At 41.7% G+C, this 288,358-nt stretch overlaps 2 protein-coding genes across 4 annotated transcripts in view; one reads left to right on the top strand and one right to left on the bottom strand.

Moving 5' to 3' along the window:
- Nucleotides 1–1,978: 1,978 nt before the first annotated feature.
- Nucleotides 1,979–241,182, bottom strand: PDE3B (phosphodiesterase 3B). Of its 3 annotated transcripts, XM_073347443.1 has the most exons (17): nucleotides 239,408–241,182; nucleotides 105,978–106,028; nucleotides 86,555–86,797; nucleotides 79,825–79,967; nucleotides 62,436–62,542; nucleotides 56,637–56,847; nucleotides 56,031–56,107; nucleotides 53,063–53,214; nucleotides 51,960–52,097; nucleotides 50,071–50,182; nucleotides 31,483–31,596; nucleotides 22,015–22,214; nucleotides 12,669–12,872; nucleotides 11,360–11,521; nucleotides 5,363–5,612; nucleotides 4,732–4,978; nucleotides 1,979–2,771 (listed from the first exon to the last, which is right to left on the bottom strand). In XM_073347443.1, exons 1-16 carry the CDS (start codon nucleotides 240,410–240,412, stop codon nucleotides 4,749–4,751), a joined length of 3,399 nt encoding a protein of 1,132 aa, XP_073203544.1. In that variant the 5' UTR covers nucleotides 240,413–241,182; the 3' UTR covers nucleotides 1,979–2,771; nucleotides 4,732–4,748. The 3 variants fall into 3 exon arrangements, with proteins under 3 accessions (XP_073203544.1, XP_073203543.1, XP_073203545.1); XM_073347442.1 differs by lacking the exon at nucleotides 1,979–2,771 and having other exon boundaries at nucleotides 2,788–4,978; nucleotides 239,408–241,181; XM_073347444.1 differs by lacking the exons at nucleotides 1,979–2,771; nucleotides 56,637–56,847; nucleotides 62,436–62,542 and having other exon boundaries at nucleotides 2,788–4,978.
- A 41,780-nt stretch (nucleotides 241,183–282,962) lies between these two features.
- The window catches only part of PSMA1 (proteasome 20S subunit alpha 1), a 16,589-nt gene continuing 11,193 nt past the window's right edge, over nucleotides 282,963–288,358 (top strand). Inside the window, exons 1-2 of the mRNA XM_073347450.1 lie at nucleotides 282,963–283,258; nucleotides 286,303–286,347. Coding sequence (XP_073203551.1) covers nucleotides 283,256–283,258; nucleotides 286,303–286,347 — 48 coding nt within the window. The 5' untranslated portion in view covers nucleotides 282,963–283,255. The remainder of the gene's footprint in view (nucleotides 283,259–286,302; nucleotides 286,348–288,358) is intronic.

Here is a 288,358-nt window from a genome sequence, read left to right on the forward strand (position 1 = left end):
GTCAACGGGAGATATTAAAGGTGACAGTAATTGTGTATGAAACAGGTTTAGCAAAAGCAGTGAAAAAGGAGTCTTTATTAGGGATTCAGATTTTTAGAGATCTGAAGAGGAGGATTAAAACTATTAATTAAATACAAACATGGTGACATAGAACTACATAGTCTTTCAGACAAACCCAAGATAAATCCTTCAGCAAAATCTAGATCTTGGATTTGAGCATTTTTAATAATATTTTCTGAGAATTCTTTCTATACTGAAAAACATTTATTGAAAATTCAACCAGTTTCAAAGGTTCCTTCCTATCTTTTCCTTTGCTTAATTAATATTTCTTTCTGCACAATCTGTGTTTTTTAAAACCAATTAACTTTGAGGACATAAAATCTAACCTAATTTTAAAAGAATAATTTAAGTCTTGAATTGCCCCAAATAACTTCTCCTTATTAAACACTTATATTGTGGTGGCACTAGTGGCCAACCAGCTTGAAGCCCATTGTACTAGGCACTATGAAAACATATTGTAAATGACAGTCCATGCCCCCAAAAGCCAACATAATTGTGGAAGGAGAATGTTTGTCTAGTAGAAGATACTACTTCTGGAAGTTGAGTAGCCTCTAAGGCCACAGAAAATAAGGAAGACTCTGATAGGAACTGATATATGAAAGTTTCCATATTACTGTGGTCCTAAAACTCTTTGGGTATTCCTAATAGATCAGTGAAATGTCCTCTCTTTTTTTACCACGATACCCCCCTGTATTTTTTGTTTACGTATTAGTAGTATGATAGCAAAGAGGTGGCGTGGGCGGGGGGAGGGGGAGAAGGGCGGGGTAAGGATATATTTCCTCAAGGCTTTGAAAAAGTCTAATAGCTTTAAATGCCCACAAAGAAGGAAAAAGTGTTACTGCAAAAACAGGCAACATTTTATGCTAAGTATCAAAAGATTGAAATATACCAGATTTATTTTAGCTCAGTACCATAGCTATGGAATATTATACACTTTAAAAATATATTATACAGCAATCCCAAAGGCAAACACTAAATTATTATTCACCAATTAAAAACTTATTCTGGAGTAAAGGACATTAAAACAGTAACTGACACCACCTGCATTGGTGAGGGATGCAGATAATGAACCACACTTCCCCCCCCACACACACACACTTGCACTGCTCCTGAAATCACTTCAGTAGCAGAGCCAATCAGCAGGGCCCAGGCAACACTCCAACAGTAGTAATAGTGGTATCGGGGGAAGAATCAGCTAATCATTCTCCATCACCACCCAAGTCCTTTTATGTTTGTTTTGGAAAGGGCTAAAGTAATATGTCTAAATTTGTCCCTGTGGATTGCAATGCCTGCAAGAAGGCATATCTTTCTCATTTTCCAAATGGGAAGAAATAGAAATTGACCCTTCTTCAGAATAAGATCTCAAAAATGTTTCAATCCTCTCAAGATTTTTCCTCAGTTTTTTATTTGCTTTTGGTGGACCTGGCTGCCAATTTCTCAGATGAAGTGACAGAATAAGAGATCTCCTTTATATTAAATTTCTTAGAGAAGGAAGGTTGAATGCAAGGAACATAAATACACTTCTCAGATGGGTTTTACCCAGGTAAACAATTATTTCTGGGAGCAGCTTTGTTGAGTGGGCACTTACCTCAAGGACTGCAGCATTGCTCTTGCCTTCGTAAGTCCTGGACTCATCTGTCTAGCTCTGCTGTGGAAAGGGAGCTTGGAGAAGAATGCCACTCGTTGTTTTTTACTAGGTCTGATGCATCGACATAATACCCTGATGTCTCCCACAGTCAAAGGAAGAAATGGGTCCACTGAGGGAGCAGAGTTTACAGCCTGGTTCCATCCATAATGCAAGGCAGGCAGTGAGGAAAACGGAGAACTCAGTGAAGAGAAAGACTATGGGAAACCACTTGGCAGGAAAGAGTCTTGTTAATTTGTTTGGTTAGAATACCTGTCTTCAAACAGAGAGAGAACCCATCTGTTCAAAATGAAGGCTTTGCTAAACAGAAATAACACTATAAAATGTTCTTCATCTTACGTTTTGTACAACATCCAGCACAGTAGCGGCTAAGTGATTCCCAGGTAAATATTTACATAGTGAGGATCCTAGTGAGCTTCAAGGAAATATCTGCACTTTCCTCTTCCCTGGTTGGAGGAGACTCTGGTTTGATTAAATAAATATTTGGGGAGAGTAGGTTTGATGTCTTTTTGGTATTTTAGAGGTTTGTTTGTTTTACATCTATGCAATTATGATGGGAAAGCTTTCTCAAAGAAGAAGAATCTGAAGAGTTCTCTAAAGGTGGGTAACCTCCACCTTGGTCCAAGTTCCTATGGGGACCTCACTTCATAATTAGGATTCCCTCAAATGACAATCTAGCTATTATGTGCTTTGTACTGGGTTTTGTGAGCTGCACTGTATCAGAGCAGCACAGCTGTCTTGGTGGTCATGAATTAAAATGTTACTGGGTTGTAATTAATTGATGGCCTTGAACCGACACCAGAAGTGGACTGGGAGCTGAAGGATGGAATGAAATGTGAGAATGCTATGCTCATACTAGCCTGGCCTGCCTTACCTGATCATTTATTATTGCTGATGGCAACATAGCCAGTATTCTGATTCCTCCTTTTGTTGGGTGAGTAAAACCACGTCCTTCACTTTTTATTATAGCCATGCTTGCAAATATGACTTGATCTGGCCTTTAGTAATGATGTCATTACCTCCATTTGTTTCCTGATCTCAGTAATCAAAATATTTTTTTGAAAATCTATGAACAGAATGTACAATGTAAATGCACAATCAATAAATGTCAATTTATATTTGCTAAATTCTATTACCGGTAGAAATATTTGGTGGGAACACTGCTTAGGTGTTACAAAATATGTGGTGGTAGCAATGATGGCAGTCACAGGGGAATTTGGCACTGACTCTGTATAATAAATAACACAAGTGTCTGAGACAAAAACAGCTCAGAGCTCCCATTTCTAGTCATTTAGATTGGCCAACTGTACAAAATTAAATTAAAAATCCTTGGTAACAATGGTTTACACTAAGTTTATCTTTAAAAGATTACATTTTTTTTACCCAACTGAGATGAAGGTATAAACACAGATAAATGTAGATACAGTCTGCAAGATCAACAAAAACCAAATGTCTGGATTTATTCACTGTGCAGAATGTAAAGACTTGTTTGGTATTAAAAGGTACTCATTTAAAATGAGTGTAGTTTACTGTTTGCATAAGAAAATTACATACTTGCAGCTTAACTAGTTTATGCAGTTTCTTTGCACTTACCCTTACAATGATACTTGTCCTGATAATAACTTCTGTGAAATGTTTAGACTTCTCACTTAAAAAACTTAAACCCCTATGTATTCTGTAATACAGTAACTGTATTTACACTGCTGTGGGGTATTACAAATACATAGTAGTCATGTTCTGCATTCTATATGTACTGGCCAGGATGTAAATCTGATTAAATGTGTGTATTATGATGTGTGTATTATGGAAAATGAAAGATTAAAGTGCACTAAAATATGGGACATATGGAGATGGTGACATTCCAATGACAACACTGTAATACATTCTTTATTCAATGTATACATGTTCTTTCAAAACAGTAGTAAAAAGTTTTTCAGTTGTTTATCTCTAGCATGAGTGGTTTACACTATGTTTTGTGGTATGTATTTATGCATGATTTATAAGGGCAGGGAAAATGTACACTTGCCATTTTGAAACAATAGCTTTTTTTAAAAAAAACCCAAACTTTAATTCTCCTGAAGTTTTACATACAAAGAATAAATGAATTATGATCTTATTTTCCTCAAAAAATTAACATCTTACATTGGTGCAGGATTTTAAATTATATAAAATCTGCTGTGTGGTAAATTAACATGTTTTTTAACATGAATCCTGAGTAAGAGTGGAACATATAGCATTACTGACTAAAAATAAAATCCCTTCATGATTAAAATTGAACAGTTTTTATGTTCTACCACAGAACAGCAAGGCAATATATAATGAGAGCCTTGTATTCAACAATGTCATGAATACCCATTGCAAACCTGAATATTTTCAGCAAAAATAAAATGGCAGATTATGCACAACAGTAAAAAGCATCAGAAATAGATGCACCTGGGATTTTTTTTTTAAACCACAAAAATTAGAATTTAGCTTTTGTTTCACAGTCATCAAATGGTTAAACCAATCTGAGATAACTGCATTAGGTAAACCATTGCACTGAGTAGAGACCCCCAATCAGGCTTGTACTGCAACATTAATATTGGTTTTCATATAGGCACAGACTTCCTTTTTATATTCATGTTCAAAAACAACATGAAGTACAAATCTCAAAATATTATTAGGATCTACCCAACATTTCCACATAAGCAAAAAGTTCTGGCCACTTTGGTAAATGAAGTTACTGAATTTTTTTAGAACTGGAGGTACCTCATGGAAAATAAGAGCTCTGAATTCAGCAAGGCAGCATTATATCAAGGTATTTGTACACCAAGAAGGGCAGGGAGAACTTTGCATCATGGTATACGATATTCAATCTTTGAATAAAGTTTTATATTCCATGTGGTGAAAGTGCATAGGAGTGAGATTCTGCTAGAGCAGCAAGAATCCTCTCACAGTATTAAGGCCTTTCAACTGCATGTTAACTGTGTTAGTCTATAGTCAGCACAGTGAAAACTGAATATATGCTTTCTGCTATTATACTGTACATCAGTCTGAAGTCTTCTCAACATGATTTCTCCTCTCCTAACTGTCGTTCCTCTTCTTCATCTGCTTCCTCAATAACCTGAATTTCATCTGTTTGAGGTAAGGATGAGTTATCTGGCTGCAGTTTACTCCCTTCAGCTTTATTTTTTTCTTCTTCTTCAATCACATTCTTCCATATTTTGTGATTTTCACTCAGATGGTGCATTAGCTGGCAAAATATTCGCCTTCTGCCTTTTTTTCTTTGTAGTTCTGAAAATTACAAACATACTTTTTTCATTTGCTAGCCACAATCAAATACAGGATAATTATATTCTCTGTTTATCAAACCCAGATGCTACTCTGTAAACCAGGTGTAGGTTTGAACTCAACATAGCAAGAAAGAAATGGATGCTCCATCACAGCAAATATTGACATTCTATCTTTAATATCAAGTCCCTAAAGAAATTGGAAGAATTAACTAACTTCTATCTGAGGTTGCAAAACCCTTTCTAATTTTAATTCAGAATTAATTGCAGGAGATAATTTTATTCCTGCTTTCATACAAGTAGCCAAAGTGAATGGGCAAAAATAGATAATTATGTTGTATAAGTTCAACCAAATCCATTAAAAAATCCTATGCGTATCTTAACTTACTTTGACCAAAATCATCTTCCATTTCTTCATCTTCACTCTCCAATTCTTCTCCATTTTCATCTTCAGCACTTTCTATATCATCCTCCTCTTCATCAAGCCATTGGCCTGGAAGCAAGCCAGCTGCATCACAGGAATTACAAAGGGGGCCAACTATGTGAGTAATAAAAGATTCTTGTAATTTTGCAAGTTGAGGAGAAGAACGATCCATGAAGGGGCTAATAGGTAATCCAAGGCTTGCTTCTTCATCACCCTGAAAATTTTAGAAATTCAAAATTACTTTTAAACTCAGTTTTTAAAAACTGACTAGACACTGAATTGATGGTGTCTTCTTTTCTTAAAGAGAAATTAATTTTTTGAAAAGCTACTCTTTAGCTAAGATTACTTAATAAATATGGACAGATACTAGACAATCTGGGCACTATCATGCATGAGAATAAGGGGGAGTAAATTCTCCCTTCACTTTCCTGTGTGGCATCGATGGGTCACTGCTCTTAGCATAATGGGGAGATGTGGCTCTGAGGGGTCATTGCTTCTCCCCCTGTATAGGTGGGCACAGAGGGGCAGATCTTTGACTCCAATTGCTTAGCTCATGTATATAGGAAATGGGAAGATACTCTGCTACTGATAAAAAATAGTACTAAATTACTTCCTCCCAGGAGAGAAGCAGGGGAGAGAAGAAAAGGAATTGTGAGTCTCTGCAAAAGAAAAGAAAGATTCTTGTAATTTTGCATTTTGAAGAAAAGAACAATCCACAAAGACGCAAACAGGTAATTCTAAGGCACAGTTTCTTCCCTTAGCTCTTTTTTGAAGCAGCATTGTTTTTGTACATAGGACTATACCTAATGGCACAAACTAGCCAATAGGGTCTTTAATTTCTGTCCAAAAACCTTGCCAATTTTTGTAGTTTTACAATTACATTTTTCAAGTTTCCTGCTGGAACTGGAAAAATGACTATTGAGGCAGATAGGAGTACTGCAATTGATTCCACGTAGCAGTAAAGAGTTGGGTGAGTCCATGTGAATGTTCTGTGGGGTACTGGTTTCCATTATGACCTGTGTGTCATCTTTGTTGTTGCTAAACAAGCAGAACTCAGAGACAAAATCCAGCAATTTTCTCTGTATTTTTGGGCGGGGTCCCAGGTATGCAGCTTCTGCAACACTGTCACTGATGTTAATGAAACACCTGTTGAATTGAAGTCTGAAATATAATTTATGTGGCTATAAGTACATGTTTCACCAACTCCATGTCTTTTTGGACTATGGATTAAAAGGTCTACTTGTTAGCCTCTAGAAATTGGTCAACAGCAGAAAGTATGTTACTCCAGAGATTATAATTACAGTTGGCTACAACTTTGTAGTAGTTCATGTTTAGAACTTCTGCTAATTAAGATTTCATGTCCTTTTCATCCAGCTTCTGTTCATACTTATTAGGATGAGGCAAAACTGAAGGGCTTTCCACCCATATTCATCATAGGATTCAAGGGATTACCATCTGATTTCTGGTTACTTAATAAAGGTAGCTACACCTCCAAGCACAGGCTGGTTGAGCATACAAATACATAGGGGGATTCCTCAAGTGCCAGGTTATAAGAAGGGTCACTCTTCCTGTGTGTTGCAACTGCATGATATCTAACAGCTGATAGAATTTTTCCTGGATAAAAGACAACAGAATATTCAGATTCCATGCCAGGCACTGTATTAGCTCCTTAAAGCCGCAATGCTACTCCCACCAAAGTCAATGATAAAATTCCTAATGACTTAATAGATAATAAATGAATTGAATCCCCACATCATCTGCTCTTCTAAAAACTCTTATTAGTAAGGCAGACCTACAGGTAAACTGAAGCTTGAGACTCATCATTCATCAGTTGAATGCTGATGTCCTTCCCTCACTCTTTGTAAGCAAGGATAAGAATTAAAAAAGAAAAGAAAATTAAAAAGCAGTCCAGTTCCTACTACTTGCTTTGTAGGAGTGGATTAGCTGAACATTTCCCCCAAACCAGACAATTACCTAGAGAACGTCAGGAACCACTGGAGAACAGGTGCTGAAGAAGCCCTTTGAGCTCACTGCTTTGATATAGCAGAGCACCAGGTGGAAATTATAGACTTTAGTCCAAAGGGAATGGTTCAAGTACCAGATAGCTTCACCAGAACTGTTCAAGTAAACATCTCCAGATATGTGATTAAAATCTGAAAGGGAAGAAATGCAGTCTGATGCAAAGATGATGCAGAGTTACCATCTAACTCAGATGAAGTGCTGAATACAGAGCACACTTGCTTTCCATTTGATGATGAGAGCTCAGGTCCTGAAGAGGTGTTGATGATGCATAGGTAAATGGTGGACTTCAGAGTGAAATCAGAGAAGAGGAGGTTACTTACCTGTAACTGGAGGTTCTTTGAGATGTGTGTTCCCTCTGTATTCCAGTGAGGGTTACATATACACACCATGTGCCTGTAGTCGGAGAATTTTGAAAGAAGTGTCCATTGGTCCATGTATGTGCCCTGGCTCACCTCGTGCTTCTATCCAAGGTGATAAAGGGTAGGGCAGTCTGACTGAGTCTCCAGTTCCTTTTAACCATGAATTTGACAGATCCGACTGAAGCAGAGGGGAAGGAGGACAGAAAGTGGAATACAGATAGGGACCACACACCCCAAAGAATCTCCAGTTACAGGTAAGTAACCTCCTCTTCTTCGAGTGATGATCCCCAATGTACTCCACAGAGGGTGACTGACAAGCAGTACCTAAGTTGGAGGAGGGTGTGAGGATGAGGGGAGAGGCTGTTCTAGATTTGATTTTGACAAATAGGGAGGAACTGGTTGAGAACTTGAAAGTGGAAGGCTGCTTGGGTGAAAGTGATCATGAAATGGTAGAGTTCATGATTCTAATGAATGGTAGGAGAGAGAACAGCAAAATAAAGACAGTGGATTTCAAGAAGGCAGACTTTAGCAAACTCAGGGAGTTGGTAGTTCCCACAGGAAGCAAGTCTAAGGAGAAAAACAATTGAAGACGGCTGGCAGTTTTTCAAAGGAGACATTAAGGGCACAAAAGCAAACTATCCCATTGCGTAGGAAAGACAGGCTTAACCAGGAGATCTTCAATGATCTAAAAATCAAAAAAGTGTCTTACAAAAAGTGGAAACTAGGTCAAATTACAAAGCATGAATATAAACAAACACAAGCATGTAAGGACAAAATTAGAAAGGCCAAGGCACAAAACAAGATCAAACTAGCTAAAGACATAAAGGGTAACAAGAAAACATTCTACAAATACATTAGAAGCAAGAGGAAGACCAAGGACAGGGTAGGCCCATTACTCAATGAGGGGGGAAAAACAATAACAGAAAATGTGGAAATGGCAGAGGTGCTTAATAACTTCTTGGTTTTGGTTTTCACTAAGAAGGTTGGTGGTGAAATGCCAGTGAAAACGAGGTAGGAACAGAGGCTAAAATAGGGAAAGAACTAGTTAAAAATTACTTAGACAAGTTAGATGTCTTCAAGTCACCAGGGCCTGATGAAATACAACCTAGAATACTCAAGGAGCTGACTGAGAAGATATTTGAGCCATTGGTGATTATCTTTGAAAACGCATGAAAGACGGGAGAGATTCCAAAAGACTGGAAAAGGTGAAATATAGTGCCAATTTATAAAAAGGGAAATAAGGACAACCCGGGGAATTACAGACCTGTCAGCTTAACTTCAATACCCAGAAAAATTATGGAGCAAATAATGGAGCAATCAATTTGCAGACACAGATAATAAGGTGATAAGTAACAGTCAGCATGGATTTATCAAGAACAAATTATGTCAAACCAACCTAATAGCTTTCTTTGACAGGATAACAAGCCATGTGGTTAGGGAGGAAATGGTAGACATGGTATATCTTGACTTTAGCAAAGCTTTTGATACGGTCTCTCATGACCTTCTCATAAACAAACTAGGGAATTGCAACCTAGATGGAGCTACTTTAAGGTGGGAGCATAACTGTTTGGAAAACCATTCCCAAAGAGTAGTTATCAGTGGTTCACAGTCATGCTGATCCCCATAATAGTGGGATCCCACAGAGATCGGTTCTGGATCCAGTTCTGTTCAATATCTTAATCAATGATTTAGATAATGGCATAGAGAGTACATTTATAAAGTTTGAGGGCAATACCAGACCGGGAGGGGTTGCAAGTGCTTTGGCGGATAGGATTAAAATTCAAAATAATCTGGACAAACTGAAGAAATGATCTGAAGTAAATAGGATGAAATTCAGTAAGGACAAATACAAATTTCTCCACTTAGGAAGGAACAATCAGTTGCATACATACAAAATGGGAAATGACTGCCTAGGAAGGAGTACTGTGGAAAGGGATCTGGGGGTCATAGTGGACCACAAGCTAAATATGAGTAAACAGTGTAACACTGTTGCAAAAAAAGCAAACATCATTCTGGGATGTATTATCAGGAGTGTTATAAACAAGACACAAGTAGTAATTCTCCCGTTTTACTCCGCGCTGATTAGGCCTCAACTGTGCCAATTCTGGGCACCACATTTCAGGAAAGATGTGGACAAACTGGAGAAAGGCCAGAGAAGAGAAAAGGTCTAGAAAACATGACCTATGAGGAAAGACTGAAAACATTAGGTTTGTTTAGTTTGGACAAGAGAAGACTGAGGGGGACATGATAACAGTTTTCAAGTTCATAAAGGCTGTTACAAGGATGGAGAGAGAAAAATTGTTCTTCTTAACCTCTGAGGATAGGACAGGAAGCAATGGGCTTAAATTGCAGCCAGGGCGGTCTAGGTTGGACATTAGGAAAAACTTCCTAACTGTCTGGGTAGTTAAAAACTGGAATAAACTGCCTAGGGTGGTTTTGGAATCTCAGTCATTGGAAATTTTTAAGAGCAGGTTAGACAAACACCTGTCAGGGATGGTCTAGATAATACTTAGTCCTGCCTTGACTGCAGGGGATTGAACTAGAAGACGTCTTGAGGCCCCTTCCAGCCCTATGATTCCATTATATTCATTGCCTGAAATCTGTCTATGGACAGGTATGCTCGTGCCATGGTTTAGGGTACCCCTTATGAAATCTAGCGATTGCGTGGGTCGAGGATCACTTGTTGATGTGGATGCTGACTCCCAGTGAAAAAAGGTGGCTGAGTAACAGAGAGGCTGATGTGTGGGCTTCCTGTTGGGAACTGGCAGCCAAGGATCAGTTGCCAAGGTATGGAAAAACCAGAAAATCTAACACTTGATGTGAGCTGCTAGTATGGAAAATACTTCGGTGAAGACTCTGGGAACGGTAGCTAACCCAAAGGCAAGTACCCTGTTTTGGAAATGGCTGTTGCCCACCATAAATCTGAGAAAACATCTGTGGGTGGTGTGAATATCTACGTGGAAGTAAGCATATTTCATACTGAGTGTCATGAACGACATGCCTTTCTCTAAGGATGATATTATTGCTGCCAAAGTGACCATACGAAACTTGAGTTTATGGATAAAGCGATGAGGTGGCAGAGATCGAGGATTGGTCTCCAACCACCTTTTTTCTTGGGTATCAGGAAGTAAGTTGAGTAGAACCCTGTTCTTTGATATTGTAGAGGAACGTGTTCTATTGCTCCCTGCTGTCATAAGGATTCACCTCTTGGACAAGAATACTGTTGTGAGAGTGGTCCCTGAAAGGGGGCGAGAGGTTTGGAGGAGGTAGTATTACAAACTCGATCATATAGCCAGGGTTGATGATATTCAGCACCCATTTGTCTGTTGTTATAGACTTTGAGTGTGGAAAAAAAAGCGCTAAATGACCCCCAAAGAGAGTGGAAGTGTCATGAGATGTTAGGATTGGTGGTTGGCGGCGCTCAAGCTTACCCAACATGATTCATCCTTTAGAAACCGAAATAATTTAAAGCAGTAAAAGAAGGAATAACCCCCAAATAGTAAATGCTTTGTACCCCCCAAATTTATAATTTATCAACAACCAGTTAAATTTTTTTTAAAATAATTCTTTCCATACCTACCTGCTCATAGAATTCATTAACAATGCCTTCTGTCCATTTCAGGTGCAGATCTCGAACTTTTGCAGGGCCGTTAATATCTGCCAATTTGATACATATTTGACAAACTAGCAGGCGGTCATTCTCATTGTTCCATTCTATACCATGACTGTTTAGATCATTGGCCTGTTTGAACAACATAATTTTTTAACAATGTTGGATACTCTTGTAAAGAAAATCTATATATCACTTTATTACATTTTTAAGTCTTTGCAGAATATTACCCTTTTGTGTTAATTTTTCTGTCATATTTTGTCTTGTGTAATCACAAAGAGCTTTTTTTTTTAAACGAAGATAACAGATGTTACCACAAGCAGATAACTAGATGGGAGATAACTTTTTTGAGGTTTAAAGAAACTGTAATGAATTGAAAAAGCAGTAATTATGTGCTATCAGTTTCCCTTCTTTATAGGTTTGTACTGCAGTAAGTGTGCACAGTTATTGCACTGTAATACTAACAGTAATTAGTATATTATCTTTATTCCCCATTTTTCAATCTTTAAAAGATATTTTCCACTTAAGATCATGATTTTCATATATATAGATTGAACTGGTTTAATTCTTTTCTTAATCTACTGGCAATCTATAGTTGAAATCTAGAAAATGGATACTTTATTTCATGTTTGAATGCTAATTTAGGATGTTTATTTCTCCTATTATGTGCAAAACAGAGAGACTGTAATGGGTATTAAATACATGTCTGCAGAGGATATTCTGATTCTTAAAAACTAATACTTTAATGAATAACAGTTTTGAAGGTTTCTACCGATAAATTTCAGAGTAGCAGCCGTGTTAGTCTGTATTCGCAAAAAGAAAAGGAGTACTTGTGGCACCTTAGAGACTAACAAATTTATTTGAGCATAAGCTTTCGTGAGCTATAGCTCACTTCATCGGACTTCACTGGCATCCGATGAAGTGAGCTGTAGCTCACGAAAGCTTATGCTCAAATAAATTTGTGAGTCTCTAACGTGCCACAAGTGCTCCTTTTTTTTCTACTGATAAAGGAAATATAAAAATGGGATGTATTAAGTGTCAGAGTGGATTCTATACTCGTACTTTAGGGTATGTTCACCAGTTTGATTTTTAAAAGGTTGTAAGTACCCTCAATTATGTAGCACATGCTTTAGCTAGGTCTTCCTACTGGTGTGCTGACATTTACAGTTCAAAGTTCTTTAAATTTAACCTATTAAAAGCAATAAACATTGAGCAACAATGCTGATAATAGTATGATCTCATAAGCAGCTACGCGCAGGCATTAACTTGTGTAACAAACCTTGGCATTAAATTCAGCAAGGAAATCAAAATGTTTCTTGAGATCTGTGGCAAGGATTGCTTCGATCACTAAGAAACGAAACCGTTTGAATTCCACATGATCAAGATTAGGTAGAAAGTTGTATTCTGGTCGAGATAAAAAGAGATTCCATGCAGAAGCAGCATGATGGTTTTCTAGGACTGATCTGTCATTGTAGAGCACAGCCTACAAAGAAATGAAAAACAAACAGGCGATTTAAGATTCAAAATTAAAAGAGGAAAAGTGTAAAGGCTAAATAATGACATTTTCGTTTAACATGGGTGGTAACTAAAACACTAAGTTGCATTCTAGTTCTGAAGGCTGAACTGAACAAAAGTCTTCTTTGTAGGGAAGGGAAAAAAATGCACAGGGAAAAAATAATCAGACCAGTCTTATTTTTATTCCTGAAAATATTACTGTAAAATTATTACTAAGAAAAACATTTATATAAATATAAAATATGCTTCATATGTCACTCCACTTGTTGCTGCAGTGAATATAAACTAATATGTCTGCCTGATGTGGAGGAGGGTGTGAAAAAAGATGCAGAACAAAAGCTTAATATATCAAGGCAACCATTTTTTTAAATATATTTACATTTAGGTTTTATATTTTAACTAATTTTTTTTATTTTACCTTTAAAACAGTACTCCTAAGTGAAAAGTTGATTAATTGGCTTTTTAAATGAATTGTTGGCCAGTTTACAATAGTCCTCTCTGGTGCCTCCTTATAGAATAACTACCATTTGTAAAAAAAAAAAAATGATCACACAATCTGCTTATGCTCCAGCTTAATCCCTAGCCAGCAATTACTAAAATTGAAGCTTAGCTGAGGGGGGGAAAAATCAATATTCTGGCAAGACAAGCTTTATGTGTAGTGGTCAAATTCTGAACAGGCAATGTTACATTTTTGAATGAAGGAGCTAGCATAACTGTAACCAATCCACAACTAATTAAATTAATAACATGTACATAAATACAGTTCAAGAAAAAGCCAAAGCCCTCTATGGGAAAGCAACTAGACATATTAATTCATTTTAAAAATGTGAAGTCTGTTGTATGGACCAAAGAATCATTCTCCCAAAACCAAGTAGAGTAAAGTTTCTATAGTTGAATCACATTTATATGAACTAAATTAGCAAAGGATATAAGGTAATATGCAATGCAATTTTTTAAAATTTGGGCTTGCCCCATAATTTACCTCTGTAAATTGTATAAAGAAGATTTGAAAAAAATTTTATCTTGGAAATATCAAACCTATCAAGTCAGGTTTCCTTAATTTTGCTAAAGGTTTCTAAAGGTTCCCACAAGTATGTGCACTGAGTTCTAACAACTTAACTGAAGGGGTGGGATGCTGAGTTTTCAACAAAGGCTTTGTTACCTCAACATGTTCAGTCAATGGAGTTAAATGGGTGAAGGGAAAAAAAAGTTTTAAACAGTCTGTTGGCCAGTGGCATATCAACTATTAGAAAGGCAGTGGCTTAATTTGTAGATGGCAGCATGGTGCTCTACTTCTTGTGACATGCAGTCAGTGGTAGATTTTGTGAAAATCTGGTACTTTAAGATTACATATATTGCACCCTGCATGGTGCTCTATGTGCCCAAACAGTGCACCCCCATCTAGATGGCTATTTTTAGCAGGGTAATGTCCTGCTGCCACCCCACTGCTGGGCCTTTCCCCACTGAAGTGAAAGACTCTGGCAGCAGAGATAGGCTTCTGTGCGGGAAGCAGCAGGGAAAGGCTGTGGCAATGGGGAGCTTCCAAAGCATTTCCCCACTGCCTCCTCCCTGCTAGAACCTTTCACTGCCATGTGAAGCTATGCACCGCAACGTGGACACAGCTTGCTTTTTGCTGTGGCATGTAACTACACATACCCTCTATGTCACCACCAATAGTGTGCAACATAGATGTATGGTAAGACTTGGAATGAAAATATTCTGAATTAAATTAATATCTTGAAAACAAATGAATGTCATTTATTAGCTTCAAATATCTTCTGGTTAGTCTCTTGATTCTATTCAGGGTTCAGTTATATTTGTATATACTGTATATGTTGTCTCTAGCTGAAATTTTATGTAAATATAGGCTTTGTCATGTGTACTCTGCTGTACTGATATCTCTATTTTCTGACATTTTTTTCTGAATTCTTCCCTTGGTGATATTCAAACAAAGCCACCAACAGACATCAATCACAGCAAAACTGAATTACTACTAATCTCTCCAGTTGATTTCCATTTCTTTCACACAATTTAGACAACCTTGAGTTTACCATCATTTCTATTATCTCACATTTTGGAGGAGTATATGGACATTGATTTAGAGCTTAAATAAATAATAGTATCTGATCTTTTACCTAGGAAATGAGCCCAAGCTGATGTTCATGCTTAATGAAATAGAAGCCAAGTTTTGATTTATTCTTTGGTAAATCTTGGATTATTTAATGCTTTTTACATATATCTTTCAGCAGCTTTGCTGCATCCAGTGCAGCTTGTTCAGATGATACTCTCATGTTCATAAAAACAAGAGTTTAGGCTGTAATCTCTGCAGGACAGAGATTATCTGTTCCTCTGTTTGCACAGTGCCTAGCACAATGGGTCCCTACTCTTGGTGTGAATGCATCCTCTATGCCAGATATTGGAATCCTTTGGCCCATGACTGCATCCCAGTTGCCCTCGCACCTGCCACTCCTTCAAGGGCATAAAAGTGTGGAACAATACCAACTAGCTCTCAAGCTCCTTTGCCAACTGGAATCCTTTGCCACATCCACACAGATACACACCTTGAAGAGCACCAGCTACTGCAAAGTAACAGCTTTTTCTTCTTTGAGTGATTACCTATATGTATTGCACTCTTAGTGATTCCTAACTAGTGGTCGCATGCTAGGAGGTGGATAATCAGAGTCCTATACAAACAACGACTGAAGAATTGCTTTGCCAAAGTAAGTGTCAGCTCTGAAAGCGTCCCTAATAACACAGTGTTTTATGAATATATGAATTGAACCATAGGTGATGCTCTACAAATTTCAGAGATGGGGACATTTCTGAAGGAAACTACAGATCCATCTTGAGCTCTAGTGGAGTAAGCTTTTAATGTTACTGGGAGACCAATCTTCACTATTTAATAACACAGTCTGATGCGTTCTGCAATCCATTTGGACGATTTCTAGAAAGAAACTGATTTGCCCTTTACTCTTTCAGCACAGACTATAAATAACCTAGTAGAGACTAAATGATTCTATCTAAATAAAAAGAATGAAATTTTCTTTCAGAATCACTAGCATGAGGTTTGGGAAAGAAAATAGGTAAATGAATGTTCTGATTAATATGTAAGTCAGATGGAACTTTACGTAGGAATCTTGGATGTGGCCTAAGAGAGACCTTATCTCTATGAAAGATGGTGTATAGTAGACCTGCCATTAAAGCTTGAATTTCTTCTACCCGACAAGCAGAAATAATGGCCACCAAAAACTATGCTTTCATGGAAAGATGATGTAAAAAACATGCTAATGATTAAAATGGGAGACCCCATCACACTGCTAATACCATATTAAGATGCCATTTGAGGATGAGGGGGTTCTCTAATTGTAGGGAATACATGCACAAACCCCTTCAAAAGCCTAGATACCACAGGGTGTGAAAATACTATGCAATTTTGAATTTGAGGATGACAGAGATATACCTGCTAGATGAACTTTCATAGAACCAATTAGAAAGTCCAGATGATTTTAGTGAGAACAGCTAGTCCACAATGAATGGAATGTCCATTAGGAAGGCTGAGACATAACACTGTTTGCCCAAATTGGGAATTGTTTCTATTTGGCATTGTAAGTCTCAACGGAGTGCTTCATACTATTTATCAAAATATTCTAGACATATCTAGAGCAAGGCATCTTAACATCAGTTAAGCAGTTAGCATCCAAGCTGCAAGGGGCAAAGATTGTGGGCCTGAATGAGGGGTCTTCCCATTGTCTTCAGAGATCAAATCTGAGACTAGTGGAAGCATTACTGAAGTCTGTATCGACAGCCTCAGTAGCTCTGGGAACCAGAATTATCTGGGTCAGTCTGGTGCTTTTAATATCAACATTGCTCCATCCTGCTTGAGTTTTCTCAGAGTACATGGTATTAAAAAAAAATTGGTGGGTAAGCATACATCGGGCCCTGAGACCATGGTATTAGGAAAGCACCTGCTAGAGACCCTGGACTCTGACGCCCTCTTCATCAAAAAAATGTTGCTTTCTCCTTTCCTGCACTCCCTGTTTCTTTTGTAAACAAGTCCATGACTGGGTGACCCTTCTTCTGGAAAATCTGTTGAATAATTGAGTTCTCAATAAACCATTTGTAAGGGTGTTCATTAGTCCTGGTAGATAAACAGCAGTGACAGGTACTTGATGATGGATATTCCAACAGCTGGATCACTTTCTGACGTAGAGGAGATGATCTGGCTCCTCCCTGCCTGTTTATATAGAACACTATAACGGTGTTGTCTACCATGACCTGTATAGAATTGCTCTGGATTAGAGATAAGAATGCAGAACATGCCAGATGAAACACACCAAGTGCTTCAGTCAACCTCTTAGGAAGCTTCTGAAATGTTCTTTAGTCATCTGGAGGAGTTGATGAAGATGAAGCTACAGCCTCATCAGGTGAATACAATGATATTGCAGGAGGAGGAACATCAGTGCGATGAACCTGTTCCTCCTCAGAATAGTGGAGCTGCTGCTGAACAGGAGAAACAGGAGGCTGCTGATTTGTATGAGGTCTGGTAGATTCTACTGAAAAAAGTGACCTTGTTCTGGGCTGTGTAGATGACACACGTCTTCTTCGATTTTCAGAACCCAATATGGCCATAAGTGTGGATCACAGGCAAACTGCTTGGGAGGCCAGGGAGGGGTATACCAATGTGAGTATCACCATATGTCTTCCTTATTTCTGCCTGAGCCACAGAAACCCCACCAGGTGTGAAAAAGGCTGGGGAGTACAAAGAAGAACTCTCTTTACTTTCACCTGAGGGTGATGAAGAAAAAGAATAATCCCCTCTTCATAGGGGGAGATATTTTAACAGGAGTCCCAGGGTGGTCTGTTCCTGAATCCTTCAACAATAGACCAGAAGAAATGCCTTGTACCGACTTGTTAGCCAACCCAGTACTGACAGCAGTATTATGACTATTGTGCCAGTGTGGGACTCTGGGAAATCTGACAGTATTAAATTCCCTGGTGCCATAAAATTATGTGCTGCCATGTGCTGCTCCTGCCTTCTGCCTTGGAGCTGCCCCCAGAGCCTCCTGCTTGCTGTGCGGGAGAAGGGGGGAAAAAGAGAAAAAGGGGTCCTAATATCAGGGTGTCCCCCTCCCACCTACTCCTGCACCCTGCTTACCCCATTTCCATAGAGCAGGGAGTGGACACACGACAGGGCTCAGGACGGAGGGAGCTTCCTGGCAGCAGTTTCTGTCTCAACTTGCTGACCTACTTAAAAAGGTAGTGTACTTAGAATAGGATCAGCATACTTAAAGGGGCAATGCGCATCTCTCTCTCACACACACACGGTGTGTGTCTCTGTCTGCCATGCTGTCTCCCCTTCCTCCATTTCTGCTGCCCTGTAGAGTGTGAGGCTACATTATAACAATGGGCTAACCCTTGAGGGCTCTGCTGATTGCTAGTTCATCATTTAGCAGTAAGGCATTCCCTAGGAAATATCCCACCCTCTGACTTCATCACCTCAACCAAGCTTCACAATCATCGCTGTGTACCAGTATTAAATTGTTTGTTTAAAACTTATACTCTCTCTCTCTCTCTGTATGTGTGTGTGTAGTCTTTTGTCTGGTGAAAAAAATTTCCCTGGAACCTAACACCCCCCTTTACATTAATTCTTTTGGGGAAATTGGATTAGTTTAACATCGTTTCGCTTAAAGTCACTTTTTTCAGGAACATAACTACAACGTTAAGCGAGGAGTTACTGTACTGCAGACTCAGTATGGATAACATTACCAAAGGGTGCAAACCTATCTGCTTTAGGTTGTCAGCTGAAGGACCTGTAAGGGACTGGGTGTAGGCAGTCTTGCTTAGTGGTCGCAGCTGAGCTGAAGTCTGCCCACCAGGGATGGAAATCAACGGGCCAGAGTTAGAGGAATCGCAAGGCCCAATTCCATAAACAAGAGTCAGGATCAGAGTCAGGCTGGTGTCGGAAGCCAGATAGCAGAGGTAGTACCAGGTTAGAATCAAGAGTCAGGAATAGGGGTTGAAGTCAGGCTGGAGTCAGAGACCAGAGATCAGGACATGAGGCAAAGTCCAGTTTAGTAACAGGCCAAGGTCTGTGTGGTTGCCCAGACACTTCTTGGGACAACACCTGGGGTTAAGTAGGGGCACTTGGCCAATCAGAGGGCTGCAGGGTACTGTCTTTCTGGGTATTATGGATGGTACTTCCTGTGGTGCCTATTCTCCACAGTGCTCCTTGACTGTGCTTCTGCAGGGTGTTCTGGTGGCATTGTGGGAATATTGGCCACTGCAGGCTCTGCAGACCCAGGTTCTAGGTCCCAGGTCCTTACAGGACTATATTTATGCCTTGAACTACCCTTAGCAGAGACCTGATAAGGAGATTTTTCTCTCCTTTTCTTCGAAGGCTTTCTGAGAAGGTGACCACTCCTTATGTTCCCTTAAGGAGTGATAGTGAATCCTACCCTTGCCTGATGACTATTTTGGAGAAGAGCCTTTGCTGAAAGAGTACAAGTGGTAGACACCTAAGGCATGGTAGCTGCAGGCGCAATTTTAGAGGAGGAAGACTGTTCCTTTCTCACTTTTTGTGTTCATTTTGAAAATGAGCAACAAATAGAGGATTTGGTTGTAATATGCCCCATCCTACACAAAACAAACATTTTTAGTATGGCCATCATTCAGAGGAATGATGATGTCATATGAGGGACGGTATTCAAAATCAGGGGGTTTCTGATCAGTCACGAAGACTGAAGTCTGTATGCCAGGTAACCAAAAGCAATATAAAAAGTTACCCAACTGAAACCAAATTCTAACACTAATATAAAATTTAATGATATACAAATTTACAGTATGAAAAGTGGATAGAGTATGGATGCTGCTAATAGTTTCATCTCTCAACCTAGGGCACTTAGAAGGAACTGAGAGGTGGCTGGCCCTGCTGCATCCTTCTATGCACTCGGGCAGGGGGCTATGTGTGAGGGAAGCTATGGCAAAGACATGGGCAAATGGCCAGTGCTGGCCGAAACATTCTGATCTCTGGTTCAGAGGGTACCCATGTAACTCCGAAAGACCCCGGTCGTCGGCAGGGAGGATCAAACCTGGGACCTCTGGAGCTTAGTGCATGAACCTCTTCTGCATGAGCTAAAAGCTAACTGGCTGTTAGCTAAGGCTGTAGAGCAGACTTATTTTATCTCTCTAAGTGGTCTCGGTGCCACTAGATGGGACGGAACACCACACCCAGAAGGTGTATGGGTTACACCTGCACACCAAGAGTGGAATACATATAGACAATCGCTGAAAGAATTCAAAATTATAACATCCTAAAAACCCCATCCAAACTTTACAATATGACTTGTTCCAAGAATCTAGCTCCTGAATACAAACTGAACCATACTATGTTCAGACTGCAGGACGAAGACACAGAGGGGAGTGTCTGAAAAGTCTGAAGCTGAGGTAAATACACTCTTGAGATAACTTTCTGGAGGAAGGGGGGCTACTCTGGCTTGCCAAGGTCCCAAATTCCCTATCTCCGATAGGGCACTTGGGAGTCTCTCTTTTTGCTTAAACCAACTTGAAGGATGTCCACATTTTCTAAGGTGGAAGATCCCACTGTAGAAATATCTATCAACATCCACAAGAAGTTGTCCCATTCCCTTTCCATAGGGGAATCAGCTATGCTGGACCTGACATAGGTGTGGCCTAGTATATATGCCATATATATACCAACATGCCAAAGTCCTAGGTGACTTGCATGTGAACTGTGGCTACCACTACTAAACATAATATGCTCCTGATCCCAAAAGCGAGAGTATGAAATTTGATCAGTGTCTGTCCAATAAGATGGCAAATACTGTAATACTGTTTTCTTGATCTGTTCAAGACTTAAACAGTTGAGCCTGGGAGACATCAAGTTTCTTAATATAAGAGGCAATGACATCAGCAAAAAGACTCAGTGTATTGTCTCTATGTGCTGGCAAAGAAAAACTATGCCCTGGCATTTGGACTGACACAGATAACAGAAAAGAGAATTTGTTACTTAATTAACATTGACATAGAGTACAATCACTTCATATATAAATCAAAATATAATGTATTGTTTATAGTTCAAAAGCAAACTAAGTAGTATAACATGTTTCTTTCATCTCTATGAAACAGTTAAAAATAAGGAAATATTTGATTGTTATAAAGGGGATAATTTTTTGGATGCATTCACCTGTCAAAAAACAAACATTTAGAACAAAAACTACTTTCTAAAACAAAACGTTCTTCTCCAATTTCTTGTTGGACAAAGTAAGTACTCAAAATAACAATCTGATCCCACCTCCTTAACAGGTCTATAGGACATTTGCCAGGGTAATAAAGTAAAATTTAAGACGTACAAATAAATATAATTAACTAATTTAAAAGTTTATTGCTTTTTTCCTTTCTTCCATTTTTTCTTCCACAATATATTTCCTTTTATTATTCCTGTCTCCTATTTGTTTTATTACTCTCTCTCTCATCTCTTTCCTTTTATTATGCATTTCAGTTTCTTTAAAAAGCAGCATCTCCTTTCCTTTCATCTCTATTCTCAGATGTCAAGGCATCTTTGTTCTCTCTCATGTTATGTTCTCCTTTTAGCATCTCCCCAGCTTGCTCTTCAAATTCACTGATCAGTTTACATTTAAAAGGCTACCTATGCAACATAAAAGGCTAGACTAGGCTGTTTTGTTTTGAAATCATGGCAAAGAGCACCACTGACACTGGAAAGTTTAAAAAAATTGGAATATCCATAATCATAGGCTTGGCAAGTCCCAAAGGCCAGCCCTATCTGTAACATGTCCTTTGCTTAGTTGCATTCATTTATTTTATTGTTTACAAGTTTGTTACTTGAAAATTATTTTATACACACCCCCATACACCACTTTGGGATTTCTCAAGTTAAAAGGTGTTATAAAGGTAACCCCAAAGCAGTTTCCTTGCTCACCTATTAAGGGAAAAGAATGGTCTTGTGAAATGTGGCAACCAACTCCTACACAAAAAGTAGCAGATTTATAGAGTAAAATCTATGTTCATTATTTCTCTTATGTATCAGAAAGCTAGAAATTTTAATTTTTGCTTTCCAGTAAAACATTTCCTACCTGAGGTGCATTTGTAGCCACTAGAAAAGCATTTGTACGACCGGGATGATCATAATCATGCATGGCAGCTGCTACATACAGAGCCATCAACTCCAGGGCAGGAATGTTTGATGCCATGCATCCATAGTTGTCATCAACAATAGAGCAGCTCTTTGAAGAAATATAACTGACTCGACCAGGGGCAATATCACTCTCTGCATCTAGGAAAAATGAAAGCATCAAAATACAATGTTATTCAGGAATAACTTTTTCATTAGTATTTTCAAAATTACATTAAAATTCATTATACAAACACATTCTATAAATTATATTAAGATTCACAACCATCCTTGTGCTTTTTGGAGTAAATTTTGTTGTTTAAAATATTTTATAGTTAAAATGAATTGCTTATTAACGTATAAATATTTGGATGTATTGCAGTCAATCAGTTATGTGTTTCTACATAAACAGGTAATTCAGAAGAGATTTTGATGTGACTAGTGTGTAGTGAAGTGATGTAATCATCATAATACAGCTTCTCAAGAAGGAAAGATTCAGCATTTCCAACTCTTGCAAGCATGCAAAAATTCTGGCTCTCACAAGATGTTGGCAGGGTGGGAGACAGGAGAGACACTTCAACATAATGCTCTGTAACTTATAAGCAGCTGCACTAAACCGGAAGCCTAGAATCCCCATCTCTTCTAGACTGCTGCTAATATTTCTCGGCTCTTCACTACCCCTATTATGAGCCAAGGTCTCATACTGTAATGGTGGTAAGTAACTATCATTCACCTATTTCACAAGTAAGGTAAATCAGAGCTTACACAAGATCACTTCAGCCACAAAGGGGTGTTGTTACATTTGGCTATGTTGTCTGTAACCACTAGATCATAATCTTCTCTGAGACAGTAGTATACCAACAATACCGATACCAAGTGTGCCACTTCTGTCTCAAATACTTGTGAGACCCAATGGCAATGTGTTTGTTGCATCTCCCTGTATGAGCTGATCCATATACCACCTCTCCTACAGCTGAAGGTCTGTGCAGCGGAATCTGAAGCTTGTGGGTTCAAATTCTTCTAATGATCCAGGAGGAGGAGGTGAAAAAAATAAGATACATATATGTATAAAAGTTAGTGTAAAGGACACTGAAGTAATTATAGAAATTACAAATGTTTTATTGTACAGTAGAATTATATTGCAAAGCATATTTACAAGTGAATTTGGATTTTTAGTGTTTATGTTTTATGTTTATACAGAGTCTTCCACTCAGCACATGGGCAAAAGCTCCCACATGTTCAACAAACAAACAAACAAAGGCAGAACAACAAACATCTCTTTCCAGAAAGCAAGCTTCATTCTCAAGTGGTGTAATGTTAGTGATTACGGAAAATGGATGTCTTGGGGCACTGTTAATGAGGTACGGAGCCTTTCAACTGTAGATCACCAGTCTGAATCTTGTTCAGCTCAGCAGGGATTAAAAGTTGTTCCCATCAAACAGATATTCAATAGCCCCCCAAATATTAGAGGAGTTGGGCCAGTCCCAGTTTCAGCTCCCACATCACTAATTTACCATCAGGCTTCATACTAGATTGTAAGATCTTTGGGGCAGGAACTTTCTCTTTACTTTGTGTTTGTTTAGTCCTAGAGAGAAGACATACAACCATATTGTAGATTTTAAAAACATTCTTTATAAATAGAGTGAGGTATATTAATATGAAAGAAAACAATGTTTTTTCTCATTATCTCAGATTAGAAAATCTCGCAAAAATGGTAAAATGCAGAATCTAAGTATCAGATACGACTGTGCAGTTGACTGATCATTCCAATGAAAAATTGTTTGAAGACCTCAACAGAATGTCACACAACTGAAAAATAAGATTGTATATATTCACAGAAAAATGTATTTAATTATGGAACACTGTTACTCACATTAAGTAGTACAGAACCTTACTGAAATCAGTGAGACCATCTGTGGAGTAAGGTACTACTCAACATGAATAAGGGTGTCAAGAATCTGACCCTAATAAACAATTTTGCTGCTAAAAGGTATCTAATTAAATGACCCTGGGGACTCGTTTGCTCTGGCAAAACTTCTAGCCTCATCAAATAAACAGCAACAGAACAAAGACAGCTGTTAGGAACTGTTTGTTCCACAATCAGTAAAGGCTACATACTTTAAAGGTACGGGAATCAATATTCACTGTTAAAGGTGTAGAAAGAGCTAGAAGGGTGAAAAGAAGCTAGAATTCACAGCTACTAAAAAAAAAGCCTGTTAGATTTACACAATTTAGACTATAGACTAGAAGTGATTGAAAATTTTCCAAACTATGTTTCATTAGAAAATACTGATTTGTAGAACAAAATGACTTGCTAAATCTAGTACAGATTCAATGAAGTCTTTGTCAAACACCACTTTCCCACCTAGCTCCAGGGACAGAGAAGGGTGTTCGGACTCCCTGCCTCTGTAGCTCCAGGAAACATCACTTTTTCTCTGGCTCCCAGAGCTTGGGTGGCTAATGGGAAGACAAAGTGGCCAGGCTCTCTGCCTCTTTGGCAGTAGGGCTAGAAGGCTCTTCTCAACGTCAGTGAAATCAATAAGAACATTCCCTCAGGGTGGCCAAGAAGCCAAAAAATTCCATTTAGGCTCCCCAAATTGGATTTTTTCTTTTAAAATCCATTTCTGCAAAAATTGTCTCTGTTTTAACATTCTGGCCTGCTTTAGAATGAACCTTTTTTGCAAAACCTCAAAAATTTTCACAGGAAGCGATCCCCACCTTTTTGATCAACCCTACTGTATACCCCCTAGAAAACTGAAATGGATAGTTCATTATCTATAATATTTTAAGAATATATTAATATTATTATTTAGCTACTTTTTCAAGAGTCTAAATGAAACTCACAAGACCACTGTGAGTACAACGCTGCTTTTGAATTGAGTATACCTATTTAGCTGCATATCGATCACATATATACACATGGTATGTATGCATAGGGGCATATGAAACCAATTATTTTAATCAGAAGGCAGTAGTCTCTGTACAGTATTTTCAGACACACATCGATATTCTATGCTTTTACAAACTTGCTAAAATGGCATTATTTTATTTTCCAACTAGCAACATTTAGCATACTGACATCAAATCACTGCTGCTGTTAATATTTTGATTACTGCAATATCCATTGTGCTGATATCAGCATGCAACAAAGCACAATGCCATTGGTCAAATGGATTTGAAAATGTAAGTTCCAAATCTACTCTACCCAATGTCTGAAACTTCACAACACTGGAAAAGATCCAGGACATAGTCAGGAGATGGGATAGCTAGCAGCAAAGAGAATAAGATCCAACAGTTAAGAGTTGGAAAAACCAGCAGCCAGGACACAATCCAGAAGACATTAGAAATCCAACATTTGTAACAGTTAGCAAAATAAGGACAGGAAAACTGGTAGTGCCAGAAGACAATATGGTACTGTAAAAAAAATACCACAGAGCGGGCAGTGCCATTATATCAGCTGACTAAGACCGACTTTGTCTGGACAGAGTAATATCCTAAAGCGTTTGAATCACTGAAGGATGGACATCTAAATCACGCTGTGCTTAAATTCCCAGATCCATTTCATGCATTTGCAGTAACCTGTGATGCCTCAGAGATTGCGGTCAGATTTGCACTTTAACAAACTGATGAGCGTGGTAGGCACAGAGTAGTGGCTTTTGAAGGTTGCAAATTAAACAAGAGGAAAACCTAGTATTCAGCTACAGAACTGGAGTTTCTTGCTACTGTGCCAGAACTGGAGTGTCAAGGCCTATCATTCCTATTTATGAGGTATGCAATTCACAGTGTACACAGACCACAGTGCCCTGTAGTGTCCTTACAAAGCACAACTCAATGCTTGTGCAGAAGGACTTACAAACCGTCAGAATACATATTAACAGTTCACCATAAACCTGGAAAGCAAAATGTGGTTACATACGCTGTCAGCTGTGTGAGAACAGTGAAAATAGACTCAACCTGATCTTGTGAGGACATCTTGCAAGAACAGCCTAAGGACCCTGAGTTATGTTCCATGCACCAATACATTTACCAAAGTAGAGACAGACTGGGGAAGCTCAATGGCATTCAGGAATGATTATCCATTGATCTGGCTACCAACTTGCTGGTGTATGAAGATAACAGGATTGTTTTGTCAGCAAGTTTTCAGAGAACAGTACTGGAGTGCCTTCATGACAACAAAGCAATAGGCCGCCTGGTGTATGAAAAGACATTGAACTGGGTATCCAATTGATTTTTTTGGCTAGGCATGGCTGCAGATGTTAAGGATGGGGTACTTACCAGTTTTACCTGGAAAGGAAGGAAAGAATAAGAAAAGAGATGTACTTTTTTAGTGGAAATGTTCCAACCTAGTAAGCCCTGGGAGTTCATATAGATTGACTTGAAGGCCCACTATGAGAAATGCCAGTTGAAAATCAGTATTTGCTGGTAGTGTATGACACCTTCTCAAAGCATGGTGTGGCACAGCCACTGAAGGATAAAAGGACTCAGACAGTTACAGCTGCCTTGATTAAACATGCAATGTTGCAGTTTGGCCCAATCAAGCAGCATCTGCAGTGATCAAAGTAAGTAATTTGAATCCTGGTTATTACGCAGGGTTTGCAAACAACTCCAGATAATCAAGGTGAGGACCAGGGTCACCCACCCTGCAAGTAATGTGGGAGTGGAGAGAGTAAACTGTACCGTTGGTTTCATACTTAGCATCTTAGTCAGTGAAGACCAGCGAGACTGGGATACAAACATACTTTTTGTCATTTTTGCACATAATACCAGCTGGCATTAAATTGTCCACTACTCTCCTTGTGAAATTATTTTTGAACTCTGCAAACCCATGCTTCCTTGTGACTTGAAGAACTAGCAAGGCTTCCTGTGCCTACACATGGTGGAGTCTTGTACCAGTGACCTGAGGACAGCATTCCAGAAGGCGGAAGAATAAATGGGCCTGGCATGCTTGCTTTTGGCTCAAGATGCCAGGAAAAAAAAGGAAAATTACATGCCCATCCAGGAAGGAAAGAAGGTATGGCTAGTCAACAGTGGGTGACAACTGGAAACGCATCCCAATCTTAGCCCTTTTCGGAGGGAATTTTACATGGTAATTAAAAAACTAAGCAACCTATCCTCGCTCATACAAAAAGCAAGAACTCACTCCTTTATAGTGCATTGAGAACTGGTGCACAGAATCATTGAAAGAAAGGGGAGGGCAAACACAGTGTTCAACAACCATCCCAGAGGGAAGTAGAGGAGTATTTGGTGATACCCTAGCAGTTTCTTGTGGCTTTTAATGGGAGACTTGTTATGGGGAAAGAATTTCCAGAGTATCCTCAGGCCCTCAACACACTGCAGTCTTCAACAGAAAATATGTCCACAATGGATAGGCCTAATTCAGCTGCACTCACTGATAATTGATATCCAACTACGAGTGGTGTCTCCATGACTGAATAGAGGACTTGAGCAGACAGACCAACACAGAAACTGCGAAGATGGCAGACCACCTGGATTCCTTTGGTGTTATCGTTTTAAATTCTTATTCAGCTAGATGGAGAAAATTGTAGTAGAGGCAGATTAGTGCAGACAGCACCTCCACCAGTAGATGGTTCTCTATCTTTATCTTAGTGTTACAATGTCTTGTATGTCATTATATTGTTGTATTTGATCTGGGGGAGGGGTCAAGCAGGAAGTTCTGTCCTGTCTGTGTGTGCTGGAATTGGTACTTTCAGTGTTTCACTAACTGCCTGTGATCCTAAAAGCAAGTATTATAGCACTATTTCCACTGTACAGCCATGACTGTAACATTAACAACCACATATAAAGTTCAGTTCAATCATGCTAGTTAGACTGAATTTCTTGCACTTTTATTACATGTGGAATGCTGCCTTTTGAAGTTGAAACTTGAAAGTGTGGCAATCAGAGAGTGAGGCTTGTCAGACAAGGGTGGGAAAAGCATTTTACCAAGACAACCTTCTTGTTGAAACATGTGCTCTCCAGACCCACAGGATTATGCAAGACTTGGAGAACCACTGTTTCATGATCAGTTGTCAGAAATGTTGCACCATCCAACTGCAACAACTCATTTGTCTGGGACCTCTGTTTTGGACGAAGAACTATTTTTGTTCTGTTGCTCAAAGAAAGATTCCAGGAGATGCAGAATTTAATTGAGAACTTCTTGAGCACTCAAGTCTCGTCTCAATAGTGATTCAAATTAATAGATGATAAAAGCCATCTTCACACACAGAAAATGACAACATAACCCAGGTGTCAAGGTAGCCACAGCATAAAGGCCTAAAATAATGAAGTAAGAGCTTATGATCTGCTACTCCTGGAATGTTAGGATCTGTCAAGGTCACATGTATCCAAGGTAAAAACAACAATGAGACTCACTTGGCTAAGCAGATGCAGGAAAACTTTAAAAAAAAAAAAAAGGGGGGGGGGGGTTTCATTGAGTTACCAAAGATATGGTTACTAAACCTGGGCTGGAAACTGTTTTCCTGTCTCTAGAATATTTTTGAGAATTCAAAAACTTTCTGTGCCTAATTGGGACAAAAAGTCCAAATCTTGAACATTTTAAATTTAAAAAAGGGAAAAGCTTTTCAGTTTGGGTCAATTGAAACATTTTATTTTGATAATTTACAAATGTTTTGTTTTCCTGGTAGCTTAACTTTCTATATGAAAAGTCATTTCAAACTGGAAAACCAGAAATTTTTGTTTTGCCATTTTGACAATTATGAAAAAAAAATTCAAGTTGGGAGATTTGTCGAAGCTGAAGATAAGAGAGTATCAAGCAACAGTAATATTGATTATCTTATATTGATCTATGCCCATGGTTCCACAGACCTCTTCAGATGTCCATTTGCCAGATTTCTGGGATGTTACTTACCAGGGCACCCTCAATCATCCAGAATTTCAATGATGGTAGTACCAGCCCAGCACAGACCCTGTGTATGTATTCTGCTTACTAGCCCACAGGAAGCCCATGCTGTGCTGTGTTCTTCAATGCTTTGTTACCTGTGCCAGCTGGATTCAAGATGGCTCTGGTAGGCTAGCCCATGTGCAGCTTTTTCTATGTAGGCATACCAACTAACTTACCACCTCGAAACCTGTTTCATTGTGAGGGCGAGTTTACCAGCATGGTGAGCAGGTGCAGGTCTGGACTAAACTCCAGAGATCCCAAGGATCCACAAAGAGGCTATTTCCCCCACTGGCACTGAGTCACCTAGCATGTCACCCCACATCGCTCTTTCCCCACAGCCCACCCTACTCCCTTGCTGCTATGGGTAGTCCGGGACTTTTCTCCCTCTTAAAACAAGAATCACCACAGTAGGGGGTGTATTACCTTTCCTCCCTAAACTCAACCAGCCCAAAAGGAGAACAATATGCAACTTCCACATTCCCCCCTCCCCCAGCCTGGAGGGGCCTCTGTGGGAAGTGTGAGATACTGCAGAGGGAGATTCCTCCCCCCATTCAGCCAGAAGAGGGAAATCTGTATGATATGGAACTCTCCACACAATTTTTTCCTGTCTGAAGTTGCTATCTTTTCACATAGGATGCTATAATGTGTGTCTTTTCAACACTGCATAATAAAAGGTGGATCTTACTGCTTTAATATATTTATTACACATCTGACCATTAATAGGAAAGTCTTGATGTGTGATTAGTTTATTTTTAATCCTTTCAAATAATAATAATAATACTTTTCAAATTTGGGGTGCTCAAGGGCAGTAAAACAATAATTTTATCATTTTTACTTTGGGGGAGGGAAGATATTTTTGCCATTTTCTATCTTTTTTCAGAAAGTCCTGGCTACAATCCCATGATACAGGAGCCAGATGTTCGCCAGGAAGTGGGGGTTGGCAGTTCCAAAGGGAGTTATATTAGATCATCACAAGGTCTCTTCTGGCCTTTATGGTTCTGGATGAAATTCTGGTCCTGTTGAAGTCAATGGCAAAACACCGACTGACTTCAAACAGGCCAGGATACTCTGTACATCTAGGTATGAGTGTAAGTATAAAAATCTGTGGGCAATATCCTTTTCTTAACTTTCATAAAAGCAACTTTACATTTCAGCAGTTTATAAAACACACATATTTGGCATCTTACCAAATGTATTCTATGGATTTAGATACTTAGAAGCGAAGTAGCACTATATTTAAATATTAGATATCTCTGTATGTTTATTCCATTCAATACACATTAAATACAAAAAAACCACCAGTTTCCCATTCTACAGACATTTACACTGGTTGGCTTATGCAGACAGTATTGCAATGGCACATTCAAGAAGTTTTTCAAAGATATGCTGGATCTGATAAATATTCAGTGTTTGAATATGATCACACAATCCTAAGAGAATATAATAGTATTTTTATTAATCTGACTTTTTCACACACTTGCTTATAACTTGGATACTATAAACCTATGATTACAAATACATTTTACTCCACTGTATTTGCAGAATGGATGGTCCAAAGGTTAGGGCCCTTCCTTAGGAAACAGGATACCTGGGTTCAATTCTCTGTTCTGCCTATGTGATTCTAGGTAAATTGCTTAGCATCTCCAAACGGCATAACAGTGCTTCTCTACCTCACAGGGGTGTTGTAAGGGAAAAATACATTCAAAGATTGTAAAGAGCTTTAAGATCTATTGTGAAGAACCAGCCATTATTATTTTCATTATTATGATGTAGGACTTCTCCAGAAGTGTTGCCAGTGAGGTTTTTTTCTTTAAACGAAGTACAATAAAAAATTGGCTTCAAAATGTAAGACACAGTACAAAGGATTATATGGATTTACCAAACATATTTAGAAAAACAAAGGTACTTCAAATTCTGGATTTACCATCCCTGATTCTTCCCTTTAAGAATTCTATTTTTGTTGTTGTTGTATGAAACTGCTTAGCATAACAACAACAAATCTTATTCAACTGAGCTTCACTGAAAAGATAAATACCTGTATATGCTAAACAAAACAGGACCCTCAGTTGTTCAGGACAATTTCATTTTTACATTGGAATCATTAAGCAGAGCTCCATTTATGTTAAATAGTTTAATCTTAGGCATTTTTAGTTTGAGATATTTAATTTACTAATTAAAGAAATATTAGCCTAATGTATTTCAATCACTAGAAATATGCTGACTACAGCAGAAGATATAGGTCTCATTCAGAAGAAGAAACTTATCTCAGTGAAACAGTACTCTTGGCTCAAGAGCCAAGCATACCAGCAACTATTCAATCAATTAATTATCCTAAAATCAGGTACATACTGCTTGCAAATGGCATAGATTGCTACTGTCTTATCTTTTAACTTTAAAATATTTAATAACTATTGAAGGATTTTTTTCAGATTACTGTTCAATTTATCCATGGTAATTATTCTAGTTTGAGTAAAATATTCTGAAAAATTTACTGAAGATACAAAAATAAAAATTAATATTGATACATACCCATGTCACTTTCCATTATATGATCACTGTGAATTTGCTGAAACCCAGGAATGGGCCGTGTTGTGAGATACCATACTGCATGAAGAACATCTGTGGCATGTACACGATTGTGATCTAAAAATCAACAAAGTATTCATGAACTACAAGTTCTTTCTACTGTTTTCTCTAAGTATTATGGGAGGAGCTGGACTCCCATATTTAGGTTGCCAAACAGTTTCCATCATAAAAGATTCTTTTGACTTTTTTTTTTTTTTTGATAAACTAACATCTCCATTGTTTGTAGCAGGCCTTTGAAATTTGGTAAGGACAAAGCTCCACAGAAATTCCCTTTGCTTCTTCCATTAACTTTCATTCAGATCTGGCTGAGTTATAAAATGTCAAATTGTCATTTCCCGTCTCTTGCTTGCATTCCTGAGGACAATTTTGGCAGCATGCCAAAATAATAATTGAACATTAATATTCTGAAGATCCAGGCCCACATAAAGGAAAATAAGAGACCATGCTTCACATTTACAATTTTTATATTTTTTAAAACTACCATTTGAATTTAAAAATAACTTAATCCATGAACATCACAATATTAAATAAAATTCATCTGAACAATGATCTATACTTAAACAACATTAAAAGCAGGAAATATAAAAAGGATGAAAAACAGAAACAATGGTTCACTTCGCCAAGTATTCTGTCTGATACACACAAATGCAAGTTTCAGAGTAACAGCCGTGTTAGTCTGTCTTCGCAAAAAGAAAAGAAATGGGAAATTATTAAATTGCTAACTCACAGGGAAAGTTTCTTTCTAATCTTCTTAGATAGAGTTGGTTTATGCCCTGAAGCTTGAGTATTTATATCTCTTCCAAACTTTTTTCTAAGTCTATCAAATATAATAGTTAATGTTCTTGCAATCCCTATCTCCTTGATTTGCAGCCTTCAAAGTACTTGGTCTAAATGTTGTTATAATTGTTATTACTATTATTACTACTACTACTATAGCACTTAAAAGTCCTAGTTACGGACCAAGACTCCATTGTGTAATCTTGTGGCAATGAGTTCCACAGGTTAATTGTGCTTAATATAAAACTTTTATCCATTTCAAACTTGTTGCCTTTGTCCTTATTTTGTTTAACACTTACCTAACTGCTTTTGTTTTGTATTTCATTTTCTGTAAAGGATCAAAAATGTTATAGAACGTGTAATAAACTATTTTGAAACCAGTAAGAATTCCAGACTCTGATTTATTTTGACCACTGTCAAAATAAAAATCTAGTCAGTTGTAAAAACAAACAAACAAAAAACAACTCTCTCCCCAAACCAGTTACGTACTTTCCTTTGAGATGTATCATACATATCTATTTCATTGTAGATGTATGTACCTCGTGTACAATTGTTGGAGAATTTTCCCTCAGCAGTACCCACTCAGCATGATTGCCCTCTGATGTCTTGTGCCACTGCATACAGGTATAAAAGGCCACACTGGCCTAAACCCTCTTTAGTTTCTTCCTACCAGAAAGGGAAGGAAGGTGGGTCGTGGAATGGACATGTGCAGCACATCTTGAAGAACAACAGTTTCGAAAGGTAGGTAACTGTTTTTTCTTCTTCAAGTGATTGCTCATGTCTATTCCATTGTAGGAGACTTACAGGCAGTTCGAGCTGGAGGTGGTGTTTAGACTCTACTTGAATAGGGATTGTAGGACTACCCATCAAAATCAGGCATCATCTCTAGACAGATGAGCAATGGCATAGCAGGAAGTAAATGCGTGGCTCAAAAACCAGGTTGTCACCTTACAAATGTCCAGGATGGACACACAAGCCAGAGAGGCCACAGAAACTGCATGTGATCTAATTGAGGGAACCACCACTTTAGTTGGAGGTTCCATATCAGCCAAACAGTAGCATAAATGAATATAGCCGGAAATCCAAGAGGATATTCGCTGACTGGCTCTTTACTCTTTCTGAAATCACGACAAATAACAGTGAGGACGACCTGAAAGGCCTAGTCCAATCCAGATAAAAAAACCCCCAAAGTACTTCTAACATCTAGAGAATGGAGTATCTCTTCCCACCTACTTGAACGAGGCTTTGGAAAGAAGGTTGGTAAGTAAATGTTTTGATTAATGTGAAAATCGGAAACTACCTTAGTCCGGAACTTTGGATGAGGTTGAAGGAAAACCTTGTCCTTGAAGAATGCTGTATAAGGAGGATCCAACGCTAAGGGCATGGCTACACTTGCAGATGTAGAGCACTTCTGAGTTAAACCAGACTTCGGAGAGAGCAGTAGGGAAAGGGCTGCAGTCTGTCCACACTGACATCTGCAAGCACACTGGTGTGGCCACATTTGTGGCACTTGCCGTGGCATTGGGAGCAGTGCATTATGGGCAGCTATCCCACAGAGCACCTCTTCCCATTCTGGCACTGTGGCTTGTGGGAAGAGGACGTGGGGGTGAGGGGCATTCTGGATCCTGTCCCAACGCCCCGTGATGCATCGGTTTGCATCCCAGCAATCCTTGTGCTTCCATCCACATTTGGCGCCATCTTTCAACTTTTTTGTACTGCGCGCTCTCTCTTCCCTTTCGGTCTGTGGGAATGGAGCACGAACTGCTGAGGAATATGTGGACGACTCTCACCAGCACGTCACATTTGACAGTCGAATTACTCCTTAAGATCCAAACGGACAGTGAGAACTTCGGTGATGATATCGACTCACATAACGCATATGTCATAAAAATAAAGGGAAGGGTAACCACCTTTAAATCCCTCCTGGCCAGAGGAAAAACCCTTTCCCCTGTAAAGGGTTAAAAAGCTAAGATAACCTCGCTGGCACCTGACCAAAATGACCAATGAGGAGACAAGATACTTTCAAAGTTGGAGGGAGGGGGAGGGGAAACAAAGGGTTCTCTCTGTCTGTGAGTTGCTTTTGCCGGGACCAGAGCAGGAATGCAGGTCAGAACTCCTGTAAAGAGTTAATAAGCAATCTAGATAGATATGCATTAGATTCTGTTTTGTTTAAATGGCTGATAAAATAAGTTGTGCTGAATGGAATGCATATTCCTGTTTTTGTGTCTTTTTGTAACTTAAGGTTTTGTCTAGAGGGATTCCCTATGTTTTGAATTTGATTACCCTGTAAGGTATTTACCATCCTGATTTTACAGAGGTGATTCTTTTACTTTTTCTTTAATTAAAATTCTTCTTTTAAAAACCTGATTGCTTTTTCATTGTTCTTAAGATCCAAGGGTTTGGGTCTGTGTTCTCCTATGCAAATTGGTGAGGATTTTTATCAAGCCTTCCCCAGGGCTTTGGGAGATTTTTTGGGGGGAAAGACGTTTCCAGGTGGGCTCTTTCCCTGTTATTTTTGTTAGACGCTTGGTGGTGGCAGCAATAAGGTCCAGGGACAAAAAGGTAAAACAGTTTGTACCTGGGGGAAGTTTTAACCTAAGCTAAGTTTTTCATGCAGGTCCCCACATCTGTACCCTAGAGTTCAGAGTGGGGAAGGAACCTTGACAGCATACGATATGAGATTTGCTTGTGGCATTCACGGACATGCTCACCACCGCGGAACGCCGCTTTTGGACTCAGGAAACAAGCACTGAGTGGTGGGATCACATCGTCATGCAAGTCAGGGATGACGAGCAGTGGCTGAAGAACTTTTGGATAAGAAAAGCCACTTTCATGGGACGCCCCAACCCTGTAGTGCAAGGACACGAGATTGAGAGCTGCCCTGATGGTGGAGAAGTGGGTGGCTATTGCAATCTGGAAGCTGGCAACTCCAGACAGCTACCGATTGGTCACTAACCAGTTTGGAGTAGGAAAGTCGACCGTTGGAATCATGTTGATGCAAGTTTGGAAGGCCATTAATCCCATCCTGCTCAGAAGAACCATGACTCTGGGTAATGTGCATGACATTGTGGCTGGCTTTGCACAAATGAGTTTCCCAAACTGTGGAGGGGTGATAGATGGGATGCATATTCCAATTCTGGCACCAGCCTACCTAGGCTCCGAGTATGTTAATCAGAAGGGGTATTTCTCTATGGCTCTCCAGGTGCTTGTGGATCACTGTGGGCATTTCACTGACATTAACGCAGGCTGGCCCGGAAAGGTGCATGACGCATGCATCTTTTGGAACACTGGCCTGTTCAGGAAGCTGCAAGCCGGGACTTTTTTCCCAGACCAGAAGATCACCATAGAGGAAGTCGAAATGCCCATTGTGATCCTTGGAGACCCCACTTATCCTTTAATGCTGTGGCTCATGAAACCCTACACAGGAAGCCTTGACAGCAGCAAGGAGCGGTTCAACAACAGGCTGAGCCGGTGCAGAATGACTGTGGAGCGTGCTTTTGGCTGTTTAAAGGGCCACTGGCGCTCTCTGTATGGGAAGCTGGACCTGGCCGATGACAACATCCCCGCAGTTATATCCGCCTGCTGTACCCTCCATAACATTTGTGAAGGGAAGGGTGAAAGATTCACTCAGGCATGGAACTTGGAGGTTCAACACCTGAAGGCTGAATTTGAACAGCCAGAGAGCAGGGCTATTAGAGAGGCCCAGCGCGGGGCTGCAAGGAATAGGGATGCCTTGAAGGAGCAATTTGAGGCTGAAAGCCACCAGTAATGTTTGGTACCCTGCACAGGAGTGAAGTGCAGTGGTTCCAATGTTAGTCAGAATCTGTGTTTGCTACACTGACTTGCAGTGCCTGTTGCTTTCCTGGGCTAAGGTATCTTTTACTTTATGCAATAATAAAGAATGTTTTCAAAGCCAAAATATCCATTTATTGAAAAGAAACAGAACTGCTTGGGAAACAGAAAGGGCAAGGGGGTGGTGTGAGGAATGGTACAATCACAGATTTGCATATGTCCTGTTATCATACTCAGCCTGCCTGTTTGAAGTGCTGTGCAATGAGTGCTGCACTTCAGGATGGCTATAATGCATGGTGATGAGGGTTGAGTGCAATGGGTAAGGGTCGTAGTTTTCAGGACTGGGTGGTGAAGCTACAGGTGTTGGAGGCAGCTGGTGGCGATAAGAACCTGGATGTTGGGAAAAGTGACATGGTGGCACAAGGGAAAGAGTTTTGGGACAAGGGCTGCAGTGGGTGGGGACGGGGGGTGGGCGTGATAGTGCTCTGTCTGCATGGCTACAAGCGCCTGGATCCAATCTGCTTGACGCTCCATGATGCTTATCAGCTGATCCTTGCTTTGCTGCCGGAGCTCCACGCTTTTGTGCTGGCGCTCCTCATTCTGCTGATGGATCCTCCTTTCACTTTCCCTCCACTCTTGCGCTTTTAGATTCTCGTTAAGGGACTGCTGCATTACTTTATGCAGCATGTTTTCTTTGCTTCTACATGGCCTCTTCCTAATTCTTTGGAGTCTTTTGGCCGGTGATAACATGGACGGCTGAGATCTCAAGGTTGCATCTGTAAAGGAAAAATGCAACACTTAACAGAGGCAGCATTGTTCACACCAAACAAAGCAATGATTTCTCCATACTTAAGGGCAAGCACGATCTACACAATAGCATAATTTGCCCATTCCAAAGCGAGCGCACATAACCCACGGGAGCCCCAAAATAGTGAGTAAGCACAGGGTCAAGGGGAACTGATTGTTTCATGGCCGTACTGTCCTCTGGGTTTCTGTGCCTTGGGGAGAGCCAACAGCTGCAGGGCGCCCCTATACTGAACACCGTCCCCACATTTTTCAGAGGAGTTCGTCCTGGAAGATATATCGCTGCTGAAGGTGACCTGGGAAGCAAGGGAGGGTCTTCTACTACAATGCAGCTTCCGCCCTGGCCCATATGCAGCTTGCCTGTGTGCAGCAATGGTCCCCCCGCCCCTCATGGCACAGTGGCGTGGACATGTTAGCCTGACTGGGTCAGGAACCACAGTGGCTCTCCCAAGAAACCTGCGCAAGCGCACTGCCCAACTTCTGGATGAGACCTTTGAAGAGATCTCTGAGGCGGATTACCGTGATGTGATAGAGCACATCAATGCCCTATTCCGCATCTAGGCATGCATGCGGCTCTAACCCTCCTCACCCCAAGAGCCTGTACCGAATAACTTCCTTCCCAAAATAAAAGCCACTTACCAGGCACCCCCTCTGGTGTTTGTCCTTCACCAAACACCGGCTGCTGCGACTAGCTACCTTCCTCCTGGCTTGAGAACAGCTTCTGGTTGCATGCATCATGAGGTTCTGGGGTGTCTTCCTCATCCTCAGCACCCTCGCTCCTGCTTTTCTCCTCCTCCTCCTGCTTATTGAACTGGGCTCTGAAGTGTCCATGGTAGTTCTTGGAGTGGAGGTGGGGTCACCCCAAAGTATCGCATACAGCTCTTTGTAGAAATGGCAGGTTGCGGGGCACAACTGGAGCGACCGTTTGCCTTGCGGGCTTTGCGGTAGGTATTCCGCAGCTTCTTCGCTTTAACTCTGCATTGCACTGCGTCCCGGTCATGGCCCCTTTCCATCATGTCCCTTGATATCTGCCCGAAGGTATTGTAATTCCTGCAGCTGGAACGTAACTAGGACTGGACAGCTTCCTCCCCCAAACACTGATGAGGTCCAGCACCTTGCCATTGCTTCATACTGGGGATTGCCTGGCTTGTGGAGGCATGGTCACCCGGAAAGATTTGCTGGGAGCACTCCATGCCTGGCTGAGCAAACAGGAATGGCATTTTCAAAATTCCCAGAGAATTTAAAGGGCGGGTCTGACGGTTGGTCACCTGAGGGCAGGGCAGTAGAGTTCAAAGTGATGACCAGAGTGGATAGAACAGGGATTGTGGGACACTTCTGGAGGCTGATCAGAGCGAATTAACAGACCAGGGCATCCACATGGGCGCGCATCAAATGTTATTCCACTCACTGAGGTGGATTACCAGGAGCGCTCTAGCTGCTGAGTCTGGGCGCTCTGCGTGCTGTGACAGGGTCGGGCCAGATGTCTACAGGAGAGTAACAGAAGGCAGATATATTAGCCCCAGGTTAAGTAGGTCCCTTTTCCCTGGGTAAGGTAACACGGAAGGTTCCAGAACAATCAGGAACCTTCTGGAGACAATTAAGACAGACAGGCTGATTAGAACACCTGCAGCCAATCAAGAAGCTGCTAGAATCAATTAAGACAGGCTAATCAGGGCATCTGGGTTTAAAAAGGAGCTCACTTCAGTTTGTGGTGCGTGTGAGGAGCTGGGAGCAAGACGTACTCGGAGCTGAGAGTGAGAACGGGTACTGTTGGAGGACTGAGGAGTACAAGCATTATCAGACACCAGGAGGAAGGTCCTATGGTGAGAATAAAGAAGGTGTTGGGAGGAGGCCATGGGGAAGTAGCCCAGGGAGTTGTAGCTGTCACACAGCTGTTCCAGGAGGCACTCTAGACAGCTGCATTCCACAGGGCACTGGGCTGGAACCTGGATTAGAGGGCAAGCCCAGGTTCCCCCAAAACCTCCCAACTCCTGGTCAGACACAGGAGGAGTTGACCTGGACTGTGGGTTCATAAAAACGGCCAAACTGAGGGCTGCCGTGAAGCTCCAAGGCTAGCAAATCCATCAATAAGTGCAAGACCCACCAAGGTACAGAAGGAACTTTGTCACAGTGTCTTGCCAGTGAGTTAGGGCACCCGGGGCTACTTTAATGCATTCTAACTTGCAACTGTAGCCATGCCCTAGGGCTTGCAATTTTCTTACCCTCCTGGCTGAGGTAATAGTGACCAAGAATGCCACTTTCATAGGTAGGTGTAATAGGGAATATGTTGCTAGTGGTTCAAAGGGGGGAAACCATCAACTCTGTTCGAACTAAATTCAAGTTCCATTGTGGAATCAAGCTGTTGATCTGTGGGTATAACCGGTCCAAACCCTTTAGAAATCTGACAGACTTAAAAAGATTGAAAAGATCGATCAGTTATAACATTGGACAGTGGAAAGCTGAGATAGCTGCCAGATGGACTCTGATGGAACTACAGGCTAGTCCTTGTTTCAGGAGCAGGAGATAGTCCAGGATATGGGGAATTGAAGCTTGGGCTGTGTGGACACTTATTTGCATAGACCAAATGGAGAATCTCTTCCATTTTGCAAGATAAGTAGACCAAGTTGAAGACTTCCTACTGTTTAGGAGAATTTCTTGTACTCCTTTAGTGAAATTTCATTCTGAGGATGTCAACCAGGAAGCATCCATGCTCTCAGGTGGAGGGCCAGGAAGTTGGGATTGAGGAGGTGGCCTTTGTTCTAGGAGATCATGTCCGCATCTCTCAGAAGCAACAGAGGAGAGTGGACCAATAGAGTTGAAAACCAATGTTAATGACGCCACACTGGGGCTATTAGTATAATGTGAGCACAGTCTTGCTTGACTTTGGACAAGACCTTGGCAAGAGCAGACCTGGAGGAAAGGCATACAGCATGCCTTTTTTAACCAGGTCAAAAGGAAAGCATCTGTCAGAGACCACAGGCCGTGACACGCCTGGGAACAAAAGAGATGATTTTTTTTTCTTTTGTTGCAAATAGGTCCACTTGGAGAGTTCCCCACCACTGGAAAATGGCCTTGAACACATCTGGACAAAGGGACCACTTGTGGTGACCTGCAAACAATCTGGTCAGGTGGTCTGCCAGAGTGTTTTGGACCTCTGGAAGGTAAGCCACTGTCCGGTTGATGGATATAAACTGGCCAGCGACAAGTTTAGGCTTGAAATTAGACAAAGGTTTCTAATCATTAGAGGAGTGAAGTTCTCGAATAGTCTTCCAAGGAGAGCGGTGGGGGGCAAAAAAAACCTAACCGGCTTTAAGACTGAGCTGGATAAGTTTATGGAGCAGACGGTATGATAAGACTGTCTACAATGGCATGTAGCCGATCTGCGACAGATAGCAGCAAATATCTGGTGATTGGATAGCAGGAAATAGGTGGTGAGGGGACACCAGATGGGGAGGGCTCGGAGATACTACAGAGAATTCTTTCCCAGGTGCCTAGCTGGTGGGTCTTGCCCACATGCTCAGGGTCTAACTGACTGCCATATTTGGGGTTGGGAAAGGATTTTTCGCTGGGTCAACCTGGCAGAGACTCTGGGGGTTTTCCACCTTCCTCTGCTGCATGGGGCATGGGTCACTTGCAGGTTTAAACTAGTGTAAATGGTGGATTCTCTTTACTCCTGAGGGAATTATGCACCAAAAAATTTAAAGTTCTGCACACAACTTTTTTAAAATTCTGCAAATTTTATTTGTCAATAAATAAGTGGGGAGACTCCAGCGTGGCAGTGGAGAGCACAGGCCACTGGCTGCATGGAAGTGGGAGATCACCATGCAGCCCACCCCTACCCCCAGGACACAGAATCAGCTGTGAGGTTGCTCCCAATCCTGACAGTGCAAGCTCACTAGGTGTGGGCAGGCAGGCTCTGTCCAACAGGTTTCAAGTGTGGAGGGACATAGTGTGGGGGGATCCAGGTGTGGTGTGAGAGGGTTCTGTGTGGGAAAATCTGGGTGTGGGCGTCTCAGGGGGGGTCCGGCTGTGGGGAGGATCTGGATGCACAGGGGCTTGTTGGGTGGTTCCAGGTGCAGGGACAACGGGATTCTAAAGGGGGGTGAAGGTTGTTGCAGCTCAGCAGAGAGGACCTGGATGTGGGGGGATGGGCTCAGCGGGGGGGTCTGGGTGTGAGGGACTCAGCTCGGGGAATGGACTTGGTGTGTTGGGAGTCTGGATGGAGCTGGTTGCAGGTCAGTATGGTGGGGATCTTGATGCGAGGGCTCACTGGGGTGGCCCAGGTGCAGGGGACTGGGGCTCATCAGGGTGGGGGGCGATCCAGGTGCAGTGGTGGAGGTCCAGGTGCAGGGTGGGGTGGGGCTTGGTGAGGGGGTCTGGTGAAGAGGGGCTCTGGATGCAGAGCGTGGGACTCAGCGGCGGGATCCGGGTACAGGAGGGCTCTGGACACAGGCGATGGGGGTTCAGGTGCAGGGTACTCAGTCAGAGGGGTGTCTGGGTGCAGGGAGGGTGAGGTTCAATGGCAGGGGGAATCTGGGTATGGGGGTGTCCAGAGGTATGGGGGTTGGATGGGCAAGGGAGCAGCTCCCAGTACAGTGACCCCTTCCCCCACAGCTGAGGAGCGATAGGAAGCAGGGGTGGAGCATCCTGCAGCCAGGGCAGTTTTCTGGGAGTGGGTCTGACTCGGCTCCGGCTGTTCCTTGCAGCGGAACAGGAAGTCCCGTGCTCCCCAGACCCCAGCCCAGCTGGGACTAGCAGCTGAACCCGGTGCAAGGTAGAAGCCAATGGCCAGGGTGTCCTCAGCCCTGCTGTTCCCCGGAAGTGATTTACCTCTCCATCAGATGCTCTAGGCACCTGAAACAATGCGCCCACGCTTCTGGGGAGGGGCACATGACCCATCAGAAAGTCACTTTTCTGCAGGGAAGCAGAGAAATTTGTAGGGGACAGGAATTCTATGCACACGCAGTGGCACACAATTCCCCCAGGAGTATAACTTGAAGTCTTTAAATCATGATTTGAAGACTTCAGTAACTCAGCTAGAGGTTAGGGGTCTATTACAGGAGTGGGTGGCTGAGATTCTGTGGCCTGCAACGAGCAGGAGATCAGAAAATGATCATGATAGTCATTTCTGACCTTAAAGTCTATGAGTCTATGACCTGGCTATGCAGAAGTTCCAAAGCAAGATCGCCTCTAGGCATAACTTCGTCAACTGGGCTCCCCACTGTTTGCTTACATAAAACATGGCTGCTGTGTTATCTGGGAGCACTAACAAATTCCACCCTGTGATATGCAGGAGGAATGCCATGCAAGCCAAACAGATGGCCTGCAGCTTCCTGATATTTATATGTGGATTTAGACCTTGTGAAGACCAAAGCCCCTGAGTCTGAAGGGGGCCTAAATGAGCTCCCGGATCCAATGCATATGTGACTAAGGTGAATGTCTGTTAAGGAGGAGCAAACAGGACTCCTCCGCAAACAATTAATAGGTCTATCCACCGGTCCGGGGAGGACAAGACTCAACCAGGCACCTGAACCTGCTGTCCATACGATGGTGTGCTGGAGAATACAATGAGGTGAGCCAACGCTGAAGCTCTCTGAAGTGCATTCTGGCATGTTGGACCACGTAAGTGCACACCACCATGTGCCCTAGATGTCTGAGGCAATACTGAATTGTAGTCAAAGAATGTGTCTTTAGATCTAGTGCAATGAGCTGCATCACTTGCAACCTCTGCTGTGGCAGGAATGCCATGGCCTGTACAGAGTCCAGGACTGCCCCAATTAATTCTATTTTTTGAACTGGAGTCAGGATAGATTTCTCTGTATTGATTAAAGACCTTGCATGTGAAAGATTGACTGGATAGCAGCTATTCTGGAGAGTAATGGTACCTGCATGGGCCTCTCACTAGCCAGTCATCTAGGTAAGGGAACACACAGATTACTGACCTTCCCAGGAACGCTGCCACTATTGACATGCATTTTGTGAACATGCAAGGTGCTGCTGACAGGCCAAAAGGCAGAACTGGTAGTGGGAATATAATTCTGAGGAACTTTCTGTGGCTTTGATGAATTGACATATGAAAGTAAGTGTCCCTTAAATTGAGAGCCTGATTCCCCTTCTAAGGAAGCCACCGAGATGCACCAACAGCCACAGCCACCAGTGGCAAATGGTGCACCGGGACTGGAACTGGCACCGTAGAATCTAACACATCCAATCCCGGTATCAGGCAGGAGTCTTGCACTGTGGGTAAAACCAGTATCTAGAAGTTCAGTAGTTCCTATGTTGCCCCAAATGCCTCGGGTGTACAAGGCACTGTCAAAGGCTCCTGACCTTGCAGTACTGCTAGCTGTGCTGGTCCTGGGATAGGTCTCAGTGGGCCCTTCCCAGGCTCCAGAGTCAACAATCACTCTTTTCACACAGACTGTATCTGGGAGTGCCTCTTCTTTGAGTGCCCATCAGTGCCTTGCCTCCACTTGGTGCCTGGCCTGAAGATTTCGAAGGCCCCAGTACTGAGTCCTTCAAGGAGTTACTAAGTCTTTTCTTTGGTATCAGTGAGGAATGTTTGCCTATAGATTCAAAATGAATGACAGAGTACTCCTGGCAGACTCAGACATGCCCAGTACCTGTTCTCAGCAGGAAGGTTTCATTGGAGGGTGAAATGCAGACTCCATGGGTAAGTACATGAACCTGACAGTCCTGTCCTTTATCGAATGAGGTCTGAACCCTCTACAAATGTGACATTTGTAACCAACATACACTTACCCCAGCCATTTAAGGCAGCTGGGAAGAGGATCACTCACCGGCATAGGTTTGCCACAGTAGTGACAGGCCCTGAAGCTGGCAGAACATGGCATGAGTCCGATACCAGACCCAGTACCCAAATGAGTACTGGAGACTGAGCTTCACTAAGAAGTAAGCTAAACTTACTCTAGTCACTAATTGTGTACCAAATACAATACTCTAGACTAAACTAACATGACAAATACTATATATATATACACACACACACACACAAGAAGGGAAGGAAGACTTGCAAATGCAAATATCACAGATCCAACAACCATCACCAGTGATAGGAAGGAACTGAGAGGTGTTGGGAGGGCAGCATGGCCCTTTATACCTGTGTGCACTGGTGCAAGGCACCAGAGGGCACTCATGCTGCCCTGATGGAAAAATCTTCAACAATTGTGCACAAGACGTGCATGTACTGACAGTGGAAAGGACATGTGCAATCATTCAAAAAAGAACAAGTACTTTCACCTCAGAATTATCTTGGGTTTTTTTTTTTGTGTGTGTAGTTTATGGTTTTAAAATTACATTATTCTATTAAAAATGTCATCTCCTCTGTTGTGTGAAACACCCATACAGTAGGAGAAATTGATTGACTATATATGGGGAACAGTTAAATTAACTATAAAACTGATGTGAACTGTGTTTTGTGTTTTAATTGCCCAGCGCTGGGACAAGAAATTTATTTATAAAGACAATAAAAATACAAAAACAGTTACTCAATTACCTTTTTCTAAAATCAAATGATGCATTTATTATTGAGAGCTACCTATCTCAAACATACACGCAAGTTCATTTGTTTCTGGGGATTGTGGCTCTTTTCATCTTAACCTAATAAGAAGGGTAACTATGGAAGAGAGATGTTTGCAGAATCAATATGCCACTGTTAGTTCATAATAATATGCTTAATTTCCTATTTATCAAGAGATAGAAGAAAATCCCTTCCCCCTCTCAACCTCCCGCAAAAGATTATTTACACTTTACCATAACTGTTGTTCTTTGAGATGTTCCATGCATGTGGATCCCATTCATGGTGTGCATATGCCCTTTGCACAGATGTTCAGAAGTTTTATCAGCAGTGTCCACTAGGGGTTGCACATGCAGTCTTCATGCCCTTATGCTCCATTTCAGAGGGCATAAAGGGCTGAGTAACCCTGCCCACCTCTCAGTTCTTTCTAACCACCCTTTGGCAGGCAGTTGGAACAACATGGTGTCCTTCCTTAGTACAGTTTATGGTTAATTTTCATTTAATTGTATCCACTGTATTTAATATATAGTGTAGTAGTCCCTTCATAGCCTGTCAGCAAACAACAACAACATTTTTTTAGCAAGTTTTAGTTTTAGTTAGGCTTTTTGCGGTACCAAGTCTAGTCTTTATGCCTGAACCTTAAACACCTTGCTTTAAGCCATGCCTATCATGTAGAGTGGTAATTCCCCTCAAGAATGGACATGACAAATGTCTATATTATTTAGGGGAGAGTCATATCTAAGTGCACAATCTGTAGAGTATTTAAAAAGTGCACTCAAAAATCCAGGGAATCAAGATGAAAAAACTTTCTCACAGAGAAATCCATGAGAGCTGCATCAGATTCAGAGGTGATCTGAGGTGTGTGAAGCTGCAGACCAATAGTGCATTTTATTTATTCACTGACCCGCTGAAAATGCCATTGGTTGCTTTGCCAAAGAGCCAGACTTCTAGTGCCTAACAAGAAGGGAGGTTATTTCTGGCTCCAAAGGCTCAAAGAGAACTCATTCATCTAATAAGAACCCTAAATCTCAGATTACAAAACCAATAGAGCAGTCAGACACCATGGCTGGCTGTGGGAGTAAGGCGCATACTGCCAAACCATCTTCTTGGCAATAGTCCCTATCTCCAGTACCACACAAGAAATCTGAGGTACAGGTACCGAGGAACTCACTTAAAGTGGCCACAAGCAAGAAAGAACCATGTGCAACTTCAGCTTTTTCGAGTGCCTGAGTTCGTCAACACAGTCAAAAGGATTTTTCAGTACTGTTCTGCATAGTGCTGCAGTCAAAGTGGCATTATATATTGGCACCAGCAAAACACCTGGCACTGATGTGAACAGAGTCTGACTCCTTGGCACCAGCTCAAAAGGCATTAAAGAGCATGGTGCTGATTCAAACAGTACCGAGGTACATGGTTATGGGCAAAAGGAAATCAGATATCCGCTACCTACACTCAGTACAGGGATCATCTGCTAGTGTCTCCTTTATAGACACAGCTGATAACAGAGTCTCCTTTACCGTACTTCTCTCCTACATTAAGCAAGTCAGAATGTCCACCATAGCATGAACACCGAATGCCTGTCATGAAGATTGCATTGAGACCTCACATTGAGGATCAGAGAAATCCTTCCACAGCTCAGCAAGTTATAGCACCTCCAGGTCCAGATAGTCTTTTAGAAGGTTCTTTTTCCTCCTCGTCATCACAGGCCTCCAGTAGAGGCTAGTCCCCAGAGCATCAACCATCTTCATCGGCTCCATCGAGGGACAGTGAATGTAACAGAGGAGGTGCCTCTAAAACCACTGCATTTTGGGCTCTGCCACAAGAGCCATCTTTTGTTCTTTGGGTTCCATCATCTTGGTTTAATATGCTTTACCCATATGCTTTTCAACATTGGCCATGCTCGCCTCTTTGTCCTTAACACCAAGTCATCATTTGGCTTCACACACAAGACCAGCATTTAAATGGCCTCAGAGGTCTGTCCCTTCTCCCACAGGGCAGGCTGTTTCCGAAGTTCAATAACCACTTTCTGAAGAGGATGAAGGAGAAATGCAAACATTTCACCAGAGAAGTAGATCACATCATGGAATGGGCCCGTAAACTGAGAAAACCTGTTTCAATAAAGGAAAGAATACCCCACTGACCACAGACACCTAGATGTCACCCACCATTCTGAAAGAAATCTTTTCTGAACCCCTCTTCAAGGCTTTCAGACAAACCCCCAACCTCGCCAACCTCATCATCAGAAGCAAGCTTCCCACAGACCAGGCCACACCAACTCAAAGCAGCACCAGACCCTGCCAGAATACCAGATGCAAAATCTGCAGATATACCTCCACTGCTACAATGATAAATATCTCCCACAAACACCTATCAAGATTTATGGGTCCTACACATGCCTATCACAACATGTGGAATACCATATGTAGTGCATCATATGTCCCAATAACAACTCTGTGGGAGACACCAGATAATCACTATGCTCTCGAATGAACTTACACAGAAAAATGATAAAAGACAAAAATACTATATCACCCATGGCCAAACACTTTTCACAAAGTGATCACTCCATATCTGATTTTTCAATACTTGTCCTCAAAGGAAACGTACACAACATCTTCAAATGGCAAGGCTGGGGACTTAAATTCATAACACTCCTATACACTAAAAACCATGGATTTAACAGGAAAACTGGTTTCGTGGCTCATTACAACAATCTGTAACACATGCACCTGCATGCTAACCCTTAATGGTCCATATCCAACCCCTCTTGCATAACAATCTAACCCTTATTGCCCATTCCATCTCAAGTGACCCCTTATAAAATTTATCTCGTATGCTTAACTATCTGTCCCAACTTGTATTTAGCTCAGACACTCTGATTTCTTTTCCCAGACCTAAAGAAAAAATTTGTGTAATTTGAAAGCTTGCACCTTCCACCAGAAGTTCATCCAATAAAAATATTACCTCTCCTACCTTGTCTCTCTCAACAGGGCTACAACAACACAAGAAAATCCATCTCTTAGGGGCTTCTAATCTTCCCTGGATGAAGTTGTTGTCTCCTCCATTCACATGACTGCAGATGATTTTAAAGCTTACCAGGAGCTTTTAAAGAGAATGGCAGAAGTGTCTTTGGAGTTGGTCCATTAGAAAACACACAAACTGTTTGATATTCTTCAACCAGTTGCATAAAACAGGATAGCTCACCTTATTAATGAAAGAATTTTTGAACCCACAAAGGACTTGTGACTACTTTGGCATCTATCACAGTGACCTCAGAGAAGGCTGAACATAAACACTAAGTCCCCCACAAAAGGGATTTGAGTACCTCTATATGTACCTGGCACCAAAATCCTTAGTAGATACTGTGGCTAATGAAAAAAACAAACAGATAACAAGGTCTACTTGAGAAGAAAAAGAACAAAAAAAAAAAAAGATGTATTTGGCCAAAAGGTTATTCTTCTGCTTGTCTTTGGGTCAGAATTGCAAACTATAAAGCTAGGCTGGCAAGTATAATTATTTCTAGTGGTGCAGAACAGCAGATTTCATGGACAAACTACCATCAGATATCAAAGAGAAATTTAAATTAGTTTGTTTAGAGGGACAACTAATTGCTAAGACCTCCTTTCTGGCAGGTTTGGACTCAGTTGACACAGGACCAAGACTGATGGTTACAGGTGTTACCATGAGGAGAGATTCATGGTTATCTACTTTGGGTCCGCATAAGGAGGTGCAAAGAACACTGCAAGACTTACCATTTGATGGAAAAGAGCTGTTTAATTGAAAAATGGATGACACATTGCACTCCTTGAAGGACTCACGAACCACACTTAGATTTTTGGGACTATATACCTCCAATTTTAGAAGGAAGCATTATAAATGTCAGCTTTCTTCTACACAGAGATCTCAACCAGCTACCTCTTCTTATTTTTACACCTCTTATTATTATTTTTACCACCAAATAAGATGAAAAAGAGGTCAAGGTATCAAAAGAGAAAGCCATTTCCATTGTCCTCTACCCAGCCATTTCAATCTCAGAAACAAGAGTTTAATGCTTCAGTTGAGGATACTGCTCTAGACTCTGTGGATCGATACCTTTCCTACCTTCCTTTTGGTTCCCATCTCTTTTTCTTCAAGGAGGCTTGGGCTGCAATTACCTAAGACTGCTGGGTCTTTCAGGTGATCCAAGAGGGGTACACCCTCCAATTCTGTAATATATCTCCCCACACCCACCCACCCATTCCCCTTTTCAGGGACTACTCGTATGGGAGTCCCATGCAGAAAGAAACAGAATCTCTACTATAGCTGGGCACAACAGAGCCAGTGCCTCTGGCTTCAAGGAAAAAGGATTTTATTTTCCTTATTCAGAAAAAGAAAGGGAGTTGGTGGCCTGTACCACAGCTCAGGTTTTTCAGTGTTTATATTGTCCATGCCAAATTTCACATGGCGGCTCCCACATCTATCATACCTTCTTTAAGACTGTTTCAGTACCCTCAGCTTGCAGGATGCGTACTTTCTGGTTGATACATCCATTGCCTGGAAGTTTCTTTGCTTTGCGATACCAAATAATCATGATTAGTTGAGAGTGTTTCTGTTGGCCCTTCAACTACACTTGGAGTGTTCTCAAAATTGCAGTCAATGGTAGCAGCTTATCTTAGTTAAAAATTATTATTATGGTGATTATTATTTTTGCCAACAGGGTATAGAGGAAACACTACACTATCAAATACAATTGCTAAAACTAAATCAAAAGTTTACAGTAACAACAAACTAATTATTCTAAGGAAGGATCCTGTTGTTTCAACTCTCTGCCAAAGAGTGGTTAGAAGGAACTGAACGGTGGGCAAAGTTGCTTTCCCTTTTTGCCTTAGGAGAGGAGGGGGAGGGCGTGAAGGTGCATGTTCAACCCCTAGTGGACACTGCTGATAAAACTTCTGAATGCACACTGCCAGTGGGATCCACATGCACACAGATTCAAAGAACAACATGACTTTGAAGTAAATGGCATCTATAAACAGAAAGACCAGAAAACTTGTGCTAATATCTTTAAAACACATTAAATGACTGTTAATCAATTTTGAAATTCCAGCTGCTGTGACCACTTACTGATACCCCAGCCGTGACATGTATAAAGCACAGGAAAAAATGTTTAATAGTCTTGAACAAATCACAGAATAGAGTAAAAGTTTAGATTGTATGGAGGAACTTTTCTTTTTACAAAAGAATAGCAACGTTAAATAAGGGTTAGCATAATAAATAAGCATTTATATTCTTAACAGGACTGATCTAAACTCACTGAAGTCAATTAATAGGCTCCTACTGACTTCAAAAGACTTTGGACAGGCTCAATCTGAAAACTTCCTGAACTATTCATGCACATTTTACCAGATTATATTCAAACTAAATATGAGCAGTCTCAATTTTGGAGTCCACCAAATCTTTTGTTGTAGGTCTAATTTTTCATAAATTATGAGAAAAGAGATTTATTAAAAACAATCCAATTATCATACCTGTAACATTAAGATTAGACACTATCTGTAGTTTTATGGGTAAAATAATAAGTAAACATACTTACATGTTTTGTTATAAAGGAATAAATGTATATAGTGTAGTTGAACATTACTTACAGGGAATATCTCGGTAGCCATTTTCTAGTGCACAAAAGTAATTCAAGAATTCTTGTGTTGGAATTTTGAAAATTTCAAACAAGCCAGTGTCTTGGAACAAGGTGTATGTCACCTAAACACATATTAAAATTAATTTTGGTTTTAAAAAGTGTCAAAGTTTAATCATTTTAGCTTCATTCAACTTTAAGAATATTCTGCTATATTTTTTATTTAAGTATACTGTTAAAATTGTTAAATTATTAAATTTAGTTGATGCTTCATTAAAAATGAGTCATTGAGCACTGATGTGCTATTAATACAGTTTGCAGGAATTCTTTCCATCTAAACAGACAACTATCTTACCACTCTCTTGAAATCAAAATGAAAAAAAATCTGCAAATCTCTTTACTGAAATGACCCCAATGCACCTTCTTACTTTCTTTTCCTGTCTTTAATCTTTTACGCATGCTATGCTAGAAGAATTATGCTGTTTTCTATTACTGAGGAGCAGAGTTGCCAAACAGTCCCTATCCCAAAGCTTTAGACCAATGGTGAGTAACCTGCGGCTCGCAGGCTGCCCACCAATGCTTTAGACAATCTTTCAAGTATAGACTTGATTAAGAGATCTGTCAAAGTAGAATTCTCAGGCTTCCTAGGAGAAAATAGATAAAGGTTCCTCTTGAAGCCTTCCTTCCCCCTATAAACTGTTCACTGGAACTCTCTTTTAGGAATGCAGTACATGTACATTTAAATAATCACATTCAAGTGGTTCCAGTGTCCTCATCCTAACCCAAGAAGCTATGCAAGAAATTCCCCCTGAATTCTAGCTTCTCCAAGGGCACTCCTGTCTCTATAGGTAGGCTGATACCAACTTCCTTCATTAGGGAAACTGGGATGAAGGTAAATTAGAACAGTGAGGACATTTCTGAGGCATCAAAAGATCTGCACTGCCAATTTCAGTCTAAAAGGAAAATATCTAAGAAAGTTATGACTCTCTCAGAGGTTTAGAACAGAGTGACAGTGCCATTACTGTGGCGCTATTACATAGTTTATTATTATTATGATGCTAGGTGCTATACAAATGCACAGTATAGCACAAATCCCTATCTTAAAGAGCTTATCTTTGAAACAAATGCAAGGAAGATACAATAAATGGGTGTTTTAAACAATAGGAGGGAAAAGGGGAGAGGGGAGAATAACTAGGAGAAGATTACATGGTTCCACAGTTTAACCAATGCACAACTTGACAGTACTAAATCATCTGAAAGATTTTTTTTCTTTTATAAATACATCAAAAAGAGAATAAATAAAATCTGCTATCAGCTATCCCCGACTGTCCTTCAGCCTAGCCATTAGTGGCTGGCAGACTTCCTGTAAACTTCACAGTGGAAGTGGAGTTTTGAAGAAAGAGTAGTAGCCTTATGAATTAGGTCAGGGAGTGCATTCTATTTAAGAGGCAGCATGGAAGAAAGAATAGCGTTGTTTATGGGAGAAACAGAAAAGGCTACTAGAAAGATTGCCTCTCCCGCCTCAGCTGTGACTTTCAATGACAACTACATTCCACCAAAAACCATGAAACAGTTGACAAGAGACGCTACATTCCACCAAAAAACATGAAACAGTTGACAGGAGACGTAGTCCTTTGTTGCAACCGGAGTTAAAGACTACAGAACTCACTCCCATATAAAATAAGAATTATCAATACTCTCACAGTATTCAAAATAAAATGCAAAAAATCCCACTGTTTGAGGTAAGTTTCCCACAAAATAAACAATTCTTACTGTCTACATACATGGAAGGGTAGATGAGAAGAAAATAAAATTGCTACTTTTCAAGCTATTCTTAATTTATACACAGACTGGCAAAACAGCACCTCAGTTGTGGCTCATACATCAAAAACAGCAACAAACCTGGCTAAGGATCCTTCCAGATTTGTCTCCCATTTTTTGCAGTAGATCAAAAATTTGGAAATTCCAATTGTTCATCTTCTCCATTAATGATTCATGATCTTCTGTTATCATCAGTTCTAATGAAGGATCCTGTTCCATCTGTGTAAGAGAGAATGAACCATTTCCACAATGAGAATGAAAACCAATTTGTCACTTGTATTTAAATAGACGTTAAAATGGAAAAGTATTGTTGAACTTTTTACATTTCACTGTGTTGCTGTAGTTATTCTGTGCACTTATTTTATCCCATCAACCTTTTTGCCTTGAAATGGTGACACAATATTGTTGGTCTTTACACCTACTATACATGCTGATGAACTAAAAGCATGTAAAAATTGTAGCCATGAGAAAACCCTCAATTCGTAACACAATAGTTCAAGACTTCACTTTGTATACTTTTGAGCATACTAAAAACAATTCATTTATTTTAAATGGCCCAAGAGCTTCCATGCCTTGCTGGGCTTTGATGTAAAGACTGCCAACATTTCATTCTGGTCTTAAGACTTAAGTTTTTGTACTTTTTTCTAAATCAATGCTGAAATAAAAAAAAACCACACAAACATTTTGTATATAAGCTAACATAACCTGTGTCCTAATTTTTGTTTAAATATAGTTTGAACCAGCTGAAATTGATAAAAAGTGGGGTTTCAACTAGAAAATGAGATTTAAAATAGAAAAATCAGCAAACCTTACTAAGTATCACTGTACTATTCTGCTACTTTTTATTTCACAGTTTGATACCTGCACACACATATGCAGATCAGTCACGTTTTCAGAGCGAGTCTTTATAAGACAGCACATCAATTATGTTTAACAAAGTAAATTAATCCAAGCATGCATTTTCACAGGACCCATATTCATGCTGGGTGCTAGTGTAATTTGTATACTTTGAAATTTTACTTCTAAACTTAACCAGTATTTGGAATCCTGGATTCCAGTGATGCACTGTTTTCCAAAGGCTCTTATAATGTAAAGTAAGGACCTCCTTAGAATATGATATTAAAACTCACAGAGAAATACATTAATATACAACATTGCGGGTATTACTGCAATTATATGCTTACATCAGATTGCTGGTTATACTGTGTTTGATCCATTTGCTGACTGTCACTTTCTATCAACTTTTTTCTGCAGTCTCTGCTTTCTTTTCTTTCATCTTTCCATCCCTCTGCATGGTGGACTGACTCTTCTGAAATACCCGTGGTTCCATCTTCACCTTAAATATAACAAGTGCACAATTACTATCAACAATTTATTCATAAATCAATTCAGGAATTAAGATTTTTAATTAATTGCTACTTGCTCCCACCCTTGACCCACTAGATGTTAGATTTATTGCCTTGTGATTTCTGCAAAGTCCACCTTTTCTTTTCTCTTCTCAAGCTATTAAGCAGAGAGTGCCCTGAAGAAGGGGATGGTTACATTCATCAGCCTGTGTTTTAACTAAGATGACACTATGGATTCCTATAAGATGTATTTTATATATTCAAATAATTTTAATATTTTATATAAATATTCCCCCAAATAAATTTGTCATTTAAGCTCAAATTGTGTCCTTTACAATACAGCATTTATTATTTTACAATTCCACATTCATTAAAATCTCAAACCAATCTTTCCATATCCTTCTATGCATTAGACACATTGCAAAAGAGGGGATGGAAAATCATTGTACTGTACCACACTGTGCTTATTGCATCTTCCTGTTTATTGGATGCACATTTGTTTATTAAATGCGAGTAAATAAGTTTGTAATACTCCAGCATCAAACTCCTTAACTGTTACATTTTATCATTGTAGATACTTATATGTCTCCTTTGGTGAAACATGAGTGGCTAAATGCTTCACTTTTTGCACTTCCTTTCCGACAAATGTAAGAGTTTAAATAAATGTGACAATAAATACTCTACAGAGTTAGTGGAGAAGACTGGGAGATTATTTTAAAAAAGCAGTAATCTTAAAAGAATTAAAATATTACAAGCAGATAATGCTCTCTTCTCTAAAAGTAAATGAAAACAGATTACAGAATCAGATATATGGTTCACTATTCAGCATGCTTTTGGGTGCTAGGTATTTTACTGTCAACAGAGAAAGATATGGTCCTGGTCTAGAAAGAGTTCACAAATAATAGATTTTTTGTTTCATTTGCAGTTCAAAAAAATTGGTTCAATCTGAAATAAAACCAAATATTCTGATTTTTTGGGGGCAAATCTAAAAAGTCAGCAAAAAAAAAATTGCTCTGGGGCCAGAGAGACAAAAAGCCATTCAGACTTTTCCCCCAGCTCAGGGAGCTGGAATGGCAGAGAGGTGTGGTGCTCAGCCTCTCCAGGCTGGGTGCTTGGGGACAGGGGAAAGACTGAGTGACCAAAGCTCTTTTCTAAGTAGCATAGATGTATGTGCGCTGCATATTACTATGGTTCTCAGTTCACTTCTGAATCCAACTCAAGATACTGGTCCTAAAGAAATATGAAAAGGATACCTTAGGGCTTGTCTTCACTAGCAGGATCAGTCGACCTAAGTTATGCTACTTCAGCTACGTGAACAACAACATAGCTGGAGTCTACATAGCTTAGGTTGACTTACGCGGTGTCTTCACTGCACTGTGTTGACAGGAGACACTCTTTGTTTAACTTACCTTACTCTTCTCGGAGAGGTGGAGTACCAGAGTCAACTGGAGAGGGCTCTGCCGTCAATTTAGCAGGTCTTCACTAGACCTGCTAAATCAACACCCACTGCATCAGTTGCAGCAGCATCGATCTCCCTGGTAGTGAAGACAAGCCCTCAGATTGTCTCTCCATTCATGATCCATGAAGACAACTGAACTTATCAGAAACACAAATTATTGTGGAACATTTTATCACTAAGGCGAAGATGTATCAGAATGAGTTCTAGTCAAATTGATTTCAGAGTTCAGTTGTAAAACCCACTTTTTTTATAGTAGTCTACACAAAACAGAAATCGAGGAATGAATAATAGAAAGGGAAGAGGTGAAAGAAGAGGGCAACCAAACAGATTTCTCTTGATATAAACATCTAAACCAGTATGTCAAGAACAGAATGCACAAGTCCACTTCAAGTTTGAATTCACACTATTCTTAAATTCTGTAGGCACTCAAGCAAAGGAAGTGGAAACCACTCTGAATCGCGGAAAGAGGTTGGAACGAATGAACCGCCATTGGGAGTACAGCTGATATAGCTGGCTCCTATGAATCCCCTCCCTCAGCATCTCATTCAGGGGTGAAGGGTGTAGTGGAGTAGAAAGGGGGAATGGACAGAGAGTAATGTGATCTGGTATCTCCAACTGACGTTTGGTCCCTTGAGAAGTACGGTAGCTGGTTAAAGTCTGGTAGCAGAAAAAATTTAAAGTAATCCATTTTCACAAAAATCAGGCCAGATCACTGGTACACTTTGGCTGCTTTGTGCCACTCCAGCAGTGCAAAGATGTAAATCTAGTTTAACTGGCCAATAATTCTTCAGATGGCCTCGACAGGTTCTTCATAATGAAAATCAGTTGTTTGTTTTTTATCTTATTTTCATTCAAAGACTTAACAGGAGAGTTCATAAGACAAAAATAACTTCCCTGATGGAGAGTGTGTGGAAAAAGCTACACTGTAGGATTTTAACCTATTATTCATAGAAATTGAATTATTACAACACAGTGACTGCTAGTCAGGTGGTAGGAAAGTACATTTTGTTGTGTGACATGTTAAAAATTCAGAAAACCAGCTACAGAGCATTAAAAACTCCATTTGCTTGCAAAATTATAAAGCCAGAAGTAGGCATCTGTTAGAAAACATAACTTTAGTGAACAGGATACACATAAGACTATGCCATCTCCTATCCTAGCTCAAGAAATTGAGAGATAATAAACCAGATACTTAGGGATCTACTAAAATGGTTACTGAAAAGATATGCGTATGAATTGTTTGGAAGTATAGGAAAATTTTTAATGTGGACTTTTAAAATTGCTTATTTGACTATTGAGAAAGCATAGTGAAGCACTAGCAAATACCTGCATATTTTGAAATCCTACCTGATTTTCTACCTTGATATTCTGCACCAGATTCTGACTTTGATGTTGAAATATGCTTGAGAAGTTTATGTCCACAGCTTACAGAATAAACAAGACAAGAAACAATATTAGCTTATTTCTTTTTTTCCCACTTCTGATTGCTGTATAAACACTAGTTACTATGCTATTATTCAGATACTTGCAGTCATATCACCTTGGTAAATCTCATAATGTTAGCAGGATACTTTAGATAAGTAACCTTCAATGTGCTACCAGAAGTAGTGTTGGTCATTTGAAAGGTGACTGAATCAGAATAGAATTAATTCCCAAACATGGGGTTTCCCTTCCCCTCCTAAAACATAAAGTATAGCACTCCTAGTACAGAATGGTTGCCACATTCAATTACAGAGCAATGAAATATGTAAAGTGTATTTACAGCCCTTCCTGATAATAGATGCTACATATACATTGGATATAAATTAGTATGAGAAGTTATCTTTCACAGATATATCAAGTTTGGTTAGGAAAAAAGGAAATCAGTATGATTTTTAATATAAAAGTGTTGATATTTATAGCATATAATAATTTGCTTTTATACTTTTGAATACTTCTGAGGGTTTACAGTACCTGTTACAAGTATAGCTTGTAGAAGCTTTAACTTGCTGCTGAAAATCTGGAGAACTAAATGTATATCCCAGAGGTTTATGTAAATTAACACTTGGCTTAGTAAGAAAATCAGCAGTATCAGGAAATTCTACAGGTGATCGATTGACAAGGGACCCACTGGAGATAGACCCATGATTAGATGAACCAACAGGACTCAAGCTAGGGGAAGTACCTGCAAAAACATACATATAATAATTTCCTGAGTATTTCTTTAAAGCACAAAAAATAATGTTTTTTAAAGATCAAAATGAAAAATAAGAAAATTCTACAGCTTAATAAGAACAAAGTGACAGGTGAAAGAAATACTACAGATGGATCAAACTATTAAATACATATCAGACATCAAGACTTATTCACTGTTTTGGTTTTATACACAAGCAGTACAGGTTAGGCTGCACATCTGAGTGATTTGTTGAGTGCATGCTCTGTTCAGTGTTTAAACTTCTCCATATAAAAACTGTATATCAGCTTCTGGAAGAGATTTGAACTTCACACTTACATATGAGATCCCCAGTGAAAATGTATGTGTAAAACCTAACTTTTTGTTTAGTAACTTGGTTTTAATGTATGTGGTTTTAATACTTATGTTAGGAGGGGCTGTTCGCATTGATTATTAAGTTTCCCCTACACTTACCTTTATAAGACCCTGTTTTCAGGTGCTTGTGATTTTGCTAAACCGTAACTGTCTGCACTAAAATTTTCTATGCTGGTTGTCTGCCTCAGGCTGAGTTTTTATGGAAAATTTCAGCCACAACAGTTCATCTGTTTCTGAGAATAATGCTAGAAAAAAATAAGTTGTTTGCAACATTAAAAAATTCTGGTGACCTTTACTTTAAAAACTCTAGCATCTCCATGCTTTGGAGCAGAGACTTTAAATTTGGCAGGAAGGTAGCTTTGCATCACAGATATGCCTTTCACTGTTCCTGTGAAAATGTGCCAAAATTTGGCCAAGTTATAAGCCTTTGAAAAACTGCAGTTTCCATATGATCAGTAGATTTCTTAGATTTAGCAGCGAAAATCTCTGTATTCTTTGTGCACTGAGCATGCTCAAGCCTCTCACAGCTCCTAGTGCTGATCAGATTGTACATGTGCCATTTGCACAGTGTGACTGAGCATGTTCCTTCCAGCCTAGGGATGCAGGGGCAAAGCAGGGAGTCTTTACTTTCAATAACCCCCTGCTGGCACCCACGCAGCATGGAGAAGGAAACTGCCTGACTTGAATACAAAAGGGCAAGATTCAGATCCGGGGAGTTAAGTGGAAGGGCAAAAGGTGTATATGGGACAAGGAGCCAGGCAGGGCGAACTGGGACTGGAGGCTGGCAGGGTGGAGAGATAGAAACTGGAAGTTTGCGGGACACCGAGACTGGGAGCCATGAAGGGACATGGGAGGGTCAGTTTGTGTGTGGCGGGGGGGGAGGGGTGTGGGGGGGATAATTGAGACTGAATGAAAAACAGGGAGGATATGGGGCTGACTGGGGGAAGGGCAGATGGATGTGAGAATGAATTGAGTATAGGGGCAGAACAGGAACTGGCTAAGCAAAGAGACTGGGACAAGGAGCTGGAGGAAGCAGAGACATTGAGATTGGACAAGAAACCCAGATTGGGAGACTGGGACAGGGAGCCAGTAGGTACAGGGAACATGGGCTGGAAGAACCAGGGAAATTACTAGAAGTCAGATGGAAGAGGGGGTTGGGAATGCCTGGATAAGGAAACTGGGGCCAAGGAAATAAGAAAGTGGGGTGGGGACTGGGAATGGCTGGACAAGAAGAATGGGAGTTGGGAGGAGGTAGAGACATGGAAACTGGAAGTGCAACAGCGAGTCTAGAGGGCTGAGTCTAAGACTTACTATACAAGGATACTGTAACTGAGATGAGAAGTCTGAGAAGAATGGTACTGGGACAAGGAGCCAGATGTGAGGAAGAGACAGGACTGGGACAAGGACAAGTTGGAGGGGATTTGGCAGTAGGGGGGGTCAGATGGGGGAAGATAGGCAGAAGAGTCCATACATACTAGAGGACACTTCCCTCCATAGCCTGGAATAGAACCCAAGACCCTGAATCTCACTTTTACTTTGCTGTCAGCAAATATCTGTGAAATCCACTAGCAAAGTGACTCCATCATCCTCTAGTGCTGGTTGATATAGAAGATGACAACCTACTACTTCTGTCAGTTTCTCCATTAATTCAAGTGGCAGAGGTCTGTGTACTGGACCTAAAGGTTCCAGCCCCATTAATGACTCATGTGAATATCAATATGATATAAGATAGAATTTTTGTGTTTTCAGTTTGCTTTTTTAAAGATCGAGGAAATTACACACATGTACACACAATATTAAAAAAAAAACACTATTAAGACTGCAAAATCAAGCACTCAGTTAGGAAATGCAATGTGCAACCTTAATTCCCACCCTCCCCCCTCCGTATGTATGTATTATGTAACAGATTTTAATTACATAATTATACAGTAACTCCTCACTTAATGTCCTCCCGCTTAACGTTGTTTCCAAGTTACATCGCTACTCCATTAGGGAACACGCTCATTTAAAGTTGTGCAATGCTTCCTTATAACGTCGTTTGGCTGCCTGCTCTGTCCACTGTTTGTAGGATTCTGTGGAAGAGCAGTGACTTTACAAGGGAGCATTGCACAAGTTCCTCTTCTCTGCCTCCTATCCCTCCCTTTCTCCCTCCATCCCAACGCTTAGGACTTTCTGGGAGGGAGGGAGCAGGGAAGCTGCCCTCCACTCCTGGCCAGGCAGGGCCACCCAGAACACAGGGGCTTTAGGGGTTGCAGGGCCCTGGGCTAAGGGGGCCCCAGGACTGCAGCTCTAAAGCCCCTTTCGGAATGCAGCCCTGCGAGAATGGGCTGGAGGACTCAGGAGGAGCAGGGGAGCGCTGCTTCTCTCCGGCCAGCTGGCTGCACGGCTGCCCCTGCTCCTCCTGAGTCCTCTGGCCCGTGCTTGCAGCGCCGCATTCCCAAAGGCGCTTTAGAGCTGCAACCCGGGGCCCCAGGGCTTAGCTGGGGGCCCTGCAACCCCTAAAGCCCATGCGATCTGGGTGGCCCTGTCTGGCTGGGCAGGGGGAGGGGGGCAGCTCCCAAAATCGCAGCCACGGGGTGATGCCGCACTGCACGGAGCCACCTGTACACCCCCTGCACCAAACAGGAACTGCCCCAGGTAAGTGCTCTGCACTTCCTGTCTGCCCCAGACCTGAGCCTCCTCCCGCACCCTAACTCCCTCCCAGATCCCGCACCCCCAGCCCTGAGCCCCAGGAGGAGAATGGAGAAAAAAAGAATGAAAAACGGGGGTGGGGAGGCGAGGGGAGATAAGAGAGAATGCACAGGGCCCCACTAACTCTAAATCCGCCACTGGAGGGAGGGGAAGGAGGGGGGAAGCCGCCACGTCTCCACTCCTCCCCCCTCTCCCTCCGAAAGTCCTAAATGCTGCCAAACAGCTGTTTGGCAGCAGGGAAGCGCTGGGAGGAAGGGGGAGGAGCGGGGATGCAGCATCCTCCAAGGAGGAGGTGGAGTGGGGATGGGAAGAGGCGGGCCTGGATTGGAGCGGGGATGGGAAGGTGGGCCTGGAGCATCCCCTGGCAAAGTCAGCGCCTGTTCTTCTGTGGGGAAGCTGCTGCTGCACAAGGTGCTTCCTAGCGTCCTTGCGTGCCTCATTGTCTACAGCGGGCTGTGCCTGTGTTGGGTAAGCCGGGGCACCTCCCCACCGCAGTACAGTACTGTACAGTATATAATGCCTTTTGTCTGTCCCCCCAAAATTTCCTTGGAACCTAACCCCCCGCATTTACATTAAATCTTATGGGAAAATTGGATTCATTTAACATCGTTTCACTTAAAGTTGCATTTTTCAGGAACATAACTACAACATTAAGTGAGGAGTTACTGTATGCTGTTTATTCCACAGAACCCTTGCCTCTTTCAGTGCATAGACAACCTTAATCCCGGCATTTCCTAATGTTTGAGTGGTTGATTTTGCAACCTTAGTAATGTTCTCTTAATTGTGTTTTTAGTGTAATTATACATATATAATAGACTACAATATATGACCGAAGACATCACTGCATATATTTAAACATGTCATATTTCCCACACTGGGTAATACTGCATTCTGTTTTCCTTAATTAAGCATGCATTTAATGTTCTATATTATCACTGAGATACTTAGTTAGTAAATATTCAGCCATATTTGAATATTTTTTTCAATTTATACATTAAAGTACAATTTTCTTTTCTCTGATATAATGTTAAAACCACAATGTTTGAATGGGTAAATGTTCAATCTGTGTAAAAGAACACCCATCTCAAGTAATCTGTTTTAACAGACTGACAAAGAATCCCCAGATTGCACCATAAATTATGATGTTCCACCCTTATTAGAAGGCCATCTTTGCAAAGCAACCAACTTTTGACAATCCTTTGAGTGGTTCTTAACAGGTTTCAGTGTATTTTGAATTTATATTTATATTTTTAAAATACTGGATTACACACAGTATTTTATGCTGTATATAATGTCACCAAGGCGCTAATCTTGCAATTGACCTCATAAGAGACACAGGGGTCTATCCACATGCAACAAGTTGCAGGAGCAGGGCCTGAGTTTGTATGCTGCTTAGGGTTTAGGAAAATGAAATGAGCATAAAATCAGTCAATAAACTAGACAAACCCAATGAAAAGAATGGATTTACAAATATACAATACATTTGAGAAATAATTATATTTTTAAGGAAAAAAGTAGCTGTGCATCCCCAATGAAACTTGTATACTTATTTTTAAACAGGCAATTAAATCTCTATTTTAAAAATTACATTACACAGTTTAATATCTTATTGAAATTACGCTAAAATCAAAGATGCATGCGTGAAATTGCAGAATAACAGCATACTAAGGCTTCAATTTCATATGGGCAAAGAGACCAATTCTAATCTTTGGCATACGGAATACACATTATATACACACTGGTCATTACTGAATTCAACACTTACTAAGCTACTACATAGCAGCATCTGCTATTTCTATTTTCTCATATTCTACGACGATTATTAACATGTAAACTCCATTCTTAGGCTAAAAATCTCTTTTCATCAGGCTTGATCATGCAACGAATTCCATGACTTCACTGGGGCTTCCCATGGATACAGGAGTCTGCCTACATAGTGCTTATAGCACAATCAGGGCCTTGGACTGTAAGCTCCATTACTAGGTAGGGACAGTTTCTTAATATGTGTTTGTACACATCACAGTACTATGGGGACCATTTCTGAACTGAAGCCTCTAGGCACTGCTGTAATACAAATAACAATAGCAATATAATTCTGAGAATTAAAAATTTTGGCATAATAGTTATTGCAGTACAGTAACTTTGCAAAAAAAATTTCGTGACAACCATTGTGTGTGTATGTGTATATATATATCTCTCTCTTAACGAGCCTGCAGGTGTGTATGCTAATACAGTAGCAGAGAGACTTTGTCCAGTTATACAGTATTGTATTAATATTTTAGTTTTGTATTGAGATAATGTTCAGTATGTCCGCTGAATATTCTTAGAAGTAAATTAGATTAAAATTATTTTCAAGCATGTGCTACATACTGATGCTAACTTACACTGATGTTATAATGTACAAAATAATATGTCAAAAAATATTGTAATGTGTGGAGTCCCACCTATAAACAAGAGGGTTTAATTTAAATCAAATTTCTCATAATCATAGCAACATGCTGCAAAGTGTGTAGAATAACAGACTGCTACCTTACCAGCTCGTCTGGGACCTATATGATAAGTTAACGTCACCGAAGATGATCTTTGTTTTGGTATTGTCAGTAGGTTTGTACTGAAAGGCCCATTTGGATGGGATCCTTGGCTAAAATAAAAAACAATAAGAAAATATCAAGCATTCTTTTAATCCGCTTTGCTTTCTTGCTTTCTATTCAGTTGTCAGGGAAAATGCATATGTAGATCAGCTCATTTTAGTGTAGTAACACAAATCTAGACACACTGAAGCAAAATGGGTAGGACATAATAACTTATACAGTACCATTACCCTTCAACAAATAAAATGAACAAGATGACAAGTTTGCGCAGAATATCCATTAGTTTTTGTCTATTATATAGAACATAAATCTTTGAATATGACATGACACACCTAGGTAATTCTAAAAAGACATAAAAGCTGCGGCAAGTAGGCTGAAGACATATACTCACCTAACACTGCATTTTACCTTTCCTTAGTATTGTTTAGAAAATGTACCTTACCTTCTCCAATAGTTGTTTTGAGTCCTACCGCCAAATGCCACATAGTCAAGTTTTTAAAGGAATGTTCTGGCCTGACAAATTTCCTCAAGCTACCTAATTATGGATAAACTAGAGAGCAATATTAGCATTATTGGGTTTAGTTTGGTTTGGCTTAGCAGGATCGCATAAAATCTATGTTGCCCATACATTAATTTCATAAGTATTGGTAATAAAGCAATGCCAAAATCTTTTAATTCAACTTTGGACTAATGAGATGGGCAAATCTTTTCAGTCAATTTTAAGACTTGGTATTAGTAAAAAGTCACTCTAGTATTTTTCTTTCTTTTAATCTGAATTTTTGGCAGCCAGTTAGTGGTTCCCCAGAATGCAGTGTGTGACAGGGAAGTCCCTGAATAGTATGAAATTTCATTTACAAAAAAAAAAAAAAGTGAATTTCTCCAGGGTGGTTACTCAAATATTTTGATATGCACCAATACAGCTTTGACTGCTAAAGCACACTATGGACAACTACATCCTGGTAAAGATACCTGATGCTATAGTGGGAAGGGGAGATGCAGCTGTAACAAAGTTCTAGCAAGCTATTTGTTTGCTTATGTGAACTGCAAAGTCTTTTTATGCTCACTAACCACTAATTAGACATTAGAGGCTATTTTCCTGAGCACTACATATATACCAATTCTTAGTAAATAAATAAATCCACATCACATTTATTTAAACCTGAAAATAAACAATTAGAATTATCCTCTGTAAAATGGCCTTGAATTTTCTATAATCAGTCTGGAATGGCTACTGTGTTCACTACTGTCACATGAGCAAAAGGCAGAGCTACAAATGGCACCAAAAAACTGTTGCTGACATACTGTAATTAGTAAATGCATCATCAGGCTTTTCTTATCATCAATAGGCATATTTCTTTTGAAGCAACTAAATGATGGCATAATTCTAAGTTATTTAGTAACAGTTCTGGCATAGGCTTGGTAGGTCTTTTAGCAGAAAACATTGAGAGGTTTGAGCCAGGTTGTTCCTTTAGAATTTCCTCTGCCTCAGACAAATCAGTGTCTTGAATCAAATTGGGTGGAGTAGTGTCCACTGTCACCTCAAAAGGACAAAGACAAGCATTAGCTAGTAACCTCTCCCTTCACTGAGGCAGAACTCTTCATAGTTTTCTGCAGAGACACTGAGGTTAATATAGTCAAAACATCAGAGGCAGAGGGAGAATACCTGATTTTCTACAGCAGAGTAGTAATACAAGTCTTCTTAGCTACAGGAACGAGTGAGTTTATCACAAGTGGGGGAAAAATTAGTTGACAGCCATTTGCACGCTTGGCTTTATAAAAGATTTCTTTATTATAGTGACTATATTTCAGGAAGAGAGGTGGGGAAAGGTGAAAGACAGCTGTATCTCCAAATTAGAAATTTTAACTTATATAGCAAAGATGTTTTCCTAATCTCTTCCATTAACTTCTCAGCATCAGAAAAAAGACTGGCCCTGAGAAGGTAGAAATTCCATGTAAAAAAGAAGGATTGTCAAGCACTTAAGGTGCCAGCCTAGGACTAAGGAGACCTAGGTTCAACTCCCTGCTCTGGCACAGACTTCCTCTATGACCTTAGGCAAGTCACTTAGTCTCTCTGGGCCTCAGCTGCACATCTATAAAATGTAGACAATAGTATTTATAGACTTTTATTCCCCATTATAATAGTGTTGGATAAGATAAATACATTAAAGATTGTGAGGGTCTTTCAGACACTCTGGTAATGGAGGCAATAAAAATACTAAATAGATAGAAATGTACAGTATATTCAACTCACTCAGGACCAGACGATGAACTCCTTATGCAATTGGTGAGCAGCTACTTCCACAAGTAGTCTACTGGACTTAAACATGCTGGGCACCTTACAGAAAAGTATGAAGACCATCCAACAGAGCTTAGAATCCAAGGATGACATTCACCTTTGTGCAGGGAGCCACTTAAGGATAAACTACAAATGTAGTGGTGCATGCATCTTATATATATATATATATTTATTTATATAGACACACAACTGCTCTTTGTCTCCTGAGAGTACCACCTCGAAGATGAAGAATCTGTTTGCTTTCTCTATTGCAATTGTGGGGAGAGGGTCAACAATAACAGATCCCATCTGGAGAATGGAAGAATATTGGAACACTCTGGGCTGGTGAAAGAGAGGAGAGGAGAGGGGAAAGATTCTACACATTGCTGCCTCAAATTCAGCTATACACACTGGCATGCTATTAGGTAAGGGGGGAGGGGCATGCTGAACCACTACAATGTTTGTGATACCAGGGCCAGAAATTTTGTCATGAAAGTGCAAGGGTTGAAATCCATCTTGCAACCTGCAGACCAATCTGAGTTGTCCTTATATATGAAGGTGCATACGCTCTATGACCTGATCACATATTCAGTTTTTCACAGGTCCCCTGCCTCATTCAGTGCACAGAATGTATGCAGTTCACTGAATGAGCAGCTGTTCAGTATTTTGGATAATTCAAAACCAAGATCACCCTTTCTCTTCCTCCAATTCTCTGTCTCATTTGCTACACACCTTCCAACTTCCGCAATGAATGAGACAGAGCAAAAGACTCATTCATTATACAACCCTGTTTCATTGAGCACTGACTTCTCTGTGCACTGAATGAGGAAGGATTTCTGTGGAAAAAATAATATGGGATCATATGTAATTAAAGACTGTAATAATCCACATGCACAAGGAGGCTAAATTAAGGGTCCACAGGCAACCTTATTTGTATAATTTCCTAACTTCTGAATGCTTTACTTTGTGACCTTAATCTTCTAACATATTTTAATATGACTGAGTTTTTAAAAAGAAAATTGAAAATACAAATTCCATGAAGTGGAACCATATTGACCCCACATGGTTCATCTGCGGAGTTAAACCTTTAGTTCCACAACACATCCCTTTGCAACTTAAGCTGAGTAATAGATAGTAGTACAGTAAGAGCTTTGTTATTCAGCATGTTGGGAGAATGGGAGGTGCCAATTAGTCAAAATTTCTGGTTGGCTGAGAGTTAACCACCATACAGCACCATACAGAGAGGCAGTAGTGTGTCCGGAGGTGCCCACAGTACCAGACACTGAACTGAAGTTGACAAATCTTGATGAGTAACTGTCGGTACCAGGCAAGATGATTTTTGAACCATGGCATAACCAGTACGGAGAGATTCAGCAGGTCACATGCCATAGTATATGCTTCAAGGGTTGACGGCATCGGGGTAGCCTCTTGCTGCACTAAACCAACAAAGACAGGATCCCCGAACCAGTTGGTGCCACCTTAGGGGATGATCATAACGGGACTGGTACCAGTGCTAGAGTCAATGACCCTGTCTGAGAAGTTATTTGTATTGGAGAGTGCCTTGGATTGAGTGCACTCTATCCTCCTTCCCAGCATGTTTGATGGACTTTGGTGCCATGGACCTTGATCTCCAGGATACTAGTCCTTCAGTGTCGTCTTCCAGTGCCTCTTCCTCGGTACTGGAGAAGATCGGCATTGAGACTCTGCCAATACAGGAGGAGCTATCCGAACAGAGAGTCTCTGAGGGTGGGAGCTGGACTGCCTCCATCAGAAGTTGTTTTAGTCTGACCTCCCTATCCTTTTTAGTTCTGAGCTTAAAGTCCCTGCAGATTTGGCACCTGTCTCTGACATTAGCCTCTCCTAGGCACTTGAGGCACCTGGAGTGCAGGTCACTAACTGGCTTCTCGAAGGTATTGAAGCCTGAGAACTGAAGCATGTCCCAATACCCAGTACCCAAATGGCAGAAACCAGAATACAAAAAAGTAGCCCAATAGAGAAAACCTACTATTAAAAATATCTTAACGCTAAAACTATTAACTATTAATGAGTACCAACTATATACAATACCCAAACAAGAGAAAACTTGCGTTAGCAAGATAGAACTAACAACCATCATGGGCAGTAGAAAGGAACTGATTGGGGTTGGGGGCAGCTCTGCCCTTTATACCATCATGCAATAGTGTGAGGCAGCAGAAGCCAATGGAATATGGCTGTGAGAAAAATCTCTGATGACAATGCACTGGGCACGCAAACACTTGAAGAAGAATCCCCAGACAGAATAGAGACAGGTGACAAAAAGCAGGGAATGTCCAATAGTTGCTCGATAGGCGTGGGGGAGATGGCACTAGTTTCAGGGCTTAAGCAATTTGACTGTGAAATCCCCACTGTCCAGAAGGGTATCAGACATAAGGTGCGTGCCTAGAGGCCCAAAGCCAGGGACTCTGCCCAACCCCAGAAAGCTAAGGATGCGTGGGATTCAGCATTTGGATCCCCTCATAGCAGTATGAGTTTCCAAAAGGTGGAGCTCTACGAGATCTGTGACAGTATCCATAATTCTTTTTCACCTGTAGAACTCAAAAAATCTCATCTGTCTTTGCAAAATTCTTAGCTGGCTTTTACAAATGCAATAACTAAAACAAAGATGGGTTAAGCAATTTCCCTTGAACGAAACTGCTGTGTAGTGGATAAGGTAAGGACTTAGTAGTTAGGAGACTGGTTCTGATCCTCCTATCGACTTGCTGTCTGACCTTGGGAAAGACACTTAATCTCTGTGTAACTCAGTTACCCTCTCTGTAAAATACAGATTTGCTACCTCACAGAATGTTTTGAGGCCTAACTAAATAATATTTATAGACTTTTACATAAGTGCAAACTACTATTAAATCAAATCAGGGGAAAAGAACTCAAGACTGTATCATTTTCAATCTTGTGCTCAATCCACTTGGCTATGGGATCTTTAATGAGAGCTTTTGCAGCAGGTGTTTCTGTTTTGGGTAAACCAGAATAACGCTTCTTGTAACAGAACTCCCAGCATGCTGAGATCACCTCGATGGGCACTATGTATTTCACTGCACAGACCACAACATAGGTGCACACAATGACTAAAGTGTAGCATAAACATTAATGAAATTTAATAATCCTGATACAGGATACATTTTCAAACTTTGTAATTGTTGTTTTCACAACACAAAATTTAAGAAATTGTTAAATCATGTACTACTTGTCAGAGACTATATACATTCCAAATTTCAAATCTCAAATGTTAACTATTTTTTAGTTATGCTGAAGAGGAAAATATTGCACCTTTTTATGACAGAAAGACATACTTTTTACCAGAGTCATAACTCAAACATAACCACAGGGAGTTTGCTGAAACTTTCCAAAACAATCATGTTTGGGCAGAGACCAAGCCTGAAATATTTCGGTCCCAAAGAGTTAATGTTTCACAAAGTTAGATGCATCTGAAAAGAGAGGCTTATAATAGATACTGTTTTATACCTTAAAAACAAAAGCAGTTATGCCCAAATTTCTATATTTTTAAGCTTCCATAGATTTGAATTGGAATGATCTCAACTTTGGACCAGAGAAAGCTTCTTTAGTGGTAAATATCAAATGCTAAATTATGTGTTTTAATGAAGCAGACTATATTCTTACAGATCCACATCTGAAAACATTTAATAGATCTTTTAAGTTGGAAATGATGTTTGAGCCTTAAGTGACTCTGGCCTTCTTCTCAAGTCACCAAGCTTTTATATCTATTTCAGTTATTATATTTTTAATCCAAAAACTGGTTTTGAAGTTTCATGTACCTATATTGCCCTTTAGAAAATTAACTATAAATGAGTAACTATGTTGTTAAATGACAGGTTTCAGAGTAGCAGTCGTGTTAGTCTGTATCCATAAAAAGAAAAGGAGGACTTGTGGCACCTTAGAGACTAACAAATTTATTAGAACATAAGCTTGTTAAACTGTGCCATCTACTGTTATAAGTGTGAAATTGCATAGCAAAATTTCAAATCATGCATTTATTATAAAACATACTTTTCTTTCGTGAACATATATTTGATATGCTGTGTAACTGAAAAATAACTTTTCACTTCAATAAACCTATGAAATGTTGCATGTAGAACTGCTTAATTCAAATACAATAAAATGTTTATTTACTCAACAAGCAGAGATTAGTTGAATGTTTTGTCTAAAATCAGATTAAATGACATGAAATTCCTCCGGATATATTAACTACTCAATCTCACACCTGTTCACTCAAATATCATGTAGAGAGAGTGAATGGTAGTTGACTGGAATAGTATACTAGCTATCATCACTACATAAATCAGAGGACAAAAACTAGAGACCAGGATAATATTTTTCCTCTCTGAGCAGTAGTTTAAACCCATTTTAACAGGAAGGTAAAGTTTAGGTAATCTGTCTTTCCCATGTGCATTATGAAGTTTTAGCAAGAAAACCAAGAAAGCAATAGAATGACTTAAATGAAACTCTGACTATTTTAAGAATAAAATTTAGGTGAAGAAGTAGAGAGCCTCCTTTTCCCTGTGAAATTCAGATATCAAAGCCTGTAGCTCACTCGCTCACTCTTCTATTAGTTTTTCTAGTAATTACATCTTCAGAAACAGGTAATATACAGCCCATCCCTACATTGGCTAAGCAGATGCACTATCAGTCTTGCAGAACTAGATTCAAAAGTAATTGATCGTAGTTTTCTAAATGGAGATACAACATTAATGAGTCCTTTAAACATCACGGTAGTTTGACTATATAGGGTATGACCCTATTCATTTGATAGCCATTGTAGATGTGACTATAGACAGAGCAAAGCCTAACTTCTTTAGGTGGAAATATTACCAGAAATGTTTGAATTTGATTCCTCTTTCTATTCCAGTTCCATTCTTGATGAGATTTTTAAATCAGAGCTTCCATTCTGATTCGTAATTGGGTTTTCTTTTGGGCTACAAAAGAATCTATTGAACCTCTCCTGAATTTTCAGTGCCAGATCCTGACCCTCACTGCAGCAACTTAGTGAATATTTGCATGTGCAAAGCAATCACTAAGTTGGTGGATCTGGCTGCCTGAAGATGTCCATAATGTATGAGATTCTTTGAGCACTGAAGGTACTTCTACACCTGCCCCAAACTGACCCATGGCACAGGGAATATTGGTAAGGAAAAGACGGTATGGCTTGAGCATTTGGGGCTCCAGTGATCTTTGCTGCTCTAATTTGCTCTTCAAGACCAGACTGGAAACTATAAGATTAAGATGATGCATAAAAGGTGCATTCAAGACCTTGACACCCTATACCTGAACTGGATTGTACACAGAAGGTTTAGAAAAAGATTCCAGTCTTCAGTATCAATATTTAATAGGATTTGCCAGATGGAACCATTCCATCTGGCATGGTTGATGGTTCCAGATGCCAGATGGAACCATTCTAGATCAGACTTGAAGTTACCAGTGGTTCTGAAACAGTAGGTCTGGATCTGTTGGCAGTATATGAACATGTGTAGTACTACTAAATACCAAAATTGATAAGCCCAAATTTAAACCATAAGAATGATGTGGGCTCTCTCATCTTGAGCTTCCTGATGAAATGGTGAAGAAATGTCAGAGAAGTAAGTGCATGCAAGAATCACTGATTTGAATCCACCAAGAAGACATCTTCCACTGAGACTAGATCTCTTCCAGCCCTTGTTTGCCCTTTGGGCAATAAGACCCCGTTTTTAAATTATGATAATTGCTACATATCCTTTTAGGATACACTCATGCTGTTCCAGTCACCTGTGGCTCAGATAATGTCCGAGAACCATCCTTTATATATAAGGTAAAGGGAATCTATGAAGATCCACTTTATTGCCATTGTTCCCTCAGTCTCACGGGTTCTTGACATAACTTTAGAGAACAGCTTTCATCCTGTTCTTTAAGACATTGCTACAATACTGTCCAGGAAAATCCATAGCATACAAACCCTGAATTCAGTGAGCCAAGGACTAATTTCAAAGCAAAGTGAATTGATCTTATTAGCTATAGCATAGTTACATGTAATCTTGTTTTCTCTACTGATCACTTAAGTATTCATAGATTCTAAGGCCAGAAGGGACTATTGTGATCATGAAGTCTGACCTCCTGTATAATACAAGCCTCAGAACTTCCTCCAAAAAATTCCTGTTTGAACTAGAGAATATCTTGTAGAAAAATACCCAATCTTGATTTAAAAATTGCCAATGATTGAGAACCTACTACAACCCTCTGTAAATTGTTCCAATTAATAATTACCCTTGCTGTTAAAAAATTACACCTTATTTCCAGTGTGAATTTGTCTAGCTTCAACTCCCAGTCATTGGATCTTACACAAAATCTGAGGTACTTTCTGTGAGTAGCCTTAATAGCGATGTCAAAGTACATATCTTTCAGGCTGAAAGACCCAAATCTGTCAATTGCACAAAAAGAGGCCAGAATCACCATATGGCATTTGAACCTTTTGATCTATTTGTTCAACCCTTATAGATCCAGGATCTTTTTCAAAATTAAGCAGTAAAGAAAGTACAAGTAGAATTCTCCAGATATTCTTGAGAAATTTCTTTTTTTTTTTTTTGCAGTTGTAGAAAGTTAATGGATTCCTGCCATAGGAGGTTTTTTTGAGAGTTTTCCCTGAAAAAGGAGGAGGAAGGAAGTTGAAAAGTGGTATGAAGAGGAATCATATAATTTTCCTGATTTCTAAACCCAAACACTTTGAGATAGTTTACTTTATGCCACATAGAAAAAAAGTCTGCCCTCAGAGAGGGAAAATAGAGGATATGTTTTGTCTGACAACTGAACTCTTGATGATAATCACACTTGCTGCTTTTGTTCACAGGTAGTGTCATCGTAGCAGATAAAAAGGCCTTTGAGCAATGTCATCTTCTTTGGTTGCTACCTCTTTGATGTTGATGAGGAGCCCTCCAGTACCAGGTGCTGAAATTTTTGGGTAGATTCAGAAATGGGGATACTGACCAAATCATATTTCCCATATGAACTACAATTTATAGAAAATTGGCCATCTGGTCTGTATCTCACTAAGTTTGTTGGTATGGCTATGAAGAATGCCCTTGTCACAGGTATACAGTACAGATGATATTACTGGACCAGAGGTCCCAAGAGCTTATGACTCAAGATTCCAATCCCAAATCAAGAAGGAAACATGCACCAGAGAGAATACCCCCAGGGCAGCTAAATGAATATGTCCACGCCGTGGTACTCATAGCACAATTAAGAGCATTCCTAAAAAGAAATAGAGTTTTACTTGGTGCAACCATCAAGACAAAATCAATTACCTCAAGCAATTTAAGTGCTACATGGAACAACCCTTCCAATAAATTATGTTATTATGGTGCAGAGGTACCATTAAATAGTTTTAATTTAACAGAGCCAAGAATAGTAAACATAACTGAGTGAGTTTTGGTAAAAGGAAAAAATGTATTATAATCCTTAGTGAATTATGTATTTTTGATGTATTGATTCTACAACTTTCTTTTTACAAGTTCTGAAAAGTTTATAAAAAGCTGTTGAAAAAACAGGTGGTTTTGCATTTTTGCTGGGGCGTCTCACTCTTTTCTAAGTACTCATTTTGCAAGAAATCTAAAAAGCTCTGGGACCTGACCTTTGGCTATACTATTGCTCCTAATCTTGTGATTCCTAGAATATCAGTTATATATCAAGAGTGATTGTCTATAAAGTGTTTTAGAAGTTTTTAGCCATAATAGCCAATCTAAATCCAACAAATTTAATTTAACAAAAATTGTGTGATGGGGTGTACCTGGCCCTTCATGGCTCCCTCTTGGAGGCCATGTGATCCTGCTACATCCCACGCCTGGATATGAGTAGCGAAGGCCTGCCTAGAGAGGCTGCATGGAAACAGTCAATCAGAGCCCAACAGGCTCATATAAAAGGAACTGCAGGGCCTTAGCAGGGGGTTCCCAGCTGGGGCAAGACAGTCAAGGAAGGGTGCTCCACTCTGGCCCCAGGAGCTCAGTGGGCTGTGTTTGGTCAGGGAGAGAGAGAGGACCTGAGAACTTTAACCCTAAGGTAATGGGTGAAGGTAAAGGGACCAGGAAGAGACCCAGGAAATGCAGCAGGCACTAATTAAAGGAAGCAACATGTGGCTGCTGTTTGTAGGGTCCCTGGGATGGAACCCAGAGTAGTTGTAGGGCTTGGGTTCCCCCACTGGCCACTAATAAAGTGGCCTAAGCCCCAAGAAGGGGACAAAGCTCCTTTAGAAGCTCAAGTGAAAGGGTGGATTTAAAGGGCCCAGAGAAAGGGCTGAAGACCCAGATGATGACAGATAGTTTGGAGAATTTTTTTCTACCCCGGAAGGGGTTCACTTTTCATGGTGTGACTTAGCTGGAGGGCTGAGCCACTGAAGAATTGCCTAGTGAGGTTGGAAATCTACATGGGGCCTCAAGAGTGGGAAAGATTGCAGTACCACATCCAGCTGATAGGAGGCACTCAGGAGGTGAGTAGCCCATCACAGTGAGCCATAAACACAGTTATTCACTTTCAGAAAGACAAGAGACTGTTGATGGGTAAATAACAGTTGTGTAATCCACTGGGAACACGTGTCTCAAGTTGTTCTCCAGTGACTGGTCTACAAAGGGGCTAGCAATTACTTCTGTATATATTAATATCAATAATTCTGTATATGTATTAATTCTGATAAATTCTGTTAGGGATCTGAAGGCCAAGGGGGTTCAAACCCTGCAGCTGATCTATGCAGGGGGATGGTATAGTTGCATGTGACTCACACAGTAAAGAAACCTCTTTAAAACAGATTTAATATTTATAAATTAAGAATTTGTAAATTGTGGTGTGATTCATATTTTATATATTTTGTTGTGTAACCCTCTGGTCAGTGTATATGTTGTGTTTCCCTCTGTACCCAAACTAGAGGATGTTTGTGATAACTCCCAGTTTGAGAACCAAGTTCTTTAGTATAAGCTATAAAGGCTCATGCCTTCAGCTTTGGAGATTATTGGGTCAATCATGGGTACTGGCCAACATGGAGGCCATTATACTTACAGGCAACCCACACTTTTATGTTTGAAGGCTGAGAGGTATGCTTAATACTGGCAGTGAAGGGATAGAGCAATAGGGAAACCTGCTGGTGGAATACAGGCAAGTGCAGCCTGCTTCTGCAGCTTCTCCTAGCCGGTATCCAAATTCTGGACATTCATGAGAGGCTATGGAGTGTTTTGGGAAGTGAGTGATTATACAGACTCCTGCATGGAAGTTTTGTCCAACTAACAAGTTATGTTGTCACTGCTAAATAGGGTTGCTCTTGCCGTACTTGTAGTAATTTTTAACTGGTGACAAAATGTTAGGCATGAAGATTTCAGATTTCACAGCCTCTCACGCTCATCTGAAGGGCTGAAATAACCAAGAGCAGCTTCAGCTGCACAGTTTCTCCCTCTGATTCCCAGGCAGGTTACTCCTGAGGGGATTCTGTGCCAAAAATTTTAAAAAAGTCTATGTACAGTATTTTAAAAGTCAATAAATAAATGTGGAGCTTCCAGCCTGACAGTAGGGAGCACAGGCTACTGGATGCAAGAAGGTGGGAATTCACCCTGCAGTCCCCAGCCCCCTCAGGACAGGGACTTAGCAGTGAGGCTGCACCTAACCCTGACACAGTGCAAGATCCAGACTTGCCGCAGATACACTGTGCGGCCCTGCCCCCCCACACCAGGTGCACCAGGTGTGGGCAGGCAGGATCCAAGTGTGGAGGGGCTTAGTGTGGGGGAATCCAGGTGTGGGGTAAGAGGGTTCTGTACAGGGCAATCTGGGTGCTGGCAGCTCAGTGGGGGATCTGAATGCACGAGGGCTTGTTTTGGGGTTCTGGGTACAGGAGCAATGGGACTTTGCCTGGGGATCCAGGTAAAGGTGGTTGGGGCTCAGCTGGTGGGGTCTGAGCGTGAGGGTATGAGGCTCAGCGGGGGGTGGTCCAAGTGCTGGAGGAGTGGGGGTTGGTGGGGTGCAGGTCAGTTGTAGCTTTTTGGAGCTCAGTGGGGTGGGAGGGGAGTTCTCACTGGGATGGTCCAGGTGCATGGGGTGGTGGGATCTGTTCAAAAAACCACCTTATCTATCATTGAACTAGAACATCTTTCAGGAAAAGGTGTCACTGTATCCGCTTCTGCCTGAGAACAGCCACCAAATGTTTTGCGAACATTCGAGGCATGGATCACACTCTGAAAAGCAGCACTTTGTACTGAAAATGATAGGCCTCATGAGCAAATCACAGAAGACTCCTGTGCACCTGTTGAACTAGCACATGAAAGTAGGCCTCATTGATTGACATAAGGTAATCCCCAGGCAAATCTCTGTCACTGTCAGCTTCAAGGTCTCCATTTTGAATATGGTCCTCGTAGTGCACTTTTCAGATGTTTTAAATCTAACACTGCTCAATCTTCCCCAGATATCTTGTTTACCAGGAAAAAGACTGAGTAATGGCCGGAGAACATCTCCGCCTTGAGAACTCTCTGTGTGTATCACAATTCACAAAAGACAATCTTTGGCCTTCTGCATATTTTGCCTCTTTTGAGGATTTGAGGATAGTGGAGAAAGTGACTTTTCAGAATTTTTGAAAATTCTATGAGGTAACCATGTTGAACCACGTTCAGGACCCATTTTTCCAATGTTGAGAGAGGCCAAGTATGTAGGAAGTGGGATAACCTGCTGGAAAAAAAGAGGGAGAGGAGAAGCTGGTGTAATGCAAACTGGTAAGCTGCCCTTGACAAGGCAGTCAAACAGACTGCTTGACATTCCTACACTGCCTAGATGACCTCATTGCAGACAAAAAGTGTGTGTGGGGGGGAGGAAATCTCGTCTTCTGACTCTTCCCTCTTCTCTCCTCCTCCTCGACTGGTCTGGTTGCCTAGGTGTAAAGGGCTGGAAATGGTGGAATGATTGAGGGCAGAACTGTTTCTTTTCAGGGAAGGGAGTATAAATCCCCAAAGACTTCAACGTAGCCCTGGAGTTCTTGAGACTGCAGAACTCGTCAGTCTACTGGAAAAGTGGTTCGATCCCTCAAAGGGGAGATCCTGAATAGCGTGCTGGATGTCCTGTGGAATACCAGATGATTGAAGCCATGAACACCTACATATTGTAGAAAACAGATGCCATGGCCCTGGCTGCAGAGTCTTCCCTATCCAATGCAACCTGAAAAGAGGTCCTAGCAACTAGTTTATGGCCTGAAACTCTTGCTGGGATTCTTTGGTAACTTGTCCAAAAATTTGAGAATATTGTCCCAGAGGGAGAAGTTGAATCTTCACAACAAGGCTTGCTGATTCAAGACACAAAATTGTAGTTTGGCAGTCAAATAAGTTTTCCTACCAAAAAGACCAGGTTTCTTTGCCTCTCTTTACTTTCTGGTAGGCGTGGGCTCCCCTGACACTCTCTGTTCACTGCCAAGACAAAGGTCCCCAGGAGTTTGTGTCTGTAAAAATACTCAGATCCCCGTAAGGGACATGGCATCTCTAGCCAATCTTTTCATCTGTTGGAGGCAGAGAAGATGGTGTTTGCCTCATTTATAGGGAGAACTACTTGGTAAGATCCTCTTGAAACTAAAATGTACGCTAACTATGTGAGTTCTCCTGAACTACCTCCATCTGTACGTCCAAGGAGGAAGCCACCCTCTTCAACAGGTCCTGATAGACTCTGTAATCATCTTGTAGAGACAAGGACACACTGGACACCACCACTTCTTCAAATGATGAGTAGGAACACAAAGCAGGTTGAGGTTGAGCCCTCCACCCTGGTAACTCCTCTGATGGAAGTGCTGCTAGGGCAGTTTGCTCCTACTTGGCAGCCAACTTGGTGCCAAGGATGACTTAATGAGCCTCCTCATATGAACCATCCCAGTGCTTACTCAGGGATATAAAGGGATGAGAGTGAAGGGAGGATCTGGTGGTGGCAGGAAACCCCCACATGTTCCAATATGGCCATTGGACTTCAACCTCTTGCAGACCAAGGATCCATGTCCTGTAGCCAATGTGGAACCTCTGCTGGCAAAGGGCAAAAAGCCCTGGTTGTTGGAGAGTGACAGCTCCTATCTCGAGATTGAGTCACATATAAGCTAACCACCGATTCTGAAGCCCAAGTCATCCAACAAGGGGGAGGTGTGCAGTACCCCTTAGTGCCAAGAAGTGCTGTAGAGGCTCCAGAGACTACAGTACCACCCAACCCCATGCATCCAGACCCCCTCATACCCAGACCCTCCCGCTGAGCCTCACCCACCCACACTCAGAATCCCCCTGATGAGCCTCACTCCCCCTGCACCCGGATCCCCACCCCACCAAGCCCCAACCAGTTGCACCTGGATCCCCACCCGACTGAGTCTCACTCCCCCAACATCTGGACCCACCACTGAGCCCCCCCACACCCAGACCCCTGTGCAGAGCTCTACCCGCCCACATCCAGACCCCGCCCCCCACTGAAACTCAATCACCTTCACCTGGGCCCCCTGCAGTCCCATTACCATTGCACCGAAAAAACCCCAACAAGCCCCTGTGCACCCAGATTCCCCACTGAGCCGCCCGCACCGAGACTGCCCCACAGAGAACCCTCTCAACCTGGATCCCCCCATACTAAGCCCCTCCACCCTTGCATCCTGCCTTGCTGAGTATGCCTGCCCACACCTGGCATGGAGGGGCAGGGCCCCGGGGTGTTTTTGGGGCAGGCCTGGTCCTTGAACTGTGTCAGGGTTGGGTGCCGCCTCACTGCTGAATCTGTGTCTCGTGGAGGGGGAGCTGCACAGTGATCTCCCACCTCTGTGCAGCCAGTGGCGTGTGATCCCCAGTGTCATGCTGGAGACACCACATTTATTTGACAAATAAAATTTGCACAATTTTGCAGAATTTTAAAATATTGTGCACAGAATTTTTAATTTTTTGTCACAGAATGCCCTCAGGAGTAATCATACCAGTCCCTTGGATCTAAGGAAGGGATAATAGATGGTAGAGTGACCATCTGGAATTTCATTTTCTTCAAGAACTTGTTTAACAGCCTTAAATCTATAAAACAGGCCTGATACTCCCTTTTCTTTTGGGATTAGGAAGTAATGTGAATAAAATATCTTCCCTCTGAAGAACACAGGAACCTCCTGTATGGCCCCCATAAGAAGGAGAAACTGGACCTCCTGAAGTAGCATGCTCTTGTGAAAGCAGACCCCCAAGAGGAACAGGGAATAGTGGTGGGAAGGAGGGGGTCAGAAATAAATTATAGGGTGTATCTCAATTCCACCATGCTTAAGACCCACTGATCTGGGGTGATGAAGGTCTATGTATTTAGGAGGTGGGATAGATTGTTGGCAAAAATAGGGCTCTGGAAAGATGGCACTGTGGGGAGTGGTATACTGCTCTCATCCCACAGGTCAAAATGATTGCTTATATGATCCAGGATCCCTAGAAGAGCTGGCAGCTGCAGAGAAGGGTGGAGGCAGAGGATGCCTTTTGTAACACCTACTCCTCTTTTTGGACAGGTCCTTGGAACATGGCAAGAAGGGCTGAAACCCCTGGGAATGCTGTGGGCAGAACTGCTTTCTTTTCACCATGGGTGTATAGCTCCCCGAGACTTAAGGGTCACCCTTGAATCCTTACAGCTGTGGAGTTTGTCATACTTTTCCTGGAAAACAGCAAGGGGTCCTCAAATGGGAGGCCCCGAATTGTTTGTTGCACCTTTGGGGGGAGGCCTGATGCCTACAGCCAAGATGAATGCTGCATTGTGATGGCAAAAGGCATAGCTCAATCCACAGAGTCTACCACATCCAGGCTTGCCTGCAATGCCATTCTAGCAACTAGTTTGCCTTCCTCCATAAAAGCAGGGCACTCCAGCTTTGCATCATCAGGAAGTTTGTCTTTGAATTTCAGGATATTATCCCACAGGCTGAAATTGTAATGACCCAGCAGAGGTTGCTAGTTCATAATCCTGAGCTGTAAACCTCTTGTGGAATAGTTTCCTGATAAACAGATCTAGTTTTCCTCCTTCCTTTCCCTTTGGAGCAGAGACCTGGTATCCTTGCCTCTCTTTTTGTTGGTGACTGCAACTACCAGAGAGCCTGGAGGAGGGTTGTTGTAAAAGTGTGTTAATCCCTGTGAAATGACAATCTCTCTTCTCCACCCTTTTCAGCAATAGGGGGAAGAGAAGAAAGAATCTGCTATAACATCCTGACAGGCTCCAGGATAGCCTCATTAATAAGAAGAGCTACCCTAGACGGGACCTACCAAGGGTAAAATGTCCACAAACCTGTGTGATCTTTCTTGTATCTGGCTGGATATCTAGAGCTACAGCCATGTTTCTCAACAAGTCTTGCTGAGCTCTAAAGTCATCAGGAGGGAAAGAGACAGATTAGGCTGTTGCTGCCTCATCAGGTGACTAAGAAAAAGAGGCTAAAAGTTGCTGAGGACATACCTCCTCCAATTCTTCTATCGGGGATTCCTGGGCATGCAGCTCCACCTACACAGTATTGATCCCAGTACCGGGAGAAGGAAGATGGTGACCTTACTTCAAATGTTCCCAGTACTTTGTTGATGTAGAAGTGTGAGAAGGGAGCAGAGAGGTTCTGGAATATGGAGGGAAGCCCCAATGGGCCCAGAAAGGCCACTGGTATGAAAGTGAGACCCAGCTCTGTGTTGGCCACTGGCTCTTAGAATGCTGAAGCTGGTACCAAGACAGGCAGGCAACTTCCATCGGGCTACTGGATATGTTCAGCTCAGGACACAAAGGAGCCAACTTCCGAGTCCAGTGAAGAGTCTGTTCCTCTGACCACTGGGGAGCTGAACCCCCCCTCTCCAGACTTCAAACCTCTCTCGCTGGCGATAGAGTTGCTCCTACTTCCCCCCTTGTAACCTTTAACCCATTGGTTAGAGCTACCAAGATTAGGGAGTGCTGGGTTCAGTCCCTTACTCTGCCTGATGTGAAAGAGGTACATAATATAAATATATAAATGTATATAGATATATAAATGTAGGTTATTTTACAATGGTAAACTAAATGTAAATGTACCAATCGGAGGTTTACCTTGAAGTATTGCATTCTTGATGAGGTCTCTTGCCATTATTGCGTTCCCACCTAGAAGATGACTGTTCAATAGGTGGCAGGCCAGAAGCTCCTGAACTTCGTCTCAGCTGTGGCGTTGGTAAACTATTCCTGCTATTTAATCCCTGTTGAATAATTTCACAACAGTTAAAATTTCTCTTATTGAAAGAAGATAGTTTTATGATTTATTATTTCTTCAGGTAGTGTATGAAATTATTTGTATAGCTAATCACGTTCAAAGAAGTAGGCAGTAGTATCCTGTGTTAGAAACATACTGATCTCAAAAATTTGAAAAAGGCTTATTTAGGAATATTCTATTCGAGAGAAAGATCAATTTTATTTTTCATCTTCTCTTCACCCCATAATAATAATTAAAAAAAAAAGATATTTGTCCTTGGGAATTCATCTGTTCCAGCTATTATTCCTCACATGAAGTCAAGTAATTTAGAGCTGGAAGAGATCTATTATCCAGACTATCTTTTTGCAAATATAGGATTGCTCCTTACAGTACATTTTCTAATATTCTTCTCCTAGGTAAAGCACCTATGTGACTTCTGAACCGAAGTCCCATTTTCAAAAGTAAAATAGGTTTCTAAGGGTATGTCTACACTGCAATGTAAACCCAGAGTTAATGGGATTCAAGTCAGCTGACCCTGGGTTACAGAACCCAGAGCTTGAGAGTCTCCACTGATTGTTAACCCTATGTTACGAATTTTCTAACCTGTTAGGACCTGGGTCTCTGGCATCCACACTGCAGCGTACAGACCTGAGTCAAACCAGCCATATACCAGACTCTTTAGCACACTTCCAAAATATGTCCACTCTAGCCCTTTGACCATGGTGCACTGTGGGAAAACTTTATTTCCCACGCTGCACATTAGAGGAAATTGGAACAGTCCACCAACCCATCTTGCTGAGTAGTCATTTTGGTCTGTACACTCCCAGCTACTAGAACCAGCAACATGAAACAAGCACCTTTTCAATAACTTCTCTTGCTTGCATTGTCACTCCTGTGTTAGGAAATGGGCAGAGCTTCTGCAAGGTGCTGGTGAGCATTTCAGCAGTGTTTTCTGACCCACCAAAAGCACCTCACAGAGCTTATGATGGAGCAGGAGGAAGAGGACCCTACCATGGCAGACTTAAACTGACTGATGCTGCTCATGACACTGTGTATAGCCGCCGATGCTCCCAATGTAGACCGGTGCTTCTGGTGCAGGGCCGCAAGCACAGAATGGTGGGATCACATTGTCATGCAGACCTGGGATGATTATCAGTGCGTCCATAACTTTCACATGAAGAAAGCTATGTTTCTGGAGCCTTGTGAGCAGCTTGCCCCAACCCTCCAGCATCAAGACACATGCATGAGGGAACCCTTACCAGTCAATACGCGGGTTGCTATAACAGAATAACAGAAACTGTTATTCTGGGGGACCCTGCATACCCCCTTTTGCCTTGGCTTATGAAATCATACCTAATTTAAGAGTCCCTTGCAAGAGACGGTTTAATTACACTCTACAAAATTGTAGAATGGTTATTGAATGTGCTTTTGACAGATTGAAATCCTGTTGGAGAGTTCTACAGACACATTTGGATGCCAGTGAAATCAAGGCTGTCTGCGTTAGTGTGGCTTGCTGTGCTCTTCACAATCTTTGTGATCTCAGGGGCGAGCCACTTCCCCCTGAATGGAGCCATGACAGCGAAGAGCTGCTGAATGAGTTCATTAAGCCAGAAAGTGCACCTACCAAAGCTGGAGCTGGATATGCCCGGGCAACACAAATCAGGGATGCTTTGTGCTCCCACATTATGGTCCCAGTGGAAGAGGGAGTAGTATCTTTATGAATTTGCTTGTGAGGATGGGGTTCAGTGCTTGGGGAAGGGTGGGGCTTGATTGCCAGGCACTGCACTTATGAACGGCATGACCACTTATGAAATAGGGGGTAATGGATGATTCACAGTATGGATTCATATAAGGAAGTGACTGAAGTGTGGACTGATGTATCTAACTTTACGTAGGAATACTGTTTGCTTACTAATTCCTAATAGTCCCTGATCATGTGTTTATCTTAATTATTTTAAATACACATTGTATGATGTGATACAGTGATAATAATAAATGTTCTTGACATAAATAGCTTTATTTATAAACATGTATTATAAAAGTACAAAATTCACCCATTACCAGGCAGGGCAGTTGCCATTACCACACCAAAACACCAGTAACAACAGAACCTTTTAAAAAATGAGCAAGAACAAGTGCAAACAGTAAAACCATGATCAAGACGTAAACCCCCTACCATCGCATGTCCCCAGCCCTCTATTCTCCTTTCTTTTCTTATCCCATTTATTCTGTGCTTGGTGCCAGGAGAAGGGGCTGCAGGCATCCAAAGGGGAGAGGGTTAACTCAGAGGACTGCATGGGGCAAAGTTGCCCTGCCCAGCAACTCATGGGGCCCAACTGCACGGGCCACTGGCCACGGAGTTTTACAGATTGTTTCTGGACTGCATCCCAAGGTACCGTGCAGGGATGCAGGCCACGGTGTGGATGATGCGATTCGGGCCACAGTGTGGATGATGCAGCAGGAGCCAATATTCTTGCAGCCATTCTTGATATCAGCTGCTCAACTCTGCTGAACTCTCTGTCCTTCTCCCTTAGCCTGCACCAATGCTGAAACCCTATCCTCAAGGTGTGCAGCCAGCTTCAGCCTTTCCTTTTGCCTCTCAGCATGCCTTTTCTCTAGCTGTAAGTCTCTCTCTTTTTGGTACTGGACCTGCTTGTTGGCCCTGTCCAGAAGTTCAATCATAAGTTCACCACAGAAACTCTTCCTCTTGGAACAGTCTGTGAAGGTATATTGGGCCAGGCTTGTACTATACTGTGGGTGAACTGTGCAGGTAGTGCAGCTAATAGAGGTTGAGAGGCCTGGAACAGGACAAGACACAGAGGGATATTGTTTCAAATAGCTCAGTGCAGGAGCACAGAAAAAAATCTTTGTGGAATTTCAAGGACATAAATGTTACTTTTCCAAACTAAACTTCAATATATCGTGAGAGGAATGTTTCTGTCCACAGAAGCTCCCTGGACAAAGCCTGGATAATCACAGTGAAAAGTTAAAAATTCAAAGCTTTTTTTGTTTGTTTTTAAATTGCAGAACTACTTGGGCTAGGGGAGGGAGGGCTGTCTGTGTCCTTGTGACAAAAGCTTTTTCTGTCATTTCAGGCCTTCCACATTTTGGAGGATGTACAGTTCTTGTGCTGGCTGACTGGCGAAGGGAGATGTTATTCCGACCTGCTGGTGGGAAAACGTCAGGGTTTTCCTCCGAAGTATTCAAGCATATATAGTGACTGACCAGCACATCTATGAGTGGACTGGCCTGATCAGCTACCAAGGTGGCGCTGGTAAATACACCCTTTCCTGAAATGTCACTATCTATCTGGAGTTCGTGCTTCAGGAAAAGTTTGCATCTATCAACACCTGGGATTGGGTTGGAATTTTTGAGGGATTCAACAGAATGCTGCATTAGCTTCCACATGGCTTAGCTGATTATGACTACATACAAAAACATTTAATTCCATGGCCACCCCCATTTAAACCCTCTCCCCCAAGCAAATTTCTGGATGCACTTTCAAACCCCAGGCAAATTTGGGACAAATGCTTTTGCCACCTACAAGCTCTATGTGGTGGGGAGGGGGGTGGGGGGTAGGGAGAGTCAAGCCACGGCGATACATTCTGCCATTAGGGGGTAAATGCTGCTAGCTGGGGCTTCTAATAAATTGTGCATTGGTTCATAGAATGGAAATCTCTCCCATTCCCATATTAATAAACATTATAATGGACCCACAAACTTACCAGGCTCCAGGGCGGTTTCTGTCCCACCTGTGTCTCCTGCAGGCTCCGCAGTGGCCTGTTTTTCAAGAGGGCATCAAACAGCTCCTCTGAGTACAACTCCAGGATGTGCTGCAGAGACTCCTGTGGGACTGGTTTCAGTAAGAGTCACTTCATTAGCATCGCTGCTGGCTCCCATCACTCCCCATGCTGTACTCTGGGGCCGGTGGGATGCCATCCTGGCTGACCAGGTCATCTTGCATCACTGATGGCTCTGTGCTTGGCACCCTGTTAAACTCCTCACAAAATGGATACTATGTCGGTGAGTTGCCTGAGGTGAAGCTCTGGTCCCTGGTTTTTCTGCACTCACTCTTGAGATGCTTCATCTGCTCCCTACACTTGTCACCAGTCCCGTATATTTGCAGTGCTGTCAGTTTCTTCACTATTTGCTGGTATGCACGATCATTCCTGAAATTCTTACTAAAATCCATTGTTTTGCTTGCCTGGCACCAGAGATTTACCAAAATCTGGATGTGCTCCCATGACAATGAAGCAGTGCACTTTGCAGAAAGCTTATTCTATTCAGTCTCCATTGCAAACACTGAAGGTTCTCTGATGGTGTTTGCAGCTCAGTGGTCAGAAGGCAATGCAAGGGTTAATGCTGACTCACTGAGCTGCTGCATTACAGCAATGGGGATTGCTTCTGCTTTCACTGGAGTCAACTGGAGATTCTTGGGACAGAGAGAACAAAGGAAGTTGGCCCGTTGGATTGTTGGATACTTTTTGGTAGACCCTCAGAATATGAGTCGGTGTGGAGGGCTGTCTCTACATTGCAAAGTAATAGGGCTCAAACTCTGGGTCCCAGCTTGACTCAGGCTCAGACCCTCCATAATTGCAGAGTCCTAGGACCCTAGGTCTGAGCCCAAGTCTGAGAGATTTGTGTGTAGATGGAAGGGGGGATTTGGATTCAAGCCCAAGTCTGAGCCCAGGCATACATTGCAGTGCAGACATACCTTAAGTGCCTAAGTCAGTTTGCAAAATGGGACTTAGGACCCTAAGTAACTTAAGCTCTCTTGAAATTTTTACCTCCCATCTAATTTCATAATGTTGGCAATGAGGCTTCTACCATTTCCCTTAGGAGACTAAGGATCAGCCTACAGACCTCATTTTCATTAATCTTTCCAAATATTCCATCTACATTTTCCTTGCCTTAGTTTTACCCCATTAAACCTAACTGAACAGAGAGGGAGGGTTCACATTAAATTCTTCTCCCGCCTTGATGTGTTAATACCATTAAAATATTTGTAGACCAGTGACATCTTGGAATGAGCAGAGAAACAGTTGCTAACTGCACCTTACTGGCTAAAATCACATCCTCAATATATGCAACAGCAACCTAAACAGCATACTATGCTGAAAGAATAGTAAATCCAGGAAAAGAAATGGGAACTGCTAAACTTGGATGTCTTGTATCTTCACCTGCAAAAAAAGATAATGTCCTATACATGTTCCAGTTTGAAAAAGAAACTGTATTATTTATTTGCATTATAGCAAATAATGTAATGGCAGGTGCTCCCTTGTGCTAGGCATTATACAAGCAAATAAAAAAAGTCAGTCTCTGCCCCAGAGAGAGTATTACTAGCTTTGTTTTTTGAAAATACAATACACACAGAGTACAAAAATAAACTGCATTTCTTTCATAGCGATCATGATTTGGAGTATTGCACATTTTACTACGCTACCAGGTAGTAATTCAACATAATTCTATCTAGAATTGATAGTTGCTTCAACACGAAGAGAACATGAACTTTTGACAGCTAGGAAAATGAAAGGTGTCCCTGTTGTACTATACAAGTAAATGTGGGATTTTGCAAAATACCTACTGTGACAGGGTCAGGCCAGATGGCTACAGGAGAGTGACAGAAGGCAGATATATTAGCCCCAGGTTAAGTAGGTCCCTTTTCCCTGGGTAAGGTAACACGGAAGGTTCCAGAACAATCAGGAACCTTCTGGAGACAATTAAGGCAGACAGGCTCATTAGAACACCTGCAGCCAATCAAGAAGCTGCTAGAATCAATTAAGGCAGGCTAATCAGGGCACCTGGGTTTAAAAAGGACCTCGCTTCAGTTTGTGGCGTGCGTGTGAGGAGCTGGGAGCAAGAGGCACTAGGAGCTGAGAGTGAGAAGACTGGAGAACTGAGAAGCACAAGCATTATTAGACACCAGGAGGAAGGCCCTATGGTGAGAATAAAGAAGGTGTTGGGAGGAGGCCATGGGGAAGTAGCCCAGGGAATTATAGCTGTCGTACAGCTTTTCCAGGAGGCACTCTTGACAGCTGCATTCCACAGGGCCCTGGGCTGGAACCCGGAGTAGAGGGCGGGCCCGGGTTCCCCCCAAACCTCCCAACTCCTGGTCAGACACAGGAGGCGTCAACCTGGACTGTGGGTTCAGAAAAATGGCCAAGCTGAGGGCTGCCATGAAGCTCCACGGCAAGCAAATCTGCCAATAAGGGCAAGACCCACCAAGGTAGAGGAGGAACTTTGTCACACTACAAAAAACACAAAGGCTAAGGTTTTTAAAAAATAGGAATCTAAAGTTAGTCTCCTATCTCCATATTTAGACACCTGTCTGAGTTTCGTAGTGCTAAGCATGCAACTCCTTCCACTGAGCTCAGCTGTAGTTTGTGGCTACGCAGCACTTTTAATAATCAAACAGCTGACTAAATACGGGTTTAGGAGATTACCTTTAGGCTCTTATCTTTTAAAATCTTGGCCTAAACCCAAGATGGAAGAAGCTACCATCCACACAGAAGTATTCTTTGCAAAAGTATTCTCTTTGATACATTGCTCAAAATGTCAACACACACTTTAATTACAATTATACAATCGTTTGACCTTGTGCAGCTTTCGATCTCCTTTTTCAGCTGTGTCCTCCATTTCAGGGCATGGGTAAAAGCCAGGAAATGGTGTGAACGGGTTAGCCTTTGGCCTGCATGAGCCAGAGAAAGCACCCATCAAACTATTAATGCTTCGAAGGGAAGAAATCACATGTGGGGGAAGGGATGGATCGATCAAGAGGTCTGATACCACGTTGCGAGCCTCATTTAGTACTGAAAGATCAACTCCACTTCCAGCATTCTAAAATAGAGAGAAATATTGTAAATCACTAATTTAATTATACACTTGGTATATAAAATATTAACAAAATAGCTATATCTTTCATAATTCACATTAAAACAGGAGGGAATCAATCGTATGAACATTTCTCTTTAATGTATAAAAAAAGCACCCATACAACATCATAGCTTTCATAACAGTATATTTTCAGAGAAAGAAGTTAACTGTGAATCAGTCAAAATCAGGCCCATATAAATATTGCATAGTGTTCTCTAAACTTACCTGAGTCAATACAAACAACTCTTCCAGGAACTAATTATATCAACATATTCTTATGTGAAAAATCTCTTTAAATCATTACAAAGCAATTTAGATTTCAGGATTTGTAAACATTTAGTCCTTCCTTGGTCAAGGAAAGATGAAGGGGGGCTACCTCACCAAATTCAGCCATACCATCAGGGTGTATTTTGGAACTGAACAAGAACGGTCAGTTTTGCTTTCATTCTATTTTTAACATTAAAGATCAGGCATCATTTCTTCCCTTAAATAAGCATGTACATAATGACCAATATTGTTTTACATAAAAACTGAAGGGAGACTATATCCTAAGAATTTTCAATCCGACTTTTAATTTTTTTTTCAGTTGGCATAATTTAATTTTTATAGCAGTGCATTTACCAGTGAATAGCAAGCTGCCAAAAAGAAGGTTAAGATCATATGATATTTTTACAGTTGTAAGTTTATTTCATTAATAAAGTTGATAAAGTTAATAAAAATCAATTAATTTTTGTGTAATGGGCAAAAATGGAGACCCTAGCAAGACCACGATAAAATGAAATTATATTCCACCTTTAATTCAGGTTTTGGGCCTACAGATGGTGTGACAGGGTCGGGCCAGATGGCTACAGGAGAGTGACAGAAAGCAGATATATTAGTCCCAGGTTAAGTAGGTCCCTTTTCCCTGGGTAAGGTAACACGGAAGGTTCCAGAACAATCAGGAACCTTCTGGAGACAATTAAGGCAGACAGGCTCATTAGAATACCTGCAGCCAATCAAGAAGCTGCTAGAATCAATTAAGGCAGGCCAATCAGGGCACCTGGGTTTAAAAAGGACCTCACTTCAGTTTGTGGTATGCGTGCGAGGAGCTGGGAGCAAGAGGCACTAGGAACTGAGAGTGAAAAGGCTGGAGAACTGAGGAGTACAAGCATTATCGAACACCAGGAGGAAGGTCCTATGGTGAGGATAAAGAAGGTGTTGGGAGGAGGCCATGGGGAAGTAGCCCAGGGAATTGTAGCTGTCGCACAGCTGTTCCAGGAGGCACTCTATACAGCTGCATTCCACAGGGCCCTGGGCTGGAACTCTGAGTAGAGGGTGGGCCCAGTTTCCCCCCAAACCTCCCAACCCCTGATCAGACACAGGAGGAGTTGACGAGGGGAGCAAATCCGCCAATAAGTGCAAGACCCACCAAGGCAGAGGAGGAACTTTGTCACAGTGGGTAATGTATAAATTTCCTTAATTTTTCAGTACTTTTATTTGATTGCTAGTCTGCCCAATCTCTCAAAATTGTATTTCAGTTTCATTTCAAGGCATAAAACAAAGAAGTATTTGATGCTGCATCTTATCTACAAACATTATAAACATTCACTGTAATATTTATACATGATATTTACCTTATCTGACTCCTATAAATGATGCTAAAAAGTAGACTTTTTTTATTGTGTGCACTGTAGTATTGCCTAAAGGCCTCAACTAGGTCAAGGCCAGATTGTGGTAGACACAGGAGAAACATGCTGGTAAATGAAAGTCTGTGCCCCAAAGAGGTATGTTTCTGCATTTAAGGTTCAGAAGTCCAAAAATGATTCGTGCTTCTCAAATTAATTCTGAAGCAGCAATAACTAATAGCAGTGTATACTTTTGGTGTCTTCTACCCCCTCTATTATCGCTTTTCAAAGTTTACACCAGAGATGTACAAACAGTATGAACTATCATACATAGCATCACAAGCAAATTTTATTTTAAAAAGAAGTCAGCTGGGATGTTCTCAACTAGTGGAACTTAATCACAAAACTTATCACTCTCCAGTAAGTTCTACTTTCTGCACACTTAGCCTCTATCAACCTAGGACATAAGATATAATTACTATTTATTACTATTTGTATTTCAGAAGCACTCAGCATCCACAATGAGACCCTTTGAGTGTGCAGACTCAGAGATGAAGAATCAGCGAAGTAAGGCAATTTATAAAAAGGTCTATATAGAACTAAGAAGTGAGTGAACAGTGGCTAATGTCTTAAAATATGAAGTAATTCATATGTTTAGAACAAACAAAAGTGAATACATAGTCTTAATCTGTGACATTATTAAAAGATACTGTTCATCTACTATTTAAAAAAAAATATTCAAAGCATAAAAAAGACAGGTAGGGCTACAAGATTCATTTCCAGCACTGGCAGATTGTCCTGTTAGGAAACCAATAAGGAATTGAATTTGTTTACTCTGGAAATAATGTACTGAAAGGTGACTCAAATTTCATATGAAGGCCACAAAATGCTTTCATAATTAATTTGGTTTTATTACAGGATAATAGTAATTAGTAAATGGATGGACATGAACTAACATTCAGAAAGGAGAAGCTTTAACTTCATATTAGAATGCTTTCTCTTTTTAAAAAAATTTGGGGTATGGAATCAGAAGTCAAAGAAAGCAAATGAGGCTACAAGCAACAAGAAATTTAGAACTGGAATTGATTCGTTGAAATACCTGAACTGAGTAACAGAACAGAAGAACAAAGAAAAGAAAAACAAGTAGTGAGAAAGTATCTGCAAAAATTCAAAGGACAAGGAATTCTGAGGTGACATTTAATATCTTTTCTTATTTTTCCTCTTCCAAAAAAGAATAGCCTTTCCCATCCCCACTGCTTAAAAAATCAAAATCAAATAAAAAAAAGTTTTCATAATTATCACTGTAAATATTTGTGTGGTTTCTGACTGTGGCCTTGTGATGGAAAGTTAGTATGCCCTGGTATTTAGCTAAGGTGAGGTTTTCTAAAAAATATAGTTTAAGCATAAATCACTTTGCGCACTTTTGTATAGTAGTATAGCTTATTCAGTAAAACCTATACAATAACTAATAGTTCAGAACAAAAATTAGCACTCCACTTAGTGAGTGGCACACTAGCAGGCGCGATAAATTTATGCCCCAGCTTTAAATGTTCCTATAGACAAGCCCTAAGAAGTTGTACTGGTATGTTCCTAGTACCAGTCACTTCTGAGGTGAAAGCATGGAGGTTTTAAAATAAGGCCTTCAAAGCAGAAGAATTAAGCAGAGGAAAACGGATAACCATGTGGCGGAAAAACCTTGCATAGCAATATATGAACTTGGAATAAGAGGAACTTCCTAAATATAGTCCAGTGAATTGGATATACTGCGCCAAAAAAGATACACTTACCTGTAATTCTGTTTCCTATGACATATTTGACAGGATTACCACTCTTGGGTTTCATCTTGCTAGCATAAAACAGAGTAGATCTCCTTGGTCCTAAATGAAGTAGTGGAGAGCCTATATCTACTAGGTGCTTTTCTCTTGAGGAAAAGGGATCAGGGACAGAATTTAAAGCAATGTTGCTTGAGAAATTTCCCTAATCCTCAGAGCTGTTGGCAACAAATCAGCCAGTTTTATGGGCCCTCTTTCTAGAAGGGCTTTGATAATACTCTGGCAGGAACACAGGTGTTGCAGAAAGAGGAGCAGGAATAAATTGAGATTGAGGAGAGAGGAATGGAGTATTGCAGACCTTGGAGCTAGTACATTGCCAATGGCTCTAATCTAAAGAGAGGAACCTTTTAGATAGGACAGCAGCGATGGTGGTTGAATGAATACTGGTAGGAGCTAAAGTAGCTGAATGTGAGTGTGTTCCACAAGAAATGAACATGAGGAAGTTAGAAATTATCAAAACAAAGCCTAAAGAGCGACACAAACCAGACTTCAGTAAAATATGCTGGCAATGTGGACCTGTGTGATTGTACAGCATATGGAAAGTCTTATCAAATGAACAGTAGTTAAAAACCATTTGGCTAAACTATAAAAGTGGAGACACCAATTAACTAGTAAAAAGGGAAAAGAAAATTGCCTGTACATGAGCAGGATATGATCAGTTTATTCCTAGAAATGGTGATCTAGGCCTGATCAAGCAGAACAAATCCCAGGATAATGTCTGGGTGCTGGAACTAATGGTAGGGGGACTTTCTGTAAAGTTCAAAGTAGAAACAGGACTAGAGGCCAATGTTTGCCTATGAGACCATGCTCAATGTTCTTATACATCAGGGGGGCTAAACCATGGCTTGAGAGACACATGCAGCTCTTTTGCAGTTGAAGTATGCTTGTGGTGCCCCCCGACATTCTTCGCCTATCAGACTTGACGGGAGGGGAGCTCAGGGTTTCTGCCCTGTGGTGGGGGCTAGGGGCTTCTGCCTAGCAGGGAGGCAGGGCTAGGGGCTTCTGCCCCACAAGAGGCCCTTGCAGGGCAGAAGCCCAAGCCCTGGCAAACACGCCTGGCTCTTGAACATCTGAAGATTATTGTATGCGGCTTGGAGAGTCAGTAAGTTTGGCCACCCCTGTTACATAGACAAAAAATACAAAACTACAAGAATTTGCTGACTTTGAACATCAAGTCAGAAGAAAGGTTATCTGGGAGTTGTAAACTGGTCACATCACAACATAGTTTTATGGAATTTGACACCACCTAGTTAGAAAGAAAAAGAGTACTTGTGGCACCTTAGAGACTAACAAATTTATTTGAGCATAAACTTTCGTGAGAAGTGAGCTGTAGCTCATGAAAGCTTATGCTCAAATAAATTTGTTAGTCTCTAAGGTGCCACACGTACTCCTTTTCTTTTTGCGGATACAAACTAACACGGCTGCTACTCTGAAACCTGTCACCAAGTTAGAGAGTCTCTGGGTCAAATCTGCCTGACCTTCGGATTTCTCAGCAATAGAAACAAATAGACTAGGAAAATTCCTGAATGGTTTTGTTCTACTTAAGTCAAAAAACAGCTCAGAGAATATCTAAAGCACAGTTTCACAACCCGAGGTCATGACCTAAAATTGGGGCCCCAGAACGTATCAAAGAGTCGTGTGGGGGGGGTGTCCTGTCCCTCGGGGACATGGGAGGCCCTTTGGGGTGGGTGTTGCAGATCGTATTCCGCAAACACACACACAGCCTGCAGAGGCAGCCCTGGTCCCACAGAGCTGGCTGGGCTCAGCCTTGACTCCTGGCATTGTGACCTGGTGCTCAGGGTTGCAGCAAACACTCAGGTTTGGTCCAGCTGCCATTCTGTCATGATGACAAGGAACCACATGGGCCAAATGTGAGTGAGTGGTGCTATGACCCCATGCACCAGGTTGCAATGCATGGCTGGCTCCCAACAGTGTGGCTGGACCAAACCTGGGCAGCGCTGCAACCTCAGAGGTCACAATGGTTGGAGCGGGGAGCCAAGCCCAGCCCAGCCCTGTGGGACAGGAGCTGCCTCTATGGTATGCACGGTGTACTTATTTAGTACTTATTATGATAATACGTGTATTATATATCTTGGGTAAGAAATATTTAGTAAGCCAGTGACAAATGAGTCCTGAGCCCAAAAAGAATCACTGATCTAGAGTATGTAACACAGCCTTACCCTTGGATGAATGTGGCTTTGTGAAAAAAACAGGTAAGTTTATAGTCTGATTTAAGTGGAAATCAGAGTTCACTTTGGGGAGAAATTTAGAGTGTGATTAGAGTGTAAGCTTATCTCTCTGAAAAAAATCACACAGTGGGATGGCAGACCATGAAGCCATGTGACCTAAAATCCAAATACAAGTCTTCACTTTAGTATGTATGCTATTCTGAAACTGATTAATCAATTCTAGCATGTTGTTGAATCTAGTCTATGGCAGGTTTCAGAGTAGCAGCCGTGTTAGTCTGTATTCGCAAAAAGAAAAGGAGTACTTGTGGCACCTTAGAGACTAACCAATTTATTAGAGCATAAGCTTTCGTGAGCTACAGCTCACTTCCTCAGATGCATATCGTGGAAACTGCAGCAGGCTTTATATATACACAGAGAATATGAAACAATACCTATTCCCACCCCACTGTCCTGCTGGTAATAGCTTATCTAAAGTGATTTCCAGCACAAATCCAGGTTTTCTCACCCTCCACCCCCCCACACAAATTCACTCTCCTGCTGGTGATAGCCCATCCAAAGTGACAACTCTTTACACAATGTGCATGACAATCAAGCTGGGCTATTTCCTGCATAAATCCAGGTTCTCACATCCCCCCCACCCCCATACACACACAAACTCACTCTCCTGCTGGTAATAGCTCATCCAAACTGACCACTCTTCAAGTTAAAATCCAAGTTAAACCAGAACATCTGGGGGGGGGGGGTAGGAAAAAACAAGAGGAAACAGGCTACCTTGCATAATGACTTAGCCACTCCAAGTCTCTATTTAAGCCTAAATTAATAGTATCCAATTTGCAAATGAATTCCAATTCAGCAGTTTCTCGCTGGAGTCTGGATTTGAAGTTTTTTTGTTTTAAGATAGCGACCTTCATGTCTGTGATCGCGTGACCAGAGAGATTGAAGTGTTCTCCGACTGGTTTATGAATGTTATAATTCTTGACATCTGATTTGTGTCCATTTATTCTTTTACGTAGAGACTGTCCAGTTTGACCAATGTACATGGCAGAGGGGCATTGCTGGCACATGATGGCATATATCACATTGGTGGATGTGCAGGTGAACGAGCCTCTGATAGTGTGGCTGATGTTATTAGGCCCTGTGATGGTGTCCCCTGAATAGATATGTGGGCACAGTTGGCAACGGGCTTTGTTGCAAGGATAAGTTCCTGGGTTAGTGGTTCTGTTGTGTGGTATGTGGTTGTTGGTGAGTATTTGCTTCAGGTTGCGGGGCTGTCTGTAGGCAAGGACTGGCCTGTCTCCCAAGATTTGTGAGAGTGTTGGGTCATCCTTTAGGATAGGTTGTAGATCCTTAATAATGCGTTGGAGGGGTTTTAGTTGGGGGCTGAAGGTGACGGCTAGTGGCGTTCTGTTATTTTCTTTGTTAGGCCTGTCCTGTAGTAGGTAACTTCTGGGAACTCTTCTGGCTCTATCAATCTGTTTCTTTACTTCTGCAGGTGGGTATTGTAGTTGTAAGAAAGCTTGACAGAGATCTTGTAGGTGTTTGTCTCTATCTGAGGGGTTGGAGCAAATGCGGTTGTATCGCAGAGCTTGGCTGTAGACGATGGATCGTGTGGTGTGGTCAGGGTGAAAGCTGGAGGCATGCAGGTAGGAATAGCGGTCAGTAGGTTTCCGGTATAGGTGGTGTTTATGTGACCATTGTTTATTAGCACTGTAGTGTCCAGGAAGTGGATCTCTTGTGTGGACTGGACCAGGCTGAGGTTGGTGGTGGGATGGAAATTGTTGAAATCATGGTGGAATTCCTCAAGGGCTTCTTTTCCATGGGTCCAGATGATGAAGATGTCATCAATATAGCTCAAGTAGAGTAGGGGCTTTAGGGGACGAGAGCTGAGGAAGCGTTGTTCTAAATCAGCCATAAAAATGTTGGCATACTGTGGGGCCATGCGGGTACCCATAGCAGTGCCGCTGATCTGAAGGTATACATTGTCCCCAAATGTGAAGTAGTTATGGGTAAGGACAAAGTCACGAAGTTCAGCCACCAGGTTAGCCGTGACATTATCGGGGATAGTGTTCTTGACGGCTTGTAGTCCATCTTTGTGTGGAATGTTGGTGTAGAGGGCTTCTACATCCATAGTGGCCAGGATGGTGTTATCAGGAAGATCACCGATGGATTGTAGTTTCCTCAGGAAGTCAGTGGTGTCTCGAAGGTAGCTGGGAGTGCTGGTACCGTAGGGCCTGAGGAGGGAGTCTACATAGCCAGACAATCCTGCTGTCAGGGTGCCAATGCCTGAGATGATGGGGCGCCCAGGATTTCCAGGTTTATGGATCTTGGGTAGTAGATAGAATATCCCAGGTCGGGGTTCCAGGGGTGTGTCTGTGCGGATTTGATCTTGTGCTTTTTCAGGAAGTTTCTTGAGCAAATGCTGTAGTTGCTTTTGGTAACTCTCAGTGGGATCAGAGGGTAATGGCTTGTAGAAACTCGTGTTGGAGAGCTGCCGAGCAGCCTCTTGTTCATATTCCGACCTATATTCTTGAGCCACTGTGCATTTCGTTACAGCCCCAATAAATTCTACCTTTTGATCTGGGGTTAACTGAGACTTCTTGTTTATTCAGTTCCAGCCTGCAGAACAGATGAATGATGTATTGAACACTGTTTATCACCTGTTTGGGAAAAGACCCGCTCACCAACCAGTAATCTTGATCACTGCATTTCAACTTGCGGATTGTGTCCTCTGCAGGTCCCAAAAGGCAAGTGGGGGATCACAAGGTGTTAAATTTTATTACAGCCAAAGCAAAGAAAATTTCACTCCTCTTCAAGGTCAAGTGTTACCCGTCAATCTCTCGAAATACACACACAAACCAATTCTAGAGGCTTGTCGCTATTGTAATTGAAACATTTACTATAAGAGTTTTAAAAAAAAGTAAGGGAGGCACACAAATGTTTGATTTCAGATAAGGGGTTGCCAACCTGAAAAGGCTGAAAAACACTGGTCTAGATACAGGTAAACCAACACATTCCTTTTCCCGACATGTGCTGCCAGAAATTTCATGAAGGTTCTCAATGTCATCAACAACACAAAAGGAAGGACTCTCTACTGATGACGTGCATTTTATCCCACTGAAAAATGAAAATATTTCCTGTTTGCTGGCTGGCTGGAATATGTGTCTTGTAGATCGAAAGCTCCAAACCAACTTACAGGATCTAGGGAAGAAGTATGGAGAACAAGATTACCATTTAAAATTTGAACTGGCAAACAAAGGAATTTCTCAGGTCTAAAATTGAACACGAGGTTTCTGATTTCTTAGGAACTAGACAATATTGGGAATGGAACCCTTTCCCTCCAATACTGAAGGGGAACCTCCTCTATAGCACTGAGAGCCAGCAAAGATTGAACCTCCCGCTGAAGGAGACTCTTATGACAAGGGTCCCTAAAGAGGTGGATTAGGGTAGGAATTTCTTGGAATTGCATAGAGTGACCTCTCTGAATTATTTCCAGTACATATTGGTCTGTAGTATTATTCCTCCATCCCTCCTGGAATGGTCCCAAAAAGGGGTAAGGAAAGTGAAAAGATCTTCCAGGATTGGTTGGCAGCACTCAATATACATGTCAAAACGACTGCACTTGGAGCCATACAACCCCTTAGCATTCATCTTAGTAAATGTAGACAAAGGTCTCCTCTTACAGAATCACCATTTGTTCTTAGAGAAATCTGATGTTCTCTGATAATGGAGTAGTGGCGGACTGCTATACAGTGGAGCAAGTAGAATTCATTTCTTACCAGTATGCTGCACTCATGGGAGGGAGAGAATGGCCATTCTTATGTTCCTTCAAAAGGAAGGTATTCTAGTGTAGTTTGAACCTTCTTTAGCAATCCAAATGACTAGAGCCATGACATGCTGCATGACGATCGCTATCAATTGCAAAGCCATATCTGAAGAATCAGTTGAAGCCTGTAAGGAGGCCTTCAGTATTAATGGACCCTCCAAGATTTAAATTTTTCCCTGGAGTCAGAAGAAAGTTTTTTGAGGAACTAAGCAACCTTGCTCAGCACATGGAAATCATAATGTGAAAGAAGGGTCTGATAATTCACTATGCAAAATTGAAGGCTAGCTGACGAATAACTCTTTTTCCTCAGAAGGTCCAATCTTTTTGACTCCTTTTCCTTTGGAGTAGTTCTAAAATATTGATATTTTGACTTCTCTTGTGCCATGGTCACAACTAAAGACCACAGAGAAGGATGAATGTAGAAAATACTCAAAGCCCACTAAAGGAACCTAATAGTTTTTTTCAAAGTTTGTAGAGGTTGGTGGTACAGAGGCTGGAGTCTGACATAACTAAGTCTTCATTTATATTGCACAAGCCCCTTTGTAGTGGATGTATGTAATAAGTTCAACAATTTACACCTTTTCTCTTGGACAGGCTGAACTGCATTTCCACAACTTCTGCCACTCTGCAAGTCAGGGGTCTCAAAGTCCTGGCCCATGGGCCATCTGCAGCCCGAGAACCTGCCCACTACGGCCCGCAGAGGAGAGACGCATGCAGATATGCTGCCCAATGTCTGCTGCAGGCGCCGCCCTCGCAGCTCCCATTGGCTGGGGGAGAGGGACAGAGATACCATCACTAGTCACCAGGGAGAGTCAGCCATGGAGGCAGTGTCACTTTTTTCCACAATGAATATAAACAAGTCAAAATACCGAACACAACTATCTGATGCACACCTTGCTGCAATCCTGAAGGTTTCAACTGATCAGTCACTGAGGCCAAACATCAACAAACTGACAGAACTGAAGCGTTGGCTGGTGTCTGGCAAACACTAAAAACTCTCTGCAGGTGAAGAGTTGTATAAAGTTGTATGACAGTTTTATTATTTCTAAGAAATTCAAAATAAAAAATATAAACATTTTCTTTTCTGAACACCATCTTCAGTGACATTACTGGCCCGCTGGGAGGATTTGAGGACTTTCACTGGCCCTAAGGTAAATTGAGTTTGAGACCCCTGCTGTAAGTCATTCCATAATCATCTGACAAAGACATCTGGCCTCATCTGGTGACTGTGTCCTGGGACAGCTTCAGGAACTTGTTGAGGTATATATTCACAGAATCTGATGTGGAGAAGATTTCAGTCAGCAAGATGAGTACTTTTCTGTTATAGCTGCTGTTGCTTTAGAGGTGGGCCTAGGGAGAAGGAGATCTAGCTCTGGAACCAGAAGCTGAAGAATGCTTCACTGTAGGATATGGGCCCCATGGGCACCACTCAGGCCAAGCAGTTTGTCCATATGGGTATGCCAGGGTGGGCATACCCATTGGGGACTTTTGAACATGTCTATATTTACCCGTATGCCTGACCTGACTCTCAAATAAATAAATAAGTCAGTCATGAGAGGTATCCCAAAGGCTAAGAGGGTGAAACACCTCCACTAATAGAAGATGAAGAGGAATATTCATCTTCTTCTTCCAAGAGACCTGCTTGCAAGGCAGTGTGAGAATTGCCCCCTGAAAGGGGCTTACCACCATAACTCCCATGTGACTTAAAAAGCATCTCCTGAATGACAGAAACCTCTAATAAGGGGGAGTTAGGCTGCATGGAAGTAGTCAAATCATTGTGTGCCATATGGTTTGGCACCAGGTGGTGCTGCGGCATAGGTTGGCCTGGTAATAACGAAGCCCACACTGGGGACACTAATACCAGCAGCAGTAGCACTGCTGCCAGAGGAGTCAGAATTGGGATTATTGAAGCAGCAGCAACTGGCTTCAAATGCACAGGGCCTGACAGCTGCTGTGCTGAGAATGACTGCACTGAACAAATCAACACTGCAGAAGATTATAAGTGTGCCAGCATCTGAGGCACATGACCAGAGCTGGTCTACGTGTTTTACCACCCCAGACAGAAAATGGTTTTTGTACACTACCACCACCACCCCTTTCCCGTCCCCCAGCAAAAGGCATAAGCAAACAAACACACACACCCCGGCAAAAAAACAGCTCTTTCTTTTGGAGGAAGTCTTGCCAGGAAATCTTCCTCTGCACTCCTGCGGAGTGATACTTGTCACTGCTCACAGCTGCAATGGCAGGAATGACCAGAGTCCCAGAGGTTAAGGCAGTCGTTGGGGCACTTTTCACTGACGATTGTGCTGACTAGTGGGTTCTGACTCCCATCTAGTTCAGAGACTAGCCTCCTACCTTTCTTTAAAAGAAATAACTTCTTCCTATTACTCCTAGATTTAGCTGCCCCTTCAGTAAGGGCTTTACAATTCTTACATTTCTCTTTTTCATGGCCCTCCCCTAAAAGGTCAAGACAGTATAAATGTGTGCCACTAATGGTCATAACTACTCAACAAGACTCATGAAATTTAAAGCCCAGGGGTCTTAGTCCCAACATAATGTCAGACGCCCCTGTACAGGACAGAAAAACTAAATAAAGCTAAAACCCTCTAAATTATTACACCAATTACTAAATCTAAATAACCAATAAACTATTTATTAAAAAAACTAATCAAATATGTGACAGGGGGGCAGGGGAAGTGGACAGTACAGCTGGGTATCTGTCACAGCAAAAAGCAGTGGAAAGGAACCAAGGGTTGGCTTGTCACTCTGCCCCCTTTATACCTTTGAAGGAAGAGAGGGACTCAAAGTCATCAAGGGAGCAGGTGCAACCAATGGACACTGCTGGCTAAAGCATTCTGATATCTAGTGCATGGTGTGCAAGTAACCATAAGTGGAACACACAGACAAATGCTTGAAAAAAACCTCAGATTTCACCAATCCTGATAAGAGGCAGAGCAGCTGTGAGGTATGGAATCGAACCTGCTCAACTGACATTCTAGCAATAACTGACCTTTATCACCAAGGAAAGCCTGATTGCCAGATACAAAGATGTATTTCAGACCTTGGGGAGCTTGAGTAACAGCATCATAAACATACAGCTTACTTGTTGTCTGCAGATGTTGGAAGATATCCTTAAGCCTATCTAGCACAATGAAAGGCACTCTGCACAAAATTTAGAAAATAGGATTTGTAAGCAGAGTTCAAGGACTCGTGAACTGGTTTAACAGCCTTGTGATTATACAGAAGAATGGCACACTGGATATGTCTGGACACATGGGCCTGAAAGTCAGTACACAGACAACAGCACATCATACTCATCACACAGTACTTTGACCTCTGTGTCAGGAAAGACAATAGTCTCCACCTGATACTATTCTTGATTAACAGGATGGAAGTTAGCAGATAGGGTTGGATAAGTTACCCTTGTGTATCTGCACATTCAATAATCCTATGGGGAACATACCATTTATGCCACCTGCCATGTGGAATCAAGTCTGCAACCAGGTATTCCAGCAGAAACATCAGGAGATCTTTGGCCATATTCAAGGAATTATTATGGCAATATTATCATTATGGCAGAAACAACAGAGCTGCATGACCAAATCTTGCACCCAGCTGATAGGAATGGAATATACCAAAAAATGTCAAGTTCAATAAAGAAATGATTCAATTCTAAACTATTTTTATAAAAAGAGTGAGACAGACAGTGATATTGCAAGGAGTTAGATCAGGGGTCGGCAACCTTTCAAAAATGGTGTGCTGAGTCTTCATTTATTCACTCTAGTTTAAGGTTTCGCGTGCCAGTAATACATTTTAATGTTTTTAGAAGGTATCTTTCTATAAATCTATAATATATAACTAAACTGTTGTTGTATGTAAAGTAAATAAGGTTTTTAAAATGTTTAAGAAGCTTCATATAAAATTACATTAAAATGCAGATCTTATCAGTTTAGTGTGATCCTTGCCCTTGCTTTTCCTTGCTACGTTTTCCAATGTCTGGCACGTATTTGGATACTTTAAGCTGCACACAGGCTTCTGAGTGATCAGTTGTTAACTGGCTCCGAGAGGGACAGAGGACAGATTTTATGTGTGAAAATACCTGTTCACACAAGCATGTGGATCCAAATGCAAACGCAATTTTCTTCGAACAGATAAATTTCACTGGCAGGGATGTCCAGCAGTTCAGAACAGAGTTTCAAGTGCACTCCGCAGATCTCCAAACTTTGATGCCCACAATTCTTTTTAACTGAATGAGCTGCATTTCGAAATCTTCAACGCCCATCCTTTGAAATACAGACAAATCCAAGTCGCTTTCGTTGAACTTTTCAGGTTTAATTAGAAAAGAAAGCATTGGGCCAAATAGCTGGAAATCTTGAAATCTGTCAGAAAATTCTGATTTCAGTTCTTGCACGTACATTCTAATCTCATCGTCAAACGCAGTGCACTGTTCCACGTGGCATGATAGTGATGTAAGCAGCAAATCAGGACTTAAAAATATCCCAGTACAGTAGCGCTGGAACAATTTTTAAGGTGGGAGTGCTGAGCTGTGCCCCCTCTTGCCCCGTCTGCACCCCTCACTGCCCCAGGCTGGGGCCAGTGGGGCAGCTGGGGGCAGCTGGAGAGCCCCAGGCCGGTGGCCAAGACCTCAGGCTGGCAGCAGGCTGAGTGGGGCCAGAACCCCGGCTGGCAGGGGGCCGGCGGCCGGTACACTAGGCCAGTAGTGGAGCTCCCGGGACTGATGGCCGGGACCCAGGGCTGGCAGACAGAACCCCAGCTGGCAGGGGGCCAGCGGCTGGTAACCCAGGCCAGCAGCGGAGCCCCCGGGACTGGTGGCCAGGACCCAGGCCACTGAAAATCAGCTCGCATGCCATAGGTTGCCTACCCCTGAGTTAGATCTTTTGAAGAAAAAGGGCTCTACAGGAAAAGAAACTTGCAGCTCCATGTAGTAATGACATGGATGCAAAAAGAATGGTCAAGACACAAAAGAGATGTTTTTCCTGCTACTAAATCCTTCTTGCCTATGAAGGATCTGCTTTTGTGTCAGGACAGAACCCTATTTGTAGGAGAAAAGGTGGCTGTATCTAACGTAGTATTGTTTCAGTATTGTTACATGAAGCTTACCAGGACATGCAGAGAACCAAGCTGACAGAGAAAGCAACAACATACTGGACTGGCATGTCTGGCGATATTGAGAAGATAATAAAAGGATGTTCAAGGTGTGCACGTAGAAGTCCTAGCAATTCAAAAGAGCTGTCATGAGTTTATGAGGTCTCCAACAATGGGAAATATGTATTTGTTTGAAAAATACTGAAGCACATGTAAAAATGGCAAGATCTACATTCAAAGTATTAAGGACTGATAAAGATCCCAGATAAAACTGCCAATTCAATTATTGCTAAACTAAAAGCACTATTTATCTGGCATGACGCACTGTGACCACTTATATGTGACTGTGTCCCATTTGTGACCTTTTAGTTCCAAATGTCTGCAAAGGAGTGGAATTTGGGTAAACAAGTGTTGCAGACACAAAGTCATTGCTCAAAAACGGAGGGGAATCAGGGACAAACACACACTTGGTCATTATGGAATACCACAATGTGCCAGTGACTGGCACATAATTAATCATACTCATCAACCCAAATATTAACAGGAAAATTGCTCAGAGGACAGAAGGAGAATCCCAGTGGTAGCAGCCTTATAGAGATTTCAGAACCTGAGTAAAGTAAAAGAACATCTGGAAAAAGCTCAGAACACACAAAAGCAGCTATCCAATCACACAGAAAGATTTCTTACAGTTGAAGTAGGAACTCCATGTCAGGATGGAAGTACGTACCAGATTACTGCCTGCTCTTTTGGACATGTCAGACAAAGACATTATTCCTGTGCAGTGTAGAGACCACTGGAAAAAGAGATGCTTGAAGACCTACTTGCTTGGTGCAGGCAGTGCTATCTTGGCTCTGTCCTTCAGTGCTGATGGAGTCATCAGTGCCAGTGGTGGAGGTCACTGGTAAGGGTCTCTGCACTGTCTCTCTCACTGGCATGGTCGGTGCTGCAGAGGAGGAAGCACTCTTAGATTTGTGCCTCGACTCCTTGTCTTTCCAACGGGGCTTGGCAGAAGTCCCAGTGCGGATGGTGCCAGAGGTGCCCGGTGCCTCTAAGGCGCTCACCCAAGTGATGATCTGCTTCGAGGACAGCGACCTGGCAGGAGACCATCTCTTTTTATGTGGTTCCCTCTGCGAAAACGGCGTGGCTCTTTTCCTCGATCTTTTAGAGGACTGAGCATTGTCCTTAGTTAAAGTGGATTTTCTCGGGGAGCCAGATGAGGAAGGGGTCTGTTGTCCTGGAACGGAGTCTGGTTTGAGAGATTTCTCCATTAAAATCAATTTTAGGTGGAAGTCTTGGTCATGCCTGGCGCTCGATTTCAGGTTGCTACAGTTAGTGCACTTTTGGGGGATGTGCGACTCACTGAGGCAGCGAACACATAGGTTTCCATCTGAGACAGGCATAGCTTCATGGCATGAGCTGAACCTCTTAAAGCCGGAGGAACCAGGCATTGTTGAATGGGTTAAGTGTTCCCTGCTCTGAGGGAACTAATGGGAAAAAGTTGGATTTTTTTAAACTAAGTAAACAAACACTAGCTATAGAATAGAATACATAATAGAAAACTCAAACTACTTCTAATTCTATTTTTCGAGGCTTAAGAGGAAGACGCTGGGAACCCACCACAGAGCTCTGTCTCAGGCCAAGGATGGTTGAGAAGGAACTGAGGGGGTTAGGCTGCATACACGCTGGATGAGGCACCAACGATGCTGCAGGACAGCTATTGTTCACATGCAGCCTGGATGGATATTGGTACTGAAAATCTCCAATCAACGCGTTGGGACACACCGACACCTGAAGTGGAGCACCCACAGGGATATCACTCGAAGAAGTGAAGGTTGCAAAGTCAAGCGACAAAGAATTAGGAAATGCCAGAATTAAGATTGTACATGCTACATTAATTTGTCCTCTTGTGTGTATGTATAATGGTCACATACTATTTTTTCCACAGGATCTCCGCCTCACTTAGTGTTCAGGATGGAAAGTGATCACTGATTTCGTAACTATTCAATTTGTTTTTTATCCTTATCATTTAAAGTGTTGTTCCATGGTTTATTTACTGCACACCATGCAACTCTGCACTGAAAAAAGCTTTATGATGGGCTTTACTCTGGTGCTAACCCTCATAGTATGTGAGTACTATGGGGGGAGGGATAGCTCAGTGGTTTTAGCATTGGCCTGCTAAACCCAGGGTTGAGAGTTCAATCCTTGAGGGGGCCATTTAGGAATCTGGGGCAAAAATTGGGGATTGGTCCTACTTTGAGCAGGAGGTTGGACTAGATGACCGCTTGAGGTCCCTTCCAACCCTGATATTCTATGATTCTTTAGTACTTCACAAATATTAATTCATATATCGTCACAAAATTCCTCTAAGTTAAGAAGGAACGGAGAGATAAAAGCTAAAATAGTCACAATTGTCCACTAAATTTGGTTACCCAACTTTGAGACATCTAAGGCCTTATTTTTCAGAATACTACACATTTTTATGGACTTTATAAGTTCATTGAACAGCTCCCATTGGCTTCAGCTACAGCTGTGAGCACTCAGCAGTTTTGCAAAACCAACTGCAGGTGTCTCAAATTGGGCACACAAAACAAGGAATACACAATAGTTGCCACCTGTGAAAGGCTTATTTTAAGTGACTTTCCCAGAATCAGATGGGAACTCTGCACCAGAAGTAGGAATAAAACCCAATTCACTATTGTGGCATTCAACTGCTTAAGCCATGAGGCCATTCTTTCTCTACCTGCAAACCTCTGCTTCATTCATTCCACACCTTTCAGCTGCTTGAGCAAATGAGACTGAGGTGCAAAAGACAACAGCCTCTTTTACTAGACAACTCTAGTTATCCTAGTGCATGGTCCATCCTGTGGCACTGAATAAGACAGAAGTTCTGTGGAAAAATAGTATGTGATCATGTAAACAAAGATTATTATAATGACTATACCAAAGGGGAGTGTATTAAGGTTGTACAGGCAACCTTAATTCTGGCATTTCCTAACCTTTGAGTGCTTGACTTTGCAATATAAACAGTCGTTAAACTTAATTTGGTTTATATATTGTCCTAGATTCTTTTTAAATGGATGAAACTCCAACAAGTGAAGTGATATTAACCATCCTATGTCTCATCAGCACTATTGGAACTTTAGATATAAAACACATCTCTACCATTGGAGCTAATGGAATAACTGAGAGAGAATCAGAGCTATTATTGCTATGTGGACCAGTCTCTAAAGGGGGATGAGACGCACACTTTGCAAGTAGGTTTTTTCAGCTATTTATCAGACAGCAGAGGACACAGACTCGGCAATCTTGGGTTCCAGTCCAGGTCCTAAAAGGGAGCATACTCTCTTGGCTACAGATCCTTCTAACCTTGCCCACCATGTCTGCCCCCTCTACCCTTAGCATGTATCCCCTCAGCCTGTCTCTGCCCCACATCTGACATGTATTCTCCATCTGCCCTCCCTGTTTCTATCACCTTTCCACAACTTTTCTTTGCCTCCCCCATTCCTCTGCAGTCCAGTTAGGCTGCTTCCTCCTTTGCCTCCATGCATCTAGGCATCAACACAAGGAGCACTGAGAGCACCAGAGAGGCAGTCTCTATGCCCTCAGTTCCTATGCCCAGAGCCACTGCAGCGTGGAGGAATAAATACTGGGAAAATTCTGCTCAGCCCCTGCAGCCGTGGGATGGAGCACAAGTAGTATAGAAAGAAAGTTCAGATAATTTGGCTGCCAAACTCAAGCAGGCCTTTACTGAGCACATGCTAACTATGTTTTTAGAGAGGCTTCCAACTGGCCTAACATTTGGGATGATTTTCATGGGGATGGGAAAAAGCACATCCCCTGATACCAGGTCAACTCCCAATGCCAAATTTCAAGTTTCTGCTCCAACACATTGAAACACTGGAATTTATCAATGAAGTATGTATGTATATATGAGGTTTTAAACATGGGAAAAAAACATTTTTTTCCTAACCTTCTTTTGAAAAATGACTGAACCATTTTAGCTGAAATCTTAAAAAAGTACATAAATAAATGGTCCAAGGGAGACGCCCAGCATGGAAAATTTCAGTCCAAATGATTAAAGTTTGATAAAGTTATAAGCAACTGAACACAAGATCTTATAATAGAAAGTGCTAGGTAATCTTAACTACATGTATCGCTACCAGCTCTGCATAAAATAATAAGTATACTTTCTTAATTTTATGCATTTTTAAACTATTATCCCAGGAATGTGCCTTATTGGGAAGAATTTACTTTCACAGAGAAATACCAAAATAGAGTTCTCAACAAGCCCAGCATGTCACCTTGAGTATGAACCAATATCAGGATATTGTCATTGTACTGACTCTGCAATACCTGCACTCACAAACCTGCAACTGCAGTCAAGAATTAGAGAGAACTGAACCTGAAAGTGAGGATAAATTAGAAGAAGGAATAATCACCATACTGAAGAAATAATACCAGCAAGTTAGACAGCTATAAAACTCCAGTGGAAAAATTTAAATCTGCCATTCTAGAGGGAATCCTTTAATCTCAAAGTGCATTTTCATTAGATTAATATTAGCTTTCCCAATGCAGATACAATAGACTGACCTGATAATGGGGTTTATACCACTGTTTCAAATCCCAGTCCCAAAGAATCATCTGTAAAAGAGACAAAATAAATAGCAATGAGTTATATGTTAATAGTCAAAAAGTGTATATTAATAGAATACATCTTGATCAGTTCATGCTATTTACAATAATTCCCTCCAAATTTTGGTGGGTGGGAAAGGTTAATTTTCAGCTGATCATTTCATTGTCTCAATTGCTGACATTAAAACAAAAGTCATGATAAAGTATGAAAACCACGTATAGCAATAACTGTCAGTAAAAGATTTAAATTTTAAGAGCAATGCAATTTATTTATTGATAAAGTAACTATATGGTCTTTTTTTTAATCCTGCTGGATTGCAAACAGTAAAAAAGTCATCCATCAGACAGGTCACAGCAGTGGGTGGTGATGTTACTTTTCTATTTTTATTTATATAGTTATAAAGGCAAATAAAATGGCACCTACACTAAGCTCTAAGCACTCTTGGAAATAATTTATAAACACAGCTGACCAGCCGCCCTGTAGTGTGAAAAACTGCTATCTGACTGAATATGCTACTTAGGGTATACTGAGCATGCTCAGTAACATCTGCTGAAGCCAGCAGCGAGGGACCCCTGCAGCAGCCCAGCCTCTGCGGGCAACCTCTGCAACTGACCGGCCGCCGGCACTGGCAGGGACCCCATAGCTCCCCAGCTGCCACCACTGGCAGGGTCCACCTTGCAGCTGCTCAGCAGCTGCAAGCAGCTGGTCCCCGTGCCCCCCCCCCCCCCCCCGCACAGGCAGAGGGATCCTGGAGCAGCTCAGCAGCTGCTGGAAGGGGCCACCCCACAGCTCCCCAGCCATCGTCAATGGTGGCAGTGGGACCTTCTCACAACTGACTGGCCACCAGTGGGGACCCCTGAGCTGCCCAGTTACCGGCGGCAGCAGCAGCAGAGGGACTCCGGAGATGCTCAGCAGCTGCAAGGGATTCCCACAGCTCCCCAGCTGTCGCGGCTGGCAGGGGACCCCCCTGCCGCTGCTCAGCCCCTACCCCTACCCACCACAGCTGCCTCCGGCCATGGCAGAGGGACCCTGGAGCTGCTTAGCGGCTGCTGGAGGGGGCCCCCCAAAGCTCCCCAACGGGCTCCGCAGGGCAATGGGGACCCTGTAGCTCCCAGCTGCTGCAGGGAGATTGGGCAGTGTGCTGGACCCTTCTCCCTCCCCATTTTGTCAGGAATGTTTTTAATAAAAGTCAGGGACAGGTCACGGCTTCTGTGATTTTTTGTATCTTAGCCATGAACTGTCCATGACTTTTACTAAAAATATCCATGACTAAATTGTAGCCTTAACTATAACTCCCAGATCCTTTTCATCAGTACTACCACCTCACCAGTTAATCCCTGTTTTGTAGTTGTGCATTAGATTTTTCCGTCTCAAGTGAAATACTTTGGCCTTGTCGTTATCAACCTCATCTTGTTGATTTCAGACCAATTCTCTAATTATCTAGGTCTCTTTGAACTCTAATCGTGTCCTCCAAAGTACAGGCTGGAAGGGGTTGCAAGGAGTCATCCACAAATTTTATAAGCATACTCTACACTCCATAATCCAAGTCATTAATGAACAGTCTGAATAGTACCGACCCCAGGACTGGCCCCTGCAGAACCCCACTAGATAGTCCCTCTAACTAATCTCTACATGTGGTCTTTTATCTAGTTAAGCATGCACCTTATAGTATTTTCATCTAGACCACATTTCCCTAGTTTTCTTATGAGAATGTCATGTGGGACTGTGTCAAAAGTCTTACTAAAAATCAAGATATATCATGTCTACTACTTTCCCCTTATCCACTAGGCCAGTAACTATCAAAAAAGGAAACTATGTTTGTTTGGCATGATTTGTTTTTGACAAATCCATGCTGTTTATTCCTTATAACCCTATTATCCTCTAGGTATTAAACAATTAATTTGTAAACAATTTGTTACAGTATGTTTTCAGGTATCATATTTAGGCTGAGTGGTACATAATTCCCAATTCCTCTTTGTTCCCCTTCTAAAGATAGGCACTATATTTGCCCTTCTTCAGTCCTCCAGGACTTTACCTGTCCTCCATGAATTCTCAAAGATAACTGCTAACAGTTCTGATATTTCTTCAGTTAGTTCCTTAAGTACCCTAAGATTAATTTCATTAGGCCCTGCCAACTTGAATACCTCTAACTTATCCAAATATTCTTTAATCTGATCTTTCCCTATTTTGGCTTGTGCTCCCTCACCCTTGTTAATATGAATTATTTTGAGTATTTGCTCTCTAGTAATCATTTTAGCAAAGATGGAAGCAAAACAGGCATTAAATACCTCAGCTTTCTCAATGTCATCAATTATTAGCCCTTCTTCCCTGGTAAATAGGAGACCTACTCTATGCTTCATCTTTCATTTAACAAGTGGTAGGCCACATTCTATATCAGTTCATTTTCAAGTGGATTCAAGATGTAGCTTCAAGTGGAGCATATTCCTGTACAGTAATCAAGTAACAAATCGATAAAAGAATGAATTACAATGAGGTCCTTTTTGGTAAGAAAAGATCATAACCTCCTAGCCAGATGCAAATATAAAAAATCTGTCTTGATATTGTTGAAAGTTTACCATTCAATAGTAATTGCAGATCTAACCAGACTCTCAAATTGTAACAAGTGGAAGACACACACACTTTCAGTCAAGGTGTGGGGCAGATACAATCTGTGTCATATTGTCCAGTTGCTCTCCTCAACTCACCAACATCACTGCTGTTTTCTGTGGTCTGAAACTGAGCAAATTTGCTCTCATCCACACCCTTTGCCTCTTCCCAAACACTAATAAAGATGTTAAATAGGGGTTGAAAAAGGTATATATTTCCACTGATATTTCAGTAGTAAACACTATACTTGGTAGCATCTCTATAGGTTTAGTTTCCTTATGATAGAAACTCAAAGATAGCAGTGGTATCACTTCTTTCACATGTGTATATCCTGATAAACTGTCATTTATCACTAAGCTTTTTTTAGAAATTCTAACAAGTTAGCATTCCACATGACAATGTCCTTATCCAAGCCGATTTGAATTCATATCTAGTATGATTTTGTGAGACAGTTGCCAATACTTTATTAAAATTCTACTGTGTTGCATCTAATTCTTTCCCTTCATTCAGAAATTTTACAGTTCTACCAGAAAACCCTATTCTATGTAATTAGCTACTCAAAATTACAACAGCTAAAGAGTTATCTATGTCTAAGCACAAAACAGATGGCTTTATATCTTACTTCCTTCTCCCTGCCCCCATAACCTAGTGGAGTATGACATCTATACTTCCAACTCATTAAATGAGAAAAAAAAATATTTTTTTTTATTTTTTTAGGAAGTTTGAAAATAGAAAGAAGATGGGTCACAGGGCAGATCCCCAGCTGATGTAAACTGTCATAGCTTCATTGATTTCAAAGCAGCTGTGATACTTTACACCAGCTGAAGATCTGCCCCTATACGTTTTAGATATTCTGTATTCAAAAGAACGTGCCTCCACTGTGCTTGGGCTCCAGGTATTAACAAAATATTATAATGTATTACTTGACATATTAAATCATAGTGTCCACAAAATGCTTCTGAAAAATTAAGACAAATTATTTGTAAGTCATTGTAAAATGCTTGGGTCTTTTATTTTCCTCTTTGTGCCATTCTCTCATAATACAAGAATATTAATACTCACTGCTCTTTAAAATATGATACATCTTATTAATATGATTTTTTTTTGCCCACAAGTAGTTAATTCTGTTCCAAAACCAACCAACAACATTTTTTTTCTGTAAATACTTTATAGTAAGGACTTAGACTAACAGCACTAACTCAAAAAGCCAAAATAAATGCTAAAGTGAAAAAATAAAATCTGCTAAAATGTCTGTGGAAAATATGATATTTTCTTCTTCAAAAGTTTTGTTTGAAGTTACTGTGTGAATATGATTGTGTGAATATGATTGCAAGCCTACATGTCATGAACAGCTTTACAAAACCACCAAAACCACACTGATACGTCAGCAATGCAATCGGAAGATGCTATCGGGTACAAATACGTCAATTCATTGTTCTTACTGCAGACCAAAAATAAAAACTACATACGAAAAATGAAATTTAGAGAATTGCTGTTACATTTTAGTGATGTTCAAACCTTGCGAACCCAGTAATATCACTGTAACTGGGAAGTTACGGTTATATTTCTAATTGTATTTTTTCCCTGAGAAATGTAGGCTATGCAAATTAATTTATCTACAAATTACAGAAAAGAATAATCCACTGCTCTTTTTTCTTTTTCTCTATTTTCAATCCAAAAATAAGATGTTGATATAACTGCATGATTATTCAGACATCTGCAGTTCTAGAATTACTCTACTCCTTTCGGTCAGTGAAAGATCTGAGTTATTTTTTGTGGCTGCTCCTGTAACTTGAGGGCTATCTCATGAAGAGTGCACAAGGTTCACACCTGGCTTCCCCCTCTGTTCAGCGTGTATCGGAGACTGCAAGAAAGGGCAATCAAAGGACACTGGCTGATGTGTCTTCAGTATGCTGATAATGCCCAGGTCTGTCTCCCTGACATCTGACCCAATCAATGCAGTGGAACAGATGATTCAGTGCCTATGTGAAATGAGGTTGGGTGGAGGGTTGACTAGGGGAAGGAAGTATAAGAAGTGTAGAGGATTAGATCTGACACTGAGCAGCAACCTGCAACGACTGTCTAATCAATGTGCCCCCCGACATGCCACACAACAAAAAATTATTATCTAATGATCAAATGTAATGCTCATGTTTAACAAAAAAAGAAGGATGAGATCAATAACCACATAAATATTTTATTTGGATTTTGTAACCTTATAAACTAGATCCGCTGTGTGGAGGGAAACAAACAACTATTTTGGGCCTGACACACAGAACATTTAAATTAAAAAGAAAAGAGCATGGAAGGAGGGACTATCCTGGATGGATGTCATATACTAAGAAACACTAATAAAATAACATTATACTTTTAGATGTACCAATACAGAGCTATGGGTCAGAGTCAGCAATTAATTAATGAAGAAAAAGGGAGGTGTTGTATGGAAATCACTATGTTGTTCACTCTGCTTCCAAAAGGTACATCCATAATCAATTTTTATATAACTGGTGAAATAGCATAATGATAATTAGCTTTCCATCTTGCAATTTTCCCAACAAGACTTTTCCCATTTGCCCAAGAACAAAGTTATACAGTAGCTCTTGTAAAATTCACTGTATTTTTAAGTAGAAAAGAGTTTTTCCCCCACTTTGTAGTCTTAAAAAAATGCAGCTCTAAACATCCCAGGCAAGGATAGCATTTGAATTGCTAGCTGGGACATCAACCAACCAACCAGGGACTCTCCATATCATACAAACTATTCATGTTCTGTTTGTTTCCCTCCTGAGACATCCACATAGGCCCCAGTTCAGGAAAACATAAAGCATATGCTTAACTTCAGTGCTAACTTCTAATTCTAATCTAACTGGACTTCAGTGGACTTACTTGTGTTCTTAAAGTTAAACATATATTTACATGCTTTGCTGAACTGGAGCCCATAATATTTAAGGCAATGGACCTAATGTTCAAGTTTGACACAAAGAAGTTTCTTGATCATTTCGCCATATTCTCCTCAAAGATCAAGTTGCTATACAGTTGACCTATAACAGATGAAAACTATGGAATGAAGGTTGGCATGCCATTGGTGGTCATTACCTCAGCTATGTGATCTAAAGATTGTGGTATAGAATGTTTTCAATCTTACGCCATGGCTATTGTAAAAGTGAAAGTTTTCTTCTCCACAATAGCCACTATATAAGCAGTCCTGCTGAACTGTTCTGAGTTGTGGACAGCTTGGTGAATCTAGGCTTCTGTTTCTAGTCAGTAGCAGATTCCTCCCTCTGACTGTGAGAAGTCTTTTTTGGGTGAGGGATGGGAAAAAAAATTTGGGGGGGGGGAATAATCTGATTTGCTGCAATCACAGGTTTCTTCTCCTCCTTTCCAGAACATGGATAGTTAGCATGATATGGAGACTCCCTTGGTTTGTTTGGCTGATTGATGACCCAACTAGCAATTCAAAAAGATCAAATGTCCATATTTAGTTAGATAAATCAGCTACCATTGATACTGCTGGCATTGAGGTTCTGTTGACTTGCCTGCAAACCCTCCAAGGGGTGGACAGGATTGCACTTCAATACCTTTTCGTTTTAAGCTATGTTTGGTATGGCAAATGAAATGGTCTCTCTCTGAAAAACACCTTGTGGGATATCCAGGCCTTTGTAACTTCCAGGGCAGGTTATCATACCTCCACAGTTGAGGCTACTCCTCATCAGTAGTGAGAAATTACAATTAGTCCATTTTTGCCATAGGAAGCGTATTGTACCAGTGCTCTTTGCTTCCAGATATAATTCAAGATGTTCTATAAAGTCAATATGGTTTGGTCCTAGGTACTTGAGTAGGTGCCTCTTTTCTTCTGCACTGCTATTGCAGGAGAGATACAATTGTGCACTCCTTCAACTGCAGGAGAGGCATTTTTAATGACAAGGCCTTCGGGCTAAACTTATTTCCTATGTTGATCTGATAAAGACAAAGTAAGTTGACCTCCAGAGCACAATATGAAATCCATGTGTTGACTTAGGCATTTATAAGATAGCAGTGTACATTTTCCTTTATAGTATTATTTGAATGAACAAATTATTTCAGTAAACATATTCCACAGCCCAGGACCCATAAAAGAAAACATTCTGCTGCCATTTAACTTGCTGGATATAGACTTGAGCTCCTCAGCTGATTTCAACTGCCACAGTAGCAAAACTAAAAGACAGTGACTTTCTAAACGGACCAGGACCTCAAAACCATATGGCTCCAAAAGGTCAAAAACCAACCACTGAAATCATACATTAAAAATTAACTAGAAAGTGCTGATTAGAGGAACACGTGCAACATTTTCTCCAGGAGAAGCAAAATTAACATGTAGGCTGCCACAATCTACATTAACTGAATAATCTTCAAGGCTAACACCAAGTAGCACACATTGCAATAATCAAAGTGAAGTAACAAAGGCATGAAATGCTATGGTGAGATCATGTGAAAGAGAAAGTTACAATCTTCTTGCCAGCCAGCAATGAAAAATACAGGTCACCACACACTACATATTTTTCTGTGTATGTCCTACTTCTATTTAAGTCAATTCTATGAAAAATATGACTATTACATAAATCTCTTCTCAATCAGGCCCTTACTTGATGATTTTTCAACATGAGAGGTGTGGGTGGTTATTTCGTTTTCTCCAATGCTTCTAACAGTCCACAAGGTGGCACTTAAATCTAGAACTGCAAAGAAAGAGTTGTTTGCTTGTGCTAGTATCTTGCACTTGCCTTTTTGAGGAAAAAAAAGCAGAATACCACAGAGTATACCCTTTAGGTAGAAATATTAAGCTTCAACTGCAACAACTCCATGGCAGGATCTATTTGGGGACAAAAGTGGGTGGTTGAGTTTTAAATGAGTGACAAGATTTGCTCATTGGCGCACCTGCTTAGTATAGGGCCCATTTTAGCTCTTAAACTGTGATTCTTCTTGGACAACAGGCTGTAAAGAAGGCATCTTGGGGACCTGTATTTTGTTTCTCAATAATTCCCAATCCAGACCAAATCTACTTAGTTTAAGTGCAAGCCATACAATCTCAACCTGGAAGATGAAAGCTAAATGTTCCTTTTGGTTCCCCCATCATCAATACGGATTCTGCAGTTAAAGGTTAAAGGTTAAAGTTAACAGTTCTGTTGAAGATGTTCATAGTAAAATCCAGTGCACTCTCCGAGAGCTGCACTGACTTTGTAACACTAACAGGAGTAAAACTTCAGTCTGTAAAGTTAGCAGATAGGCCTCAAAATGGATTTGTAGCCATGAAATTTTCTGCAAAAAACATCCCTTATAGTAGAACTGTACTCCAGAATCCAAGCCTTCGCTTCTTTTAAAAATTCTGTTTCAAACTGTTACAACGAAGGAAAAACTTGAAAATGTGAACCACACATAGATCACTAGATTTTTGTCTATATGGTCTGCAGACAGCATGAGGTCTTGTCTACCTGGGACAGTTGCATCAGTTTAACCTAAGGAGTGAATTTAAACCAATATAGTTAAAACAGTGCAAACCACTGTGTGAACACTCTTAGTTTGGTATAAATGTGGCCTTTTTTGATTTAGCGTAAGTCGACTGGTAACAGGTTTAGGTTAAACAAATAAGCCACTTAAACACAAATAACAGTATCCATATGCATTTGTCTCAGTTGAACGAAGATGGTTTAAAAAACAATTTAATTTAAACCAGTGAAACTTTCCCCATGGACATAAAACCTGAAATAATAGCTCTGAGAAATGGCTAAATTCATGTTAATGGAGTGTTAAGTGTGAAGCCTACCTGAAGATGACAATTTAAATATCCAAATGGGCTGTGTCACCACTGTTCATTTTAACAGAAACATTTAGCTAATGTTCATATCCCACAATGCCAAATTGCTGTCCTGAGTGCTAAAAGCCCAAACTACCCTATATGCAACTGCTAAAATCTCCAGTTTTGCCCCAAAGACTTCTAAGATGTAATTATGCATCATCAATAAAAATATGGACAATTTAAAAACTGAAAATGTAAAGATGACATAAAATAACTTAATTTAATTTTATCATAAACAACATAGGGACGATTATATTTATTGTATTACTCAATTTCACAGGTAATGAATAAAATCATTAAGTTTAGGTGAAGCTATTGCAGAATTTGTATTCAGTGGCATCAGTGTAACACCAGGCCATGTTGTAATAAAGATGTCATTTTTAAATAGCTTCTTTTCAAAAAGGAACCACAGGCTGTTCACAGTTTAATACTTTAAATACATTTAAAAGTTTCCAAGAAATGTTTCAGACTTTTAAAATATTTCAGAAACTTCCTGATTCAGGTACAGGCTGATTTAAAAAAAAAAAAAAAAAAAAAAAACTTTGGGGAAGTTTATCTAAATAAATAGATTTATGGGAAATGAGAAAAAGAACAGGTTTCCAGCAGGTTCTAAATCTTTCCTTCATTGCCTGTCCCCATGGTTCTCGTTTTCTCCATCCTGTCCTTTTCCCCCCTCATTTCGCCATTTCTCACCCATTTCATTCTTTCGTTGGGTGTATATTACACATTTTTGCCAATCTTTGTTTTCTTGTGACACGCAGTTTAAGAAAAATCTTGGAAAGATACTTCCTTTTTTAAACTGTATTTCAAATTCATACATTGCTGATTATGTATTTTTTACAGTTTGTGCACTGTAATTCTGTTTATGTTTTATTAAGACTTTGGAAAAGGAAAAGAAGCTCTTTTGGCCTATACTATAGAATCTATTTTAAAGTCAGCTTTGTGACATTGCACCCCATCATGCTTTATGGGAATATGCTTATGAATGTAGATATGACATAACTGGAATATGTTTTATGCTACATATGCCATGTAACATATCTCTGTAAAGGTGATCTACTGAATCTATTGATCCTATTTGTATGCATGTATCATTTTTGTATTCGAAGTTATGAATATTGGCTATGTACTTGATTAATCTTAAGTAGCCTCAGTCAAACAGTTAATCAGCTTCCTGAGAAAAGACTATTCTCAGTAAGTGCCCAGTCAAGAAACACTTTAGCCAGCAATGAACTTGGAGATGCCAATCCACATCTGAGCTTTCCCAGGAATGTGGCTCGGCTGGTAAGGAACTCAGTCATGCATGGACATGTAATTTGCCCATGTGACTCCAAAACTCTATTTTGAAGCTGGATTCTACACAGGGGGAGGGAGGGGTGTCCACCAACAAGAGAAAGTTTATTTAAATTGGATGATCCCTCCATTTTGTCTTCAGCTGGCTCAAGAGATATCCTTTGGGGGTGGAGAGGGTATCTGAAAGAAACTGGAACAAAGGACAGTAACCACAGGGGTATGAGTGATTGCTGGACCCAGACTAGAAGGAGGCTAGTCTGTAAAAGAAGCTTACTGGAACATCTCTGAGGGTGAGGTTTCATCTGTAATCACTTTCTTACTGTATTAGGCATAGGCTTGTGCATTTTATTTTATTTTGTTTGGTAATTTACTTTGTGCTGTCTGTCATTACTTGGAACCACTTAAATCCTACTCTTTGTATTTAATAAAATCACTTTTTACTCATTAATTAACCCTAATAACTTATTAATACCTGGGGGGGGGCAAACAGCTGTACATCTCTCCCTATTAGTGCTATAGAGGGCGAACAATTTATGAGTTTACCCTGCATAAGCTTTATACAGGGTGAAACGGATTTATCTGGGGTTTGGACCCCATTTGGGAGTTGGGCATCTGAGTGTTAAAGACAGGAACACTTCTTAAGCTGCTTTCAGTTAAGCATGCAGTTTGTGGGACGTGGTTCAGACCTGGGTCTGTGTTTGTACGGGCAAGCATGTCTGGCACAACCAGGCATGGTTCTGGAATCCCAAGCTGGCAGGGAAGGCAGGGTCAGAAGTAGTCTTGGCACATCAGTTGGCAGCCCCAATAGGGTTTCTGTGATCCAACCCATCACAAGCTTATCAGCTGAAAGTAAACGGTCTAAAACGGTTTCATTCCTTTAAATTGCAGAAAGGAGGCATGGCTTTGAGAGTCAGCATGTGAAGAGCGCGAGTACTTTTCATCTTGGTAAACAGGCTTAGACATTGAGATAAAAGAGGTGTCAGGCAGGATTTTTTTAAAGTCTAATTTAGGGATTTTTCAAATAATGAAGAAAATGTTCAAAGATTTCAATTATCTCTAGTGTAACGTGTGTGCAGTTTGAATATAGGAACTTAGGAACCAACATACCAGATCAGGCCTGTATTCCATATGGTCCTGTCTCTGCCAGCACCAGATCTTCAGAGGAATGTCCAAAGAATCCAAAAGTAGGCAGATGCAGGCTAATCTGCACCCCTTGAAGGTCTCATCCCAATCCATACTAGTTATTAGAGATTCATTTGAATCCTGAAGCATGATATTTTGTATCTCTTGCAATACTCTACCATCCATTATTTTATATACTTTTATGTCACCTCTTAGGCCTTGGCTACACTGCTAAATTGTTTCAGTGAAAGGCAACTTTCGTAGATGAAACAGTGGAGGTGTACACATTGCAATGCCACTTTCGGCAATAAAATCCTCTGTTTCACTGACAAAATAAAACCACCTTGACAAGAGACATACGGCTTTTCATGTAAAATTTTTGTCAACAAATTGCCAGTGCAGACTCCACACTTCAATTTATCGCTTTAATTGGCCCCCCGAAGGCATCCCACAACGCCCATCCTGACCGCTCTGATCAGCAGTTCCAACTCCATTGCCATGCAGCCAGATAAGCAACCTTCTGCCCCTCCCCCTTTAAAGCTCCAGGAATTTTTGAATTCCACTACCTGTTTGTTTGGCATGGAGAGCTCACATCTCATCTTTCCAGATCATGGTGGCTCACACAGCAAACGGTCTCCCACTTGGACCAATGCAGGGATCAGCTGGACCTGCTCAGTATTTGGGAGAGGAGGCTGTGAAGTCCCAGCTGCGCTCCAGCCATAGGAATTTCAGCACCTACTGGCAGATTTATCATGTCTTGCGTAAAAAGGGCTATGATCGGGACAAGCTGCAGTGCAGAGCAAAGTTCAAAGAGCTGAGGCACACGTACCAGAAGATAAGGGAGGCAAACTGTCACTCCGGTGCTGTGATCCAGACCTGCCGTTTTTATAAGGAGTTGGACGCTATCCTTGGCTGCGACCCCACCTCCACTGCCAAGAGCCCCATGGATATTCAGTGGGTCTAGAGCAGTAGGTGGACCTAACCGTGATGATAAAGTCATCAATGAAGAAGTGGAGGCAGAGGACTATGTGGAGCCCTCGGCGGGGTTGCCCGGTGGTGCATCCTGTCAGGAGCTGTTCTCAACTCTGGAGGTGTCTGTCCAGTCTTGACAGTCACAATCCGGCAATCCAGAAGCAGGAGAGGGGACCCATGGTAAGTGGTTTATCTTTATGAAGTGAGGAGGGGGGTCGAGGACGTAGAAATGTACGAGGCTGGCTGTGTTTCTCTGTGCTGGACATTTCCCTGTGCAGCTAGGCAGTATGGTAGAACAGGGTGTCTACGCACCCTGAGATTTCATGGGAATCCTCCAGAGAGATCTCTAGGAAACTTTCTGGAAGATACTCAGCAATCCTCTGCCAAACGTTCCTTGGCAGAGCTGCCCTGGTTCCTTCCTCATTGAATGAAACTTTCATGCGCCATTCTGCAATCACTTGTGCAAGGACCAAATCAGCACATAGGCGAACAGCATAAGGGTCAGGGTGGAAGCCACAAGTACATAGCAGATACTCCCTTTCTTCCCTGCTTACCCTCAAAAGAGAAATATCTGGCACAATGAATGCCACCTGTTGAAAAGGATGGGAAAATTTAGAATATTGTCCATAGACCACTGCACCACGACCCTTTTATATTGATTTTATCCCCATTCACAATGCCTCCCACTGTGGGGGAAACTCACCATGCTGGGGTGTTCGCCAGCATGTGTGCTTGTAAGGTTCAGTGTGAAAGTGATTGGTATGTTAGTAGAGGTGTATTTTACTGTCCTGTTTCAATGCTGTGCACATACTTAACAATCATGCCTCTGTGTATTGTTCTTTGTGCTTCTGCAGATATGGCCTTGACAGGCACCCCCTACACACTGGCAGAGCACCTCCACTGGCTAAGAAAGCACCCCAGACAGAGCAAGGAAAACATATTCCTGGCAGTGATGCAATGCTCGGATGCCGAAAACAGGGAACACAGGCAATGGAGGGAAAGAGAGAGTCGGGCAAGAGCAGACAATGAGGCCTACTCTATGGCCGCAGCAGAAAATATGATTAAACTGATGGAAAAGCAAATAGACATGCTGCAGGCCCTCATAACGCTACAGACTGAGCAGATGTGTGCCTGCCCTCCACTTCAGTACATTCAAAACTCTCTTCCATGCCCTCCCCAACTCCACCTGCGAATTCCTTTCCACAGTCTGGCGTTTCTCACTATCCCACTCACTCCACCCCCACGGAAAGCTTTGTAAATGAGAGCTAGACTTATGCACAGCCGTGAAAGTTGGCCCTCCCCTGGTACCCCTTTTTCCCCCCAAGTATTTGTTTGTGTGGTGTGAAGTGATGTATTTTTTGGTGCAATAAACAATTTTTTTTAATAAGAACTCTATTTTTCCCAGGAAATTAGGATAGCAGATGCCAGCAACAAATAAACAAGCAATGAAATAATTTGCTTACATTGAATCCTAGGCCACAAAAATCACAAGTGCTGCCCTGAAAACATCGATTTCATTAAGCATTGTAATCCATAGCGTATCAACATTCATTATTGGTTCTCATCTTCAAAGTATTGCCTCAAAGCATCCCTGATTCGAATAGCCCCTTATTGTGCTCCTCTAATAACCCTGGTAGCTGGCTGCTCAAAAGCAGCTGCCAGGCGTTCTGCTTCAGCAATCCACCCCTGACCAAACTTTTCACCCTGGCCTTCACAAATATTGTACAACATGTAACAGGCAGCTATGACCATGGGAATATTAGCCTCATTTAGGTCTAATCTGCCATAAAGGCATCACCAGTGTGCCTTTAATCTGCCAAACACACATTCCAGTCATCCTGCACCTACTCAGCCTATTGCTGAACTGCTCCTTATTGCTACGTAGGTTTCCTGTGTTAGGCTTCATCGGCCATGGCATTAAGGGGTTCGCCGGGTCTCCCAGGATCACTATGGGCATTTCAACATCCCCTACTGTAACCTTCTGGTCTGGAAAGAAAGTCCCCACTTGCAGATTTCTGTACAGACCAGTGTTCCTGAAGATACGAGCATCATGCACCTTTCCCAACCACCCTGGGCTGATGTCAGTGAAATGTCTGCGGTGATCCACAAGCACCTGCAACACCATGGAGAAGTACTCCTTCCTATTGATGTACTCCGTCACAAGGTGGTCGGGTGCCAAAATTGGTATATGCATCCCATCAATCAACCTTCCGCAGTTAGGGAAACCAATTGCTGCAAAGCCATCCACTATTTCATGCACATTGCCAAGAGTCACAGTCCTTTGCAGTAGGATGCGATTAATGGCCTTGCACGCTTGCGTTAATGCAGCTGCAATAGTTGACTTCCTGACTCCAAACTGATTTGCGACCGAGGAGTAACAGTCTCAAGTCACCAACTTCCACACTGCCATTGCCACATACTTCTATACCGAGAAGGCAGCTCTCATTTGCGTGTCCCTGCGCTGCAGTGCTAGAGCGAGCTCAGCACACAGTTCCAGGAAAGTGGCTTTCCTTATCCAAAAGTTCTGCAGCCACTGCTTGTCATCCCATACCTGCATTACAATGTGATCCCATCACTCAGTGCTTGTGTCATGAGCCCAAAAGCAACAGTCTACCATGTGCAGCTGCTCCATAATTGCCAAAAGCAATCTAATGCTGATCCTATTGCTGTCGGACAGCACATCAGGCAACCGTGATTCCCGTTGACTTTTGAACTTCAAGATTAACTGCACTGCCATTTGCGACATGCCAGCAGAACATGGGACAGCAGCACAGGATCCATGGTGAAGTGAGCAGAAAACAAAGGACATTGAAAAATGCTGAGAACTGAAGACAGAAACACATGGAATGCTAGGACAGAACACAATGCATCATGGGACATTGAGCCCAAACCCATGATGTGCTGCAATACACTCTGCCTTCCCACAAGACCTAGTGGGAGAAGGCGGAGAGCTGAACTGTGAGATAGCTTCCCACAGTGCATTGCTCTCACTAGCGATGCTACTGACCCACGGTGTGGGTGCACATAGGGCAAGACTGTGTGAACATGCGACAACAATTTTCTTTTAGCACTTTTGGATCATCAATAAAACTTTTGGCAAAAAAACTGACAGTGTAAACACACCCTTGTTCTTCTCCTTTCTATTCCCAAACTCTCTTCATATCAGAGGTTTCAGAGTAGCCGCCGTGTTAGTCTGTATTCGCAAAAAGAAAAGGAGTACTTGTGGCACCTTAGAGACTAACAAATTTATTTGAGCATATTTGAGCACTGAATGCATCCGATGAAGTGAGCTGTAGCTCATGAAAGCTTATGCTCAAATAAATTGGTTAGTCTCTATGGTGCCACAAGTACTCCTTTTTTTATACGAGAGCTTTCTCATGCTCCTAAGCCATTTCTCATAACCCTTTTCTGAACCATCTTTTAATCTGCAATTTGAATTCTCTTTCTATCACAGGAAAACTCTAGAAACTCTCTCTATATCATGCTATCATTACTTTAAAATGCAAGTTCCTCATCTCAGGGCAGGATACTCCGTTTATAAAGCATGCACAGCTATAGCAGCGTACAAATATGAATAATTTTAAGTGTCTAGCATGGGCAACATTTCTTTTGTTTTTAAATGAAAAAAGAGGTAGTGAGGTGGTTCTAACATTAGAACAATTTGAGAATTACTGAATTTTAACAAGACACCCTAAGATAGCACGTGTTAAAATCTCCAAACCTACCTCTTTAGCAAACTTATACTGTGGTGTAGTAACACAGGCCACAATCCTGCAAGAGTTTGTAGCCTCAAACATGTTATTATTCACACTAGAGAAAAGAGAAGGCCTTTTCGTGAGAAATTTGAAGTCTGCATAGACAATATACAGATGGAAGATGGGGAAAGAGATGCAACAAAAGACAGAATGCGTAAGTTGCAAAGCTTAGCATGTGTCTTGTCAGTTTCACTAGCCTTTTGAATTTTTTTAGGATTTTGTAACAAATTTTGCTAGCATTTTTATGAAGATAGGGCTAGAGGGGATGTGGGTCTTTGGGAAGAAATGTATTTATAAAGGAGATGCTTGACAATGGAGAAGGTGGAGAGGTTTTGAACCATGTCACTGAGGGTGTTATTCCACTTGGCTGTAATCAGGTGTGAAAATGTTTACAAATACTGCTAGAAGTTAGCATGAACAAAGCCTAAATATATTTTTTCTCCAGTATAGCACTGAGGATAGTACAAAAGGAATGTTAACATTTCTAAAACCCACTCATTTTCTGAGAAGACTTTTAGCCACAATCAAGATAAATTTGGTGTAATATTTGTTTAATATTTTCAGAATGACAAAAAATTCAGACAAAAACTAAATATGTTCAGTACTTGAGAATTAGTCATTTTTGTTCATTTCAGAACCTTGAAGTCTCCCAAATTATGCAACTAAAAAAGCAGATTGGCTATAGCCAGGTATTTCAAAATATTCCATTTCAAAAATGTATTTTAAGGGTATATGTATTCAGGTACATAATATTACATAGCAGTATTACTTTGATACTAATTTAAAATTGAACAGGTGTGGAGTAAAGCGATTCAACAGCCGTATCTTAAAGTAAATGTACAATCCACATACAGTAAAACACATACACACACACAAAATTAAAAGATAGGTAATAATAAAGATGTGAATTTCGAAAATGATGTTCTTTCAGACACAGCTAAGAAATTCACCTGTAATCAAAATACTTGACTCATAACACTATTCAGGAGTCCCAGGATGATCTGTTTTTGTTTTGATTCTTTAAGGAACAGAAACCTATAGAAAATTCTAATACAGACATGATCCAAAAAAGTTTGCCTATTCAATATCACTTTTTCTTTTAAAATTAATCTTTACTTCAGTCGGAGTCTTTTATTGAACAAATGAAAATGATTCCTAGCTGCTAGCAGCATCTGTTTGACACTGTTAGGCATTAACTCAGTAAATAAGCATTTCCATAGCAACCCAGCATAGAATTAACTAAACAATGATACTAACACCATAGCAACTTCATTCCGAAATCAACTCTGCAGAAATCCTCTTGTTCAAAAGAAAAACTCTACAACCAGATGAAAGAAATTAATATTCTAAATTTTTTCTGAAATCATAAAAATCCTGCTTAACATGTGCATTTCTATTAATAATTGCAAGAATATTTTTCACCAAGATTGATGCTAAATTTTATTTATTGCTTTTATTTTTACACAAGATTTATTCTATTGCTATGATTGTCTATCTCCTCTAGACTTTTCACCCTCTGTAGCTGAATGATACAAGGACAAATAACTATAAGAATGCCCTGGTCTTTCAGATTTTCTTTTAATTGCTTGCCATGTATCTAAAGGAAGTGTCGTTTTGTCTTTTTAGAATGTACAGATTTTGAACAGACAGAATGTAGTACTGATGAATTATTAAAAGTTATATTTAGTTTGAGGTTAAAGGATATATCTTGACAAAGAATCCTTTGTCCAAGTGAAAGGCACAGATTTTGATTCTACGGCCAATGCCTCCAGTTTCAAAATCCTGTGGACCAAGGTAACATGCCAGTAAGCATGCTATCTTAATGGAAAGGAAATACAAGGATACCAAAGGAAATGGTTCAACAAGGATATTGCGTTAAGGCATTTGGAATCAAGATCTTCAATGGTGCCACTCTGTGCATCTCCTCGGGTTTAATTAGAGCTCTATGAAAGAAATTAAAGAATCATTTTACATAAGAATGTGAAATGATCATTCTTGTTTTATTCTCCTGTATGATATGGAAAGATAGCATAATAGTGCTTACTTTCAATTCCCATTAAAAAATCCAGAATTTGTTGGCCTTGATGTATTTGGTAGTTCAAAGTGAGAAATTATGCTAATTACTAGGGTAGTATGAATTTGCAGACCCATTCCAGAAGGAAGAAAAGTTACTTACTGGTAACTTGTTTTTCGAGAGGTGTTTCTATATTTTTTCTTTATTTCCTTTCTAAGGGCAAGCCACTAAATTGAAATATCCTGTGTCTGGATGTTTTATATTTTCATAGGCCAACAGATCTTCTAGTAGAGGAAGGACAAGATAAGGCTGTATGGACATAATAGTTATCTCCATGAACCAGAGTCAAACCAGAGCCTGCAATATTAACATGAGACACTAAGATTATTGATGCTTTTTCTTGTCTGACCTTCTGCATCATTCTGGATAACAGAGGGAGTGGAGAGACATTTACATGACAGCCCATTTAAATGAGAGCCCATGTGGTCAGAATAAAAAGAGGGCATTCAGGACTACAGCTCCTTGATTCTGGTGGCTAGAGATAGATTAATCTGTCTTGCAAGTTTCCCTGGACGATATAGCAATCATTGGTGCACCAAAAACGTATGTAAACAGTAGGCACACAAGTTACCTAAGACTCCAATTAGATTGGTCCATATGCTCAGTCTGCAGTTCAATTAAGCTTTTTTTTTTTTTTTTTTTTTTGACATACAGTGCCTGCATAGACACTAATTTTCTTTTGGCACAGCTCCTCCTTGGCAAGTAGTGAAAAACTTGATTCCCCCATTGTGTGACATATCCCATGTCATGTTCAAAATGCAATGATGTTTCAGTATGTCCTCCATTCAATATATTCTTTACGATGATTTTTGGAAGACAATCAACCCCTAGATCATGTGGCTAAAAGACTGTACTCCCCACCTAAAGAGGCCAGCACCTATAATAACTGACCTTTTCTGGGGACTAAAACTAGATCAGTGCTCTTTAAATTTAATGAAGACAGGAACTTCTGAAAGCTTTAGGAGTGGGCATGTAGAGATACTTTTGAAGTGGTCTCAAGTGGAGCTTCACCCACATGAGAAGTTCCGTACACAACACCATTGTGCCCAACTGACTCAACCTGGCATAGAACGATATTCAAAGAAAAAGCGACTGAAATTGATGAATGACAGCCAGGTATCTGGCATATATTTCCTTGGAGAGGAATGAAGTGTGGTACTTTGTATCTATCTCAATACATAGATGTAGGACAGTCTGTCTGATGTAGGACAAAGCTTATAATCTACTGAGTGTGGTCATCCTATTTGTATAAATATATCACTCATGTCTGAAACTAGAAATATGAAATATAGCTCTGAGGCCCTATTGTAATTATGCGAAGTGTGGGCCATTAATGGTGGTTTGGAATCTTGATGGCTCCCATCAACCAGGACAATTGACTGTGGATGCAGGCAGGCCTCCCTGTGAGTCAGGCTGGGAGGAATGAAGGCTTGGGGTCTTACGGTGACATGTGATCATGTCACCTGAACTGGAATCCATCTTTCACCTGGTATTTTTCCATTTAGAAGGAGAGGAGGGAACCCAGAGGGACAAAGGATATATATGCAAAACATTATAACTGGGTGGAACAGAACAAAGTGGGCAGCCATCATGAGAAATTCCCTAGCTACCACCTGAGCTGGAACAAGGGCTGTACCGGGGAAAGGATTGTGCCCAGACTAGGAAGGTGTCCAGTCTGTGAAAGAATCTTATTGAAACATCTCTGAGGGTAAGATTTTACCTGTCTTCAGTTTTATTATTGTACTTAGACTTGCATGTTTTATTTTATTTTGACATCTATAGGCTTAGACTTGCATGTTTTATTTTATTTTGCTTGGTAATTCACTTTGTTCTGTCTGTTACTACTTGGAATCACTTAAATCCTATTTTCTGTATTTAATAAAATCACTTTTTACTTATTAATTAACCCAGAGTATGTATTCGTATCGGGGAGGGGGAGGGGGGACGACAGCTGTGCATATCTCTATCAGTGTTACAGAGGGTGAACAATTTATAAGTTCACCCTGTATAAGCTTTATACAGGGTAAAACAGATTTATTTGGGGTTTGAACCCCATTGGGAGTTGGGCATCAGAGTGTTAAAGGCAGGAACACTTCTTGAGTTGCTTTCAGCTAAGTCTGCAGCTTTGGGGCACGTGGTTCAGACCCTGGGTCTGTGTTGGAGCAGACTGGCTTGTCTGGCTCAGCAAGACAAGGTACTGGAGTCTTAAGCTGGCAGGGAAAGCAGGGGCAGAAGTAGTCTTGGCACATCAGTTGGCAGTTCCCAAGGAGGTTTCTGTGATCCAACCCGTCACACTCAGGGCTGGGGCTTGGGGTTGGAGCGCAGGCTTACCTTGGGTGGCTCCCGCTTAGCTGTGCAGTGGGGCTAAGGCAGGTTAGTCCCTACCTGTCCTGGGACACCGCGCCGCACCCCGGAAGCGGCCAGCAGGTCTGGCTTCTAGGCGGGGGAGGAGGTGCCGTGGTGTGCCGCTGCTCTCGCCCGCAGACCCCGCCCAGCTCCCATTGGCTGGGAACTGGCCAATAGGAGTGTGGAGCAGGTGCTCAGGGTGGGGGCAGCACACGGAGTCCCGTGGGCCCCCGCTCCCCGCCTAGGAGCCAGACTTGCTGGCCACTTCCAGGGTACAGCGCAGTGCCTGAGGACAGGTAGGGACTAGCCTGCCTTGGCTCCGCAGCACTGCCAAATGGACTTTTAACGGCCTGGTCAGCGCTGCTGACCGGAACCGCCAGGGTCCCTTTTTGACCAGGTGTTCTGGTAAAAAGAAAATGGACACTTGGTCACCCTAGTTCTGGCACTGCCCCCACAGCTCCTATTGGTCACGATTCCCAGCCAATGGGAACTGCGGAGCCGGCACTGGGGCAAGAGCAGAGCCTGGAGCCTCCCTGGCCACCCAGGGATCTAGGGGCTGCAGGGACCTGGCAGCCGCTTCAGGAAGCTGTGCGGAGCTAGGGCAGGCAGGGAGCTTGCCTTAGCCCCTGACCCCCGGTGCGCCGCTGACCAGACTTTCAATGACCCAGTCGGCAGTGCCACCAAAGTCCCTTTTCAACCAGGCATTCCAGTCAAAAACCAGACGACTGGCAACCCTAATGCACCTATACTCCATTCTTCAGTTCAACGATCACAGTCTGATTACTAATTTTCATCATATACTTCAGGAGTTTCAATTTGACAATGAATGAATGGCAATTCTAGAGGGGAAAACACTGAGCTTCAGGCGAATAGTAGAACAGGATGTTCCAGCACTAGGAGAGACTGCTACACATTTTAAGGCTAATAGGAATTCAGTTCAAAGCCTGTTAACACTTCACTGTTTTGACTGATTCTCTACAGCATTATGCGATCATAGAATAGAAATTACATTTAAATTATACATATCACAAAACCTGTACACATAATACAAAAAGTAATTCTGACTAATTTAAAGTTATTTTTCTTCTTTATTATCTGAGTACTATGGCAAGTTTTCCTGGGGAATTTTATAAAAACAGGGTGGGACCAGGATTCATTGCAACCAAACCTTTCAATGTAATTAGACCCGTTCAGTAGACCAGAAAGGGAATGTCTACACTGCAATTAGACACTCACAGCTGGCCCATGACAGCTGACTTGGGCTAGGGTTAGGGCTAAAGGGCTGTTTAATTGCACTGTAGATGTTTGGGCAGTATGTTACAAATAACCTAGAAAGATATGAGAGAGCAAGCCACTTGGGACAAGAGTTATTGACACAAAGTTTCCAGACTGGTATATCTGAGATACAGAAATATTACAAGTAAGTAAAAACTCAGTTGTCCTGTATATATAGCATTTGCTTCTTCCTTTTTTAGTCGATTATATTTGTTATTGAGTTTTCCTGCAGGACACTAACAAATTCATAGCAAGCTCTATTTACTCATCTCTGACCTTTTCATTTCTGTCATGCAACACATTTCTGAACTATACAAGAAAGCAGGTAACAAAAGCTGTTTAACCATAACAGCTATATTCAAATGTAACTGGTCTCATAGTCTCTTCACCAGACTATATGCTCCACTAGCTGTTCCTATTTGAAACTCCACTTTTAAGAAAGCCAAACTTCCTTCTAGCTCTACACAAGAGAAAAAAAGTGAATTTAAAATCAACATTAAATATTTAAAAAAAAAAAAAAAAAAAAAAAAGATGGGATGCCTAGATTCCCAGCAACGTCGGAAGAGAATAACAAATTATCAATTATATACTACATAGAAAAGTTTATACAGAAGGAATACTTATTAGACAATAAAACACTATATTAAGATTAACAGTTTCATAAACACTTTATTAAAAAGGTAAACAGTTGTATAATTATTACATCTTTATAGTACAACCACAGCAAATCCATTAAAACCCATGAAGTCTTCATAACTGAAACAATTACAGAATTGTTTTTAGTATTAAACCAATAAAATTATTATCTTCCACAGTCTTAATTGTAATTTTTCACATAGAAATGTGACACTTAGAACTAAAAGGCGGTAGAAGGGAAGCAGTTCTAGCAGATAACTCATGATAATCAAGATATATGAAGGCAATCATATATTCTTGTAAAGTGGAAAGTTATCTAAACTAGGAACAACTTGGAGAAAAAGATAAGTTCATATATAAATCTCTTAAATGGTTAAATCTGTATTAGGAACTAATGTCTTTAATAAATTGTATTTTTCAAAATTAAACGATTGTAGATAAAGGATGACATTTAAACGGTCTGAAGACAGACAGTGAAAATCCCATTTTATCTCATCTCTACTCCAAATAAAATTAGTGATTTTTACAGTAGTTAAAGATTCCTGGAGAACTGAAATTCATAATACAAATACTGACGGACACAATTTATACCAAAGCCTGGTATAACTGTTCTAATATTCTATGTATATTATAAGTACAATAAAATAGAATGACAATAGAAAAATATAACATGTACCTAAAGGATTTTGAATATTATTATTTTTCTTTTTCTATACTCAGTATTAAGGTGGTGATATTCTCAAACTAAAGCAAGACCTGTGGTCCCCTCCACAGTGTCACCAATGACACTTGTGAACAACTAATAATTAGATAAAGGATACAAAGGAAAATACACTAAACTGTGCAATCAGCTGCTTGTGGAAAGCACTTTGTGCATGTGGGAAGCAGATTGTCAGTGCTAAGTCTGGGTTGACAAGAGAGCAGCTGAGTCACAGGAAACAGCTTCTCCAATATTTAAGTTGTGGATAAATTGGAGAGAGTCCAGCGAAGGGCAACAAAAATAATTAGGGGTCTGGAACACATGACTTACGAGGAAAGGCTGAGGGAACTGGGATTGTTTAGTCTGCAGAAGAGAAGAATGAGGGGGGATTTGATAGCTGCTTTCAACTACCTGAGAGGTGGTTCCAGAGAGGATGGTTCTAGACTATTCTCAGTGGTAGAAGAGGAGAGGACAAGGAGTAATGGTCTCAAGTTGCAGTGGGGGAGGTTTAGGTTGGATATTAGGAAAAACTTTTTCACTAGGAGGGTGGTGAAACACTGGAATGTGTTACCTAGGGAGATGGTAGAATCTCCTTCCTTAGAAGTTTTTAAGGTCAGGCTTGACAAAGCCCTGGCTGGGATGATTTAATTGGGGATTGGTCCTGTTTTGAGCAGGGGGGTGGACTAGATGACCTCCTGAGGTCCCTTCCAACCCTGATATTCTATGATTCTATGATAAGTTACATGGTGCTATTGCTTTCCTAAGTAAGTAAAAAACAGGAGTAGGTAATATGAGTTTTAAAAGTTATATAGATATTGTTTAATATTATACAGATAATGTATTTCTGTATGTTTTCTAAATTATAGTTTATTTTATATTTCTTTATTTATATACTTAAAAGTGCCTGCAGCACTTGATATCATTTTTCAAGTACTGTCTTAACATATTTGAGAGAATGATAATCCTGGGCCTTGCTCCTGAAGTAGCTACAAAAGTCCGAGTGACATTCTAATTATTTTTGTAGTCTCTGCTTCTAAAGAGGTGCCTCTGAGAAACATAAAAAGTACGAAAGCATAGTGGGCAAAATGACCGACTCACAGGCTACAGCTACACTTCGAGCTGGAGATAAGATTCCCAGCTCAAGAAGACATACCTGAGTTAGCTTGATGAGAGCTAGCGTAAATATGTTTACCCAAGCTGGGAATCAGACTCCCAGCTCCAAATATAGATGCAGTCACAGTTTCTGTTACAGTGGAGATATATAGAAGTTCTAGTTTTAACCTCCATCTTTTACTAACTCATACCATGTCTACACAAAGCAGAACTGGAGTAACTGAAATCAGTTTATAAAACTATTTAGACCAATGGGTGCAAGACTCCAGTGTGGACATTCTTAAATCAACTTAAACTAAATCAATATAAGCCAGGTTTAAATTTAAATAAGAGTTTCCACACTGGATTAACTAAGCGAATTTATAAAAAACAACACATTTAGCTAAACTAGCGCAACTTTGTGTTTAGACACGGACTTATACGTCATAAGAATAAAAGAATCCACTCATCTGAGCACCATTTGTTTATTTTTCCAAACTGAGCTCTGTGCTTTGATGTAAATACAGCCTCTTGGTCATTCCCTTAATGGAGTATCTCATCCAGAGTATTAGAATTATTAAGGGAGCTAGCTTTCCCACATTATTGCTTATTAGGGATCAAATAGGAATAGATAACTTATGTAGTGCTGCAGGATCAATTGACACCATTGCCTCCTCAAACTGATTCTTCTATGTGTCCCCCAATTAGATATGAAACTATCAAAGAAATGGGGAATAGCTCTGTTACACTACTTACTGCCTTTGGCAGGCTATTTTTTCTTAAATTATATTCAAATATTCCCACAATTGTAGCATCTAAGCACATTATACAGATTAAGTGCAATAATACATTCAACTGCCTAGACATCATAAACAAACTGTAGGTAATGCAGTGATGATTCCTAACCAATCAAATGCTTAGCTTAAAATTAATACCTTACCCCATGCTCTGAAAATCTAACAGGAAAGTAAGCTACAAAGTGAGGTAGCTTCCCAATGTATATGCTTTACCTGCATTTTTCTACACACCTTCAAACTTTTACATATAAGCCCTGGTCTAAGGTACCCACATACTGAACTAGACCATTGATACTAGACCATTGATACGATGAAGTTGTTGGTCTGAAAAGTGCTGTATCATAAATGACGCTCTATGTGAATTTCACCACTACTTGAAAGGGGCCGTGTCACATCTTCCCTTCTCTCTTATGATACTGCTGCTTCTCCTGGTCTGCCCTCTCTTGCTTCTAGTCTGCAAGTTGCTGGGCTTCCAAGCAAAGTTTGTCTCTCTCCCACTGCAACCTCTTCTCTTCTATGTGTAGACTTTTCCATGAAAGCCACTGAACTCTGGATGAAACACAATTGCTGCTGACTCTGTCATCCTCTTCCCTGCTTCCTTCTAGTGAATTGTCGCTAAGATTTCCCCCACCCACCAGATTCTCTGCAAGTAATCTGAGTGTCCAGTGTGGTCCTGGACCTTCATTTGTTTTCTGGCCCTAAGGGTATAACAGGTCAACTAACCATGCCTTTGTCAGCTCCTGTGAGTTTAGCTGTCTGCATATCTGAACCAGCAGGCTTTTCTTTAGCTGCTCATAACTCATCTTTCCTGTCTGTCTCTTTTCACTATTCTTCCCCCCAAAACACCACCCAGACACTTTTCTCCGTGCTTTTTCCTTCTACAGTACTTGATTTCACAATTCACCGCTATCATAGGTGACACACACTTACACCTTATCCCTATTTTAGATCAAATAAAATTTCCCTATTTTCAACAAACAGCTTACCCTACAGGGCTCTCCCTCCAGAGTAGCTTTAAAGTCTGTTTACAAATCTACCTAAGATATTAGGACATCTGGAAATTAGTAAATTCTGCAAGGAGATACTATTTATTCTTCTTAACCACACACTGTAGATTTGATTATTTCCTAATCTTTCCAACTAAAATAGGTGCAATATTAAATACTGAGGTAGGCACAATTGAAATAACTGATCTTGCTATATTCACCACCACCTTGTCACAGAAGCCACCAGGAAATATTAAATGGTGGTGACTGAACTTCACTTTTAAAGAGCTTGCAAGGCTTGACTCTCCCATCTTGAACCTTGTGTAGTCACTTATACCTATGTAAGGTGAGAAGAAAGTGGGTATAAAATCCAAGCATTTTGATTTCTTAGCATTTTACAATGTACTCCCTCTGCGCAGGTGTAAGTAACTGTACAAGTGCAAGGCAATGGAAAATAAGGTCTGCAATTTTTTTTTTAAAAGGAAGAAGAAATTTCTGTTTAGAAACCAACGCCCAATCATCTCCTTCACAAATGTATCTTCGGGAAGCAAAGAAGATCAGCTATACAAAAGCTTGTATTTATGCATCTAACAAAAAAGAATGAACACTAATATAAACTCACAAAATTATCTGACATTTAACAACATTTGATAAGAAATGCTCTCTCCCCCGCCCCACCAACTAGATTACAGCAAGTCATCTATACTAGATATGAGATAAATAAATTGTATACCACAAAAGCTACATTTGCTTTATTTAAACTCCCAATCTTCAGGCAAAGCATCAGAAGGAAAAGTAGGAAATTTGCTGGCATATAGGCTTAAATCAATCTCCTAGATTAATACCCTAAGTACCATTCAAAATAAAAATAATTACAAACAAAAAACTACATTAAAAGATTATTAAGGTTGCAAAGTCAAGCACTCAAAAGTTAGAAAATGCAAGAATTAAGGTTGTCAGTGCAACCTTAATTTGTCCCCCTTGTGTGTATGCATTATGGTAACATCCTTAATTCCATGATCTCACACCATCTTTTCCACAGCAACCCTGCTTAATTCAATGCACACAATGGATAGTGCTCACTTAATGAACAGCTCTTAATATACTGTGCAATGTGTGACACCATACCTTATTTACTGCACACTATTCAATCCCTGCTCTGCATTAAGAATTATTAATTTCCTCACGGTTTATTTTGGCATTCATCAATATAGTGTCCAAGTGCTTCACAAACAATTTATTTTCACAACACCTCTGCGTGATATGGGGATATTATTAAACCCATATTACAGATGGGTAACTGAGGCACAGAGAGATTAATATAAAATGTTTCCATTAATTTTCTGTGTCCAATCTGAGAAACAGAACCTGATTTATGAGGTTACTGAGCATTATTTAGCACTTTTTAAGTTCAAAACAGCTCCCATTGACTTTGGTTGCAGCTGTGAATGCTCAGCAAGAATCCAGAAAATGAGGAATACATGATTAATGACCACCTGTGAAGAGTTTGATTCAAGCATCACAAAGTGTGCAAAGTCAGGGGTACAGTCCAATTCTCTAGAGCAGCACTCCACTGTCTTAACCATGAGACCAGCCTCTCTTCTTAGAATCCCCTGCATCTCTATCCACCTTCCAATCTTAGCAACAAACGAAACAGGGGGTCCTACAGAACACAGTCTCCTTTGCTACACAACGCTGGTTTATCCCGGGAGCAGACCCATCCTCTGCACTGAATGAAGGAGTGGTCCTGTGGAATAAATAGTATGTAATCATATAATTAAAGATTGTTTCATAATGCATGCATTCAAGTAGACAAATTAAGGTTAAGCAGCTGACCTTAATTTTGGCAATTCTTTATTTTTCAGCAATTAAAGTTGCAAAGTTCTTTTAATGTATTATTTTATAGGCTTAAAAAAAATGAGAAAAATTCTATCTTGTAACATCATATCAACGCTCATGTGTCATCAGCAAGGTTGGGAAAAAAAGAGTTACATGCCTGTTAGGTCACTGTTGATCTTCAAGATGCGTTGCACATGTCCATCCCAACTTAGATGTGTGCATGCCAGTGCACCAAAATCAGAGAATTTGTGCCCTCTGACTCCTCGTGCTGCCAGCTGAGGGCATAAGGGACAGAACTGCCCCGACTCCCCTCAGTTTCACACTGGAAGCCATTATTTTCTGTGACTCTGATGTAAAGGGGAAGGAGGGTGTGTCATGGAATGGACATGTGCAACAGATCTCAAAGAATAACAGTTAAACAGATATGTAACTGGTTGTTTTCCTTAGAGCGCTTGCACATGTCCATTCCACTTTAGGTGACTCACAAGAAGTTCCAGATGGAGGAGGGTATTGGAGTCTACCTAAACAAGGTCTGCAGCACCACCCAAATTTAGCACAGGTCTCGTGAGGCCTGGGAGAGAGCATAATGAGTGGTGAATGTATGAAGCGACAACCAAGTCACAGCCCTGCCAATATCCTTGATGGGAACATGACCCTAGAAAGCAGCCTGTGCTGTTCCCTTTGAGTTAATGGAGAACAAACCCAGGAAGAAATTCAGGAAGAGATCCTATGTGAAGTGACAGGTTGTCCTTTCAACCTGTCACCAATGGAGACAAATAATTGTGGAAACACCTTAAACTCCTTAGTCCTGTAAAATGTTAATTATCCTAAAAACAACCAAAGATGGGAGCTTTTCCTCATCTTTGTGAGAGTAAGGTTTCAGGAAAAAAGCTTGGTAAATATATAGTCTGAGTAATATGAAAGTTTATTGAGAAATCTGGGGTGTGGACGCAAACTAACTTTTTGTTTTTGTAAAATTCTGTATAAGGAGGGTCAGAAACTAAAGCCTGAAGTTTAGCTACCAACCTGGCCAAAGTAATGGCCACCTGGGGAAAGCCACCTGAAAAGGAATGGCGAGGGAGGCTGAAAGGAGGGTCAAAAGTGAATTTTGAGGTCTTTGTCTCAGTTCCACCATGCTTAGAACCCTATCAATATGCTGGTATGTGCTTCCAAGCATTTTGGAAGTTCAATAACCTGCTGCCAAAGAAGGGAATTATTGATTCGCTGGTCTTGACTAAGTCAAATAAACTCTTTGGATGCTCCACATTGTTTGGACGTAGCAGAAGATAGAGCTCTCTTTTTCTGAGACTTATGGAGTCTCTTGGACTGGTCTGGTGTCTTACTGGATAAAACAGGTACCTCCGAAGGTTTGAGGGCAAAACTGCTTTCTCTTAGGGCACAGAAGTATACAAACCCAAAAAGTTTAATGTCACCCTAGAATCTTTAAGAGAAGGCAGAGCTTCATCTACCTTTTCCAAAAACAAATCTGGCCACTCAAAAGACCAATTTTTGTTGGACTTTTGTTGTATGCTGATGACTACAGACAAGAATCGCAACACATAGTGATTTCCATTGCTATTACCTAAGCAGCTGAATCAACCTTCTCCAGAGCTGCCTTTAAAGATGATTTTGCAACCAGGTAACCTTCATTTATAAGAGCTTTTTATTCCTCTGTGGCATCATCTGGCAGCTTGTCTGCAGATTTCAGCATTGAGTCCTAGTTGGAGGACCTAGTTGTTTGCAATCCTGGATGGGAGTCCTGAAAATGAATAAACCTTTCTACAAGTAAGTCCACATTTTTTGCATCTTTATCTTTGTGCGCAGATTTAGAATGCTCTTCGCTCACTTTCTCATTCACAGCCACCATCGCCAAAAAACCTGGGGTTGGATGTGAAAAAAATACTCGTGACCCTGAGATGAAACTTGCCACCTCTTCTCTATTCTTTTGGCAGTGAGTGTCAGAGAAGAGGAAGCGTGCCAAAGAACAGGGTGGATAATTTGATTTTTTTGGATTTAAATAGGATTTTTTTTTATAAAATGCTTTTTGAGGAAAAACCTATTTAAAGATAGTTTTAATTAAGATACATTATAGCTCAAAGATACCTCATCATGGAATAGGGATTATAAATTCTAATTCTATATATGAAACAATATATTCATGTAATGTTTAAGAAAAGTTTTGTAAATGAGTTCTAATAGTTCATGGATTAGGGACCCAATCTTATGGGATTCCAGGGGCTTCTGTATGGATTATTTAGGTTAATCTTTCTATCTACCCAATGGGACTCAGTACTCAGATACCATCAGAGACGCTTAGTTTTGCAGTTCTCAAACTATGGATTTGTGTCTCCAGAGATAATATGCTTGTTAACAGCAAAAATGTTTTTAAAGTGAGAGAAAGAGAGAGAGAGAGAGAGGTGAGAAATAACAGACCTCAACCTACTGTCTTTCTGCAAATTTGTGTACACAGAGTCAATCCCTTACCTCTCTCTAAAAGTGCAAAGTTTCAAAAAGTTCCATGAATAGAAGATTGTTGGGGGCGGAATAGATCTGGACAAGGAGAAGTAGTCTGGAGATAAATGTGAGAAGGGAGGGACAGGCAGTAGAAACAATAATGTCTTCTGCAGTTTTCACAATATGCATCCAATGAAGTGAGCTGTAGCTCACGAAAGCTTATGCTCAAATAAATTGGTTAGTCTCTAAGGTGCCACAAGTACTCCTTTTCTTTTTGCAAATACAGACTAACACGGCTGTTACTCTGAAAAGTGAAGCTGTTTGAGCAGCATATTCTAGAAGTCTTGAGGTCTTTCTGAGTGCAACCTTCATTGATTTGACATCTACCATTCTCTCACTAGAAGGAAAAACCTATAATGGCAGCAGGCTGTAAAAGAGACCAGGTTTGGGAATAAGAACCATTTAATTTAACCATTTAACCAAAATTTAATACAGACAACAACTTGTTTATACTGCTCTAAGTACCATACACTGAAATGTAAGTACAATATTTATATTCCAAATTATTTATTTTATAATTATATGGTAAAAATGAGAAAGTAAGCAATTTTTCAGTAATAGTGTGCTGTGGCAATTTTGTATTTTATGTCTGATTTTGTTAGCAAATAGATTTTGTAACTCGGGGGTAACACAAGACAAATCAGACTCCTGAAAGCGTACATTAGTCTGGAAAGGTTGAGAGCCACTGACCTAAATGACCGGGATGCTACAGCCTGCACTCTGTCACATTCCCCTCTCAGCTGTTCGGTCCCGGATAGAGAAAAGCACCTGGATGGGGACCTAGTAGAGCAATGTTTAGGAGAAGATGATCTGAAGTCTGGAAGAACCCCTCATGGATTCCAGAAAGTCCCCTGCTGTGTTTGATACGGTACTGGAGATCAATCCCAAGGCAACCTATCCCCAGATCTGTTCCTGCCAGAGTATCAGTTCTGAAGCCTTGACCCACATGACAAAGACTAAGGAGACAGACAAGAACTCCTTTAATTCAATCTCGATATATGGTATCCCACATTTAAGTCTGAGGAAGAGTCAGCATTCGAATGCGAACGTGGCACAGTTCTAGGCAGAGCAGACAGAGAGACTTGGATCTAGACCAGTACTCGGAGGATGATAGCGGAGGAAGCCCTTGGTCTGTTACACTGCGGAACATCCAGATCCTGACAGTATTGACAAAAAGGCAGTTACTTTTTCCGTAACTAGTGTTCTTAGAGATGTCTTGCTCATGTCCATTCCATATTAGGTGTGTGTGCTCGCCACATGCACTGGTGCTGGAAGTTTTTCCCTTAGCAGTATCCATAGGTGACCGGCTCTGGCACCCTCTGGAGTGGCGCCCACATGGCGCGTTATAAGGGGCGCTACTGGCTCCCCCCACCCTCAGTTCCTTCTTGCCGGAAACTCCGACAGTGGGGAAGGAGGGCTGGTTATGGAATGGACATGAGCAACACATCTCTAAGAACACTAGCTACGGAAAAGGTAACTATCTTTTCTTCTTTGAGTGCTTGGTCATGTCCATTCCATATTAGGTGACTCCCAAGTAGTATCCCTGGAGGCAGGCAGGAATTCACAGATGTATAGATTGCAACATAGCTCTGCCAAACCCAGCATCGTCTCTGGCCTGCTGAGTGTTGGCATAATGCACTGTGAACGTGTGGATAGAGGACCACGCCACTGCTCTACAGATATCCTGGATAGGGTTGTGCACCAGGAAGGCCGCCAAGGATGCCTGAGCTCTAGTCGAGTGGGCTCTGACAATCGGTGGGGGCGGGACCCCTGCCAGATCATAACAGGTCCATATGCAAGAGGTGATCCAGTTGGAAATCCTCTGTGAGCATACCGGAAGGCCCTTCATCCTATCCGCTATGGCGATGAAGAGCTGAGTCGACTTATGGAAAGGCTTGGTACGCTCTAGGTAAAAAGCCAGGGCCCTTCACACGTCCAGGGCATGCAGCCACCTCTCCTCACTGGTCTTGTGCAGCTTAGGGCAGAACACTAGGAGGAAGCTGTCCTGGTTCATAGAGAAGGTAGATACCACCTTCAGCAGGAAGGCCAGGTGAGGCCTCAGCTGGACCTTGTCTTTGTAGAATATCGTGTACAGTGGTTCTGAGGTCAAGGCTTTAGTCTCAGAGACTCGCCTCACTGATATCACCACCGCCGGGAAAGGGAGCAGGAGCCCAGCGGCTCAAAGGGCAGGCCCGTGAGCCTGGAAAAGACCAAGTTAAGATCCTGCTGTGGGACGGGTCCGTACCTGCGGGAAGAGTCTCTCGAGGCCTCTCAATAACCTGACCCTCATGTCATGAGAAAACACCATTTAGCCCTGGATCGGTGGGTGAAAAGCGGAGATGGCCATGAGATGCACTCTAATGGAAGAGTGTGCCAGGCCCTGGTTCCTCAGATGAAGCAGGTAGTCTAAGACAGACTGTACGGAAGAGTGCAAGGAAGAGATGCCATGATCGAACGCCCAGCAGGAAAACACCTTATCCACTTGGCTAGGTAAGTCAGTCTGGTTGAGGGCTTCCTGCTTCCCAGGAGGACCTGCTGGACCTCATCCGAGCAGGTTCACTCCTCTGGGTTCAGACACGCAGCATCCACTCCAAGAGCTGGAGGGACATGAGGTTGGGATTCAGAAGCTGACCGTAGTCCTGTGATAGCAGGTCCGGTTGGTTGGCCAGGGGCCAGGGAAGGCCCACTGCCAGGTTCATGAGTGTGCTGAACCAGTGCTGGCAAGGCCACACCAAGGCAATCATGATAACCTGTGCCTTGTCTCTCTTGATCTTTGCTAGGACTCTGCTGATGAGAGGAATCACAGGGAACGCATACATCAAGTATCCTAACCATGACAGGAGGAAAGTATTGGAGAGCAAGTCCTTGCCCAGGCCTTGCTGGGAACAAAACCGCTGGCATTTCCTGTTTAGTAGGTCCACATGGGGAGTGTTCCCCACCTCTGGAAGATCATGCAGGCTACCTCCAGGTGGAGCAACCACTCATGGTGAGAGGAAAAGTCCCTGCTGAGGCGATCCGCTTGCATGTTCTTGATGCCAGGGAGGTGACAAGCTTCCAGATGGATTTCTTGGCAGAGAGTCAACGAACATGCTCCCCTTTGCCTGCTGATGTAGAACATTGAGGCTGTGTTGTCCGTCAGGACTCTCGCCACCTTGCCCAAGAAGTGAGGTAGGAAGACTCCGCATGCCAAGCAGACCGCCTTGAGTTCTTTGACGTTTACGTGTAACGTCATCTCCTCTGGGGACCACATACCCTGGGTCTGGAGGTCACCATGGTGTGCGCCCCAGCTGAAGTCCGAGGCATCTGATACCAACTCGACTGAGTGATGAGGAGTGTAGAACGGAACCCGCTCTAGGACCGTCGTGCAATCGGTCCACCATCGCAGTAAGGTGAGTACCGTCTGGGGAATGGTAACGACCTTGTCCAGGTGATCTCTGGACTGGGAATAGACCATTGCCAGCCATTCCTGCAGGGGCCGCATCTGGTGCCTGGCACGGTGGACAACATATGTGCATGTTGCCATGTGACCCAGCAGGCACAGGCAAACCCTGGCTGTAGTCAGGGGGAAACACAGAGACATCCGTGATGAGGTCCGTCAACGTCTGGAACGTTTCTAGCTTCAGGAACGCTCTGGCGCAGGTCGAGTCGAGCACTGCTCTGATTAACTCTACCCTTTGCACCAGAACTAACGGAGACTTTTTGTCATTCACCACTAGGCCCAGGGAGCGGCACGTGGCTTGCTGCACCACAACATCCTCTTGGACCTGAGAGCTGGAGTTGCCTTGACTAGCCAGTCATCAAGGTATGGGTAGACCTGGATATCCCGATGCCTGAGGTAAGCAGCCACCACTGACATGCACTTGGTAAAGACCCTTGGTGCTGTCGCCAGGCCGAACAGGAGGACTGCAAATTGGTAGTGTTGGGGGCCCCCGTAAACCAGAGGAAGCGTCTGTGACCTTGAAAGTTCGCTATGTGGAAGCATGCATCCTTCAAGTCGAGGGCAGCATACCAGTCTCCCAGATCCAGGGAGGGGATGATAGAAGCCAAGGAAACCATGCAGAACTTTAGCTTCTTTAGTTACTTTTTGAGGTCCCTCAGGTCCAGGATGGGCTGCAGACTGCCTTTGGGATTAAGTAGTATGGGAATAGAACCCCTAGTTCCTGTACCTGAAAGGAACTTCTTCCACTGCACCCAATTGCAGTAACCCCTTTACCTCCTGCACAAGTAGACTCTCGTGAGAAGGGTTCCTGAAGAGGCATGAGGAAGTGAGGTGGGGGAGAGGGGGGAATAGAAATAAACAGTAGGGTATAACACACAGTCACAGTATTGAGGACCCAGTGGTCTGAAGTTATAGTGGTCCGTGCAGGGAGGAAAAAAGAAAGGCAATTGGAGAACAGCCAGACAGACGGATCCATGATATAGTCTGGTAGGTTGTCCTCAAGCGCACCCTCAAAATGCTCGCTCTCCCCCCTGCTTATTGTGGGTCAAGCCTGACTGGGCAGAGGGTGGAGGCTTGGGTGGTGCTTGTAGCCCCTACTCTTCTTATGGGGAGGCTCCTGGCGGGGTTGTCTCCCTTGGCCCCGAGATTGCTGTGGTTTGAACCGCTTATGGGCTGGACCAGGAACGTACACCCCAGAGTTTTCAGGTAGTGTGGAAGTCCTTAAGGCCATTCAGTTTACTGTCCGTCTGCTCTGCAACCAGGGCCTGGCCATCGAAGGGGAGGTCCTGCATCAACTGCTGAGCCTCCGTTGACATACCCAAGAGAAGCAGTTAGGACGCCCTTCGCATGGAGATGGCCGAGGCCATGGTGCGAGCCGGGGAGTCTGCTGCATCCGAGGCTGCTTGGAGGGCTGCTCTTGCTGCAGCCATGCCCTCTTCGAGGATTGCCTAGAAATCCTCGTCGCTGTCTGGTGTGGCAGGCATAGTTTAGGAGGGGCTCAACCGCTCAACATAAGCTGGGACCTGACTCCCTGATGGAGGTGTTGAGCTGCCCAGCACGGGTCTTGGCTCTCCTCTAGCCCTCTCCTTTCCCTTATGGGAAGTGGGAGATCATCCCCTTGCAGACCTCTTGGGCTTTTTGGCTGGGGAGGGGGATCGGTGTCGGCTCACAGACAACACTGGCGGGGCACTCCATACCGATGCTGCGGTGCTCACGGCCAAGTCGGACCTCTGCTCCAGTGCTGGAGTCAGTGCCGACTCCATCAGGAGTGCCCTGAGACAGATGTTTCTCTCCTTTTTTGATCTGGGTTTGAATGACTTACAGATGCAACACTTGTCGCTTATGTGCCCTTCTCCTAGACACTGTAAACAGTTAACGTGCATGTTGCTGATAGGCAAGGGCCACTTAGAAGGATGGCATGGTTTGAAGCCTGGGGACTGGGGCATGCCCCATCCCCAGACTGAGTCCCGTCCGGGACCAACTAACTAGAACGAACACTAAGGATAAATACTAAACTATATACAACTATTTTATAAAGAAACGTTTGTGAGACATACTGAACTAAGTGAAAGCTAGATGAAGTAGCAGAAGTTCCAGGACCATCACTAGCAGCAAGAAGGAACTGAGATGGCCGGTCGTGCCCCTGTGGCCATGTTGGCGCCATTCCAGAGGGCTCCAGAGCTGGTCCCCTACAGATACTGCTAAGGGAAAAACTTCCGGCACCAGTGCATATGGCGAGCGCACACACCTAATATGTAATGGACATGAGCAAGCACTCGAAGAAGAATGCTCAGTTTCCAAATGTACTGATGCCAAGGAAGGTTCTCGTCCCAGTGCTTGTGTGGAAGGAACAGTCAGTACCTGGACCTCATCCTGCATCACAAGTGAGTTGGCATCCACAGGCACAAAAGATCCCTGGCTGCCACATATGTCTCAGGCGTAGTCAGTACCAATGTAGCAGTGTGCATCACACAGAAAAATCGATGCCATTCTAGGACCCAGCAATAGAGTCAGTCTCAGTGGTACTTCATGAGGTGCCGAGTTAATGACTCTACATTGGTACTCTATAATATGGTACCAGAAAGCGCTTGGCAGAAGCTGGCTTACCTCTAATCTTTGTACCTGTCTTCTTGCGACAGTCTGGAGGGAAAGTAGCTCTCGAGGAAGAAGAGGCCCCAGATGCAGCTCCACTCTGTGTTGAAGGGAGAAGACACCATTCTCCCTCTCCTGTACTGCACAAGCAGCAAAAAGAGTCTGGAATTTGGCTTCCTGTAGCCAGAAGAAGGCATCTTCTTCCTTGTGGTTCTTTGTCTTTCGGCGTGGATTTGACTACCTTACTCTTTCATTAGCTACTGTTACTATTAAGAAGGGCAGTGCTGGATGAGTATAAAAATACTTGTAACCCTTTGAGGGGATGTGATATCTCCAATCAGCTCATTTCAATGTAACTGAGATAGAAGCTGGAGTAGCCTGTAAGTCCCTTGCTGGATCCAAAATTTCCTTATATGTGAGCATAACAAACAATCCCGTGAGACTAGATGCAGGATATCAATTTACATCATGTCTCCTGAACCATTTCAAAAGGAATTTCAAGGGTTCCTGCCAATCTCATGGGAAGTTCTTGAAAGGTCTTGAAGTCATCAATTGTGGCAGGTACTGAAACTACTAGCGCTTCATCTGGAGAAGATGATAAACACACAAAGGCATTGGAGGGTCTTCTTCAACTTCTGCATTTTCGCGTTCACTCAGCAGTTTCTGTTCCCCTGGAAGAACATTCTCCTCAGGAGGAGAAGTGAAGATTCTTTGAGGTTAAGCTGATGGAGAGCCATCATTCAAAAAATATTAATTTAAACTGGAGCAGGTCAGAGAATAGATACTAGGATGAACCAGGGCATGAAGTGCCTGTCTTATGAGAGGAGGCTGGAAGAGATTAGCTTGTTTAGCCTAGAAAAAAAAAAAAAAGAAGGCTCAGGGGGGATTTGATTACTCTATAGAAATACATTGGAGGGGTAAATACCTTGAAGGGTAAAGAGTTATTTAAGCTAAAGGACAAAGTTGGCACAAGAACAGACAGATATAAACTGGCCACGAACAAATTCAGGCTGTAAATTAGAAGATTTCTAACCATCAGAGGGTTGATGTTCTGGAATAGCCTCCTAATAGGAGTTCTGGGGACAAACAACTTAATTAGTTTTGAAAGAAAACTAGACAAACTTATGTGTGTGACTGTATGATGGCATTGCTTGTAATGGTAAGCGGCAGGGCTCAGCAGCGATCGGACTCACTTCTGGTTTATGTCTTAAGTTCCAAATGGCTCATGCTTCAGAGTTTCAGCTGGCCATCTGCAGGGGTCAGGAAAAGACGTTAGCCCCCTCCTCTCCCTTCAATGTATTCTGGGGGTTTTTTTTGTTTTGTTTTGTTTTAAATCTCCTTCCTCTGGAGCATCAGGGATGGCCATAGCTGGAAATGAGACACAGGATGGGAATGGCCAGGGCTCTGAGATGGAACTAAGCATTTCTAGCTCACGTGCTTTGCTGGCTGGTTCTTGTTCACATGCTCAGTGTTTCAATGATCACCATATGTGGGAGTCAGGAAGGAATATTCCACCACATCAAATTGGCAGTGACCTTTTAAGGTTTTTCACCTTTCTCTGCAGAATATGGGTACAGGTCACTTGTCAGGATTATCTGGTTGTATCTCACAATCATTTCCCTACCACTGTGGGGATCTCAGTCCCTCTTATTCTCTGCTTGTGGCACATAATAGTCTTCTCTCCTGTAGGCTACAACAATTTTGTCTAATTTCAATTGTTGGGTTTAGTGTGTGGGGTGAGGGTGGCCTGTGATACACAGGAGGTCAGATTAAATCATCTGATGGTCTCTGGTGGCCTAAACGCTATGACTTTGGATGAATGAAGATGAAAATATCCAGAATACTGAGTCTGCGGACCCCATTATGGCCAACATGGCAAGCTCCGGAATGCGTAACTATATGGCATATTGAGCCAAGGAGTTGGGATCCAACAAGCACAGGGAGTTTCTGGTGCATGATCTCTGAAGAGGAGATGGCGGGATGCCTATCTTCCAGGATGACTCCTATCACTAAAGCAAGCCGGTGAAATGTGTGCTGATCTCAGGGAAGGGTTTCTGCTAGAGGCTCCAGAAGATTGAGAAGCCAAAGAGCTCCCACAGCTCTAAGGATGAATGTTCTAGGGAGAATCTCAGAGGAACCAATAACCAGTCAAATAGAAACTATAGGGCAGGGGTAGGCAGCCTATGGCATGCGTGCCAAAGGCAGCACGCGAGCTGATTTTCAGTGGGACTCACACTGCCTGGGTCCTGGCCACTGGTCCGGGGGGATCTGCACTTTAATTTCATTTTAAATGAAGCTTCTTAGACATTTTAAAAACCTTATTTACTTTACATACAACAATAGTTTAGTTATATATTATAGACTTATAGAAAGAGACCTTCTAAAAACGTTAAAATGTATTACTGGCACGCAAAACCTTAAATTAGGAGTGAATAAATGAAGACTCGGCACACCACTTCTGAAAGGTTACCAACCCCTGCTATAGGGGACTAACTAGAACAAAACACAATTGGTTATTCAGAGTTTCAAACAACCCTTCAACCCCACCAAAGACTGTCTCCTAAGGATTTAACCATATTATTGTGGCAGGTATCCAAATGCAAATGACTAATCCAACCATACTCCAAATTGACCCTATTCTTCCTAAGAGCCTCTGCAATCCAAAGAACCTGTCTGCATTGCAGTTCAACCAGATCCAAGAGCAGGATCTCTAACAGAACCATTTTTATCTGCACTGTGGTCTCTAAAAGCATCAAAACCACAGGAAAGATCTTAACCAGCTACTTCCAAAGAACACTTATACTGAGCCCTTTGAAATCAGTTGAGACAGTTACTTATGTATAAGGCATACATCAACATGGGGAGACCTAGGTCAACTTAGGTAGACCTTTAAATTAAAATGTATCCCAGACTCTTGTATTATAATACAAAGAGCTTCTTGCCAGGTGCATGTTCTGGACTAGTCCCTCAACCCTTACGGACTCTTCTTGAGAAGGACTTGTCAACAACACAGCCCTTGACTAACAGATCCTCCCTGAAGCATAAAAGGCACTTATGCCTATCAGAAGCAGGGAATTTAGCAGTGCAAGGCGATGACCACCACTAAATCTCAACCCCTTTTTCTCTTATTTTTTAAAAAATGGGCAAATCTAAAACCAAAACTATATCTGAAAATTACAAAAATTAAACTAAGATTTAAGTCTATACAATACCTAGCTATCTAACCTACTTATGAACAATTACAAATTATTTTATCCAAACCACTATGGGAGAGAAAGGAAGAGTTTAGTTCTGTGACTGCTTCAACAGGCAAAGAGTTGAACTGAGGGAGCAGATTTATAACCATGACATATGGAATGGTGAGTCTGAGGAAATTGCCCAGACACCCCAATACCCAGCTACCGCTGATACATGATTCTGTGGATGTGTGGCCAGGCATGTGATTCTTTTGATATTGGGGAGACAATATCATAAAGAAGATTTTACATATAGGCATGGCCTGTGAACCTATTAAGTCATTTTCTATTCTCTGTGTCTCTGTTCTTTTTTCCCCCCCTAATCCTCTGGCTTCTGTCCCAAAGTCTCTAAAGTCTCCTCTTCCTGGCACTAATTTCTCTTTTACACCTGCCTCTTTCTTTCTCATTCCTACAAGATACACATCAATGATTGTTCAATGTAATTTAACATTTTCCTTGTTGACTTGATTGCTACTTTAAATGTGTAAACATGAAAAAGAAAAAAGTTTAATATTTAATATTAATGTGAAATTTGCTGGTTTCTACATGAAACACTGAGACTTAAAAACTGCATCATTACCGGTTCTCTGCCACAAAATGCTATAAAAGAACATCACAGAAAAGTAGCCCTAATTTATGGTTGCTTCTCTGGTAGGCCATCTGCCTCAAAGCAAAACAGCTGCCAATGACGCAACCTGGGAAAGTAGCCAGTCTGGCTCACATACAGCTGCATACCCAAGAGAGCAATTAATAAGTCACAAAACGGTACCCAATTATGCAAGCATTTTTGAATCCTGGGGCTCCAAACAGGGTTTAGACAGTATGACACAGTCTGAAGGAACTGTCAGTACACAAGTACAGAGTATGCTCTTATACTACATAATCTTTCCTTCTTATCAGTTTTTATTCAAGAATAAGGTTGCAATAATATGCATTTTACCTACAAAACATTATTACTACTTATAAACACAATAAGTGCAGTGACCGTATTAAAGCTACTAGGGAAAAGTTTTAATAATAAATTACTTAAATCACCACATGTAAACTAAAACCCAATACCTTTATAAATTCCTTTTAGAGCAAACAAAACACAATCTTATGTGATAATAGAGTATGCTTTTGGCCATTTAAAGGCCCACTGGCGCAGCCTATATGGGAGGCTGGACCTGGCCGATGACAATATTCCTAAGCTTATAGCCGCGTGCTGTACTCTCCATAATATTTGTGAAGGGAAGGGTGAAAGCTTCACTCAGGGCTGGACTGCTGAGGCTCAGCGCCTGGAGGCTGAATTTGAACAGCCAGAGACTAGGGCTATTAGAGGGACGCAGCGCGGGGCCATCAGGATCAGGGATACCTTGAGGCAGCATTTGAAGTTGAAAGCCACTAATATTTGTTGCTATGCTTGGGAGTGCAGTGCTTGTAGTGCTAGGAGGTGATTGTGATTGGTGCAGACGATGCACTATGAAGGTTTCAATTAATGGAATAAAGATTGCTTTCAAACCAAAACAATTATTTTATTAAAAAACAACCACTAGAGGAGAGAGACAAACCAAAAAAAACCACAACAGCACTGTGGGGGAGGGGGAAAGGGAGGGTCCCAGAAGTAGATGGGGTCCCGGGACGGTTTAAGATTCGTATATGTCCAGGTATCATATGCAACCTTGTCCTCTGAGTGCAGTGAAGCCGGTACTGTACTTCAGCAGGGCTAAACTGCAGAGGGACGGGTGTTGAGTGCAGTGAGTACTGGTAGTCCGCAGGACTGGACTGTGACGGGGCAGGAATGGAATGCAGCAGGTACAGACTGGAGCCAGGAGGTTGATAAGAGTGTGTTGGCAGTATCGGGGGAAGGGGGGGAAGCACGGGAAAGAGTTTTGCAACAGTGACTGCAGGGGAGGGTGAGCACAGAGCTGCTCCTTTTGCAGTGCTAGTGGCGCCTGTAGCATGTCCGCTTGGTGCTCCATAACATTTAAAAGCTTCTCCGTGGCTTTGTTTTGGGGCACTGCGTTCTCCCTTCAGTTCCTCTTCTCGCTGTCCCGCTGCTCCTTCAATTCTTGTTTTTCGGCCGCGGAGTACATCATGACCTCACGCATAAAGTCCTCTTCAGTTCTTCATGGCCGCTTTCTAATTCTGTGCAGCCGTTCAGCCAGCGATAAAGAGGGAGGCTGAGCTCCCAAGGTCGCATCTGTGAAGCCAAAATGCAATATTTTACAGAAGCAGTGTTGTTTGCAACACAGAGACCACTGATTCAGTGATTTAAAACACAGCCATTATCCATATACCTGTCACTAACTGGCTAACCCCAGGCAAGCACACATGAGCCACAAGACCCCCAAAATGGTGAGTAATCGCAGGTGCAGGGGAAATCAGTGTTCGAGGACCATACTGTACACTGGGCAGGTAGCTCTTGGGGAGAGCCAGCACTGTAGGGAGGGGCCTTATAATCATTACTGCCCCCACATTTTCCACAGGCTGTGTTCATGATGGAAGATATCTCACTGCTGAGGGTGAGCATGGACTCAAGGGAGGGTCTTCTCCAAGACTGCAGCTTCCGCCCTGGCCCTTATGTGGCTCACCTATGTGCAGCAATGGTCCCAGCCCCGCAGTAATGGCAGAATGGCGCGGGAAAGTTACCCTTAATGGTGCAAGAAATAAAGCAGCTCTGCCAAAGAATCTGTGCCAGCAGATTGCCCAAGATCTCCAGGAGAGTTTCCTTGAGACCTGAGGCAGATTCCCGTGAAGTGATGGAGTCAATCAGCACCCTGTTCCACCGCTCAGACTAGGCAAGTGGTGGTACGTGCATCATACAGACATAAGCCTGCGTTCTGCAACCCTTCTGCCCCCAACAACTCGCTTCAGCGATTCCCAAAATCAAAGTCACTTAGCAGTGGCCTCCTCTCCTGTTTGCGCTTTGTCAAGTTCTGACAGCTGTGACGGCTAGCCTCCTCCGGGGTAGAGAAGAGCTCCTGCCTGCATGCATCTCTGACCTCCGAGTCGTCCTCTGCCTCCCCCTCCCCCTCCACATCCTCGTCCAAGATTTCCTCCTCCTGGCTCAGTCCACTCTCAACTGGCATGTGAATCACTGAAGTATCCACAGTGGCCCTTGCAGTGGAGGTGGGGTCGCCACCAAGTATCGTCTCCAGCTCTTTGTAAAACCAGCAGCTCATGGGCCCAGCACCGCAACAGCGGTTTGCCTCCCACGCCTTGTGGTAAGCGTTCCGCAGCTCCTTCACTTTGACCCTGCACTGAAGTGTGTCCCGGTAATAGCTCCTTTCTGTCATGCATCATGAAATCTATCCATAGGTATCATAATTCCTACAGCTGGAGCGCAGCTGGGACTGGACAGCCTCCTCTCCCCAAATGCTGATGAGATCCAACAGCTTGTCATTGCTCCAAGCAGGAGATCGCCTGGTGCGTGGAGAAAGCCTGGTCACCTGGAAAGACACAGTGAGACCACTGCATGTGTCACCAAGCAAACAGGAAGGGGACTTTCAAAATTCCCAAGGAATTTAAGGGGTGGTCTTAAATGAGTGACCATTATAAGCCCCTCACAAAATTTACAAAAAAATCAGATTGGCCTCAAAATTGATAGGGTAGGTCTGGGGCCAAAGATGAATATTTCTACTAGATTAGAAATGTATTTCTGAAGTGAAAAATCTGGTTCTCTCTGACTTTACTGGAGGACTTTGGGGAATCTCTTAGAATGTATATTGTTAGTTCTCACATCTTGGAAGTAGTGGGTGTGCTGAACCTTTAACAAAGGCTTCTTTTCTCCAAATGTTCATTAGGCATTGAAGTTAAATAGATGTTAAACAACAAAAGTAAAGTTTGTAAAGTCTCACAAAAAAATACTTCTCTCAAACCACTCAGCTTTCATTTTCTTGGCCCTTGGGATATCATTTCACTAGCTTTTTATCTATCATATGGTGAATGTTCCAAGCTAGAAAAGACCTTAATTTCTAATGTAAAAACAAGCAGAGAAAAAAATCCTCCCCCTGTCCTGCCTGTTCTGAAGATCCAGGTGCTGAAGGTGCAGGTGACTGGTGCACACTTAATCCAAGTGTGGTGGACAGTCCCTGTTGAGTGGTTCCAGTATGCCCATTGAGGTGGAAGAGGCATAGGTGGTTGACCATACCACTGTGAATGTGTGGGAGCAGTGTAGTAAAGCCCCTGAGGTGGCTCTGATTTGGGCAGCTCTTGGTGGGGAGGTGTTTGTGGAGGAGAATCTATCTGCCCTTCCTCTTCTTCATCACTTGAAAGAGATGGAGTGGAACATGATGGAGTCGCAAGCCGACATGGTGCTGACCATGCTGGGGTTGCGTGGGTGCCGAGAATGGGAGAGTCAGGTACAGAGCTAATAAAAAGATCTTTGTGCCGTAGAAATTGCTGCAGTGTTTGCATGATCTTCATCAGGGGTTGCATGATCATCAGTGCCACGAGCAGTGGTGCATAAGTTGGTGCCGTGGGCTGTGCCGGAGTGGTGGCCAAGCCTGCACTGGGTGTTGATGAATAAGGCACAGTATGAGCCGGTGCTGAGTCGCTGTGCTTTGATCACGGCTTTGATTGTGCTGGTGCCAAGGCATGGTGTTTAGAGCCTGTGTGCTGACTCTTTTAGTCTCCTTAGCTCCTGCGGTACCATGGGTGCCGGATGGTCCCGGTACCTAAGATTTAAGCTTGGCGGCGATGCTGTTTGCCCATTCGCGGAATGGATCTTTTTGGTTGATTGCTGCGGTGGGGAAGCAGTTATCTGCTTCTTGGATATCTTCTTAGTGGGTTGAGCCAGAGTCTGCTTGGTAGAGGATGGATCCTTGTCAGAAGCCGTGGTTGGGGAGGCTTGTCTAGGTGGTGTCCGGGCTTCGGCTCAGAAGCTGGTCTGAGAGACTTCTCAAGGAGGAGGAGCTTTAATTGTAAGTCTCTCACTTTTCTTGTCTGGGCCGCTGGCTTGTGGCAATGAGGACACTTCTGCGTTATGTGTGCTTCGTCTAGGCAGTGCACACACTGATCGTGTCCATTTGAAATTGGTATAGAAAGCCTGCAGGTGAGGCAGGGTTTAAAGCCTGGAGAACCAGGAATTCCCGTCGGGGAAGACTGTTGCCCTCAAAGAGGCTGACTAGCTTAAAAGGGCAGATAAAAAACCGAGCTTCTAACGAGAATAGCAGCAATAAATTTTATATATATTTATATATTTTAAAGAATGGGAGACTGGGACAAAGAAAAGTAATTAACTAACTATACTAACTAAATAACCGTAGTAAGTAGCCTAAGTAGAACTAAATAGCAAGCACTGCTGGAGCTCCAACTTGAAGCCAAAGGCAGACAGAAGGAACTGAGGGGGGAGGGGTTGGTTGCACAATGCCAGTTAACTGCCTGAAGCGGCGGGAGATAGGGACCACGCATGTGCGACCCAACCAGGCACTGCTAGCAAAAATCTCAGATTACGAGCACAGGGCCTCACGAACACCTAAAGTGTGTGAGTTCTTGCATATGAAAACAGTGAGAGTAACAGAGTTTGTATGTTTCCTGAAACTATGCTATATGATGACAAAAGTAAAGTGATCTTAACTATTGCCATCGTTACCTGCACCACCTATAATAAATTTAGCCTTGCAAAGCTGTCAAATTTTGACAACGGAGGCACAAAAATCTACTTGCCCACATTTAAGCTGATGAAGACAAAATAACAATTCTGTCAAAAAAAGGATCAGATATTTAGATGGATATTATGAATAGTCAGAATTAGATAGGATATGTATGTACAAAGGATATAAACCTTCATGCTGTAAGACATACGCCAACAAATAACAGCGTGAGGTCAGAAAAAAACATCCTACATTGTGGTATTGTTGCTTAATTACACTTTTGTTTCAAGCCAGTGTTCCTAACATTATATGTTCAGCAAGAAATCATTACTGTCAGCCTCCAAGAAAACCCCAGTGCTGGAGGGCCATGAGAAAAAAGCATGGAACCAGCTATACTGGTCTTATTCCACCAAGCACATCCCTAATGTCACTTTGCATTGCTCTGGTACACTTTGCAATGTTCTGGTGCACAAAATGGTCACAATGTAGGGCAATATGTGGCCACAAATCTTCATTTTAATAACTTTTTCTTTTGGTAGGAGCTCAGCTACTACTGCGATGAGTATGTGTAGTGGGGTGGCTACCCTGCTCCTAAAATAGAAGGGGTTAAAAGCAGCCCTGGGATGGCTGATTGGGGAAGCAGCTACAGCTGGACTACACCCCAATCAGGTCCCTGCTGGCCTGCATAAAAAGGCTGTGAGCCAGAAGCCCAAGGAGTCTCTCTCCAGGCTGGGAGAGAGCAGGGCTTGGCTGTCTGCCTGACAGGGTACTGAGTATGGTGCAGTGCTGGGGAACGAGCAGACTGAGCGGGGACGCTCCAGGCTGGCAACTCCGCAGGCTGTAGGGCCTGGTCCAAGGCCCACAGAGATACTGGGAGGCAGAGGAAGGCAACAGGTCTGAACCCCCTTGCCTCTGATGAGTGGCCTTTATGCTGCAGTCTGCCCCAGGGAGCGGGGACTTGGTGATGACTGGCAGTAGCCCAGACTGAGGCAAGGTGGGAATAGTGGGTTGGGGGTTCCCCAGGAAGGGAAGACCCAGAGATAGAGTGTGGGGGTAGTGCCAGGGGGCAGAACCCTAGAGAAAGGGGCCCTGGGGTCTGAGAGGGACATGGGGTCCAGAGCTGTGCAGATCACCGGCCTGCAGAGGGCACTCCAGACTGGAAAAGAGCTAATTCCCAATGACCAGCAGGAGGTGCCTCAGCGGTAAGTCTGCACTCCTTTACAGTGTGGTATACATATTTTATATGCAAAAACAACGAGGAGTACTTGTGGCACCTTAGAGACTAACAAATTTATTTGGGCATAAGCTTTTGTGGGCTAAAACCCACTTCAGTAGGAAGATATATTACAGAGTACATGAAAAGATGGGGGTTGCCTTACCAATTCTAATGAGACAATTCAATTAAAGTGGTCTATTATCAGCAGGAGGAAAAATCACTTTTGTAGTGGTAATCCGGGTGGCCCATTTCAAACAGTTGACAAGAAGGTATAAGTAGTAACAGTAGGGGGAAAAATTAGCATGGGGAAATAGTTTTGAGTTTGTGTAATGGCCCATCCATTCCCAGTCTTTATTTAGGCCTAATTTGATAGTGTCCAGTTTGCAAATCAATTCCAGTTCTGCAGTTTCTCATTGGAGTCTGTTTTTGAAGTTTTTTTGTTGAAGAATTGCCACTTTTAAGTCTGTAATTGAGTGCCCAGGGAGGCTGAAGTGTTCTCCGACTGGTTTTTGAATGTTATAATTCTTGATGTCTGATCTGTGTCCATTTATTCTTTTGGGTACAGACTGTCCGGTTTGGCCAGTGTACATGGCAGATGGGCGTTGCTGGCACATGATGGCATATCGCATTGGTAGATGTGCAGGTGAACGAGCCCCTGATGGTGTGGCTGATGTGATTAGGTCCTATAATGGTGTCCCTTGAATATATATGTGGCTTTTATATGGTGTATGACCAAGTTTTATGGAACAGTAGCATCCTGCAGTTTCAGTATAGTAAATTCCACTCCTAGAATGAAGTCTTTAATTAAACTAACTTTCACTGAAGGAAACAGAATTCTGCTATTTGATTTACAGGAGATAGCAACAGCCATGCAAATAAAAATTGCTGAAACAAAATACAAGATTTTTTAAAAGTTCTTACTAGAGTAAAATAAACCTAGCCAATATTTTTCATCTACTGTAACATTAGGCTAGTTTTTGAGCTAGAAGTTTGTTTTTCTGGCTTGTGCTTGCATGTTTAAAAAAATATAGTCAACATAATGACAAACACACGTTTGCAGGAAAAATAAAAATGCCATTAGCTGAGGAAAGTCGTAAGTATTACGTCAGAGATGAACTTTGTTCCATAATAGCACATTTCAAGCATGAACACCACATTTCAATTGAAAGCAGTTTAACAAATTTTTATCAACCAGTTTTTCAGCGTAATATGAAAAAAATCTTTATCCTTTTCATACATCAGCTGTAGCTTTTTTGTACTTTGTGACTGGCACAATTTTCCCTAAAATGCAGTCAGGAATTACTCAGGTTACTAAAAAAGTTACTTTAATAATTTTTCAAATAAGGTTCCAAATATTTAGCAGGACCGCAAAATATTACTATTAATGTTAACATTCTACACACAGTATGATTTTTCTTTTCCTTCAAGTGAAGTCATGACTGAACAGAACAAAAATTGCAGTCTGTCACTAGGAATTTCTTTTAAGAATTTGTGAAAATCAGTTGCCAGTTACAAAAGAAAGCCCTCCCACTCTTCCAATTCCCAGATTTATTTTTTTAAAAAACACCTTAAGTTAACCATGGAGTTATGATTAGTACTTAACAGTGACTGCAGTCCCAGACTGGATTAAACTGCTTTTTAGAGACAAACTTTCCTTTCCATTTTTTACTCATTATGTTATTTCATGGCAAAGTTACAATGGTTTGGATGCCAAAACTTTGCATTTCCATACCAAATATGTTTGAATTTCCTTTAAGTTAAAATTAAAACTCTGAATTGTTTGAGTTTGTAATGCTTGTCTGGGGGATAATTACATCATCCCTTTAAGGCTAAAAACATTACATTATCGATATGCACTCAAGCTTAGCTCCAATTTTATGCTGTTTTTGCTTGGGAATTTCCTTATTTGAGTTAAAAATTACATAAATAAATACTAAACATTAAACCCAAGCAAAATGTTGCCATGATTTCGAGATATGTAGTACAGACTTTAAAAAAAAACAAAAAACCTTTTAGCGTCAGATTCATCAGTGTGCTCTTAGCTGCATTACCCAACTCTCAAATTGCACAAAGTGACAAGAGCCAATTCTTACCTCCCTCTTGATCCCCTCAATTCCCTTCCACACCTGAACTTTCTTATTATTCTCCCTGTTGAGTACACCTGATTCAAAACATTACTTTAGGATTCATGGTTATTTTTTGCCATTATTTTCATAACTAAAAGTTTCTTCTTAGGCAGGGGCCAACGAATAATGCCCTTTAACAGACAATTTCACAATGAACTGTTTTTTTTCAAAATCGCTGTCACGTCTACCATTCTTAATTGGATTCAGGCCACACAGGCCTTCACAGTTAACATTCCCCCTTTCAAAATGGTCACTGCCTTCCATTTTTCCAACGTGCAAGTGGTGAACGTTGCTAAGAGGAGCCGTGACTGACAATACTGTAAACATGAAAGTCCTTGAAGCATCATAACTGATGTCAATATGAATAGTGAAAGCTGCTAAGCCTCATAATTGGGGAAATACTGATTATGCCCTGGGTCTCAAAAATCATTAATGTGAGGTTGGGATCTGCTATTGCCAGTCAAGCCAAAGCAATCCCCTCTCCAATGACATAACTAGCTGACACATTCAGGATATGGCTGCAGATGTTCAAGAAATGAAAATCACTCACTGTGAGCAAAGGTCTTTAAGATGACCACTGCACAGCCACAATCTTGGGATGCACCAACAGTACAGGTTGGACTGGTGGAAACTTCTAGTAGCAGCATTCTCGTGCCTCCTAAGGCTCAAAAGACAGGGGTATAAAAAGGGACATGGCAGATCAACAACCTCTGTTCCTTTCACGGATTCCCCAAGTCCAAAAATTGAAATTAATACATTCAGCAAGAGGAGAAGGTAGGCAGGGAGTTTGAGTGTACAAAAGTCATCTTGACTAACTCCAGTTTACAGGGAAGTAACCTTCATTTCTTCTTTGGGTGGGCTCTGTAAATTCCCACACTTAGGAGTTTGGCAACCAGTACTACTCTTGCCAGATGCTTCGGGTGTGCTATAGACCGCCGGGATCTAATCTGGATATGGATAGAGCCCTCTCTAATGTTTTTAATGAAGTAAATACTACTGGAAACTGAGTGATCATGGGAGACTTTAACTTCGCAGATATAGACTAGAGGACAAGTGCTAGTAATAATAATAGGGCTCAGATTTTCCTAGATGGGATAGTTGATGGATTCCTTCATCATGCAGTTGCTGAACCGACAAGAGGGGATGCCATTTTAGATTTGGTTTTGGTAAGTAGTGAGGACCTCCTAGAAGAAATGGTTGTAGGGGACAACCTTGGTTCAAGTGATCATGAGCTAATTCAGTTCAAACTGAACAGAAGGATTAATAAAAATAAATCTGCAACTAGGGTTTTTGATTTCAAAAGGGCTGACTTTCAAAAATTAAGGAAATTCATTAGGGAAGTGGACTGAACTGAAGAACTTACAGATCTAAAGGCAGAGGAGGCCTGGGATTACTTCAAGTCAAAGTTGCAGAAGCTATCGGAAGCCTGCATCCCAAGAAAGGGGAAAAAATTCATAGGCAGGAGTTGTAGACCAAGCTAGATGAGCAAGCATCTCAGAGAGGTTATTAAGAAAAAGCAGAAAGCATATAGAGAGTGGAAGATGGGAGGGATCAGCAAGGAAAACTACTTTATTGAGGTCAGAATATGTAGGGATAAAGTGAGACAGGCTAAAAGTCAAGTAGAGTTGGACCTTGCAAAGGGAATTAAAATCAATAGTAAAAGGTTCTATAGCCATATAAATAAGAAGAAAACAAAGAAAGAAGTGGGACCGCTAAACACTGAGGATGGAGTGGAGGTCAAGGATAATCTAGGCATGGCCCAATATCTAAACAAATACTTTGCCTCAGTCTTTTATGAGGATCTTAGGGATAATCGTAGCATGACAAATGGGAACGAGGATATGGAGGTAGATATTACCATATCTGAGTTAGAAGCGAAACTCGAACAGCTTAATGGGACTAAATCAGGGGGCCCAGATAATCTTCATCCAAGCATATTAAAGGAATTGGCACATGAAATTGCAAGCCCATGACCAAGAATTTTTAATGAATCTGTAAACTCAGGGATTGTACCACATGACTAGAGAATTGCTAACATAGTTCCTATTTTTAAGGAAGGGAAAAAAAAGCGATCCAGATAACTACAGGCCTGTTAGTTTGACATCTGTAGTATGCAAAATCTTGGAAAAAAATTTGAAGGAGAAAGTAGTTAAGGACATTGAAGTCAATGGTAAATGGGACAAAATAAACATGGTTTTACAAAAGGTAGATCGTGCCAAACCAACCTGATCTCCTTCTTTGAGAAAGTAACAGATTTTTTTAGACAAAGGAAATGCAGTGGATCTAATTTACCTAGATTTCAGTAAGGCGTTTGATATGGCACCACACGGGGAATTATTAGTTAAATTGGAAAAGATGGGGATAAATTGAAAGGTGGATAAGGAATTGATTAAAGGGGACTACAGCAGGTCATACTGAAAGGTGAACTGTCAGGCTGGAGGGAGGTTACCAGTGGAGTTCCTCAGGGATCGGTTTTGGGACCAATCTTATTTAATCTTTTTATTACTGACCTTGGCACAAAAAGTGGGTGTGCTAATAAAGTTTGCGGAGAATACAAAGCTGGGAGGTACTGCCAATTTAGAGAAGGACCAGGATATCATACAGGAGGATCTGGACGACCTTGTAAACTGGAGTAAAAGTAATAGGATGAAATTTAATAGTGAGAAGGGTAAGGTCATGCATTTAGGGATTAATAACAAGAATTTTAGTTATAAGCTGGGGACGCATCAATTAGAAGTAATGGAAGAGAAGGACCTTGGAGTATTGGTTGATCATAGGAGGACTATGGGCCGCCAATGTGATATGGCCATGAAAAAAGCGAATGCGGTCTTGGGATGCATCAAGAGAGGTATTTCCAGTAGAGATAAGGAGGTGTTAGTACCGTTAGACAAGGCACTGGTGAGACCTCACCTGGAATACCGTGTACAGTTCTGGTCTCCCATGTTTAAGAAGGATGAATTCAAACTGGAACAGGTACAGAGAAGGCCTACTAGGATGATCCGAGGAACGGAAAACTTGTCTTCTGAAAGGAGACTCAAGGAGCTTGGCTTGTTTAGCCTAACCAAAAGAAGGTTGAGGGGAGAATATGATTGCTCTCTATAAATATATCAGAGGGATAAATACCGGAGAGGGAGAGGAATTATTTAAGCTCAGTACCAATGTGGACACAAGAACAAATGCATATAAACTGGCCATCGGGAAGTTTAGACTTGAAATTAGACAAAGGTTTCTAACCATCAGAGGAGTGAAGTTTTGGAATAGCCTTCCGAGAGAAGCAGTGGGGGCAAAAGATTAAACTCGATAAGTTTATGGAGGAGATGGTATGATGTGATAACATGATTTTAGCAATTAATTGATCTTGATATCATGGTAAATAGGTCCAATGGCCTGTGATGGGATGGGATCTGCGTTACTACAGAGAATTCTTTCCTTGGTATCTGGCGGGTGAATCTTGCCCACATGCTCAGGGTTCAGCTTATCACCATATTTGGGGTTGGGAAGGAATTTTCCTCCAGGGCAGATTGGAAGAGGCCCTGGGGGGTTTTCGCCTTCCTCTGTAGCATGGGGCACAGGTCACTTGCTGGAGGATTCTCTGCTCCTTGAAGTCTTTAAACCATGATTTGAGGACTTCAATAGCTCAGACATAGGTGAGAGGTTTATTGCAGGAGTGGGTGGGCGAGATTCTGTGGCCTGCATTGTGCAGGAGGTCAGACTAGATAATCATAATGATCCCTTCTGATCTTAATATCTGAGTCTATGAGATGGTAGGACAATGAGGCCCAGTTAAATAGAGATTCTAATACTACTTTTCTGAATTGTATATCAAATCTATTTGCCAGATCTAAGGAAACTATTAAATGAGCTCCAAGTGGCAGTTCTACAAAGTTCTCATACGGGAATATGTCTAAGACAGGCCATAGAAGTGGGCTTCACTCTAGTCAAGTGTGTTCTAAGCATCTCTGACAGAGAAACATCAGTGTGTTTATTATAATCTTCACTGCAGAATTTCAGCACTTAGAAGGGCATTGGGATGTGATTGTCTAATCTCTACTCTTTTCCCCATAAGAGCTAACAGTTCAAATTTTATGTATTCCTCACACCTATTCAAATAGAAGGCTAATGCTCTCTTTGCAGTCAAGGTGTGAGAATGAAGCCTCACAGTATTAGGAAAAAATACTATCATACTTATGAACTAGTTAAGATGGAATTATGTTCTCACATTGGTGGGAAATTTCCAGTATGGACAAAAGACCTATAAGTATAGAAAATCTTAGTGAAAGATCATAAGAGAAGTCCACAACAATTTGGAGTATGCTCAACAATTCTAGAGGATGTACTAGCTACAGTAAAACCTATCTTAATTAAGAGATAAACAGGGAACACTCTCTCACCATGGGTTCAAAGGGAGATTTCATGTGATGAATAAGTACTAGAGTGAGGTTCAAAGTAGGTGTGGGTTTGCTAACCAAAGGACAGACATTCATTAACTTCTTCGGGGATCTTTTCACTGTATCATGGATAAATACAGTCTTTTGCTTCATGAAGCAGTGATAAGTGTATTTGACTGAGATTTATTTTAGACAATATGGAGAGTCCCAAATATTTCAAATAAATTAAAGTGCTCTAATATGGATTGAATAAAAGCTGATGCTGGATTTATATTATTGTTAGTTGCCCACAAAGACAAGGTTTTCCACTTACAATCATAACAAAGGCAAATTCACTGCTCCCCTGAAATTGAATACAAACTATTGTACTTTTTCTGAACAGGACAATTCCAGTTTTGTCAAAGTACTACAACCCTTGTTCTCAAATTGATCCAGATAACAAATCTAACCCCTCTGCTGGATCAATAGGTCTGGAATTCTGGAGAGGGACAGATAAACTCCTTGCAACAGATGCAGTAGATCCAAGAACCATTGTTGTCTCACCCAGGTCAGAGCAGTCAGAATAACCTTGGCTTTGTTTTGTTTTGTTTTTTTTTAAGAATTCTCTGAATTAGAGGAATTTGGGACGGGACAGCTAAGGAGGACACACAGACAAGACCTACCTTTCAGTTTAACGGGGTGGGGGTGGGGGGATGAGGAGGAAAGAAACATCCCAGAGGGACTGATTGGGAACACATCTGACATATGGAGTTGAATCTTCTTGCTAATATGTCTATATCCAGATACCCCCAAAGGAAAACGCCAGTCACTACAGCGTAGTGATCACTCATGCTCAGTTTATCTGGTCAGTATATTGACCTTGCCTGCAAGGTGGAGAGTTACTGGATAACTTTGGTGTACTATGCCCATAGATCTATGGGCTTTTTGCACAATAGGCTGAAATATGCTCCTCCCCTGTTTGTTCACATAAAACATCACCATAGTACTGCTGGCAACTACTTGGACCACTCCGCCACGATGTTAAGGGAGAAAGACTTGAGAGGGCAACATATTACTCTTAATTTTAGAACTCTGATATAAATTTTTTTTTCTCCCAAAAACTCCAGTGACTGACTTCCAGCACAGACTAGAAGCACAGGAAGCAAGCATAGCTGGTGGTGCTGTGGGATTGAATGCAACTCTTTTGAGGATACTGTGATGTTGATTCCATTACATCCTCAACTGTGATGACTACATCAACAAGGCCAACTGACAACTCTCCAACACCACCTACTATAAAGAACTCAAAGACAACACCACACCAACATTCACATGGTAATTTAAGGAGATCACCAATTTTTCCCCAAACAACTCCAAAAGAAACTCTACAAATTCATAGCCATGAACCTACCCAAGAGATGTTCTACACAAACAAAAGAACCCAGGCAGACCCATAATACCTGGCCATGGCACTCTTACTGAAGGAATATCAGGACTCACAGAAACCATCCTCAAACCACTCACCACAGAAAGGGCCAGTTTCCTACAGGACACAACCAACTTCCTCCAGAAACTCTGCAACATTAATAACCTCCCTCAGAACACCCTCCTTGCCATCCTGGATGTCACCTCCCTATACACAAACATCCCTCACAACGACAACAATGCTGCCTGCCTCCAACATCTACAAGACAACGGATAACATTCAGATATTCACCACAACACACCCATAACAATTTTACTTTCAACAACAAACACCTTGTCCAAACCATGGGAATGGCCATGGGCACTAGGATGACTCCCCAATATGCCAACCTCTTCATGGGACACCTCAAGGAAGAATTTCTGGACAAATGCACCATGAAACCAAGGATATACCTGAGACGATGATGATGATATTTTCATCCTCTGGACAAAAGACCTAACCTCCCTCAGATATCCACCTCAATTTCAACAACCACCACCCATTAATCAAACTCTCTCTAGAACGCTCCCACATTAGCATCAACTTCCTAGCTACCACAGTCAGCTTCAACAGTGGAACCCTATAAACACCTAAGTACAAGAAACCCACAGATTACCACACCTACCTTTACAGGTCCAGAAACCATGCTACAACCTACCTTAGAAGCCTATCCCAGAGTTTAACTATCCTTATAGTTAGAAAGTTTTTTCTTAATATCTAAACTAAATCTCCCTTGCTGCAGATTAAACCCACTACTTCTTGTCTCACCTCCTACCTGCAGATGAACACGGAGAACAATTGATTACCATCCCCTTTATCACAGACCATAATATATTTGAAGACTGATCAGGTCTCACCTCAGTCTTCTTTTTTCAAAACTAAACATGCCCAGCTTTTTTAAACTTTCCTCATAGGTCAGGGTTTCTAAATCTTTTAAGGCTGCAAAAGTTTAGTGGTATTGCAAACCTATTTTAAACATAATTTATGCATAGTTAACATCTATTAAAAATTACATCATTGTTTACTGTACCAGGGATTATTCTTTAAAGTGCAATATACATAAGACAGTTACGATGGAAGAAAAGTGTCCACAATGAAAGTACTAAAACACTTTAGTTAGTACTTTAGAACATAGTAATACCATCACATGCTGATGTGTTATAAACATAACAATCGTTTCAATTACATGGATAATGGATTTTTTTTCACTAGATAAAGGAATGATGAAGAACAACTGGATAACTACCTTTGACATTCCTTTTTAGTGATTCTTGTAAGCACATTCTCCGTCACTGACTTAATGGAATGGAAGGCACTTTTAAAGATTCAGTTCATGAAATGGATACCTGATATAAATGCTATCCCACAATGTGGAAATTTTCAGCCTCATAAGAGAGCATCACACGTAACCACAACACCGCTATTGTCTTATGGGCATATCAGTATAAAACTACAAATACAAAGCAACCAATACATGCACATCTGTCCATATACTAAACACTCTCAACTAAAAGGTATATAGACAACAATATGCAAGTGAGCTTCTGAAAATGACATTTTGTTACTCATCTACAACTATAATATATATGAATTGCCTGATTGGAACAGACTCATTGTCCATCAAGTCCTGTGGCCCGTCTTCAGACAGACTGAATAAATTTGATGAACAATTAAATATATTGTTTTCTCCTCGTTGTTCAACGTGTGGTTCCCAAGGCTTCATTACTGCATTCTAGTCAGATTTGACTCTAAAAACAGAATTATTCATTTCATCATAGGCTTTTCTATGGTGTTCAACACTAATCTGAATGTTACACGAACAATCCATTTTCACACTATTCCTATGAGATGAGGGGGTAATATTAATCCCATTTTACAGATCGAGAACTGAGGCACAGAGAGTTTAAAATCAAACATATCCCCTAATTGTAGATGCCTAATTTGAGACGTCTAGGACCTGATTTTTTAAGAGTACTTAGCATTACATTTCATTTTCTATGTTCAAAGCACAGCTCCCATTACCTTCAACTTCAGCTCTGAGTGCTCAGCATTTCTGCAAACCGGACCTCCCGGTCTCAAAGTAAGGCACCCAAAAATGAAGACTACACAATTAGAGACCATCTGTGAAAAATCTGGTTTAAGTGGCTTGACTAGCACCACATAGAAACACTGTGGCAGAGGCAAGGATAGAATCTAATTTTCTAAAGAACAATTCCACTGCTTTAACTATTAGACCATCCTTTCTCTTCCTGCAATCTCCTGGCTCATTTGTTATATACCTGTAAGCTTCTGCAATAAAAGAACTGGAGATCCCACACACAAGAGCCTCTTTCAGTACATGCATCCCTCCTGTGTACAGAATTAGGCATAGGTCTTGTAGTGAAAAATAGTATGGATCATATAATTAATGATGCACAGGAAACCTTAATTCTGATATTTCCTGACATTTGAGTGCTTGACTTTACAACTCAATTATGTTCTTTTAATGTAATTTTGTCTGTAATTTTTTACATTTAAAAAAAACAAACTGAAAGACTAGAGATTTTATCATGTAGTATCACACTGATGCCCACATGTCATCAGCAAAATTGAAACCTTTAGATTTACCACTCAGACCTCTGCCACTTGAGCTAATGCAGTAACTGAGATCAGTAGTAGGTTGTCATCTTCTATGGGGATCAACGCTGGAGAGGGATGGACCATTTTGCTGGTGGATTTCACAAACATTTGCTGACAGCAGAGGAATGGTAAGATTCAGGGATAATGGGTTCTATTCCAGGTTCTGGAGGAGTGTGTGCTCTAGTAGGCACAAACTTTTCTGTCAATTTCCCTCAAATCCGACCTCTTCTGCCTGTCCTCTCCCTCCTGTCTCTCCCTCACCCCTGACTCCTCATCCCGGTTTCCATTCTACAGAAATTTTAGCTGCAAAAATCTAGAAAATCTCAACTGAGGAAAGGCTTATAACTTGGCCAAATTCACACAGATTTTTATAAAGGTGAAAAAGGCCACCCTTCCTAACAAATTTGAAGGCCTTCTGGTTTTTCAAAAATAACTACTGTTAAAGGGTATGAGTTAGTTTAATTAAAAAAAACACACACACACACACACACAGGAGGGAAATTGATACGTTTCCCAACTAGAAGAGAACACCACTACCACCCTTGAAATAGCCCTTGGGAAAGGCATGCATGATAGCACCGTTTCTAGGAGAAACTTACTGCTATGGGGCTAGAAGAGACCAAGAGCCAAGATGGAGGCACAGCACCTCCTCTTGGATGGCTTGGCCTCCCACAGATTTCCAAAGGTCCATGGGCTTTTGATAACTGAATCTGTTGAGGACAAACTCTACCATCCCTAATTACCCAGCCCTCATAGTATCTTAGTACCACACAATCACCCAAGGATTTATCCTCATAACACAGAGGAAATTATCTAATTTTTTACAGATGAGTAATAGGTTAGATTTAAGTGACTTGCCCTGCTCCATCCACGCCGCCTGGCACTCCTGGAGCACCGAGCAGAGCAGGGCAAGCCCCCACGCCCAAACACTGCTCCCTGGCAGGAGTGCCAAGCAGGGGGAGTGGGTCAGGATGCAGGGGTACCCATTTTTCCAGTGGTCCCCAATGGGCCTGGGTCCCTGGGCATGGGCCCCGTTGGCTAGTGGCTAATCCACCATTGTCCAATGGGAACTCTGAGTAGGGTAGGAATTTATACCAATTTATTTTTAGGGCTGTCAATCACAGTTAACCCACTTGATTAACTCAAACAAATTAACACTTTTTTTTTTTAAATTTTAAATGAGCATTAAGCACACACCTTGGAAAATGGGACTTGGAGGCAGCCAGGTGGGGAAGGAGGCACCAGCTGCGGCAGTGAGTGTCCAGAGACAAGAGATTGTGGGTGATCCAAGAGAGCCAGTTAAACACCTATCAGGGAGCTCAGCCCCCAGCCACCTGCACTATCCCCTTCCTGCTGGACAGGGACAGCCTTATGGGTGCGTGAGGGGGGCCACCATCCCAGGCGCCATATTCAGGAGGATGCTGGTGTGTGCTTCAGGGGCGGGATACCCCCGTTCCCATCACTCTGTTTCACTGTTGCTTCTGCCTCCTCACCCATGGAGCTGCCCCGGACAAGCTATTCCAGACCAAGAGCCTGCCTCCTGTCTGCTGCACACAGTGGGGGCAGGGTGGTGTGGGGGAGCTGATGTTAGGGTGTTCCTCTCTCTCTACCCATGTACCTGGTCACCACTGAGTTGGGGTCAGAGAACAGGATAAGCCTGTTTGCTGCTGCTGGCTCAGGAGTGAGTGCTGCAGACAGCTGCTGGCTGAAAAAGCATTCAGGCTCCTGCATGCTCTGCTGAAAGAGACCATACTCCCACATATAGGCGCTGACTGCATGGGTGCTGTGGGAAAAAAAATGGTGGGTGCTGAGCACCCACTGGCAGCCCCCCATCAATACCTCTCCCTCACCCCCCAGTGCCTCCTGCCCACAGTGGGCCCCACTGATCAGCACCTCCCCCTCACTCCCAGCACCTACCACCTGCTGCGGATCAGCTGTTTCACAGCATCAGGATGGAGGCGCTGTGGGATGGGGGGAGGAGTGCGGGCACAGTACGCTTGGGAAAGAGGGCAGAACTGGGTGACGAAGAGGTGGGGTGGAAAGAAGCGGGGCAGGGGCAGAGATGGGGGTCAGAAGAAGCAAGGTGGGAGTGGGGCATTGGGAGAAGGGGGTGGCCTGGGCAGAGCTGGGGGGAGCACCCCCTGCAGATTAGAAACTTGGTGCCTATGCTCCTCCAAAACACACACACACAAATATGTGTAATAAAATTATATAAAGTGAGCATTGTACACTTTGTATTCTGTGTTGTAATTGAAATCAATATATTTGAAAATGAAAAAAAATCCAAAATATTTTTAAAAATGGTATTCTATTATTGTTTAACAGTGCAATTAAAAGTGCAATTAATTATGACTTTTTTTATAATCTTGTGATTAATCATGATTGATTTTTTTTAAATTGTTTGACAGCTCTAATTATTTTGGTAATTTATTTCAAAATATCTGTCAACAAGTATGTCTGTAACAATACAGACAACAAAAAACATTCAGAAAATGTTTTTTGACAAATAGATTCCTTACTAGGCATATTAATATAGAACTTTGAGTACTAATTCATTTAAACTACAGTACAGAAACTTATTTCCCGCACTTCTCAGAACCAGTGCAAAGAATTGGGGGAGTCAGGGGTAGCAGAAGAGCTGAGGGAGAGGGAAGTAATTGCAGGGAAGGAGCTTGGGAGTGAAACTGGATGGATGTTCGGTGTGGGTGGGAGAAGCACAGAACAATTCTTTGAGGGGAGCAAAGTAATTGTTAGGGAGTTGGGGAGCCTCCCCCATGCAGACCCTGGCTGACCCTTAGCCTCTCCCAATCAGTCAGGCATACTTGCCCCGTCTCCATGTGTCCCTGCACCCACCGCGTCTCCATGCATCCCCACTCAGACATCCCTCATCCCCATGTGGTGCTGCACCCCCACTCAGCCACCCTCCACCTCATGTGTCCCTACACTCTCCACCTCCCATCACCTTGTGACCCTGCACCCCCACTCAGCCCACGCTCCCACCTGTGCCCCTACTAGCCCTTCTGAACCCCAGTCTATGTGACTCCCCAGCAGCCCCATGTGCTCTGCTCTGTCTGTCCCCCGCCTATCTCATGCCTCCTCACATGGCCCTGCAGGCAGGGCACTATGAAGAACACAGCTCTCTCATCCTCCCCATCATCTGCTGACTGCCATGGCCAGTGAGCAGTGAGCTAGCTGCCTCTGTTCCGGTGCCACAGCAGCCACTGGTGGGCAAAAGGCACAACTGCAGTGCCTCTCCAGCAGAACATATTTTCTGCTGGGAAAAAAACACATATGCAGGGTACAGGAAATCTGCATGTGTGCAGTGGTGCAGGATTTCCCCAGACGTAGGGAATTCAAGTCAGAATTAGCACCTGACCATGGACCTGCCTCCACTTCAGAAGCACAATCAAGCTTTTAGAGAGAGCCAGCCTTCCAATTTATACCATCTGGAAACACCTGCAGGACAGCATTAAAGCACTTTTTCAACCAAAACCTGGGAGCACGCCTCTCCCCTGTGATGTTGTATGATTAAAATATGACCATATAGATCATTGTTGCTACCACTGTTAAATAATTGCAACAAATTTTATATGAAGTATGTCATATACAGTATCAATGGAAAAGTTACAGTCGCATATGATTATCCTGTTTGTGTGCATGTATCATCTTTGTATCTAAAGTTATGGATATTGATTATGTACCAGTATTTCAAATCTGTTTGCTCCTGGGATGTCTTGGGGTAACATCTACAAGATAATTTACATTCAGTCTGACCAGCACATTGTGAATGAACTATTCAAGTTGATGGCCCATAAAGGAAGAATTAACTCTTACAATGAACCATAGAAGAAGCCTGTCCCCGCCCACTGGGCCTTCCTGAGGACGTGTTAGCCAGAATATGGGTTGTGGCTGCTCCTATGACTCACCAAAGTGTGCAAGAGCATGTGATTTGGGCATATGACCCTGGACTCAGACTGAGAGTATTCCCTCCACATGGGAGAAGGTATAAAAAACCCGGGAAGCATCTCCGTTTTGCCTCTTTTCTGCTCTGATCTCTGGACTTTCACTAAAAGGAGCATTCCAGCCAATGGACTGAAGATCTTTCAAATCTTTTGCAAGTTACCAGAGACTTTACAAGCCAGAGTTTATTCCATCATTGCTTGAAACCGGTTACATACAATCATTGCAGAGTTCTTGTATTTGATTTCTTTGACCATTTTAACTCTCTCCTCTTTCTTTTCTCTTACAAATAAATCTTTAATTATTAGATGCTAAAGGATTGGCAACAGCGTGATTACTGGGTAAGATCTGAGTTGTATATTCCCCTGGTTATGTGCCTGATGTCTTGGGATTAGAAGAACCCTTTGTTTGATGTAACTGGTTTTAGATAATGACTCATCATAAATTCTAGTATCTCAGTGGTGAAACAAGGGCTGGGATACCTATGGAGACTGCACTTCTGACTTCTTGTTAATTTGTGTCATGACAAAAAAGTTTACTTTTGTTATTGGCTTGATATATCTTATGGAAGAACAACAGTTTGGGGTGGATCTGCCCCATTTCTCAGCAGTTTCTCCTGACTCTTGTGTTCTCATCTGTGACCCACTGAGGCATGGTGACACTCCCACACTAGAGTCTACATAATATGACAAAACTACAAGCTAGCACAGGTGAGGGGAGAAAATTGACTTAATAGGGCACTTTGCAGAAAACTACCCAAATGGCATTCCCAAATGCAAAATTTCTGGAAAAAATAAAAGTAATTTGTTTCATGGAGGGGAGGAGACAAAAAATGCTTGCAAAACAACAACAAAACAGAAGAGGAAACATCTGTTCTACTCTGAAGAGGCAGAGAGAGTGGGGAGTACATGGTCAGATCAGGAAATGTGCCAGGAGGAATAGTAGTTTTCAATTTAAATTAAAAAATAAAAATAAAAACAAAGAACCCCTGCCTCAATTCTGGCTTGACTGGCAGAAATACTAAGATTATACCTCAGGCTGTCAAGCAATTACAAAAAAATAATTATGATTAATTGTGCTGTTAAACAATAATAGCGTATCATTTATTTAAATATTTTGGATATATTTTCAAATATATTGATTTCAATTACAACACAGAATATAAAGTGTACAGTGTTCATTTTATATTTATTACAAATATTTTCACAGAAAAAAAAGAAACAGTATATTTCCATTCACTTAATACAAGTACTGTAGTGGAATCTCCATCATGAAAGTTGAACTTACAAATGTATAATTATGTACAAAAAATAACTGCATTCAAAAATAAAAAACATTGTAAAACCTTAGAGCCTACAAGTCACTCAGTCCCACTTCTTGTTCAACCAAATCACTCAAACAAGTTTGTTTAACATTTCCAAGAGATAATGCTGCCCACTTCTTGTTTTCAGAGCCACCTGAAAGTGAGAACAGGCATTCACATGGCACTGTTGTAGTCAGTGTTGCAAGATATTTACATCAGATGCGCTAAAGATTCATAGGTCCCTTCATGCTTCAGCCACCATTCCAGGGAACATCTGTCCATGCTGACGATAGTTCTGCTCGACAACAATGCAAAGCAGCGCAGACTGACGCATTTTCATTTTCATCATCTGAGTCAGATGCTACCAAAGGAAGGCTGATTTTCTTTTTTGGTGCTTCGGGTTCTGTAGTTTCCACTTTGGAGTGTTGCTCTTTTAAGACTTTTGAAAGCATGTTCCACACCTCATCCCTCTCAGATTTTGGCAGGCACTTCAGATTCTTAAACGTTGAGTCGAGTGCTGTAGCTATCTTTAGAAATCTCCTATTGGTACTTTCTTTGCATTTTTTCAAACGTGCAGTAAAAGTGTTCTTAAAACAAACAACATGTGCTGGGTTATCATCCGAGACTGCTATAACATACAATATAGGCAGAATGTGGGTAAAACAGAGCAGGAGACGTACAATTCTACCCCTAATGAGTTCAGTCACAAATTTAATCAATGCATTTTTTTTAATAAGCGTCATCAGCATGGAAGCATATCCTCTAGAATGGTGGCAAAAGCATGAAGGGGCATATGAATGTTTAGCATATCTGGCATGTAAATACCTTGCAATGCCAGGTACAAAAGTGCTATGCAAACAACTGTGCTCACTTTCTAGTGACATTGTAAATAAGAAGCAGGCAGCATTATCTCTCAATCATAATTCAGCGATTGGCTGAACAAGTAGTAAGACTGAGTGGACTTGTAGGCTCAAAGTTTCACACAGCTTTTTGGTTTTTTTTGAATCCAGTTATGTCACAAAAAAAATCTACATTTGCAAGTTGCTCTTTCACAATAAAGATATTGCACTACAGTACTTGTATGAAGTGAATTGAAAAAATATATTTCTTTTATCATTTTTACAGTGCAAATATTTGTAATAAAAAATAATATAGAGTGAGCACTGTACACTTTGTATTCTGTGTTGTAATTGAAACCAATATATTTGAAAATGTAGAAAGCATCCAAAAGTACTTAATAAATTTCATTTGGTATTCTATTGTTTAACAGTACAATTAAAACTGCGATTGATCACGATGAATTTTTTTAATCACGATTAATTTTTTTTAGTTAATCGCGTGAGATAACTCTGATTTATTGACAGCCTGAATTATCATTTCTGTTCAAAGCACTATATCCAATGCAAAATAAAACTGCTTTACATTTCCGGAGAAAAAAATTATACATGTTCAGAGCAAGTAGTTTTCATTATATTCAAATCTGAATCTACCCAAGGTTTTGTATTTTTGATTCTTTATTACCATGCTTCATGAATTATTATTAGCTCACTAAGTTCCCCTAAAAGTACACTTATCTCTTGGCACTCTCTCTTTGAAAGGAAATGTTTATATTCTTTCAGCTTTGTCTGTTAACAGCTAATGACCCACATGCCAGATTATGAATAATTCTGGTTCCTCTGAAAACCATACATTTCATTACATAATGAAGCAAGATGTACTCAGAATAAGGTTAATACCGGAACAGCCCATTTAGGACAGATAAAATAATTGTGTGACAAAATAATACAATTAAAGAATACAATACAATTTAAGGATTTAATACAACTTTAGGAAAGCAACAGCTAGCACATTATGCAATGGCAGAAAAACCATGTTTAGTACCAGAATTAAAACAGGTCACTGACACACCATTTACTGAGATCTCAGGTTAACCCCTTGAAGTCAGTAGTGTAAGCCTTCTGCCATGAAGCATTAACACTACCTTGCCAGCGCAAAAGAGTGCACTACTTTCAATACTTCATAAGGCATAATCCCAAAAAGCATAAAAAAATAAACAGCATAAAAAAGTATCAAGCAGATACAAAACAAGGAAACATACAGGCAGTGTGACAGGAAGCCAACAAAAAAACAGCAGCGAAAATACTGCATCCATTGAATGAGCAAAACCAGGTTTTGTTAACTGTACATCACATACATAATGTTGTAACTGCTTTTTAAAAAGTATGGCATTAAGTCAATGTCTTCTAATAATATGTATAATATGTAAAAAATGCATGCTATATGAAGGGAAAGTACCCTTAAGTAATATAAAGCAAAAAAATTTTTGCCTTCTATCACAACAAAAAAAATTGAAAATTTAGTACAAAAAAAACACCAGTTAATGCAAAAAAAAAGAGTAGCAAAAGTCCAATACCATAAAACTAAATGTAAAACCATTGCTACCCCTACAGTATAACAAAGTTTGCTTTTCCTTCCTCCAATACTGTTGAAAGACAATGCAAGGTCTAAAAAGCCCCAGACTTATACCACTATTTGCACCTGGGGAACACTTGCACATGCAAGTGTAATGTGTTATAGACAAAATTGATGGCATGTAAATTCACTCTTAAAAAAAAATCTCCAAATTGCACAGTACAGTTAAAATGCTTGAAACATTAGTAAAGTAAAAACTGCCTATGCTAGTAATAACAAGCATTGTATAGTAGCAAAAAAACCCAAACCGCTTCTAACCCCCAAAATATTATTTAGTTAGCCTATTTTGTGTCTCACACTTACATTTTGTACCAATTTTTTATTATAATTTAAATAAAAACAATTAAAATTTTAAAAAAACCTTTAAACAAATAATATAAAAGATTACACCATGATAAGCTATACCATAAAAAGTATTGTGTGCAGAAGAATTCTGAAAGACAAAGACTTTGAACTGGGAAAGGGAAGTTTCAGGTTGGAAGGCAGTCCCAGCCTGGGTACTGAGGATTTGAATTGAGCAGTTGTAACCTGCTTGTTCCATCTAGACACTGCTCAATTCAAATCCTCTTTTATTTGTAGAACTTAGACTGCTAATTTATTTTTATTTCTTAAGTAACCAACTTCGATCTCTATGCTTTCTATTTATAATCACTTAAAGTCTATCTTTCTGTAGTTAATAAATCTGTTTTATATTTTATCGAAAAGAGTGTGTTTTGGTTGAAGTGCTTGGCAAATCTCAGCTCAGTTTACAAAGACTAGCATGTGTCCATTCCACACTGAGGGACTGGCAAACTACTTAATGAAATTGCACTGCCCAAGGGAACCTTGAGCACTGTAAGAGGTACAGTTCTGGGGTGAAAGACTAGGGAGTGGGGGGAACTGGCTAGAGCCTCTCTATTGTTAGTTCATGAATGATTGGGAGGTCATTCATGTAACTCAGGTGGGGGTGTCCATGTCGGTGGATGTCTGTGTAAGTGCAGTGACTATCAGAGATTAACTTAACTTAGCTTAACATCAGCATCAAAGTGTCAGAGGCAACCCAGGTTGGTGGGACAAAGGGGCTCAGTGGTCCCACGATCCAGGCTAAACCTCAGAGACCCCGCCACAAAGTGTTAACTTCTGTACCAGTGTTTTGGCAAATAATTAGCTGATAAATATTTTCTGAGTAGTTGAAATCCAAAATGTAAGGCAAGTTTAGAACAAAAACAGACAGACAAAAAGGGAAGTAGTACAGTACACAATATTTAATCTGGAATATTTATATTTATGAGATAATGAAAATTCTCACAGTGCAATGCTTCATAATTTATAGCTTCTGCACTCATTCGTGAGCAGGAAGAACAAATAAATTCCACTTCTCACTTTGGTATATTTTAAGGATAGGTATTTATCACAAGCTTGTGAAACACAGAACTTGTTCTCACAAGTACCTGATTAATAACCAAAAGTAATTAAACTAAAAATGAATTATTAAAGTCTTCCCAATTCAAATACATATTGTCCAAAAAGAAATCAATATATTTATATTATTCATGTTTTTAAACAATTTTGCTTTTTAAAAAAAATCTTTAAAAGCTTTCACTTTTTAAAAGAAAGGTAGTGATAGCAGTAGAAATTATTCAAATTTTCTCCGTACAAAAAACTTAGCCATTGGTGGTTCACCCAATAATATATTGTTGTCAATACTAAGCTTCGTATTGGTGAACCCTATGGATAGCCTAAAAATTTACCAGTGCAAGATGAATGGCTGCTTGTTTACCCATTGTCTCTTAATGCATGCAGAACAATATTTAAAGCTCATTTTCAGCAAACAGACAACTAATAGGAGTCATCCACATACCTAAATAGCCATATTAAGATTTTAACAGCTGCTTTCTCAGATTTTGGCCCCCTCAAATAACAGGAAGTCCTAAAAGTACTGAAGGAAATCCGAGCAACTACATATAACTTGCACATTCCAACTGTGCTAGCTGACAGAAATTTTAAAGTGCCCAGACTCGCTGCTAATAGGTAATGTCCTTTCAGGAAGTCTTGCATCCTATCATAAACTAGGCAATGCTCTGGCAAGTACTTAAGGAACTTGATATAGCTAATCATTGCTAATTACTGGACAATCTCCCTTTCCTGAGCACAATAATGAAGATATTGGTGAAAAACCACCTCCAAGAATTAAGAGCTTTCTCCAACTAACCTTGACCAAGCCAACATCTTACATATCTCACAATCAGCTATTAACGATACTGACTTTCTTCACAACATTCAGCATAACCATTTGTGTGATCATGGGCAGTGGATATAAGAGACCAGGGCAGGTTAAGCCTCTGGAGGCATGCTGGCCTGCTGCCTTTGGAGTGCCACCACCAAAAGTACAGCCAGGCCATGGCAGGGAGGGGGTGAAGAGGCAAGAGCAGTGGGGCCTCAGGGGAGGGTGCAGAGAGGCACAGACAGGGGTAGGGGGCTGAGCTGGAGCAGGGCCTGTGCAAAGTGGGGGTGGAGTGTGGGAAGGGCCTCGGGGGAGGAAGCCGAGCAGTGGTGGGCCTTTGGGCGGAGCCATGGTCCAGGCATCAGTTCTCCACCCACACACACTTCTAGGGAGCTTCAGTGCTCATACCCAGCCTCCCCAAACGTGGGAGTCAAATGCCACCCATGCATGAGATGGTTCTAATTTTTTAGAGATCTGGCAGGATTGAACATGATAACATTGATCTGACTCAGATAATTTCTCTCAGCCCAGTTGCAGAAGTCATGATGGGCAGCTACATCTCCACAACTCTCAGTCAGCTCCACGTTGCACTATACATCTCCCATTCTATTTAACCTATTACATACCAAAAAACTCTCTTCAAAGAACATTAAGGTTGTAAAGGCAAGCAATGAAGAGTTAGGAAATGTCAGAATTAAAATAGCCCAAATAATCTTAATTTGGACCCCCCTCACCCCCATGCATATGCATTTTTACTATCATATATTATTTTTTCCACAGGACCCTGGCTTCATTCAGTGCTAGCTGAATGGGTAATTATTCAATATTTCTTTTCACCTTATCATTCAGTGTATGGCTCTATTCTCTGCTTACTGCGTACACTCTGAACTCTGCACTGAACACAGACTTATTAACATTATGAGAGCTTCATAAACACTAATTAATGTAACTTCACAACACCCCTATGAAGTAAGGAGATATTATCCCCATTTTATAGAAGGGGAATTGAGGCAGTAAGATTAAAGCCAAAATTGTTAAAATTATCCACTAGTTTTGGGTGCTCAATTTGAATATGGGCTTAGGACCCACATGTTCCAAATATTTCGCTTTTTGTGACACTTTATAGGTTCAGAGCACAGTTCTCATTAACTTCAAATCACATTTGAGAGTGTTCAGCAATTCTCCAAATGAGAACCAAGGTGTCAAGTTGGGGACCCAGACAATGAGGAACATGTGATTAGTGGTCACCTATGGAAAGTACGGTTTATGTGACTTGCCACGCAACACATAGGAACTGCAAAACAAAGACTGGGAGAAAACCCAATTCTCAGGGTGGCATTCAATTCCTTTAACCACAAAGCCATCCTTTCTTTTACATAGATACATAGATATTTAGGTCAGAAGGGACCATTATGATCATCTAGTCTGACCTCCTGCACAACGCAGGCCAGAGAATTTCACCCACCACTCCTACAAAAAAAAACCAAAACAAACAAACACCTCACACCTATATCTGTGCTATTGAAGTCCTCAAATTGTAGTTTAAAGACTTCAAGGAGCAGAGAATCCTCCAGCAAGTGACCTGTGCCCCATGCTACAGAGGAAGGCGAAAAACCTCCAGGGCCTCTTCCAATCTGCCCTGGAGGAAAATTCCTTCCCAACCCCAAATATGGCGATCAGCTAAATCCTGAACATATGGGCAAGATTCATCAGCCAGATACTACAGAAAATTCTTTCCTGGGTAACTCGGATCACACCCCATCTAAAAGCCCATCACAGGCCATTGGGCCTTTTACCATGAATATTTAATTACCAAAACCATGTTATCCCATCATACCACCTCCTCCATAAACTTATCGAGTTTAATCTTAAAGCCAGATAGATCTTTTGCCCCCACTGCTTCCCTTGAAAGGCTGTTCCAAAACTTCACTGATGGTTTAAAAACCTTCGTCTAATTTCTAGTCTAAATTTCCTAATGGCCAGTTTATATGCATTTGTTCTTGTGTCCACATTGGTACTGAGCTTAAATAATTCCTCTCCCTCTCCGGTATTTATCCCTCTGATATATTTATAGAGAGCAATCATATCTCCCCTCAACCTTCTTTTAGTTAGGCTAAACAAGCCAAGCTCCCTGAGTCTCCTTTCATAAGACAAGTTTTCCATTCCTCGGATCATCCTCGTAGCCCTTCTCTGTACCTGTTCCAGTTTGAATTCATCCTTCTTAAACATGGGAGACCAGAACTGCACACAGTATTCCAGGTGAGGTCTCACCAGTGCCTTGTCTAACGGTACTAACACCTCCTTATCTCTACTGGAAATACCTCTCCTGATGCATCCCAAGACTTCATTAGCTTTTTTCACAGCCATATCACATTGGCGGCTCATAGTCATCCTATGACCAACCAATACTCCAAGGTCCTTTTCCTCCTCCGTTACTTCTAATTGATGCGTCCCTAGCTTATAACTAAAATTCTTGTTATTAATCCCTAAATGCATGACCTTACACTTCTCACTATTAAATTTCACCTTATTACTATTACTCCAGTTTACAAGGTCATCCAGATCCTCCTGTAGGGTATCCCTATCCTTCTCTGAATTGACAATACCCCCCAGCTTTGCATCATCCACAAACTTTATTAGTACACTCCCACTTTTTGTGCCAAGGTCAGTAATAAAAAGATTAAATAAGATTGGTCCCAAAACCGATCCTTGAGGAACGCCTCTGGTAACCTCCCTCCAGCCTGACAGTTCACCTTTCAGTAGGACCCGTTGTAGTCTCCCCTTTAACCAATTCCTTATCCACCTTTCAATTTTCCTATTGATCCCCATCTTATCCAACTTAATAATTCCCCATGTGGCACGGTATCAAATGCCTTACTAAAATCTAGGTAAATTAGATCCACTGCGTTTCCTTTGTCTAAAAAATCTGTTACTTTCTCAAAAAAGGAGATCAGGTTGGTTTGGCACGATCTACTTTTTGTAAAACCATGTTTATTTTGTCCCATTTACCATTGACTTCAATGTCCTTAACTACCTTCTCCTTCAAAATTTTTTCCAAGACCTTGCATACTACAGATGTCAAACTAACAGGCCTACAATTACCCGGATCACGTTTTTTCCCTTTCTTAAAAATAGGAACTATGTTAGCAATTCTCCAATCATACGGTACAACCCCCGAGTTTACAGATTCATTAAAAATTCTTGCTAATGGGCTTGCAATTTCTTGTGCCAATTCCTTTAATATTCTTGGAGGAAGATTATCTGGGCCCCCCGATTTAGTCCCATTAAGTGTTTGAGTTTCGCTTCTACCTCAAATATGGTAATATCTACCTCCATATCCTCATTCCCATTTGTCATGCTACCATTATCCCTAAGATCCTCTTTAGCCTTACTAAAGACTGAGGCAAAGTATTTGTTTAGATATTGGGCCATGCCTAGATTATCCTTGACCTCCACTCCTTCCCCAGTGTTTAGCGGTTCCCCACTTCTTCCCCACTTCTTCCCCACTTCTTCTTTCTTTGTTTTCCTCTTATTTATATGACTATAGAACCTTTTACTATTGGTTTTAATTCCCTTTGCAAGGTCCAACTCTACTTGACTTTTAGCCTGTCTCACTTTATCCCTACATGTCCTGACCTCAATAAGGTAGCTTTCCTTGCTGATCCCTCCCTTCTTCCACTCCCTATATGCTTTCTGCTTTTTCTTAATCACCTCTCTGAGATGCTTGCTCATCCAGCTTGGTCTACAACTCCTGCCTATGAATTTTTTCCCCTTTCTTGGGATGCAGGCTTCCGATAGCTTCTGCAGCTTTGATTTAAAATAATCCCAGGCCTCCTCTACCTTTAGATCCATAAATTCTTCAGTCCAATCCACTTCCCTAACTAATTTCCTTAATTTTTGAAAGTCAGCCCTTTTGAAGTCAAAAACCCTAGCTGCAGATTTATTTTTATTAATCCTTCCGTTCAGTTTGAACTGAATTAGCTCATGATCACTTGAGCCAAGATTATCCCCTACAACCATTTCTTCTATGAGGTCCTCACTACTCACCAAAACCAAATCTAAAATGGCATCCCCTCTAGTCGGTTCAGCAACTACTTGCTGAAGGAATCCATCAGCTATCGCATCTAGGAAAATCTGAGCCCTATTATTATTACTAGCACTCGTCCTCCAGTCTATATCTGGGAAGTTAAAGTCTCCCATGATCCCACAGTTTCCATTAGTATTTATTTTATTAAAAACATTAAAGAGGGCTCTATCCATATCCAAATTAGATCCCGGCGGTCTATAGCACACCCCAAGCACTATCCCAGGGGAGGCTCTAATAGTTTTCTTCCCCAATTTAATTTTTGCCCAGACGGACTCAGTCATATCCATTTCATCACTTCTTATTTCTTTACATTCTATCTCATCATTGATATACAGTGCTACTCCACCACCTTTACCTTTATTTCGGTCTTTCCTAAACAGCACATACCCTTCAATACCTGTAGCCCAGTCATAACTACTATTCCACCATGTTTCTGTTATCCCTATAATATCTGGTTTCACTTCCTGCACCAGTAGCTCTAGTTCCTCCATTTTGTTACCTAGGCTCCTCGCATTAGTGTACAAACATCTTAATTTTTGCTGTTTGGCCTCACTCACATTCTATACCCTATTAGGCACGGTTATTTTACTACCAGTACAACCTATTAGATTTGTGTCTACACTGCCCTTCCTCCTACTCACGGCTGTATCCACTCTTACTTCATTTCCTTTCCTCTCAATGCTAAATTCTGGCGTGGAGATTACCTGGACATCTCCCAACCATCTCACCCTAATTCCTAGTTTAAAGCTCTCTTAATCAGTTGTGCCAGCCTCCATCCTAGAAGTCTATTTCCTTCCCTACTCAGATGAAGTCCATCCCGAGAGAACTGTCCTTTATCCATGAATGCCTCCCAGTGGCCATACATCCCAAAGCCCTCCTTACAGCACCACTGCCTAAGCCATCTGTTGATAGTCATAATAATGTCACACCTTTGTTGCCCTTCTCTAGGAACAGGCAGAATCCCACTAAAGATCACCTGAGCCTCAATTTCCTTAAGCATCTTCCCCAGCCTAGCATAGTCTCCCTTAATACTTTCCAGCGAGAATCTAGCCGTATCATTTGTTCCCACATGAAGGATAATTAGGGGATTCTTTCCCGCTCCCTTTAGAATCCTTTTCAACCTCAGGTCTACATCCCGTATCTTAGCACCTGGAAGACAGCACACCCTCCTATTCTCTGGATCAGCTCTGGTTACAGGCCTATCTATTCTTCTCAGTAAAGAGTCCCCAATCACATAGACCGGTCTTTTCCTAGTGACAGTGCTATTCTCCAGTCTATCCCCTGTTCCCTCTGGCTGCAAGTTCTTTCCATTCCTATTCTCCCTTGTAATCCTCTTTAACCCAACCTGTATCCTCCTGGAGCTCATATTTGATGTAATCTCCATTAACTCTTCCCCTTTTCCTATAGGACTAGCTGCTCTTCTCTTCTTCCTTGTCCTTCCACCTTCAGTGACTACCTGTTGAGCCCCTTCTTCATTTTCCAACTCTGCAAACCTATTCCTGAGCTCTATTTCTCCTTCACTAGCCCGTCTTTTCCTCTGCCTGGTTCTTTTAGTCACATGCTTCCACTGACCACTTTCCTCACCCAGTCTCCCCTCAGAATTCCCCAGTCCTGCTTCCATCTGCAAGTCTGAGCTTTTCCCTTCAGATACCTCAGGTCTTTGCTCCATAATCTGCTCAAACCCCTTCCTAAACTCTACCAGACTTTCCAACTGAATCTCCAAACCTCGGATCTTTTCCTCCAACAGCTCTATCAGACGGCATTTCATACAGACAAAACTCTTACCAGGTGCCCCCTCCAGGATCATGTACATACCACAGCTTCCACATCCAGTCATCTTCATTGTGTCTTCCACTACATGGGTCACTCTCACTCCTACCTCTGTATCTGTCATTGCCTTCCCACCTAAATCCTGTTAATCTGGGAAACAGAAACCACAGCAAAACACCACCACCCACAGCAAAACACAAGCACCACAAGACAAACTCCCCTTTCAAACTCCCACTCAAACTCCCCTGTTTACAGCTCTGTTTGCTAGCTCCTGTGCCGCTGCAGCTGTCTGTGCCACTGCCTGACTGGCTGCTACCTTTTAGGACCCCTAGTCAGAGAAGCCCCGCCCCCGAATCACGGCTCAGCTTCTCTCCCAGCACAAAGCCCCTACAAGCCTCTACACATACAAATACTACCAATACAAAAAAAACAAACACAAATACCTTCTCCTCCAACATAACTCCCATTCAAACTCCCCTGTTTACAGCTCTGTTTGCTAGCTCCTGTGCCGCTGCAGCTGTCTTCTTGTAGTCCCCTGCCTCATTCACCTTCCAATACCCACAATAAGTACACACATTCCAACTTATGCAATGAATGAGGCAGGTGTCCTACAGACAACATTCACATTCACTATGCATCCCTTATTCATTCACTCACTGAATACTGTGCATTCTGTGCACTGATAGAGGCTGGAGCCCTGTTCATTCAAATTTAACTTTGGCATTTTTAACTTCTGAGTGCTTGATCTGTGACCTTAATTTTCTTTTAATTTTGTTTTTCTAGAAACTTAGGAAAATGCACACAAAAAACTAATTGAAATAACAAATGTCAACTGCAACCATAGTGATTCCCTACATCCATCATTAGCAGAGTTGGAACACACTGTACAGACATCTGCCTCTTGAACTGAGTAACTAATAGCACTAATAAGTATGTGGAACAGCCAGTAGAGGGAGACGTGAGAAATTTCGCAGGTGTGTTTCATAGATATTTGCTGATGACAGAGGAATGCTGGGACTTAGAGATCCTGAAGCCAATTCCATACTCGGGAGGGGAGCATGATGGTTACCTAGCCTTGTGACCTGTGCCTTCCCATTTGTTCCTATGCTTTCTCCCCTCCTTCCCCCACCCCGTCACCCTCACGCTGTTCCCATCCTCTCCCCTTCTGCCTCAGCCCCACACAGCTCCTCGCCCCCTGCCTTCCTCTCCACACCGCCTGGGTACTAACAGTGAGTATTAAAAGCACAGGAGAGTCTTCCTGCTCTGAGTTCGGGTGCTTGGTATCACAACAGCTCCCAGCAGCCAGGAGAAACAATTCTAGGAAAATTCTTGTCCAGCTCCTGCAACAAACTCATTACAGAGAGAATCAGGGTTTTGCAGCCAAACTGACAAGAGTCTACTGAGCATGTGCAAACACCAATTTTCAGGGGCTTACAGCTTGGTCAAATGTGGGTGGATTTTCACAACAGCAGCAAAAGCCACTTCTCTGACCCCAGGGCACCTTGCTAAATTTCGAGTCCCTGAGTCAAAATATGAGGGCACTAAAGTTAATCACTACAACAGTTTAAAAAAAAATAAAAAACAAAACAAAACAAAACCACACAATTAACACTGGCAAAACTACAGTTTTTTCCTTCATTCTCTGAAATAGCTGAAGCATTCCTGCTAAAACTTTGGAAAAAAATTCATTCTGAGGCAGACCCCTGGCATAGAAAATTTCAGCTGAAAAAGTTTGGTGAAGTTAGAGCAACTGAACACAGCATGTTATAAGGGAAATTGTTAGGCATCTTCAACAACAGGCATAGCTACCAATCTGTAAAGCCCACAGCTCTAGAACCCAGGCCTGCAGAGCTGCCAGGTAGCGGACATCTCCATGCTGCCACGTAGTACGCACTGCAACCAGCCTGTGCTCCACTGCCCTCAACCCACTGTGGACACATACCTCGGGTTGCCAACTTGGTAGTATTTAAAAATCAGACACCCCAGCAGGTGTGCCAGAACCTTCCCTACCACATCTCTTCCACACAAGGCCCCACCCCTCCCCAACCTCTTCCCCCAAGGCACTCCCTCCCACCATCTATTCCTCTTCCCCCACCCCTTCACTAGCTGCTTTTCCCTTCCCACCCTCCCTGCCCGGGTCAGGAGGGACTTGCCTGTGGAGCCAGGGTTGGGAGCTGCAGCCGCCCCATGCAACTAGGAGGAGATCCTGCCTGAATAGGGGCTGGTGGTGATGACCCAGCACCTCCCTGCCTCCTCCACCCGCAGTAACCAGACTTTGGGTATCCTGTCAATAGATCTGACCAGACACAGTCAGGTCCCCTTTTGGACCGTATTTGCCAGTCGAAAACCAGGCACCTGGCCACCCTACACATACCATGGAAAAAGTACCACTTCATGGGGTCTAACAGGCTGCAGCTGCATGGCTCCAGCCCTATGCATAGGGCTCTATCAAATTCAAGGCCATGAAAAACATGTCCCAGATGTACCCTTTTCCCTGCCCCCATGAAATCTGGTCTTTTGTAGGTTTTTACGCTATACTATACAGATTTCATGGGGGAAGACTAGCATTTCTCAAATTAGGGGTCTTGACCGAAAAGGGAGTTGCAAGGAGGGTCACAAGGTTATTTGGGGGGGGGGTCATGGTATTGCCACTCTTACTTCTGCACTGCCTTCAGATCTGGGCAGCCGGGGCGGCTGTTGGCTGGGAGCTCAACTCTGAAGGCAGTGCCCCACCAGCAGCAGCACAGAAGTAAGGGTGGCAATACCATACCATGCCACCCTTATTTCTGTGCTGCTGCCTTCAGATCTGGGCGGCCAGAGAGCTGAGGGCCCAGCTCTGCAAGCAGCAGCACAGAAGGGTGGCAATACCACACCATGCCATCCTTACTTCTGCACTGCTCCTGGCAGCAGCTCTACCTTCAGAGCTGGACTCCCAGCCAGCAGCCGCTGCTCTCCAGCTGCCCTGCTCTGAAGGCAATGCTGCCACCAGGAGCGGCACAAAAGTAAGGGCAGCAGTACTGAAACACCCCTACAATTACCTTGTGACCCTCCCCCCATAACTCCCTTTTGGGTCAAGACCCCTATAATTACACCACCATGAAATTTCAGATTTAAATAGCTGAAATAAAGAAATTTACGATTTTTAAATTCCTATGGCTGTGAAATTGATTTAAATGGATCATAAATTTCATAGGGCCCTACCTATATCAACCTAAAAGGGTGTTCCAGGAAACATCCAGGCAACTGTTCAGATTTCCTATAGCTGCCACAACCATTCCTACTCTTTGTTCCTGGCTTCAACCTCAGCTTGATTTGGACTTTGCTTTCTGACTTGGACCTTATCCTTGGTATCAACCCAGGCCTAGAACCGGACTAGGAACTCCTCTGTTACTTCCAGCCTCAGGTTGTCCCTGCTCTGACTCTTGGTCGCCTGACTGCCTGTATTGGGATCCTGACATGACCTATAATTCATAAAACCACAAGAAGAAACTAAGATATCTAGGAATACAATGCCAGTAATATGGAATCCTTGGACTCCTTTCCTACCTCTCCTGCAGCCAAACAGTAGGTCTTTGAACTGCTGCTGCTAACACTATTTCCAGAGTTCTGAGGAGAGACTGCTTCCTTCTCTCCCATTGCCTGCTGTCACCACTGAATCCTGCATTGTTTCCAAATCTCATCACTTTATCATGAATCTCACAATATTTGGTGTTTTTCTTTAAGTACCAGCTCCAGAGGTAACTAATTATATTAGAATCTGTTTTTATTTTTTTAAATGTTTTTAGTCCTCATGGTTAACGAGAAAAGCCTGAAAACATGAACTGAGTGTACCCTAAAAGCTCAGAAACCAGAAAGCAAATGAAAAGACCTAAACATTTTTAAGTTATCACTTTTAGGGGCCTGACTCATTAATTTTAATGCTTGGCGTTGACAATACCATAAAAGACTCAGGGAAGAGACTGAGTCTCCTCGCTTTTCTTATTTACAGCCACTAAAAAGTGGCTCCAGGTCCAGGGAAGCCGCAGTTCCCCTCCCTAAAGGTCTACCACCTACAGAAAACAGGACACACATAGAGAAATCCCAAAGGAGAGAGTCAGGGAGAAATCCCAAGTGATGGTAGAGAAGAGGAGATAAAGAAAATCCACAAAATGGTGGCATGCCGGGGGAGATAGCCATAGAAGGGAACAAACAGAGGGATAAGTTTACAGACAGAGAAGGGTTTCATATATTCATTCTTTTTAAAAAGGACTGTCTTTAAATACAATGCTTAACCAAAGAGGCTCTGTCACCATGCCTCTGTGGGTCACAACTGAGAATACCAAATTCAGGACAAGCTGCTGGGGAAAAGGACAGACACACCCCAAAACTGGTGGTTATTCTTCCATAAGATATACCAAACCAGCAACAAAAGTAAAATTTCTGTCTCACCACTCTGGCTAACAACAAGTCAGAAATGCAGCCTCCTTAGGTATTCCAGTCCTGGATTCAACACTCAGGCATTAGACTTAATGATGAGTGGTTATTTAAAACGAATTTCATCAAACAAAAGGGTTCTTCTGATCCCAAAGGACCAGCCACCCACCCAGACCAATATACTCAGTATAACTCAGATCTTACCGAACAGTCACACTGTTGCCAATCCTTTCGTATCGAATATCTCAAGGTTATTTATAAAAAGAAGGAAAGAAAGGTGACAGTTAAAATTGGTTAAAGGATTCAAATACATATAATAATTGCAAAGTTCTTAGATCAGGCTTGTTAAGTCTCTGGTTGCTTCCAATTCATTGGAAGGTCTGCAGTCCTTTGGTTAGGATGCTCCCATTCATATACGTCCACAGTCCAGAGGTTTGAGCAGGAAAGAGGCAAAATGGAGATGTTTCCAGGGCCTTTTATAGCTTCAATTGAAGGGAAACCCATTGTTCTACTTTGTGCAAAATTACAGGTAACAAGATGGTGTTTGGAGTCACAATGGCAAGTCACATGTTCATGCATGCTTTGCTTTGTCACAGCAGAGGCCATTACCCATACTCTACCTAGAACATTCACAGCGAAGTCCATTAAGTGTAGATAGGCATCTTCCACTGTGAGTTAAGTGTTCTTTGATGGGCCATTCAACTTCAAGATGTGCAGGCTAAATACCTTGTGGATGTTACCACATGAGCAAACATTTGAAATACAGGTATATAGTTAATATTCATAATATCAGATACAAAAAGGATACATGCATTCAAGTAGCATAATCATAACCTTTCCATAGACACCTTACTTGACATACCCTGTACAAGATTTGTTGTAATTATTCAACAGCGGTAGCAACAATGATCTACATGGTCATATTTTAATCAGATAACATCACAGGCTCATTCTGCAGTCAGACAAGACTGGTAACATTTTATTCCTGATCCATAGAGTCTATCAAAAATAGTAATTGGCCCTTTACAGTAAGACACCCCTTGATTAGATAGAGGCAAGGTTGCCCTACCTCTATCTTATGTGCAGTGCAGTTTGCACATGTATATGATGTATTGCTTCCTACTCCTGGCATGACATGGAAATTTGCTTTGAAATCAGAGCACTTTGTGGGCCATCTAAAACAAATGGTTCAAAGCACTAAATCTTCAGTCTTTCTTTTTTTTCTTTTTCTATTTTGCGGCTTAAGTGCATACTGATAAGTCTATGGTAATATAGAAAGTGAAGGGGTTATTTGAAGTACTGGATACGTAAACTCAGTCAATCAGGAACTCTAAAGTATTTAAAAAGTTTAAATCAAGGAAAAGAAACAACATATGAAGTATAAAGTTGTGAACAAATTCAACTAATAAGGAAGAACTACTGATAAAGATTACTGTGCTGTGATGGGTCTGTTGAGAAACAAGCTTACTCTTCTCCTCCCCCACCCCCGCTGAATACCCTCTAGTGTAAAAGAACAAAGTTCCCTCTTCTAGCCAATAGGGATGGAACTTCTGTGATATATTTAAAACAGTGTTGAAATTGCGATCACTTTAAATTCTCAAGATTTTTCCTGGTGCCGGTTGCAGGCAAGGGGCTTTGTGAGAAAGCCCATGATCAGATTCAGTCAGCAGACAGCAGCTTAGATTAGAGTGGGGTGAGATGTGCCTCTCTACTTTATGAAGTAGCCTGCTCTCTCTCTGTTTTGGGTTGTTGAGTGTCATCGTTCTGACTTCTAAGAAATAAAATAGTATATATGTACACACTCACTCAAAGGAGAAGGGAACTCTCTCTGGGAAGGCAACAGGGGAACAGCAGGCAGACAATGGAGAGGTTTCAGAGTAGCAGCCGTGTTAGTCTGTATTCGCAAAAAGAAAAGGAGTACTTGTGGCACCTTAGAGACTAACCAATTTATTTGAGCATAAGCTTTCGTGAGCTACAGCTCACTTCATCGGATGCATAAAGTGGAAAATGCAGTGAGGATATTTTATACACACAGCCCATGGAAAAATGGGTGTTTATCACTTCAAAAGGTTTTCTCTCTCCCCACCCCACTCTCCTGCTGGTAATAGCTTATCTAAAGTGATCACTCTCCTTACAATGTGTATGATAATCAAGGCGGGCCATTTCCAGCACAAATCCAGGGTTTAACAAGAACCCCTGAGGAACAGTGGGGGGGTGGGGTTAGGAAAAAACAAGGGGAAATAGGTAACTACAGGTTACTTTATTTCCTCAGACTCCAAGGTCTAGAAAAGACACCCAGGTATTAAGTCTCAAGAATCCTAATCTTCTATTGGAGTGCTCCAGAGACAAACCTATGTATGGCTAGGTTTACCTTAAAGTGTAACTGCTTAAACCATTGTACTTAAGATATTTGCAAACTTTTCTGTTCTGCCAGTCCTAGCAAACCATTCCTCCTTCCTGTTAGCCATCTGTCTGAAAGAATGCTTATTGAGACCCACTAGGACTAGAGCCTACTGGACATACCACGTAAAGTTCCTCCAGTGCTTGCCTCTGAAAAGTGTCTTTATTTATACCTGGTGTGCTACTAAGTAGCATTAAGACATCTGGTGTGCCAAAGCACTGATAAGTATCACAGCACCCTATTATTTATAGTGCCATATGCATAAATCTGGACTAAATTGGAAGCTTAGTGAAAAATCTTCAATTGGAAGGGAGTGAAAGAAGTCTGACTATTCCGAATATATATATTTGAAGCTGCTAGCACTATTTCTATAAAAAGCATGAAAGTTGCAGAGAAATTGTGAAAGGTAGGGTAGATAAAAATTGATATTAAAAAGAAAAAATGTTTAATTTCAAACAAATTTATTTTATTTAAATACATTTAATTGTTAAAAACAAATTTATTCAAAATTAAAATTGAAATTATGACAACCTATATTAAGGCCTGAATTTACCACAATCTATTAACATTAAATTTTAAAAAAATAACATTTAAGCAGTACCTGTTTGCTGCTAAGTTTTAAAGGAAGTCAAACCATTGAACTGGTGACAATCACTGGCTAAGCACATGGAACCAGTTTGTTGAATTAGTAAGCCAGCTTTTGACAGCAGTATCTTCTTCAGCAGGTGCAAACAGACTATTTTCTTTGTTTATTAAACTACTTCAGTTCAATGACTAGCTCATTCAAAGTTGAAAAATAGATTGCAAGTTAAAAAAACAGAAAAGCTTGTTTGCCCTCTTATAATCTATGAATAAAAACAACATGTAAAAGGATTAGATCTACGTTCTAAAATCTTGAAGGACATGCTGACCAGAATCAGTGCAATTCACTAACTACAGATGTTCCTTCCTTTGTTTCATATTTCACTTTTAAACACAAAATGTTTTGATAAAATTACATTTTTTCTTATGTATCCAAAACATTGAAAGTTGTCTCATTTAACTAATAAAAGCTACTTTAAAATGCTTTTTGTGCATTTTAATTGAATTCCAATTTCCATCCAAATTTCACTTGACACAAATCACAAGTAAAGAAAAATCCTCTATTAAATAAGGAGTCATTCACCATTTTCTAACACAATAAAATAGTAAAAATTAAGAATTTCACTAAATGTGTGTTAATCTATATAACCAAATAAATAAATGTGTATAAATGAGATGAAATTCAATAGTACAAAGTGTAAGGTCATGCACTTAGGGTCTAATAATAACAACTTCTAATGCGAACTGGGGTATCATCAGTTACACAGAGCTCTTCTTTCTCCTGTAAGCTTGAAAGCTTGTCTCTCTCACAAACAGAAGTTGGTCCAATAAAAGATATTACCTCACCCACCTTGTCTCTCTAATAACTGGAACCAATATAGCTACAATACTGCATATACTAAGATTCATCAGGCAAAGCATTTTCCGTAGATATAAGACTTCATCTGGACTATTGTGTAAAATTCTGGTCATCCATGTTCCAGTTTGAATTCACCTTTCTTGAACAGGTGCAGAGAAGAGCTACTAGGATGATCAGGGGAATGGAGAGCCTATCTTATGAGAGGAGCTTAACTTGTTTAGTCTCTCAAAAAGGCTGAGTAGGGATATGATTGGTCTTTACAAATATATCCAGTGGTACATACCAGGGACAGTGAAGAGCTATTTAAGCTAAAGGACAATGCTGGCACAAGAATAAATAGGTATAAACTGATCATGAACAGACTGAAAATTAGAAGATGGTTTCTAACCATCAAAGGGATGAACGTTGAGGAACAGTGTCCCAGTAGGAATTGTGGGGGTAAACAACATAATTAGTTTTAAGAAAAAGCTGGACACATTTATTAGTGGGATTGTATGATGGAGCTGCTTGTGATAGTGAGGGCAGAGCTCAATAACCCTGGGACTCACTTGCAGTTTGTGTCTTATGCACCTAAAAGCTCATGCTTTCAGGGTTTCAGACAGCAACCTGCAGCGGTCAGGAAGGGATTCCCTCCCCCCTGCCCCCACCTCAGTATGTTCTTGGGATAGGTCTCCTTCCTCTAAAGCATCAGAGACGGCCACAGCTGGAGACAGGACACTGGAACAGGTGTGCCAGTGTTGTCATGTGGCATCAAGCATTCGCAGCTGCTTGGCTGACTGGTTCTTGCTCAAATTCAACAACCTCAGGTTTTGCTCAGGTATTGGTGCACCTCAGATCCTTCTGTTCTCTCCCTGTGGCCCACAATAGTTTAGCCTCCGATCGACTGTAACACTTCGGTCTAATTTCAGTTGTTGGGTTTAGTGTGCGGGTGCTGGGTAGCGTTGGTAGCCTGTGATATGCAGGAGTTCAGACTAGATGGTCTAGTGCTCCCTTCTGGCCTTAAACTCCATGAATTTAGGATAACAAAAGTACAACTGCAAAACAAGATTAAAATTCAGTGATTCAAATCAAGTTTCCTTCTTGTTGATTTAAGTCACTTTGATTTAAAATCAATCCAAGCTGGTGAGGATGGAATTTACAAACCAAAAGGAGAAGATAAAAATTATTCTGAATCATCTTTGTTATAAATAGGCAAAGGATCAAAAGCCTTGTATTAAACCAGGGTCAGTACTGGACTGTTCTATTTCTTATGTTAGGACAACTAACTCTCCCAATGGAAACTAGCCAGATTAAAAAACCACAATTCTGAAGTAAATACTGAGAAGAAACGTGGAGTTAATGAACTTTAAACGTTATGTTTACCAATTTTCTAGGATAAAATAATTGAAAATTGTGAAAAAACATTACATTTTAAAATAGCATAGTATTAAGAAAAGATGAGAGTACTGAATATATAACTTTTTTAAAAAGTTTAATATTAGATTGCCAGTTATAATCCGGTGGATAACAATGAAAAAAGTGAAAAAAGGACTGGCAATGGGACTCCTCCCTAGTCTTGAGGGAAATTTTCTTAGTCTGTTTGTAATAAATTTACTTAGAGGGGTTTTGAATTTGAGCCCAGCTATGGCTATACAAACTGATAAAGCATACAGGGTGATTACTAAGAAACCTAAGAGTTCAGAGTCGTTACTGAAGGTTGTACTGCAGTTAGGAAATATACCTAATATAATAAAAGTATGTTCCTTTGTCTTAGAGATTGAAGTAGCTGTGGTGAAACTAAATGATTATTTAAAATTTTTGCTTTCTTATTTTATTTGCCTAATTCTAGTAGATATTATAGTACTCTTCAAAATTGTGTTTGTCAAATGAGATAGTAAAGGATGGGAATGATCACGGAGAAGAAACACTTAATGCTACAGACTACAGTAAAATTTAAAGAAGATAGCCATGTTTCTTCTAAATTACTGCACTAGCTAAACTTTCAATTGTTTTTCCCCCTAATAAAAATTAGCAGTGTTCCCACAGGATTAGAAAAGTGTAACAGCAGAAAAAGTTACAGAACCCTCCAAATTGAGGGATGGATGACTGAATTATTCTAGCAGTTACTGGTACATATTTTTCATTTATTCAAAGATAGCAGCAGCAGTGGATTCTCACTCTGGAAAACTAGCAAATTTGAAGGATATGTCTAAAATAAAGTATAAAAGGAAACTGCACTAGATAACAGCAGCAAAAACTAAAACAAAGTAGCCTTGAAATCTAGGAACAGCTACTACAGAAGGCTAAAAAATACTTATCTGTAGAAAGGAGGACAAAAGATATTACTTATAAAATGCAAAATAATGGTTAAAATACCTTAAAACCCACAGAATAAGGGCAATTGAAAAAACAAGTGGGTGTGCTCAGTCTCCATCAGTCACAATGTAGAGGATATAAAATCAGAATCTTGTCCCTCCTCCTCACTCCTCTGAAGTCTGCAGTCAGAATTTGCAGTTTCATAGCTGCAAAATATTGATTAGTCTATCCTATCTTCCTAACTCTAGTCACTTAACTCAGGCTCAACATCTGTATGTATCTGTGTGGTTGCGGCTCAGAAAAAAACAGGTAAGAAATTTGTTTTTCCTGTAGCATAGCTGCCACTATTATAGGAAAATAGGTCTGACTAGAAGTATCCTAAAGATAGGGAGCGTAATGTAGTTGTTGAGCTGACATGGGATGAGAACCGAGGGGGGAAAGGGACAGATGAACCAGTGTTTCACTACTATGTCCCTTTTCTTTTAAGTTCTTGCTGTCCAAATACTGCATCAACCAATATACTGAAATCCCCATGGCAGTGCTTAGTGCTCTGTGCATATTTTTTCCAAGCAGCACAACACAACTCAGCCACTGAGGATTTCTCAGCAACTGCCCTAGTAAAGTGGGCCTGGAGCTTGAGAGGACATGAGATTCCTGAATAAGCATGGTTACAGAATCTAATCCATCAAGGGAGTACGAATCTAGCGATTCATCTAGAGTTTGTGTGTGTATGGGGGTGAGGTGGGGGGGATGTGAGAAAACCTGGATTTGTGCAGGAAATAGCCCAACTTGATTGTCATGCACATTGTGTAAAGAGTTGTCACTTTGGATGGGCTATCACCAGCAGGAGAGTGAATTTGTGTGGGGGGGTGGAGGGTGAGAAAACCTGGATTTGTGCTGGAAATGGCCCACCTGATGATCACTTTAGATAAGCTATTACCAGCAGGACAGTGGGGTGGGAGGAGGTATTGGTTCATATTCTCTGTGTATATATAAAGCCTGCTGCAGTTTCCACGATATGCATCTGAGGAAGTGAGCTGTAGCTCACGAAAGCTTATGCTCTAATAAATTGGTTAGTCTCTAAGGTGCCACAAGTACTCCTTTTCTTTTTGCGAATACAGACTAACACGGCTGTTACTCTGAAATCTAGAGATTGTGTCTTCATTTGTGGAATCCTCAAGTAAGATTGGGACAGAGACAAGGGAGAGAAGTCTCCTGGATGTCATGAAAAGCTCACAATTCTGGACTGATTATGAAGGGCTACCTTTTTCTGGGGTGAAAAACAAACCAAAAAACCACACAACTAGGTAACCCACAAGTGAGGGCACCTTGTTCACCAACTCTGCAGACAAAGGTGATGAGCACCAAAACAGACTTTGTAGGAGAGGATAAAGAAAGGGACAGGCCACACAGATACAAAAGGATACAAACACACTTTTTTAGCACTACACTGAGATCCCAGGGATGAGCTAATTTCTTAATAGAAGACATTGGTAAAATACATCTATAGAATCTACAGATGATACAGGAAACCAATCTACCTAATCCCAAGGGGAACTAAAACCTGATACCTAGATCCAAAAACTCCTGTTAAACCCCTATAAAAACCAGCCTGAAAGAAATCCGGGATGACTGCAGCCTGTTTGGTCTCCTGCTTCTGCCTGCCCTAGCGGCAGCCTGCAGTAGTGGGTACCTCCAGTCATTGAGTGCATGCAGGGCCCACAACTGAACGCTGGAGAATGGAGTTGCATTTTTCCTAGCTCCTTTTCCTACTTTTTCATCCTGAAGACTGAGATGGGTCAAAAAGATCCCAAGACAGTACTTCAGCCCACAACACCAGCTGCTTTTCCATTGCTAACCAGGAAACAACTAGGAATTTGCCTGCATAGAACTCAGAAGGTTCAAAGACAGGAGTGAAATTTCCTGTACCCTGAATGGATACCACCTGCCTGATAGACAGAAGAAAGGGACATAATCCTCCTTCTATAGCACAGGCAGATAAACTACGGGAAATAAACAATCAGGAAAAAAAGCCAAGGGAAAATGTACTCCCTTTTCAGACCATTGAAAGAATGGTGAATACCAATATTTAACATGGAAACTGGTCTTATTCTCTAAAGATTTGCTTTAGGTTCTTTTTGTGCAAGTGCCTTTTTTTTTTTTTTTTTAAATACAAACATAGACCCACATACTAAGCAGTCACAATATCTGGGTAGAAATATTTCAGAGTGCAGGGCAGACGCCTTTTTTATTCATTAATTTTTGCCAAGCATATCCCTAGCACAAACAATTGTTTTTCATGTAAACTGTTCATTCAGCAAGAGCTACCCATATGGAAGTAGTCTTTCCTTTGGCAACATTAATTCCCCGGTATTGCAAAAACTTCAGCATGTGCTTAACTGTTAGCTGTTTCCTTACTGTAATGGGAGGCTCGAATCACTGCATCGCCCTTTCCTAACCTACTAATGAAAAGTTTATGCAAAAGGGTGCATGTAGTATAAATACAAATATTATCAGAGACAAAAAATGGTTTAGAAGAATTATCAAATAAGCTTAACTCCAATTCTATTCAATACAAAAGCACACATACCAATTAAACCATACTTTTGAGGTCTTATTCCTAATATTTCTAAAATGTGTTTTTATACTGGTTTATCTCAGCAAAAACCGCTCCTGTTAGAACATATTCTACTGGAGTTAAAAGGTGCATCCCCATCTTTCCCCCCAAATGTTCCCTTAATAATTTTCAGATCTTGGGAAGTCTAAAAACACTCTGCTAAAACATTTACACTCGAGTCATCATTCTAACTGTGCTACACAAGCAAACAAACAAAAAACCCCAGAAAAAACAGAATTCCTTTTTATTATGTTCTTCTGCTAACTAAAAGAGAGGGTGCAGATAATGGAAGATGCAAAAATTACTTCCAAAACAAAATTTAGCAAAAATTAATAAAACTTGGTAGTACAAATGATTATTAAACGAATAAATCTCTTTGGACTAATTGAGCTTCATACTTCCGCCTTTTCCGAGAGTCTGCCTTCAGCAGATAAACACACAAGCCTTCTTGTGCAGCACCCACTGACGTCAGCAGTGGCTAAGGAACAGCACTTGGTGCAAGAGTGGTAAAGCTGAAACTGTGTTTACAATTGAAAAAGAATGACAGTATGCAGGTTTGACCATATCTTCAGAGTAAGAATTACAAACAAAAACTACAGAAGCTCCTTTCCAAAAGGTTCATTAAATTTTCAAAGAATGTTGTTTTTCCTAAATAGCTTGCAGTGATTGCTCCACCATGAGTAATGTAATAGATTTTTTTTGTAATAGAATTATTTTTCTAAAGGAGAAGCATTAGTTTTGGAATGTAAACTTTCAGCTTCTATCACTCCCGTTTAATATGTAAAGAAAAATTCAAATCCAGCAACAACTTCATCAAGTAACTATTTAAAGGCACAGAGCTCTGTTTTCCCAGAGCAGGAAACAACAAAAGAGCTCACAAAACAACCTGCAGCAGTAGAAATCATAATCCTGTTTCTGTCACTATTTTCTTATCAGTAAAACATTCAAAATGCCAAGTATTTCATGGAAATGGAATTATTGTACTCATTTAGGTAATACAGTATAAAACGTATTTTCAAAAACTTCAATGATAAAACAACTTGAATTATTTGGTGTTGCTACACCATTACACAGGTTGTTAACTTACTGGAAGGTTTGTCAAATACATCAAGTACTAAAATAAATCTGTAATATAAATTAAAATTAACATTTTTAAAGTTACATAGCGTCAAGCTAGTAAGGATGCACACATGCGAGAGACACAGACACATAATTTTGTAGGTGGAGCTGGTAGCAAAGCCTGAGATTAAGGTTACCTAACACTTTCCATTCTAAAGACCCTGTACTCAATTGCTTATAACTTTGCCAGATTTTAAAGCATTTAAGATGAAACTTTCCAGGCTGGCTGTTTACTAGAGATCTGTAGCTCAGATAAATTTGGGTGGATTTTCATGAGGGTGGCAAAAGAATCATCCCGGACAGCAAGGTAGTGCCTCTGCTCCCACCAAATTTCAAGGACCTGCACCAACGCATGGAGGCAGTAGAGCACTTCAATAAAATTGTTGTAGGAAATTTTAATGTGGAGAAAACAGCATTTTCCCCTTATCTCGTTCTCAGAAACAGCTGAGCCATTTTAGTTGAAACTTGGGGAAAACCCAAATTTACCTGAGCTAAAAGCCTCTGGGGAAAAAATCATAGTTTGCACATGCTCAGCAGAAGTTGGTCAGAGGCTGGCAGTTTCTCAAAAGACTCCATCTGTACCAGATGGTCTCTAGCTCAGGGTTACAGGAGCTGAGGCAGTCTTTTTTCCTGAAATTGTTCTTCCAAGGATCTTGGGGCACCCTGCTGGCACCCAGGCAGCATGAAGGAGAAGGAGTTGGAGGAAGCAGCTAGAATGACAGACACAGGCTGCAGAGTTGAAGTTTGGCAAAAGTTATAAAACATTTTCTGAGGTGAAAACGTGTGCTTGATGGTATTTTTACCCTCAGTCCTGGCCTATGATTCACTTCCCTAGCTCCATGTGTCTGTATTTATTATGATTCCAAGATACTCCAAAAGCCATATCACTGGTGTTTGTTTCAGCTTTCTCACTGATCAGAAAAATTGTCTAGGAAGAAACAAATATTAGTTTCTTCCTGTAAGCTAACCTTCTTCCTTTAAACCATGATCCTCAAAAAGACATGGGGACACTTGCCAGATCAAAGGGCAATGATCAAAATTTGGGGGGAAAGGCTGCCATCCATATGCAAAATGGAAGAAATATCTATGGGATAGTAAAATGCAAATGTGAGGATAAACCCCATTAGGGACTTATTTAGATTTTTCAAATGGAGTCCTCTATTTACTCCTTATTTTGAGGGTAGAAACAGGATGGATAGCAGGTTGTATTGCTCTGATCTGAAGTAAATAATGAGTTGATTTAATTTATGTAGTGGCATTTCCTGGCTTGAGAGCAAGAATAATGCACCTCCTCTGAACAATGTTCTATGACCTCATTTTGTCTCTCTCACCAACAGAAGTTGGTCCAATAAATGATATTAGAGAAACAAGGTGGGTGAAGTAATATCATAGGACCAACACAACTACAACAACACTGCATAGGATCCAAGATTGTAAATCAACTTTTCCAGGGACTCTGAATTGCCTCAACTTTCCATAAAGTTTCCTTTTATATATATGTCCTTGTATATAGAGCCCTGCAAATCTGTAGATATCCATGGACCATTTTTGCAGCTAGGATACAGATACAAATTTTGTATCCGCGCAAGGCTCTACTTGTATACACTACAAATACTTTGTCAGTATAGTTATGCCTGCAGAACCCCCTAGTGTAACTGCAGCTTATGCCAAAAGGAGTTTTTTCTGCCAGTAGAGTGACACCATCTGTCCAAATGATATTAGCTATGCTGACAAAAGCACTGTTTTACCATCTACACCAGGGGGATTTGTTGGCATAGCTATGTCATCAAAAGCATGTGTGGTGCTGTGTATTTATTTATTTTTAAACACAAAACTGAACAACATTCCTATGCCAACAAAACTTTGTAGTATAGACCTAGCCAAAGAGAACTGGGAACTGATTTGCCTAAGCATCTGCTTTCAAAGACCAAAGATCCATCATCTTGCAAGAAACTGATTTGTATCCCACTCTTTTTTCTCAGGCCATGTATTTTTACTCTGAGAAAGACCATACTTTTCATACTGTCCACCCATGTTAGCGTTGCCTGTGAAAGCATGTGGAGGCATTTAGGATGTCAGATGACAAACCCAGACTCTTTATTTTGCATCTGGCTTTTCTTAGCCTAGTGTTCTCTCTCTGAAGCCTGCAGGGGCACCAGCTGCTGCAATTATCTCAGAAAAAGCAGAGCTGAGGGGACAAGCAAATGAAAAAAAAGCAAATGAAGCCTTGGGACACAACTAGGAATTAGAAGACCCAATACGTTCAGAAATTCGAAATAAAGCTTGGGATTTTCTACAGAAAAATCTATGCAGTACAGGGATCTACTAGAGCCACCTTGCCACTGTGGAGGCAAATAAAACTAGAGGGAACTTTGGAGATTGGGACTTTCTCCTGCTGCCAGTGACTAACAGATCTGGTTTTGCCTGCAAGTTATAAGCAGGTTGGAGCACTCAGAAAGGTAAGGGGTGACTTGATCAGTCTCTGAAGTACCTACATTTGAGTGATAGGATTACCTCTCTGGAAAGTGTAAATTTTGCAAACATGTCTGTGCTCGACAAGTAGTGCTTTGCCAACCAATGCTGACACATTCTCATTTTGAGGCAAGCACATAGGGTTACATAAGTGGCTGAAGCTTTGGGGCCCATCAGCTTGATGAACATCACTGTTTGACACGAGTTCTCCTGAAGTACCTCTAATGTTGCAAGGATTTTCAAAAAAAATTCTTCCAGGAGAAAGGCTCTGCCTCTGAGAATTTAGAACTGTGCCAATATATGGAGTCATAGGGACAGGAACTATGTAAGATATTTTCAAATTAATTCTGAGTCACAGTTTTTGGAGTAGGGAGCATGTCCAAGACTTAAATGTGGATAGATTTTCTCATAAAGATACCATGATGAGCCAGTTGTCTAAATAAGGTTATATATGGATACACTATCATATTAGTTATACTGCTATTGCAAACACACCTTTATAAATACTTAAGGAGTGGCTAAGAGACCAAAGGGGAGACTCTATATTGGTAGTGATCAGGTCACACAATAAAACAAAGGTATTTGTAGTGTGAAGGTCTGATAGCAATGTGGAAATATGCATCTTGGAAATCAAGAACTCTAAACCTATCTTGGATAGGTAGGGAGGAGATAAAAGAATCGTAGAATCACAGAAATGTATGGCTGGAAGGAACCTTGAGAGGCATCTAGTCCCCACACATTAAGGCAAGACCAATTAATCTAAACCATATTTGACAAATATTTGTCTAACCTGTGCTTAAAAACCTCCAACAATGGGAATTCCACAATCTTCCTTGGTGATCCAGACCCAGTTTTTTTAGCTTTTCCTCATCGGTCAAGTTTCCTAATTCTTTTATGATTTTTGTTGCTCTTCTCTGAAATCTCTCCAATTTGTCCACATTTTACCTAAAATGTGGGGCCCAAAACTGAACTGAAAACAATATTCCAGATGAGGCCTCAAAAGTGCTGAAAGAAACAATTATCTCCCGTATCTTAGATACAGCACTCTTGTTTCTACACCCCAGAATTATATTAGCCTTTCAAGCAACTATATCACATTGTTGGCTTATACTCTATTTGTTATCCACTATAATCCCCAAGAATCTTTTTTTGCAGTACTATTGCATGGCCTTTTATTTATTAACAATAGGAGTCAAAGAGAAGATGATTTCTTCAAAGATTTGCCTTGTCAGGTAAGTTTGGAGAAATTGTTACACAGCTACAATATGCTATATCTTTTCCTGTGGATGAACAGTATTAGAACAATGGGATAGGAAGACTGCTTCCTGAAAGCATTTCAAGATCCCATCTAAAACTTCAGGGATAGAGAACAAGTCTAAAGACACCACCTTGGAGTTTTGCAAAGCTGAGCTGATCATTCACAGAAAAACCATCTTAAAGACAATATAAGTGTGCATACTGGAGAGATTTAAACAGAAGTTTTTTGATACATTTTTTATTCTGCCAATAACCGGTAATTGGCATCAGTTCCTTGCAAAAACTATGAATCAAATTAAAGTGTTTTACTGTAGCACATCAGTCTATTACATGTAACCAGTTTTACTTTATAGTAAGAAAAGGAAAGGTACTTTACCTCAGTACACAAAAAACTAGAGTATGTAGTATTTCCACCTGTAATAATTTTCAACACTTAATTTATTAAACCATTTAAGTGAAAGGAGTATATACACTTTACACAGATTATGCAACTAAACAGAATATTAAGCAATGTGTTCTAAATGTCAAAGATAAAAGTTGTACGTTTAACCTTCCGACTGTCCTCTTCAAAGTTTCTATCAATGTTAACCATGCCTGCCAGTATCCCTTTTTTTAAATTAAAAAAAAAGTATATTTTTAAAATGATTCTAAATTATTACAATTTACACTCAAATGAAGAAAGCATTTAATATTTGACATGTATCAGAATAAATCAGCAATTCAATCCAAAGACCTGAGTGCAACTTGGGACAACTAGAAATTCTATCTGGACAATTCTGTCTACTGGATAAGAGACTTTGTTTTAATTTGGAATGAATTTCTAGAACATTTCAAAATTACCTTTAAGAGAGAGCGTTTTAAAAATACCAACAACCTGAACCAGCAGAGGGTATTACTGAAGTCCTTACATGAAGTTAACAAAATCAAAAAAGCCATACAGGCACAAAAAAGCATGCTAAGGAGTGAGAAACTCAAGTGTAAATGCACTTTCCAGAATTTCTGGAAAATCTTAACAGTCAAAGGTTTCATATTGAGAAGTTGAAACATTATCGGTAGTTTGTAGAAAGCTTTCTCACAAGACTTTCCTCTTGTAAGGAGAAAGGCTTTCATGATTTATTTCAAGCATGTACATGAACCCTCTGCTAAGCATGTAAAATGTATGAAAATAGAAAGAATATAAGTTTGTTCCATATAATGAAACATGAGGAAATCCAGAAGTGGTACCACTTTGTTTAACACTACCTGACACAATAACAAAATATTATTTCTGTTTCAGACAATGTGCTCTCTGCAACTACATGCAGTGGGTCCTTGTCCAGGTGACTTGAAAAGGTTGTTGCCCCTTTATGGGCTACCTGTGCAGAGGAGGAGAAAAGGGAAAGACTGGGGATGGAGCAGGAAGCAGCTGGCCCAGCTGGGGGCAGAGAAGACATGGATGCTACCACACCCTTTGGCTTGAAGTAGTAACAACAAAACACCAAATACACAAGCAGCACTCCCATTATAAAAATTGTTCCAGCACCCCTGAGGGGAGGACAATATTTATATTCTATGCAGTCCCAGAGAAGCCGTCTTTCACTAAGGGACAGCAAGAAGAGTCATAATGCTACAAGAGCATGGGAAGGCTGGGATTTGCCCAGTCAAAGCAGTACAGTTTTCCTTAGTGTAGCTCTCAAAGAAACTGCGGAATCACCTGATCAACATCCTCTACAGCAAACAGGGAAAGATTAAGAATGAGCTCTCAAAAATGGATACTCTCATAAAAAACCAACCTTCCACACAAACTTCCTCGTGGCTGGACTTTACTAAAACTAGACAAGCCATTTACAACACACACTTTGCTTCTCTACAAAAGAAAAAGGACACTAAACTTTCTAAACTACTACATGCCACAAGGGGCCACAGCAATGGTTCCCTCAACCCACCCAGCAATATTGTTAACCTATCCAACTATACTCTCAGCCCAGCACAAGCAGCTGTCCTGTCTCGGGGCTTCTCATTCTGCCCCTCCACCCCCACGAACATGATACAGTTCTGTGGTGACCTAGAATCCTATTTTCGACGTCTCCGACTCAAGGAATATTTCCAAAATACCTCTGAAAAAAATTTCTAATCCATAGAGACCTCCCTACCAACACTACAAAAAAAAGGATTCTAAGTGGACTCCTCCTGAAGGTCGAAACAGCAGACTGGACTTCTACATAGAGTGCTTCCGCCGACGTGCATGGGCTGAAATTGTGGAAATGCAGCATCACTTGCCACACAACCTCAGCCGTGCGGAACACAATGCCATCCACAGCTTCAGAAACAATTCTGACATCATAATCAAAAAGGCTGACAAAGGAGGTGCTGTTGTCATCATGAATAGGTCGGAATATGAACAAGAGGCTGCTCGGCAGCTCTCCAACACCACTTTCTACAAGCCATTACCCTCTGATCCCACTGAGAGTTACCAAAAGAAACTACAGCATTTGCTCAAGAAACTCCCTGAAAAAGCACAAGATCAAATCCGCACAGACACACCCCTGGAACCCCGACCTGGGATATTCTATCTACTACCCAAGATCCATAAACCTGGAAATCCTGGGCGCCCCATCATCTCAGGCATTGGCACCCTGACAGCAGGACTGTCTGGCTATGTAGACTCCCTCCTCAGACCCTACGCTACCAGCACTCCCAGCTACCTTCAAGACACCACTGACTTCCTGAGGAAACTACAATCCATTGATGATCTTCCTGATAACACCATCCTGGCCACTATGGATGTAGAAGCCCTCTACACCAACATTCCACACAAAGATGGACTACAAGCCGTCAAGAACACTATCCCCGATAATGTCACGGCTAACCTGGTGGCTGAACTTTGTGACTTTGTCCTTACCCATAACTATTACACATTTGGGGACAATGTATACCTTCAGATGAGCGGCACTGCTATGGGTACCCGCATGGCCCCACAGTATGCCAACATTTTTATGGCTGACTTAGAACAACGCTTCCTCAGCTCTCGTCCCCTAACGCCCCTACTCTACTTGCGCTATATTGATGACATCTTCATCATCTGGACCCATGGAAAAGAAGCCCTTGAGGAATTCCACCATGATTTCAACAATTCCCATCCCACCATCAACCTCAGCCTGGTCCAGTCCACACAAGAGATCCACTTCCTGGACACTACAGGAATAAACAATGATCACATAAACACCACCCTATACCTGAAACCTACTGACCGCAATTCCTACCTACATGCCCCAGCTTTCACCCTGACCACACCACACGATCCATTGTCTACAGCCAAGCTCTGCGATACAACCGCATTTGCTCCAACCCCTCAGACAGAGACAAACACCTACAAGATCTCTATCAAGCATTCTTACAACTACAATACCCACCTGCAGAAGTGAAGAAACAGATTGATAAAGCCAGAAGAGTTCCCAGAAGTCACCTACTACAGGACAGGCCTAACAAAGAGAATAACATAACGCCACTAGCCGTCACCTTCAGCCCCCAACTAAAACCCCTCCAACGCATTATTAAAGGATCTACAACCTATCCTGAAGGATGACCCAACATTCTCACAAATCTTGGGAGACAGACCAGTCCTTGCCTACAGACAGCCTCCCAACCTGAAGCAAATACTCACCAGCAACCACCTACCACACAACAGAACCACTAACCCAGGAACCTATCCTTGCAACAAAGCCCGTTGCCAACTGTGCCCACATCTCTATTCAGGGGACACCATCACAGGGCCTAATAACATCAGCCACACTATCAGAGGCTCGTTCACCTGCACATCCACCAACATGATATATGCCATCATGTGCCAGCAATGCCCCTCTGCCATGTACATTGGTCAAACTGGACAGTCTCTACGTAAAAGAATAAATGGATACAAATCAGATGTCAAGAATTATAACATTCATAAACCAGTCGGAGAACACTTCAATCTCTCTGGTCACGCAATTACAGACATGAAAGTTGTGATATTACAACAAAAAAACTTCAAATCCAGACTCCAGCGAGAAACTGTGGAATTGGAATTCATTTGCAAATTGGATACGATTAACTTAGGCTTGAATAGAGACTGGGAGTGGCTAAGTCATTATGCAAGGTAACCTATTTCCCCTTGTTTTTTCCTACCCCCTCCCCCCCAGATGTTCTTATTAAACCCTGGATTTGTGCTGGAAATGGCCCACCTTGATTATCATACACATTGTAAGGAGAGTGATCACTTTAGATAAGCTATTACCAGCAGGAGAGTGGGGTGGGAGGAGGTGTTTGTTCATGCTTTGTGTGTATATAAAAAGATCTTCTACTCTTTCCACAGTATGCATCCGATGAAGTGAGCTGTAGCTCACGAAAGCTTATGCTCAAATAAATTGGTTAGTCTCTAAGGTGCCACAAGTACTCCTTTTCTTTTAGTGTAGCTGCCACTCTTTCCTCATGGGGAAGGGAGTTATCTTGGAGTAGAAAACTTCAGTTAATGGCAGTGTAAATCATCATCCACAATCACGAGCTTGCCTTTCTGGTTCTAAAAACAGGGGTGGTCATTTATCTTAAAACATTTCAAGAGTTTTTGAAAAGATATTTTCTAATGTTGTTTTAAAATATATTTATTTATTTAATTTATTTATTTAAAATTGATGTTCCATGGAAGGTAGAAGGGGCTCTCTAAATGAGTAAGCCTCCCCTATTTCTGCACGTCTTTCTTTGTTCAAAGTTTGTGGTACAAGTTTTTATTATTCATCCCTAGTGTTCTGTAGAATCATGCCAAACTTGAAAATGAAATGCTAGGAACTGGTTGTACACTGAAAATGTTTCTAAGAGTCATATGAGAGGAGAGGGTGGGAACTAGCCCAGACTATAAGATAATAGATTTGCACCTTGCAGTCTACAACAAGGAAAGGGTAGCTCTTGGTGTAGACAAGCCTTAAGTCAGCATTGTGTGACCTCCTTCTCCACAGATAAATTTTCCTAAGGAGCTACAGAAGCAATAACAGCTCCTCTGATCTCTCATTAGAACTCCAAGAAGAAAGGTGGAGGAGGAACCCAATTCCTGAAGAGGCTAGGACATCAAAAGCTCTTTTTCTTCCTTCGTGAGTGTTGTTCTCTGCACCCCTATACAGCTTCAGTGCCAAGGTTAGGTATTTGGCAAAAGCAAGGCTGTGAATTCCCCCATTCTCTTTCTTCCTCTGCTCCATCTCTGGCTGTGAGCCTAACTGATCTCCGAGGCAGGGGCTGTGGAGTTTTCAAGTGGCTGGTGGGTCTCCATTCTGATATTGTGAGGAGAGGCAAGGACTACATGTGGAGACCTTCCAAGGGACATTTTCCTACCATGCTGGGGCTCCCATAAACACCTCCCAGCTCACCCCTTCTTCAGACTACGAATCAAACTCACAGTTCACAAACAAGGGTCCAGCAATACTAAGCTATGATGGGGCCTAGTAGCACATACACCTATTTGTCTTGAACTGGGTTGGGGTCCCTGCAGTAGTCAGTCACATTGGATGCCTACTAAGGAAGGTTCAACTGCCTAAAGAACAGGATCTGGATGCTGTTAGTGCCTCATATGACACTGACAAGAATATAGATTCTCCACCTGCTGGAGACTGTCCCAACTTAAGTCTGAAAGACCGATCAACTCTTATGTGAGGATTTGGGGGGGGTTGGGGGGGGGGGGAAATACAAAAGACAGTGTTCTGACTCCATCTTCTGGTTGGGATTAACTAGCATAGAAGACAAAAAAATAATTTATCATGTAAGTTACTTATTACTTTAGACTAAACAAATCTTAACTATAATTATGAACACATCTAAAAAAGTGCTCAAAGCTTATTATTTATCCAAATTTATCTCTTCCTTGAAAGAGTAAATCTCTCCCTAATTTATTGATCATCTTTCCTTTCACTTCTCTGCCATTTCTTTTCTATTTTAAATTTTGTTTTAATATTTAATATTGGTATGTCAGACAAATTAGAAAAGATAATTTGGTTAGGAAACCATATCTGGAACAGATTAACTAAATAACAATTTTCAGTTTATGACTACCTTACTGACCATTTTTGGTCTGGTTTTGTTTTAAATCCTCATCTAATGTTATACAAGATAAAGAAATACTTTGGTTAAGCACACAAGAACAAATGGTGTCAAACCAACTTAACAGCTTTCTTTCACAGGCTAACAAGCCTTCTGGATAGGGGTGACGCAGTAGATGTGGTATATCTTCACTTTAGAAAGGCTTTTGATATGGTCTCGCATGACCTTCTCATAAACAAACTAGGTAAATACAACCTAGATGGAGATACTATAAAATGGGTGCATAACACTTTGGAAAACAGTTCCCAAAGAGTAGTTATTAGTGGTTCACAGTCAAGCTGGAAGGGCATATCATGTGGGGTCCCAGATGGATCAGTTCTGATTCCGGTTGTGTTCAGTATCTCCATCAATGATTTAGATACTGGCATAGAGAGTGCACTTATAAAGTTTGAGGACAATACCAAGCTAGGAGGGATTGCACGTGATTTGGAGGATAGGATTAAAATTCTAAATGATTTGGACAAACTGGAGAAATGATCTGAAGTAAACAGGATGAAATTCAGTAAGGACAAATGCAAAGTACTCCACTTAGGAAGAAACAATCAGTTGGACACATACAAAATGGGAAATGACTGCCTAGGAAGGAGTTCTGCAGAAAGGAATCTGCGGGTAATTCTGGATCACAAGCTAAATGAGAGTCAACAACGTAATCCTGTTGCACACACACACACTCACAAAAAAAGAACACCATTCTGGGATGTATTAGGAGGACTATTGTAAGAAAGACACAAGAAGTAATTCTTCTGCTCTTCTCCGTGCTGATTAGCCCTCAACTGGAGTAATGTGTCCAGTTCTGGGTGTCATATTTCAGGAAAGATGTGGACAAATTGGAGAAAGTCCAGAGAACAACAACAAAAAATTATTGAAGGTCTAGAAAACATGATCTATGAAGAAAGATTGAAAAAAATTGGGTTTGTTTCATCTGTACAAGAAAAGATTGAGGGTGGACGTAACGGTTTTCAAGTACATAGAAGATTGTTACAAGGAGGAGAGAGAAAATTATTCTCCTTAAGTTCTGAGGATAGGACAAGAAGCAATGGGCTTAAATTGCAGCAAGGGCAGTTTAGGTTGGACTTTAAAAAAACTTTTTAACTGTCAGGGTGGTTATGCACTAGAATAACTAGCCTAGGGAGGTTGTGGAATCTCTGTCACTGGAGATTTTTAAGAGCAGGTTAGAAAAACACCTGTCAGGGATGGTCTAGATCAGAGGTGGGCAAACTACGGCCCGAGGGCCACATCCGGCCCGTGGGACCCTCCTGCCCGGCCCCTGAGTTCCTGCCCGGGGAGGCTCACCCCTGGCTTCTCCCCTGCTGTCCCCCCTCCCCTGCAGCCTCAGCTGGCTCTGCCACTGGCGCAGTGGTCTGGGCAGCGGGGCTGTGAGCTCCTGGGGCAGCACAGCTGCAGAGGCCACCCTGACCCGTTGCTCTGTGCTGTGTGGTGGTGGTGGTGTGGCCCGGCTCCAGCCGGGCGGTGCAGCTGTAGCACCGCCAGCCACCAGTGCTCCAGGCAGTGCAGTAAGGGAGCACAGAGCGGGGGGGGTTGGATAGAGGGCAGGGAAATTCGGGGTGGTGGTCGGAGGGTGGGAGTGTGGATAGGGGTCAGGGCGGGAACAGGGGGTTGAATGGGGGCAGGGGTCCCGGGGGCGGGCAGTCAGGAAGGACGGGGGGTTGGATGGGGTGGCAGGGGACACTCAGGAATGAGAGGAGGGGTTGGATGGGGCAGCGGGGGGGCAGTTAGGGGCAGGGGTCCAAGGACGGTCAGGGGACAGGGGTCCCGGGGGGGCCATCAGGGAACGGGAGGGGTTGGATGGGGCAGGAGTCCTGGGGGGGGGAAGATAGGAGGTGGGGGCCGGGCCACAAACCCCTCCCCTAACCGGCGCGCCATACAATTTCCGAAACCCGATGCGGCCCTCAGGCCAAAAAGTTTGCCCGCCCCTGGTCTAGATAATACTTAGTCCTGCCTTGAGTGCAGGGGACTGGACTAGATGACCTCTCGACGTGCCTTCCAGTCTTACAATTCTATGACTCTATACCAGTGTTAAACCCATATTTCATAAGTTACATAACCGGAGGGAAAAATTACTTACTTATAATTCTGATTCTTTCACAGTATTTCACAGCATTATCACTCTTGGATTGCAAGTCTCCATCACAAGATTGCATAGAAATGTCAAAGAGAGTTTTGTACTCACAGACACAGCAGCAAGTAGAACATTCCAGCCCTGAGGTAAGTATGACTACCCAACTGCCAGTCCTCACTCTCTCCCATCCCAAACAAAAGATTAGGATGGTGGCTAATGCTCACACTTTTCTCATCAACTTTATAGGGATGGAGGGTAGGGCACAAACAAGCACCTCCAGAGATAAACGTGATACAGTAAATTTTTAGCAGGAAAGCTAGTAACAACCTCTATGTTTAAGTTGCAAAATGTTTTTATTATATATAATTCTTTTAGCTTTTTTGACACATTCTAACACCTTCATTGTTGCCTTTGAAATTTGGCAAGGACAAAATCTCGCAGCTAGAAATCTGCTTTTCACTTGTCCCAGGAAGTTACATTTAGGTCTCATCTTACCCAACTATTTAAAATCACCAATGCTTGTTATTCACATGTGCTGCACAGGAAAATTTTGGTAGAATACCAAAATAATAACGGCACATCAACATTTTAAAAAGCTGGATACAAGTTGCCTCCACCACTACTACACCAACACATACTGTACTGGAAACATCATCTGGGACCTGCCAGAGCAGGTAGAGCTATTATTGCAGCTGCAGGAGTATAGAGCTGGGCTAGGATCCCCACCAGTGGATGCATCATATGGTTCCAGTTCCCATACTGGGAAAACAGCCTTCTCCTGCTGCCAGCTAATGTTGTTAGTCCTGTAGTTCAAGCTGTGCAACAGTGCTGAAAATACAAACCATGCAGGTGATTCACAATGGGGGAATTGTTGATGTTGTACACAATATAATTTGCTTTTACTTTATTTCTTCTAAGATTAGGAAGTTATATACAATAAAACTATATTAAAAGAATGTTATTGAAGTTGCAATGTCAAGCACTCAAAAGTTAAGAAGTGCCAGATATCCAGTTACCCATGCAACCTTCATTCTGCCTCCTTGGGCATATGCATTAAAATACAGTCTTTAATTATATAATCATGTAATATTTTTCCACAGAACCCCTTTGAGGTCATAGGAAATATGCACAAGGGAGCAATATTAAGGATGCACGGGCAACCGTAAGTCTGGCATTTCCTAACTTTCAAGTGTTTGACTTTGCAACCAAAATCAAAGTTCTTTTAATTTAATTTTTGTATGTAATATTACATGTAACAGAAATGGCAGCAATGCATATAGTTGAAGTCGCTTAACACTTTCCATTTTCAACTGCTTATAAGCTTAGCTAAATTTTAACTATTCAGACTGAACTTTTCTATGCTGGCTGCCAGCCTTTGTTTGATTTTTTTTTTTTTAACTTTCAGCAAATGAGGTTCAAGCTGTTTCACAGAGCGAGTTGGGGGAAACGCTATTTGCCAAAGTTGACATATTCTTACAACCACTTCATTAATAAGCTTTATCACCATCATGCTTTTGAAGTAGGGATTTGAATTTTAGACAGGAGTTGCCTGAGGTCAAAGAGGTTCCTCTTTTGCTATCTCCATGAAACTCCACCCAAATCTGGCAGTGTTAGGAGTCTGTGAAAACCGTCATCTGCATATGCTCAGCAGAGGTTTGTTAGAGTCTGCATTGAACATGCTCCAAGCCCAGTAGTGCTAAAGCCAAGCAGGATTTTCCCTGAAATTGCTCTTCTGGGTACCTGGGGCACCGGGCACGAAAACTGAGAGCAGGGAAACTGTCTCTCTTATTTTCTCAACGACCACCATCACCAAGGGGAGCAATCAGCATGGAGTCAAAAAGAGCCTTACTTGAATGCAGAAGGCTGAATAACAAAAGGAGAACAAGCTAAGGTGTACAGGTTGGAACAGACAAGAGCAGAGCATGACAGACAGAAGGGTCTGTGATTACTAAAGCATATTCCCCACTCCAGAACCTGGACTAGAACCCAGGATTCCAAGTCCCAGCATTCCTCTGCTGTCTAACAAATAGCTGTGGAACCCACTGGCAAAGTGGGTGTCTTATCCCACACCGCTCTAGTGGCAGGTCCACTTAAAGGATAACTGTCCATTACCACTATCGGTTACTCTTTTAGCTTAGGAGTTAAAGGTCTGTGCTGTGGATAAAATGGTTCCAGTCCTCCTGGTGATCTATGGGGACATCAACATGGTTCCACATGACATAATTTCTGTTTTTCAGTTAGCTTTCTTAAGACTGTGGGAAATTACATTGAAAACAACTAAGTGTAAAGAATGTTACGGTTGCTATGTCACATGCTCTACAGTTAGTAAATTGGTGGTGCTGACATCACCTCATTTTACTGGCCACCTGATCCCTTAGCTCTGAAGCGAAGCCAGTGTACTCCATGTACTTTGCCTCCAACCAGTCCCCGCAGCACCCCAAAATCACTTCCTCTACTTAATAAATTACTATTACATGCAAGAGTAGCAATTTAATAAGATATTTTCTCAACAGAGCAAGAGGACAGATTCAGAGAAGCCATCCAAGATGACGCCCACTACACAAAGGTCACTCCGTTGGGAGAAGGATTAAGACAAAGAAGGACACAGGAGCCCAGGTTACAATGGAAGATTTTTGGTGAGTTGATTTCTAAATTCAGATCCCTAAAATCCTCCATGCATGACAAACTGAATTAGATTCAGGCTGGCACTGAAGAAATAGACAACAGAGTAACTGACCTGGGAAAGACCTGGGGGAGAGTGTGGAATTAGGAGTATTGCTACTAAATTAAATTGAATTGCTTGGAAAAAATAAAAATATGTTGCAGAAAAAAAACAGAAGGTAGAGAATCATGAAAGTAGTAGTAATAAAAGAATTAGGGATCTCCCTGGAGGTGTAGAAAAAGATGGACCAGTTCACTTTCTAAAGCATGTCTTCTGTATCTTCTTAAACATAGGAGAGGGCTTAGAAATAATTAATGATGGAGCTCACAAAGCATTTTTTATTTATATATATCTCTCTCCTTCTAACACGGGGTGGGCAAACTACGGTCCTTGGGATTGCTCCCCATAGTGCCGCAGGCCCCACGCCACTCTCAGAAGTGGCTGGCACCACGTCCCTGGGGCCCCGGGGCCGGGGGGAGGAAAGGTGCAGAGAGCTCCATGCGTTGCCCTTGCCTCCAGGCACCGCCCCCACAGCTCCCATTGGCTGGGAACAGGGAACCAATGGGAGCTTCGGGGGAGGTACCTGGAGGCGTGGCAAGGGCAGCACACGGAGCCCTTTGCACCCCCACCCTCCCAGGGGCCATGCAAAGACATGGTTCCAGCCGCTTCCCGGAGCGGCGCAGCGTGGGGCCAGGGCGGGCAGGCAGGCAGGAAGCCTGCCCTGGCCCCGTCTGTGATGCATGCTGCTGCCACCACGGAGCTGCTTTAGGTAAGCGGTACCAGGCCGGAGCCCGAACCTCTCCTGCACCCTACCCCCAACTCCCTGCCCTAAGCCCCCTGCTGCACCCCGCCCCCCTCCTGCACCCCAACCCCCTGCCCTGAGCCCCCTGCTGCACCCTGCACCCCAACCCCCTGAGCCCCTTGCTGCACCTCAACTCCCTGCCGAGACCCCTGCAGCACCCCGCACCCTTCCTGCACCCCAACTCCCTGCCCTGAGACTCCTGCCACACCCTGCACTCCTCCTGCACCCCAACCCCATCCTGAGCTCCCTCCCACAGTCCGCACCCCTCCTGCACCCCTGCCCTGAGCCCCCTCCTGCACTCCGCACCCCTTCTGCACCCCAACCCCCTTCCCTAAGCCCCCTCATACACCCCACACCCCTCCTCTGCCCCAATCCCGTTCCTGCACACCACACCCCCTCCCGCACCCCAACCCCCTGCCCTGCATACAGTTTCCCCACCCAGATGTGGCCCTCAGCCCAAAAAGTTTGCCCACCCCTGTCCTAACACCAACAGACCAGGAGACATGATAGAAGCTACACAACTTTAAGCAAAAGGAGCATATTTTAAGAAGAACCAGAGAACTCTCTTTGGTGGGTCCAGGAGGGTATAAAGTGCAGATCTTTCAAGAGTTAGCAGCTAAAGCTTTAGAGAAAGGAAGGGGCTGACTGAAATTAGAGCTTGCCTTTGGGAAGCTCTTTTAAGACAGATAGAGCTTCCCCTTCATACCCATATTTTACTCATTAAGGACAGTAATATATCAAAAGGAAGAAAGTGAATGGGTTAAAACCCTCAAGAAACTAAATCTAATGGAAAGTAGCCCTGAAACCTAAGAGGATTCAGACACAGCTTGTGACCCAAAATGCAGAAAGGCCACTTGTTAAACACAGGAAAGCAGCAAATAAGAGAGAGAAACAGAACCATAAGGACGTTGACACTAAGGATGAATCTGAAGAAGCAGACTGAAAGCAAAAAAGTTTTCAGCCATCTCTACCAATTGAGAAAAATATCAAGGAGTATCCTTTTCAATTTACACTTCCAAATGCTATTCAAGAATGGAAAATAAAAGTCATGAGGAAACATTAAAATCAGTGAGTGGCTCTTTAAATTTAAGACTCCCTGAAGCTCAAGGAAATGGTATTACGGATTGGAATTGAAGCATAAGGAGGAAGGAGAGGAAAGAATATGAATGTGTGTTGATAACAATGAACAGGGGTGAAGAAAGGGTGGTTCCAGAGATGTGATTTAAGTCAGGATATAAAGGGGAGTGGGCTCTGAGCAACATTCCCATATACATATAATTTAAGCCAGGTCAAAAAAAAGTGGGGGGGGGGGCTTGAAATATGGCTCTGAGCAACTCCTCCAAGGCATCTGTATTTGTTCTCTAAAGAAAAGAGTACCATATCACCACCAGGAAGTCATGATTCTCTTGAAGGAGTTCACCACACTAGCAGAGTGAGCTAACCACCTCGCTCTTTCTAGGACTATACAGAAACTCCACATTGTAGGAAAAGGTGGGAGGGGTAAATTTTATATCATGGATTGTTTAGGGATTTGGAGGGGGAAGGGGGAAGTCCAGGTAAACAAAACAAAAACAGAACACTGCATTGTTTTTTCTATTACCTATAATGATTTTGTTGAGAAGGAACTAGAGAAACAAAAATAAATTTGCAGGGGCAGCAGACTGGGGGAGTAAAAAGTTTTTTAAAAATACAGATCCAAGCAAACAGAGAACGGGAATGTTGTTATGTACAAGCCAAATGATGTTCACGATCTAAAAAAAAATATTAAGATTCTTTAGGGGAACAACCATGTAACCAGAAAAAAATATTGTAAATACTGAAGACACTGGAACCAAAACTAACTGACACAAACATTTATTGGTACAAAGTAATCCGACAGTTAGCAATTTCCACCCTATATACAAGATAAGGAGATGATGGTTTGCCAGTGTCAGATACACCATTGGTATTTGTGTTTAATTTTTCTGAAAATTAGGTAGTGTATAAGAACTACAAAGAACAGAGTATTCATTTGTTGCAGCAAGAATCACCATCACAAGGTAGCTGAAGAGATGTGACTCTCCTGGATCAATTGACTGACTTTAAAAATTACAGGAAATACTAATATTTAAAAAATTGGCCCACCAAGTCAGAGTTCTATAGGGAAGAAAGAAAAATATATTTACCTAGAAACCTGGTGGAATTTCTTCAAATTCACTGATAAAGAATCATCTCCCACTTATGCTCAAATAAATTGGTCAGTCTCTAAGGTGCCACAAGTACTCCTTTTCTTTTTGCGAATACAGACTAACGGCTGCTACTCTGAAACCAGCTTACGTATTGTAACTTATACATAAACCTTCTTCAGATAATTTTTAGAATTAGTTCTAAAAATGTTTCTATAACAATTTATTGGATCTACTCATTTTTTTTCAAAAGGGGCCAGAAATTAAGGTTAGCCAGCCAATCTTAATTTGGCTCTGATCTGTGCATGCATTATGATAGTGTAATTAATTACATGATCTCAAACTGTTTTTTCCACACGACCCCTGCCTTATTCAGTGCACAGGATGGACAGTGCTCACTGAATGTGTAACTATTCAATTTTTTCCCCTTCTCATTCAGTGTGTGGCCCCCATCTTATTTACTGCATATCCTACAGGTCGTTCTGAATACATTATTGATTTCTTCATATAGCATCCATTATGGAGTATTGAAGTGCTACACAAACATTATTGAATTTATTTTTATAACATACCTGTAAGGTAAGATGGCACTGTCTCCATTTTACAGATGGGGAACACTGAGGCACAGAGAGATTAAGAAAAATATTCAGATGTACTCATTAATTTTGGGTGCTCTCCTTACAATGTCTAAGTCCTGCTTTTTCAGAATACATAGTAGTTTATTAGCACTTTATAGGTTCAAAGTCCAGTCCCCATTGATTTCAGCTGAAGTTATAGTGCTGGGGCCTCACTTGCAGAACTGAGGCATCTGAAGTTGGGTGCCCAGAAAGTGAGGAGCACACGATTTGTAATCACATTTGAAAAAACTACTTTAAGTAATTTGCCCAGCATCACAGAGGAACTTTGTGGGATTGACAGGGATAAAATCCAATTCTCTAGGGTGGCATAAAGTTGTTTTAACCGAAAAAAATCTCATCTTTTCTGGCCATTCATTGCCTCATTCACTACACACATTTCAACTTCTGCAACAAATGAGGCTGGGGCCGTATAGTCAACAGGTTCATTCACTACACAAACCCCATTCATTTTCTATGCATAATCTACCCTGTGCAATAAATGAGGCAAGTGTCCTGTGGAAAAGTCCCAGGCCAAGCAGAGAATGGTTACCACAATAAATATGGGTAGAATTTGGAATTCAACACCAGTGACAGACCTTACTATAGCATTCTGCTAATATTTCTGAGAATTGGGCAGAGACCACCTGTTTTGTGTAGATTAGTGAAGTTCTATGTATCTTCTCAGGATGACACACATTTACAGGATTATTTGAGATGATGGTGAAGGAAAGTTACCATCTTTTTTAAAGTTATCCGGAGTTGTATTTTGCAAACATCCAAGTCTCACAAGCACCATAGCTACAGAGTCATGCACTAACAGTCTGAGCTGAGGCCAGTCTTTTTCTTTACTACAGTCAAGTTCAGCTTGCACAGCTATCAAAAATAAAAGAACTGTAGGCTAATTGCTAGCAAGTATGACGCAAGCGGTTTCCTAGGCAACGGCCCAAGTTCTGGAGTATCTGTTCCAGCATTTCCTCATCTGTTTGCACTCACACCAGCAGTCTGACAATGTAGTCACTGCATCCTGTTTCACTCAGCAGCCACCGAAACATACCAAGAACACAGCTTAACCCTTTACAAACATCTTTACACTTATTCTAACATACAGTTGCTGCTGTAGGTCATCTTTCATAGCAATATTTTATGCATATTCTTATTTTCTCACAGGCACATGCAAGAGGTAAAATGCATGCACAGATAATAAATATTTTAAAACGAAATACTGTATCCACAAGAAAAATACAAGAAAACAGTTGTAAAGTCAATAACTGATTATAACTCTCCCAACACATGTACTTAAACCATAAAAACAGCAAACTACAGCAAACATCTAACATAAATTTATCAGAACAATATGTTTTTTTCTGTGTATGTACTGCAGAATATGTAACATACACAACGTTCCTAACATTTAGAATACCCTGTAATATCTAGATGGAAAAAAAAGTTAGCAATAGCGCTTCAGTTTTAATTGTGCAATTCCTTGATTTCTCAAGTTTACATATTAGTCCTACTATGCACTCACAATACAGATTGTGAGAGGGTCTGCCAAACCTTATGGAGAAACCTGCAAAAAAAGTTTTAATGTATTTTTTATTAAACTAATATCCATATTTTATCCACAAGGATTTATAAACCAAATACATATTTTGAAAAAATCCTCTAAATCGTTATTGTGAATGCACAGTACACTTCTCTAAACCTGAATAATTTGGATATTTTGATATTTGGTCCGGAAAACTCTTGAGAGCATGGTCCAAACCACAATGAGCTACATTCCAAGATAAATGCTTGCTGAGTTCTAAAGCCATGTTAGAATGGCAAACAAAAGTAACCAACATTTATGTACTTCTTTCCTTATCTGAAATAAGTTTTCTATGACCATTGTGAAGGTTGCTGAGGGTTTTTATTCTAAAATTTAACATGGATTTTGATATTTTAGGCCTCTAAAAATTTAAAAATAAAATATACCCAACTTCCACCTTGCCTACTTTATAAACAATATTTAACTGTTTCAATCCCATTTGAAATGTTTACCTGTTTCTCCATATTATGGAAGGCTTTAAGGGAACAGAGAATGCAAAGAAATTGATTGGTTCAAATAGAAAACTATATTTTGAGGGGACAAGCTCTGGTGCAGGGCTCAAAACCATTTTACCTAGGAAAAAAGCATGTAAAGCATAACAAAAACAGACAGACAGAGACACACACACGCCAATCCCGTTCACTAATTGCTTTGACTAATGTAATTACTAATGGGAAAACCACTTTAACAGAAATTGTATGGGGAAGCCTTCCCTAGACATTCTGAAGTAGGTTTGGTGACAGCTTGTAGCACAGAATCATTATGCTGGTCTCCTGGCTGGAGGTCCCTGCAGATAGGCAGATCTATGGAACCAAGATATATGATGATCAACAAAAACAGAGCTAGAAGTACTAGGAATAAGCCACACAGCTCCTAATTCAGACTTGTGCCTTCAGGAAATTTGTGCTCAGATCCAACTAGAGCTCATCTAAAAGAAATACAGGTTACGTACCTGTAACTGGAGATTTTTTTTTTTTTTTTTTAAGGTGGATGCTGCATATTCACACTCATGGGCTGCACCAACCGGCCCAGCGCAGACAGTGGAACTTCCTCCTAGTAGTGCCTGTTAGAGCACTCACGCACCCCTTCTAGCCTCCTTTCAGCATTCCTGGATGTTCTGAGTGGGCGTGGTGTGCCCTCTGCTGTCTCAGTTCCTTCCACCACAGACTCAGAAGATAGATTTATTAGGATTCCAAGAAGAGGGGATGGTGGGCAAGGAGTATGTATATGCAGAGTCCAAAGAATTCCGGTTATAGGTAAGTAACCCTAATTTCTTCACGTGTCCGCTGCATATTCCTATTCATTGTTGTCTTTGCCATGCAGGAGCAATTAAAATCATTCTGGCTCCATCCTGTCTTATCTTTCTCACCTCCTTTTGCATCAATTGCAGGGTTGGGGAAGGTGGGTGTACAACAGGCCTTTTGCCCAATTTATAGAAAAACTTCTGATATGGACAGAACAGAATCGGCGACATCTTGCGTTGCAGTTGATGGCAGTCAGATCTATATCTGGAAATCCCCAGATGTTGAAGATATCTTATTTCTCTCTTTATCGACCATTCATATAAGTATATCACATCTATTCTTAACTCATCTGCTAGGTTGTTGTCCTTTCCTGCCAGGTGAAAGGCTATGGGATAAATATCATGCTGAATACACCAGTCCCTTGACTGCTTCAGCATGCAACTGGGATGAATGAATGGGCTGTGTGTTGCTTGTTAATGTAACACATGGCAGTTGTGTTGTCCAAAGCAACTTGAGCTACTTTCCCTTTGATGTGAAGGAGAAAAAAGACCTGAGAGCCAGATGAATCCCTCTGACCCCAACTATGTTTATGTGTACCCTCTTTTCCTGAGAGTTCTAATGTCCTCAGAATGTTAGAGAAATGTGAATGAAATGAGCCCCCACCATCCACTGCTGGATGCCTCTAATGGGATCATCAGTGATGGAGCTGTATGGCTGAATAACTTCCTTCTTAAACTATTTGCACTCTGAGTCCCCCATGTTAAGCAAGTCAGCACATTTTCTGGGATGGTTAGAATTTTTTTGCACAGTCCATACTTGATCTGTAAATTACTGCCAACAAGTGCTGTAGAGCTCCCATTCTGAGATGAACATAAAGTGTGACATAAGTTGCTAATACCATTAGGCCCATAAGTGCTGGGGGAGGTGGGGGGGAGACTACTTTTCTAATACACCGATGATGAAGCATACCTATAATTACCTGAAGTTTCCCAAATCTCTTATTTGTAGAAAAACCTGCCTTTCACAGCATCTAGAATTACCCATATAAATAAGATTTTCTGTGTGGAGCACAGACGTTCCTTCTTTACATTTATTAAAAGCCCCAGGTCCTTGACGAGGGGACACATGTATTGAATGTCATTGAGAAAGCTCTCGTGATGTCAGTTTGAGCAGTCAACCGTTTAGATATGGGTAAACAAAAATGCCCCATCTCCGTAGGTAAGCTGCTACATCAAAAAAGCACTTTGTAAAAAATGTGAGGTCAGAAGAAAAGCCAAAAGGAAGGATCTTGTATTCAAAATGTTCTTGACCCATCAGGAAGCAGAGGTACCTGCAATGGCTTGGCCTTATGGAAATATGAACATAGGCATCCTTTAGATCAAGAGCAGCAAACGAACTTAGACTGGAAAGTGAGGGTATACTGGATGTTACTGTCAACATGCAAAATTTCCTGATGAAGGCACTGGCCTTCCTTAAGTCTAGAATCAGTCTAAGCGCTAATCTTTCTTCAATATGAGGAAATATCTTGAGTAAAATCCCTAACTTCTCTCAGAGCCTTCTCTATTGCTCCTGCTAATAGCAGAGATCAGACCTCTAATATTAATCAGACTCTCATGAGTCTCTGGCTAGGGACAGTTGCGGGGGAATGGGTAGAGGCAAGGTTTCAAATTGAATTGCATAGACTTGAACTTTTTACACTTCTGTTACTTCCAGGATCCACTTGTCTCATATTGTGGACTTATATTTTTTGGCAAAAATCAAGATAGTCTGTTCCTGAATAATCGATAAAGAGGGTCTGCATAGATTGGTTTGGAGATCTCGATTCATATGTCATGGTCTGGGATTTCAAGCAGAAGTCGAGGCTGAAAGCTACTTCCTTTTATTCATGGCTGAAAAGACTTCCTTCCCTGCTGTGTTTGTGAAGGAACAGACTGCTACTAGTGGAACAGTCTCAGAGAAATAATATAAAGACAACAGTGCATAAATTGTTTGTGGTATCTTAATGTAGGACCTGGGGAGGTCTTCCTCATAGATGGAAATATACTCAAAGTTTGGGCAGTAAATACTGTACCTCATTTTTTCCAGTATCTCATTGGTCTTATTACTGAATAATCTAACCCCTTCCAATGGGAGGTCCTCCATCCTAAACATTGTTTCAGGAAGACAAGTAGGCCATCTCAACCATGCATGCCTTCTTAATGTGAATGCAGATGCTACTGCTCCAACTGAGGAATCTGAAGTGTCAGATGATTCTCTGAAGGCATGTTTTGCTACATTTTGACCCTTGTTTATTATAGCATTAGTCAGTGTTGGCTCCTGGCAGTATTTTACCAAAATTAGAAAACTTTTCCCATAAACGGAATTGATAGTGACATTACTGCCTGGTAATTTGCCAGTCCATTCCAAAGGATGTAGTAGAAAACACGTTTCTTCCTAATGCTTCCAATTTCTTGTTTTTATCATAAGGCATGGAATGCGCTTGTCCTCCACTGCATCTGTTAATTGCTGCTGCAACAACAAGAGAATTTGGGTTGTGGTGCATGTGAAAAAAGGAGAATCCTCCATATGTAACTGATAATTTGTCTGCCTTTTTAGAAATTGGTTGAGAATGCCAGGGTAGACCAAATAATCACAGCATGTTGCAACAATCCGTCCAAGACAGGGACAGGACAGACAGACTTTATTCTTAGATGGGACACTAATAATGCTGAAAACTGCATGGAAGGTTTCCTCTGATGCCAGAGATGAAAGTTTTAAACTTATGGCATTCCCTTCTACAAATTAATGAAATTGCAGTTCATCCTCAGAATGAAAGGAAGCAGATGTCATTTCCACATTCTCATATAGGGATGAATCTGTTTCCAATTCTGTTTCTAGTGATTAGTACTTCACCCGAGGTACTAGTTCCACTAAAACAGCGTCAGGCACAATAGCAGAAGAGTGCTTTAGAAAAACAGAAATAGTCATGTCTGGAAATCCAATGGATGAGTCTTCTCTCATTTCTTACTCACAAGATTATTCCTGTTTCAAAAAAATACTGAGAAGTCTCCGTACAGTATCTAGACAATGGCCAATGCGGTCACAGCCCATAGTGGCCAGTCTTGCAGCATCGCTGTCTGGTAGCAATTCATAGCCCAGAGGGTGAGGAACTCTGAAAACATCAGGTCTAGGAGTATACGTCAACTTTTGAGACTGAAATCAAAGTGGTTCCCGTAGTTTAGCCAAATCCTGTTGCTCTTCTGATTGCAAATCCAACCTCTGATCAAATGCAGATACAATCAGAGGAAACATCGGACCCAGAAAGTGTAACACAGTAAATAGTAAGATAAAATTCCTTCAGGCTCACAGGAAACTAAGAAGAGGTACATAAAACTCTGAAGAAAAATAAGAAAGCTCATTTTTCAGGAGGTGGAGATCTGAGTAGCAACCTCCGAGGGAACTTTTCTCTTCCCTTCCTTAGATTGTAGGTCCTCTGGATCTGTGTGATGATTGTACATGAACACAAGTGTGGTTGTTGTATGCAACAGTGATGAAGGACCTGTTGTCAGTTCTGGCAGTATCTTTGGTATTCTCAAGGCCCAGAGTTATTAATGGATCCACCAATTTCAATCTATTGCAAGATTCTTCCTGATGGACTGTCTTAACTTTCAGTTTTGTAACCAATGTAGGTACATCCAGATCTGAAGGATTTAATGAATCTCCCACGTGGAACATGGCCCTGATAACAGGAGCTCTTTTAACTTCTTCCATATTTTGATGGCTTCTCCCGTGGCTTCAGTTTTGTTTCAGAGGTTGGTGCTGACAGAACCTTAGTGACTTTCCACTGTAACAAATCCAATGTCCTGTGTGCTAAGTGTGAGGCAGGCATGGAAATTGACCCTGGCACTGAATCTGAAGCCTTCAGAGAAGCAGTGTTCTGAGAGAGCTGACACAGGTCCTTTCATCTTGTACTCAGAACCTTTAAAAACATCGGATCAGAAGTTTTGCTGCTAAAGCTTTCTGAAGTAGGAGAGCTTGCACTCTATTCTGATGTTACTTTACATGCTTTAAGGAGCTAATATCTGAAGAAGTTCAGATCTATCTGATGTTGCAGTTAGAAGGAACTGAGGCAGTGAAGGATGTCATGCCACCTTTTATAGCCTTGATCTCAGAATGTTCAAGAGCATTCAGGAGAGGGTAGATGCGGCATGTGAACACATTAATGAGCACTGCAGAGAGAAAGTTCCACTGCTTAAGCTTTACCAGCTGGCACAATCCAAATGGGAATAAGCATAGGACACACAAATAAGGAACTTAGGAAGGAACAATCAGGGAACAATATGGGAACAAGGAAGGAGTTCTGCAGAAAGGGATTTGGAGTCATTGTGGATCACAAGCTAAATATGAATCAACAGCATAACACTGCTACAAAAAAAGCAAACATCATTCTGGGATGCATTATCAAAAGTGTTGTAAGCAAGACATGAGAAGTAATTCTTACACTCTACTCTGAGCTGATTAGGCCTCAACTGAAGTAATGTGTCCAGTTCTGGATGCCACATTTCAGGAAAGATGTGGAAAAACTGGAGAAAGTCCAGGGAAGAACACCACAAAATTATTAAAGGCCTAGAAAACATATCTATGAGGGAAGATTGAAAAAAATTGAGTTTTGGGTTTCTTTGTTTTGTTTTTGCAGAAGAGAAGACTGAGGGTGGACATAACAGTTTTCAAGTACATGAAAGGTTGTTACAGGGAGGAGAGAAAAAAATTGTTCTCATAACCTCTGAGGATAGGACAAAAAGCAATGGGCTTAAATTGCAGCAAGGGCAGGTTAGGATGGACATTAAGAAAAACATCCTGTCAGGTTAGTTAATCACTGAAATAAACTGCCTAGGGAGGTTGTGTAATCTCCAACATTGGAGGTTTTTAAGAGCAGGCTGTCGGAGACGGTCTAGATAATACTGAGTCCTGCCTTGAGTGCAGGGGACTGGACTAGAAGACACACACCCCCCCCCCCAGGTCCCTTCCAGTCCTACAATTCTATGATTCAAGTAATAAAACATAAAAGTTTGAAGAATATGGGGATGCAGCTTCACACACGGAACAGTTCCACCAAGTCATCATCACACAGACCAACTGGAGACCTAGTATATGATGGCTGTGAATGAGTTCCCTTGTTGAAATTCTCTCAGGCAACTGGACTAGGACCAAGTTTGTCTGGTGGAATAACAAATGGTGTGCCAGTTCCTCAGTGGACACCAAGGAGCTCCTCTGTAAAACCAATGGGTAAAGAAGCCATTGATCCTGAGTACTTGAGTGGTCCAATCAGTATGAAGAAAAGACATTTTGTATGAATGGGTTATCGCCAATAATATCATCCACATAGTGTTGATCTAAATGCTTTTTTGCCTTAAGATGACAATCAGAATTCCAATCAGCTTCATGGAAATTCACAAATATGTTCTTTCCTACTTTGAAGACACCTGAATCTTTCATCCTCTCACACCAGAGTAATTAATTCCATCAAAATGAAATTCACAACTCTGTCTTTTACAGACTACCATTTCCTGGTCCAGAAAAAGTCTGAGGGTGACCCCTGGACTTTTAGTGAATGGGGATTGCGAATCTATTACCATGAGGGTGCACTGTTTTTCCAACCTTGCCTGCCTCCTTTCGTGCCCGACGGAGATGGGGGCTGTGGTGACCCTGCCCAGACTGGGATGCAAGGAGGAAACTGTACTCTGCTCCAAACCTGTCTGAGCTCCCTAATGAAACACTCACTCAATAAGAGGGTAAAGGAGGAGACACAGAGCCTTCCTTTTGTCTCTGGCTTTTCTTGGCCTTGTTCTCTCCCTGAAGCCTACAGAGGCACCAGCCACTGCAAAAGCCTCAAAAAGGGAAGTGGAGCCAACAGGACAACCTATGAAAAGGCAAGTGCAGGCCTTGGAGAGAGCTAGGAATTAGATTATTGGGCCTAAATGTTAGTCAGAACATTGAAATAATATTTGGAATTTTGCCCAAAAGCTCTGCAACAGGGAAGAGCAACTCTGGCTGGCAAAAACAAGGGTGGAGCAAAGCTCCCACTCCTCACCACTTCTCCACTTGCTCACATTGGGGAAATATTAGGCAAGCCATCAAGCAAGGTGGAGGAGACCTTACTCCTCTGAAAGGCCAAGAAAGAGCTAGACACAATCTTGCCCTTCATAACCAAGAAAAGGCTGGACTTTTCTGGACAACTGTTTTACAGCCCCACAGGTTTACTAAATTCTTTCCAGAACAGGCTCCCACCCAGAAATGTTTACAGATCCTTCAAAGAAATGTGCACAGATAGACCCTTATGCAGAGTGGAGCAAATGAGTAGGCATGACTTTGAGGGTTCTCTCACATCCGTTGTTTTGCAGCACTGGGTCCTAAATGACTAACTCAGACAAATGACATTTGTTTTAACATACCCCAAGAAGGGGAAGGGTGAAGAAGGACATAGGTAACGGATTTATGATTTTGCAGTGTCTCACTTTAAGAATATATACACCTTGGATGTTTTGATATTTTATTCTTTTAAATATAGCATACACACATTTTTGTAGGCAATGTTATATTAATGGGCAGTTAGGAAGAATTCAAATGAGAAGATCCTGGTAATGTTTTAATTTTGTTAATGCACAGAAAGTTTTTGATTCTTCCATTTTATGAATGAGTGTGTATAACGTTTACTAAACCACCCTATGATAGTCAGATAAAACTTTAAGCAATAATGTTGCTTTATAACTTTCACAAAAGCTGATAACTGTGCTGCAACACAATCACAGAGAAGTTTTACAGAATGATCCACAAGCAATAGCAGCTAACAAGATTACTGATAATGCAACATGTAGAAAGAGGCATGGTTTACATCAATAAGAGCAAGAGTTAAAAAACAGTTATAAAATTAGGAAATGCTAAGGCTAAACAGACAAAAAAATGGAAAAACAAGGGAACATTCAGAACAAAGAAAGAGACAGGATGGGCTATATTTTTAGGTTAAACTTTTACCCAAGCTTACCTGAAAATTTCCTTTACTCTACTTGAAAGGTCCACATATACTTAAAAGTCAAGCAAGAAGTTTAAACATTAGGTGGCACAACTAGCTCTGCCAGTCACTCGCACAGGGGAACTGACAGTCTCTAAGAACCCATTATTTGCGATAAGTTAGATTTGTAGTACCAGGTGTTAGAATTATTAGTTACATTAAACCTTGTACACTTTTAAAAAACAACATATCTTAAACATATCAAAACATATGTTCTCTTCTACCTGAAGGCTAAAATGATGCAATTAGGTTGGGTGGACTATCCTACTAGAAGAAAAGAAATCTTTAGGTAAGTATAGAAAGTTCACAAATCTTTAACAATGAGATGTTAACAGCAACTAAAAGCCAAGAGAGAAAATGAGGTAAGGTAAGAGCCACCATGTACCAACTTAACACTATGGAAGTGCCAGTCACAGCTCCACTGTTAAGAATGAATTGAGTTTTGCAGTTGAAGCAGGTAATCCAGGTCTTTGTTACATATGAAAAATAAAGCATATCCTTCCCAAACTTACAATACTTATTCTGAGTAAAAATAATTATTGAGTATTTACAAATGTTCATTTTTGTTAAAATGTCTTAAGAAATTTAGCACCTTGTATCAGGCTCTTTTGTTCTAATGATCTTCCCAATGGATAAGAGATTTCAGAACTTCCTCTGTAGTTAAAAATCACTAAAATCTTATGTTTTGTCTATGTTTGATTTTTTTAAGGATTAACAATCTTTTTGCTATTATTCTATATAACTGAAGTTTCTTCTTGATGGGAGGCTGCAGAATTGTGTTCTATTTCTGAGAATTCCATGAAAAATTTTCAAAGCGGCTGCCATCTCTTATTAGTCACCATGTTGCTGAGACCACCATGGGTGACCCTTAAAAGAAATAACTACTCCATTTATCTGTTCATAGGGCTCTTCTCTCTCTCAACAACATAGGAAGCCCCTTCTTCCATGAGAGCAGCTTGGGTGCTCTTATACTGCAAACACTAGGAAGCAGTGACATTTCAAAAGAAGACAATTCTTTATGAGTTTCTCTGAAGAATTAATTCTTCAGTCTCTGCTGACAGACAAGCTTTCAGTTATGAAAAACAGCAGCAAAAGAATTACCATTAATTTCTTTTTAAAAAATCTTCCCATTTGTACCAGATATGCTCATCAGGGAGAGCAGAAGTGAATGGGAAGATAGGGTCTGTGTGTATGTGCACATGGGAAGGATGGAGACAAGACAGAAAACCTGTGGTGTGCACAGACAGGGTAATGTCGAGGAAAGAAGGTAGCAGGCAACTGGCATGTACACTCTGGCTACTTTGTGCTGCTCCAGAGCAGCATAAAAGCATCTAAACAAAGCATACTGGTAATACGACCTTAAGTAATTTAATGTTGATACTACATTTCTTCAAATCTTTAGAGATCTCCCAATATAATATTCTCTCTTGGATTCTAATAATTAAAAAAAATACCAAGCAAATTCCCAGAAAAAAAGGATGTTAAAATGGAGTTAAGGTAGAATGTGCATATAGATAATTTAGGGTAAAAACCATTACCCTATTGGTTTTAATCCCCAAAATAAACATCATAAATCCAGAAAATGCAGAGTTAAGGTTAAACTTGAAAGAAATCCAATATGTTAAGCCAAGGTATGGAAATACACAGCTAGGGCACCCAACCTTAATTTACCCATGAGGAAAAATATCGGAGTGGGGGGGAGGAGAGAATCTAATGTGTCTTTAAAAAAAGTTTAATCTAATCTGTGACTAACAAACAATAAAATGCCTCAATCATGGTAACATTACAGTGCAGAGTTTAGGCTGCTTGGTGCCCTATTCCAGTCAGGCAAACGACCTTTGAACCTCAATTCATACTTCCTTCCCCACCAGCACCCACCATGTACAAACAGTACATTATAGAGACCTTACCTGTTTGTCTATATGGAATGTCTTCTAATCTAGATGAAGTTGAAACTCAAGTTACGCATTTGAGAGCAGTTATGAGGAATTGGATGTGTACATTGAGGTTGATTATATACTGGAATTGCAAGCACATGTGTGGATGAGCTGAGGAGTCTGTGAGTACATTTGGACAGTAATGCATGTGAATTGAGGTTGATATGGACATTAATCAAAGAAGCTAGTCCAATAAAAGATGTTACCTCACCTTGTCTCTCAGATAAAGCAACATTGAGTTTAAAGTTTGCTCAAGTGCATTTCTTAACTCTAACATCATTGAGGGTTTTTTTAGTGTGGAAGTCATTTATTAAGCACTAGCAATACAAAAACAATTCCTGTTCCAGAGCATACTCGCAAAACTATAGAAATAGTTCTCATTTCTACTGCTTGCAACAGTTACAACCTTATTATTAAGGGGCTGTCTAACACCTTTGGAAAGCAAGTACACTACAGAATCCTTACCACCATTTTATTCATTCATGTTTAGCATTTTAAGAAAAGGAAACCTCTTTTCTTCTATATCTAAGGTAGATCAATCACTGGATGTTAGAAAAAGCAGGTAGGTTTGAGTTTGTATGAAAGGATACAAAGTGGGCAGAAAAACCAAAATTGTTAGAAAAAAAAAAACCGTTCAATATCAGTACTCAAAGTCATGTTACTATCCAACACAACAATTTAAATTCCCCATGCATTTTTAAAAATGGCCCTGAAGGATTCTCCCAGAGAGGGGGATCACAACTACACTCCAGATGCAGTAAGCAACCACTGCCCAGTATTGCTCTCTCAAGTAAAATTGATTTGAAAATAAAATATGTCACAAGGGGTCTGAAATGTGTAAATTCTAGTGGGAGACTCAAAATCAACACGGGAGGGGGAAAACAGCAGGAAAGATTTAGGAACATTACAAAGATTTAGGGTAAAAAAATATACATATTTTAAATTTTCTGTCCCAGAGGAACTGAAATAACAGTTACAAAAATTCCCATAGCAACTTTATTATACTGGTCCCAGATAAAATAAAAATCCACCAAGTTAGAACACAACTTTGTCTAAGGCTAATCAAAAGCCTTACTGGTCTAGTACAAAACTCTCAGGTTACTAGGCTAAACTCAGTTTTAGGTCTTTATCTACATCAGGCTCCCACAATGACCATTTCTTCCAAAGCCGGAGCAGGCTTCTGTCTAAGATACACTTCAAGCCAGAGTAAGGATAAATTTTTCAAAAGAATCTAAATGACTTATAGACAAGTTCTGAGGCTTCTATGAGAAAATTTTATTCCAGTATATGAATGCCTTTTTTTTTTTTTTTTTTTGGTTTAGCATATGTTGTTTTAGAATGGGTTTAAGAAAAACTGAAAAACCCACTCTTATTCCAGAATAAGAATATCCACACAGGGAGTTATACCAGTATAACTATACTAGTTAAACTATTACCAGTTATACATATAAAACTTTCCCATGCAGACAAGCCCTAAGTTCCACTGAAAGTCAATTAAACTTAGCAACCTATGTCACCTTAGATGCTTTTGAAATTTTTACCCTAAGTCTTTTAGGGCTGGAGCAACTTTTTCAAGCTAGGTAGACCAGACTTCCAGACTAACTTCAGTCCCAGACTAGCTAAATTTTCCAAACCTGCAGTAAGCCTCTATCCAACCCAACCTCCCAGGCCAGACTCATTCTTTCAAACCTGGGTCAAGCTTTATGGCTCTTAAACTTGCTTCCACTAAACTTCAGTGATTCAGGAGCAGCAGAGGCACGATCCCTTCCTGCCAGATTCTTGCCCTTGGAGAGGGCTATGTGAATAAACAGAGAAAATGGCTATATCTATACTAGGAACTTTAGGGAATTCAAAGCAGATCCAGACGACAATAGTAGTTATGCAAGCACCTGGTCTGTAAACCTGAAGTGTCAAATCAAGGCTGGGATAAGTCTTTAAAACTCTCAGTGTAGACAAGAATAGAAAGTGAGCCAAGACATAAAAAAGAAAGGACAGGCACACAAATAGTAAGAGGCTGGCCCATAGTCTACTTAGATAATTCCAATGTTCAATATCAAGCTTAGTCTCCATACAGATAAGGGCCATGTGCACATCAGAAAAAATACATTCTGCTCCTTAAGAAAAAAAATGTATTTCACATTGCTCTCTATCAACCACCTTTGCTCAGCTGAAAGAAAAGCATGATTTTAAGAACCTACATCCAGTCTTCCCAGCCAGAGACAGAGGGAAGATCAATACAATGCATGTTCTTTGGGAGAAAAGGATAAAAGGGAGTCTAAGTGCATGGTTATGCGGGGCTGTTAAATTGGATTAGTTTGTTCACTCCAAATGCAGAGAACTAACTATATGAAGCTGAAGTATGTCCCCACAGCTATGTTATGCCACCTTAACATTTTTTTCCCTTGTTAACCAGCTCTGCACATCTCTGAATTAACTGCACAGAATGCTGGGAAGATATCCCATGGTTCAAATATCCACTGTTCAGCTCTGTGCATTCTGGGATTTCTCCTAACAGCGCACTGTGACATGCCTACTCTAACCTACAGGAATTCTAGAACTTGGGCTCCAACTAAAACTCCCATAATTCCTCTCTGGCATCCATTAACTCATCTATATTTTGCTAGAACTGTTTTCTAACTGCTGACAGGCAGCACAGAGGACACACTGCTGACTGCCACAATCATGACAGGCATTGATATGAGCAGGATAATGCACATGTATTGGCAGTCATGCAGACAGATGAGTTTGGACTGCCAGATTCAGACAGCTTTAGATACCACACCAGTAAAGCCACAGATGGAGGCGTTACAGAAGAATTAAATCAAGCAGTTCCCTCCACAGGGCATTTATCTGGAGCTACTTCAATTGAGGGAGCACCAGTTCTGGTCACAGTCAACTAGCAGCAACTGATGGGACAGGGAAGTGATGCAGAACTAGGATGGTCAGCAGTAGCTGCAGAAGATTACTTTCCTAGAGCTCTGTGCAGAACTCACCCTAAAGCTGCAATAGCAGAACACCAACATAAGATTCAGCATGGAAAAGCATGTGGCCCTTACTATCTGGAAGTGCAATAGCTACTGGTCTTCAGTAACTTGTTTGGCATTGATAGATCAACTATTTAGGCAGTGCTGCTGTGCCAGTTCATAAGGCTTGGTAGTACACAACACGTTATTGACAGCTTTGCATGGGTAGGGTTCCTGAACTGTACAGAGGCTACTGATAGGATACACATACCTATTTTTACAACACACACACACAAAGTGAGAGACTCAACATGAAGGGGTATTTCTCCATGGTACTGCAAGGCCTGGTTGATCAGCATAGAAGGTTCAACAAACATTAATACGATGTGGTCTGGAAAAGTCTATGAAGCCAGAATCTTTAGAAACTCTGGCATGTTTTCTAGAATGAGCAAGGAAGTTTTTGCTCCCCGTTATGGACATTACGAGAGTTACAATTCCTCCTGTCATTTTACCCTCTACTTCCCTGGTTTATGAAGCCTTTTACAGGACACTAGGATAAGAGAAAAGAACTATTTAACTATATTTTGAGTAGTTGTAGAATGACAGTGGCATGTGCATTTGGAAGAATGAAGGGGAAATGGAGGTGACTTATGACAAGGCCAGATGCTTATCATTGTGCGCCTTGTGTTATAATTGCTTGGTATATTTTCCATATCTATGACAGCACAGGCGAGAGCCTCACAGGTGGGTGGAAGGAGGAGATAGAGCGACTTTCTAAATATCACGGACAGCTGTAGAGGTTGCTTCTGAAAAATGCTAAAAGTGGTCAGAGAAACAGGGTCAGGGATGTATTGCACTCCTCCTTTTGAGGACAGGATATAGTTGTGAACAACCACAAAGAAAATATCCAAGGAAATGACAAATGTGTGTCTATTAATTTTACTAGGAATTGACACGGGGGGGGGAGGAGATGTTTTGTAACTGATACTGATGGGGGAGAAGCTTTCCTCAATGAAATTTTTCATTGGAGCTGTACAAAAAAAAAGGGGGGTATTGCATGAACAAAAAACATACATAATAAATAACGGTACTTGAATGAAAAAAGGTTGCTAAAAGCATAGTGCAAACTTAAGACCATTGAAGTGTGGCATGTGCAAACAGTGGAGTGCTCACAAATGCCTGTAGGTTGGGCACTCAGAACTTTCTGCCTTCATAGCCCTCTCTCTCTGGGGCCATGTATGCAATTACTACTTCCTTGAACATCTCAAAGACCCAGAAGGTTCCTTCCAGTCTTATGTTCCTCCTGACACTGTCATCTTTTTTCTGTTTCCTTCAGAGGCTTGTCAGCCTTTCAGTGGGAGATATGGCTCTTATAAAACCAGCTCATTGCATTGCACAAGCGAAGGAAAACCAAAAAAAGCACAAGTACCTATTGCCCTAATGCTAGTCTCCATGCCAACAATTTGCTTTTTCCAGTTTTGGAATGCCACTCCCATCTTCTCTTCCCCTTTAGGGTTCGCTTCAAGAGGACAGACATTTTCCAAATTACTTCCTCCTTGTATTGGACCTCTGTACCAATGGTGGGTGGATAGGTGGGTGTGTAGCTGTAAGATTGGTAGGGGGCAGCCAGCATGAGGAAGGTTAGTAACTGCATATGTACCTCTGAAGACTGTCCTTACGTTGGACACTGTTACCCTGCTCGTTCCACCCCCCCTCCCTCCGTCACTAGCTCTCCCCCACCCTCACCCACTTTCATCGGGCTGGAGCAGAGGGTTGGAGTGCAGGAAGGGGGTGAGGCCAGGGATGAAGAGTTTGGGGTGCAGGAGAGGGCTCCAGACTACATTTGGGGTGCAGAGGGTATGGGCTCTGGGCTGGGGGTGCAAGCTCCATGTGGGGCCAGAAATGAGGTGTTCAGGGTGCAGGAGAGGGCTCAAGGCTGGGGCAGAGGTGCGGGGGTGAGTGAGGACTCCGGCTAGGGGTGCAGGCTCTGGGCTGGGGATGTGGGGTTTGGGATGCAGGAGGGGGCTCTGGGCTGGGGCCAAGGGGTTCAGGGTGCAGCAGGGTCTGCAGGCTCTAGCTGGGGATGTGGGCTCAGAGCCAGAAAAGCCAGGAAAGCATGAAGTGAGCACAAAGAGCGGAGGCAGGAGCACGAAGAGTGGAGGCAGGAGGCGATGCTGAGGATACTGAGGGAGCAAACAGACATGATGAAGCGTCTGGTGTTGGCTTTCCTGCAGCTCCAAGAGCACAGACACCTGCTGCATCCATTGTATAACCGCCTGACCTCCTCCCCAAGTTCCATATCCTCCTCACCCAGATGCCAAAGAACGTGGGGGAGGGAGGATGGTCCGGGCACCCAGCCACTGCACTCCAGAGGATGGCCCAAGCAACAGAAGGCTGTCATTCAAACAGTTTGATTTGTAGTGTAGTTACAAAAAGCAACGTGGCCTTGTCCTTCCCTCCTCCCCACCCCACCCCACCCGGGCTACCTTGTCATTTATCTCACTTTTTTTTTTTAATTAATAAAGAAAGAATGCATGGTTTCAAAACAATAGTTACTTTATTTCAAAATGGGGGAGGGAGGGTGGTTTGGTTACAGGGAATTAAAATCAACCAAGGGGGGAGGGTTTGCAGCAAGGAGAACAAACACACAACGGTCACACCGTAACCTGGCCAGTCATGAAACTGGTTTTAAAAGCCTCTCTGATGTGTAGCGTGCCTAGCTGTGCTCTTCTAATCGCCCTGGTGTCTGGCTGCTCAAAATCGGATGCCAGGCGATTTGCCTCAACCTCCTACCCAGCCATAAACGTCTCCCCCTTACTCGCTCAGATATTATGGAGCACACAACAAGCAGCAATAACAATGGGAATGTTGGTTGCGCTGACATCTGACCTGGTCAGCAAACAGCGCCAGCGAGCTTTTAAACATCCAATAGCACATTCTACCACCATTCTGCACTTGTTCAGCCTATAGTTGAACTGCTCCTGACTACTGTCCAGGCTGCCTCTGTAAGGCTTCATGAGCCATGGCAGCAAGGGGTAGGCTGGGTCCCCAAGTATAACTATTGGCATTTCAACATCCCCAACGGTAATTCTGTGGTCTGGGAAGTAAGTCCCTTCTTGCAGCTGCTCGAACAGCCCGGAGTTCCTAAATATGCAAGCGTCATGCACCTTTTCCAGCCATCACATTAATGTCAGTGAAATGTCCCTTGTGATCCACCAGTGCTTGCAGCATCATTGAGAACTACCCCTTGTGGTTTATGTACTGGTTGGCAAGGTGGTCCAGTGCCAGTGCCGATCCATCTATCGCCCCACCACAGTTAGGGAACCCCATTGCAGCAAAGCCATCCACTATGACCTGCACATTTCCCAGAGTCACTACCCTTGATAGCAACAGCTCAGTGATTGCATTGGCTACTTGGATCACAGCAGCTCTCACAGGAGACTTGCCCAATCCAAACTGATTCCCGACTGACCGGTAGCAATCAGGCATTGCAAGCTTCCACAGAGCTATCACCACTCGCTTCTCAACGGTCAGGGCAGCTCTCATCTTGGTATTCGTGCGCTTCATGGTGCGGTAAAGCAACTCTCAGAGTTCCAGAAAAATGGCCTTACGCATGCAAAAGTTTCACAGCCACTGTGAATCATCCCATACCTGCAACACTATACGGTTCCATCAGTCTGTGCTTGTTTGCCTGGCCCAGAATCAGCTTTCCACTGTATCAACCAGCCCCACTGCCGTCATAATGTCCCAATTGCCACAGCCCGTTCTTTCAGGAACACCTGTGTCCATGTCCTCATCAAAATAATCCTCGTGCTGGCATCTCTTAGCCCGGTTCTGCATATACTCCAGGATAACGCACGAGGAGTTTACAATGCTCACAGCAGCAGCGGTGATGGTGAGCTGAGTGGGCTCCATGCTTGCTGTGGTATAGCGTCAGCAAGAGAGCAGAAGAGCAGAGTTGCAGTGGAAGCGGTGGATGACGACGGTTAGCAGTCCTACTGCACCGTCTGCTGACAGCAGCACCCAGGACACAACAGCCGCAGTGACGGTGAGTGACAGAAAACATGCTCTATCCAGACTGACAAAACTCAACTTGTACTCCAATGTGGAGTAAGGAATGATGAGGGGGCTGAGTAGATTTTGCACTCTGAGTAGTACATTTTGATGACAACTTTGTAAGGCTGAATTTATCTATGAAAATGTAACTCTTTTGTTTGAGTTTGGACTTCACTTTGTGGTTTTTCTTATAATGAGAAGCCTGTGTAAACGTTATACTATTGCAGCCTATAAGCAAACACAAGGGAATTAAACTTACAACAAATATGAGTCAAGTACATGCCTAAATGGTTTGCCAGTGCCCCTTTTAAAGAAAAATATGAAAAATGTGCAATAAGTTTAAGATATTTACTTCTTTTATGGAACTCAGATTTTCTGTGTCCCCTTTACTGAATATCAGATCATTAGCATTGATTGTCACTATACAGACTAGGATTCTAGTACAGTACTCAGAGTAGCAGCCGTGTTAGTCTGTAATATATGCCATCATGTGCCAGCAATGCCCCTCTGCCATGTACATTGGCCAAACAGGACATTCTCTACATAAAAGAATAAATGGAAACAAATCAGATGTCAAGAATTAGAACATTCAAAAACCAGTCGGACAACACTTCAATCTCTCTGGTCACTCAGTTACAGACCTAAAAGTAGCAATATTACAACAAACAAACTTCAAAAACAGACTCCAACAAGAGACTGCTGAATTGGAATTAATTTGCAAACTGTACACCATTAAATTTGGCTTGAATAAAGACTGAGAGTGGATGCGTCATTACACAAAGTAAAACTATTTCCCCATGTTTATTTCCCCCCCTCCTAGCCCCGTTCCTCACATGTTCTTGTCAACTGCTGGAAATGGCCCACCTTGATTATCACTACAAAAGGTTTTTTTCCTCTCCTGCTGGCAATAGCTCACCTTACCTGATCACTCTCGTTACAGTGTGTATGGTAACGCCCATTGTTTCATGTTCTCTGTGTGTATAAAATTTCCCCACTGTATTTTCCACTGCATGCATCCGAAGAAGTGAGCTGTAGCTCACGAAAGCTTATGCTCAAATAAATTTATTAGTCTCTAAGGTGCCACAAGTACTCCTGTTCTTAGTACAGTACTGACCATTTGAATCAGCAATCTGTATTGCAGACAAAGTTCACATAGGCTTTTTCTTCCCCTAAATTCCAGGAGCAGTTCTTCCTTTTTCTGAAGGAAGAAGTGAACTTTAACATAAAGGAACGAGAGTAAACAAATGTTACCCACATTTATAGATGGGGAATTCATGAAAATTCAGCTTTCCTATTTTTGGATGCAACCTCTGCCCAGAAATGAGGAAAGTAGGTGCAGATTCTAATGATGAGACCAATTCATGTGTTCTATCTCTTGAAGGACCGTTTAGTGGATACACTTGTATGAATTATATCTACTATTTATTTTATTTACATGTATATAGAATTATTTGTCTAAGTTTATGGCTGTTCAAGTGACCTGCTTGGCAGGAGAGATACTGCAAGCACTGAATGGCTCCTGTCCCAGTGTCTCCCTCACCCCAATCTGGCCCTCCTTCCCTCTCCATCTCCCATCCTGACCACTATTCCTGTTCCTTTCATGCCACCATTCCTTGCCTCCCACCCATTCCCCTGTTTCCCCCCCTCTTGCTGTCTCTGGAATGCCCACTTCATTCTTTAAAAAGGTCACACCACCCATGACTTCTTCATATTTCATTCCCTCCAGCTCCTGGCTCTCATAGAGACTTGGATCCTTTCATCTGGCATTGCCTCTGCATCTGCCCTCTCTTTCAAGGCCTTTCCTTCTCTCACACTCCCCATTCTGGATCAGACAATGGTGAGAGTACTGGGATTCTCTCCTCCCCCATTCCTGTCTCTTACAACTCCTGCCTCTTTCCCCTTCCTACTCTTCTCCTCTTTGAACAACACTCCATCTGACTCTCCTCCGCTCTCCCTCTCCAAGTCACTGTCATCTACCATCAACCCAACTCCCCTGCATCAGACTTCCTCTCTGATTTCAGTCTCTAGCTTGCTCTCTCTCGCTTCCTGTACTCACAATCGCCACACATCTTTGATGACTTCAACTTCCATGTTGATGACCCATCCAACCCCTTAGTTGAACTTTTCCTTGCCCTAACCTCTTTGTTCAACCTGTAGCCTGGTTCAAGTGTTCCACTCACCAGAAGGCTGTTCATTTGACTAGGTCTTCACCAAGCTTTAAATTCTATCAGATCTCTCTTTTGCTGAGTTCCCCCCCTGACCCTCACCTGTTCTCTTTCAGCATTGTCCCTCAACCACACATAACCCAGGCCCTCTCATTTGACCTTTGAGCAACCCTCCCAATCCCCCAATGTTGACTTCTCATTTACTCTCGGATATCTCCTTCCTGCCCTCTCTTTTCTTTCTTCCATTGATATAGTGGTTGATTCTCTGTGTTTCACGCTCCGCCACCCTTGACTCTTTTGCCACTCTCCCCGAGCCCTGCTCCCCTAACCCCACCAACATCCACTTCTACTCATGCTGTGGACCCTCTCTGGCAGAAATTCCGTGACCAGGATGACTTCCTCCATTCTCTCTTCTTTCAGTTCTGCCATCTTCCTAGCTAAACAACACGACTTCTTCAACTAAACTGAACCCTATATAGTCACAGACACTTTGTCATCATCTTTACTTCGCTCTTCAAATTCTTCCCATCACCTCTTCTCTCTCCACAGAGTATCTCGATTTCTTCAAAAAAAAAAAAAAATTGATAAAATATGACAAACTATCCTGCCCCTCAGCTTTCCTTCCTTTTTCCTCCTAAAACTCTCACATTCTCCCTTGGCAAAGACACAGATGTTTCTTGTCTGATCTCCTCCTCTAACCCCTCTCTAACTCCAGTGACCCCATCCTATCTTCTGATCTGCTTTACTCTTTTTCTTAACCTCTCACTCTCCTTTGGCTTTTTCTCTTCACAATACAAGCAAACTTTAGTCTCTCCAATGTTAAAAAGCACCATCCTTGACCCTACTTGCCTCTCCAATTACAGACTCATCTCCCTTCTTCCTTTCATCTCTAAACTTATTGGTTGTGCTGTTTATAATCGCTGTCTGGGGTTCCTCTCCTCTAATTCCATCCTAGAGACTCTCTAATCCAGCTTCTGCCCGTTGTACTCCACTGAAACCCCTCTATTCAAGTTTCTAATGGCCTCTTTTTTCATGGCCAAAGCTCAGAACCAGTATTCCATCCTCATCCACCTTGACATGCCAGCCACCTTTGATCATGCTCTTCTTGAAATCTTCTCCTCCCTTGGCTTCCATTACTCTGTCCTCTCCTGGTTCTGTTCCTACCTCTAATTGCTCATGCAGCAATGTGTCCTTCCAAGGATCTTCCTCATTCCCCTTCCAATTTTCTGGGTGGGTTCCACAGAGCTCTGTCCTTGGTCCCTTTCTTCACTCCTTCTACACCTTATCTCTGGATAATCTCTATGCTGATTAATAACAGATCTACCCTCTCTAGTCCAGACCTATCTCCTTCTGTCTAAACTAAAATCTCACTCAGTCTCTCTGATATCTCATGGATGTCTAGCCATCGGCTCAAACTCAACCTGGCTAAAACAGAGTTCTGAATCTTCCCCCTAATTCCTTTTTCAATCACTGTGGACAACACTGCCATCCTGCCTGTCACTCAGGTCCATAATATAGGCATTATCTTTGACTGAGACCCTTCTCTCGGTCCTCCTATCCAGGCTATAACTAAATCTTGCCAATTCTTTCTGCTTAACATCTCTAAGATATGCCCTTTCTTATCCATCCACACAGCTAAAACTCTTATCCAAATACTCATGATAGTTACTGCAACATTCTTCTCTTGGCCTTGACAAATGCAATCTTGCCCCGCTCATATTCATTCGGAGCACTGTTGCAAACGTCATTTTCCTAGTTCAATGCTTTGACCAGGTCAGCCCATTTTTTCAATACCTCCGCTGGCTCCTCCTTCACTTTTGTATCAAACATAAGCTACTTGTGTTCATTTTCAAGGCCCTTCACAGTCAATCCCCACCCTACCTATCATCTCTCATTCATTATCAAGCCATCAGTGCTTGCTTCTGATCGAACTACGATTACAGCCTCCACAGTCCATTTGTTAAATTTTCAAACAAGCACCTTTGTACTTTCTCCCATGCTGCCTCACACATTTGGAAAGTGCTCCCTGTAAACAACCACAAACTACCTCACTATCCACCTTCAAATCACTTCTTAAAATTCTCCTCTGCCAGGTAGTCTATAAAAAAAAATTGACAATGGTTAGGCTGCTGGTGTTCTGAGTCCACTGCCTATCATACTAACCAATACTGTCTCGTGGGGTTTCTTGTACTCCCGTTGGACTTTCTATATCCATCTGTTGTCTTTGGTCCTATATGTATATATCCTTTGGGGATAGGGACCATCTTTTTGTTCTGTGCATATTGTTCTAGGTGTACAGTGCACCTAGAACAATGGGGTCCTGGTCCATGACTAAGGCTTCTAAGCACTGCAATAATACAAATTATGAATATATGCACACGTATATAAGAATAAAAGACAGAAGCCCACCTCAAGAAGCTTACAGTTTAAACCAGATCTTGAAAGCAAAGGATTATAAGTGGGTGGAGGTACTATATAATGGAGGATTACAGTAGTGATTAGCATGAAATATTCATTGTTACATACAAGTCTGTCAAATGTTCTTTTCTCTTTAGTATATTAATGTTCATATTTGTGAGGGTGGGGCCGAGGTTAGAATTGGAATATTAAACAAGAAGTAGTGTGATTGAGGACAATTTTAAAAAGAAAATGAGCTCACATAGCACTACCAGGGAGCATGGGAAGAGGAGGAGCTATTCTGAGAGCATAACAGGCAAGCAGAGTTTAGAGAAATGGGTACTAGCGTGGGGATAGGTGGTAGAGGTCAGACATCTCTGGGCCACAAAGTTGAGGAAGTGTACAAATGTAAGGAAGAGGACGGAAAATAAATAAATACACATTACATTATTTGACCAAGCAACAACGCCAGCAAAGAGTAGATAGGCTTCATCTCATTACTTTGCTTTATTGTTAATCTTAATATAACAAATTTGACTTCATACCAGAACAGTACGTCCATGTAAATATTATCTTTAAGTGGTTAAAATGAGAAATAATGCAATTTGTCCCTAAGCAAAGGGAAATATGGGAACACTCCCCTTGCTGGTTGGAGTAGACAGTGTGTGCATTTGTACCCAACTGCTAATCTCATATTTTAAAATATAAAATGAAGATAGTAAATACCGGTTTTATGTACAAAAGAAAAAATAATTTAATACACAGCTCCTGTTAATGATAGTATCACAAATATTTTTTGTATAATTACCCCTGCTCTCTCAGTCATTGCAATCATTTTAAAAAGCCAGCCTCTAAAATTTGCACCAAATGGTTAAATGTCATTTATTATTATGATATGTATTACTGTATTGTTATGGGCTCTAATTGATTTCAGTGTTCTACTTGTTTTTAAAATGCACTGTAAAAATATATAGTAACAGACATACCCTACCCCAAAGAGCTTACAATCTAAACAAGCAAGTCAGGAAAATGTCAACTTTTTTATGTCTGTTTTACAAACAGGAAACAGAGGCATAGTGACTAAGGCCCAGTGCAACAAGGTGTTCAAGTAGATGAGTAATCCCATTAACTTCAGGTTACCTATCTATTTAAACTTGTATTGGGACCTATATGACTTGTCCAAGGTCAAACAGAAAGTCTATGGAATTGAACCCAAATCTCCAGGGCAGTGTTTTAACCACATGACTATCCTTTGTCTAAGTAGAATAGGGTGAAATGGAAGTAATTGCTTCTGTGAAACATGCTAAGCTTCCTGAACATCTGAACAAGTCAAATAGCCAGGAAAAATTAGCTCCACTTTTTAAAGCATTCACTATTTCAGTCACGCCTGACCCAGACATAAAAATCAGGGGGAAAAAATTCCTTTCCTGCAAGACAATATCTTTTGCACAGTAGATCTTGTTTACTCAATAAGCCCAATCATGCCCCATACACATATCTTCGATGGTAAGTGTATTTCTTCCTAATACATAGGTTAAAGACAAGCAACCACATATTCTAGTACTTTTCAGAACAATAAGCCACATAAACATATTTGATATTTACAAGACCAGTAGCACTGTCCAGTACTATTGAGGGTCCCAACTCTGAATTCCTCATGTTTCCACAGATCCCAGCTGGAGCTGGAATATATTATACTATAACTCAGGCAACCAGTCCCTTTGAAGTCCGTGGGAGTGGTCCTGCAATTGTTTGCAGGATCAAGCTCTTAAAACCTAATCCTGCTCCCAGTAATGACAAGATAAAACTCCCTTTGACTTCAGTGGGAGTAGAACTGGACTACCAGATTAATATCTTTAGGATAGGAACTGTTTTGATTAGTTGTTCTGTAAATATTTATTTTATAACACCAAACAATAATAAATAATGACTGTAACATTGGGCTCAAGATGAACACAGAAATAGTTACATGAAGTTTGTTTACTATAAGTGCAGGATTTAAAAAAATGTTTAATTTATTTCAATGAAGAGTTGAAAAACACTAAGATGTTCAGGGCTACAAGTGTCTGAAAAAATTGTGCTTATTTGAAATTTAGACTTAAAATTAAATTACATAATCCCCTTTTGCTGCTTTGTATTTATTTTTATTCATTTTAATAACGTGTTTAAGTTTTATTTGAGGTTTCTAAAAATAAACCATTACAGTATAACCTATTTTAAATGAAGAAAACAAGTACATGAGTTGTCAGTTTTCCAGAACTATGTTGTTAGCTATATTTACAGCAGATGCAGGAGGCAAAATGCTGTAGAATATATCTAAAGACAGCATGGATATTCATTGTCAAATAGCAAAAGCATATGTAATTTTTAAGCGTATTTCAACAGTTTAGTTCCCATAGTCGAACAAAATAGAGCCTGATCCCACAGATGTTTACTACGTGGGTTACTCAAGTTAGTAAGCATTTATGGAATCAGGTTGATAGGGCCTGTTCCTGCTCCCACTGAAGTCAAAGACTGCTCAAACTGATCTCTGTTGGAGTAGACAAGATACATACACAAGAAGCTGTTTCTCCTCCCCTCTGCTTTCCTCCCCCCGCATGTACACAGACCTCTTTCCGAGTATTAGCTTTCGCCTATTACTGAAAAAACAGAATATGAGCCCAATACAATTATTTTCTCACAGGATTTTACCAACTAAGCAGATGCAAGGTTGTCAAACAACTATTCGCAATTTTTTCCAGACTTAGTCAACTCTCAGCAGCTTAATTTTCTCACATTGTACAATTTCAGTATACTGTATTAATATTCTTACAAAATATCGCCATAGTAATTTAGCTCTCTCAGATTACCAAAACACATTCATACCATTATGGGTTTATACTGCATTCTTTGTGTTCCTCTGAACTTTTTAAACAGTACTCATTAATCCCTATGTAAATTAACTAATTGAAAATGTTAATATTGCAAAAAAATGCATATTATAGATCTTTATTAAACGTTTTAACATGTAACCACAATTCTTTAAGAGATCTTAATTCTCTCCAGAATGTGTTATATTTTGATTCCATGTGTTCCCTCTGTTTCAATAATAGCACTGTAGTAGAATACCGAAAACATTCAAATAAGCATACAGTGTTTATTAAATTTTCAGATAAAAGTCTCAAGGTATTGATTTTTTTAAGTGGATACATCTGACATGTTATTAGTTCTGCAATGACCATCTTCTCTGAGTCAGATGCAAAATAAGGGGATTTAACTGCTTTGTCTTTACACCAGCACTAATAAAATATTGTACAGAAGGAAATGTATTTCTAAATCAGAGTACTCCAAATTTGCAAAAAAAAAAATCCGTTAATACTATTTAAATTTTCCTTAATAAAAGAGATATTTACTGTAAAGCATAATCTACTGTTCAAAAATGTAGGAAACTAAAAGGTCTACAACATACTGTTTTTATTCACTTTTATGGAAATGGAAAACATTGAAACCTGGATGTTTACAAGCAATTATATTTTTAAACACCCATGACTTCAGCATTTGTTGAACATTCAGTGTATTTTGCTAAGGCTGGCATTTATTATGTTTTTCCAAACACTAAATACCTATAGTTTGGCTTGAAGTTCACAGAAACTTTTAAAAAGTCAGCTAAATACCTAAGGCAGTATTTGATTAAATTAAAACTATTATCCTTTACCATCTATAAAAAGGTTTTAAAAAAAAAAAAAAACCTACTAGCACAATTTGTATTTTTCCTATACTGCAGATATTCCTCTGACACAGAAGCTACTCATCTGAAGTAAAGTACTATATTTACTATGTAAGGAGAACAAAAGAGGGAAAGGCAAGTAAACTTCTAATTACTATACTATATTCCCTATATATTTGAAAGGCATGATACAGTGTTTAAATGCGTGTTCACATGATTACCACCACCAATTTACAAACTTAAAACTGGCTGCATTAAACTATTTCTGAAACCTTTACTTGAACTTTTAAATGACCCTATAACATTGATACAGAACCTATTTCTAAACCTATTAATGCTGTATTCCCCTGCAACATAAATGCCCAAGTCAAGGATTTCACTCAGCTTGGCTCATCTTTCCCCTGCTTGGCTTCAGACTCGCTGAATAAATTACAGTAAGGGAGGGAGCTTTGAGAAACAATCACACCAGATGCATTAGGAAATACATACGAGAGAAAAAACTAGACAAGCTTCATTTATTTAGAACTTCTGTATCTCAGCTGCAGCAATAGACGGGACTTTCTGGAACAATAGCCTCTTGGCTTACAAGCCAGGCTTCGTTTATGCGTTTATTTAAACACACACACATTTGTATTCTCAGTTCGGGGACTGGATGATTTTCCACTTCAGGTAGCCCCGGGCCAATTCCATCAGCAACACAACTCAGTGTTCCTGGAGTTCACGTGCAATTTCCAAGATACAAAAAGACTCAACCCCCACACGGAATTTGCACTATAAGATTTGCACTGCAAAGGGGTTTGCCCAAAGTAGAAACTAGCAAGACTTGCCTTAAAAAACCTGAATGGTTTACACTTCTTTCCATACTTGACTCAACAGTTCTCTAACCGTAGGACGGCTCCTAAACCAAATCAATCCAAGCTCAATATTGCCTTATTTGGAAAGAAACAACATTAACTTGGTAGAAAAACCAGACATTCGTCATGTACACATCTATATGCCAGCCAGTTGAAAGTAATATCCTCAAAAACCTGGTTTTCCCCCGGTTCTTGCAGTCACCAGGTCAAAAAAGGTGGGAAAAAACTAAGTGCTGTGCAACTAGAAAGTTTTATTCTCCAGTGTAGTCTCTCGGAAGCCGAGGAGGTGGCTCAGGACTTTAGAAACATCACAATCAAAGTAATAATTATAAGGCACCTGATACCTAAGAGGGCTGTGCTTTAAAAAAAAAGTTACTTTTAAAGAGGTACGGTCTGCCAACTTGATGCACAACGTCTAAGGCGTGTATCCTGCAGGGAACACATCACTGCGTCTAGTAACAAATTAAATCTTAAGGGATGCACAGAAGAACGATCTCTTACAAGCGCAGAGATGAACTAATATGCGCCTACCGTCGTATCTTTCAATTTACTACTTTAGGGGAATCTTGACACGTCTCCCTGCAAACACATACCAGTAGATGCGCGAGCGCGCGCGCGCACACACACACCGGTTCCTCGGAAAGTTTTGAGGTTTGGTTTCCTCTCCCCCCGCCCCACTCCCCGCCAGCGCTGCCCTCTCCCTCCCCCTAGTTTCGGGGGACCTACCTGTTCTCTGGAAATACAAGGCAACGAGGGTCTCCTGGACATTTTGCAGCTGCTGTGGTAGCTGGTTGGCATTTCCCCTAAGGACACACAGCTAGACCTCCTCCTGGGTCTGATCACAGGCACTTTCTCCTCCACGCTGGGAAGCCGCGGCTGGTGATGCTGGTGCTGCGCTCCCCGGCTCTGAGCAGAGAAGATGCCGCGCTGCCAACCCAGCAGTGCCAGGAGGCACCCGGCCACCCCGACCGAGCCGGCCAGCAGCGGTCTGAGGCTTGGGGGAAGCGAGCTGAGGCTGGTGAGCGAGACCAGCCAGACCAGGCTGGAGAAGACCAAGACCAGGAGGCTTCGGCGGAGCTTCAGGGTGCTCTGCAGCAGGGTCAGCACGGCCACCGAGCCCAGCACGGTCAGCAGCCGGCCCGCCACCATCTGCAGCTCGGCGGGGCCCTGCGGCGAGCCTCGGTGCCCTTCCGTGGGTAACAGCCACTGCAGCGCCACGAAATCCCCCGAGTAACAGCAGAAGGGCAGAGCCAGCAGCCACCAGAGGCTGGTGCCGCCGCCGGGCTCCTCGCGCTTGTCCCGGGCCAGGTAGCAGGTGAGGAAGAAGAAGGCACAGGCGATGCTGAAGAGGGGGCTGAGGCAGTGGGACAGTCCCAACAGGGTGCGCAGCGCCGAGGGGCCGCACCAGCCGCTCTCGCCCTGCCGGCCCCAGGGGCTGCTCCGGCCGTAGCAGAGCAGGAGCGAAAGGACAAAGGCAGCCAGGGCGCCCAGGCTGAGCAGAGCCCGGGGGGAGGCGGCGGGGAGCAGCAGCAGGGAGAGGAAGCCCCTGGGGGGGTCCTGCCTCAGGGGGGTCACGCAGCTCTTCACATAGCCGTTCCGCAGGCTCTCCGGGCCGCCCCCGGGGCGAGCGAGGGGGGCAGCCACCCCGCCGCCGTCCTGCGGCGGCTGCTGGGGGAGTTTGCTAGGTCCATGCTGGGAGGCGGCGGCGGCGGCTTCTCTCTCTTCCCTCATGGTGGTCTGGGGAGAGCGTGGGTCTCGTCAGCTCCGTCTCCTCCTGCCTGGCGCTGCCTCCCTCATCTCCGCCCGGGAAAGGCTCTCGGGTCAGCCGCGGGCACCTCTCGCCGACTGAGCGGCGGAGTCCGGAGCATGGTGGGTAACGAAGGGGAAAGCGAGAGAAGGTAAAAAAAAAAAAAAAAGTCTCTGCGCGAGGCGGCTCGGCAGTGGGGACTCGCTGTCGCCTCCCCGTGCCCACCGGTTGCAACGGCGGCGGCTGGCAGCACCCTGGAGGGGGAGGGGGCGAACGGGACAGAGCCTTTGCTGCTACCTCCTGCAACGGCGTGCGCGGAAGCAGCGGCGGCACGCGCCGAAAGAGCGGTTGGACTCTAACGGCCGCCGCACAGAGAAAGGGGAAGCGCGCGCGCGGGGGCGCGCCGCTAGCCCGAGTTGTGGCTGCTCCAGTGTCGGGGTGTGCTCGAGCGCGCGAATCCCCAAGGGTGGGTTACAGCGCCCACTGGGCAGCGTCTGGCACCCCTAACTAGTAACTAGAGTTGTTCTGCGGACTCCCCTCCCCCCACTCTGACTCTTACACAAGCTGTCGGCCCGAGGTGTGCGCGCGGCTCGTAGCTCTTCCTCGGACTGGGCCCCCTGCCTGCAGGGGCTGGTCCCGTGATCCGGAATCCCCTCTCACAGGGCACAGAGAGCAGCATTTTCACCCCCAAACAGGGCTGTGAGAAGTTCTGCACACCCATATAAAAATCTAGACAGGCATATTTAGGCAGCCACTGTTAAAAACGGTGGCCACACAGGTTTGGAGTGAACTGGACACATGACCCCGCTTTTATTCTTCTTGCCTGTGAACATTACCTTTCCTCTCGCTTCTATTTTTCTTTTTACTTGCTTGCCTCACTCCCAGCACAAATTGAAGGTGTTTATAATCTTTCAACTGCCTGAAGCTGTAAATAAGGACATTGGGGCAAAAAAGTAGGGACATTCAAATAGATTTTGGGGGAGGTAGTGAGAAAGTGGTATATATTTGCTTTAAAATGTATTGGCTCCGGGAAATAGTTGGCATGCATAGAAAGAGAATTAGAGGCTTTTCCTTGCTATAAAAATACATGAGGAGGAGGTTTGGCTTACAGTAATTTCTCTTGGTTCTTTCAGTTTTTGGCAAAATGTTTACACATGTACAGGTGACATTAAATTGTTAAACCAAGCTTGAAGAGCCATAATACGAAGTTTGCTTAATTTACTTTTTAAAAAATTCATATGAAGCTTCCCCATCAGTACTCCAGTACCTAGAAGCAATAAACAATATAAATACTTCAAGCAACTAAGCATTCTTCTCTTTTCCCTCTCAGCTGACTGCCTGGTGACAGTTGTCTCTGATCTCCTTTTCAGTTCTTTTTATGAGATGGCCATAAAACCTGTCTAGAACCTGTAATAATTTAGCTGTGGTAATGTTTTATAATTCAATACTGTAACAATAAGGACATGATCCTGCACCTCATTTGAGTAATCCTTGAAGACCTCATCCTCCAAGCATTTACACATGTGCTTACCTTTATACCTGTTTCACTCCCATTGGTTGTACTATGGCCCTTATCCTATAATTGGGGCTTTGCACAAACACAAAGATCTGACCAGGTTCAACAACTAGCAGAATCAGGGCCTTGGTGACATTGAAAGAAAAAAGGATTTTTTAAAAATAAACACAGTTACTATTCAACTGAGTCGTTAATGGTATTATGTTTTCTTAATTTGGGGAAATTCTCATTTTTTACTTAAATATGTATTCAGCAAAGTGTGCAGTCAGAAGTGTTCATAGTATAAGTCTATGCATTACATGTAAAATGTTGATGATGTTGTGAAGTCACAGATGTGCACCTAGGATTGAAAGTTACATAAACTATCTTGCAAATTAAATTCTTGGAAAGAACAGATTTAGGGCCCAATATCAAAAGTCTTACTTACGTGGCTAGTCCTTCAGAAGTGAATGTAATTAATTACTTTTAGGGCAAGATTTTAAGTATTTGGCAACTAAAAGGTACTGACAGGCACCTACTGGGATTTTCAAAAGCGCAACTTTTAAAATTTTGTCCTTTAGGCCTTGTCTACACACACAAGTTTTTCCAGTTTACCTAAATTAATTAAACCAGTGCAGTTTGTGTGTAGACAAGGCCTTAGGACCCATTCCTGCAAATGCTTACATATGTGCTGTACACATGAAGTAATGTTTTCAGAATAAGGGCCTATGACTCAATAATGTGCACAAAAGTCATCTAGCAGAATTACTGAAGGGATTGAAGAGTTCTACAACAGCATTCAATGTAACCAAAATGAAAGTTTCAAATTTGGAAAGTACAGCAGAGGCAAGAAACTGATATTTACCATCTTAATCAGAAATAACAAACAATACCGAATTACAAATACATTTTAAAGATCTTACTTTTAGAATAACTGGAGTTCACAAGAAATTGGAAAGAAGCAACCCTTTGCTTTCCAGAAAGCAAATCAAATTGGTGGAGTCTTTAGTGTTCTTGTACCATCGCTTTCTTGTGGAAAGCTCAACATTTCCTTGAAAGAAGGATTTAAATTCTGTGTTAGTATACATGTTATCAGTATCATTTTTCAGAACCCATACTGGAAATAATATTTTAAAAATAAGGGAAAAAATACTTTCCCCAACACATATCTAGTCAATGTTATATTTTTGCATTTAGCTTTACTCACATGAGTAGTACTATTAACATCAATAAGACTATTCATGAGTAAAGTTAAGCATCTGCATAAATGTTGGCATGACCGGGGGCTAATATTATAAAGTGAACTGCATTCTTACTATGCAAGTATCCTTCAATATTAGGTTCTGTTTAATTCAGCTTTAAGTAGACACTCATGGAAGGGCATTCTTACTGAAATAAAGTTAGACAGTATAATCAATATAAAATATTTATTTTACTTACATGTTTGTCTGCATGGGCTTGTTTTGTAACTATTATGTGTACCCATGGAATAATTAAACTTGATTACAGTGAGATTTCTGTGCACAAACCATCTGAACAAATTTAAACAGGGTTTAATTACTTCAAAAGTGAGCTGTCCTAACCCCAAGGCTACAGAATCATTCTGACACGTTCGCTTGCCCAATTCATAGTTAATAATTCAGTTACTTAATTGAAGTGGAACAACTTCAATAGGAGAGATTGAGGTAGCCCTCAATCAGAATATTCCATAGAGTAGTGATCAGGGCACTCACTTTAGAGGTGGCTGATCCCTCTTCAAATCGCTTCTCTTTATCAGACAGTGGGGGTCTCCCATATCCTGCATGAGTACCCTGCGCACTAGTTAAAGATTATAAGGGAGGTGGTCATCCTCTTCTGGCTGTTTTGTTTCAGGCCCCATATGGAATTTAGGCATTCTGCTAACTATCTTCCCCTAGTTTGTGGATAACAAGCAAAGCAAGGCACCTCCCTGCAGCCCAGATTTTGGTACATATCTTTGTGAGAGAGGTGGGGCCTACCACACACCTGTCTGTTCAGAGTTTCCCAGTGGCTAGCTTAGATTATCCCTGCCTAGCATTCTGGCTTTGTGGATCAAAGTCTAGGGTGTCTGTCTCTCCCTATTCCTTATACAGGAGCCTAGGCACCGAAGGGTATGTTTATACTACCCGTCAGATCGGCGGTTAGTGATAAATCGACTCCCGAGCGCTCTCCCGTCGACTCCTGTACTCCGCCGCCGCGAGAGGCGCAGGCAGAGTCAACGGGGGAGCGGCAGCAGTCGACTCACCACAGAGAAGACACCGCGGTGAGTAGGTCTAAGTATGTTGACTTCAGCTACATTATTCACGTAGCTGAAGTTGCATAACTTAGATCAATCCCCCCTCTAGTGTAGACCAGGCCTAACTCAGGCTTTCTTGTTCCTGTGATTTTTCTAGACTCCTGAAAAAAAAGTTAAGCGCAAATGACTCTCTGCATCGCAGTGCCTAAATCCCTTTGTGGATCTGGGCCTTTGTTTTTAAACTTTTCTGTTCAGTGTAGAAACTAATATTAACATAATTTAACACCTGTTCCAGATGTGCACTAAGGTAGTACCAATTCTAGTGTAACTTGTATGCAATGTTGTTGTAGCCATGTTGGTCCCAAGATTTAAAGGCCTACTAAAGTTAACTAAACTCAAAAGCTTGTCTGTCTCACCAACAGAAGTTGTCCCATAAAATATATTACCTCACCCACCTTATCTCTCTTGTGTAACTGACATTTTCAGTTGTATAAAAATAAGTAAAGATAAACTGAATTATTATAACTTAATCATTAAGCAGCAAGATTAAAAAATATTACAACTCCAAACATCAGGAAAAAAAGCAAGTTTGTTGTACTTATGAGTATCAGGTTTTGCACATCTTTAATCATTCCAAAAGTACCAATTCTTGCTTATTCAGCACAGTTTTTCAGAGTATGTACCTGCAGGCAAAAACCCAAGCATGCCTAAATATATTTACAGGCCTACACTATCTGGTAACACACTCTGTCATTACTTATTGAATAGCTAGATGATACTTATTTCACCCCACAGGTAATTCTAGACAGGGTCTTTTGATTATCTCAGACTTAACTCCATATAACAGCATGTTCTGTTCCTTTAAAAACAGGTGTAACCTGGGGTCTTGACTCCCTAAAGTCCTCACACCCTGGCTGGGTGTAGTCCCCTGAGGGAGCACCTGACTGAGGGGGCTTATGTGACTAGGAGTAAGCAAAGTTGGCTGGGGGTTGTGAAACAGGCTACAGGAGTTCTCCGTGTTTGGAGTGAGGAAGGTTCTGGTGATAGCATCAGCTAACTGGGAAGATCTCCCAGGGCAAGTTGTTCCCTGTAGAGAGGGATATATAGAAAACTCCTAAGAAGGTTCTGGGAAGGGAAGGGCTTGACACAGGGAGGTGTGCTGTTTCTAGGGAGGAAAAACTTTCAATTCCTCTGAGCAAAAGGGAGAAGAAAGCTGTAAAACGTTGTAGCTGCACCTGCTCAGGACTGCTGACACCCTAATGAGTCAGCTAGGCTGCCTGATGAACTGTCTTGCTGGATTGTCTGAGCAGACCAGTTCTTACGCCCAGCAGCAGTAGTTCACTGGCTGTTCAATGCCTATGCCTTTTCTGTCCCTCCCCACTCCCATTTCCTGTCCTTTTCTCTCCAAGCCCAACTCCTGCTTTGTTCCTCCATGGCTTCAGCCCAGATCCTGCTCTACACCCAGCCTTGTTCCCGTCCAGTCTTGTACTAGCCTTGCTCCTGCCTCCGAACAAGCCCTGTTCCTGCTTTCCCTGATTCTGGGTAATCCAGTTCTGACCCTGGGTCTGGCATTTGTACTCTAGTGGTTCTGATCTTCAGCCCTTGTTCTGGTCCTGTCTCGTTCCTTGTCTCTGGCAATCAGACTGTGACCTCTAAGCCTGACTGCCTGTGCCCTGCTCCAATGATAGAGAACCCTGGGAACATTTTCCCCCCTCTGTCAGGGGGGAACTATGTGGTAAGATTTATCAGGAAATAGCCTGGGAAGGGGCAGCAGCTGTCAGGCCACTTGCAAGACTTGAATTGTGAACAGGCGAGTTATATGGGCCCATGGTTCACCAAATTCAGGACACAGGGGCCTGGCTCCAGCAATGTTCAGGGCTGAGTCTCTCCCTGGCCCTGCCTGCTGCCCGCCGGTCTCCCCTGGAGTGTCCCTGCCTGCACCCTGAGCAACGGGTGACTGCCCTACCGCTTCGCGCTGCGCTCCCTCGCTAGCCGCTGCTGGCTACAAAAGGGAGCAGTGCTGCCTGCAGAGGGAAGAGGGGAGGAGGCGCACACGTGATGGCAGCCCCACCCACCCACCACAGGGGAGGCAAGGGGGTTTTCTGGACCTGAGAAGGGCCCAGCCCCTAGAAGCATCTGCAGTGACGGTGCTGCTGGGGTCGGGGAGAGGGCTGGGAGGTCTGTGGAGTCCTCCTCTCTGGCCCCAGCCCCAGGGCAGCCTGTCTGCACCCCAAATTCCTCATCCCCAGCCGCACCCCACCCCAGAGTCCGCACCCCCAGCCAGAGCCGTCAGCCCCCCCGCCCCCCAACCCTCTGCCCTAGCCCTGAGCCCCCTCCTGCATCGTAAACCCCTCATCCCTGGCCCCACCCCACAGCCCTCACCCCCGCACTCCAACTCTCTGGCCTAGCCCTGAGCCCCTCCCACACCCCAAACCCCTCATCCCCAGCAAGAGCCCTCACCCCCCTGTACCTCAACCCTCTGCCCCAGCCCTGAGCCCCCTCCTGCACCATGAACCCCTCATTCCCAGCCCCACCCTGCAGCCCTCGCCCCAACACTCTGCCCTAGCCCTGAGCTCCTCCCAAACCCCTCATCCCCAGCCCCAGCCAGAGCCCTCATCCCCTCCACACCACAACCCTCTTCCCCAGCCCTGAGCCCCCTCCCACTCTCCAAACCCCTCAGCCGCACCCCATTAGTTTTGTTATGTGCACCAATATGCAGGTGGGGGGGGGCGGGACTTGGACCCGTTCTGGACACCACCAAAAATTATACAAACCTGCTGCCCCTGGTTGTGAAGGACTAGAGAGAGAGCTCCAGAAGCCTAACAACCTGCTCCTGTTAAAAAAAAAACAACAGTCATTATGGAAACCTAAAATACTGCTTAGTTCAACATATGCAATCCAGCTCAACTCAGACAGACCTAGAAGAGAGATGATGACATGAAATGGCCAAACTCACAAGGAAGCTTGATGAATTTACTTTGTCTTAAATCCATTACCAAACCTGATAGGTGGAATGTGTGGATGCTGTATGAACCTGGTAAAATGGTCAAAAGTAATAAAAGAAATGGACAGATATAAACTAGATTATACTGATGTAAGCAGTGTCAGGATGAGCTCCACCCTGACATCTGGTGGTGAGGTGTGGCAAGTTGTGGAAAAGAACTTCAGGGGCCGATCTCATTTGCATAGGCACACCCACCATGCCTAGAATGAGACCATAGCTGCCCAAATGGTCACTTTGGCTGCTGTGGGATCCCCAGTGTCTCTGTTATTGGGGCAGGAAGAATAAATTGTTATTACCCTGATTATGGGAACTGTCCTTGGAACTGTATGTGGCCTTTTGTTATGATGGAGGGATTCACCATCAACTAAGTAGCACTCGCTAGGCAAGGGTCATGGGTTCCAAAACTGTGTGAATGGAGAGAGGCTGGGGACAAGTAGTAATACTTGGTGGCATGGGCCCCTTGGTGAGGGCCTTACATGCTAATTGCACTTCCTCCTCTCTCCACTGTGGAATATCAGAGCTAATTTTGATTTCATTAGAAGTCTAGTTATAGGCTGCTGAGCTCACTTTGGGCTGACAGTGCACCAGCACTGGGGCTCCCCTACTACAAGCTGAATTCACCTAAGAGCTGAAATCACTGAGTGTTGTGTTAAGTAGTGGGGGAGCTTGAAGATATATTGTGGAGCAGTTTGCGGGACGGCTGGTGAAGCAGTTCGACGCGGAGCAGTGTGTGGATGGCGGGAGCTGCTTGTGGGCCGTGGAGCTGAGCGAAGGAGTTCATGGGGCGGCTGGCGGAGCGCAGCTGAACGAAGGAGTTCGTGGGGCGGCTGGCGGAGCGGAGCGCCGCTATGGAGCTATGGGGCGGTCAGCTTCAGATCATGTAAGGTGCCTCTTACCCCCGTCCCATTTCCACCCAGGTTGGGAGGTAAAGCTCTGCAGATAAACTTTCGAACTCTGGGGCTGCCCTGACCAGGGACAGAGACTTTTGGGGCATTGGACTTTTGGGACTTTGGGTGATTTGGGGTTGCTGGACTCAAGAACCAAAGGGAAAAGGGCATGCCCCAATTTGCCTGGGGTGGGTTTTTTTTGCTCATGGGTTGTGTTAGGAATCCTGTTGGTGGTGTTTCCCCAACATAATGCCACCTTGCTTTTCTCTGTTATTAAAAGGCTTTTGCTACACTCAGACTATGTGCTTGCGAGAGGGGAAGTATTGCCTCTTGGAGGCGCCCAGCGGGGGTGGTATATATTTGTCCCAGGTCACTGGGTGGGGGCTCGAGCCGGTTTGCATTGTGTTATTGGACTGGAACCCCTAGATATTGAACCCGGCCCTTGTTGCTGCCAACTCTGACGGGCAGAAGGGTTACACTAGACCTAAGTGAAAGGAGTAATGTACACAGAAATAGCATGGATCTGATAGTATCAGAGGGCATATGTCAAACTTCCAGAAAGTGTCCATTATTCAATGTTCTGCTCCAACGAAACCTGGAAGAAGGATCCAAATAGCATAATGAGACAAACATTGGACTGGAACTCCCAGGGCAAGAGGCAACAAGGTGGACCAAGAATAACATGGAAACACACAATAGAAGCAGAATTTGAAATAAGCTATTAAAATAACATGGGGGAAAAGCCCAGACTGCAGCAGGAGACTGGCAAAGATGGAAGGCAGTAGTGAAGGTTCTATGTTCCACACAGAATAGAGAGGCATAAGAGATTTATTTAATACCCAGACAAAGTACATTTACCTAAAAAAAAAAAAAAAAAAAAAAAAACCACCAACCTGCACCCCTGTCTAATTTTTAAATATTAACATTTTGATAGACATTTCTAGTTTGTTAAATGTGTAATCACAGATTTCCCTCACTTTAATAAAAATCACCAGAAACAACATGTTGTGGTAAAGATGTTCACTCTATAATATGGTATTACCCTATTAAATAGAAATCTGATTATATTACTGTATAATATACAAATATAATAAACAAAAATGCACTGTAATGATTGTTTTGTCTCTGATATTTACATCATAAGAACAGCCATACTGGGTCAGACCAAAGGACCATCAAGTCCGGTATCCTGTCCTCTGACAGTGGCCAATGGCAGGTGCCGCAAAGGGAATGAACAGACAGGTAATTATCAAGTGATCCATGCCCTGTCACCCAATCCCAGCTTCTGGCAAACAGAGGCTAGGGACACCATTCCTGCCCATCCTGGTTAATAGCCATTGATGGACCTATCTTCCATGAATCTATCTAGCTCCCTTTTGAACCCCATTATAATATTGGTCTTCACAACACTCTCTGGCAAGGAGTTCCAGAGGTTGACAGTGCATTACGTGAAAAAATACTTTCTTGTGTTTGTTTTAAACCTGCTACCTATTAATTTAATTTGGTGGCCCCTTGTTCTTGTATTATGAGAAGGAGTAAATAACACTTCCTTATTTACTTTCTCTATACCACTCATGATTTTATAGACCTCTATCATATCCCCCATTAGTCGCCTCTTTTCCAAGCTAAAAAGTCCCAGTCTTATTAATCTCTCCTCATACGGAAGCTGTTCCATACCCCTAATCATTTTTGTTGCCCTTTTCTGAACCTTTTCCAATTCCAATATATCTTTTTTGAGATGGGGCGACCACATCTGCATGCATTATTCAAGGTGTGGGTGTACCAAGGATTTATATAGAGGCAATATGATATTTTCTGTCTTATAATCTATCCCTTTCTTGATGATTCCCAACATTCTGTTTGCTTTTTTGACTGCCGCTGCACATTGAGTGGATGATTTCAGAAAACTATCCACAATGACTCCAAGATCTCTTTCTTGAGTGGTAACAGCTAATTTAGACCCCATCATTGTATATATATAGTTTGGATTATGTTTTCCAACGTGCATTACTTTGCATTTATCAACATTAAATTTCATCTGCCTTTTTGTTGCCCAGTCACCCAGTTTTGTGAGATCCTTTTGTAGCTCTTTGCAGTCTGCCTGGGACTTAACTATCTTGAGTAGTTTTGTATCATCTGCAAATTTCGCCACCTCACTGTTTACCCCTTTTTCCAGATCATTTATGAATATGTTAAATAGGAGTGGGCCCAGTACTGATCCCTGGAGAACACCACTATTTATCTCTCTCCACTCTGAAAACTGACCATTTATTCCTACCTTTTGTTTCCTATCTTTTAACCAGTTACCAATCCATGAGAGAACCTTCCCTCTTATCCCATGACTGCTTATTTTGCTAAAGAGCCTTTGGTGAGGGACCTTGTCTAAATAATATCTAAAATCTAAATACATTATATCGACTGGATTTCCTTTGTCTGCATACTTGTTGACTCCCTCAAAGAATTCTAGTAGATTGGTGAGGCATGATTTCCGTTTACAAAAGCCATGTTGACTATTTCTCAACAAATTTATGTTCATCTATGTGTCTGACTGTTTTGTTCTTTACGATAGTTTCAACCAATTTGCCTGGTACTGAAGTGAGGCTTACTGGTCTGTAGTAGTCAGGGTCACCTCTGGAGCCCTTTTTAAAAACTGGCGTTAAATTAGTTATCCGCCAGTCATTTGGTACAAAAGCTGATTTAAATGCTAGGTTACAGATGACAGTTAGTAGTCCCGTAATTTCACATTTGAGTTTCTTCAGAACTCTTGGGTGAATACCATCAGGTCCTGGAGTCTTATTACTGTTTAGTTTATCAGCTTGTTCCAAAACCTCCTCTAATGACACCTCAATTTGGGACAGTTTCTAAGATCTGACACCCAGAAAGAATGGCTCAGGTTTGGGCATCTCCCTCACATCCTCAACAGTGAAGACCAATGCAAATAATTCATTTAGTTTCTCTGCAACGGCCTTATTGTCTTTGAGTGCTCCTTTAGCATCTCTGTCGTCCAGTGACCCCACTGGTTGTTTAGCAGGCTTTCTGCTTCTGATGTATTTAAACAAATTTTTGCTATTACTTTTGGAGTCTTTGGCTAGCTGTTCTTCAAATTCTTTTTTGGTCTTTCTAATTATATTTTTACATTTCATTTGCCAGAGTTTATGCTCTTTTCTATTTTCCTCATTAGGATTTATCTTCCACTTTTTAGAGGATGCCTTTTTGCCTCTCACTGATTCTTTTACTTTGTTGTTTAACCACAGTGGCTCTTTTTTGGTTCTCTTACTATGTTTTTTAAATTGAAGTATACATTTAAGTTGAGCCTCTATTATGGTGTCTTTAAAAAGTTTCCACGCAGCTTGCAGGGCTTTTACTTTTGGTACTGTACTTTTAATTTCTGTTTCACTAACTCATTTTTGTGTAGTTCCCCTTTTTGTTATTAAATGCCTCAGTGTTGGGCCACTGTGGAGTTTTCCCTGCCACAGTGATGTTAAATCTAATTATATTATGGTCACTATTACCAAGCGGTCCAGCTATATTCACCTCTTGAACATGATCCTGTGCTCCATTCAGGATTAAATCAAGAGTTGCCTCTCCTCTTGTGGGAGAGGTTTATATAAACCTGTTAACTTCCTAAATAAATAGTTATGTCTTCATTGACCTTTGTGCAGGAACGATTGCAAATTATAAAATCAAAATGTAATCCTTATGTGATGGGAAACACTAAATTATAACAAACCAGTGGCTTATTCATGCTTTCAGTTTTGTTAACCAATTTTCCCAAAACAAGCATAGTGTGAAGAAAACTGAGACAGGAAAAAGAAGGGAAGGGAGCAAAAAGAATGTTCCTACAACTGGGGAGTAGTTCTTGTTTTTTATTAGTTCAGAAAGCAAGTGTGTCTCTTGAGTGACTAGAGCACTATGGTGTGACTAAAATGAGGCTGGAAGGCTAAAGCAGGTATGAAATCTGATTAGTGGATGAAGATTCCCTTTTCTAGTGGAGGCAACATCACTGAGCTGGCAATCTCTAAACTGCAGATCAACAAGGATTTATTCCAGGAACACTGGAGCCTGGAATAGAAAGGTTATAATTGACCTAAATAAACCTGCAATTCAGAACAAAATAAAAGGAGACAAAAATGGTATACTTAATCCTGCCTCTGCATGGGGGGGATAGACTAGAGGACCTCTTGAAGTCCTTTCCAGTCCTACATTTCTATGAACCAACTACCCAGGACATTGTTGGTCTTTCAACTTTCCTATTCAGCAGGGAAAAAAACCAGGTTCTCCCTAATAGAGCTGGGCAAATAATTGATTTTTCAGTCCTCTTCCTTCACGTAAACAGAATCCATCAGTCCTATTGTCACGGCAATACAGAGTTAGGTTGCAGATGGTCTCTGTGTTCCCTTAAACCTCTGTAATATTTTAATTTGGCTTAATGAAAGGGTTTTTTTAACCATAACACACTTTGATTATCTTGAGAACAGTATAAACTATCCATAAATGACTTTTTTTCGATGCTGTTCAGAAGACACTACTTAATAAAAATTCTTAGGCTGAGATTTTTTCAAAGCTGATGGAGTTGGATCTCTAACTTACTTAAAGCTAAGACTAATGAGGCATCCAAATTTCATAGATAGCTTTCTAAATCCCATCTGAAGAATTAACATTTAATTATGGCTGATGCGTTTTCTGTACTGGAGCTCATTTGGAGAATAAAGACGTAGCATAATTACTTGACAGCAAAAAAAACAAAACAAAAAAAACCACACACATAAAAACCACTGAAAAGTAATTGCTGCTGTAGCAGTGAAATGTTTGCCAGGCTACCACTTTTTGAAAACTGACCATTTAAGTAGACTTAATAAACCAATGTATGCATAGAATTGAAGATTACCAATAAAATATAGAATAGGTGACTTTATTCATTTGCTTGCATGTTACATAGCATTAGTCTTAAGAGTTTTCTGTATTTTGAATCATGTTTAATTATGAACTCTACACTTGTTGTGAACTACCATTAGATATGAGAAACCATGGTAATAATACTTTTGTGATTCATTCTTTAATTTGTAAAATGAAGTTACAGTTTCAAATTGTAATGGAGACATTTCATGGAATCCATTCATCGGTAATACTGAAGATTAAATATAGCTAAAATACCTGGATCAGCTTTCAGAGGGTTAGCTGTGTTAGTCTGTATCAGCAAATACAACAAGGTGTCCTTGTGGCACCTTAGAGACTAACAAATTTATGATGCATCTGCTGAAGTGGGTTATAGCCCATGAAAGCTTATGCCCAAGTAAATTTGTTAGTCTCTTAGGTGCCACAAGGACTCGTCGTTGGATCAGCTTTGTCTCATTTCTGTTTGCCATGGAGGTCTTTCTTGCCACAGAAGTACCAGATTCATCATTATATTCCATAAAAGCACAAATGAGCAATCCAACTTAAGAGATCATTTATTTGAGGGGGAACATAAGTTTTGTGGTGAGATATTCAATCGCCCTCCCTAACTCCTCTAGATCTTTCTGGCACTCTTTTAAATTGTTAAGATGGGTTCCTGGTAATCCACACTGTCTTGAAGTCTGTCAAAATAATTCTCCACTAAAAATTAATGTGCTTGACAGCATCATAGGCTATACCCTCAGCTGTTGTAAATTGGTATAGTAATGCAGTTGAGCTGATAATACCAATTGAGGATCTGTCCCATGATTCTGTACATTCTCACCTCTAATTCAGCTATTATATTTGGCTGATTTACTTTCATTCAGTTATGCCTGTAAAACACTTAAGTGCCTTGATGTTTTCATTGCCTCATAATATGCTACAACTGGCACAAAAAAGCACTATGCAGAAAAATGTCCTTAAAGGGACAATAATGTTAATATATTTGTGCTGCTTGTTTAATTCATAATATGAAGTATAGTTATGGGCTAATTTTTCTCCTTAAAGATCAGGGTCCAGATCTCTCAGGACTAAAGTGTATTGAAAGGAAGGTTAGGGAATTGTGTACTGTGCCATCAGACCTTCACTATCTTGAATACTAAAAATAAATTTAATCTCCAAAAGCACCAATGGTGACTCTGGTGCCAATGTCTTTCCCCGTGTTGAATGTTATGACTTCAAGTAGCTGATCTGTGATTGCGCAATCTTCTGTACCAGCTGAAATTCCGATGCAGCACTGGACTGCTGATAGATGGGGTATGTAGTAGCCTGAGCAGGGATAGCTCCACCATTACCAGCAGGCTATTCAGTGGGCTCATCATACTCAAGCTCAAGATCAGCCTCTTCTTCTCTGTCTCCTTCCAGAGACCAATCTCACAGATCCTCTAGATCCCCTTTGAAGGACTGAAGGAAAGAAATTGTTCTGGGGACATGAGTGCTTAACCCAGTGCTTATTGGCCTTCAGTGCCATACTCACTTCCACATTTACCTCTTTGAGATCCATGAGTTGCACTGTGTTCTTTGAGATCCAGGTCAAAAACTCACTCGATATTGAGATTGAGCCATCCAGTTGTTTTACCCTGGCCCCACCTGGACGGGAGGTACAGACTGATGTGTCAATGGCAGAAATTCCAATACAGCAGGAGGAATAACCATTGCCTTAGGAGGAGGTTTTTGTTCCTCCACCCCGTCATCAGTTTGGGGTATCCAAGCTGATTTTGTCCACAAGAATGCCCACAAACTACTGGACATTCTGCAATCTCCAGTTCATAGAAGGGTAGACTTCCCTATAAACAATGCTGTCTTGGTTCTGGTAAAGTCCCTGTGCAATCCGCCAGCGTCAGTATTGCCTATGCCAAAACATACCAACAAAAGAGTTACTATATTCCCATGCAGGGATTTGAGTGTTTCTATTCACACCTAGCTCCCAATTCACTTATGGTAACTGCTGCAAATGAAATGATGTGTTGACGCAGATATAAGTCTCCCCCAAAGGTTAAAGAGGACAAGAAATTGGATTGAAAGGGCCAAAAAGTCTATTCCATCTTGTCCTTGCGGATGCTTATTGCTAATCAGCAGGTGCTCTTGTTTAAATATGATTTTGTTAATTGGAACACATTATCCAAATGTATGGAGAAGTCGCTAGAGGATGCTAGGAAGGTTTAAAGCTTTCCTGGCGGAGGGCCATCTAATGACAAAGACTTTGCTGCAGTCAGCACGTGATGTAGTGGGCACCTCATCCAGGCTTATGGTCTCTGCTATAACCATGAAGCAGGTGTCCTGGCTGCAGAAATCTGACATTGCTCCTGATACAGCAAACTATAAAAACGTAACATTTCATGGGTGATCTTTGTTCTCTGATAAGATGGATGAGGCATTACCTTAGTTTAAAGACTCCATGGCTACTTTATGATCCTTAGGGATCATAAAGATGCCATTATAGGGGTCAGCAACAACAGCAACAATTCTGCCAGTACCCCGCATTATTTTACACAACCCTCCAGGAGACAACAAGACTCTTTGAAGAGGAGGCATAAGCCTCATAGGAGATGACCCTCAGGTTCTAGCTTTCAATGGCCAGCATGTCCTCCATCAGCTGCTGGCAAGCAGCCATTTTGACTTGCCCATTGAGAGAAGCGCACTAGTCCTAGGCATTTGCCCCTCCCCCACCATTTGGGGACAAGCTGTCCCACTTCCTCAGTGCTTGGGGCTCGATAACTTCAGACAAGTGGTCCTCACCTAGGTTATGCCATTCAATTCCTATCCATTTCTCCTTCCCACCCTCCTACCTTGGCCCTTTCCAGGGAGCCTTCTCACAAGTCATTGCTACTTCAGCAGGTCCAGACCCTGCATATTTTGGGAGCTTTGGAAGAGGTCCCTCTGTAGCAATGGGAAAGGGGATTTTTTCCCTTTACTTCCTGATAACCAAGTCCAAGGAAGGAGTGAGACCTATTCTTGATCTTTGTGATCTCAACAAATACATCATATTTCACATAGTTATTGTATCTGTGACACTTCCTGCCTTGCATTGACTGGTTTGCTGCTCTCAGTTTCCACATGGTGATTCTCCCAAGCCACAGGAAGTTCCTGAGATTCCTAGTCACTGATCAACATTATCAGTATACAGTTCTCCTCTTCAGACTGTCATAGTCCCACGTGTCTTTACCAAATGCATGCCAGTGGTAGCAGCCTATCTCAGAAGGAATGGAATGGAATGCATGTCTTCCCATAACCCTACTCGGATGTATTAAGTGAATACAGGGGGGAGCCTGCTCCAGTCAACTTTACCAGAACCCAGTAGGGTTCTGGCACTTCTGCATCAGCGAGGACATCAGGCCTACAGCATCACATTTACCAGGTCCTCAAAACTAGCTTGCCGATCGTCTCAGCAGGACTTTCTCCAAGAGCCATGGGTGGTCCACGAAATAAATGAAGGGTGCTCAGGCCCATCTTCAGGGAATGGGGAATTCCATCAGTCGAACACTTTGCAACAGGAAGTGTCACTGATTTTGTTCATGAGCAGGATACAGTCCAGGGTCTCTAACCGATGCCTTTCCTCTGAGCTGCGGAGGGGCTCTCTCTCCAGTTCTCCCCCCCTCACCAATATCTCAGGGGATTCTCAAGCTGAAGCTGATTCTTCTTGTGCCAGCTTGGCAAAGTCAGTGCTGGCTCTCTGACCTCAGTTGGTCAGTTCAACCTTCCATATCCCTTCCTCCACTGCCCAACTTACTGAATCAACACCATAGTTAAGTTACCCATCTGGCGCTGAGCCGTCTACACTTCATGAAATGGTTGGTGCATGGCTAGATGAGGAAGAAGGGTGATGCTTGCAAGGAATTTGGGAAATCTTGCTTAATAGCAGAAAACCATCATCTAGGTCTACTTCTTTGGCCAAGTGGAACCTTTTTTTGATCTGGGCAATGTCGAAAGGACTCCAATCCAGGTCAGCTCCTATTCAGGACATTTTAGACTACCAGCTACATTTGAAGTCTTCAGGGCTAGCTCTTAGCTTGTTAAGTATTCACTTGGGGGTGATCTCAGCTTTCCATCCTAGCCAAGGAAAGTCAGTTTTCTCAAATCCTATGGTAGGGAGATTTCTGAAGGATATCATCCACCTGTTCCCATCAGTGAAGGAAATGGTCCATTGTGGGATCTTAATACTGTTCTGGCAGCACTCATGAGTCCTCCATTTGAGCTGATAGCAACCCACTCTTTTCCCTTCTTTCCCAAAAGACTGCCTTTCTTGTTGCAATAACTTCCACAAGAAGAGTCAGTGAAAGGCATACCCTTATGGCAGGACCTCTGTAGACACAGTTCTTCAGGGATAAATTATCCTTGAGACCACATCCAAAGTTTTATCAAAGTAGCATTGCAATTTCACCTAAACCAAGTTATTTTATTACCCATATTATTTCCCAAATCATATTCCAATCCTGATGAACAACGGCTACATACTTTAAACATCAGAAAACGTCTGACCTTTTATTTGGAAAGGTCTAAGCCTTCAGCTTTTATCACTTCATCACTTCAGCTTTTAGTTTCTTTTGCAGATTGGATGAAGGGTCAGCCGATGTCAGCACAGTCAATTTCTAAATGGATAACCTCCTGCATTAATACAGCTTACAGAGTAACTCAACTGTAACAAACTGTACGGGCTCATTCAACAAGGGCTCAAGCGACTTCAGTGTCATTTCTGAATGATGTTATAATTTTGGACATTTGCAGAGCTTCTGCATGGTACTCCATACACAGATTTACCAAGCATTATGCTGTTGCTCAGACATCCAGTCACATGCAGACTTGGGGAGAAGAGTGTTCCTGTCGTTATTTAACTAGACTACAAGCCTACTTCCTACGAGTATTGCTTGTAAGTCACCTGAGTGGAATAAGCATCTGGAACCACTTGAATAACTAAAAACTGTTGTCTACCTGTACTGTAACTGTTCCTTAAGAGATGGGTACAGACATTATTCCATGACCCACCCTATATCCCTCCTGCATCAGAGTCTCTACTCTTGACATTCAATGCAAAGGCACTGAAGGAAGTCAGGGTGCCACCACCCTTATATAGCCACAAGAGAGCCTGAGGGCCAGAGGGTGCGAGCCCTACCTCTGCAGGTATTGCTTGACAAAGTTCTCTAGCTTTGGTGTGCTAGTCACATGCACACCTGAGTGGAATACACGTCTGCATCCACATCTCAAAGAACAACAGTTACAGTACAGGTGGGAAACCATTTTTAATGCAAGTTAGTTCATTAATGGGGAGGTATTTGTCTTGGAGGGGTTATACATTTCATCCTTCCAGCCAAGGGAGGAACTCAGAGCATGAATGGAAATAAATTGTGAGCGGGGGGAGGAAAAATCAACAGGCTTCAGAATGACAGGTACATGTGCTACATGTCTATGCTCTGACACCTGGAAAGCCCAACCCCATTTTTTTAGATCAACCTAATTTTAAACCTTAGTTATGACCCAGCTGCTCACCACCCATATCCTAGATCCAGGAAATAATTTTATGTCATTGGGCATGCAGATCCTCTGATCAGCCATTGTTCTAATTCAAAAATCCATTACAAACTGGTATATGAAACTAAATTAATTTGACTCCATGACCTACCAATTTATTTTTTTTAAATCTATGGACTGAGCTAAAAGTAACTTCTCCCCTTCACAGGCTCCAGTGCACATATTTTATTTAAAAAATTCTTAATCAGTGTTCTGTTTACTTTTTAATTCTTCTGTTGCTAATGTTTATCAGGGAATATTAGCTCTCCTCTGCTTTGACTACCTGAAGCTTCCACTCTCTTACACTGTACACAATTTATCAGGGGCAGTATCTATTGCTCACTATGGGTTTAAGGCAAGTGAGAATGTGAATTCACTTCACAAGCAAATTGCACACAGTCACAGTATACACTCACCACTAGGGTGCCTCCTCCTGGATGCTCTGGGGATTAGCTCCTTCAAGGTCTGACATCTCCTCCTGTCACTTGTTCGTGCAGCCTGCCACCTCTGTCTCTGAGACTCAGGGAGCTCTCTCTTAGTGACTTGGCCTTTCGGGCTGATCACTGTAGTTCTCCCCTTCCCAGGTACCACAGTCCCACTGGACAATTTTCCTAGGCAGTCTTCTGCTCCACTGCCAGGTCTGTGCTACTTTCCCAGTTGTTGGTAGGGGAACCAGGGCCTACCCACTACTCCAGGTTCCAGCCCAGGGACCCTACCTACAACCAGCAGCCAAGATCTACACTGTCCCAAACCTTGCTACTGTTTCCCTGGGCTGCTTCCTACTTCACCTTTATCAGGGTCTTTCTCCACCCTCCTCTGGGTACACCCTTTCCTCAGAGCCAGGATCCCGGAGCTTCTATTCTCTTCCTGGTTTCCTCCCTTCCCTCTCTCAGGCGAGAGAGTGACTGCAGGCCTCCATACTGCAGCAACTTATGTTCTTATCTTCCTACCTTTACTCCCCACCTAGGAGCTGGACCTGCTGCTGGCCGCTTCCGGGGTGCAGCGCAGTCTGCGGTGCCAGGATAGGCAGGAAGCTTGCATTAGCACCCCTGCTGCGCCGCTGACCAGGAGCCACCGGAGGTAACCCTGTGCCTGTCCCCTGCCCCAGCCCAGAATCCCCCCAAACCCGCAGCCTCCTCCTGCACCCCAAAGCCCTCGTCCCCAGTCCCACCCTAGAGCCTGCACCCCCAGCCCAGAGCCCTGACCCCCTCCCGCACCCCAAGTCCCTGCCCCAGCTCAGAGCCCCCTCCCACACACTCTGAACCCCTCATTCCAAGCCCCACCCCGCAGCCCTCACCCCCACCACCTCAACCATCTGCCCCAGCCCTGAGCCTTCCCAAACACCTCATCCCCAGCTCCGTTGGGTCACAGGAATCAACAATTTTCTTCAACTGCGTCGCTAGAAAAAAAGTTTGAAACCCACTGGTTTACAACAGAGATCCTGTAAGAAGGTACCGTTACTGCCTTTCTCTGAACAGAGTACACACAAAATTATTCACTTTCTGAGTTTGATATTTTTAACTTTAAAAAGTTCACCATAATATTAAACCTAAGCATTCTCTCCAAGGTAAGTTACTCCTAGGTAAAGTTTTGGCTCCTCTCTCCCTACCTCCTAGTGTTTTTAAACATTATTTTAGAGTTGTTTGATCTCATTCACACTGGTCAGCCAAACTGTGTTAAAAATAGTTTAAAGGTTGAACCTCACTTCTAAACACATTCAAATCTTCACTGTTGACAGGGCATCAAAGTGAATTTAAAAGTTCACAGCAAGGCCTTGAACATAACACTTAAGAAGAAAGTGGAAAGGTCACATTTTTACTCATCTTCTATTTTACTTTACCAGAAGAATAACCTTACAGCCTGATTTTCAGAGGACAGAGTACATGCAACTCCAGCTGAAGTCAAGTGAAGTTGCTGATGCTCAATATCTTCATTGCTTGTGCCGTGACAGCAAAAATATTAGTCTTTCCGGAGCCCCCATCAGCCTGCAGCGGCGAACCGCAGCCAGTGGGAGCCGTGATAGGCCGAACCTGCAGACACGGCAGGTAAACAAAGTGGCCCGGCCTGCCAGGGGCTTTCCCTGAACAAGCGGCGTCCCAAGTTTGGGAAACACTGGCCTAGTTATACCAGTTGCACTCCCATCTTCTCCTTCATTCTACTCTTTTCATTTCTCCATGTCTTTGAGTTGCTATAGATTTTTCAACATTCATTCCAACTAGCTGAAACAAGAAGACTGATCCAGTTCCCAGTGAAGTCCAGAATATCAAATGAGAGTTGGGTTGGAACCTAGATAAACAGCAGAGATTGTACCAAGTTCTACATGTTCTTTCACTGTTACATACCAATTTATAGTATAATAACTTTGCCATATGTTATTATTTGTATTGTATTCAAAGCTAGAATGTCAGGGCTCCATTGGTATAGACACTGTATAAGCATATAACAATGTAGCTCATGAAAGCTTATGCTCAAATAAACTTGTTAGTCTCTAAGGTGCCACATTTTTTTTTTGCGAATACAGACTAACACGGCTGCTACTCTGAAGGTCCTATAGTAATTAAAATAGACTTTCATATAAATTACTGGCTAGGTTACAACTCCTAGAGGATAATGGTGTCCAATGATTTCGCTGTTTCGCTGAAAGCCATTTTGTTATACACTTCAACCTCTCCGGCTACTCAGTAAAAGATTTAAGGGTGGCAATTTTGTAACAGAAAAGCTTCAAAAACAGACCCCAGCAAGAAACTGCTGAGCTTGAATTAATATGCAAACTAGATACCATTAACGTGAGTTTGAACAGAGACTGGGAGTGGCTGGGTCATTTTAGGTATTGAATCTATTTCCTTAAGTTAAGTATCCTCACACCTTCTTGTCAACTGTCTAAATGGGCCATCCTGATTATCACTACGAAAGTTTTTTTCTCCTGCTCAAAATAGCTCATCTTAACTAATTAGCCTCTCACAGTTTGTATGGTAACTTCCAACTTATCTGTATATATATATTACTATATGTTCCATTCTATGCATCCAATGAAGTGGGCTGTAGCCCACGAAAGCTTATGCTCTAATAAATTTGTTAGTCTCTAAGGTGCCAGAAGTACTCCTGTTCTTTTTGCGGATACAGACTAACACGGCTGCTACTCTGAAACGAACCATTATTGTTGTGAGGCTTACTAAAATTTAGCCGTTTTCCAAATGTAGTTCGCATAGATGCAGATAGCCTCTGGGATTTAAAATCACCACACACTACCTTCATTATTTGATATGTAAAAACTCTAGAAGCAGCCATGTATCTGGGGATTAGCCAAATACCAAAGGAACTGAGTGACATACTTTGACTGAGGGCTTCTTACAGTGTGTATTCAAATTGGTGCTGTAAATTCTACAGTACTTTTCATTTAAAATAAGCTGTCAAATATGAGGTAATATTGGTAAAGGTTGGACTTAATCTAGGCTTTATGTTATTTAATTTTGCATAGTTTACCCGCTGTGGAGTTCTAAATAAATGGCCCTATTCATGAAAAATATGTATATATTTGGTATGTTTGCTTTCTTTAACACTGAAAGTGACCATTTTCTGCATATAAAGTATGTTTTTATTTGACTTATTAACACATCCCTTCCCCACATGAATGGACACATCTCTTTTATGCATGCAAATCTTGGAAAGAGTGGAGAGAGGAGAAAAGCAGCATTCTGGTGTTAAATAAAGGAAATCTGACAATTCAAGGAAGCTTAGAAAATGTAACAAAAGAATACATTCTTACTCTCTAGGAATCACCCTAATTTATGTGCTGAATACTTTAAGCCCTGCTTTGATGGAATACCTGATAAGCATTTTTAACAATTATGATTTTTATCAGCATCCATCCAGAAATTCTTCCTATTCAATAGCATCCCAACAAATCATCATACATAATCAGGGTCCAAACAAATAACACATTTCTGAATACACTTTAAAGGAGTAAATGCAGTGGAGAGTAAGTTAATAAAATTTGTGGAAGATACAAACTGGGAAGGGTTGTAAGCACTTTGGAGGACAGGATTAGAATTCAAAACAGTCTTGATAAATTGGCAGAAAGAAAAGGAGTACTTGTGGCACCTTAGAGACTAACCAATTTATTTGAGGATTAGCCTTCCTGAGCTACAGCTCACTTCATCGGATGTAGCTCACGAAAGCTTATGCTCAAATAAATTTGTTAGTCTCTAAGGTGCCACAAGTACTCCTTTTCTTTTTGCGGATACAGACTAACACGGCTGCTACTCTGAAACCTGTCATTGATAAATTGGAGAATTGATCTGAAATCAACAAGTTGAAATTCAGAAAAGACAAGTGCAAAGTATTACACACAGGAAAAATCAAATGCACAAATACAAAATGGGGAATAACTGGCTAGGCAGTAGTATTGCAGAAAAAGATCTGGGATTATATTGTATTCCAAACTGAATAAGAGCCAACAATGTGATGCAGTTGCAAAAAAGGCTAATATCATTCTGGGGTATATTAGCAGGAGTCTTGTATGTAAAATACAGGAGGTAATTGTTCCTCTCTAGTTGGCAATGGTGAGGCCTCAGCTGGAATACTGTGTCCAGTTTTGGATGATGCACTTTAAGAAAGATGTGGACAAACTAGAGAGAGTCCAGAAAATAGCAGCAAAAAAGATTTCAGAAAACATAACCTATGAGGAAAGATAAAAAAACTGGGCATGTTTAGTCTTGAGAAAAGAAGACTAAGAAGGGACCTGATAATATGTTAAGGACTGTTATAAAGAGAAGAGCGATCAGTTGTATTCCATGTACACTGACAGTAGGACAAGAAGTAATTGGCTTAATCTGTGGCAAGGGAGATTTAGGTAAGATATTAGGAAAATCTTTCTAACTATTAAGTTCTGGAATAGGCTTCCAAGGGAGGCTGCGCAATCCCCATCATTGGAGGATTTTAAGAACAAGTTGGACAAGAATCCTTGTCAGGGATGGTCTAGGTTTACCTGATCCTGCCTCAGCATGGGGAGATGGACTAGATGACCCCTTAGGGTCTCTTCCAGCCCTACATTTCTATGATTCTACTAACTTTTAAAAATTTTGGACTGTAAATAAATATAACTAAGGAAAACTATGTTCTAGCAGGGTAAAAGGACTTCAACGTGGGTATAGAACAGTGTAAAAGGGCTTTAGTATGAATGAAAATCTGGCCCAAAGTTAAATGTTCATAGCCTTGTAGAGATATGTTTATGAAAGATTGTGATTTGGAGACACTCCCTCATAATGACAGGTTTCAGAGGGACAGCCGTGTTAGTCTGTATTCGCAAAAAGAAAAGGAGTACTTGTGGCACCTTAGAGACTAACCAATTTATTTGAGCATGAGCTTTCGTGAGCTACAGCTCACTTCATCAGATGTTTACCGTGGAAACTGCAGCAGACTTTATTGTTTCATGATTTCTGTGTGTATATAAAGTCTGCTGCAGTTTCCACGGTAAACATCTGATGAAGTGAGCTGTAGCTCACGAAAGCTCATGCTCAAATAAATTGGTTAGTCTCTAAGGTGCCACAAGTACTCCCTCATAAGAGAATGTGTTGTGAGTGTGGGAATTTGGAGCTGTGCCCTGGAGGTAGGGATTGGAAACCCTGCTTGGCTGTATGCAGCAGTTTACCAGAGACACTCTCCAGTTTGTTTTATTAAAGTTTTATTCCTTTCCCATTCACTGGTTTGTTATTTAATGAACCCCAAGATCATTACAGGTCTGTTTTCTAAGTTGGAAACCAAAACACCACATGCGGGTGTTAATTTGGTCACCAACTTGCCAAAGTGCCAGGGGGTGCTTGATGCCCCGGCTCTGTCCCAGGCCTCACCCTCACTCTACCCCTTCCCTCCAAGGCCCCACCCCTGCCCCATGTCTTCCCGCCCTGCCTCTTCCCACCCAGTTCTGCCCCCTCCCCCGAGTACACAGCGTACCTGCTCCTCCTGCCTCCCTCACAGACTGCTGCATGCAGTGAAACAGCTGTTTGCAGCGGGTGGGGGCACAGGGAGGGAGAGGGAGGCGCTGATCTGTGGGGCCTGCATGTGGGCGGGAGGTGCTGGGGGGGTGGAAGCTGATAGGGGGCTGCTGGTGGGTACTCAGCACCCACCATTTTTCCCCCATGCGTGCTCCAGCCCTGGAGCACCCATGGAGTCGATGCCTATGAATTTGGTCACTCAGTACCCAAACACCTGTTTTGAGCACATAAATGCCCATCTGAGTGGACAAATGTTGTGTATAGACTCCAGAATGCTTGTGAATGTCTAAAGCAGGTCCTCCAGACCTTAGTCTAACCCCACATTTAGTCTGTGGAAAATTAGAAAAAGCCCACAGGCAAGCATAGTTGTATATTAGAACTGTTACTGCCTGATTTTTAAAAACAGCAAAACAGTGATGCTTAGAAACTGATGGCACTTAAACTGCGACCTTTCTCATGCCCAGGAGCATTTTATGAATGTCTCCCATCTGCCTCATGCTATTAGAAAGTTGATATTGCTGTGAGTTTATTTCTAATCAGAAACAGAAGAAACATGGCCAAACTGTCATCTAGTTTTGCTGTAAATTGGTTATCAAATAATGTTAAATGTCCTGCCCATAAAAAACAAATGAACACATTTATTAGAGAGTGAAATCACTGCTGAATCTGAGAAATGAAAAGTACCGTTATCAAGCTACCACAAATGCTTGCATACTGCAGCACACAACACAATGGTATGATATTCTTGGCCTTTTTTTTAAAAAAACAAATATGGATGCATACACCCACTGATGATATTTTGTCTGATTTTTTTTAAGCAGTTGAGTTGCTGATCTTTTCTGTAGCTGAACAGACTGGGGCCAGGAAACAAAAGACTATTCATATGATAATACAACATTTTTGACTAACTGGAAGCAAGCCTTTCAGCCCAGGTCAACAGACGCAGGTTAGTGGGGCTCATGCTAGTGTTCTCAAAATAGCCGTATAAACAGCACTTTGAAGTTGCAGCTCGGAAGCCTACCCTGATCCCTTGGCTTCAGAGCATGAGCCCCATCCCAAGCTACAATTTCAAAGTGCTGTCTATACAATTATTTTTAGAGTATGAGTATGAGTCCTACAAACCAGTCTGTAGGCCCAAGCTGGGAGGCTCTCTCCTACTCAGTCCAAAATGCTGTGTAGACATACCCTCAGAGATTTGTCATTGGCTGCTGACACACAGCACCTAAATGGATCAACGGAATACCTGAGGTGTAATACACTGTAGTGTAATAAGCCTCTGTAGATAAAATACATTTTCATCTGAAAAATGTGTTTGATATTCTGAGCTTTCATTTAAATTCTTTGATAAATACAGACCAGCGGTATTATGACAAAGGAAAAACTATACGTGAAATCCTGGCTCCATTGAAGTTAATGGTAAAACTCACAAGAAATTCAAGTTTGACACACAAGTTGAATATATCCTGCAAAAGTATAGTATTAGTCTGATTTGCATAAGAAAGGTGTATGGATATAACTTCAATAAAAAGCCACATAAAGGGAAAAAAGAGAAGTTGTGGCAAGACCATTAGTAATCATTGATAAATAAGCAGTATTGAGCTCATACTCCCATTAATTTCCATGGGCTTTGCATAAGGCCCTGTGTAAACAAGTAATCTTCACTATTTGCATTAGTGCTGACAGGAGAGTCTTTAGGACCACTTTTTTCCTGAAACTCATTTAACTAACAAATATCTGCTGAGGGTTCTCTAACGCTGACGGACAATGAAGACTAGTAATTAGAGCGGAGAAATTGGAGCCACAAGAACTGCATGTATTCCAGTGACTTGCTGTGAATTGCCCAAGTGATTTGCCCTTTTTTTTTTTTTTTAATGACTGTTCATTTTGGGTGCCCAACTTGACACACGTGCTCGGGGCTTTCTGAAAACCAAGCCCTTTAAGGTGTCTCAGGTTGGGCAATCAAAACTTGAGGCTTCTCAAAATCACTAGTCACTTTTGAAATTTTTAGCCCTAACCTACATGTGTCTATTTTCCAATCTGTAAAATGGGGATAATGGCTACATGCCTTTATAAATTATTTTGAGATAGTCAGATGAAAGGTGTAATACACATGAAAAGTATTGTTTTTTTATGAATTACATTTTCCCCTGTGGAATCTTCCTAGAAATGTTGTTCACGTGATGTCTTCACCATGCTGTGCAAAGCATCTGGTGATGAGGCCTATTTCCTGCAAATATACTGGTCCTTCTTCATTTGGCAGTATTGTTGTTTGGTGACACAGTAGCCATTGGGAATTAGGTTAATAATTTGCATATTTACTGTAAAAGCTGTATTTTATTTAGTATACTTCTTCCAAGAATCAATAACAGCTGCGCAAATATGTTGACAAAAATAAAAGCTGTCACAAATATTTTGGATATTCACTGGGTAGTTTCAAGTATGGGATCTAGGAATGCTGTCCGGAATTCATTTAAAGCCCTGCAGGCACTTCTCTGAATCTTCCATTGGCAGGACTTTGAGAAGACAAGGATTGAGCCACATATGCTGGATTTAAAAATATCTTTACATCAGTGGAATTTGTTCATAATTTAGGCATCACGTATGATGCACTGTGATCTGTCAAAACAATTGAAGGAGAAGAACATTACATTGGCAGAAGCTATCTTGCTGTTCTCAAAACAGGTTCAGATATCTGCTCCCAGTGCTGACAGTCTTGGAGCATTTGTGACGTGGATGGCAGTGCCAAATAAAACATGTCCTGTAAAAATACTGAATTGCTTGAGAAGAAAGCTGTTAAAGTCAAAGTAGCAAAATCTTTCAGGAACTTGTCAAACACCATGAAAAGCTGAACGATGACAATTAGACTTTCCAAGACTAAAGTTTATTCAGATTAATATTTTTTTCCTGTACGGTAATTGTACCTTAGCGTTGTTCCTAATTAAAAACTGAATATGTGGTAAGAAATGGACCAAATTACTTTCTGAAAAGTTTCGGTATCTCCAAATACCAGAGAACCTGCATCTAGATAAACAGCAGTTGACTGTCCACAACTATACTACTTCTATAGCACTTCTAGATATTTGGTTGAGAGATGCTATACAAATATAAATTACTATAGTTTGAAACAGCATGAAGTGCCTTCTTGACTGTTACATTATTCCTGGAAGTTTTCTCTCTTTAAAAAATGTGCATGTACTTGGTGCAGGTTTCACAGAATAAAGGCAAAGCTGATTATTCAGTGTTGTGAATGTATTCCCTCCTTCTGAAGCCAGGACTTCTGGCAGTAATAGAAAAACACTGTGAACCCCTCATTGTCTGAACTACACATATGTGCATACTGGTAGGATAGTTATAGGATAGTTATGGGCAGTTAAAAAGGTAGTACTTTGCTACTTGTCTACCCATTGGCTCAGTATGGTAAGAATGTCTATGTAGTAAGGAAATGGGCTCCATCAGCAGCCTCATGAATTACAAAGACTATTACATCATTACAGCTTCAACCTTGCTGACTACTATAACAAATTATTTCAGTTTCATGGCTGAGTACAACTGTCTCTTCTAAGAACTGTATCACTGAACTGTGAACTGATGTCTGAATCATCAGTCTCAAGATACCTTACATCCTGTGTTTGTTGAGTGTGTGATGAAACATGGTCTTGTATCAATTACGGGAGAAAAATCATTCAACATGCATGGCCAAAGTGATCCTATCGCATTCATAATAAAAAATTAATTTACCAAGACTATGTACATGTTAGGAGTTTATGACCATTTATACCAGTGTGCACAAGACTTTAAAATAATGATTGTCATTCCTTTTCTTTGGAGCTTCACAGGTTCTCATTAAATGTTAAAAAGAAGGGCTATAGCACACAGGTTGAAGCTAACTATTCTTGATTCATTTGTGTGCACAAGGCCTCCAAATATTTCCTTATGGAGATATTGGTTTTTTATCGCATTATGAACATCCAAGCCAAACTTTTTATATTTGTGTCTTTAAGTATTTTTCTGCTATAACACGTACAGCAAATGCAAAAGTCCTTCCTCTTGCAATATATATAAACATGTTATGATTATTGTTACACACAGTACTGTAAATATTGCATGCTACAAATACCTTCTTTTAATATAAAGTATACTCTTTAAAACTGCATTTATCTATCATCTTCAATTCAAAACTATAGCAAGGTATATGCTGAGAGTCACAATGGAACACATGCTGGCTGTTGTCACTATGGGGGCCTGCAAAAGAGGGAAAAAAAGTTTAGGCTCATTTATGGAGTCAGTGTTTCTCTTGCTATTTGGAATGTTTAATACAAAAGTGTAGTGTTTTCTTTCTTTTAAGAGCTTTTGCAGGTTACCTTTAAACAATCTTAAAGGTAGACTACTATTTGTTATTAGAGCTGTTGTAAATTTTGCCCTAGACCTTAATCCAGTTAATGCAAGTGTTATCAGATATGACCAATGTCCTACACAGATGCTTAGAATGAAATGCTCTTTCTACATTTACAAAAACAAAAACTAAACATATAAACAAAAAACCCAACAACAACATCAACAAAAAACAACCATTAATGGAGAGGGAATTCATCAGCTTCTTTTATCAAAATACAGATTGTTCACATGGTCAAAAAATTAAAATTGGCCTTTTATAAAACCTGTTTGGTCTGAATGACTAACCCTGAATATATTATAACAACATTCAATTGATTTAAGTCTTCAGTAACCTCAATCTTATTTTGACAAAGCCCAACGCACCCATCTCACCCCATCCCACCCCCTGGAAAAAAATTAGAATGTTTTCTTTCAGACAGGGATGAGGACACTTAGCTCCTTATAAACCCAACCATACTCTAGGCATAAAGGCCCTGATCCTGCACTACTGAAGTCAAAGAGAGTCTTGCCACTGACCTGAAGAGTATCAGGCTCTTAATGTTAGGTGGTACTAGAATACGTAGGTGGTCAGAAACAATGGTTCATTAAAATTAAATTAGGCCTGAATCTAATCCAACTAGAAGAGTCAAACCAAACCAAAGGCTCTTCAACTGTGACTGATATTTCTGTCCACAAAGGATTGTGGAATATGATGGGTAATGGACTATTTATAAAAAAGTTGAGAGCCACTCTTCTAAGATGTCTTCTTCTTTATTCACTCCCTTTCTTCATTGCAAAAAAAGGCCCTGTTACCCGTCATCCAAGGAGAATGTTATTGTCACATCTAGTATTGACCTAGAAGGTGCTTCATTTCTCAGAGTCTGAGGGTTCTTTCTCCACAGGACTCAGACACAAGGAGTCAAACTTTGAATGAACTAAATCATCCACATCTCAGGCTTGTACCATCATTAGGTTACTGGATTGTCACACACTTCATTCTTAAGTATGCATAGCAAGTGACACTGGCATACAGCCATGGACCTTACCACAGCAGCTTTATTCCCTTCAGAAGTTTAATTTTATTAAAGTATTTTAAAGTTTATAGCTTTATAGCTTGTTATTGTATCACTGTTTATCTAATATGATGTAATGCAACAGAGGGTGCACCAAAGACTGGAAAACAAAATATAACAGATAGCAGGGTCTGCCAAAGCTCAATGCCTTATATCACATATTAGTTACAATAGAAGAACACATGATTTAGATATATATACACACACACAATGTCATAGTATCTTATGATACATAGTATCTTCTTGCAATATTACTGATGTAATAGGGTTTTTTCCATGCCATCACAGACACCTGTCTGTGGGACCTTTCTTTGGAAAGGACTGTGACATTGTTAGGGTGGTGGACTTCACCTGTGTTCTTTCTTCCCCGAAAGCAGAGCCTTTCTAGTCTCCTGAGGCACAGTCAGCACTTGTTCCCCCTAAAATTAACAGTCAAATCTAAATAATAGTTGCAAGTTAAATAGTGTGTTCTTTATTTTAGAAAGGAAGAGATAGATTACTCTTGTGTGCAGGTGCAGCTTTTGGTGTGGAAGCTGTGCTATTATAAGTGATGAAATATATGTTACAAAAGTTAAAGGTTGGTTAACTGTATGCTGTTAGCAGTATAACAGTTCCTACTTGCTGAAGGCCAACTGCTCTTCTGTGGTTGCCTGGAAGTAACTGTGTCCTGCCTACAAGAATATCTGTTTTATCTTTCCAGACTCAGTACTTTGTACTGAGTCTGGAAAGACTCAAAAACCTACTCGGGGTTGGGATTCTCAACTTAATTCAATCTGCATCATATTCAGGCATAATAGTTTGCCCTCTGCCTCCCGTTTCTGTGAGCTCGCAAGTTGTCAAGGTTCCTTCCCCACTCTGAACTCTAGGGTACAGATGTGGGGACCTGCATGAAAGACCCCCCTAAGCTTATTCTTACCAGCTTAGGTTAAAAACTTCCCCAAGGTACAAACTTTGCCTTGTCCTTGAACAGTATGCTGCCACCACCAAGCATTTTAACCAAAGAACAGGGAAAGAACCACTTGGAGATGTCTTCCCCCAAAATATCCCCCCCAAGCCGTACACTCCCTTTCCTGGGGAAGGCTTGATAATAATCCTCACCAATTTGCATAGGTGAATACAGACCCAAACCCTTGGATCTTAAGAACAATGAAAAATCAATCAGGTTCTTAAAAGAAGAATTTTAATTAAAGGAAAAGTAAAAGAATCACCTCTGTAAAATCAGGATGGTAAATACCTTCCAGGGTAATCAGATTCAAAACATAGAGAATCCCTCTAGGCAAAACCTTAAGTTACAAAAAGACTCAAAAACAGGAATATACATTCCCTCCAGCATAGTTTATTTTACCAGCCATTAAACAAAAGAAAATCTAACGCATTTTCTAGCTAGATTACTTACTAACTTAACAGGAGTAGGAGGGCTTGCATTTCTGATCTGTTCCCGGCAAAAGCATCACACAGACAGAGAGAACCCTTTGTTCCCCCCTCCCCCCACTCCAGATTTGAAAGTATCTTGTCCCCTTATTGGTCATTTTGGGTCAGGTGCCAGCGAGGTTACCTTAGCTTCTTAACCCTTTTCAGGTGAAAAGGTCTTGCCTGTGGCCAGGAGGGATTTTATAGCACTGTATACAGAAAGGTGGTTACCCTTCCCTTTATATTTATGACACAAGTCTAGGCATCATGGTAGGCTATTCAGAAAATTTGAAAACATGGCCCTATTGACATCAGTGGGAGTTTCGCCATTGATTTCAGTGGGGCCAGGATTTCACCCAAAATCTCCACAGATTTTCAGAAATGCAATACATAGGAGAAGTGATTCAAGGAGACTGAAATACGAATGGAGAGCTTTCAGCCCACCAGCTGCAGGGGGCTGGGAGCTGTGGAGAAGTGCTGCTTCCCCTAAACAAGGAAAGAAGCAGCAAGTGCTCCTACCTCCCACTGCCTCTTATTTTAACTCCTGCATAACAGTGCTTTCCATGGCTCAAGCACCATATCTTATTTATATTGAACTAGAAATATAATATACTTCTCTTTCTCACTGGATAGCGTATGAGACTCTGACCAACTTCGATGTTTTTATTGACCTCTCACTCCACGTCGACAACCATCTGGGTGTGCAAAATGAGGAGTGATGGGAATATTGCTGATGCCTCGCCCACACCCCATGTCAAAAACCGCAGGGCCCACCCATGAACTGATGCAAGTTAACCTGGTCTGCCGATTCCTGTCCCTGGAAGAAAAGGAATGGCAATGGTGCAATAACTTATGCTTTTATTGCAAAAAGAAAAGGAGTACTAGTGGCATTTTAGAGACTAACAAATTTATTTAAGCATAAGCTTTCGTGAGCTACAGCTCACTTCATCGGATGCATTCAGTGGAAAATACAGTGGAGAGATTTATATACATAGAGAACATGAAACAATGGGTGTTACCATACACACTCACACATACACATACCCCTGCTGGTAATAGCTCACCTTAAGTGATCACTCTCGTTACAGTGTGTATGGTAACACCCATTGTTTCATGTTCTCTCTGTATATAAATCTCCCTACTGTATTTTCCACTGAATGCATCCGATGAAGAGAGCTGTAGCTCACGAAAGCTTATGCTCAAATAAATGTGTTAGTCTCTAAGGTGCCACAAGCACTCCTTTTCTTTTTGCAAATACAGACTAGCATGGCTGCTACTCTGAAATCTGCTTTTATTGCAGAGCACCAGGACATGCTCTTGCCCATTGCAGACCTTGATCAGCAAGGAACTGGGAAGTAAGCAAGCCCAGGGGGCAGCCTGGCACCGCCAGGGCACTATGTTCTTGAACTATTCCCAAGCCATTGAGGGAAACCTGATCCAGGACATGTGGTTCCTCTCCACACTTCCAAGTACAGCTACATTTATGTACCATGGATGGGGCCAAGCTCATTTTCCCCTTAGTGGGCCCTGATCAATTCTGGGGGTTGCCGATAATTTTATAGATGCTGAAGTCTCTCAAGCCCTACAAATCCCTCTCCACTTAAAACCTACATTAGTTCTCATAGAGATGATAGATGTGTTGCTCCTGTCCTTGGGGATAGTGATGCAAGGAACAGTAGCCCTAGAGGCCGAATTGCAGGGTCATTGGGAGTGCTACAATTCAATGATTCTTGGAGTCATCTGGCAGGAGCAGCATGACCCTTGCATCTCCTGGTGAGAGAAGAAGACAAACTTCCCTCTGAACATTTTCAAAGGGTCTGCCTGCATGCAGCTGGCCCCAAGTCTTGTTTTTCTTTGTTCATCTCTGCCTCTTTCTTATTTTGTATTTAAGAGTTGAATGTCAGGTTTATTTGAGTGTATCAGTAATAAAGATGTTGAATTTTTTAAATCAATGCTTTAAGTACAGTGTAGAAATACAATACCTATAAATTGGCTTCAGCCATGTTTGCACAGGCCTACCCTACAGCTCAACTGTTGTGCTGTCAGAAGCCCAGAGTGAGCTGCAGTGTATATCTGCACTGTCTCAGGAGAAATCCATGAGGAAGGCTGTGATTCTGTGAACATGTCTTGTTCCTAAACTTTGTCTCTGCCTCTAAGTCTCTTCTCCACTGCTGCCGGGTCTATACCTGAAGCAGTTATGTTAGCTGGAGTGTTTGGGGAATTAGTCAAAGGCTTAGGATTGCCAACTTTGGTTTGGACAAATTCCTGGAGATTTCATCACGTGACATAATCTTTAATTCCTGAAGACTCCAGGACAATCCTGGACGGTTGGCAACTCTATCAAACTCCACCAAGTCTCTGCTCCACCGGTTAGGTTGCCTGTTCTAGCCTACCAGTGAGAGTGGAGGACATAGTGGCTCCATGGAGTCTGCTTTCCTCCTGTGCTGCTATCTGTTATGTGAGTAGCTTGCATAGGAGCATAAGTAGGTGCATTGCACCCCCTCAAGCCCCCACGCTAGCTGGGTCACAGGTCGCCCAGAAATGAGCATTTTAATAGGTGGACTTATTGCTAGTTTATGTTTGTCCTTTTTCCACTCATGTATAAGAAACAAGCTCATGTAATTTTAAAATCATAGTCCAATAAACCTATGTTATGTTCAAAAAACTTCCAAAAGATATTTATTTACGTAACTTTACCTTCAATTTATCACTTTTTAAGTTTGGACTTTAAAGGTTTAATAATGCTTTTTTTTTACTGCCATTCATGTGTCTTCCTATGCACAGGAAATAATGTTATCAATACGGAGATGAATAGAGGATAATCTTGGCATAGTATAGCATTTTGTAGAACTAATGTGCTTTTGTCAAAAGAGGGGAAGTATCTGCCTATTGTTCTATTACTATAGGAGGTGTAGGGAGATCTGTTGGGAGTCATTTATTGCTGTAGGAAGTTATTACAAAACGGCATTACAGCAAAGGTTACAGAAGTACTTACTGAAATGAGTAAAACTTGAAAGCTTTTCAGCCCACTTATCAAAATGTTTACAGCTTCCATTTCAATGCAGATGAAACAATTTTGAATACAGGAAATTATTCCATATCACATACAATTTTATTAATCACAAATCTTAAAAAACCCCAAACAGCTTAGGCCTCCTGTAATCAGATCTGTGTTAAACCTTTTATGGATGAATCTGTAATTATAGTATCAAGTTATGTAGAAGAGAAAAAATGTCAAATGTTAAAATAAATAAATGTGCCATCTAGATTACAATAATCAAGAGCCGATAGAATATTATTATTGATTTGAGTGACTGGCACTGTAGCAGCCATATGCTTGTTTAATCTTTTTTAAAAAATACAGTATTTTTATTTGTCTCTCTTGACATACTTGATTTACGAATACTATATAAGCCTTCTCTGAACCACTTTTGAGATGTAGAGAGAGAGAGTATTCATTTAAAGGAACACAACAGTTGGCAGAGTTGATGGTCTCAATCTAGTTCTCAATGGACAGGGGTGCAAATCTCAAACCACCTCCTTTATTAGCTCTACTTCACAGTCTCAGCAGAGACACCAAGGACTGACTGGGCATAAAGATATACCTCAGGAGGTTCCCTCTAGGATAGATTAAAGGCATATTGATGAGGCAGTGTGAAGGACCTTGTACTGGTGCTCTATTTGTGCTGTGTCTTTAAGGTCTTCAGTGAGGCACCTTGTGAAAACACTGCATTCATACAAAAACATTTTAAAAACCTGTTACAAATAAAAGAATGTATGTGATTATTGCATAATGCTGACACAATGATTATATAATTTCCATCCCCATGGGATTACTTTGATTAATTTCTGCCAGCACCCAGAAGGGTCAGGTCCAGAATTTGGAATATCAAAAAGATGCCCATAATCAGGGATGGCTGAGGCTCTTCCAGATGCAGCGCTCCCACTTAATGAAAGTCCCATATACAGTGTGATTACACCATTGAGCCAAATACATTCATCCAAGCAATTATTTCTCAGCTGTGGATGTAAATGTTTTTAAACTCTTCATAGACAAACTAATTTATATCTTAAGATGTGGTAACTAATATACCAACAGCAGTGTTAGTTTTCAGTCAATCATTCATTTGGCATCCAATTAACAATGCATACAGGAAACAAATTTTTCCTCCACGGAAATGAAGACAAAATTGAAATATTATTCCAACATCATTGCTAATACCAATTTGCACTAATGTTTAATATAATTCCTGGGATTTATTGTTAACTGGAATTTTCTTTCCAAATTTCAAAACAGAAAAATTGTGTGATTCTCAATTTGTTACATTTGGTTAACAACGACACTTTATTAAATTTTAACATAATTTCATGGTTTTCCCATTTTGTCATTGACTTCCTGTATATTTAATACTCTTTGCTGAGCAGCATACTGTATGAAGACTCAAGCTGAATTACAATTTGGCAGATACAATAATTAGCAAATTGAGTACTCACAATAAAAGAAGATATTTCCACTTTGGCATGCAGCTAGAGCTAGAACCCTCTAACTTTACAGCCTGCCAATCAGGACTGAGCTCTTATAATAAGTCCTCTCAAGAGGACTTAAGTGGTACATAGGTTTTACATTGGCTATCTACACAAAAGTGGATTTCAACTTGTGTGTTGATAGTCTGAATTGGAAGTTGACATCATGTCTCTTTCAACCTCCCAAAGTCCAAATGTGTAACTTTTTAAATGGAATTTTGATAAATAGAGACCAGCCTTATTTCTGCAATGTGTTACTCTTCCATTTTTCTCCTCTGCCACCCCTTTGCTACTGTTTCCTCTCTACCCCTTCTCCTTGTCCTCTTTTGTTGACTCCCTTATTGACTTCCCTTATCTCTATATTTTAAAAAAAGTAATGGGTTTCTTCTCCAATGTGGTCTAAGTTTTACTGATAGCAAATCTAGAAGCCATCCCACTGACAAGCAATACACAAAGTCACTACTCAGTTCTGGGAAAAAGTATGGTTACCTGCCATGTTCATACTAGAAAAGAAATAAAAGTAAAGACAGAAACATGAACTGTCTCAGTAGAATGGTACAATGAAAGAACAAAATCCATTTATGATATAACTCCATTGTTTATTATTTATATTGCGGTAGTACCTACAGGTCCAAACTGAAATCAATGCCCCATTGTGTAAGGTGCTGCAGGTAGGTAAGAGATACATCATGCCTTGAGAATTTACAGACTAAGACACAGGATGAGAGAAAGAAAGCATTATTATCCCAATTTTACAACCCGGGAACTGAGACACAAAGAAAAAATGACTTGCCTGAAGTCACACAGGAAATGTGTGGAAGAGGTTGCAATTGAGTCGACATCCGTGTTGTGAAACATCTGGAGTGCACTTATTAGTTTGCAGATTGAAAAACCCTTCAGTGAAGAAAGCAAAGGTTTTAATAAAAACTAAATAATATAAACATCTGCTACATTAAATAGATATTCTTTTAATAGATGAGAAAGTGGTGAAAGCACCTTCACATGAGACGTTTGACACTAGCTTGGGAAAAACATTAGTGGAGGTAGCAATCCTGTATTCAGCAGGGGATGGAATGGATAACCTAACTGATCTTTTCAAACTTTAACTTCTCTGATTCTATGTAGCTTTGCCCTGAATATTTTATTCATAATCTGCAATATGTTTTTTCTACAAAAGTTGCTATTCCAAAATGTAAAAACTCTAATCTGTGAATGCCCATCGGATAGTTAAATGGCTATCTGATTTGTGTACACAGAAATCTAAGACTTTCGTGAGCAAACGCTTGTACCTCTTTTTGAGGTGATTGTTTGGCGGTATTTAATATGCAGAGTTCAATGAAAAGACTAACTAAGACCTGAATTATTTGATGCACATATGATAGCACCAGCACTAGATAAGTTTTTTATATAAACTAGACAATGCCTTTAGGGGGAAAAACCCTTTGGTTTGTTCTCACACTTTCCTTATGTCCTGGGGATAGAAAGTGAAAAGTGCCCCAGTGAATTTTCTCAGAGTACAGTACATATGTGACAACGAAGAACAAAGCAAATACAGTACACCCTTCCTATAACAAACCCCTCAGGATCCAAGCCATTTGTTCATTATAGCCAGGGGTTTATTATAGCAAGAAAGCCACTATGGGGGAGGGAGGACTCTGTAGCTGTGGTGGGGGCTGAGAGCTCTGCCAGCCACCGCTGCAGCGGCAGGGCTGGAGGTGGGATCCAGGCACTGGGTTCATTATATCTGAAGGTTCATTACTATGAAGGGCATTATAGCGAGGGTGTATTGTAGTGGATGTGCAATATTTTTATTACAAAATCTGGATGCCTTCATTGTTTTTAATTCTTTCAGCTTTTACAAATTAGTAAAATTTTAAAAACTGCTATATTTTCAACACAAACATCAATATTTTTGAATTCTAAACTATTTTCCCCTCCAAACAGATCATTTTTCATATTGAACTCAGAAATTTGGGAATGTCAGTTTGAAACCATTTCATGGAAAGCAAAATATTCAGGCTGTAAAATAGTTTGAAATAAAGCGCATGCATGTGTAATTTTGTGACAGATATTCACTAATTTGTAAAACCTTATATGGCTGGGAAGAGTCCCTCACACTATATACACACACTGTGATAGTGTAGAGAACTTACCTCTTGCCTGAGGTTTGCTTTTATAGTTAACTTGAATAACAAAACTTCCTAAGCGTGGCTTGTTCCTAGGCTTTTTCCCTGCATCTACTTCCTTCTTCCTTCTTCAGGGAGCTACAATCACTCTCATACCTGGGACTGGAACTTATGTGTCCTGCCTGGTGTGGCTTCCAACATGAGTCAATAGAATAGTCCTGCCTATCTCTTTCTTCAGAGTCCTAAATCCTGACAACCTGTAACACACTGTAATAAATGATGGGAGTACCTCAAAGGGAACACATATGTGCCATAATAGTGAGAGCCAAGTATTTTTAAAAAGTAACCAGGACATCAACAAGTATTTTTTAAAGTTAAAGAACAACACAAACACTATTGCCTCTAATCTTTTGCAAAGGTCAAACACTCCACTACAATGTTATATAAGTAAAAGGGTTTCATAAACAATGAAAGCACTCTTTGTTTCTGAAACTAGACCATCTGCTCTTCTTCCTTAGGCGGCTGCTGGCGTAAAGGATGTAGATTGGATGGCTGTTGCTTGACAACTAAAGAAAAAAAATGGTTTAGTAAACATAACCAGGAAACAAGATAGGAAAGATGGAAAAATTATTTGTTGAGAGAGGACACTGATTCTAGGTGCCCATATACCTTAAACAAAGGCATAACAAATATCATAGTTTAAATAAATCTGCTTTTCTAAGCAATAATTGCCACCTAGCAGCAACTAGAGGTATTGCATCTGGGACAAGCCTGCAAATTTTGGAGGTACAGCGATGAAGGTCCTGTAAAATCACCTATGTGATGACGAAGGATGTCCCCCCATCAGACAATATTGTGGGCAAAAGGGGGTGATTATAAAAGGAAACATTAGCAACCATTCCTGGTTAAAAGTTCCAATCTTTCATCACTATAGAACCAGGTTTGTGTAGTTCTCTCCTAGGGAGAGTCCCTGCTTTGGAGAGAGAAACTTACTGGGAAGCCAGCAGGCAGCATTGGTCTCGGGAAGCATGATATGAAGGAATAGGTCATACTTTTAGCACAGAAAATATTGAACATATAAAGTAGACATACTAGTCCTAATCCATAACTCTTAAGAGATACACCTATCATCAGATACACCTATAAATTCTCATATAGTATTTTCTGGAGCCCACCACACACCCTCCTCCCTATTTGGGAATCTAGACTTCAGCTGCAAGGCAGGTGGGTCTCAGAGTTTTAGCCCCATGAGGCATGCTGGGGCTCAGTGCTTCAGCCCCACAGGGTGTGCCGGGGCTTGGGGGCTTCTGTCCTACAGGACACACTGGGGTTCGGGGCTTCTACCCTTCAGGAGGCACCTGAAAATATTTACCGGAGGTCTGCTCCAGACAGCTCTGGCTGAATATAAGCCCTGCTGTGGCGAAGTGGGAATGTTCTTAATGTTGTCTCTGAATACTGGGTGGGTGCCTCAATTTCCCCTAGGCATTTCTTAAGTATCTAGGTGGTGGGATAAGGGTGTGTGATTGTTGCAGAGCCCTAGAGCGCCAGTGTGTTGGTGTCTGCACAGAGACTGGCTGACACTCTGTCTCCTAGCAACTGATGGCCTAGGCCCCTCCCCTGCAAGGTACGAGTTGAAGGTGTTGGAGAACAAAGAGATCAGGTGGCCTCCTGGCCCAGGGAAAGAGACAAAGGCCAGAGGAGGGCCAGGAGAGTTTCAGTTTGGAGCTGGCTGGGGAAACGAAAGGAGGCCCAGATGGGGCTTTGGCCTCCCTGCCCCCAAGACGGACCTGACTGAGGGGTCCTGTTCTCTGTACCTACAAGCTCTGTTTTAGACCATGTTCCTGTCATTTAATAAACCTTCTGTTTTATTGGCTGGCTGAGAGTCACATCTGACTGCGGAATTGGGGTGCAGGGCCCTGTGGCTTCCCCAGGAGCCCCGCCTGTGCAGACTCGCTATGGGAAGCGCACGGTGTGGAAGGGGATGCTGGATGCTCTGAGGTCAACCCCAGGAAGGTCAAAGCTGTGTAAGCTTCTTGCCCTGGAGACAGCATGCTCACAAAGAGGAGGCATGCTCCCCCAGAGTCCTGACTGGCTTCGTATGGAGTAGTTCCAGAGCACTGCCCGGTGACTCCGTGACACCTGCCTATCATGTTAAAAGCCTGCATGGAAAGAAGGCCATGAGAAAGCCTTGGCATGACAAACAAGCAATATTTCAATTCATCAATAATTTCTCATAAAAAACATCCAAAATACTTTTTATAGTAAAGATGGACACTGTGCATCCGTCCATGGAGATGTATAATAGAGCATATTTTTAGCTTACCAGTAGAGGGCTTGGTGCAGCTGTAGGGGAGCAAACAAAGATCTGAACTGGCATCTCTAAAGGATCATAATGCTGAGGGCATGGAGGCTTTTGAGAGGGACATGGTGAGTTCAAAGATCCAGGCTGTTCCTCTGAAACTCACCCCAAGCCCTGGATATGCAGTGTGTAAGGGTATAGGGGCTAAGATATTCCCCGCTACCTTCAATATTGTGCAAGAGCAATAGTGCTGTTGCACAAGAGCGTTGCCAACTCTTGTAATTTTATCATGTCTCATGATATTTGTTGTTTTTTTTTTTAATTAATGGTCCAGCTCCTGGAGTAAAGTGATTATGTGAGATTCTCAGCTTCCATTTTTTAAAAAGTAGGTTTTTACCTCTGATGGTGACAGAGAAAAATCTGAAAACATGACCTGAGTGTACCCTAATGGCTCAGAAACCATAAGGCAATTAAAAAACAAAACAAAAAACAAACACTTACTAGATCTTAATGATTTTTAAATGTTTGAGAGTGGGGTGTGAATTCTGCAGTGGGAACCTGTTAAATATGAGTATGGAAAGTAAGCATTCGACATGAGAAATAAGAATAAATTCAGTCCAGAGAGTGCTACTGTAAAAGCTTGTAACACCCTCTTCTGTTTCAGTATATATGAATAGTGCTGCAGAACTGCGTGTTCATTCTTGTATGCACACAATACATAAAAGCAGCATGACTGTTTGCATAATATGTACTCTGCACAATTACAAAATATTTATGAATTTCACAGCTGCCAGTCACACTTTTACTATAGTCTCACACAGGCCCTAAGTAAAGTGTAGAAAATGGATACACTTTCCCAGGTCCTAGGCCGGGGTTGGGCAAACTACGGCCTGTGGGCCGTGTTTGGTCTGTCAGAATTTTTAATCTGGCCCTTGAGTCAGGGGCTTGCCCTGCTCCAGCCGGGGAGTAGGATCAGGGGCTTTCCATGCAGCTCCCTGAAGCGGCGGCATGTGCCCTCTCCGGCTCCTACATGTAGGGGCAGCCAGGGAGTCTGCATGCTGTCCCACCCCTCGCAACTTCCATTGGCTGGGAACCGCAGCCAACGGGAGCTGCAGGGGCGGCACCTGCAGATGGGGCAGTGCACAGAGCCACCTGGCTGGCGCCGCTCCTCTGCGTAGGAGCATGCCGCTGCTTCCAGGAGCTGCTTGAGGTAAGTGCTGCCTTGAGCCTGCATCCCTGAGCCCCAACTCGTGCCCCAAGCCGGATCCCCCTCCTGCCCTCCAAACCCTTCGGTCCCAGCCTGGAGCACCCTCCGGTACCCCAAACCCTGCACCCCAAGACAGAGCCTCAACCACCCCTGCACCCCAGCCCTGATCCCCCTCGCACCCTCTAAACCCCTCGGTCCCAGCCCAGAGCACCCTCCTGCAACCCAAATCCCTCATCCCCATCCAGAGCCCTCTCCCCCAGCCGGAGCCCTCACCGCCCCCCCACCCCAACCCCCAATTTCGTGAGCATTCATGACCCGCCATACAATTTCTATACCCAGATGTGTCCCTCAGGCCAAAAAGTTTGCCCACCCCTGCCCTAGCCTAAGGTAGGCACTGGCCAGAAGCCCATCAATGCAGCATCCGACGAAGTGAGCTGCAGCTCACGAAAGCTTATGCTCAAATAAATTTGTTAGTCTCTAAGGTGCCACAAGTCCTCCTTTTCTTTTTGCGAATACAGACTAACAGGGCTGCTACTCTGAAACCTGTCTTGGTCAAAGTAATTTCTCACTGCTGATGTTACTGAAGAATTAATGCAACTTCAAGATCAGTGTCCCATACTTCTGTTGGAAGCATGCCTTGTGAGAAAAGGTATGGGAATTTTGCCACCCTTATGGCAATAGAGAGGTAGGAAACTGAAACAATTTCATTATGAGACACCTGAGGAATCATGTTCTATCACCCCAGATGACTCTAAGCCTTTATTCAGAAGGAATGTGTTCTATGCCATTTTGGACCATGTTATCCGTGAGTTGAAGGGCTGCTACAAAGCAACTAATGACATTCGTTTTATGTTTCCTTTGGTTCTAAGGTATGTCACGCTGGAGCCTGAGAAATTGAGAAGTAGACATTTGGATGCTGCTTTCCTGGGGATCTGAGAGGGAACGTCCCAGCGGAAATGGTGCATCCAGAAAAAAAAAAAAATCAACTCTGCTTTTGGCAAAGAACATGAACTGCCTCTGCTACCGTTTAGAACAAAGCCGGCACCTCATTTTCAGTGACGCGTACGCAGCCCCAGGCATTTTTTCACCCATTGCCCGCGTCTGGGTGAGAAGCCAAAGGAAGTTTCAGGGAGCTGGCCCGCCCCGGAGAGTGCGGCTCGCTGCGGCGGCCCAGCCACGCTTTACGCGGACGGCCCCTGGCTGGTTGACATGACATGACATGACATGACCTGGCAAGGCAGGCGGGTGGGTGCGTGGGTGGCAGCGGGGTCACGGGTGATTTTGCAACGAAAAGGGCTAGACCGGCGACGCGGCCTCTCACTGCCGCTTCCCAGACACACGGGGCAGTGACGGTGTCTGCGCAGGCTCGCGGCCCAGTCACGGGTCGGCCCTGGCGCAGGCGCAGAGCACCTGCCCGCCCAGCGGAGAGAGCAGCGGGCTTCCGCCCAGCAGACGGCCCGCGCCTCACAGGCAGGCTTTGCTGACGTCACTCACCCCTCCCCGGTCTGGCCCCCGGCTACGCAGTGCGCACGCGCGGTCCGCGTAAGCCGCTGAGCGTTCCGGCTCCGCAGGGCCTCGGCTGGAGCAGGAGGCAGAGCCCCATCCGCCCTTCGATCGATGAATCTGGGAGCGGCTACTCTTCTCTGGGGAGAGGGCGGAAGTTCTAGTCTCTCAGCCCAGACTTATCGCTCGCGGAGCAGCTCGCCGGTCAGGAGCTCGCGCCGGAGTTGGGGGAAGGAAGATGGTGAGGAAGGGGTCGCTAGGGCGGGGCCGGGGCCGGGGCCGGGGAGCGGGCACCCGTCGAGCCCTGGACCGCTGCCGAGCCCGAGCCGACCCGGTGGCGGGATGTGGGAGGGGCCGTGAGTCAGCGCTTCCCATGTGCGGCCGGGCCAGGCGGAGGGGGATGTCCGCGCGCCGCTCCGGCAACCGGCGAGGACAGCCTGGCTCGGCTTCGCTCTTAGCGGGTCCTGCGGCTTCCTCCGCCCGGCCCGAGCCCAGCGAAACCCGCCCCCGCCCTTCACAGAGCAACCGACACTCCTTCCCCCCCCCCCCCCCCCCGAGCTCCCTCCGTTCAGAGACCGGCCTGCCCCACCATAGAGCATCCGCCTCCCTTCGGAGACCATCCCCCCCGAGAGACTGACTCCCCGAGCAGCCCCCTTCCCTGCAGTCTGACCTCCCGCTTCACATAGATCTTCTCCTGTCCACAGCAACCCTTCCTCCATTCAGAGACAGACAGACCCCCCCCCCCGCCCAACACACACCCAGACACGGGTCTGCCCCAGTCTCCTATAACCCTCCCATGTTCTCAGCCCACACAAGCCGAATCTGTTTCCCCATCTGAGTCCATTCCCCATGAGCCAAGTTTAATTATAATAGCTTTTAATTTCTAATTCCGAAAAGACAAGTGGAATAACAGATAACATAAAATCAATCCCTGTATACTTTAGATATGCTTTACTGTGCAATAAGAGAGAATATTTTACAAGTCACTATATATAAACAGAAAAAATACAAGTGCAAATATTTGGGCCTAACATTATGTACATGTATTATGTTATGTGCTAGTGGTGTGAGTTATCATGTAAATCCAAGTGTTTATGATGTTTTATGCCATGTTAATAGTAGCGTTTTGCTGTCATTTCAGGTTAATCCCTGTAGTAGCTATGTACAAGAAGCCATTATAAGGAAATTACATACCTGTAGCTGTTGTATAATTTTCTTATAATTGTTTGAAATGCAAACAAACTCTTTATTTCAGTGCATTTTGAAATCACTAGTTAACTAACTTCCTGTAAGGAGAAACAAACACTTATTTTTCAGTAGAACAAAAATCAGAGCACAGAAAATGAAACAATTGCAGAGTTTTGAGCCATGAATGATTCAACAAGGTACCTGAGCATGTGCTTAACTAAGCATGTTTGTAGCCCCATTACTTACTTAAAGTTACAAATGCTTAAGTACCCTGCTGAACTGGGGCTTTAAAGTTTAGGAACAATGAACTGTTGGGTTAATGGGTCCATGTGCCTGCATTAAACAGTAATCCTTTGATTTTGCTGAGACTATCCACAGGCCCAGGATTCTGTGTGTAGGGTGCTTATTTCAGGAAAGGGGCCTAAAGTTTTAATGTTTACATGGCAAGCTAGCATTGCCAATCAGCTTAATCACAGTTGGCTTTAGAAACTTACAATTCATTAGTCAGTATCTTTTAATTGACCCATCAAGAATAAAGTAGAAAACTGCCACTGTGTAAGACACATTTGTATTTTACAAATCATCTTGTATAGCAATGGAATCCTATGCTATAGTCACTTATAGCATAGATGACAGGAATAGCTGTAGTTCAGTCAGAGTGTATAGTCTATTTTTGGGACTACAGCATCTCTATTCACCAAAAATAAGGTGTGGACAGAACTGGAACAGAACAATTGAGCTGGGGGATTTTGAAAGGCCATATGTGGAACAGTAGTGGGAGGACTGAATTGCTCTAGTTTCAACTGTTTTAGTGCTCTTCATGCTAGCACTAAACCAATGCAGGCTGAAATATAAATCAATATTTACCCCCTGGAAAAAGAAAGTCTAATCCAAAATGTATAAGTCACATTGTAAATCATTTGTAACATCTTTGTGAGTGGATCGACTGTGTTTTACAAGTGTACAGAGGACCTACAAAGTTCATAGCACAATAAATTTATGGAATATAGATAAGACCTTGGTGTCAAGATAAATGTGAAGCCCTTCCTCCTTTAGATGTGTAGAAAAGAGTATTTTCTGTTACCCCACATCTCCCTGTTCCTTGCCACTTGTCTGTAGCTAGGGTGAGTGAGGACTCCACTTACCTACCCCAGCCTCCTGTTGCTGCCCTAAGATTGTGTCTGCTGCTTCAACTTCTGCAACATTCTGATAGGTGGGAAGTGAAGGGGGACACCTTCTACTCAACCCTCCCCCCAAGCTCTATGTAAATATTTCTCCTCACCACAGTTAAATGCTCCAGGGCCTATCCTGGGTACTAGTTTTTTTCAAGCAACAGCAGAATGAAATTGACCTGATTCGTGACAGGTTCACAATTGTCCGCTGTGTAATGAATACTAGCAGTGAAGACTAAACAATTTTCTTTTTGCTGCAGCTCGGCATTCCTCGCCAGTAACATGGCTCCTAAGAGAGCTTTGGTATCATTGATTGGCTGCCCATGCTTGAACACTCTGGCTTCCCACCCAAAAAATATGTAGACAATTTAGAATTGGTGTTAGTTAATGCAGACAGGATTATCGTTAACCCATGCAGGAAATTAATAGGAATTTCTGCATGTTTCTCAGGGGATTATAGTGCAGTGAAGCTTTCCACTGCCCCCAAACTAGCTATATCAAGATTGCTGCTCCGATGCAGACCCATCAGTGTGTAAACAGGCTGGTGATGGCTTTTGGGTTAAATATCTTTAAAAAGCATTTGTCTCATAATTTCTTGTTGCCAAGGTACTGTAGTTAGGTTTTAGGTTCACAATGCAAGTCAAATGTATACTATGTAATCTTATGCTGAAAATGTTTTGCGGTGTCATTTCGTGTTAAAGTAATTCAGAGCACAGTAAGTATTATGCTGATACAGTAATGTTGTGTTTACTAAATAATGATGGTAAATGTGCAGAAAAATATATTGTGGTCAAGCTCTTGTTTCAGACTGGAGAAATTGTGTATGTTGGATTAAGCAAAGAAAATTAATATCATTGAAAGCTCAAAGGCTTTCTTCTCCCAGTTTCGTATTATTTTCATACTAATGAATTGGTTTTGTTCACAGTTTCGCAACCAGTATGACAATGATGTCACTGTCTGGAGCCCTCAGGTAAAAGAATATAATCGTGTTACTTGCTTTCCATTTTCCCTTTTCTCACTATTATGGTAGTGGCATGAAGGCAGTGGATGTCCTGTTCTCGTAGCTCAAAGAGTATAGTGCTGCGGGTGCTGCTCCATAAAGCAACTTTTGGATGTTTTAAAGCACTGTATGAATAATGTTGTGTCTTAACACACCAGGGAACTGTTAAATATGCAGTTTTGAGGATGAATTTTGATTTTTGTTTTTATAATTGGACTTTACAATAATTTTATTAACCAGCATTTTGCTTGTGTACAGAAGATATATTACTGTTTACTAGATATGTTCTGCAGGAGTATGTTTAGTTCATTTTAAACCCTAACGTTGGGGTATTGCTGAGAGGCCGTTATCCAACACTTCAGATTGCTTTTGTAATGTGAAATGTACAAACATTCAGTTATATAATCAGTGTACACAAGCAACTTCATCAATTAATATCAGGGTGGATTTGATTTAAATCAAATTTAAATCAAATTGATTTAAATCACTAGTCAGGAAGACTCTATTTAATCTTGGATTTCTACATAAAAGTGCATTCTGGAATATGTTGCTCAAACAGTTTCACTTTTGTTTCTACTGCCTGTCCCTCCCTTCTCACATTTATCTCCAGACTTCTTCTCCTTGTCCAGATCTATTCTGTCCCCAACAATATTCTGTTCATTGAACTTTTTTAAACGTTGCACTTTTAGAGAGAGGTAAGGGACTGACTCTGTGTACACAAATTTGTGGAGGGACAATAGGGTTGAGGTCTGTTATTTCTCACCTCCTATATTTATTTATTTTAAAACATTTCTGCTGTTAACAAGCATGTTATCTCTGGAGACACAAATCCACAGTTTGAGAACTGCAAAACTAAGCATCTTTGATGGTATCTTTTTGACCGGGGTGGGCAAACTTTTTGGCCTGAGGGCCACATCGGGTTTCTGAAATTGTATGGAGGGCCGGTTAGGGGAGGCTGTGCCTCCCCAAACAGTCAGGCATGGCCCGGCCCCCTATCCGACCCCCCTCCCCCCAACCTTCTGCTTCTTGCCCCCTGACGGGACCCCTGCCCCATCCACCCCTCCCTGTCCCCTGACCACCCCTGGACCCTCTGCGCCTGACTGCCCCCCGCCACCCCTTCGACCCCTCCTCTCATTCCTGACCCCCCCTCCCCCCAGCTGTCCATCCACCCCTCCCTGTTCCCTGACTGCCCCCGGACTCCACCCCCACCTCTGACTGCCCTCCGCCGCCCCATCCAACCCCTCCTCTCATTCCTGATTGCCCCCCCCCCCAGGACCCCTGGGTCATCCAACCACCCCTGCTCCCTGACCATCCCTGGAACCCCTGCCCCTGACTGGCTCTCACCGCCCCATCCAACCCCCCGCCCCCTTCTTCCTGACTGCCCCCTGGGATCTCTGGCCCCATTCAACCCCCCTGTTCCCCGCCCTCTTACCGCCCCGACCCCTATCCACCCCCCCTGACCACCACCCTGAACTCCCCTGCCCTCTGTCCAATCCCCCCTGTTCCCTACCCCCTTACCGTGCTGCTTGGAGCACCGGTGGTTGGTGGTGCTGCAGCCACGCTGCCCAGAGCACTAGGACAGGCAGCCGAGCCAGCCATGCCACTGTGCAGCAAGAGCTCGCAGCTCTGTCACTCGGAGCATTGCGCTGACTGTGCAGTGAGCTCAGGCTGTGGGGGAGGGGCTGGGAGCTCAGGGGCTGGGCCAGGAGCAGGGCAGGAAGGTCCCACGGGCCGGATGTGGCCCGCTGGCCGTAGTTTTCCTGCCTACGTTCTAGACTAAGCACTGAGTCTCATGGGGTAGATGGATTATTTAGGTTAATCTTCCTATACAGAAGCCCCTGGAACCCCATAAGATTGGGTCGCTAATCCATGAACTATTGGAACTCATTTACAAAACTTTTTTCTTAAACATTACATAAATATATTGTCTCATACTATAGAATTAGAATTTATAATCCCTATTCCATGATGAGATATTTTT

This window comes from Lepidochelys kempii, chromosome 6, assembly GCF_965140265.1.
Source record: "Lepidochelys kempii isolate rLepKem1 chromosome 6, rLepKem1.hap2, whole genome shotgun sequence".
In the NCBI taxonomy this organism is placed as follows: domain Eukaryota; kingdom Metazoa; phylum Chordata; order Testudines; family Cheloniidae; genus Lepidochelys; species Lepidochelys kempii.

Coding starts and splice junctions, on each gene's coding strand:
- PDE3B (XM_073347443.1), bottom strand. CDS start 240,412: ATGAGGGAAGAGAGAGAAGCCGCCGCCGCCGCCTCCCAGCATGGACCT. Junction 86,798..105,977: donor GGTATAAACCCCATTATCAG/GTCAGTCTATTG, acceptor TCTCTATTTTAG/AATGCTGGAAGTGGAGTTGA. Junction 52,098..53,062: donor AGTATAACCAGCAATCTGAT/GTAAGCATATAA, acceptor TCTCTTACACAG/ATGGAACAGGATCCTTCATT.